The sequence below is a fragment of the Rissa tridactyla genome, chromosome 1 (assembly GCF_028500815.1).
Source record: "Rissa tridactyla isolate bRisTri1 chromosome 1, bRisTri1.patW.cur.20221130, whole genome shotgun sequence".
Lineage (NCBI taxonomy): Eukaryota > Metazoa > Chordata > Aves > Charadriiformes > Laridae > Rissa > Rissa tridactyla.
The window spans coordinates 137,797,998-138,021,868 of record NC_071466.1 but is presented as its reverse complement, the minus strand read 5'-3'; the positions used below and the strand labels follow the sequence as shown (position 1 = coordinate 138,021,868).

The 223,871-nt window shown below is 44.7% G+C and overlaps 2 protein-coding genes across 11 annotated transcripts; both read right to left on the bottom strand.

Moving 5' to 3' along the window:
- Positions 1 to 6,995: 6,995 nt before the first annotated feature.
- On the bottom strand, positions 6,996 to 22,379 carry BCL2L14 (BCL2 like 14). 3 transcript variants are annotated; one of them, XM_054214679.1, is made up of 6 exons: positions 22,147 to 22,379; positions 14,208 to 14,636; positions 11,455 to 11,619; positions 10,441 to 10,508; positions 9,117 to 9,389; positions 6,996 to 8,352 (listed from the first exon to the last, which is right to left on the bottom strand). In XM_054214679.1, exons 2-6 carry the CDS (start codon positions 14,626 to 14,628, stop codon positions 8,311 to 8,313), a joined length of 969 nt encoding a protein of 322 aa, XP_054070654.1. In that variant the 5' UTR covers positions 14,629 to 14,636; positions 22,147 to 22,379; the 3' UTR covers positions 6,996 to 8,310. The 3 variants fall into 3 exon arrangements, with proteins under 3 accessions (XP_054070654.1, XP_054070645.1, XP_054070661.1); XM_054214670.1 differs by lacking the exon at positions 22,147 to 22,379 and adding an exon at positions 20,767 to 20,937; XM_054214686.1 differs by lacking the exon at positions 22,147 to 22,379 and adding an exon at positions 20,445 to 20,758.
- Positions 22,380 to 77,111: 54,732 nt separating this feature from the next.
- On the bottom strand, positions 77,112 to 220,209 carry ETV6 (ETS variant transcription factor 6). Of its 8 annotated transcripts, none has more exons than XM_054218762.1 (9): positions 219,669 to 220,204; positions 205,357 to 205,483; positions 172,496 to 172,625; positions 111,209 to 111,373; positions 106,494 to 106,628; positions 101,126 to 101,668; positions 83,791 to 83,933; positions 80,887 to 80,987; positions 77,112 to 77,562 (listed from the first exon to the last, which is right to left on the bottom strand). In XM_054218762.1, the coding sequence occupies exons 2-9, from the start codon at positions 205,405 to 205,407 to the stop codon at positions 77,457 to 77,459; spliced, it is 1,374 nt and encodes a 457-aa protein (XP_054074737.1). In that variant the 5' UTR covers positions 205,408 to 205,483; positions 219,669 to 220,204; the 3' UTR covers positions 77,112 to 77,456. The 8 variants fall into 8 exon arrangements, with proteins under 8 accessions (XP_054074737.1, XP_054074743.1, XP_054074750.1 ...); XM_054218768.1 differs by having other exon boundaries at positions 172,496 to 172,622; XM_054218775.1 differs by lacking the exon at positions 205,357 to 205,483.
- Between the last annotated feature and the right edge of the window lie 3,662 nt (positions 220,210 to 223,871).

Here is a 223,871-nt window from a genome sequence, read left to right as displayed (position 1 = left end):
AACCCCAACTCTCTCAGTCTGTCCTCACAGCATAGGTGCTCCAGCCCTCGGATCATCTTTGTGGCCCTCCTCTGGACCCGTTCCAACAGGTCCATGTCCTTCATGTGCTGAGGACTCCAGAGCTGGACGCAGTACTCCAGGTGGGGTCTCACCAGAGCAGAGTAGAGAGGCAGAATCACCTTCCTCAACGTGCTGCACTCTTCTTTTGATGCAGCCCAGGATGCGGTTGGCTTTCTGGGCTGCGAGCGCACATTGCCAGCTCATGTTGAGCTTCTCATCCACCAGCACTCCCAAGTCCTTCTCCTCGGGGCTGCTCTCAAGCCATTCTCTGCCCAGCCTGTATTTGTGCCTGGGATTGCCACGACCCAGGTACAGGAACTTGCACTTGCCCTGGTTGAACTTCATGAGGTTTGCACAGGCCCACCTCTCAAGCCTGTCCAGGTCTCTCTGCATGGCATCCCTTCCCTCCAGCGTGTTGATTGCACCACACAGCTTGGTGTCATCAGCAAACTTGCTGAGGGTGCACTCAATCTCACTGTCCATGTCGCCGACAAAGATGTTAAACAGCACCAGTCCCAGTACTGACCTCTGAGGAGCGCCACTCGTCACTGGTTTCCACTTGGACATTGAGCCATTGACCACAACCCTTTGAATGCGGCCATCTAGCCAGTTCCTTATCCACCAAGTGGTCCATCCATCAAATCCATGCTTTTCAAATACCCACGCAGATGTATCTGCATATTTTCCTATGCTTCGTCCTGTGGTCTGTCCAAACAGCAGAAGAGATGGCAGGCTCATTCTGGAGCAGCTGCTTGCTTTCCCCACCACTGGGGTCACAAAACAGTGCTTGGGATGGGATGCTGAGCATCACCCTTCAAGGGCCCGGTGGTAAGCAAAGAGGATAAGCGGTTTGCTTAGTAGCATTTGAGGGAGTGGGGAGAAGATGGTTATCCCAGGCCTCCCCACTTAGAGCAAAATATAGTTTATGAATCTTAAAACCTTTTTCAAAAGCAGAAAGTAGAAAGAAAACTTAGCCTTCAAAGTGACTGTGAGTCACTCCCCTTCAAAGAATTTCCATGGATTTCTTGAAGTTTATTTCCAGTGTGTATTCCAAACGTTTTTGTGGGGATGATAAATTCTTCCTGTCTCTACATTTAATTTTGGTCCATCAAACTGGCTCTCGTTTTGGTTTTTCTTCTGGCACTAAAGGCTAATTTGCCTCCTTTAATTGGATGCAGACACTGCATCTAACATGACAGGCACTACCCACTCAATAATGGGATATTGTCTTTCCTAACTCCTACTTGCCTTAATTAAAAGCAGAGGCCTGACCCCAACACTGAACTCTGCCCTATTCCTTCCTAATACTTTTACACATCACTTCACGCTAAGGCTTGGCAGAGCATGTGCAAGTTCCTGGCTGGCTGACATCACCTATTTGTTTGTTTGTTTGTTATTAAAAGCAAGTTTCATTTAGTCGGCGGGAGGTTCCTCCATGCTTCAGTAGGGCTGGCCCTTCACCTGCAGGGATGCAGCGAGGGAAGGGGGATCGGGTGCATGAGGTGGTACCACTGGGCACAGCCACGGGAAAACAGGAGCAGATTTGGGCCGGGCGAATGTTTCCACGGGCACGTGCATTTTGTAGCCACAGCACCTCCTGCATGACCTCCTCTGGCTTGTGTGCTCCGCCCTCCGGATGCGCAGAAATCCATTTTCAGGGAGGACCCAGGTTGTAATAGATATTCTGAGGTCTACTTGATATCCAGCCTGCTTTCAGGTTTGGGGTCAGGTGTTTAAACTTTTAAGTTGTTTTGTTGTTGTTTTGTTTGTGGGTTGTTGGTTTGTTTTTTTTTAAACCCATGTCCTTTTATAGCTAAATCTGGGACTTTGCTGTGGGTGTTTATGTCTTGAGCCTGCGCAGGACCTCGCTTGGTCAGCAACCCTCAAAAGTTTCTTTGTGAGCTCGGAGGGCACAGCAATGGTTATCCTGGACTGGCCACAGTGAAAGCAGAGCAAATTATGTCCCATGTCTTGGTAATAATCACTCCAGTACCCCAAACCAGGATACAGGTGGGTGCCTTTGTACAGATGGATGCAAACCAGGAGTCAGTGAGTGGCTGAAGGTGTGTTCTCTGCGCAACAGATAAAAGAAGTGGGACAGGCTAGGTAGGGGTGGTGGTGAACGCTCCCCGCTCCTGCAGAAAGAGCTGAGCTTTCCTTCTGTGAGCACTGGCTTGGGGAAAAAAAAACACGCAGAAATTGTCTCTCCATACACCCTGTTTGTGCAGTGTGGTTTTGTTGTAATTATTTCTACAGAGAAGTTACGGATGAGCACGAGGGAATACATCTCTGCTATGGGACACCTCGTCTCTAAATTTCATCAGTATTTTTCAAGTCTAAGTGCTGTGGCTTTTACATAGCATTCAGCATTTTCCTTAGTCTCCAGGTCCCGGAGAGGGTGGGATCGGAGTGCTCAGCTTTCTGTTAAAAGACTTGACTCTCTTCCTTCTGGAGAGAAAGCAACCAAGTGATCTGCATTTACCTGAAAGGGTAAAATACAGAAGGCACAGATGACACCCAGCCTCTAGAACAATTTTGAAAACCCCTGAATGCCACCTGAGAGGTGCCTGAACGCCACCTGAAATCTTTCAGGTTTTTTTCTGGGAGACACTGAGGAGCTCGCTCAGGGCTTTTTGATGTTGGGGTTGGCAAGGCAAAACACAAAACTTGGCTGCTATTCCACAGCCTTCCACAGCTTTGCCAGAGTAGGTCAATCACAAGGTCACCCTCACCTTTTCTCTGATGCTCAACACGATGATCATGGCTGAAGCAGCTCCCATATCCCCCACCCCACAGAAAATCTTTCTAACTCAGGTGCTCCCAGGAAGGTATCTTTCCCAAGATGCAAAGGTTTGATGAAAGAAACCAATCAAGCCAGCTGAAACAAGGCACACACAGCTACTTTAAATACAGGACGTGTGTGTAGTTTTTCCTGTATCCCAGTATGGCTAATATTGCTGCCTCTGGCTGGTCCAAGATTATGTCCAAGATTTTAATTTTACTACAGGCGCTAGTACTGACCCCTGGGGAACACGGCTAGCTGCAGGCCTCTGAGCTGCTGATCACAACCCTCTGAGCTCTGCCATTCAGCCAGTTCTCAATCCACCTCACTGTCTACTCATCTAACCCCCACTTCCTAAGCTTGCCTATGAGGATGTTATGGGAAACAGTGTCAAAAGCTTTTAAGTCGAGGTAGACAACGTCCACTGCTCTCCCCTCATCTACACAGCCAGTCATGCCGCCATAGAAGGCTATCAGATTGGTCAAGCATGATTTCCCCTTGGTGAATCCATGTTGAACACTCCTGATAACCTTCTTTTCCTCCACATGCTTAGAGATGACACCCAGAATGAGCTGTTCTATCACCTTTCCAGGGACTGAGGTGACGCTGACTGGCCTGTGGTTTCCTAAGTCCTTCTTCATGCCCTTTTTGAAGACTGGAGTGACGGTGGCTTTCCTCCAGTCCTCAGGCACCTCTCCTGTTCTTCACGATCTTTCAAAGATGATGGAGAGTGGCTGAGCAATAACATCTGCCAGCTCCCTCAGCACTTGTGGGTGCCTCCCATGGATCTGTGGGTGTCGAGTTTGCCTACATGATCTCTAACCTCATCCTCCTGAACCAAGGGAAAGTCTTCCTTTCTCCAGACTTTTTCCCTTACCTCCAGGGTCTGGGATTCCTGGGGACTGGCCTTAGCAGTAAAGACTGAAGCAAAGAAGGCATTTGGTAACTCCACCTTCTCCGCATCCTCCGTCACCAGGGCACCCACTTCATTCAGCAGCGGGCCCACATTTTCCCTAGTCTTCCTTTTGCTACTGATGTACTTGAATGCTGTACTTGATGCTAATTGTTGTCCTTGACATCGCTTGCCAAGTTTAATTCCAAGTGGGCCTTAGCCTTCCTTGTTGCAACCCTGCGTACTCTGACAATGTTCCTATATTCCTCCCAAGTGGTCAGTCCCTTTTTCCACATTCTGTAAACTTCCTCCTTCCATTTGAGTTTTTCCAGGAGCTCCTTGCTCATCCATACAGGTCTCCTGCCTCCTTTGCCTGATTTCTTACTCATAGGGATGAACAGATCTTGGGCTTTGAGGAAGCGGTCCTTGAATATTAACCAGCTCTCTTGGACTCCCCTACCTTCTAGAGCCCTAACCCATAAGACTCCTCCAAGTAGGTCTTTGAAGAGGCCAAAGTCAGCTCTCCTGACATCCAGGGCTGTAATCCTACTTTTTGCCCTGCTTCTTTCACACTGGATCCTGAACTCCACCATCATTACTGCATCATCCACTGCAGCCTCCACATCCCTTATCAGTCCTTCTTTGTTGGTTAGTGCAAGGTCCAGCAGCACACCTATCCTCATTGGGTCTTCCACCACCTGTGCCAAAAAGTTGTCATCAATGCTCTGCAGAAACCTCCCGGACTGTGCATGCCTGGCTGTGTCACCTTTCCAGCAAATACCAGGGTGGTTGAAGACCCCCATGAGAACCAGGGCCTGACATACAGTGGAGAAAGTCATGGGACACAGGAGAAACCTTCTCTGTGGGTTGGCTCGGATGGATCACAGTAGCTCAAATCCCGGAACGTCTCCTAACCCCACCCCACAACCTGCTGTGCTAGGTATCATCCAATAGAGCTAGAGTTTCTGTCTCTTTTCTGGGGTTTACACCATCCCTGGCAAGAACATCACAGCCGCAGATAACAAAAAGGCAAGTCAATCAGCTTTAATGTTTTCTGCTTGGTTCTCACACTACAACACCCCAGCTGTGAACTTTTAACCTGAATGTGTTCCAGACTGTGAGCCTCTACAGCAGAGGAGTCATAGGCAGTAAATCCACTTTTCAGACAATGGTGTCTCTTGAGCTACTCCCCTCGGTGCCTCACTGCAATTCACTTTCTGTCCACCTGCTGCTTTTCTGTCTACTCAAATGTGTGTATCGGTGGCAGCAGTGGCTTGCTACTCACCTGTGGGAAGGAGAGATAGGAGAAGCAGGTTGAAAAAGAGGGAGACCATGCGATGTGGCGAGAAGACCCAAGGATGCCTCTATATATACTTCATCAGCCTATTTTGGAGAAACGCTGGATTTGACAGCATTTCCTGAGAGCTGAAAGAAATCCAACCCTCTGACCACAGGCAAAGGTAAGTAACAGACAAGTAAAATGTTTGGGTTTGGGTGAAGGCTCAGGGCTGTTTTCTACTATTTCTGCCTCCTGCTTACAGACCGGAGCAAGGGGTACTGCAGCCAGGGGCCAGGGCAGAGCTCCTTTGTGCCACACGTGGGCAGTGGGATTTTCTTACCTGGTGCCTTTAGCTGCTCCAGGGAAAGCCCACCGGGGCAGGTCCCACTCGCTGCTGGAGCCCCGGCTCTCGGAGGGTGATGTTAGGCTGGGACGGCAGCTCCCAGGTGCTAACACAGGCTGCCCCAGTGGGCTGAGTGGCTTTAACAAAGCGCAGAAGGCAGGTGCAGGACACTTCTAGTGTCCTTTAAAAATAAATCCCGGCGACACCTGCGTGGGGCTAAGCTCTGTTGTTGCCACCTTAATGCACAGTGAAAACTGTTCATTGTAAAATTAAACTTGTTGATATAACAAATAGCGTGACACTAACCTGGGTAGACATACAATAAAAAAATTCCCAAATGACACTTCTTGTTTTAACAGTAAACCTCTGTCTTTTACAGTAACACCCCAAATAGGCCCCAGAAGGTCCTACAGCTAAACACAGACGAAGATGTCTTGCGAGAAAGTAACATAAAATGAAGGCATGGCCAGTCGCCCCCCATCACAACATCCCTTCCCCTTCCTTTTGCACCCAAAGCGCACGTATTTGTCTGCCGCTAGTTTAGTCATCACAGATTTAAAAAAGACAGCAAGACGAAGACTGGTTGAGCCAGTAGTAGAGCTTTGTTAATTCGTGCCAGGCAGCAGCAGTGGCAAGAGCTCAGCCTTGCTGACTGCTCTTAGAATAAGCCAAAGCCATCGTTCCAGCAAGGAGGTTACCACGGATCCCTGCCATAAAAGGAGTAGATTGCTCTTAAAATCTAACTAATGCAGATGACAAATGTAAGAATGACTAAATAAGAAACAGCTCGCTTGGCTGATTTCCTATGCTGGCCCCTACTGCTACTGAAAAAAATCCATCTTAACAACGCAGAGGAAAATAAAAACCAGCTGAATATCTTTTCTTGGATGGCTAGTTCTCACATTCCCATTCAAAGACAGTCTATTTTGCTGTTGGCTCCGCTCTCGGCATGAAACGGGCCCTGAGGTACCGAACTGGGGATGAGGGACAAGTGTGGCTTTAGGGCTGCTAAACCGTCGGCTTGAAAACTGCACTCACGAACACAGAATTTCCACCTCGCTAAATAGCAGGCTGTTATTCTAGCAGAAAAAGTTTAAAAAGTGAATTCCGTAAGCTAGTGCCCAACTAATGGCAAACCGATGTACGCTAGCAGATCAAGTCTAGTTGTAGTGTAATTAAAATGGAATCAGATCCAGCTCTTCGGAGCCAAGATCTAGCTAACAAGCCTGCTTTAGAAACCAATCAAATCTATAATAAAGCAGCAGCCTCCAATGTGTGGGAGGGTACAATGCCTCACGATTTTTTTTTTCCATAGGAAAAAGTTGTTGGAGCAAGAGACAGAAGGAGACGAACAATATTTTGAACGTTCAGGTAAGTGCTTGCCTTTCCCCCACAAATCATCCCCCCCTCTGGGGACATCTGAAGTGATCAGAAAGAGTGGATGTTCTTAAAAACTAAGGGAACCTTAGATTTACAGTGTAGAGATACATCAAGTATTTCCCAGCTCCTTTCAAAAAGGGAAACAAAGGTAACTCACTTCCAACGTCTCTGTCTTTTGTTTCACACATTCGTGTCCAAACAGAGGCACAGTTTGCTACACATGAATTTAAAGTTTAAGGTTTATTAGAAAATTACTTGATCTTTGATAGCACTGCATATTTTATACATCCGGTTAAAATGCTTTTTATCACTTTCATTCAAATTCATGATTTGCTGCTAAGTTCTACACGTAATCTTTGTAGTTAACGTACTTATACACACAGAAAGGGTACCTGTAGTGGAAGGGCATCTTACTGAGAGGCAGGGAGCCTCTTCAGGAAACATTACCTGTCTGTACTGGAAAGTCACAGAAGCGATGGCATGGTTTTATGGCTTCAGCAGACGTCCCGAGTTCCCCCTGTCTCCACTGGGGATTTGCAGGGGACAGAAATCCAAAGGTCATCAGCTAAAAAGGCCACAAACCAAGCCTCAAAATCATGAATAGTTTCACTGGCATCCGCCTCTACTCTAAATGATGCGCTGTTATTCCTTCCACTGCCACACAGACGGATTCAAGAACTCTAACCAGATCACTTGTTTTCAATGGCCGAAGGGTCAGTTCAGTTTACAGAGAAATCCCTGAGATTATACATAGCATCGAGCTGCTTTTGAATAAGGAGGAAAACTGGTACAGTAGGATAAATTTTAAATTTCTTGGACTACAAAGCTCCCACAACATTTGTATCTTCCACATTAATGGACAAAATAATGCTGTAAAAGTCAACATCTCTTGTGCCGTGCTTTGAAGGGTGTTAAAGAGAAGAGTTCAAATTAAAAGAATCTATAGGTAGATCAAGTCTATTTTCTTGGGGGAGTGGGGAAGGCAGTGGAGTAAAAGGCCCTCATTAACCCTACTCAGTCCCTTTCAGAAGTATAAAATGGCATCAATACTTTGGAGAACCTACTCAGAGAAGGAGGTGGGGAGAGAGAGGAAACTGGTAGCAGTGTGTAGGTGTACCTTCTAACAAGGGACTGTGGAATTGATAACAGGTGGTACCTCTATGAACTACAAAAAGCTGGCAGCACTTGTCTCACTTGGTTGATGGTTGATCACAGTCCAGTGGTTCTTGATTGCATATTTTGATATTTTTGTCCAGTTTGCACTTCAGCATCCATCCATAGGAGTAGTGGCAGGCATCTCTACTCAGAAAGATACTTAAAATCACTATCCATGGCACTGAATGCTCCAGGGGAGTTGAAAGTGCCTTCATATCCACTGAAGAACACTTCTACATCAATGCCAACTTTAAGAAAGTGCAATTGTACCCAACAAATTTAGCCATGCAACTTTCCAACCTTCCATGTTAAAAATAAAAATACACAGCCACTAATCATCCTGGCATCAGTTTGTGGTAAGATCCTTTGTGTCCCTTAAGCGAAGGCTCCTGCACCCTGAGGAACGGATTCAGTCATGGTTACTCTACTTCTTCCTCATCCAGTGAAGTCAAAACCTTATCCTGTAACGTAGAAAGAAAACTTACAATTATGAAAGTAACGAAGACCTTCCCCCTAATTTCAAATCTGCTGAGGTCAGACAGTAGGCTTGCCAGTAGGATTTCCTGACCTCGCATGCTATCTGTTCCAATGGACACAGGCTGTACAGCTGCTGAACGTTTCCATTCATTTCACGAAGCACAAAAAGACTAGGATCTCCGTTGCAAGTGCCTCCCAGCAAATTCAGGTAAAGGAGCTACGAAGGGCAGCAGCTCAGTGTCACTGCTGACAAAAGGGCACCTGGCACAACTGACTTTGAAAGAGGGATATGAAGATAAACAGATGCCTTTGTGTATGGGGAAGGTGGAAGGATACCACGCCATAAGGGCGGACTCTATTAACCGCTGAACTAATATGCTGCCCCCAGAACCTGCCAACGGCAGACTTACAGGGAGAAGTATAGGACTAGGGCAAGCATAAAGTTTTCTGGTGTTTCTCCCAGCCTTCAGCTATTCGTGGTGGAGAGACTGTCTGTGCCTGGAACAGCGTTTTGTACTTAATAACTCTCCATGCATGTCTCCTGTTGGTTTTTTTTGGACCTATGTAAATGAAAAGCTTGAGGCATAGAAGATGCCTTGTAACAAGTATTTCCATAGCTGGGGTACACGCTGCATTAAAGAATATGCAGTTTGGTTTGGTTTGCATCTGGCCCGTGTTAGTTCTGTGAAAGTGTGCTGCTTCGAGGTGCCTAAGGCTAGGCACAAGTCAATGGAGGCAAAACACATACCCAGCCACCCTGGTCCTGAATCCACGGCTTGAAGTGTTCTCTAAGGTACTTTAATCCAAAGCCCAAGACCAGGTTCATAGGATGGTTGTCCACAGCAGTAAGTCTGGTGACAACTTCCATTGTAAAGGCAACTTTTGTGCATTGTACTTGGCCTCCTGGCTCACTTGTTGAAACTGCTGAGACATCCTCCAGGAACAAATCAGTGATCCTCTCAAAGAAGGTGTAGGACAGCATGTTTTTAAAATGCTGACAGAAAGCACTGTCCTTTTTGATCTGAAATTAAGAATAAGGATTGATTAAATTGAGCTGCTTTTGTTGGAATTGCTTTCCTCGTCTTATCGGGAAAGGAGAGCATCTCTAAGTATTACATGCAGTATAGTCAAATTGTGGTGTTGAATGCAAGAGATGACACACAAACCCCACAACTCGCTGCAAAACTGCTACTTTAGGCTCTGGAGGTCACTTCATGTTTTTTCCTAAAAAAAAAAAAATCTCCAGTTTTTTTGCCTGTGAATAAGAGAAGCAGAGAGAGAGAAAGCAAAACAAGTGTTACACTGATACTGAGACCTGCAGGTGAAGGGACATGGGAATACAGGAGCAGCGGGAAGGTGACAGTAAAAGCAAGGTTTTGGAAGGTGCTGGCAACAGCTGCCATGCTAAGCTCCATTTGCTCAGTCATGGTCTTTGTGATGCTTCTTACTGCATTTGTATACCTCTCTGCTGCAGGAGCTGAGCACGTCCTCCATGTGGGAGTATACCTTTTTAGGCTGGGGGCAGCTAAAAAGGGAGTAAAGGGAACAGGTACGTATACTTTTAATAGAGAAAAATTCCACTCCAACTAATGAACTCATGTGGGGGTTCTTCTATAGCTTTTGGGCAGGGCTTTCAAAATGTGCTCAGAAGATTTATTTCCCTCCAGCAACTCTCAAAGCTGCAGCATTTCTGTCCCTCCAACTGGGAACAATTTGTATGCCAAATTTAATGTGAACACAAGAGTTTCTCAGAGTGACTCAAGTGCTTACATGCCACAAAAGTCAACAGGAACAAGGAAAGTGACTGCTCTTTGAAATGTACATTTTTGTTGTCTTCCTCCCGCACCCTCCCCCAGCAGAGATCTCTGCTAGTCCTCTGGTCTTGAGAAAGATTTCAGGGTGAATGGTGAAGGTTTCGGAAAGACCTAAATGTGGAAAGAGAAGTTCAGGACAGAGACAGAGCGCACCAGGTTACAAAACATTCACTCCCAGGAGAAGTAAATCTCTCTCTCACACTCTAAACTGTGTAGCTCCTGAAAACCGAAGGAGCTCCTGAAAATAGAAGGAGTTACCTTTTCTTCTAGTTGGTCCCCTGATTGTCTTAACAGTGCAACTACTCTTCGTATTATCTTTTCTTCATCTGTTAAAGAAAAAAGTTAACATAAATATCTCAGCCTTCTAGTAGCATTCAGATAGTAAACTATGGCAAAAGCCTTTGTGTCACTTAATCACGAAAACAGCTGCTATTTTGTGGCAAATTCACAATGAGGTGTGCATTCAGGCTTTAAGCAGAAGCTCACTGTTCTAGTCTGCGTGGAGTAAGCAATGCTGTTTCTCCATCTGCCCGATGTTTTGCTTCAATTAAGAATCTGGGAAAGAGCAGGGGCTTTAACATCCCACTGCCAGCCCTTTGGGCTTTGAGATATTTCTGATAACAAGCCAGAACAAAAGAGCGCCTAGGGGTAGCCCATGAAAATGGACTTAAAATTAGGAAAAAAAAAATTCCCTCACCATTGACATTTATACCTTCTGCAACTCGTTAGGACAAACTCTGGGTTTGCCAGATTAAAGAAAATGCAAGTATGGAAGGATCCCCCTTGTCACCAGAAATCCATAGAAAGCTTGCATTAAAACTAAATCTCTGCAGACGTCCTGGAAGACAAGCGGTTCAGACTTATAACAGATTGTTGAGCAATGTTGTCCCATCACTGAAGAGGGATTGACCAAGACATTATTGCCCCAGGGACTGGTCTTTGGCATTAGAGGCCCAGTGTATTTCTCTGCCCTCAGTCCTGCCACTCCTACTGCTGCTCTGACACCTTATGTCCCTTTACCTTTATCCTCTTTTTCTCATGTCACACCTCCTTGGATTTTTAAGGGTGCTTCCTTTAATTGCAGTGGCAGGCAGGACTCGTTAGAGGATTGCAAGAACAGCCCCTGAAATGTGGGCGACAGAGCAAGAACCAGCAGAGCAAACGTCCTTCTTCACAGAAGCCCTGACCACTTCACCATGTCTAGACAAAATGCCTCAGTGTGCAATCCCAGCCTGACATGCTGCCCGGGAGCATGAAATTCTTCACCCTTACCATGTTCCTCGCCCTCAGTTTCACCACTAGGATCACTATCGTCTTGTTCCTGACGCGGGCCTTGAGACATTATCTTGAATGACACATCTGAAGGAGATTCCTGGGATCTGGAAGTAACAAGCTTGGCAAGTTTGTCTGCAATGTGGTTGACATCTGTTGTTTCACCTGATTGGGAAGGAGGGTGGGAAATAAAGAAGGCAATTAATCTTTCCAGGAAATAATTCAGTGATTTACTTGTTTACATGCCCCCTGAGGTGGAAGTGCCCATAGGATATCAGGAGATACATTTCCCCACACTGGGGCTTTGCTATTTCTTGAGATCGGCTGGTAATAATTTAGAGAGACAAGTAGAGCAGTACAGCCCCTCTCTGGTATTTGAGCAGCAGCTAACTATACAGAGGCCATACAGAGGCAAGTGTGAGTGTTGTTCACCAGTGTACATCCTTGCGAGCCAGAAGCACGCCGTGTGTTGAGAACGACGAGAGCACTGCTCTACAGGACTGTGAATCTCAGACCTTACTGTGAGAGTGGTATTGCCCGTGATTAGTTCATCTATAGGTCCAGATTCAGAAAAAAATGGTATATTTGAATGCTCTTTCCTTGTTCCCATGGTCTAATCCTGGGAAAGGAGAAGCAGACTTCACTTCAGAGGCACCTCTAGCACAATAGCTTCTCCTGTCCTTGACACTGCTGTATTAAGCAGGCATGAATATTTGGAGAACTCGGCAACCAGGCTGGCTTTATCCACCTTGTGTAATGACCCTGTTCAGGACCCTCACTGGCTGAAGGCGTGCCTCACTGAGGGGACTCCAACGGGGATCCTGCTATAGCAAAGAGAGCAGCAGGAGCTGTTACAAGGTTCATTTCATCTACAGTGTGGCCTTCCTTACAATTTGTCTAAAAAAGCTTGGGATGCAAAGCCCCATCTTCCCACCACAACTGCCAAGTGACAGCTCCTGCGTGACCATCAGGCATCAAGACAAGCTCAGGAGTGGCCTGACCTATAAGACACGTAAAATTCACAAGCAGAGTTTACTGTGAGGGCAGCAGGGGTTAATGCAGCCAATAAAACCTGCATTTCAAGGCTGGTGAATGAACCCCAAGACATTTCCATCCCCTTGTCTGCTGCAGAGCTTGTCAGGGAGCTGCTAAACTTCTAGGAAGGGGATCAGGCTGTTCATTACTTCGGAAACCTAAGATTGGGCAACAGGACAGGCCTTCAATTTAGATGGGTAGTCCCCAACAGCATCCCCATTTTCTCCAGAATGGCCTGGGCAAGTTTGCAGTGCAGCTGCTAGCAGTGTAAGTGACAAATAATAATAATAATGTTGTAGGAATTGGTCCAGCAACTGGCTGAAGGGCAGGTAAAGCCAATATTTGAAGCCAGGCAGGGTCCCCAGGGAGGTTAACACCCAGCACGGGGAGGTTTTTCCTTGACGCCATGCTGCCACCCGTGCTGCAGGGAACACGGCAATTTATTGGCAGGGCTGTCAAGTGATTGCACCCAAACTGTTGAGTGCTTTCCTTGGCAATGTGAAAATAAAATGGATATAAAAACAGATATCCAGATGCAGACGAATGTCCCTGGCAATCAAACAATGGAAAGTTGTAGTTATTTCTCCCTAGCAAAAGGCACTGGGCTGAGGCAGGGACCATTTCTTGAGAGATGCAGCTGGATTTGTTAGGAGGGAAAATTATGGGCTTGGTGAGTAGGAGCTGGCCCAGGACAGTTAAACTGATCAGGGATGGGGCATTCATCTGGAGGAGTAGGTGATGGATAATTGTTAGTAATATCTTTAGATGTGGTGAAAGGGGAGAACTGCTGCAACACCAACAGTATCTAGGCTGTGACGAATTAAGCAAATAACCCCTTACCTTATGTATACGAAAGCAATATGGCAACCTATCATATACTGTATATGGCAACTTAATGGGGATACCTCATCCTCCTCTCTCAGTCTTGTATGAAAAGTTATTTTATATTTATATTAGTTATATTTATATTAGTTATTTTCCAGAGTACAAAAGGTAAAATCCCATTGCCTGCAGTGCAGTAGTTGACGTGGGGCTGGCTTTGGTGGCTGGGGTACAAGATGTTTATGTGGATGGGATCCCCGGATGTCAGATGGGTCACAGCCAACTATCAGCTCTTCTTCCAGCATGAGAGGGCAGGTTCAGACTTAATATAATAGCAATGTGTGAAGGAGATTTAGATAACTCCAAAAGACTGTTTCCATTTAAGATAGAAGAGGTGGCCCAGAGACATGGGCTGCTCTGTTCTTGAGGCTGGATACTGCCAACTGCTTAGCACCAGCGTTTCAAGCAGAGTCTGGCACTTCGGTCTAGTGTAGAATATATATTGCATGATTTGAACGGGCCTTCAAAGAACTTCTCTTCCCTGATTTTAGTGTGGGGGTCTTCAGTCTGACCAGTGTTTTATGTTTTCTTTCTAACCAGGTACAAAAAAGAAAAAGCCAATGCTCAGAAAAAACAATCTGTACAGTTGTACAATACTTACCACCATACAATCAAAAACAGAAAAGCCAGTCACAAGCACGCATCTTGCGTGTGCAAGCACTACTGAAGGTCTGGCAATCTACCGTCCTAATTGGAAATCAATAGAGCTAGCATAAGACATGACCAAATAGTGACAGAAACATTCCTTCTCCTGCCTTTCCACAGGCCATCAGCCATTTAAGCTATCTCGAGAGAGGTTTGAAGACAAACAGCAAAAGGAAAGAACTAAGACATACTTGTCTGATGCTGAGAATTCCCTTCTAGAATGATCTTAGATTGTGCCTCAGTGAGCCCTTGTTGCACTGGTGGTGTTGAAGACTTTTCCTGAGCTGCTCGGCTGCAGAGAAAAGGCAGACAATATCCTGGCAAGTACTTTCTTTTCGATTGCTTTTTGCTGTGCTGTTCAGTCACGCCACCCTGAAAAACTGCTGTTAGTGTTGGTCCCTTTTTATCCCTTTGGTGGTCAATCTCCGCTTTTCTCCTGATTAACGACGACGACGACTTCTGCACATTGGCCTCATTTTTCAGAAGTTTCCTATATTTACTGACAGACAACCGCCGCTGGGCGTAGGCCATTAGGATCTTGTATTCTATGCTGTCTCGCTCATCATCTTCCAGTGGTATTTCTTCCATACTGACATCATTTGGCAAAGACATCTTGGTCCCTGCAAGAACATATTCTTAGTTTTAATGGCTTAGGGAATTGCCTGTTTTTCATGAATACCAACCAGTACTCGACATTTCTTCAGAACCTTTCACCAAACACCTTATAAACTTCAGTGATATGAAAAATATTGCAGTATCCGCGAGCCAGAGAAGCACTGTTTTCTGGAAAGAGAGTTAGAGAATTTTGTTACTGAGAAATACCTCAGGCGGCATTCGAGGCCATTGAAGAACGGGAACAAGAGATCTGCTACATTGGTCTTAACTGCATGTGGTGGCTTAGGCAAGAAAGATGAGGAAATTCAAGGAGTATTCAATGGTCAGGGTATAGTGCAGGAAAAGAGGAAAGCCCATAACAACAAGAACTGGTTCTCAGTATGGAAAGAAAATTCATCAAAGCATTGCAGAGGAAAAGCCTATACTCTGGCTCAAATGAGCAAGCATGTAAATACATGAGAACTGTGCTTTCGGAGGAAGCTTTAGCAAATTTGGGCCCTGAGTGCTCTAGGTAGGAATGCAAATGAGAACTAGCCCAAACACTAGGAAAAAATATCATATTTACATATCATAACGTTCTCAACTGTCCTTTCACTTTAGGGGACCTGAATCAACAATCTTGTGTGTTTGACTGCATGCAATGGATGGTGCGGTGGCACTTATCTAGTGTAATTTGTTCTTGTCCAAATAAACACACCAATCCCACAGCACGTACGTGCATTTTGCCATCTTCCTGTTTCCCTAACGCTTCGTAGCTTACCAAGCCACAGTGCGAAACACTCTTAGATTTTTGCTTTTCACTAGACCCATTTCCACCTGGCCTCCCTGAAGCCAGAAAAACAAGAGGAAGACACGGGAGGGATAAGCTGTGATGCAGTGACCCAAAAAGGTCTCTTCTGCAGAGCCCAGGTGAGGTTTTAGGTGTTTGAGCGGGCAGCCCCGACCACCGATGGCAGGCTCTCGTGACACCTCTCTTCAATGACCCTCATAAAGTTGAACAAAACTATGCACATATCCAGAACCTGTCACCGGGGTCTCTCTTGCTGACAAGCCAAAATAGGAGGCTTCTGTCCTCACTGCCCTGTCTTAAACAAGTACCAAATTCACACACACTATGCTCTCAGGCTGAGAGAAACAAATTTAAGCTAATTTCTTCCCGCCTGGAATATCATTCTGCTATTTGAATCTAACACTATTGCTCATATGTATCCAACAGGACGGTTAAATCCTAAGCACGGAGACTCACATTTGGGAGTTAAACACACACCACAGACCCCCCCAGTCCAAAGGAAAGTCAGTGGGAAGGAGGTGCCTTGCTCCCCCTTGTATTTTTAACTTCTGCCACTGGGATAAGAGCAAGCCATTCCCCCTAATTCACAACAACAGAGCGGCTGTTCTGTAGGAGGCAGCTTTCTAGCACAGCCTGTTCCTGCAGGGGTCTCCAGGCACAGCAATGGTGTATGAAGGCACCTGGGCATCCTGTTTCTTCACAGGTGCTGGGAGGCAATGCTCAGAAGCAGGGAGATTGCCAGGCTGCACTTTAATTGCAGATCATCTGTCTTTACTGTGCAGAGGTCTGAAGGTACTACCTGCTTCCTTCAAACTCCAGAAAACTACAAGTTGTTGCGTTGTGACCCACCTGTTACTCACCATAAAACTTTCTTTTTCCTAAGTATGAGGGTGAAATAAGTCATATATGTATGTACGAAGCACCAAATCTTCATCTGGTATAAACGATCCTAGTCCCCTGAAAACCCACAGGAGGATACTGGCTCACCTTTAGCAAAACTCTGGCTTTAAACTTCTGAACACCTCTATTTGGAACAGACACCTCACCTCACATGCATCTCATTTCACTGCTCAGGCTAAGGATACCCTTTGTCTTCTGGATATAGGTGGTGTTAGGACTGACACACTTAAAGGGGGTTAATAAAAAAGTTGGAAGTGGCTGATTAGTCAAAAAAGATTTCCCTGCCCCAGCAAGGTATGGAAAGAAACAAAGATCAGCTGATGTGTCATCTTGTTTTCAATACTACTTTTATTGTAAGATTTTAACTTCATTTTGGTGAAGTTTCACATTTGTAACCTTTTAAGTTAAAAAAACCCACTTTCGTGGCACTCTGCTGTTTTTCCATGAGCTGCAAAAAAAAAAAGCAAGCAATATTACAAAACTTAGATAAGCCACTTTTACTTCCACCACGCTAAGCTAAATTGGTTTTTGGTGGCGGTGTTGAGAAAACAGAGGGGAAAAAAAGGAACATATGTACGAGCATCAGAAATTAGACCAACTCCAAACCCGTGGCTTACCTGTGCTCTTAGTTCAGCATTGTCCTTACCAGGGAAGGGAAAAGGGACGAGGAAAGAAAAGGGGAAGAGGAAGGAGAGGAGGAAGGGAAAGAAGAAAGGGAAAGGGTTGGGGAGGAAGAAACCTGGAAATGTTGCATCATAGGTCCAACGTGATAGTTCCTCTAACCTTGCACTGCTAAATGTATCTATGCAACCCACAGTTTGCATCCCATTTTAGAGACTCTATTTTTCCTTCAAGAGAAAGCACTGTTCCAGATGCTGCTCCACGATAGCACTGGCTTCCACTTTCACTTTAGGACAGTCGCTAAAGAAATGAGAATGGTAATAGTGTAATAGGGAGAAGGGGGAAAAAACTAGGGGAAAAAACCCAGCACAGCCACTGGTAGAAAAGGGAAAGATGACTTGTTTATCTCTCAGGGAGCTGCTGTGTTAAGTCACTCCATGTGTGGGCCAAAATGTAATTTCCCAACCATGCTCAAGTTAAGCTATTGACACACCACCACCCCACCCCCAGCCTCCAACAGCCTGTCTCAAACACATGGCAACAGCCTCTCTGAAATTTTCTTCCCAGTGCAAGCCTGGGTGTCAGCTTGCTCAGTTTTCCAACTGAATGTTTACAAATCTATACTAAACTTCATGTGGCAAAGCATCCCACTGTGCTTGGAAGAGAATTTATCCCGATAGCATCCAAGGTACAAGCAACTACGTTGCCTTCAAACAGCCTTCTGGGCTTCAGCAGGAGCCCTGTCCTGTGAAGGGCCCAGTACTGCACTGAGACGTCTTGCTCACAAGGTCATGTGAAGGTGAGTCCCTGTTTGCTGGACATGGCCAGGGCACTTTGGAGGCCGGAGAAGAGGGCACAAGTTCCCCTTCTCTTGCTAGTTACTTCCTTGAGATATTCAAGGGGTCAGCAGGAGCTTTGTGTCTTCTCACCACGTTCATGTAGGCAGCTTTAATGAACCTGCAAGGGAAACTGAAAGCCCAGCAGGAAAATATCTGCAAGAGACTGTTACAAGAAATGAAGTAAGTGGAGAAAAAGAAGTGGGAGCTAGAAATACAGAGAAAACAAAGGAGAACTGAAACGCAGATGCAAGACAGGCACGGGGCTGCTGCCTCTTGGTTGCTGTGCCTAGGAAGGGAGCACCGATGTGCATACCACCCTCGTGATGCAGGGGAGCAAAGCTAAGACCTTTTCCGTGCCCCCTGATTGTTTGAGACCATCTTCCAGTCCAAACCAGAGCAGTTTAAAGAGTGTCTTAAGCCGCACTGCATTTCTCAGTGTGTCCGCTGCACAGAAAGCAAGGCTACAGCGAGTCCCTTCAGCTGGTCAATGAGCCCAGGAACTGGCACTGCCCTTTGCCCCAGAAACCAGACCAAGCATTTATTTCGTTCTGAAGTTTGTCCAGACACAGAGAGAAAATTTTAAAGGCTATGCCATTCTTTTCAATTATTTAATACCTCATTCAAACTCAAGTTTCTCCTTGAAAAGATCTAACGTCACCCTTCAGATCAGACACCGACGCTACTTAAAAAAGCATAGCCTTTCCCACCATGGGTACTCTGTATAGATCTAAAAAAAAATTGTGTAACATTCATACATACTCATTTTTCACTAATATAAAAATACAAATAACAATCTAAAAATAGATAAACTATATATATATAAAAAACTATATATATAAATTATAAAGTAATTATATAAAATAATATAAACATTCATTCCCAAACAGCAAGAGGAATTACCAGTAGCAGTATTAAAAAACCCTTACAGCCCTTTACAGTGGGCTGTTACTTATACATTGAGAACAGCCCTACCCAAGGTGGCTGAACAGACAAAAATCAAATAAGAGTTCAAAGGTTGGTCTCCTAAACGAGGCTAAGTGCAGACCAGTAGCAGGAGGTAGGGTATTATTACAGCTGGCTAGCACATAACCTCAAATAAGCACTTGCACATCAGATGCAGCTGTACGGCTAAGCCTGCACCTCGATCTGATGGGGAACCTCTGAGAAATGAAAGAAATTATGTTGGTAAAAATGTGGTATGGGAGCTTCCTTACCGGTACTTTTTTGAGCACTGATGTCTCGGTAAGAAATCTCACCCCTGTGTAAACAACAAGGCCAGAGGAGCATAAAAAAAGAACAAGGACTCATAGTTTATAGCTCATGTATGCCATTAATTATAGATAGCAAGAAAAGGAGGTATCACCGCATGCTGGCAAGCATTTATAAAGGAGACTGCCAGTAGCTAACTTGTTTTTTAGTCCATTTTAGTTTGAAATCCTAATTGGTGATTACATCTCTCTTGAGACTTACTTCTTCAGACTAAACCCACTTTATTTTTCCAAAATCCCATCTGGTACGGGCCAGAGACAAGCCAGGCCTTTTGCAGAAGCAGCACTCACTTTGCACGAACTCTCTCTCAGAAATGAGTTTCTATAAAGAACATTTTTTTTTATGCAAGCATTGATTCAATTTGACAAGCACTTGGAAGTCCTGCTAAAACCCAAAACTGCATATTATTTCCTAGGATGATTAAAAGAAACTCAGAGGATCAGATTATGGAGAGTAGCAGCACGGTCTCGTTCTGTCTACTTAAAAACTCTGGTCTAAATTATTTATCTTCTGGAGCTTGCAGGCTCTGAGGCAGCAGCGTTACCCACTCCCTCTTTACTCTCCTCCGGACCTTTTCCTCCCATTGTCGAATGCTACATCAACACACCATTTCCCAGAAAATGGAAATTGAATGGCCAACACTCATAGCAGTACATTTACCTATAACCTTCCACTCGCTTCAAGAATTATCTGCCAAGAATGAGAAATTTGGCAAAAACACAGATGGACTTCTGTGAGCAGCACAACCAACAAAACCTGCTTTCCTGTGGAGTCCCTGAGAGCCAATACTGGCTAAACTTGCCCAAGTCCACAAAAATACCCTCCAAAATTGCTGCACTGTAACACCACCGTGGGCCAATTGCAATGATAGTCAACTAAAAGCTTGAGAAGTTTATTATATGAGGCTGAGTGTGTGGGATACAGAAAAGAAACAATAAAAAAAAAGAGATAAAACTAGCAATGGGACTGTTTAATCTTTGTCAGGGGGAAGTCTAGCCTGGAGGTTCAAAAGCAGACAAAATAACTGCTGATTTGGAGGGCCAGTGTTCGACAAAACTGCACCAAGTGGTGTTATTTATTAATATATAGTTGCCTACATAGCAGCAAACCACCATGGTGGCTAACTCTACCAGGCCTCTTGGCTGGTGCTCACCACAGAATCCACCTGAGCCCACACCTGGGTGCTGCGCTCATGCTTTCCCAGCCCCTCCTTGCCTCCTAACCCTGCTGGCGTGCCTCCTGTCCTTCCTCCTCAGGTGCCCACAGAGCACTGACAAGCTCTACCACTATTTCTTTCACGGGAAGGTTCGTCTCACTGCCTCACGCACAGCCCTGGCATTTACCTCCAAAAGGCTTAGGGACCTTGGCTAAGCAGAGGCAATGTCAGCACTGACCCTGTTGTTTGTCTCGATTCCCCGTCACATACACTGTCGCCGGCACTAGCAAAGCCCAGGGAAGCTCAGGTAGGTGAAGATGGCTCTGCAGCAAGAGGCAGAGCCTGCCCTGAAAGGCTGAATGGACAAAGAAAGGAGAAGTGAGAGAGGCCCCCGAAAAATGATTGTTAGTCTAAGTTATTCGGTCTGGTCTGGTCTTTCTCTCTCAACCACCAAAGACAGAAATGCAGTTGCTTGCCTGGGAGACCAGTCCTAAATAGAACACTCTATTTTTGAGGCAATGCTGGAGAAAAGCGCTAACAATAAAAGGACCACTGTTTACCTTATTGACCCATCCCAGGTGCGGGTCCTTCCCTTCAGCTCTGCTCTCACATGCAGAGGAGCAGATTGGGGCACATCATAGTGGAGGCTCCTATGCAAGGTAAAGCAATGGCCAGGATTCCTCTCCCAGCTCTTCAGGTTAGATCCATTCCTCTGGGTGGGTGACCCTAACTTACTGATAGTTCTCGTGGAGAAAAGCAGAACCATCACGGGTCTCCAGAGTTCATTATTATGTAAAGCAACACGCTTCGCTGAAGAAATATTTTGTACATATTGAGTCAGTCGTTCTCAAAAAAGCCTTACCAGATATGTGCTGTCTGTGCAAGAGAGGCTGAACTGGTTTAAATTGTACACATGCTGTGGAAAGCTGGTTTTACACACCAGCCCACCAGAAAGGCCTTCTCCACGTCTACTCCAATACAGTTGCCTCTAGGATGGAAAGCAATAACTTGCAAGCTGAAGGACTGTGTGCCCCTTATTTAATCTTAACTAAATAGGACACAACATAATTAGTGAAGGCAGAGTTACACTAGGAAAACCTCCCTAGTGGCAACAGATTTTTCATGAGCACTGTTGTGCAACAGATACAACGCGTGCTATATAAAAAAGGTCTACGCTGATACACATCTTTCAGAAGACAAGTTTTATGCTAGCCTGCAGCTGTCCAGAAGTATTTCTTATATTCAAAGCTGAGAAGCTGACAAAGACTCAGCCTCTAGGAGAGAAGTGATGCGCTACTTGGCTTTCATCACCAGCAGAAATGGTAAGGCACGTATTTATGACCTCCAGTAGACTAAATCAGCTATGACTGTGCAGCAAAGACCTGGGAGCAAAAAGGGAAGAACAGATCTGCTTACTGATGACTTTAAGGGAGCATGTCCCCTATTGACACACCTCCACCATTTACTTGCTTGGATTAGAGTTTCTTTCAGTTGTAAATGAAGGCATCTTACCAGCAAGAGGTCACCTAGCTTGTACCGGGCTGACCTGGAAGAACAAGGTGGTGAGGATTTAAGTCTACATGAATACGCTGGGCTCGTCCCAAATTTAAAATTCAACCTTCCACAACTAACTGTAGTGTGGTTGGCAGAGAAGGACCTTGCTGTCTTTGGCTAGGTATGTCAATATCTTCTTTCAAAGGCATACAGCCAACAGCAGCAAAGCTTGTATGGCAGCTCCAGAAGTCCCAGGGCAGTTCTTACCATTTTTGACACCACAGCTAAACCTGAAAGTACATTGTTTGGTACCTAAAATTACAATGATAAATATAGCCATTTAATCCATATACAACTAAGATTCTGAGAGTCTTGTGCTGGGTTATAGACAGACAAACATTATACAGGAGAAACCAAGTTCAGAGAAGAAAAGGGGGGTTTATTACCTTCCAAGTCTATTGCACCAGCAGCCCTGGGTGCCTGCTGATCTCAATTCTTTGTCCTCCTCTTCCAGTGGTTAGGCTTGTTTCGCTAGAGCCAGCTTTGCAAGCACAGCACTTCCCTTCGGAAACCTGAAGTTAACTTCTTTTATTTAATATTTTCAGTCTTTCATCAAAACATATGTTCATAAGCTTTCACTAAGAAGGGCACTGCACTTGCAATAAAAAAAAAGTGCCCCGTGTACTTCCTTATGAGAACAACGTTCAAGCATGTCAGCTCGCTTATAAAAAAGCAGAAATGATAGGGCTGGCCTCTCCTGCACGTGACTTGTTCTCAGCAGTGCACTAGGCAAGGGGAAAAAGTCTATGCTTCTTTGGGGCTTCTTGCCAAATGCTATCTTTTTTTTTTTTCTTCTGAAACCTCTTTTTCTCCATGGTACAGGTCAAATCAAATCATTGCTTTCATACAGGAAGGGGTTTTTTAAGTGTTTTGGAAAGTTGTATCTCTTCCTCTATAAACTAGTGTACATTTTTTCATATGTTGTTGCATATTTTTTTTCAAAATCGTGTTAAACATTAATTAGATAAGATTGGTAAGACACCTGTTACAGCATGGTGGTATTGCTCATGTAACTCATGGACCAAAATTGTGATTTTGTTACCCGTATAACTAAACCCAAGTTAGTCGGATCAGAAGCACACATCCATTTTAAGAGGGCTTTTCACCATCTTCCATTTTCGAAATAAGCTTGGAGATGAAGGTGCAAGCTAGGAGGGGTCCGATGCAGATGCAAGAGCCGAAGAGGGTGAATGCTTGCATTTATCTGTGGAAGAGAAACGGTTTTAGGAGGTACAGAGGGGTTTCTGACTGGGAGGAGACCCCTTCTCAGGAACAAAGGCACTTGAGGCTGCGCCTTCGTCTGAGGCCGTTGTACGGAAAAGGTCTGTCTGGTGCCTTTCCTGCGAAGGGAGGAATTTACTAGTAGAAACAGAAATATAAGCAGAGCCAACTTTGGCGTTTCCAGGGAATAGCAGCTTGGAGTTCACTTATACGTTGCAGGCTTATAGAAGCTTTTTTGTTCGTGTTCACTGAAGCTTTCCATTTCCTTCCTGCTTTCCTAGGGCCAACTGACCTGAGAGCAATAATAGCAGATGGAAAGCCTGCGTATTATGGATTATTAATGATCTGTCATTCCGTGGACTGCAAAAATTTCAATTTTCGTTTTCTTTTCAAACATATGCCGTACTCCAATGCAGAATATACTTTCTTCAATAGCAAGAGGGGAAAAAAAAGCAGTATTTGAGGCCCAGAAAAGGGAAGAGTAGACTGCTGGAAGCATGAAAGAAGAGCTGAACAACCACCCCTTTAAAAGTGAGATTTTGTATTTTATAGCACCAATCGGAAAATGAGAGGAATGAGAAAAAACAATCTAACGTTAACTCTGCTCCATTATATCTCTTCTGTTACTATAGAAATTATTGCATTCTCCTTCTGTGTTACAACATGACAAAGCAGGCAAAAATTAGTCATTTTCCACTCAGGACTTGCGTTGGCCTTATAACTGGAGCTGGGTGTTTAGCCCCGCATAACTTTTGAAATATACTGGCAAATCCAAGTTTTGATTTGATTTGATCTGATTTGATTGAGGCAGCATCACTACCCATGGAGCAATGACCTCTTCCAGCATACAGCTACTCACCCAACCCATCGCTTCCATCAGTCTCTGCCATTTTCCGCCTCAGACACAGAATATCCCTATAGCCTTGAGAGTAGCCGGTCCGGTCATCATATAAAACTGCTGAGAAATCAAAATACCTGGACTCTTTTAAACCCCTGGTGGTATTTAGGAAAGAGTGCGGCAAATTGTGAGCCCCGTCTGCGCGCAGGAAAATCTGTAGCCAGTTTTCTGCCTTGGCCCTGGGTTCCTAAAATCTCTGGGTAGAGGGGGCCTGACTTTGTCCCTTACGGAGCAATACTAGGAACAGGGATATTTCTAAGCGTGTTACAGCCAGCCTGAGCAGATGTGGGTGTAAGGGAAGGCTCGCTCTGACCAGGACTCCTTTTTTCATTTTGGCAGTAGCTTTTTCAAACAAACAGAACTGGAAACAGTCCCAGAGGAGGCACGATGGATGTAAAAGGGAAACTCTCAGAGATAAAATACAGTATATTTTTAATGCGTTTTAATTATTTTTGCTTCATTGTGCTTCTCTATTTTCCTCCCACTGCTTTGTCTGCCAAAGACGTTTTATTTTAATAGCCTTTCCTGAAAGTGGAGAGAATAGCAAACAGTCTGAATAATGGCAGTGTAATTCCCTGCTTTTACAGGAGGTTCACATTTGGTTTCTCTTTCGGTTCTCAGTCCCTTAGTGATTTTCTCACATTAAGACCCAAACTAGATTCTCTGTCTTGCTTGTATTGTGGATTTTGTATCATGGATTTTAATTTCCTGGAAAACCCTTATATTATCTTCTTACGTTTCTTACCTTTTCTGTCGCCATCTATCTTATCTAAATCCTCCAGTCCTTTTATAACTGCCTCATTTACCTTCAGCTAACCCAGCCACACACTTGATGTTGACTTATGCAGTTCTCCAAAGGGGATAAGCTGCTTTAAGAGTTTTTTTCATTTCCCACCTTGGGCAAACTTAGGTCTGTTATAAGCTAGTTTCGGTTTTGTTTCTCCTTATTTTCCAGCCTAAAATCCTTGATATCGCAACCTTCGTTTTGCAGAGTCTGTAAATGGACACTTAAAAACCATTGTTTCCACTGACTTTCAGAGTGCCTGTGAGGATTGATTTTTATGATGCGTATTGAGCCAAAAGTATAAGAATATTCCCCTCAAAAACTGGGAAGAGCTTGTGATCTCTGCTGAGAGAAACTAGTTTTTTTCCAGGAGGCAAAAATAAAGCAAAGAGGAAAAAACCTGTTTTGAGAGATGGAAAGGCTTGTGTTTTGTTGTGTTTTTTTTTCCCCACTAGGAACAACTTCGGCATTTGTCCATTCTGAGTTTAAAAGGTATAAAGCAATTTCAGTATTTAATTAGTTCTTGCCCTGCAAGTTTGAAACGGATGAGGGTAATGTGACCGGGTCGTTCTACCTAAAGGAGCTTTTTCTGACTGTGAAATCTAGAAACTGGCTCCTTACACCAAAGAAGGGTAGAAGAGAAAAAAAAGCCCAAAGACCCATCAAACAAGGCAGACCAATCTACCCCGGTCATCAGCCAAACTTCAGAAAACAGTAATGAATTAAAGGAGCTTCTGGCAGCTCCGGGGGCCTTCGAGCAGAAGCTGGGCATAGCAGGGACGGACTCCAGGTGGGTAAGCGGTGCCCCCCCACATCATCTGCTGAGAAACATCCGCATCTTTTTCGGTACAAAAGGGCTGCTGGCACGCAGACTGCGGGCTTTCAGACCGCTCAAGGGATCGCTCGTCAGAGGGATGGGAGGCTTGCAGCAAGCGGGGAACATCAGGCTGCGTTTAGGGGGGGGAAAACGATTCGAGCTGAGGCGGGATGCCCCCCATAGCAGCGCCTCTAGAAGCATCGACCCTGGGAAGGTGAAGGCGGGGGCTGTTGTGGTGCTGGGGGGGAAGCGGGCAGGTCCCCCCCCGCCCTGCCCGACAGGCGGCGGTGCGGGCGGGGAACCGGCGTCGGGCAGCGACACCCGGCGGCCGCGGCCCCCCCTAGAAGCCGCTTCCACGGGCTGGGGCGAGCGCCCCTAAAATAAATTAATGGTGAATTAATTTATTCACCCCGCCAGGCTGAGGTGAGAGGTGCTGCCGATGATGGCACGGCTGGCAAATAATGCGGCCGACAAGGCGAAAAGGTCCTTGGCGCTTCTGCCTGAGATTACCAAATCGACGCTTGTGTGGGCACAACGGAGTCTGAGTTTTAGGGAAGATTCAGGAACCGAAAACCGGCCGTGTTTCATTCCTGGCGCGTATAACTGTGAACCAAAAGTGAAATTTGGAAAGGGAGATTGCACAAAACTACACGGGGTGTTAAGGTTTCTTTCCGAGCAGTGCTGCTACCCTCGCTTGTTTGGTTTAGGTGGAAAATAATTTTTATTGTAAGTTACCACATGATGCAGCTTTTTCAAAAAGTGTTTTGCCTCTCCTTCTTACCATGTGTTGCAATGGAGTGAGTGGTGAGGGGCAAGGGGGAGGTTTGTGGTCAGAGAGGCACTGCTGTCCTCCCCTTTTAATCCTCTGGCTTCCCCCCGCTCCTCCCTGGGGCCAGCTCTGATGTGGTGCAGCTGGGTGACGCTGGACCCGATGCCAGGGAAAGAGCCCCCGTGAGAGGGCTTGCCGGGAGCCTCCCCGCTCTGCTCAAGGGTTGTGTCTCAGTCTTGAGATGCCCTCACCCTTGGTTCTGTGGCCACAAACCTGACGATCCAGACCCTGACCCTGAGCTGCTAGTTTTGCTTCGCACCTGCCTCCTCGCTGCAGACCACTCTGGGAATGGTGGGACTCCTGGATGCACTTTGTTAGGATCACCAAGCCTGCTCTGCTTGCTTTGCACAGTGTTCTGGTTTGAGAAACCCACGACGATTTGTTGTCATTTAGACAATTATTCTATCACCTGATGACCCCTCCCTACCCAAGAAAGGGAAACAGAAAAAACAAGGAAACCCAAGGGTTGAAATACAAACAGATTTAATAGAATAAGGCTAGATAATTAGCATTAATAACACTAAAGAACCAATATTGATCTCAATACCAATATAAAATATGCAAGGATTATACTCACCCCATGAAATCAGCAGGAAGCTGTGCACTCCCAGCAGTGGACAGCAAACGTCAGACACTGTGAGCGCTACGGCTTCGGGAGAAAGGGAAAGGCTCAGGGGTCTGGCACCGGCGCAAGAAGTTCTCTGGATTGCAGCCATCATAGAGGAGAGAGAACTCCTCAGCAAACTTTCTAGTTTATATTGAATGGGACGTTCATGGTATGAAATGATTCTGTTGATCCTGTGTCACTCCAACTAGGACACACAAGTACCACGGGGCTGCCCCGTGCCCATGAGGACGCTGCTTTGGGCTGCTTGCTGCCGCCCTCAGCTCCCAGCTCGCTTTCCCCTGTGAAGCAGCCTGCTCTGGCAGCTCCCAGGCACTCTCTAGGTCTTCAAGTTGTGCCATGAGGCTGTCAGTAGAAAAGTAATTCTGGACTGTATTTATTTTGGTACACTGAGTGGGGAAAATCCAGGTCCTTTTATTTTTCTGGTTATTTACAGTCACTTCTGGTCCAGCACCTGCCTGGCAGCTCAGCGCAGTTCAGGTGGTATAAGGTAAAGGCACTTTTTCCAGTCTCTCACTACCCTGTCCTTAAAGCAGTTTGGTTTAGGATGCTGTAGGCTATGATCTGCCCTGAGTGCCAAGGGTACATTCCAGAGCCTGGGAGTCAGCATAGCATGGCAGTTTGAGTATCATCCTCTTTTCTCCCAGCCTTTTCAATAAGACAGTAAGTAGAGTTTGCCTAAGAGCCACTGAGCCAAAAATCCCTCTAAGCAAGTTTTTCTTAATCCCTTTATTTTCTATGAGAAAGAAACCAAACCACAAAATGTTTAAGTTTCTGGATTAATAGTGAAATATGAGATAAGCGTAGACTAAAAAAATCATATATGGCTGTCTTTGGAAAGTATTTTCACACTTGAATTATGGTTGGGGCAATAGCCTTTGGAGTCAACTGTGCAGAATAAACCCCAGTGTCTAACAAAGCTAAAAACCATCTTAAGGCACTGAGTTACTGCACCCCAGCCACTGGTGTACCTCCTTCAGCACAATATCATGATACAACTGGGTGACCATTCCCATGACAACTTGGACCCTGCAGTGGAGCAGCTACGTCCTGTGTTGAACTCAGGGCTGATCCCAAGCGTGGGCAAAGTCTCGGACTGGGATGAAATTCAGCTGAGGAAGGGCCATTGCAAACCCTATAGACCTACATGGAAATCGAGTGGCATACAGATCCTTCTCCAGCCAGGTGAATTTATTTCACCAGCAGTTTTGTGGTTCTGGCAAACCAGAACAGCACTGTACACATCTGGGAATGTGCGTATTGTACCATACTAGTCCTGCCCCAAATCACCCACCCACAGAAGAATATTTTCCTAATGACACTGAGCTGCTTCAGGTGCTTGTGTTATCTGCAATCATATATCCCTTTTGTGCATACTTTTGAGTATTTACATTTCATTATTGTGGCGAGCAGGTCGAGGGAGGTGATTTTCCCCCTCTACCCTACTTGCATGAGACCCCACCCGGAGTACTGTCTCCAGCTCTGTAGCACCCACCATAAGACAGACATAGAGCTGCTCAAGTGGGTCCTGAGGAGGGCCACAAAAATGATCAGGGGGCTGGAACACCTCTCCTGCGCAAAACAACTGAGAGCGCTGCGGTTGTTCAGCTTGGAAAGGAGAAGTCTCCAGGGAGACCTTATTGTGGCCTTTCAATATATAAAGTGGGCTTATAAGAAAGATGGAGAGAGACTTTTTACCAAGGCCTGTAGTGACAGGACAAGGGACAATGGTTTTAAACTGAAAGAGGGTAGATTTAGATTGGACATAAGGAAGAAATTTTTTACAATGAGGGTGACGAGACACTGGAAAAGGTTGCCCAGAGAAGTTGTGGATGCCCCATCATAGAATGTGTTCAAGGTCAGGTTGGTTGGGGCTTTGAGCAACCTGATATAGTGCAAGGTGTCCCGGGCCGTGGCAGGGGGGTTGGACTATGCAATCTCCAAATGTCCCTTCCAACCCAACCCCTTCTATGATTCCTTCTATGATTCCATGTAATAGCTAATTACTTCATATGCATTGAAAGAGTTTCAGCAACTTCCTAAGTGTGTTCTTCACACATGTAGATAAAAAGGATTGCTCAAATGTCCAGCTGAGCTGGATGTCCAGCTCAGCTGGTAGAGGCAAACTCACTGGCTGTGGTGTACCTCAGCCCAAGGGTTTGCTGCTGTTTGCTGTTTGCTGCTGCTCCTGTTTGCTGCTGAGATTTGAAGCGTTAGGAACATATCCTTATGTAAGAATGCATAGGGCGTTTCTTTTTCCTTTCTAAAATGGAAAACTTTCTTGAGCGTAAGGTAGGAAATACGTATAGTGTTCTTATACACTTGACTCACTGTAGCTAATAGCTGTGAGGGCAAAAATGTTTTCGAGTGGGAAGCATGGGACTGGAAACCATGAGCTGAATGAAACTGTATGAATCAAGGGGCTCAGAGGCCAACGCAGTTGCAGTAACAGTCTATGTTATCCTCACAGGTCAAAGGGAATAAATACTTTGATCAGGATTTCTTTCCAGAAGAGCGGTATTTTAGCAAGATTTCCAGCCAGAGAAAAACACTGCAGCACAATAAAAAGCACCCCAAAACGAGCTGAACTGCTGTGCTTTACACAGCTCCTAGAGGGTGGAAAGAGCCTTGGTGGATAACACAGATGGCAGATCTATAAGCCTCAATAATTAAAAGATTAAGAATGTATCACTTTGTGTCAAATTAGGGATAATAATTCCCAAAGGAATATGTGGAATAAAATCCTTGGCTTCCTGAGGAAGAAGCATGGTTTCTGAATTTTGGGATATCCATTTTGTGCAATCCTTTGGGAATTACTACCTTTTTTTTTTTTTTTTTACCTTAACAATAAAAGCTGCTTGTTCCATTTAACTTAAAACCAACCATCTGTGTGCATAAGGGTCTTTTCCTCCGAGACAGAGATACTGGGTTTCCAATCTTCCTACTTCTCTGGCATTTGTTAGCCCATTAATCACAAGATTTAGCACTCCTGCAGTGCTGTAAATCTCCAAAACTCCCTGCTACCATGAGGGCCTTCATTCTATAAATTAATTTCAGTGGGTGGATCACTGGGCTTGGGCAGAGCCCCACGGAAAACAGCAGGGACTCCCAAAAATGCAAGTGGGTCTGAGGCCTGAGGTGCAGTCCCTCCTGGTAAGAGTGTTGTCCTCCACACTTTTTTCCAGCTGGAAACTCTAAGATGTAGGTGATGGCAAGGAAGAGCCTACATCTGTGACGATGTTTGGAACCTCTGTTCACTCAAGAGGCGAAAAAGAAGCCTTTACGATGTGTTATAACTTGTTTTACTGAAACTGAATCTAGTGCTCTTTGTGAGGTTATTTAATGACATTATTTACCCAGATACAGACACAGAACACGTGGAGCACCTTGTTACCCATAAAATTTGGCAAGGGGTTTCCCATTTAAATTATTTCAGTTTTGCTGAATACCTGAAAAAGTCCGTGAAGGGGAATATGGGATTGAAATGAAACTTCTTTTTCCCCTCAAACCAAATTGTTGTATTTTATCTCTTTGGACTAACATATGTTCAGACACATGTTTTCAATTACATTGACATGTTTTCAATTACATATAACTGCCTTGCCTGGTGTTGCTTTGCTTCACGGGAGTTGTAGTTTAGGTCCCATTTTGTGCCCTGGTTTTGATTCCCCGGAAAACGGCCCCTCCCCTCTGGCTGGGCTGGTCGGGAGATACGTAAGGGCTATATGGGGCAATGCATAGCAATGCAGAAATGCAGTTCAGGAAAATACTTAGTTTTGGTTTCACCTAAGATATTTTATTCAATGAAAAATTCTCTTCGGCTCTCCATCCCAAGTTGGGAGAAAACAAGATACTGAAATAGCAGAATTTCTGACAACATACAAGCTCTGTTTTTCATTTACCCCAATTCCCACTGTACGCCCAAAGGTGCTGTGCCGTATTGGTGCTTCTTTTTTTTTTTTCGTCCAAGATTAATTACATTTCGTCTTCAGGGTGAAGAGAGGTATGTACTCTGGACATTAAGAGGGTTTTTTTGAGAAATGATACTAAGTTCTTACATTTGTAAGTATTCAAGACACCAAGTCTAACTTTCAGAAATAACTTACAGTCTGCAGCACCCAACGAACTGAAAACAGAAATTAGGATCCTAATTAGTGATTAGGAGAAGCCTTTCTAATTGACTTAATTAGTAGAATATCAGGTGTAAGTCACTTCTGTGCTGAAGTCTCAAACCTCTTGATAGATATGGTGAGAACTATTTGAATTTCAAAGTGACTTTCAAGTTATTTTAAATAGAAATTTATGTGTCTATACGTAAGGAGAATATTATATTTTAATTTTTTGCATAACTGACAGCTCCTAGGATTCGCAGGTTTCACTGTTTCTCAGTGGGTTGTACAATTTTGGTGGGGTTTTGTTTTGTTAACAGGTGGTCAAAAAAGGAGACGTGCAACAAGTTCTACTCACTGAACAGAGACACTGAAAATGTTGAAGAGATTTTCTGACAGCTGCCGGAGATTAGCTTTATAATGGATTCTTTAGATAAAAAAAATAACCCAGGTTTTAAATAAGCATTGCTTTTATGGTTAAAGCAATTTATCTTCATGTCTTATAGAAGTATGGCTCAATCCAGCTTTGGATATTAAACAAATAAAGTTCAAAGATTCACTATTAAATATTTAAAATTCACTTCTTTAGCTTGAGAGCGTCTAGAATTTGTCAGTAAGAACAGTGCTATTAACCAAGTCAGGCTGCTGCCAGTTTTCATACAAATCATTTATGTTCGAGTAATATTTATCATGTGCTGAATGCTGTTCACACACACAAGAGGACGCTTGCCCTTTCCTGAAAATCTTGCAGTCACCAGCAAAGAAAAAAACATTTTATTGTCTGAAGGCGGAATAGGCCCTTCAAACATATGCATGCTGTTAAACAACCCAGAAAATAATAATGGCTATAAAAATAAAGTAATGAGCTGTAGCTTCCTCCATACCTAGCTTTAAAGACACAGGTCCCCTTTCCCACAGTCACTGAGCCTTTTGTTTTTAAAGATCAACCTCTTCTCTCTGGAGTTAGCAACAGATTTATTTTTGTACTTGTATCACAGTGCAGGGAAAAGAGCGGTTTGCTAGTAGCTTTTATTTGGACTGCAGTCCTTGCAGCCTGACTAAGATCTTCTATTGCATTCCTTCATCTCAGGAGGAAGAAGAACACCTGGTTCCCCGCATCCAAGTACAGTTCCAGCTGCTGCTTTCCTGCTCCATCAATAGATATTTCTGTGGTAGTAGGACTGATAGCGATGGTTTTCTAATGACAGCATTTCCCCCAGTGCCTTATATGTTCCGTCTAGTAAACCTTTTGGAATAATAAGATGGATACAGCCTGTTTGTGGCAGAAGGGAGGATCATATGGGGGACCTGGGGGGAAGGAAGGAAGCAAGAACTAAAATTGCTGCCTCTTTAATAGTGGGACAAAAAGCGTATACCATACAGCATTGTTTTATTTAGGTTCAGCACCGTGATTTCGATCATGCCAGCTATCTTGCCACTGTTGCAATGATGCAGTGTCAATGCACCAAAGTCCACCTGTACCACCTTCTGTACCAGCCATTAATCCTTGACAGCAAAACCTTAGCCAACGGGACAAAAAGGAGGCATGGGATGCATTCACAGAGGTCACACAGCATATCAGAGACAGAAACAGTACTGTCTCCCCCAGTCTAGGATATTTTCTGTTACCTCTGCCGCAGCTCCCTGCAGCAGAACAGGGTTGATTACTGTGTGAATGAGGAAAGCTGCTGGAAGCTGCCGGGCTGCTACCCCTAATCACAGCCAAAGGGCTACATGACAAATAGCATCTTTTACCACTTTCTTCAGATACAGTGGCCAATAATTTGACAAGTAAAAATTGATTTTCCCCTTACAAACTCCATATGAGCAGCCTGGCCATTAACGAACCATTAAATTTCTCATCCCGTTCTCCTTGGAGAATTCACTGGGAATTTCCCTTTCTTCCCCCTCTGACAAATCAGCCCTAGCACTGCCCATCTGCAGCTTTAAAGATCTCTGTACTTCTGTTACTGAGAGCAAGGCAGGAAAATTCCAAGTGGGGTAATTTAACTAAATATTTTTTTTTCCTTTACTTTGTCCTAAAGCAGATGCTGTCATCTCCTGAGGACTTTAAGGAAATGTGCTGTGGTGACTCAAGGCAGGACTAGTCTCAGCTACCCGCTGTGCCCTCTGCTGGAGTTCAGGAACTGGAGGGAGGCTGGGAAGGTGAACAGTAGTTTGCATGCGCCACTCAGGAGAGTGGGGTTTGCTTCACATGGGGAATTTAAAGGTAGGGTCCCTGGGAATTAGCCGTGAAGAAGAAAGATGCTTAGGAGATCTGGCTGATTTATAAAGAGAAGTTCTGGAGAACTCAGGGACGCAGCATCCCATTGTTGAGGAAGACAGGGAATTTTACAAGATGCATTTTATTTTGTGGCAAAAGAGAATTTATAAAAGCATTGCTTAGCTACTTAGACACAAAACACAGACAGCCAAAGCTCAGCTTGAGATAAAGCCAGCAATGGGCATTAAGGAAATGGCTGGTTTTGTGGGTGAGGAAAGGGAGGGTGGAGGTAACTTGACTTTAGTGAGGCTTCCCTATAGTGTCTCCTACAACATTCTCATTTTGACGCTGGGGAACTATGGGGTAAAAAAAAGGATTGCTGGGAAAATTGGCTGGATTGCCAAATTCAAAGGATAGTGATCAATGACTCAACACCTGACTTGTGGCTGGTAATGGGTAGCCCAGGAGTCAACACTGAGGCTAATATTGTTCAACACCTTTAGCAGTGACCAGGAGGAGAACACAGTGTACAGCCTCAGCATCTCTGCAGGTAACACCAAAGCAGGGACAGTGGCAGAGACTAATGGCAGACACTCAATCCAGAGAGACCTCAATAACCTCAAGAAAAGGACCAACAAAGACCTTCTGTGGGACTCCAGTAATGACTCCTGTGAAGTTCCACACTGGGGCAGAATTGTCCTACTTATCAGCAACTGGCTGAGCAGCAATTCTGCTTGTTATGGTGGATGCCGGCTGAATGTGAGCTGACAGGGCACTCTCACTGCAAGTAAGACAAACTGAACATTAGATCACTTTGGGAGAAACATGGCCAGGAGACCACAGTAAGTTCCTATCTCCTCCTGCTCAGTGCAGCCTAGCCCACACCTGGAAGAGTATGTCCGAAGAAGAATGTGGAGAAACTGAAAAGGACCCATCAGAAGGTTACTGGATGATGAGGAGCCTCAAGTTGATGTCCTACGAAGAGAGATTGAGAGAGATCGTCATGTTATTCTAGCAAGGAGGAGGTTAAGGTGTTGTCTAACATCTACTCGCAAGTACCTGAAAGGCAGAGCCAAACTCTTCTCAATAGGGATTGAACTGAATGGTGAGTGCCTGTCTGCAGTATGCTGTAGCTGTATCTTTCTTCTGTCCTGTCTCCTGGGTAGACCGTGGAACTATATTATTGCCTTATCTCCTCATCAGGCCCTGGAGCTTGTTCGTCACATAACCTGGTTGGGTCCTGTTCATGGTCAGTGTTTGGGTCCTGTGGGACTGTGCTGGGGGTGTGTGTGAGGGCACTGCCTATGTTGTAGTCACCATCAGCTCCTGGCTTGTCCTCCCCTGTGGAGTGGTTTCCTCCCCTACCCCTTGTTGCTTCTTGATGTTTCATGGACCTCTGTTTTCAAGGCCAGAACTGACCAATTATATTATATATACTCAGACGTTCCCTTCAGCATAAGCAATATACATTTACCTGGCTGAACTTTTGACACTAATAGCCTTTGACTGACCAAATGTATCTACCAGGAAAGCCTTCCCTTGGTTAAATTGAAGGTGATGCTTGAATCATGTTGGATTTCTATTTGGAACTTTTAAGACTTTAAGACACTTTTACTTAGTGAATGGCTATATTACAGAATATTTTGTATTTTAGATTACATTGCGTACAGGAAGATTTCTGCTTCTTTTAAATCTTGCAGCTTCATGCTGTAGCTTTTCTTATGATTAAAAAAAACCACACGCAAAAACTTACTTGGTAGCTGTTGCAGCAATTGAGCATGGCACGTTGTGACCAGTCCTTATTCCTCCATGAGAATGAATTTGGTTGCCCAGCATTTGCTTAAATGTAACATTAACCATTTGGTTGCCAATCAAAGATGTTTGAAAGGCGAGGGAATCTGCAAATTTCCAAAGCAGAATCAAGCTGCTCTGAGTCAATTATCATTTTGATGTCATGAAGCACTGATGCCTGAGGAAATTTAATCACTTTTCTTTTGTATGTGGTCCAGAAAGTCAGAAGTGAGCTTCATAAGCTTTGTTTCCCTTGCTCTTCATAGCGACTTGCAGCATGGTGTGCTGGACGACAGCCTTGCATGGACTGCAGGGCAGTGGACCGATGTCTTCTGTAGGAGCACAACCTTTGGAAGCTGAATTGCACACTCAATTGCAGCGTGCTCTCTCAGACCTGCAGCAACTCTGTCTTATTTACACGGGATTTGCAAGTGTCATCATCATCCTCAAGTCTGGAGTGTTTGTTTTGTTGCCTCATCAGAAACATGGAAAGAAATTCATCCTGTCTTTCTTCTGCTGAAGTCTCATCTGCAGCCTGGATGGAGCTCCGCTTAGGAACCTCCATAGCTGGGTACAGCTGGGTCCATTGACATCCCAACCTTTAGGCACCGTGGTTTTTACATCACGTTTTAGAAACATGAAATTCATGACTGAGTAATAACATGTACAATATTACACTGTTGCAAACACAGCTTACAAATGCCCCCTCCACTGCTTAGGTGTAGAAAAATCACACAGCAAGCAATTAGTCACAGATAAGAAGAAAATCACTGGGGAGAGGGTAGTTTGCCCATTATTTCTGCTTTCCACAGAGTATGCTGCCCTTCTGACAGCAAAAAAGCCCAACTCAATGAGCCCAAAAATCTCCAGCCTGCTGGCGTGGAAGAGCAGGATGGTCTTCACACTTGCAGCAAGACTTCTCTAAGAGATGGCACTTTGGCGAACAGTGTGACACCCCTTTTTCCTTGCAGGAATGTGGCAGGGCCCTGGCTCAGGACTGCTTTGTGGAGGGGAACATCTCCTGACTGGACACCCTCCCTCTTTGTGCACGGTTCCCAACATGGCACCCATGGGGCAGGATGGCCACTCGGTTTTGGGGGGAAAAGGCCCTTTTTTCAGGGCTCAGGACTAATCTGTGGGAGGACATCTCCTGACCGGACACCCTCCCTCTCTGTGCCCAGTGCCTGACATGGCACCCGCGGGGCAGGATGGACACTCCATTTCTGGGGGGGAAGGGCCTTTTTTTGGGGCTTTCCTCTGTGAGTTGAGGGTGGCAGGCAGCAAGGCAGCCTCAGCTGACGGCGCCGCGTTTCTGAATATGCCGCCTCATTGACGAAATTCTTGGGAAGACCAACAGCGCTTTTAAGCGCTTTAATTCGCTGTTTCCCAAGGTGACAGGGGTGCTTTGACGGCTCACTGTACGGCAGGAGGACTGGGTAAAAGCTGAGACTTAGGCTCCCAAGGATTTTTTTGATTTTTTTGTAAACATATTTTAATTTTTAATTTTTGTGTTGTTGGCTTGGGTTGTTTTTTATTGTTTTGGGTTTTTTTTTCTTTGTTTGTTTGTTTTGGTTTGTTTTCAATTAATTTTTAAATTTTAATTGACTCGGAGGCCTCCACGTCCCCCGCCGGCGGCGCCAGGTGGCGCCACGCCGGCGTGAGCGGCCCTTGGCGGGCAGCGGGCGGCGAGGCCTTGCCCGGGGTCTCGCCGACGTACAACCGGGGCCTCGCGGAGACACGGCTGGGGCCCCGCCCGGGGCCCCGTCGAGACACCACCGGGCCGGGGGACTACGCTGGGCCCCGCCGGGCAGCGGTGGCGGCGGCGGGGCTTTGGGCAGGATTAGTTGTCCCGGCATGGCGGTGGCCGCCGGGGTCCGTCAAGGGCTTCCCGGGGGCGGGGGGGGAGTTGCTGTGGCTCGGAGAAGCCGAAGCTGCTGCGAGGGGCCCTTGGGGCCGCAGGGTTGTTTTGGGGAGGAGGCAGGATCTGGGGGTGTCGGTGTCGGCTGGTGCTTCCCACTTCCACACGGGCACAGCCCACCTGTGCCAGGTGCCTCATGACAGGGGGCCTGCCCCCCATCCGGAGATCCACGGGGAAACACGGAGCTGTTTCCCTCTAAAACTGCATCGCGAGGGTTCAAAATCGGCATTGAAAGAGAATGTGTGGGAGAAATTGCCTGTGTGGTGGGTCTGTCTTGGAAAGACAGGCTTTGCCTTGGGTGCTGTTCGGTGTTGTGAGAGAGGAGAGAAAGGGGAGAACGGTTGCTTTTTGATTTATATTAATTGGAGAGAAAACTGCACCTTGTTTTACCTGTGTGTCCGCCCACAGGCTACTTCTTCCAGCACCTCTGCTCCTGCTCTCACACAATGTGGTTGTAGCTGCCATGACCTGTTGTCCATTCAGGCCTTGTGCTTCGCTGTTTTCTTACTGATTTTAGTTTAAAGCCTCACACCACAGATTTCCTAGGATCAAATTCTGCCTTCCTCCCCCCAACCCCCCCACCCCACCCCTGTCAGTTTCTATCAAGCGGGAGCAGTGGATCAGTCACCAAAACATAAAGGACCTACCTTGTATAATGGTGGAGTGGAGAAGCCACGTGGAAGAGCAAACCCAAAGGGATTTTTGCAGTTCTTTCACAGCCCACATTGGTCTTCCCTCATTTCTGCCACAGGCTTGTGGAGTGCCACTGCGGGGACGCAAAGTGTCCTATGTCAGTCCATTTCAAAACAGTTTGATTTTGCTCTAAATTGTTTATGTGATGCACTGCACTTTGCCATACAGAACCTGATGGGTGTTTGCCTGGAGTGGGATGTCCAACAGTGTGAAATGAGCGATGGATGATGTTTTTTTTATTTTTCTGAGTAGTGGTTTGTGCCTGCCTATGGTCTAGTTTCACTGTCAGTCCAGCTGGTGTCACTGGCACCAAGAGGAGCGGCCCAATCCTTGCCTCCCACCCCCTCCAGTTGCTGGCACTAGCCTTTGAGTGATTGCACAGTGAAGCACATCGGTGATCGGATCCTGCTGAGAGCCAGAGTTGGGGGGAGGAATGTTAATTTTCAGTGCGATCGATGCCTTGCTCCAAACCCTTGAATAAGCAAAACAGAGGACTTGGCCTGGGCACAGGAACAAACAGCGTGGGCAAGGAGGGAACACAGTGTCCACATCAGCTAAAACTGCTACTGGAAACTTGTATGTCAAAAGATACCCTGAGGGCTCTTGACATGAAAGTTGTTGAGCCATAGCCTTCCACACCTAGACATTTCTGGGCTTATCCAGTGAGATAGAAATGGAGGAGCTGGTAGTGGTTGTAGCAATGCAGTGGGTTTTTTTCCGTGAAATATATACTCAGAACTCTTTTTATAGAGAGAGACACAGAAAGAGAGAAAGAAAAAAAGAAAAGGAGGGGAGGAAGGAAGGAAGGAAGGAAGGAAGGAAGGAAGGAAGGAAGGAAGGAAGGAAGGAAGGAAGGAAGGAGAAGAAAGAAAGAAAAAGAAAGAAAAGGAAAAAGAAAGAAAAAGAAAAAGAAAGAAAGAAAAAGAAAGAAAGAAAGAAAGAAAGAAAGAGAAAGAAAAAGAAAGAAAGAGGAAAGAAAGAAAGAAAGAAAGAAAGAAAGAAAGAAAAAGAAAGAGGAAAGAAAGAAAGAAAGAAAGAAAGAAAGAAAGAAAGAAAGAAAGAAAGAAAGAAAGAAAGAAAGAAAGAAAGAAAGAAAGAAAGAAAGAAAGAAAAAGAAAGAAAGAAAGAAAGAAAGAGAAAGAAAGAAAGAAAAAGAAAGAAGAAAGAGAAAGAAAAGAAAGAAACAGAAAGAAAGGAAAGAAAGAAAAGAAAGAAAGAAAGAAAGAAAGAAAGAAAGAAAGAAAGAAAGAAAGAAAGAAAGAAAGAAAGAAAGAAAGAAAGAAAGGAAAGAAAGAAAGAAAGAAAAGAAAAGAAAAAAGAAAAGAAAAGAAAAGAAAAGAAAAGAAAGAAAGAAAAGAAAAGAAGGATAAAGAAAGAACACCCCAAACCAAAACCCCCAAACATGTCAGTTTTTAAAATATGGCTATTCTATTCCTGGATTGTTTTTCTAGTGCTGCACCATTAAATGGAGAAGTCTTTTCTACTTCCCTTTCCCCTCTCCCCTTCCTGTGGCAATATACAGATGGACCTTAGAGAGAGAAGGGAATGGTGCCCTGTTGATTCTTGTGAAGATTTTGCTTTTGTTCTTTATTTGTTACTAGATTATAAGGTGAAAACAGATGTTTCTTCTCTTTACAACGCACTGTATGGCCTGTCTAAACATAAGGAAAACAGCACTTCTGCAGACAGTGCTAAGTTTCATCCGAGGCTGGAGACATCTTTATCATGAGACAGTTGCATTGTGCTAGATACTTTAATGAAACCTGCATCTAAAGTCCTGCAATAACACAGTTCAGAATTTACTTGCCTTCTGTTTCCATTATAAACTTACAATTTCCAAGATTTTCTAAAGTTATTAAATGAATGAGTGACAAAGGGGGTAGGGGGTATATGTGTTCTGCCTGCCTGTCTTTCCTGCATGCAAAACAAACATATAGCCATTTGTTTCAGAAGAACAGTTTGCTAGAGATCTATCTACCAGCCAGTGATCACATGTAGGGAATACCTTTTGCAGGAGATTAGGTGCTTTGTCTCATGAGTGAAAATATAAATAGTTTTTAAGGAGTGAAAGCAGACCGATAGACTTTGCTTTTTAAGCCAGGTAATGTTTGTTGCTGAGATTTTGTTACAATCATTTTTAAGTTGGTATCTTCTGTTTTCAAGCTTATAATATGGCAGTTGTGGCTGTCTGACAGAAAAGAGCTGTCCTCGGATAGACAGAAGGACCAGAGTGGGCACCGGTTTTGTGAATAGAAATGCTGAAGACACATGAATATTGGCAGATGGGAAACATTGAGTATCGCTTGGCCAGAGACATCAGTGCACTGGTAGGAAAAATCCAAGTTCAAATTAGTACGCTCATTTAAACAGTTACGCAGAAGTTAAACCTTGAAAGCATTCACACTAACAGTCAATCATGTTTCTCATTTAGTAGTTGCGTTTCTCCACAGGACATTCCTGAAAGTTTGCAGGGAAATAGCTTTGGCTTTTATTTAGAGCTGATTTTTGCTAACATAAATAACCTTTATGGTTTTCTCTTGCTTATGTGTAAGTCTGGAAAAGCTTGACTCCTGAACACCAGATGGGTTAATGCAACAACATTTCTTACGAAAACAGCTGATAGTGGCCAGGTGCTACTCAGACTAGTGCTCGATGCCAGTGACCCTCTCCCCTCATCTCGGCGGTTTTGGATGGCAGTCATACGGCCCCAGAGGCCAAGCTGTAGAAGCTAATTCACTGCCGAAGGCATCTGCTCCTTGGCAAGCTCCATGGGCATCTGCAGAGGTGGCTCTGCATAGTTTGTCTTTCCATCACATGGCCAGGTACCTGGGGGTGCAGTGGGGGGCCTGCTTTACTGTTTTTTTTTCTTTTGGTTTTCTGGAGCCTCCTGAATAAACTGAGAGGCGTTTTCTATATAAGGAATTGGCTGTACATCCCATATGTCCCTCTATTGTTCATGCTGGGATAATCTGCACTGAAACAGGATCTTTGTTTCCGGCACCCCTGTCTCTGTCCCTGTACGGAGTCTGAAGTCATAACCCTCCCTGGGCGTTCTTTACGTTGGTTACTCTAGAAGCAATTGTGTTTTTGTAGACAGCTGTTTATAATTTCAGGTCTATGAGGGAATGAGTGACAAATTTAAAGAAACAAAGCTACTTGGGAGACTTTACCCTATTTGCTGGAAAGGAGTAAGGAAAGTTTGGGGAAACTAAAATAGTTGGAAGGCAGGCAGGCATCGCAAGAAGAGGGTAGTTGCAAAATGAACCTTATAAGGGAATAGCTGCGTGGCCTCACCAAATTTAGAGGACTAGACCTAGAAGGGCTTACTAGATGATTGTGTTTTCCACCAGCTTGAGGCAGGAAACGGGATGAAAGAGTTTTGCAGGTCATGTAATAAGCTATGATGTGGATAAACCATGTTCCATTTGTCTTTTTTTTAAGGAATGGAAAAAAGAAGTCCCCCCTGTTATTCACCAGCAGGATGGCAGCATTCACCTTTCCTCCCCCTCCCCCATGTTCATCTCCTGTCAAACACCTTTCCTCCCCACTTCCAAGGCTCAGCTCCCCTCGTTTTCACTGCAGGTTGCATGCAGTCCCTCCCAATCCTTTCGGTGAGGTGGCGGGTGGCGCAGGACATTGGGGTGGTGTGCTTAATGGTTTTTATCTGCTGCTCTTTGCTTCCTAGTGAGTCTTCCTCCAGGCTTCCCAGTGTTGCTACCCCAGTGTGGGCTGCCTTCTTGTGTCATCAGCCATGTCCCCAACATTGTCTCCCTCCACATTGTCCTAATGTTCCTCTTCACATATCTCCTTGCATGTTTTCTCCATGTTTCCTCTGTATCTCATCACCTGTCTCCAAACACTTCTCTTCACTTAACTTCTCTCCTAATGGTTGCCATTCACGCTTAAATACGTTTGAGTGGAGGTGCCACGTGCTCCTTCGGTTGGAGTTTTGACTCACCATGGGCCAGTCCCATCTGTTTCAAAGCTACAGGAGGCAGCTATAACTGGCCCAGGGCAGTTCATGGCCTCCTGCCACACAGGTCACCCAACCAGCCCCTGCTACTGAAAACCTGCCAGTCTTGCCCAGTGTGCCTCCTTCTCCCAAACCCTGCCAGTTTTGCCCGATACACCTCCTTTTTGTCTCTGCCCAACAGCCTGCCTACCTCCTGCAGAGCACTGCTGCCTTCTGTCTCTAGCTTATCCCAGGTTTTACTTGCAAGGAATGCTACTTTTAAAGTATTGATGGTTAACTGGTATGAGTTACATACTGGAAAAAAATGTAGGGGTTTTTTCCCCATTAAACCCTTGTTCCTGGAGTCACGTGATTAAACTTCCACTATATTTTTAATGTAAACTCATAACCCTTGAGCTTAAAGAGAAAATCTTGAAAATGTAAACGGTAGAAGGCAAATTAAAAAAAAGAAATATTATGGGAATTATTTTTGTCTCTTAGCTTTTGGAGCCAATTCATAATGTGTAAGCCCTGAGGGTTTGCAATACCATGGAAGGAGCTGCTTCTCTGTTGTGTCCATATCTGCAAAACTTTAATAACCTCTGTAACTCTTTTGTGTTACGTCCCTACCAAATATGTTAGTTTACATTTCAGCACATTTTTGACTGCTTAGGTCACAGCCTACAGTGCTCTACAAACTACTAGTTGAACGGATACATACGCGGTGGTAAGAATAGACTTGCTGCAAAGCATGGTCTGCGTCAATAAAGAAAAACCTGGATTTAAAAGAAAAACTGTCCCTGACGTTGCCCTTTATGGAGAGTATTATGGGAAATGAAAATGCTCAGAATCTCTGAAAGTATAAGCTCTTAATTCTGAGTCTCTTCTGCAAGACACTTTTCTTAAGAAATACCCAGCTCTGCATTTCCCCCCATAAAGCTATCTTTGCCTTCCTTTGGCAAGTTCAAAAATGTCTTAATGTGCTTGTCCAGCATAACTCAGCTGTACCTCATTCAGGGATATAGCACTCATTTCAGTTCCGTAGTTTAATAACTTCAAGGCAGACGAACCTGTCATCTTTTAATGCTAAAAGCTATTTGCATCAGAAACCGCTGATCGAGAAATTAATTTCCATTCCAGGGGTGACCATGGCTCCACTTTAGACTTCCTGCAAACACAGAGAGGGGTGTTCTAAGTCCATGTTTTGCCCTTGAGATTTATGTCACGTGTCAGAGTCTTGACCGTCCAAATTACACCTAAAGTTTACATGTTGTAGTAGGATATATAACTGGATCAGTGTATAAAGGAGGAGACATGCACCAGGCTGCTTACTACGGCTCCTTTTTGCTGGAGAGAAAAGCACCGTAGCTCAACTTGGGGCCTTGCAGGAGAACATCAACACGAGCATAAGTCTTCATGAATGAACATGATGTTGTCAGATTTTCCCTACTCTTCCTCGGGGGGGTTGTTATGATTATACCTGTGGAAACAGCCTCCGGACAAGGAGGATTTGCTTTCCTTTATTCACTATTTAAAGCCAACCTGAGGGGATATTTACTTGTGATTGCCACAGGGTTGTGACAGCCTCGCCTTGTGTTTCTCTTAGGTTCCTTGGCCTCAGCTTCTGGATGCCTTTGAATGACAATGCAACTCTTCCCTGCAGGTGTGAAGGGAGATTTGGAAAGACAGATGTGAAGGCATGGAGAAGGGTGGCTGGATCAGAATTCATCTAAGATGCTGCAAGACCACTTTGAACCAGTTTCAGCACATTCACCCAGCACATTCACCAGTGCAGTGAGATACATCTGCGTAGTCCATTTGGATGTGCAGAGGGGGAAGCTGAGCTTGATGCTTAAGCCTGCATCTGTGTGTTGTGTGCAAGTAAGCAAGGTGTGCTTTTGAAGGGTGGAGAAACCACCTTGAAAGGTTACGTATGAAAATGTAGGTGTCCAGGGCTAAATTTGCCATTCCTGGTCAAGGCTAAATGCATTTTAAGGTGTTCTTAAAATTGGGACATTTGATTTTACATGGTTTAATGAACTTGTGTGTCCTCAGTCTGCCATGAACTAACTTAAAACCAGTACAATCCTGAGGTATAAACAAGAAGAAAAAAAAAAATAAATCTCAGTAGATGATTATGTCTTTTCTTATTCTTTAGCTAGTCAGGAATTATTTCCTCTGTGCAGTAGGTGTGGTCCATTACAGAACTAGAGAGCAGGAGAGAAAGCTTTTCAAATATTAAGACTGAAGGGGGCCATACTCTCCAGATTATTATATGCCCTGACAAACAAATCATTAGTTTCAGCTTCTGGAGTCAATTAAATAGGGAAAATAATCTGGGTGCTCGCATAAAAAAAGAAAAAGTGTGCAAGGGCGTGCTTTGGAAACTTTGGGAAGTTGAAGTCAGACTAGCAGCTTCTGATGCCCTGATTCATGGTTCCTGAATGTGTGGGACTGCTGATGTGGTCAAAGATTTGGCCCTTAATGCACGAAAGGCAAGTCACATCCCAGGGGGACTCTGGGATGAGGCATGTCTTGCTTGTGCAGCATATTGGAAGCCCAGAAGACCTATGTTCCCAGTGTATGTATGTGTGGGGGAGAGAGGTGTCCCCATTTTGTTAATTCTTTTTTAAAAACCTCGATAGCTATCAAAGCACCGGTTTCTACGCCACTCCTTCCTCACCACCCATCTTCCATTTAACCTTGCAGCAGGATGCTGTTATTTTCTCCCCAGTCTGGGACTCAGCTGCAGATGTCACCTGACTCTTCCACGTTCTTGCCGATGTCCAGGCTGTTCCCAAGCAGTAGTCATCAGAGGAGGACTTTATTTCCAGGGGCGGTTAAGTGACTAACCCAAGATCAAACAGCGGGGCAGTAGCGGAGTCAGGAACTGAAATCAGGTCGTCTGAGTCAAGTTTCTCTTGGCTGCAGTCTCCGGGTTACACAGCAGAACTCATTTGTGCTATAAGTTTCAGCAGTTGCTGAGACAAAACTTCATTTTCTTTCCCCAAGATACCGTATCTGTGTCATCCAGTTCTCTGCCTACTAGGAAGTAGCTTCTTAGCATTTGACTTTAAAAAGGGAAGACAAGCAGGAGATGTTTCTAAGTGGTTGCACTCTTTTGATCGATGAGAGAGGTGAGCCAGAGTGTGTTCCAGTGACCTCCTGCTATATAAAAGCTTGGCCTGCCTGACAGGACTTCTGGCTGCTGAGTAGCTGTGAGTCACAGCCTTTACTGCTTGGATTCGATGCGGATTTTTACATCAGACACTGCGGAAACGAGGTGGCCTCTCAAATATTTGCATTGCTTGGCAAGCTAGGGTAAACGGGGGTGGATTCAGGAAGTTCTGGCAAGGGCAAGCACAGCTGGTGTTAAGGTCTTTGCAGGGCTCCTTTGTGCGTGTGTGTGTGTGTGTGTGTGTTTGTAGGAAAATAGTGAGGCCCCTTGATTTTTTTCCAGCCAGGGTTCCTGGGAAAGGATGAGTAATCTGGAGATTTCCTGTGACTTTTGGAGTGAAGAGAAAAAACACATCGCCTTTTGGGGGAATCTTCTTGGATCTTCCACCGTCCCAGTTTTTCCCTGAGCGGCACAGAAGGCCTCTCCCCCGGACTCAGCGCTGGTTTGTTTATCACTGCTCAGTGGCCGGTGAATACTGCTCAAGAGCAAGGCAAGCTGCGCTGTGCAAACACTGTTCTCTGCCCTCGTTTGCCTGGAAAGCCAGGGATCCAAGCTGTACAATTCCTATTGCCTCTAAACTCTGTGTAGAGCACAGGTACCAGTCAAGGTGTGCCTGACCGGGGATGCTGGGAGCATTTCCTTTTCATGTCTGAGAGCATCAGCTCTGTGTGGCTGCAGTGTGTTTTGCGCAGCACCTAGCATGGCTGGGTTCAGGTTCACGACTGAGTCAGCTGGGTGCAAATGAGTAAATAGTAATGACAGAAGAGATGTGGGGGTTTCCTGTTGGCTGAGGAAGAAAGGAGTGAGGTACCTCAACTCTGAGGTTATTACTATTTATTATTTGACTTGCAATACTGCCTGCAGACTGCCTTCAGGGACAAGGGCTCTGTCGTGCGAAGCACATGCAGGCAGCAAAGGCAGAGCCATTCCCCACCCTGAGAAAGGGCGTTCTCCAACTGAGCTGAGTTGTTTGAGCTCTTTGAGAGCAGGGATACTGAGATGATATGGGAGCCAGAGGGTAAAGCGAGGGGTATTGCTGCAACCGAGTGCCATGCATAGGCAGTTTAGACATCAAGTGTATGTCCAAAGGACCTGCCTCTATTATTTCTAGATGCTTGTCACCACTATTTGGCCACAACTTTCTCTAACTAGTATTTCTCGATGTGTGCTTAGCCATTTTATGTTCTGAGTGCTTTACAAATATTATGTAATTAGGAAAATAACTCTCTATTTGCACAGGTAATTGCACAACCACATGTTCAAAATCCATCCTTTGGAAATGTAGCCTCAACTGAAATTTCCTTATCTGCTCCTAACTCTCCCAACTGCTCTTCCCGAAATGATTTTTAATCCCCTCAACCCCATAACTGACTGCGATGATGGTAATAAATTGAATACAGCCTGGGCAGATAAAATGCTTGCCTCTGCAGTGTGAAATAAATGCAAAGTAAGCGCTGGTAGGGAGTACATGTTTTGGATTCTGGTGTCAGTCCATTTAGCCCATTTGCTAAATATGCTGGCTTCTAGTAGAAGAAAATCAGTGCAAAACAAACGGCTGCATCCCCCGGTGCCTGATCTGCAGTGATAGAACCGAGGGCTCCTAAACAACCCACGCAGTGGCTTCGCTTTCTCACAAGCCCCGGTGTTGTGCCAGACTGGGGCTGGGGAAGGATTTATCCCTACGACTGCCTGTACAACGTGTGAGCCATTGGCACAAAGCTTAAGATAGCTCTTCCTACCCAAATCCAGGGTAGTTTTGTTTGGTTTGGGGGTTTTTTTGTTGTTGTTTTGTTGTTTTTTTTCTTTCTCTCAAAGGTTAAATGGTTCCCACAGGGTGCAAGAAAGGGTTATTGAAAGCAGCAGGTCCACTTTTGAATATTGCACTTCTGGTAAATCTCTGATCCAGCATCTAGCGGTTAACCACTGATACAGGAAATGACATTTAACGTTTTATCACTCAGCCAGAAATGGAAGAACAAGGCAAGTCTGTATGTGGTGAAGATGGATCATTGCCTGCTACCTTCCCCTTAAAGGCATATCATGCCATTTAAAAGGAAATGTTTTTCCAGCCGGGACTTTTTACTCTCTTTTGTGTACCTTTCTGCTTAAGGCGGACTGAAAACCTGGAAAACAAATCCTCTTCTTCCCCTCTCCCCGAGGTTTTGCCTATTAAAAGAGGGGTGATGGCCTTATAAACAACTTAAATCCTCTTTCCTGCTCTTTTGTGTCTTTTGGAAGTGTATCCCAGGACCTGGAGGAAGCTAGGGGGGGATGTGAAGGGGGGGAGGAACCGGTCATGGAAAATTCAGGTTTCAGTAGGTGGCACTCTCTGCTCTGACTCAGGGCTCAGCCTGTCCCTGGCGTGATGTGCTGTGTTTGGTCGAGGCAATCGTGAGCAAATGTGCTAAAGTGACAAAGGAAGAAAAGAAAACAGTAAAAAAAAAAAAATTCATCAAAATACGGGACCGGAACTTCAGCAAGTATAAATTGTTGTGGTTTATTGATTTCAGTGTAGCTGCATTGGTTTACAGCAACGAGCACCTGCCTATTGTCAGCACAGGCCAACCGCAGCGGCCGTGCTTTCTGTCTGAGCTGCTAAAACCTTGTCTGCTTACAGAGTGCATATTCAGGAAGCAAACAAGCTAGCTCCAAAATTAAATTGTAAGTCACAGTCCAACTAAGTCTCAAAAGGCTGCCAAATCTGCCTATATAAATTCTCACAGTTTCAGATGTTTTCATCATGCGTACTGGGGTGAAAGGGAAAAAAAAAGGCAGCATAGAGGCCACTTTCCTCCTGCAAATAGGATATGTGGGCAAATGCTTTGGTTTTTTAGCTGTTCCGGAGGCCATTTCCACCTAATGACACAATGTGAGATGTTTTCCAAAGAAAGAGCTTCACAGATTGCCAAAACTTTCCTGGAAGTGAGCACAGAAATACATTAGAAAGCAACATATTAAAGGTAGGCCAGCCCTCCTGGTCTGTGGGGCTGCGTAACACAATGTTCATGCGCCCAAGAGCCGCAAGAAGCGAATGCTTCAGACAGCCGGTGGGCGGTGATGGCAGCAGAGACCTCCATGAGAAGTTCAAAGGCTACCGATGAGGGCAGTTCTCCAGAAGTCCTGCTGCTCTCTGGCTTGGCTGGAAGTGAAGCTGGTTGATGGGGTGAGCACTTGGATGCTGGAAAGCTGGCTTGCTCAGTCCCACAGTGAGGATCTTGGACCCTGCTAGCCAAAACGTACGAGCACAGCCCTCAAAGTTTAAGCACCAGCTTGCTTACACTGCTTGAGAGCCATCCTTGCAACACCACACTGGTAGGTCAGGCAGAGGAAATCAAAACGTCTGTGACCTAGAGACAAGCTCAGGTTTGTGTTCAGGTGGAGGTCCGATGTGTACTGGCATGAACTGGAAATGAGGAGTAAGGATCTGCAGTAAAATCATCATTGGACATGAAAAAGGGATGAAAGAGAAAAGTGTAGTTCCAGCTCTCAGCACACACTGTTCAGTGAGAGTGCCTGTTCTTTCCTGCTGCTGATTTTCCTTTCTGGTTGTGGAAACTTGCTTGAATGCAGAATGCAGGGTGAGAAAGCTGTGGAAGCTGCTTGGAGCGTGACGATGGGGGCCCTGCAGAAACACAAGTGGGTCAGCCACAAAGGGTGAAGATGCACATGCCTTCACAGAACCAGATTCTCAGCCGTTAACACTGCATGGTTTTGATACCAGTGTGGTGTATTTTGTACATCCAAAAGCCCACCCTGCTAAGGAGTCCTGGTCTGTGTAGAAAAATCTCTCCAGCCTTGCAAAGCAGTTGGGCACCAACAGAAAGTCTGCAGAGACTTGAGCAGGTCTTTGGCCTTTCTGAAACAGCGACTGGTAGGATCAGGGCCTGGAGCTACACCTTGGGAAGTGCTACTATTTATCTCTGCACTTGATTGCACCCAATTACTTGCTAAGAACACGCTCTTTGTAAAAAGATCTGGAGCTGGATCCTTCTCTCATTGTGACTCTGCCAGCTGCCGTCCCCAAAGCTATTTTTAATCAGACAAGCTTCCCCATCCCTGCCAAAAAAACTCATAACAATTAATAACAATAAAATGAAGGTAGCCTGGATAGATGAATCGTGCTGGCTCAATAAATCAGCGGCAAAGGCTGCTAGGGAAGATCAGCGCTGCATTTTTAATGTGCTGTCTTCCATTTTGCTATAGCCTCTGTCTCCTGGTTCACACTCGGTCCCTTTACGTTGTTGTGCTGCCGGTCTCCGGGCTGGCTGTTGCAGGTAGGCTGGCAGATGGGCACAAGCACCTCGGCGCAGCGTGTTGCTTTGATCCATCTTGTTGAGGATGTGAGGTGGGTACGAACGATCCCGCTTACGTGCCCATCGTGTCGCACTGCTAAGTTCATTAATTCTGGGAGCCGCAAGATGACAGGGAGCTGCACCCGCACTAGGCTTGGTGGTTAGGTTAATTCTCGGCACTGTCATGTTGCAGCCTCTGGTGTGATTATTTGCCTGCGGGCACGTGCGTCCCTGTGCTGTGATCCTGTCAGAAGTTAAGCCGTGTTGGGCTGGATCAGAGCGTGGACAGGAGGCCTCCAAGGACAGGCTGCTGAAGCCGTTTCAGGCAGTGATCCCATTCAGCAGTAGGTGGTACTGTGCACTCTGCCAGCGCCGCCACGGCGCGGTGCCTGGGTGATGCTGAGCTGATGAAGGTTTCCCTGCCCGGGGTGCAGGCTGTTTTCGCCTTGCCCACATGTGGTAACAAAACATTTCCTGGCAATTTTATTGAAAAAAAAAAAAAAAGAAAAAGAAAAAAGCACAGGGGCGCGAGTCCGAAGGTACTGTCCTGGCCAAGTCACAGGCTGGGTTTCTGTATTTGGTTTGCTTACTTATAGACGTCTTCCTGCTGGACAACATACTTCTCCTCAACCCTGGCTCCAAACTGTTTGATAATGTTCTTCAGCTCTTATGCCCTAGTCCAGAGATGGAGGTCTCCACTGGTGGGGAGCTGCACAATTTTAAGGGTTCTTGAAGGAAATGGAAAAAGAAGAGGAAAAGATAGGAAAGAAGTAAATGAGCAACAGCTCCACCACCTCCAGCACAAAACCCCAGAAGCGTGGGGTCAGCAAGGATTGCTTTCCCAGGCCCCGTGGGGTGGCACGCTCATTCCCTGGGGGAAAACGCACTGGAGCTGCCTCAGCCAGCAAGGGCGGAGATCACCTAGAACAAAAGGGTGTGAAAGCAGGGACAGCAGAAGGGCAGCAGCCTGAAGAGAGCCCTGGTGGCCTCTGGAGAAAGGGAAGGAGGGAAGGAGAAGAGTGGCTCCTATTTTGTTTGCCTGTAAATCTCAGGTCCTGCGGATCCTTTTTCTCAGCATGCCTGTGAAAATGAACCAAAAGTGATGTAATTTCTGAACTTGCTGCTGGTGATGGCCATCTCTGTGCAAAAAGCTGTTCAGCCATGAGGAAGCATGATGTAAGAGCCTCATGCAGGCCCGGCCTCTTCCGGGCTCCGAGACTTGTGCAGCTAACAAAAACCAGAAGGGAATACATGTGTTTTACTCAGATACTTTAGATGCTTTTTTTTTTTTTTCAGGTGGAACTCTCTTCCCACAAAAAAAAAAAAGAACAAAAATCAATAAAGCAACTACTTTGTGCTTCCTTCTGAAGAGTAATTGCCAAGGTGATGTTCACGGGACCCTGGCAGGTGATAAAGTCGAGGCAGGTGGCAAGCTACAAGTAACGGTGCTCATCTAATAGGCCACTGAGAGGCAAAGCAGCGAAAATCCCTCTGTGCCTGCCAGCTGGGGAAGGAGCTAGCTCTTAAACCGCGTACTCAGAAAACTCTTACTTTGTTCTCCTACCCAGGGTTTCTTATTGTAATCTATGACACAAGTGTGGATCTATTTCAGGCAGTGGTTTTAACTTAAATGGGTGAGTATCCAGATATTTTCCACTGGAAGTGCACTGCTGTGAGCACTAAAATTGAGGTGCTTCTCCTGGACTTCTCTGAAGTTATCCGTGGACCTCCCCCAGCCTCAGCCGGATGGTAGCCGCCGAGGCAGGGTACGTCTGTGCTGCTGGGCTAGTTCTGGGGGTGGCTCTGAAGAGACCGTGCTGACAGTCTGCTGGCATGTGGCCACGCGGATCTCCTCACCACCCAGGTATTTCATTAGCATCTCAGCAGTGCGTTGCTGCTTCTACCCTGCTAGAAGGAGCCGAGTGTAAAGCCAGTTTGAGTATATGCGTGCAGCTGACAAATTGCACCGTAGTCATACTAAGCATGTGCTTTGGTCCGTGCCTGTGCATAATCTCACTTTACACGTACCACTTGTTTGCGTGAAGTGAAGTAATACATGAATGGCCGCAGGCCTAGCGTTGTAATTATTTTGTGGCATGGTCTCTAGAGTTAAGGTGCTGAGCACAAAGTCATGCCAGCCTGACCAAGTCCTCTGCTTACACGTGACAAAAAGTCCTTTTATTGGTAAGCTGGTGTTCCAGAAAGGCAGAAAAGGATATGCAATCTGCTTCACCAAATGCTTTAATAGTGTAATTTGTTGGCAAAGGTTCTCAGAAGACCTCAAAATACTAATCCCAAAAGAAATGTCACATGACGGAGGTTGCCTATATGTTTTAAGAAATGAAAATACTTTTTCGGAAGGGTGGTGGAAGGTAAGCTGGTCTGATTTCGCCTCGACTGCTTTGCATGGTTGGAGCTGCAGCGATCTCCGCGCGCAGGGCACATGTGTGCACGTGCACGCACAGAGGCTGCTGAAGTTGGCGTGCAGGCTCTGCGCAGCTGCATGGGTCACCTCTCCCTGGGGCAACCTCAGCTCCTGTCATCAGGTGTCAAATTCAACATCATCCCCATTCAGATTAGCTCCAGGTGGTCATCTCGGCCGCAGGGTCAAAGCCAGCCTGCAACACCCGGACTGGACTGTGGTAATGTAGTGGTCTGGCAGCAGGCTGGTGTGGAGCGGGTGTGTAAACACATACCACAAGGGTTTGGTGATAAATTGAGACTGACTTAACGTGTTCTGCGGGGAACATCCAGTTTTTATTCCTAAACTTTGTATTGTAAATTTATGGAAATGAGCTCTATGAACACGAGTGTCCTTAGATTGCTATACTGGCAGCCTCAGTGGGGATGGTGGTGGCTTCCCCGTGCCAAACAGAGTAAGCAGCACTTCAGTGAAACCCATGGATGATGGATGACCGCTGTGACTTGCAGTTGGGATGCATTCTCTTACCCAGTTTGTGAGCCTTTTAGTGGTGGTTTGAGTTTTAGAAAACAAGCAGAGCAGTAGAGGAGGAATAGAGCTAGATCTTGCGTGTTGTGCAAATGTAGTCCTTCATGGCAGGTACCTAGCTGTTCCGATGGTTTGTGTATATATACTTTTTAATTTTTTTGCAAGAAGCGAAAGACACGACAATGCTGCATTGGGAAATCCTGTGAACACCCTCATAGACAGGAAAGCGATATGAAGCAATTCAAGAGAGATTAAAGAATGGTTGGAGAACAACAATGCAAGTTCCAGCTTGGAAAAATGCAAACTGGAGAAAAACAACTTGAAACTCAAATATGCAGCAGGAATAAATAGCGTAGAAGAGATTGAGGAATGATAGCGGCTGGCTGATTGGAAGTGATATTTCTGAAGCTGCAGGAGTGGGCAATGTGTGGGAAGGCACCCTCTTACATGTGGGAAGGCAGAGCATGTGGAGTATTGCCCTGAGTCCTAGGTACTGCACTCCTAGGCAAACAGAGGCATGCTGGAGGGGATTCAAGAACAGCAACCGAAAAAAAAAAGGGGGAGAGGTTGTCTGTGAATATGCGATCCCAGATTTTTTTTCCATAAAGTAGTCAAAAGATGACAAAGAGGGAATGCGGTAACTGTGGCCACAGCTAGAAAAAAGTAAATGCTAAACAGACTTACTTAAGCCTGTATGCAGGGGGGTAATCAGCAGTAATGGCAGTGCTCTGAGAAAAGGAACATTTAACTGAATATCAAGAATCTCCTTGATGGAGAGATGTGCAATGCCTTGCAAGGAAGTGGTGGAAACTTTGTCCCTTGGGGACATCTAACACTCGACCACACAAAGCACTAGGAAGTTTATTAGAGGAAATGACTGCATTGGATAGGCGGGGGAAGTATGATACAAAAGATCACTTTCAATTTATCTGAATGTATGATATGAACGGAAAAATATGTACCAGGATGTTTGTGATTTCCACATTCGACAGTCTTAAGTTGCCTTCCATTTATAGTGATGATAGACTAATTTATTCCCAGGTTGCTCTTTTTTCCACTCTACCGACTTTACCTTTCCTAATCTGTGCTGTGAAGCAGTAACCGTAGAGCACAGAGGAATAGGAGTCTTTTTCTCAGAATAAGCAATAGTTTTGGTGGAAATTCTCACCTTCTGGCTGGCTAACGCATAGGGCAGAATGTTGTCATATTGGATTTGGGGGTGTCACCTCAGTAGGTTGCTCCTTCTTTACTACATTGGGAAGAAGCTCAGCGTTCTCCTTGGAGGCACGTGGCTTTTATAAATTCCCATGTGGATTATGTGAGCCGCTTGCATTTGCCATCAAAATTGGCTGCCAGAATGTGAATTCCCCTGGTTGTTTAACTGGAATGCTTAAAAGCCCCGGTACCCATGCTAAAAGAAAAACACAAAGCTATACACACACCAAAAAAAGTTTACAGCCACAATATTTTGAGAAGCACGCACCTCCCATCCCCGCAAGTTCTTCCCCATCCCGCCGGACGCTCGTGGCTGCCGGGGTACAGCAAGCACTGTGTTCCTGCGGGCTCCCAAGAATTGTATTGTTGCCTAGCTATTCAGAGATCAGGTGGTCAAGCTATAGCTTCAGAGCAACAGGAGCTAAGCAGGGCGAGGGGAAAAGCAGACATAAATGTGCATCTGGATGTGCTGAAAACACAGCCTTGCTGCCGAGCAGCTCCTCAAGCCGTGTCCCATTGCTGCAGCACTGGTTTAACCCCGTGCTCATTAGCCTTGACAGTCTCTCTTGACAGCATGCCCTCTCTATAATCTAAAGCTGTGCTTGGAAGATAAGGGCTTTGTGTACTGGTTATAAACAGCAAGGCTGGAGTGGAAATTCACAGGGATGGAAGTCAGAGAGCAGCTTTGCGGCTACACGAGAAAGCCTCAGAAAGGGTGAGGGCTCCTTCTCTTGGCGCACTCAAAGCAGCTTCTCCTCCAATCTCTCACAGGGCTTTCGCGCTTTTTGTTCTGCCCCCACCTCCGCAAGTCCTTGTGCTGAAAGGTTTTTCTTGTTTTATTCTGGAGTCACTTGGGATGCATTGTCCACAAAACGCTTGGTAGTTTCGACAGAGCAAGGTGCTTGTATACTGTTGCTGAGGAGGAGGGAAAATAGCAGGGCGGGAGGAAAAACACTTACCCTGGGAAACCTTTAAGAATCTTGGGTGGTTTTTTCTCAGAGCAAAGACTGATTGTCTTTTAAAATGTCCATAGTTTCCGTGATATTTGTCTTCTTGTACCTCTTGGCTCTTAATTGGTTTGGAAAATTCCCATGTCTGTTCACTAGTGGAGTATTGAGAGCCTTCCCACCACCCTTGTCGCTCTGTGTATCGTCAGAAAAGCTGGAGTTGGGGGGTTGTCCTTCATTAAAAAAAAAAAAGAAAGGAAAATCTAATGCTTCCATTTCTACATGGGTGAAACGACAAGAGCTGCTGGTGGTTTTCAGTAAAGGATAGGGGTGGGTTTGGTCATTTCAAAAAAAGATTATTTGGCTTTGGCAAGAGAATATTATCTAATAGCCTTGGAAGTCACCTAAAGAAATGGAAGCAAGAATAAAGACATCAGCTGTGAAAGGGTGCACAGCCTTCGAGCTTCCTACCCCTCTGTCCTCCAGCCTTTGTGTTGTACCAGATTAATATACTTTTTCACTCACCCAAATGCTCACGGGCTTTCAGTGGGCTTGTCAAGGCAAACAATGTGAAAAATATGGGAAGCTAGGAATAGGTTCCCAACCAGTGTCCTGTTTGGAGCAATATTTTATGACCCTGAAGCAGACGCAGTGTCTTACTCCGTTCAGCTCTGTCCTTGGTGAGCATATACTAAGTGTTACAAGAGCAGCTGTAGCCCAGGACCTGGTGGGGACATAGGAAATAAAGCAGAGGAAATATTAGAGGTATACCCAGGTGCGCAGATGGCCTGGGGAGGTCCCCAGAGTGGGGAATTAAAGTAGCAAGCTGTTCATCTTTGATTCAGCTGTCTCGCTGGACTCCAGCATCCAGGCTGTTCTCCATTCCTGGGGCTTCTGCCTGCATCGTCTCTCAAATCCAGCATCTCCTTGTCTGTCAGCCAATACAATGAAAATCTAGATGAGGGCCCTTGGTATTGCCCCCCTTCACTGCTATTGCAGTAGCCTGGGTGCCCGCGACATTGATCCACTCAAGCCTCCTAAACAACGTGGTGCTAAAACCTCCCCTTTTGGCTCGCTGCTTTGACCACCACATTGCTCATCTCTTTGCTTCCCTCTGCTGCACGACTCCTCCCCACTTTTGCTTTTCAGGTCCCCTCAAGAGTCGTCTGACCCTGCCCTTCTCATCTAACAGATCTATCCCTCGTGGCCCTTTTTCAAAGGGGACCTGGCTCTCACAGCCCAAAGCCCACCTAGACATCTGCAAAACCATTTTCCTCTCCTTTGGATCTCTGAAAAGCCACCACTCCCTGCACCCACCAGTGCCTACCAGGTACACCAGGAGCTGAGGCTGCCTGGTCACTGGCAAATAGCTTCCTTGTGTTATTGATACCTTGTCCGTCCCTCTCTCCTTCACATGGGCCTAAACAAAAGTGAGATTGTGCAGAGGATATTCCCGTGGCTTCATTAATTCCAAGCTACTAAATTATGTGGAGTGAGTTAGGCTCCCTACAGATTCAATAAAGGAAGACGACATCTAATAAACCTCCTAAGTTGTCCTACACTTCTCCACCAACTGCATAGGGAGCTTATTTATCTAACTTAAGTAATAAAAATATCTCCCTGCGGCTTCTTCACCTTCTTCTCTATGGCAGCTTCTTCTCTGAGAAAGAAAGTATTGGGGAATTATGTGTGTAGCAGAGAAAGAAAGGCAGGTGCTGGTACGAAGGGGCAAGGAGAGAAACTGATGGGAGATGAGGAAGAGAAGTCTGGGGTGATGTGGGTAGGGAAGGAAAAACAGGAGATGAGATGAGGTAGTGGGAAGGATGCAGAGGTCCTGAGGCAGAAATGAAGTTAAGAGGTGGAAGTGGAGGAAAGATAAATACAGAAGAGAGCAGCAGGAGGCAATATGATGTTTATCAGAGAAGTGCTTCTAAGTGGGCAGGCAGGTAGAAGCCACCGGGAAGGAAGGATGCATTTGAAATGTTACCATATGGGCATCTGGGAGAGAAGGTCCAGTGGCAATACTAAAAAGCTTGAGGAGAAAACCCTAAAGAGAGACAAATCCAGAGAAAAGAAGAGCATGGGTTCAGGAAACAAACGCTGACAATGTTTTAAGGAATGACACTGTGCCAGAGGAAAGTTTAGTTGAACCCAGCAACAGAAATGTTCAGAAAGGAAAAAAAAAACAAACCCAAAAACCAAAAAAAGCAGCAATAGGTGGAGGACAAATGAACAGAGGAAAGGCACTAAAAGAAAAGTAGGCACAGAGAGCAAGGGTCTCGGCTTGCTGCCTTGGAGTCTTTCCAGAGACTTTAACAGGAGCGGGTTGGGCCCCGGGGCATTTGAAGTGAAACTTTAGCCAAACCCCATTCTCATAACTCCTATGTAAAAATTATACATCTTCAAAGCTGTTCTGAGACGTATGTACGCAGCCCCATCCCTGCTAATCCCTGTACTATAAAATCCTAGATGATTACTGCTCTCCCTGGGGATTGACTTGGATTTATGCTCTCCAAGTGTGTAAACACGCGCTGTTTGGGTCGCACCTTGACACTGCAAATAGAGCCACTGACCTGCAAAGTACTGCGGCTTAACTCTCAGTAAAATAGACACAGATCAAGGTGTCCCAGAGTTGGGCTCAAGGCTGCTCCCCGGGAGAGGTTCTGCACAAAGGTCCTTTAGATGGAGTCCATGTGAAGCAGTGGTTTCCAGCTGGGCTGGTCCCCATACTTTCTTAATTAGTGAATTTTTGATCAGTGATTTTTTGAAGGCTGTTGCCTGCCAGGCTGTTATCGCCTTTTCTTTCCTCCATCCAGTAGCGCTCTTTCCTCCCAAAGAATGACCACGGTGCCTCTGAAAGCAAACAAAGCACAGGACAGGTTTGGCAAGACCTTTCAAAAGGAAAATATTCCCTCTCCGTCTGAGTGGTTATGAATAATGATCTCTGTAGCACATTTAGTTCAGACTTCAAAGCCTTTGTCAGCGAGGTTGTGTCAAAGCTGATTTGAAACACAGACTGACATAAGTGAAAGAACTTGCAGGAAATACAATTCTTGCCCAGAACAGATTGTCAGAGTACCTATGGCCACCTGGGTTAAGCTGCTTTTTATAAATGGTTAGATTTCTTTTCTTAACACCTTCTCCCAGCTTTCTGCCTGTCGTCCTCTTCGAAAGCGAACCGTAGCTTTTAACGCTGCCTGCCACAAGGCAAAGGGTGCAAAGCTGCTGAGCACCTTGAGAAGTGGTCTCTCTGCAGCGTCCTTGGCACCTGCAGCTGGAGCCCAGCCTGGCGCAGCTCCCCCGGCCACCGCCGTCCCGGTGTGATGACCCTGCCGCTGCCTTTCCACGGCCTGCGGCAGATTTGCCTGCCTATCGAGCTGCGTTTGATGAACATCAGAGTCGAAAGCAAGGCTAGATGAAATCTGCTCGGCTCATTTCTGTACCCCACCCTCCGTAAAGCACTCAGCCTCCTGCCCTTCCCCCTCCTTGCAAGAAGAGAGCTCTTGTGGTTAAACCTTTGCTAAACCAAGAAGCAAACTGCTCGGATGCCAGGGTGATGAACACGAAACAAAAAGCACATGAAAGCAACCACCCAGCAGTCCTGCCACAGCTGGATGGAGCCCAGCCGTTGTTAGACTAACTACATGGGCATGACATTGCCCTTTCTGGCAAGGTATGCTCCTTCTCTGAGCCAAATACAGACGCCTCCATCCACTTGAAAAAAAAACACCCAACAAGCAAAACCCCACAGGTAGACACTGCAGACAGTCGGTGCAGAATGTTCTGGAGCCCACCTTGCTCCCAGAAAAGCAGGAAGTGTTGCTAAATCTTCTTTCTTTTTTTTCTTTTGGCCGCAGACTGATGGCACGTTGTCTACCTTTACCTCTGTTTGCTGCAGCTTTCTGCCGGAGGGGTGGTGAGCGCAGAGAGCACGAGCACCCTGGGGCTGCTGAGCCTGGTCAGCACCCACCTCGCGGCACGGCGAAAGCCCACGGCCAAAATGGGCTCCTCCTTCAACTTTGATGCTCCTTCTTCGGCTTCAACTCCTTCTTCTCCTTGGCAAAACCTCATGGTGTCTGCTCCAAACTGACTGCGTTTCTACTTATGTATGGGTACGCCCATCTGGGCCGTATAGGTGGCACACAGCGAGTGTGGAGCAAATTTAGTACTTCCAGGCTCTAGGAGAAATGCTGGTGATTAAAAAAAAATCAGGGAGCAGAGGGCAGCGGGCAGCCTCCAAAATTGTAAGAGGGGTTTCACTGGATTTTTGTAGAGGTAGAAATTGGGTTTTATCCTGCCAGGAACCGCTGAAGCCGAACTCTGCATTTGACTCAGCGGCTGCCTTGGATGAGGGGAGCAGACCCAAATTTTGGAAAAATGCGCTGAATTTGTGTGCCTCCAGTTTTGGATGCCAGCAACCTGTTTTTGCAGAGACATCGAGTTAGTTTTTTGATCTCAGTAGGAGTTCTGGGTGCATAATACTCATGCAAATCAGGCTGCGGGTATCTGAAGTCAGGCAGCCAAAAACACAGGCGCCCCAAATTTGCAGGCTGCTTATTATGTAAACGCAGCTCAAAAATCTCTCTGCATTTCACTTTCCCATGTTGATAATGCCGCGACTCTAAAACACTCCTCAAACGGACCCTGGGAAGAGAGTTAAGCGACCCTTTAGCAGGAGAAAAAAAACCACCCCAGTGAGTGACATCCACTATATTATTAACAAGAAAATGAGGATCAAAGACCTAAAGTTTCCTTCTGATTGTCTTTGCCCATCCCGGGTCCCTGAACATATCGAGTCATTGCTCTGTGGTCCTGGTTGTCCATACCACAAGTGCTTATCTTGAAGATGCGCTACGAGCACATTAAGAACACTTAATGCTTGCAAAACCTAGTGGAGAGGTGACCCTGGTTTTGCTCGGTGGCTAAGGTGAATGATTTGGGGAGAAGTGCTGCTTAAAGGCAAAGAAGATCAGGATTTTTTTTTCCCCTAGAAAAAATGATAAAAGAAACCAAAATATTTCTTATTATATTAAAATTCTATATGTGATCCAGGGTGGTATAGTCTCCTTCTTATTCCTGTTATTTAATATCTCGCTTTTATAAATTTAGGTCAATTTTTAAATGAAAATTTCCATCCTGAAGGGAAAAGTCAAAAAGTTTCCACTAGACATTTCTGGAACAAATAATTTTTGATTCTGCCAGACCAAACTTTTTCAAGGCTATAATTTTTTTTTTCCCTGCTTTCCCTGCTGAAACTATTTGCTTCACTTGACCTGAGCTTACAGTTCTTGTCAGTCCATCTGAAATGCCATTTTCCCAGAAAATACAGTGTTCACGAACGTAGTTCATCCAGCTGAACCGAGGCAGAGGATTTTAGTCCCATGTAGTTGGTTGCTGATTTGTAAACTGGCCGGCAGCCTGTAGCCTGGTAGCCAAGTTGCCAAATTGTTCTTTATTTCTATTGAATGAACTTCTAGGAACTCCTGTGAGTAAGCAGGGCCTTGTTTTATTAGGCACCACACATCCATGTAAAGCCAAGCTTACCCATGCTGCAAAGAGGGTACTTCTACCAAGTAATGAAATCAGCTGGAACAAAAAGGTATTTGTGGGCTGCAAATAAACTAGAAGCTTCTGCTGAAAAGACAGTTGAGAGAGTATGTGCCTCCTCCAAAGGCATTGAAAGCAACAGGAGCGTAAGGGTGAGAGACTGGGAGGTAACGCGAGTTACATTTAGATTCCGGCTTGGCTTTTTATTCGTGGGGAGCAGGCAGCAAGTGTTCTGGGGAGATCCTGTGCAGCCCTCCAGCAGGAATCTCTTCACAGAATCACAGAATCATGGAATGGTTTGGGTTGGAAGGGATCTTAAAGATCACCTGGTTCCAACCCCCTGCCACGGACAGGGACACCTCCCACTAGACCAGGCTGCTCAAAGCCCCATCCAGCCTGGCCTTGAACACTTCCAGGGATGGGGCATCCACAACCTCCCTGGGCAGCCTGTTCCAGTGTCTCACCACACCCATAGTGAAAAATTTCTTCCTGATATCTAATCTAAATCTCCCCTCTTCTAGTTTGAAGCCATTACCCCTCTCCCTATCACTACATGCCCTCTTCCCTGTCTTCAGAGCGGTGTTATTCTTCTCTTCGACTCCCTCACTGGAAATTTGGCACTGGTGATAGAAAAGATTGGACATCAAAATGCGATTAATTAAATGCCCCTTTTGCACTTTCTTTTCTGTTGTGTTTCTGAAGCAGAAAATAAATGTGGGTGGTGGTGGTGGTGGTGGTGGTGATGGGGAATTTCCAAGCAGATTGTTTTGGGCCGGTTCAAGGCAGGAGCCTGCAGCATGTGGGTTGGAAAGTCTGGTCATTGGACAGCCCAGCTGCCCCCTCAGGCCAGCTATGCCACACCGCAGGCAGCGCAGGCAGCAGGGACGCAGGCAGCACGCCTGGGCTGCCCAAAGGGCTGGTGGGAACCCGCCTTGAGCCCTCTGAGATGCTACCAAAGTCAAGGCACTGCTGCAGCCCCGTCGCGCTGTGGCACGCTCCCTTTTTTTTCTGATGGAAACGAGATCCATGAGAAACTTTGCATGGAGGGGGGGTGCCATTGGCACGCAGGTACCCCCAGGCAGGGCGGCTGGCAGAGCCCTGCTCTGCGGTGCGCACAAGGAAGGAAGGAGCCGACAGACCTGTTCTGGCAGGCTGCAGGGGATGGCGTGCTTGTGAGTACCTCAGCTGCACCGATGCCCTCCTCGTGCGGGAGGCAGCAGCCGCAGCTCTGGGGCAGGGGGCTCAGCCAGGCAGGGGAGAGGAGCCCGGCATGGCACAGCCATCTCTCGAAGCACAAACCTGCTGGCCATGCCCAGGAGGATATTGCCCTTCCCCAGCCCCGCTCAGCCACTGCTTCACCCTGGCTCCAAAACAGCAGCTAAAGGCGGGTGCCAGGAGAAGCAGGGCCACCCTGGGCATTGCAGTCCCTCCTGGGCCATTTCTGGCATGGCATGTCCTCCAAAGAGAGGGACCCCACCTGCTGGAGAGGGTGGACCGGGCTCCTGGGGCAAGGCCTGGCGCTAAGGATGGTTTTGGAGGTTGCAACATGAAGCTGGGCTATGAGGAAGCCGAGATTACCACGGCATGTCCTCTTATGCCCCGCCATGCAGTCGGTTTCCCTCCAGGCGCTGTGTGAGAAAGTGAGTGTGGATTTAATTGCCATGGTGGCACAACATCCAGATGTTTTGAATACTTCTGTAGATTCCTCCTTGTTTGTGATGTGGTTAGGGTTGCTGGCAGCAAGGTGGGGAGTATTTTACTTTGTGTCAGAGGAGGGAAAGTGATAAACCGCTGTGATAGATGGGTGTCTACTGCTTGCTGGGGCCACCACCGCTGCTGCTGCTGCCAGCAGTGCTGTGTGGAGGTGTGTTGGAGCTGGAGAAGCGCGGGACCCCAGAGGCCCCTTGGCAAGGAGGGGAGGGGCTGGCGCAGGCACAGCAGCTCAAGGGTGAAGGCTGCCGGGCTCAGCCATCCACCCGGGGCTGGAGGCGGAGGCGCTCGAGCAGTGAGTGAGGGCTTCTGCCCTGCTCAGCTCCACCGCATCACAGCCGTAGCTCTGGAATGAAGAGCTTGTACATATCTCATCCTGAACAAAATCTGACTTCGGGGAGGACAGCGGGGGGGAATTTCCTTGGCATCCTGGATGCAGAGCTGGGGCTAAACCTCATCTCTCTGGCCTCACCTCCAGGTGGACCTTGCCAATGCATCCCTCTCCCCTTGCAGTCCTGGCAGTCCACACCCAGCCCACAGCCCCACGCCACTGGAGTTACTGACTCCAGTTAGACCCCCAAGAGTATGAACTTCCATCCCAGCAGTTCAGCTACTGGTAACTGAAACTCCTGTGAAGTCCTGCTGCATGTGGACAGAGTGGAAGTGGGAGCTAGCGTGTGCTTTATATAGGCGTGCAGGACAGGTCTGAGTACTAACCCACCTTAAAGAGTGACTGCATGAAACAAAATTAAGCTACTGTTTGAAATATTTGGTGCAACTGCTTATGGAGTATTATGGATTGGTCTCTTTTCCCAAGTAACAGCCGATAGGACAAGAGGAAATGGCCTCAAGTTGTGCTAGGAGAGGTTTAGATTGGATATTAGGAAAAATTTCTTCACTGAAAGGGTTGGCAGCATTGGAACAGGCTGCCCAGGGAAGTGGTGGAGTCTCCATCCCTGGGGGTATTTAAAAGACAGGTAGACATGGTGCTGAGGGACATGGCTTAGTGGTAACTTGTCAGTGCTAGGTTAAAGGTTGGCCTTGATGATCGTAAAGGTCTCTTCCAACCAAAAAATTTCTATGATTCTATACATGCAGTCTTTCTTTGTCCGGACCATGCATCCCAAGACACAGGTCAGATCGCAAATGAAGCACCTCTTCTAGCCGAGGATGTTGCTTTGGAAGGGCACTGCCTGCACCTGCCCGAATGTCTGGATATGAACTGTCACGTACTGCTTTCAGTCAGTCTGGTAAGTGCCACGCAGTGATCTTAGCTGGGCTCTCATGCCGACGTCTACTGAGGTTGTGCTTCTGCATGCAATGGTGGTAATGGATGTTGCTGTTCCTGTCTCGGGTCAGGTGTTTGATGAATGTCAATCTGGTTTCATCCTTGCTGTGCCAGCGCATCACACTGAGTTATAGGGCCCTGCTTCCTGGGAACGCGCTTTGGGGAACAACACAACAGTGTCGGCAGAAGCAGAAGCTGTTGCAGACCTAGGCTGTATTTTTCGCTATCTGTCTCCCTCTGTGGTGAGTACACGCAGCTGTAACTTTCAAAAAGCTCTTTCTCCTTGTATCTTTGCCTCCTTGGTGGAATAAACAGCTCCTGAGCATCCTTTCCCCACTTCTAAGGTTTGGAGATCCACTCTGCATCTGCGACTGTAGCTGTCACACCAGTGGTGCTCTTCACCTTGTCAGCTGAACTCTGAAAGCTGGTCCAAAGATCATGCAGGAGGTGGTTTTTTGTTTTGTTTGTTTTTTGAGAAGAAAAATGTTTCTGCATTTTACATGTAGTCTTCAGGCCCACACAAAGAAAAATTTTCTAATTGTTCCTGATGCAATGTGTTTGGCAGTGAGAAAAAAAATGTGGGTGGGGAGTACAACACCTATTGCAATATCCTTCTCACCTCCTTGTAGGGGGAGGGAAGAGAACGAAAACAATTTGTCTTTGGCAGGTGTTTGTGCTTTTCTGTAGGGCTCAGAAGAGGAGACTAAAGTTGTCGACTACAAATGCAAAAAAAGGTCTGCACACCTAGTGTAACATCTGTGCAAAGGGCCAAAAAATCCTAAGCAGCCTGCAGGGTTAAATTAAATTAATGAACGTGATAAGTTTAGGGGGAGAAACAGAGCGTAGGGACCAGGAGTCAGGACTATTTGGTTGTATTGTTGGCTTGGCAAAGTGATTCATCATGGGCTTGAATAAGTCAAATCCGGGAGGTGCTGGGGTGCACACCAGGAGAAATGCTGAGGCGGAAGGTCTCAGCGTGGTGTGGCTCTGCTGCCCGTGTGCCTCCTGCACGAGCAAGTGGTCACGCTTCGGGGATTTCTGGAGGCAGCTGCCACATGAGGTTGTGGCAATTGAAGCTCCTCACGTGGTGCTGAACGACAAAACTGAAGCCCCCAAAATCCCCTTGGTGTTTTTCTTGGACTGCACCATGCAGCGAAGGAGCAGAAGGGCTCAAAGGGAGGGGGAATTGCTCAGAGGCAATCGAGGACATTAGGAAAGTACCCGCTGCCTCTGTGAGCAGAACAACACCCGTCTAGCTTGCAACACCCATCGTCTTCCCCCAGCTCATGTTCACCAAGGCTGCAAAGATCAAAATGGTGGTGGGAGCTGGCAAGTGAATATCCTGGGGATTTCAGAGCCTGGGAATTACAGCAATCTTGTGTGGAGGTGGTTACTTCTGTGGCCAACTCCTTATCCAAGACGAAAGGGCTGGTTTTTGGAGGGTGCTAGAAGTGCGTGTCGCAGTGCCAAGGAAGCAGCCAGGAGACTGTGATGTGTTTTGGATAATCAGATGTAACTTGTACTGAACTGAACTCTCTTTCTGGCGATTTTTATCTTGAAAAGGTTGGGGCTTCTCTCTAAAGCCTACACGTAGGGTGGTCTTGCCACAGGAGACCACCAGTGGAGGGCAATGGTGTTGTCTGGGGAGATGCGGTGCTCCCTGGTGAGTAAAGGGGCAGTGCCTGTGAAAGACAGCAGGGTCCAGCCTTGGGACCTGGGGCTTCCCGTACGAACCACAGGAGTGCCCCGTGCTGCTGCTTGTGGCTTCGGTGTTCCTCTGCCCTGCTCTCGTTCCTCTGCCCAGCCACAGAAGTCATTAACCCCCGGACAGAGGAGCTACAGGCTCTTTTAAAGCAGGCCTGTTGGGTTTGTTGGCCTCTCTCAGATGCTTGCAAAGAACAATATTGGGGGGACATAACTGAAAAGGGAGAAAATAAATGGCGAGGGCTGCAGTTGAAAGCCTCGGAGAGCTGTGCGCATATGAGCAACAGCCAGCTGCCTGCACCTGCTCAGGTAGCAGGACAGCCACTAGCTTTGCTGCTCTGCAGTGTGCAAAGATCATGCGCTGCCCCAGGAATTCAGTTCTCCAGCCTGGTTTGCTCGAAAGTGAATTGCTGTGGAGCTATGTTGGGTAGGGACAGGTGGTTAGATGACAGAAAACACGGAGAAAATGGCAGCATGAAGCTCCATGGGAAGCAGACGGTGACAACGAGCTGGCCCAAGTGGGGATCTAGCTGGGCTGCGGTTTCCCAGTTCCTTTTAGCAGACTGGAGTCCTACCCTCTTCGCTCTTTGGGACGCAGCTCTCCCACTTGCTGTTTGCGCAGTCGGGTGGTAAGTCAGATAGCGGCGATGAAGTGGCTGAAAACCAGCCTCTTTTTTCTGTTGAGGCTGTTTTTGCCTGGGTCGGGGTGTGTGGTGGCTGCCAAAGGGCTGGTGCTGCAAACGGGAGGGTGGTGGGAACACACGGGAGGACCTGGGTTTACCAGACTGACATTTGTGGCACAAAGATGTGGGAGAGCGGCTCCTTGCTGGCAATTAGGGTAAGCCAGGTTGCATTGGCTGCCCCAGAGGATGGGTCACAGGAGCGGTCAGAGACGGGAAGCTGGTTCCCCACCATATTTTTGTCCTTTTTTTCCCCCTTGTTAGCCTCCGTTGCAGCTGTGTGCACGTCTTGTTTCGGCAGCTGCTCCTGGAAGCAGTGTGCTGTCTCCTGCTGGTTTGTAACAACTCAGGCTTGCCGGTGGGCTGACACCTCTTCTTTCCCACACAGGCACATCCATTCCTCAATTTGGATGGATTTGCCATGATATGTTCTCAATTTTGTTGCACGTTAAGACACTGTTAATTTTCGCAGATGCAAAAGGTGGCTTAAATGCTCAGGGAGAGTTCCCGTGTCCATGGCCCGTGATTTATATTCAATTTTGTTTTTTTTTTTTCAGAATTCATAAGATTTAAATTACAGCCAAATAGTTTGTCTTGATAGGTCATGTTATTACCACAACAGCTGAGATAATCTGTGAAGCCCGAGGTAACACCTCTTGGTTTGAGTCCCAGCGGAGGACAGGGGCAGATGTCTCCTCTGAGGAACAAACGGCTTGGGGAAGCTGGGCTTAGCGACGGACCAGGTTACTGGCCCACAGTTACAGCACAAGGCCCGTGAAAATTTGTTGTGGCTTGCTAGGGATGCTGGCGACACTATGGAACAGGAGATAAAAGAGAAAAAGACAACAGGACAGTTATTTTGTGACCTGGAGATGTCTCACTCGTTGCATAGAGGCCCTGTGTATGTGGCTGAGACCCACAAGATGCATCTGTCTGAAATAAAGAGTCTCAAAGTGGAAAAAGCAGGAGTAAACTGTAGACAGAAGATGCTTATTTTCTGAGTAGGACTGCTTAAATGGCTCTTGAAGAGGTGAATCAATTGTTTTTCCCCTTTGCTTTTCTGGCAGTCAGCCTTTGGCTCTAACGAGCTCATTACAAATAACCTCGCGCCCATCTCCAACAGGTGGAGGGAGCAGGATCGCTCTGCCCTCCTGTCCGCAGCAGCAGCTACAGCTGCTCAGCAAAGCCTACTAACAACACGTCCTTTTTTTTTTTTTTTTTTTTTTTTCCGTTTTTGAAAGATGACTTCTCAACCTAAGACATGAAGCTTGGTTGACATTTTGTGGATGACGGGTGAAAAAGGGCAGAGCTGAAACTCTTCCTTCTTTCATAAACGAAAGCCAGGAGAAAAAGTGTTGTTTTGAATTTAAAGAAAATGTTTTCATTGGAAAAATGAATAATTTCCTGAAAGACTTCCAACCAAACGAAAAATGTTTCCTTCTTTCTAAAATTCTCTCGGATGTACATTTACCCTTTTTCAATTGGCGTCTCACACCCATAGCCATGCTCCATTGTTTGCTTTTCAGCAGGGACTGGGTGTCTTTCCCTCCGTGCCTTGCCGTGCTGCGCACGTCTGCTTCGGACACAGGCGCTGCACGTAGGGGATCACCCCAACACTTTTGCTGATGTTCTGGAGCATGAGAGCTGAATTCATCCCAAGGCAACTCACCGTTTATTCTCTCACATATCACTTAAAAAACGTCTTTGTTGGGTCATGCCTGACATGAAGGTAGAAGGCTGGTTTTATCTTCCCTTGCTAGCGTGTCTTTGTCACCTGCACGTCCCAAACCAGAAGCGTTTGTGAAACCAGAAGGATGCACATCTCCAGCATGTCCCACCAGGCCGGTGCAGATGTCTTGGCTATCTCAGGTGGCACCTGTGTTTTGCTCCTGTCCTTCCTCTGTAGAGACCAGCCGTTGTGCTGAGCTTTTCCAAGGGGTGTCGCTTGCCCCATCCCTTGTCCACCGCTGAGCGCTGCTCCCCAAGCCAGGCTCCTGCAAGGGCTGCGGCAGAGGCCGGCTGAGCCTGCAGATGTGGTGGGGGTTTGACATCAGGCAAGGAAAACTCTGCAAAGCTGCTAGATCCAAGCACTTTAGAAAGAGCAATGCAAGGGACCCTTAATAATGTGTGCAAATAAAGGATCAGTGGACGTAGGAGCCTAAAGGAGCAGTCTGATTTCCAAATGAAATTGCAAATTTCTGTTGATTTCAGTGAAAACTCTGGATTCTTTTGGATCAGTTTGTATCAGTTCTTTTGGAAATGGAGCAGTATGCTCTTATGTCTTGAGATGGATTTGGCTTAATTTTATGAAGTCTTTCTTTTCTGTACACCAGACTTATCCTTTGGTCTGAAAACATTTCTAATGAAATTCTTCAAATTGGAAAACACATGACTTGACAACCCTGGACACGCAAGTCCTTGATAACTGGGCCTGAGCCTGATTTTGTGCTGTCCGTTCATCTGTGTTGGGAGCTGATGGATGTCAGCACTGAAGCCAGCTCTCTGCAAAGTACCATCAAAACAAATTGTTCTGGTTTTGTCTCCAGAGTGGGAAATGGCTTGGTTGAGGAGATTGTTGTAGGGGTTAAGTTTTATTTTTGTAGCAAACCCTCAATTTTTCCTGGTAGGATATTTTCTGTGGACATCACTCAGATCTCTCTATTGCACAGACTTTATACAGCCCTGATTTCCACTGGCTTTAGCAGACTAAAGGTGTTGCTTCATGCATGAAATTGTTAGCACTGTGTCCTGGTTTCAGCTGGGAAAGAGTTATTTTTCTTTCCAGTAATTGCTGTGAAAGGAATGTAAATAATACCTATTGGTTTAAGTTGTTGGTAAGTGATGTTTATACTATTCAAGGACTTTTTTTTCAGCTTCCCATAGAAGCATAGACAGAACGATGGAATGGCCAATGAAATATTCCATTCCATAGATGTCATGCTCAGTATATAAATGGGGGTTAGCCGAGAGGCAGGAATCTGCAATCACTGCTTGGGACAGTGCCAATTCACCAGGTGGTGAGAGTGACCTATGTCATTATTATTATTATTATTATTATTATTATTATTATTATTCCTTTTCGGTTATTGTTTCTATTAAACTGTCTTTATCTCAACCCAGGAGGGTTTTTTCCTGCTTTTGCCTTCCTTTTTTTCCCCTCTTCTCCCCACCCTTCGGGGGGTGTAGGGGAAGAGGGGATGAGAAAGCGGCTGCATGGTTCTAGTTGCTGGCTGGGGTTAAACCACAACACACTGGAACGACGGATCTGTCTGGCCCATTTTCACAGAATCACAGAATCTTCATGGTTGGAAAGGACCCTTAAGATCATTGAGTCCAACCAAACAACCTACAATCTCTGCCCTTCAGAGCATGCCCTGAAGTGCCACATCTAGACGTTTCTTAAACACCTCTAGGGATGGTGACTCAACCACCTCCCTGGGCAGGCTGTTCCAGTGCCTGACCACTCTTTCAGTAAAGTAATTCTTCTTAATGTCTAATCTAAACCTCCCCTGCCGCAACTTCAGACCATTTCCTCTGGTCCTGTCATTCTTCACTTGGGAGAAGAGGCCAACCCCCACCTCTCTACAGCCTCCTTTCAGGTAGTTGTAGAGGGCAATGAGGTCTCCCCTCAGCCTCCTCTTCTCCAAACTAAACATGCCCAGCTCCCTCAGCCTCTCCTCATATGACCTGGTCTCCAGACCCCTCACCAGCCTGGTAGCTCTCCTCTGGACCCGCTCCAGCACTTCAATGTCCCTCTCGTACAGAGGGGCCCAGAACTGAACACAGCACTCGAGGTGAGGCCTCACCAGTGCTGAGTACAGAGGCACGATCGCTTCCCTGCTCCTGCTGGCCACGCTATTCCTGATACAAGCCAGAAAGCTGTTGGCCTTCTTGGCCACCTGGGCACACTGCTGTTTCCACCTGTTCTGTGTAATGTTGAGGAAATTTCAGCAGTGGGTTGAACTATGTGAATTGTCCTGTTCAATATATTCATCAATGACCTGGATGAAGGGATAGAGTCTGCCGATGACACAAAGTCGGGAGGGGTGGCTGGCACACTGGAAGGCTGTGCCACAATACAGAGACATCTGGACAGGTTGGAGATTTGGGCAGAGAGGAACCTTATGAAATTCAACAAGGGCAAGTGTAGGGTGCTGCACCTGGGGAGGAATAACCCCATGCACCAGTGCAGGTTGGGGGCTGACCTGCTGGAGAGCAGCTCTGTGGAAAGACACCTGGGAGTCCTGGTGGACAACAGGATGACCATGGGCCAGCAATGTGCCCTTGTGGCCAAGAAGGCCAATGGCATCCTGGGGTGCATCAAGAAAAGTGTGGCCAGCAGGTCGAGGGAGGTCATCCTCCCCTCTACTCTGCCTTGGTGAGGCCACATCTGGAGTACTGTGTCCATTTCTGGGCTCCCTGGTTCAAGAGGGACAGGGAACTGCTGGAAAGGGTGCAGCAAAGGGCTACCAAGATGATTAGGGGACTGGAACACCTCTCTTACGAAGAAAGGCTGAGGGATTTCAGTCTCTTCAGTCTGGAAAAAAGACGGCTGAGGGGGGACCTTAACAACACTTATAAATACTTAAAAGGGGGGTGTCAGGAGGATGGGGCCAGGTTCCTTTCAGTGGTGCCTGGCAACAGGACAAGAGGTAATGGGCACAAACTTGAGCATAGGAAGTTCCATCCAAACATGAGGAGGAACTTCTTTACTCTGAGGGTGGCAGGGCACTGGCACAGGCTGCCCAGAGAGGTGGTGGAGTCTCCGTCTCTGGAGACATTCAAAACCCGCCTGGACGCGTTCCTGTGCAACCTGCTCTAGGTGACCCTGCTCTGGCGGGGGGTTGGACTGGATGATCTGCAGAGGTCCCTTCCAACCCCTACCATTCTGGGATTCTGTGAATGCTGGGTGAAGTCCTGGCTGTGTGAAATTTGGTTGCCTGTTATTCTTGCTTGCTGATTCCACTGAATTTTTTAGGAGCGAACTGGGATGTGAGCTGGGGAGGCATGTGATGAGGAAGAAACCTTCATCTGTGAGACAGTGTGTTCCCAAGAGATTCACCAACCATAAGAACATTTTGAAAAGAAATAAGGAAACAGGAAGCCTCTTTTGCTGATGTATTTGCTACTGTATTTGCAGAGTCATTCCCAGGCCTGGGGAAAACCTCCCACAGTAGCTGGAGGTTTGGAAGACACACAGTTGTCAGGTTACCTGAGCTCTCATGGGACCAAAATGGCACCTTGTTGTCCCTTTTCCCTTTCTGTTTCACATCACCCACTTCTCAAGGGAAGGATGTGCTCTCTGGAGCCTTTCCTGCAGGAGTGGCCCGGACAGAACCCCAAGAAACAAGTGTGGCTGCGTCCTGCAGCTCTCCAAGCCAGGAGCAACCCCTCCAGGAAGCCCTTGTACAATGGAGCTTCATTTCCTCTCTTCCATTCTGCTTATTTAGTTGGGAAAAAAAAAAAAAAAGAGTATGAGTTGCACTGGTTGCAGTCAGTAAGGATCTTCACATATGGGTGGGAATACTACGGTTTACAGGAATTTAGTGAAGAAAAGCATAATGAGAGCTAATGATTGGAAGTGGAATTAAGATGCAGTTAAATGGAAAGGAAGGGATAGATTTTAATGCAGGGGATGATTAACCTTTGGTACAGTGCAGGTGGAGCCCTCATTCCACAGGTCTTTGAATTGGGACTGGTTCATATCCTGTGAGCATGCATTAGCCAAGCAAAAGTTTCTGACCTTGTCCCTGCCCTTGGGAAGGCAAGTCGAAGGCATGTGGTAAACACTCACATCTTTCATCTTCATGATCTTCTGAACTGACTCTTTGCTTGCCTCCACTTTCATGCCATCCCTGCTTCTTCTCCTCACTTTCTTCTTATGGCTCGTATGCTCACATCTTTATGGAGCCCACAGGAAACAATACCTGCTTTGTTTGAGCTGTCTTCACTCCACTTCCTTCCCTTTACCTTGTCAACCACCAGGAAGGGTTGGCTTGAAAACTTTGTCCATTTAGCAGAGCTTGGCTTCAAGTCAACAACCCCAGGCTAACAGTGTTTATCAGGCAGCAGGAGATCAATTCTAATTCCTGAACAGTTATCGTTCTTCCTGTTGCGGCTGTTCTCCAGCACTTTGAGATGCTGAGAAACTTTATGCACAGGTGTTTGCAGGAGGCAGAAAGATTGATGTGTCCCTGCAGGTTTTACAACTGATCATATCGGTCATAAGACCTCTATTGTCTTATGGGAGGGTGATCTGTTTTCTTTTTTTTTTTTCCTAAATGTTGGTTGTAATTTGTGGGAGCCAGCTTGGTGCAGTCACAGAAAAAGGGTCTGTCTGCATGGTGTTAAATTGGTATCTCAGCCTGGTTCCTGTACTGGAATATATTGATGCTGGCAGAGATGCATGCACTTGCTTTGGTTGACAAACGGACAACATTGAAATAAACGTGTTCACTGCCCCAATTCTCTATAGCAATTGCCAGACTACTTTTTTTCCTGTTTGTATGTTTAGCCTGCCTCAGTCTGACAATAATCGCAAGAAGAAACTGGTGTCCTGCAGAGCAAAACACAACACACAACATAAGCCTTACCCTTCAGTGGGCAATCTAACCAGGGGCACAGGGTGGGCAGAGAGCCCGTCAATAAGCAAACAGGTTCATAGAATCATAGAATGGTTAGAGTTGGAAGGGAACTTAAAGATCATCTAGTTCCCACACCCCTGCCCTGGACAGGGACACCTTCCACTAAACCAGGTTGCTCAAGCTTCATCCAACCTGGCCTTGAACACCTCCAGGGATGGGGCATCCACAGCTTCCCTGGGCAACCTGTTCCAGTGTCTCACCACCCTCACAGTAAAGAATTTCTTCCTTATGTCTATTCTAAAACCACCCTCTTTCAGTTTGAAACTGTTACCCCTTGTCCTATCACTACACTACCTCCCCATCTTTCCTGTAGGCCCCCTTTAGGTACTGGAAGGCTGCTATAAGGTCTCCCCGGAGCCTTCTCTTCTCCGGGCTGAACAACCTCAGCTCTCAGTCTGTCCTCATAGGAGAGGTGCTCCAGCCCTCTGATCATCTTCGTGGCCCTCCTCTAGACTTGCTCCAATAGGTCCGTGTCCTTCTTGTGCTGAGGACTCCAAAGCTGGATGCAGTACTCCAGGTGGGGTCTCACCAGAGTGGAGCAGAAGGGCAGAATCACCTCCCTCGACCTGCTGGCCACGCTTCTTTTGATGCAGCCCAGGATGTGGTTGGCTTTCTGGGCTGCGAGCGCACATTGACGGCTCATGTTGAGCTTCTCATCCACCAGCACCCCCAAGTCCTTCTCCTCGGGGCTGCTCTCAAGCCATTTTCTGCCCAGCCTGTATTTGTGCATCATCCATGATCCTTTACAGCTGAATTAATTTTGAAAGTGGGAGAGGAAAATGGGAGCGCATATGCTGCTAGGCCTCTTCTGTCCTGCAGCCTCCAAAAGATGCTCTCTAATGTCTCTCTGGGCTCAAGACTAATTCTTGAGCTAAGTCTCGTCCTCACTGGAGCGATAACCAAAACCACCAAGAACTTCCTCCGTAGCCCTTTAACCTGTAGCGTTTGCTATTGTTCAGAGTGCACAGAAAACTGTGAGAGGGTGTAGAACACATCTATTTCCTCTTCTAAAATTAAGGGAAATGGCCTGAAGGGACTGAATTACAGAGCAACACACTTGGTTTACTTCTTGCTTGATGTCTTGGTTGAGAGTGGGGTTTGTTTAGTGCTTATTCCTTTGCCTTGTGGTTTAAAAACAACAAATTAAAAAACAAAACAAACCAAGAACAAATAGTGAGCAAGGAGCAGCTGAGTGGATAACCTACGCATCAGCCAGATTATCGTGGGTTTAGCAGGACAAAAAAGCTGCAACAGAGTCATTGCATGGCTTCATTTTTGTTTCTTTGCTTCTACAGCCTCACCAAGAGAAGGGAGGAGAACCAGGAACACCCATCTGGGCACTAGAGAGGTGCTCTGCTCCTCTCCAAGGACAGGCGGCAAAGTAAATAATCCAAAGGACAGCCTTAATCATAGTTTTTAAAAAGAAAAGACCTTGTAGCAATGATTGCACCAACAAAATCTGGCATTCCCACTTTTATATTAAATTTTTTTTATTGAGATGATGTAATTACAGGCATTTTAAAAATTATTTGCAACTCACTGGCCCTGAGAATAGGCTTTTTTGTTTGTTTTTGTTTTGTTACATTCATTTGATTCAGTCCCTTAGCCCCACACCTTAAAAAAACAAAAAGCCATCATCAATAAAAAGACTAGAATTTTATTTAAAAAAAAAAAAAAAAAACACCAAAAAACCGACCTTGAACTGATGCATTCTGGATTTGCACACGGTTGCAGTCTGACAAAGAGATCTGGAGAATGCATGCGTGGAGTTTGAAATCTGGGGAGGGTGGCAGCGACTTAGTGTTCACAGAAGGGGCCCCAGTAGTGTTCTTTGGATGGAAAGGCAGTCAAAGGGTTTCAGACTTAAGTCAAGAAGATGTTCTGCTGTGGAACTGCAGCGTGTCCTACCTGACTGGCTTGTGGCTTGTTCAGATTTGTAGCAAGCTGACAGCAATGAAGGTCCCATTTAACTGCACAGTGTGAAGATCCTTTCTTGGGTGCTGAGGTTGGAAGGGACTTCTGGAAGTCACCTGGCCCAACCCCCCTGCTCAAGCAGGGCCACCTAGGGCCAGTTGCCCAGGACCATGTCCAGATGGCTTTTGCATGTCTCCAAGGATGAGACTCTCCTTTTTCCCACTTGCTTTGGTGGCAAAGGCAGAGAGCTTGTCTGCTTTGCTGCTGGCAAATTCTACACTGGGAAACCAGAAATTGGGAAAGGGAGGTGGGCATCAGGGTTGGTGGAAAGACAGCGTTACCTTTGCTAGCCCAGACAGGCAGTCAAGTGTTCCTATAGCTCAGTACATTAATGCTCTGTTTGCTCCTTGTATCTGCCATTTGGATGTGAGGTAGAAGGGACCCCGTCTACTGCAGCTGCTCTAACCTGGTTTTATTTTCTTCAGTCATAGCTGGTAAACTTGCTTCCAAGACCCCAAGAACAGTTCAAATCCTGCAGCTCCCACATCAGGACCCAAGCCCTTGAGGTTCTGGCAGCTGCAGCGTCACCTGAGCCACTCACTGCTGCGTCAGGCAAGACTGGCTGGAGGGCAGGCGACAGCACCAGCCAGCAAGGGCCTCTATGGGATTGGCCTGCTCCAAGTTCAAAGGCTATTTTCATTCCAGCTAGCACCAGCCTTGAGAGAACTTCTTCTCTATCGTTGTGGTGGAGAAGAAGTTGCCTTAAGATGTCCTATACGTGTAAACTGGAAGAGTTTCCAACAGCCACCAAGTATTTTTTTCCCCTTTGACTTAGATGCTGCAGGTGAAAGTGATTGCATTTTTGGTAAAGGTGAACATTTCCTCTACAAAATTTCCCTACGGGACAATATGTGTGATTTCAGGATTCTTTGCTTTCTCCTGTCTTACCCAGTGCTGAGGACAAACCTTGTTTGCTAGTATACACAGTGAGCATATCGGCTTATACTGGTGGATTGTCTCTCGTTCTTTCTATTTTGCAGTGTGCACCTTGACCATGACAAAAACCTGTGGCTCAGCAGAGCATTTATATAGAAGGTCCCTATTGTCTTTTTTTTTTCTCCTCCTCACCATCTTGTAACAGTAGCTGCAGCAGGCAAATGAAAATGATGCAGTTATGCAGTTGTAAGAGCCAGAGCAGTAAAGGATATGAATCATTCTCTGCACAAACTTGGTTTCTTTCTACCACTGAACATCCTAAGAAACACGGGAAACCAGCAAGAGCCTTTCTTTACATTGATACTTCTGATCACACTTCATCTGTCATTCACATTCACCTCTTCACCACACCTTCTTCACCCCAGCTCCTAAGCCGTGGCCGCAGCCTGGGTGCCCTTGAGCAGGGTGACAGAGCAGAGTAACTCCCTGGCCCCTTGGTTTCAAGGGACCTTTGGTTTCAGATCTGCGACCACTGAAGTCTCCCGGTGTTGCCCAATCTCACACCTCCTGAGCTCCAAGGACTTCAGAGTCACGGCAGAGACAGGTGACAGGGTGTCTGCTCATCTTTCTGATACACGCTCTTGTGTCTTGTCTTTTCTTTCGAGGCAGAAAACGTCAAGTACATGGTGTGCTGGGGCTTGTAACAAACACATTGACTATGATTTGACAAAAAAATGTGGCTGGGAAAAGCTTAGGGAGAGATGTACATCCTGTCGTTCCTCATCAGATACTGGCTCTGAAAAATCTCCCCTCTTTGTATGATGCCTATCTGCCTCCTTAACAAAGCTGTTCCTTCTACGACCTGTGACTCAGTATTAAGTCTTTTGTGAGATTGGACTATCTCTGTTTAAACATAGGGGACACTATTCATTGCCGAGTGCCATTTTTTCCTGGATAGATTAAACCTCTTGTTAAATATGTGGCGAGATCAAATGTTGTGTTGGTTTAATAGCCAATAAAAGCTCTATCATGGGAATGTACCTTGTTTTTTGGTTGAAATGGATTAGATTAGCCCGCTGATTTTTGACATTTCTAGTATGCGTGTTCCCATAAAAGAGGACGTGCTTTCTTCCAGACACCATGTGATTCCTGCACAGTTTCTCTGTGCAGGAGAGAAACTTCTCTCTTTGCAAGCATCATTTCTGCTGCTAGATTTTCCTTCCATTAAAAGGACCACTGATGATGGACTGCTGGACACCTGAACACCACAGACCTTCCTGACATGGCGGTCCAAGCAACGTGAAATGAAAAAGGCCAGTAATTTCTCTTGTATCGGGGCATCAAGGACTGCTGAGCTTCCTGCGACCAACCAGGCAGAGCTCTTCGCCTCATGCAAAGCGCCCTCAGTGCAGCAAACCAAATCGGGGGTGTAAAAAATGGGGCACCTTGCAACCAGAACAAAACCAAAACCCAAGAAAGCAAGACAGCTGTAGGGTTTCTTTTTTTCTTGTCTTTTAAATCATGTTAAAAACAGGCAAGCTGAGAGAAGCTCCCTTGATGGCAGAGCTCGGGGGTGGGGTGAGGGGGGGAGGGTAGTGGGAGGCATAAAAAAAAACAAATCCCAAAACAAAGCCAAAATCAATTACAAGATATAAGTATAGCTATTTGGTCTCTAGTTCTCTACCATCAGTTTTCAGATTGGTGAATCATCTACCTCTCCAGCAGCACAAAACGATCCCGGAGAGGTTTCTCAGTAATACAAACCGTGCGATGGGTTCCTTTTGCTTTCTCCCTACGACGTAAGGAACAGTCCTTCACCTTTCACCCCAAAATTGCTAGCAGGTATGAAAAATACCCCTCCCTTTTGTAATTACAGATGCTTCAGCCTTTGCTTTTTTATAGAAGGCTTTGAGCTGAAATTCTGCATTGTGGATATATTGTGTGGGTTACGTGTGTATATATATATATATGTATGTGAAACATTTCTCTCTCTACACACACACACATATATATATATTTGTCCCCACCACCCCTCCCTCCCGCTCCATTCTATCACTTCTTTGCTAGAGGGAGGGAAAACGTCAACATCAGTCTGTTGCAGAGGTTTGTCACATTTATTTTTCTCCTCCCCGGAGCACTTAGGTGATTGGTTTTGGTCCATATTCCAGCAGTTAATGGCCACTCGCAGGACTCGTTGTGAGCCCAAACTATGCTGGGCTGATATCCCACCCCACACGTGAAGGGTGACTCCTCTTCATTTGACAGGTATGCGTGGCAAATTCTTTCGGGAGCTTCAACACATTTCCTAGTGGCAGCACATGTTAAATTGATCCGAGCAAACTGGAACCCTTGAGCAAATCCCTTCTGTGTTGCTATTGTTTTATGCGGTGTTATGACATGAGACTTGCACAGAAAATAAAAGCGCTCTATTTCCATAGGAAAGCCTTCCAAAAAAAAAAAAAAAGCATAATCTGACGTCTTGTCCTATGTGAGATAAGGAAAGTCAAACTGCATGTTTATTAGGGAAAAAAAACAACAAAAAAACCCCCAAAACTGAAACAAACCAAAAAGAAAGAAAGAACTCAAGGGAGACTTTGTAGGAACAGTGAAGTAGTGCATAAGTCCAGGCTTTCTCCCCTTTACTTTTCTGCCAGCACCACTTCTGCCTGTTAGTTTGTTTTGTTAAGGTGCTTCAGGTCCTGCGTGGTCTTCAAGCTAAGCGGTGACCCCAAGTACTGCTTCTGTGTTGTTGCTTCCCTTCCCAAAGTGTGCCGGCCATCCGGGCAGATGTTTCTGCCATGGACCCACAGAGGCGGTGCACCAGTTCCCTTCAGCACTCATCTTCTTGGTATATTTGTTCATCCAGTTCCTGGGATTCAAGGTGCTCGAGGCGGTCTGTTCGGCCACTCATAATCTCATCTGGGGTCTTCATGAACCTGCAAAACAGAGAAACAAGCTGATTTCCCAGTAGTCTCAGCTTTTACCTTCATCAAGACGTTGAGGGCCCTGAGCTTTACAGTTCCCCAGATCATCTTTCCTGTATCCTCCCAATGCCTTAGTATTTCCCAGCTTCTCCTCAGCCTACTGGTGTCTTCCCTCCTCCATACCTTGAAAAGAAACCAAAAAAACTCCCAGGCATTTACCCCTCCTCCTTGAAAGTCCAAATTTGAACAACTAAACCCCATAGCCTTTTCCATGATATTTACTTCTTCTCCCTCATATTGTTTGCTGTTGTTGTGTAAGATGCCACAGGGACAGTCATTTATGGTGTCTGGTGACAGGCACATTGAAGACCTTTATGGCCAGCACATTTCAAAGCAAAAGCACTTGCAAGGTGTGCGGAAGCAGAGAGCTACTGGTTTGTGCAGGCTTGTGCGTTAGGTGAGTGAAGAGGAACATGAAACACTAAAGGAACGGTGGTGGAAAAAAACAAGGACCAAGTCACAACAAGTTCTGGGAAATGGAAAAAGCCCTGAAAGAAAAAGCTTTTGGGGAGGGAACTGTAAGCAAAGACAGTCTCTTCCTGTGTGATTGTAGCAAGCGTAATTGTAATGAAGCAGCATCCTCCGTAAATGAATGCCATGGCTCCCAGCACTAATGTCTTGATGCAGTAAGTCTGCAGGGGGCTAGAAACAGAAACTGCCTCTGGGGAGGCATGGCAGGAGTAGGAAATGGGAAAGGACATCCACCAGCCTGCAGATCAAGTCTGCAGTCTTGATCTTTGCCAGGATGCTTTTGCGTCCTACTGCACAGAGATAGCACGGAAAAGCTCTGCTTTTTCTTTCTGGATTTAATGGCGTAGGAAGAGAGAGCGGCACCAAAAGGATGACATTCTAGTTTAAACACAAATCACTTTCCTAACTCATAAGTACTTCTGGAGAAATTAGGATGAAAGATGTTTATGCTGGAAGTGATACAAAATTTCACAGTCTTTCATTAACGATGTACTGGCTAACATTCAGCAGTACAAAATGTGTTAATCAGAGGAGCTGATTTTATTTCAGGTTGATGATATGCTCAGTATTCTTGCCCCAGTGAAAACAAAACCAACTGACAGGGGCCTCATTACTATCACTGACCCAGAAAAATCACTGCTGAAGCTAATGGGCAAGACTTGCCTCCTCTTCTGCCTCTGAGGTTATAAAGCTGAGGGCTCTCCTTCTGAAAAATGTGAAGTCTCCCAGCAAACGCACAGCACAGCCTGGAACTAACCTTTTGCCATCCCTTCTAATTTTGGAAATCATGTGCACATATGCATTTAGGGGGAAAAAAAAAAAAAAAGGGCTGTGACTCACTGCTGTGTCACTCCCATTTGTATGCTGGAAGAACGCTGCTGATCTAAATGGTGTTACGGTGCTGAAAAACTAGCATACAGAAGCACTGAATCAGTCCCAGGCTACACGGGGAAAACACACCAAAGCCTACGGGGCCAGACTGTGCCCTGATTTAAACCCTGTGCTTGTCTTGTTGACCTTGCGTGAGGATGAAATCAAAACAGAGAGTGATCCCACTGCCCTCCCTACCTTCCGTCTGATCTGTTTCCTAAACGACGTGGGAAATGGGCTGATGTGAATGGTACCACAGTACTTCGGGTATTCTTTCTGCTCTGTGTTTTAAGTCATGTCAAGGAACTAACAGCATGGGTATTTGTAATAGCATTTGATTAAATTTTAAAAAACCAACCCAGAAATACAAGCTAATAAAGAAACAGTATCTGTGACCTCTTTTGTTGCAGAAGACACTCAGGCAACCTATTAGAAATCCCTTCTCTGACTGCATTTTACTTAAAGCTCCGTACAGATATCTGCAGATGACAACTGCCTGCACGTTACTTATAAAGTCTTATTTCCTATTATTTCTGTGCTTGTGAGAAATAGCCAAGAAAGGCACATTAATGGCTTGATTTTTTGCAGCTGTTCTTTTCAGATATAAATAGGTCTAAGAAAACAACATCAATAAGTTTTTATTGGGAATTGTGCAAAAAATGCTTTGTTGTTTTTTTTTCCAGTTTCCGAAGGAAATGAGGTTTATATGCTCATGTTTTATGCTCCCTGGTGACCTTTGAATCTGTTGGTCAATTTTGTGCAAGTCTGACAGAGGAACTGAGGTCTCCAAGGGCATAAAGTTTCTACAGTTTTGAGAAAATAGGCAGCCTGGTTGAGAAGAGATGGACTCCTGTTTTGTTTGTGCCTCCACCAAAGGAGAGGCTCCAAGATAAGCACATTCACTGTTCGGCATCACAGAATTCCCCCGGGGCAGCACAGTCTTCACACAAGGCCATCACAATCCAGCCTGCCTTCCTTGGAACTGCTGCTGATGGAGCAGCTTTGTTTTAACTTTACGCAAAAAAAATTAAAATCACACAGTCGATTTTGCCTGTGATTCCTTCTTCCCTTCACTCTCCTTCCCCCGCCTAAGTCTCCTTCTAAGAGCTGACATAAACAAGACGTTCCACAGAAACCTTTTCAGCTGTAGATAGTTTGAGTGCTAATGCAGTTCTGTTAGCTATTTAAGAAAACAAACTCCAAGACTGCCTTCCTATTGATATAATTTCTAAGCACATTACTAGATCCAGACCACTGACATCAAAGCAGTCTTTGGTCCAAGTTCAGTGCTCTGTGGGGCAGACATACGCACTAGGATTCGCTGGTCTTGTCTGAAGAGAACTGGAGTGCTGTCACTCTCTGCCAGCCGCACTCAAGTTCAGACAAGTAACTCCCCGCTTTAATGCTGTTTCAAGCACTATTTCCTAAATTCTTGGTTGTATCACCCAATCCGATGCGTTAGCTTTTACTAACAGCTCTTGCAGGTCCCTCTCTTCTTGAAGGCAGCACTGCTGAAGGCACGGTCATCAGCACTTCTCTCCTGTGATGCCGATGCACTCGAGGAAATGCCTGATCCCTGCTTGGCTTTCACCAGCAGCTGTGTCTGAGAAGTGAATTTGGAGTGGGTTTTCCAGTACTTTGGCTGAGATCATGAATCATTTAGCTAAGGTCTTAAACAATGGTGCAGCCTGCTTGAAGCAATTGAAAAGGCTTCTGTTGACTCCACTGATCATTGAAACAGGCCCGTATTTTTGTAAATTGGTGCAGTTGCCTTGGAAGCTGGGAAGCACTGGTCTAGACAACTTTTACAAATATATGCCCATTGTCACCTGTGTTATAGCTGTGGCAATGAAGTATCCCACACACAATTCCATCCTCCATCTTCAAAAACTAATTGTCTGTAGAAAGGAATGGCAAAGAAAAGAAAAAAATTACCTGAACAAAAGCCTTTGTCCTGGCTCCTTCCGGATAATATTTAGTTTGTAGTAGTGGCGTAGGGCTCTGGACATTTTCTCATAAGTCATATTTGTTCTGTTCTGTTTTTTTCAAAAGAAAAAGGAAAAATGTGGTGAGATGATTCATTAAAACCTTCCTAAGCCCCAAAAGGAGTTGCAGAACTATCAAAGCTAGCTGAAGTAACCAAGTCAGTTCAAGAAATTACATGTTCCACTCTTCTGCTGGTTGCAGGACCCAAATTTTTATGGGTCTCTTTTCATTCAGGGCAATTTAAGCAAGTAAGTCCAACAAAAATTCAAAATGAGGGTTTTCTACAGTTTCTTGGATCACAAAGAACAAAAGGTTTCATCAGCCACAAAGGGAGACATTAGCTGGAGGGAGACACTCATGCCAAGTGGGATGTGACAGGCCTGTTCTTAACGAAACCGCCTTTTGTAAAAAGGTAAGAACGGTGGCTAATGACTGAATCTGTCAGCAACCCCTGTTAAGAGTGCTGTTCCTCTGGCATTCCCCTCCATTAACTAGTTAATGCTTACAGAGCATAGTGGAGACTGAGAGCCTGTTTCTCCTCTTGTTATACAGGTCTAAATCAAGAACCCCATTAGGTGGTATATCTGCTTCTACGATGGACCTTCCCCTTCATTTTGGGAGCTTCTAACCTCAAAGGCCATATCCAGAGCACTGCATGGTGACTGAGGTATGGCCCTGCTGAAGCTGAGTATCACGAGGCAGAAGTGATGGGCACCGGCAGAGCTGTATGTGGGCAGCCCCATAGTACTGACGTGGGGTAGAAGGATCACTCCCTTAGGCTACGTCTGCATGAAGAGCGTTTTTCTGGTACAAGGAGCACTGGTTACTATGCTGGCAAAGAAACTTCCAGCAGAAAGACAACTATACTGGCAAAGCTGTGTTTGCACGAGTATTAAGCAGCCGCCTTGCCATGGGCAAAACATGCCAAACTTGCAGAAGCATGCTTTTGCTCTGTGAGTCTCCATGTTAGAGGAGTTTGGCTTGGCACAGCTCTGTCAGTCCAAGATCAGGCAGAAGTCTGTAGCGTTGACCTGGCTTCATTAAGTGAGACTGATCCACCTGTCTAAAATGCCCCCTAAGAGCGGATCTCCTCTGCTTGCCCTGACAGCAACCGCCCTGCCAAGGGAGGCCATTTAAAGAGCTCCTGTGGCAATTAAACACTAGCAATGACAATGTTTTCCCTGCAAAATCTAGATTCCGCTCATTGGGAAGCCCCCTGAAACACATGTGTGCTTTTTCCATTTCTTACGTGCTAAAAGGCCACTGCATTTCCCAAGTGGCTAGTGGTCTGAAATAGCTTCAGTTTCAGACACCCAGCATGAGACACGACGACAAGGCCTGATTATTAGCATGGAGGTGGGGGGAAGGGCAGAACTCTCCACTCCATGTGTTGCAGCCCAAGACCTCAAAGACAGATCTTGTTCTTGTAAGCCCTGAGTCACATGAGAAAATCTTGACCTTATCAAGATTATAGGCTATGTATACTCATATACAGAATCACGGAATAGTTGAGGTTGGAAGGCATCTCTGGAGATCACCTAGTCCAGTTCCTCTGCTCAAAGGATGGTCAACCAGAGGTGGTTGCTCAGGACTGTGTCCAGTTGGGTTTTGAACATCTCCAAGAATGGAAACTCCAGCGCCTCCTCTGGGCAACCTGCTCCAGTGTGTGACCACTTTCCTAGTAAAACAGTCTCACACCTGGGGTCTCATGAAACCTAACAAGGGGAAATGTCAAGTGACACACCTCCTAAGGTCATTCTTCCCCAGGCGGGGAACTTTACATTGCCCCTTGGTAAGTTTCATGAAATTACCATTAGCCCATTTCTCCACCATGTCCAGGTCCCTCTGGATGGCAGCACAACCCTCTGGTCTGTCAGCCACTCCTCCCACTTTTTGTATTGTCTGAGAACTTGCTGAGGGTGCGCTCCATCCCATCACCCAGGTCACTAATGAACATGTTAAACGGTATTGGTTCCAGAATCAATCCCCAGGGCAACATCACTAGTGACTGTATTTTGTGCCGTTGATTACAACCTTTTCAGCTCGGTAGTTCAGCCAGTTTTCCGTCTACCTCACCGTATTCTTGTCTAGGTCATACTTCATTAGTTTGTCCGTGACAGACAGTCTCAAAAGCCTTTCTAAAGTCAAGGTAAGCTACATCCACTGTTCTCCCTGCATCCACCAAGCTAATCATTTAATCATAGATGGATGTCAGGGTGGTCAAGCATGAGTTCCCCTTTGTAAATCCATGCTGACTGCTCATATACTCATATGAATATACTCATATGCATACACTCATACAGATATATCTATACATACTCAGACCCAGACTGCAAAAATCAGTAACTGCTTTCCAGAGAACAAAGCAGAATCACCCTCTTAAAAGGAAATACATAATCCTGCAGCATTTGGTGTCTGTCACAGGACAGCGTGTGAAAGCTGAATGTTGGTGCAAACAGGAACACAGATAGAAAGATCCTGCCGAGAAGTGGCATACAGCTCCTTGTAAACCACATCTAACCAGAACACCCTTAGCATCAGGTTTCATGAAGAAATGAGATGCCTTGAGAGAGAAGGACCGTTAATTCTTCTGCTCCTCCTAATTTTATAATTAAATGCATTTATAACTAAATGCCTTTAAACCAAACCAACAGGTTCTCTATATGAAGGATAGGTTTTAGTGCTTGAGGCTGGATGATTTATACTTCTAATGTGCGTAGAATGAAAGATTACAGCTTTCCAGCAGCAGTTTATGTGCACATGCTTTCTTCCTTTTTCCCCTGTTTATAAGTGAATCCTGTGATGTTACAAGAGGTGAAGTGCCATAGGAGGAAAATTGCATTGCTTCCTTACCTTGTGGTTTCCCCACAGCCGGGCCAGCCCGTTGGGATCCACTATCCGAAATATTTTGGATTCCTTATCTTCCCATCGGATGAAATTTTCGTACCGGCTGTCAGAAAGCAGCTGATAAACATAATCCCAAAGCAACCGACAGTCTGTGAAGAGAGGAGCAAGAAAATATTGACTTTTTTACCTTGTGATTAATTCTGGAAACTTTTGGGTGGATGTGTAGTGAAAGGACAGTTGGGATGAGGGCTGAAACAGCTGCTGCAATGTGAAATGCAAACGGCTTGGTTGGTATCGACTGATGTTTGCAAAATATACTGCAATATAGAGCTGCTTCTGATGCGTCCTAGTCCTTCTGACACTGACTGAGCATCTGTATCACACTAAGAGCTGTGTGAGATGACCTGCTGATCTTAGTTGTGTTTTTATTACTGTTCTGATGCACATAAACCCACCACTGTTGGCCCTGACACTGTTGCTGGCTGTTTCAGTGGGGAAAGCAAGAACCCTGCAACCTGCTCTCCCTGCTTGAGGCTGCCCCTTCCTGTGCTAACATGAGGGGTCTAAAGCCTGGGCAATGTCACACCTTTCCTTTACATACACCATGTGATATAAAATTGACACCTTTATCATTTTCGAATTTGCTTTTTGTTTTATTTTTTAAGGTTCCTGAAAAAAACCCCAAGTATTATAATTACTTGAGTGCAACTGAGAGGTTAAATACTTTCTATTTGGATAATTGAATTCAAATTTCCTCCTGGCAAACACTCCTTAGGTCGCTAATTAAAGGTCTAACAGATACTTAGGTTTTAGTTTAGTGTTTTTCAGTTTCATGGCAGTCTCTTGAGACTGGGGAAGCCAAGAGCTGAGCTGCTCCTACTTCCTGCTTGCAGTGAGCGTGTGTGTGCGCAGCACGGCATAATAACTGGCAACTACGGAATATGGAAAGCGAATTGCACAGAGCTGGGGGTTCTGCTGCTGTCAGAAACAACGGAGTTTTTATAGCTCAACCGTCCAGATCACTGAGATGGGCCGTGTAGTTGCATTTGACTCTGAAAGCAAAACCAATCTCTGAGAGATGGCTTGTTAGGGTGGTTGAAGGGCAGGGAACCAAAGACATCTAGCTTCTAGGTGCTAAAATGGATTCTTGTCAGCCCGTCTTTCTATTCCTGTCTGTCTGGGTTTGGTATGTGTTACAATGGGGATGATGACATGTTCAGTATAAAAATATGAAATGCTTTTTGAAAAGGGATATGGGTAACACATTTAATGAGCACACCTGAAATGGTTAGAGATGCTATTGATGGTATTTCCCATTTTCAAACTGTAAAGAGTATCTCTGAAATCTGTACTGTCTCTAAAACCAGAGTTTAGTTTGCCAGTGCCCTTACTATTCTCTCCCTGCCAGCCCTACCGAGAACAAAACAGTGCATTTTGAAGAGATGGCATCTGGCAAAAATTGTAGCTTCCCCAATGGTCACCTCATCTGTGACATCTACAAGAGGAGGAATGTGAAAGGAAAGAGGCAGTCAGCTTTTTTGGTTGGAAAAACCTTATTTTCATTAACATTTTTCACAGAAAAAAAATGTCCATTCCCATTTGACATTTTTCTGTGTTTTAATTTAAAAAAATGAAACCAATTTCCATTTTTTTCATTCATGGATACAAATGTTGTTCAGTGATAGCTTCCTCTCTCTCAAGCAGAATAAGGTACCTGCCGCTGGGACCAGGACAGAAAATAATTCTCCTCGGCATGCGTTTGCCTAGATGGGTCCCTTCTTGGCACAGGGATGCGGATAAGCCTTCCTTTCCCTGTCCCCCCACCCCAAGTCGCATACATAGCAGATACCAAGCGGGTAGCTGGCTGCAATGAAACGCTGCAATGCCAAACACTGCTGTAGCGATCCCCTTGTGCGGCTCTGGGCACAAGTGACTTCCCCTGGACTACGCAGGGTGGTCTGTAGAAGACCATGAAATTAAACGTCTCAGACTAACACTTCAGTTTCTGTCATCTTTCCTCTCACAAATTCACAAACCCCAGTTCTTCCATCACCCTTCCATCAATAATTTTTCAGACACACACACACACACTCTTAGTCTCTTAGACACGCACATATTAGAAAAAATCCTTCTTTTCTAGACTTCATTTATAAGGAAGAAAGGAAGGGAGATTATATTGCTCTACTGGTTTGTGCCTTTTAATAATGTGGGAGGTGCTCAGATAATAGGGTAGTAAGGCCCATGTAAGCGGTTCCTTGACACACGTGCAATTCATTCCCAAACTCTTTCAATTAAAGGTTGTATAGAAAATGAATTGTTAGTCAAGAATCTTAATTAAAAAAAAAAAAAGCCAACAAAACCTTTAACTGTCTTTTTTTTTTATTTCCTTTTCCTTCTATTCGTCTAGCTCTGACTCCCCAGGGCATATTTTATCAGTTCATCAGAGTAGGTAATACCACTGCATTCCAAAAACTACCTTTTTTTTTTCCATCAACCTGTATAATCTGTGATAACTTTAACAACAAAACCTGCATAGTCTATGTCAACAATTCATGCTGAATTCACTGGTTTGGACCAGCATTTCTCAAAGATCTCCATGGTTTCTTTCTGTCCAGTCCTTCATTAAAATCACTGTAAAGGTGATGTGATTGTCTAGGTCACCCAGTGAATCCATTCACCACCACCATCAGTGGTCAGTACTGGGCTAAACACCTGTGGTGGGCTCAGGCTGCCCCTGCCCCCATCTGCAAGAGAGGTCTGTCTTGGCGGGAGCAGTTTCAAATCAGAAAACACTGACTTAGACGATATTCATCGAGGAACTAAGAGACACTTTGGGACCAAGGTAGGAATATATTAGAAACCTGAGGGAAAAGAGGAAGGATGTGTGGGTCAGTTGTTGAACCAGCACTTTTGGACTGTGCTGGAAGTTTGCTGAGGTGGTTGGTTGACATATGGCCCCATCGGGAGAGTGATGCAGGAATTCGGCATCCCAATTTCAGTCATTTGGTTTTGCTGGTGCCACTACTGCTAGTCCTGGAAGGAGCAGCCCCACCTTGGGGTCTGCTGCAGGGATGGCGCTCCCGCAGAGGCAGGTCAATGTCAGGCTCTGTCATATTCTTGAATGTGCAGCCCTGGGCAGACACCCTTTGACTACAGTAACTCATAGCTAATATTCAGAGTTCTGCAGAGATATGATTTACCCTAAACTTTACTTTCACCTCATTATTTGCCATATGTAATGTGACTTTTAATCAGTTGTGTACTGCTGTAACTGCTCTAGAAAATGTCCAAGTGTATAAATAGAACTCTTACTGATGGGGATGGCAGACCCCTAAGATCCTCTCTACAGTGGCCCCTGGAAGAGTTTCATGGAGCTGATGACTCCTTGACACCTGACTGGAATTGCACATGAAATGCGCATTGCACTGTGCCAGGGCTGCACATTCACCTCAGCGTGGCTAGCAAGTAAATCCTAGTCGAATCTAATAGCTTTGGTTATTTTCCATTGGCTATCGTTACTTCACACACACACAGTGCCCTCCTCCTTCGCAAAAACAAGAAAGCACAAAAACATTCAGCCCAAGATGTCTGAGTGGCAAATTATTGGACTAACAACAGAGCTTCAAACTCTGAGATGAGGTAGGATTCAAGTGCAGATTTGTTTTTTGTTGTTCACCTACTTTTTAGAATGGATTCAGGCTAAGCTTGAATATAAATATTCCTCAAATGAGAAGAACTCAATCTGCATCTTGAGATCTTCACAAGAAAAGTCCCAAGTGATCAAGGGCCCCATCCCATATTCTAAACTGACTGAGCTGCTCAGACTTGCAGAGGTATTTAGTAGGCTGGTGGAATTTGCAAAAAAAAAACCCCAACCACCCAAGTATCTTAGACCTCTAAATCTGTTTGGTTCAACAAGAAAATTGAAAATTCTTGAAAGTTCTGCTTGGCTCCAACAACCACTTAAAACTTGTCTATCAGCAAATTTACATATATGACTGAGTTGCAATAATTTAATGAGCTGGCATGCATCAAGGCAACTGTGGCCACTCTGTCTCAAGCCACTGCAAAGAGGAAATAAAAAGCATTAGCTTTAAACACCCGTAGAAAAGATTTAGGCTCGCTGCATTTGCTCTCACCTCTGCAGAAAGCTATGACACTGTCGAAGCTATGCACACTGTCAGCTATTGTGGACTAGCTGATGCTTGGCAGCGCAATTTAGTTAAATGTATGAGCTCTGTTTGCAGAGTACCTAAATCAGTTTGTCTTCTTTCAAGTTTCACATGGGAGACCTTTAGGATCCTGAGCATAGGCACTCTGAGGTTTTTTTTTGGTTTTTAATCACAAATGATTTACACCCTGGGTATCTCTCTCCACAGACTGCACAGTAAAAAACTATGAGGTTCTGTAGGGGTCTCCCTGACTGACAGGAGGAGACACTAAATAATCTACCATTATTAGGCCAGTAGAGGCCATCTTTAATAGGACAATACAGACTACAGGTCAAAGACCACCTGATCACTCTTAGCGAGTGTAATGAATTCGGAGTATAGTAGAGCCCATCTGGAGCAAACTGCAGCTGATGAAACTGGTGAAAACCCAAGAAGAGGCAATGCTAGAAAATGCTATTAAAAGGAGCTTCTCCACTGGGAAAAGAGACACCTCCACAGAAGGCTGGTAAAGACAATACAGAAAGTCGCATCCCCCAGGAAGGTCAAAACTGTTACGTGTATTTTCAGGAAGGATGGAGAAATGAACAGAGGGACTTTTATGTGGATGGTTGTTTTGTAAGTGTAAATCACTTGTTTGAGGAAAGTCTGGATGGTGTGAATGAGTCCATGAAGACTACATCACTTCCTTGGCTGTCAGAAGGCCTCCAAAGGAGCAGTCACATGGAGGGGGACTCTCCACAGGGTGTGTGTTGGCTAGTGAGCGATGGCGAGAAAGCACACGGGTGTTGCTGAGGCCCAGCAAGCTTACAAGTGTGGGAGATTCAATAGGGGAGTTGAGTCGAGTCGGGGCTGGTACATAAATTGTTTGGGCATGCTGCAATTTCCTGCCTTTTGGCTAAAATAAGCTTACTTAGAAAGTAACTACATCTCTGTAGCACAAGGAAACATCATTTCCCCCTAACACACCCATGTACTTTTTTTTAAAAGTGAACTCAGATGGATGAACTTTGTACAATCTGAAGGTAAAGGCATTTAGCTGTGGAGAGAGCTGGGACTGAGAGGCTTTAAGGCGATGCAGTATCAAACAACCCAGCCGAAGTGGGAAGGTGGTGAACGGCTCCCAGCAATGTGGCACGCATTTCCGTGTCCCACCATTTTCTCAGCTGTACTACTGGGCAAGAGCAAACTACATAATTAGCTGGAAATTAGGGCAAACTGTGCCTTCAAATGGAGAGGCACGGCTACAACTTTCTTCCTGCAGTTAATGCTTCTAGAGGGATTTTCATAGTTAGGCACAAGGTAGCGATCAGGTGTAGAGTACTGAGCTGGCTCTCAAAATGTCCCCCATAAGCGCTGCCCTACATGTGCACAAGGAAACAGTTTCACACTCCTGCTAATAACAGCCATGCATTGTACAGTCCCGAGGTGGGCACAGCTAGAGTGAAGCCTTGGGGGCTGCCTCCCCGCTCAGTCTGCTGGCTGCTGGTTGGCACAAGAAAAACAGGCAGCTGCACAGCTCTGGAGAGGGTAGGGGAGAGGAGACAGAGTGGCTGGGGTTTGAGGAGTAGAAAGAAATCTCTTCTGTAAACAGCAATTGCTGGCTTTAAACCCCACCGATAGCAGCAGTCTTGCCTCCTCACTCTAGTTTTGACCCCTCCTTTTACGACGCAGAAGTGCCCAAACCTCAGCCACTCCTTCTTGGATGGTAAAACTCAATTTCGCTTCTCTGGCTGAAAAGTTCTGTTTACTGCCCACACTTACAGCACTGCTTGGATAACGTTACAAAAAAGGGGAGACTGTAATATTGTCATTAAGAATCCCTTGTGACAGTCAAATAGACACTGTGTGAGTGGAAGCACATGTTACAGATTCTTCATTTCAAGTATCCTTTAAGTCTATAGGCACAGTCTTCTAAATATACACCTAAAGAACACTGGCATATAAATACTTCCTAATGGCTACATGGTAGTAATACACGTCCCTTGGAACTGAAATACCATTTCAGAATGATCTATAAATTAAACATTATGGATCTTAGGTTCCTAGTATTTTGACACTTGTCCAGCCATTACAAATGACTTCTCTAGTATCACTTGGCCAAGGTAGTCTTGATGTTGCGGTAGTGAGAGGTCTTTTATCTGTGCTCCCTTAGACTAAATAATGCAGTTAACAGCAGAGGCGTGTACATGCTAAAGACCTCTTTTGTTCAGAATACAACATTCCCCTGCACTGCAACATTTCCTAAAACACACACTGCGTCTGAGACCCCTGTTGTTTAAGTGAGGCCCGTGGCGCAGAAGCAGGGCTGGCCTTCTTCATGTAACAACTACCAAAATCCTCTCTTAACCACAGAGATGTTTTGCGAGACCCACCCACATCTTGCACTGAAGATCATTATATAAAATGCATTCAGTCTGGCTGATGACTGACTTGGAAACTAACATGGCTTCACAGAGGAAGAGATCATGCCAAAGTAACGTTGTCATACTCCCTCTGACATCAGCTGAGGCCTTACCCCTTGCTGAGTAGGTTAGCCTAAAATTTCTCCAGCATGATATCATTTGACTTAAATGGTTCTGTGATTTCTACCAGCTGAAGAGTTCTCCCAAGCTCAGGCCCCTTTATTTTACAAGGTGGTTTGAGCTTCAACTGCATTTGTTCACAGTGAAGCAAACAATGGCTGTTCACAGCTGAGACTAATGAACAGAACTTCTCTAGAAGTTCTCTGGTACTCTGGTTGTAGTAAGGACACCCGGAGTGTGGTTAGGATAGCTAACGTGGTGATGCTCACAATATCGAAATGATGAGCTGGTGAACTTCAGCTGGCCATAGCTGCTGCAAGAAGAAGGTCCTGATCTCCATTTTATCCTCCCTGCCTCGTGCTGCTTACCTCGTGCTGGCTCTGTTGTTAGATTTCTCCATGAACCGACTTAAATCACTTAAACTGAAGAAAACAAACCCTACAAAAAAACATCAGCCGACTTTCTGCTATTTGAGAGCTGAACCTGCGTGCAGGAAGATCTAGTGAATGCTAATGCCAGCACAAAGAAGGTGGCAAGCCTACACTGGCAGAGAGCAGGTGAGGATGGGGAGGAAAGAGGGAGAGTCCCAGAAGGTCCCGTGGACCTTCAGCCTACTGTCTGTGATCATCCTCCTTGGTGGAGAAGGTCAATAAGTCTCTGAGAAGACAAAGTTACTTTGGGGCATCTGGATTTGTTTAAACTGTAGCCAGAACCAAGGAATCACAAAGGTTAATGGCTGTTCACTTGTAAGGAAAATAAAAGAGATGACTGGGAGACAACTCCTAATTCCTGACTTGGTTTATGCTTGCCATGGAGATGAGCTCTAATTGCATTTTAACCACATCCTATACGGTGCAACAGCTTTCTGGACAAGGCAAATGGACCTTCTGGCTATCTAACTGCTACCTGAAGCTCATCAGGCTGGCTGATACTGTTACTTGTTTCAGGAGTATGACATACTTATTTTAGCAGACAAAACTACAATAAAAAAGTAACCAAGTCTCGTGATTAAGGGGTTAAATGGCTCTGAGGACTGAGGGAGCATTGATCCTGAGATGGAGCAGTCCTGCTCATCCCTTTGTGGTAATCCATGTCCAGGTTACTGAGGGATAAGAGTTTTCTTTCCATGAATGTTGGCTGCTGTTGGAAGCAGGATGATAAGCCAGTACAGTAAAGCCAATGTTTCTATGTGGAGAAACCTCTTGACAGACAACTGTTTGTTCAACTCAGTAAATTCAAGCTGGGGCTGAGGAAAGAGGTTGCCAGATCGCACAATACAACAGTTGTATGTTGCTTCTGTCTTGTACCCAAATGCCATGTGGGAGATCAGGCAGAAGGAGAGCAGAAACCTGAGACTATCATGCTGCAAACAGTTGTGCTGTGAGGTTGTAAAAGTAACACAGCAAGATGAGGCCAAGCTCTGTCTTTGGCAATAAAAACCAGTAAGGGGAAACAGGATCCAAAAGGTTCATATCCTTCATGTGGTTGTAGAAAAGAGCACTCAAATCACAAAGGATATGTAAAGGATGGGACAGAGACAGTTTGATAGATGAAGACTTTGCAAGCTAAAGTCTGTTGGATTAAAAAATGTCTTCTTTTTTCCCTGTCCTGTTCTCCTGCTCCATCCCCCTAACCCCACCAGACAGGTATTTCCAGTATTAGCTTCAAGTGTTGTTCTTTTCCTGCTCCACCACAGTGGTAGAAAGCACTCATCCGTTCATCTTGCTAAAGAAACCTGCCCCTGATCCTCCTGTGGCTTTTCCTCACCTTTACTGCTCAGGAAGGGCAATGACTAGGAAAACGGAAAGAAATTCAGCCTCTGCCTGTTCACGTGCACACCGTACAAACACCTCACAACCACTTTGACATTAGAAAACTGGCCAAAGACTTTAATGATGGGAATTCAAGAATTACAGATGAAGCTTTATCTTCTGAATTGTACTCTAGAGAAGCCGGCAAAGACAGGAATGACTTAACTACAGCAAAGGCATTCCCAACACGTGTAATAATTCTGACCCCACAATATGAGAATCTCCAGTACGTTCTGTCACAAGCTCAGTTCACCCTTCAGGTTTAGACTTCTGTTTTGGTTTTTTTTTTCAACAGCATAAAATAATTGTCTGTAGGGGACTACTGCCCAAGAACCTCACTTCTGTGCTCCATTAGAAAGCCCAGAGAACTCTGAGAGGTGTGAGCGTGGCTGAAGGACATGGCTCCTAGTGTGTTCCCAGGAAGCCTCTCCTGAAGGGACTTCATTAGCTGTAAACTCGCAACTTCTGAGAGGCCACTCGCGGAAAACTGAAATGTGACCTCCCCTTCTTGGGGTCAAATCTCCAAATTTAGACACAGACAAACTCCAGCTCTCTTCTTCCCCTTTCCCTCTCCTCAACAAAGACGGAAAACAGTAGTCTTACCACTTTAAAGGTGTGCGTTTGAGTTAACACAAACTCATGCAAACTTTTGTATGCCACTTCTGACCTATTAGTATTAAAACTAGACTTAAATAGGCCTGTCTCTGAAGACAGCGAAGCGTAGTGTCAACACTACAGTATATTTCCTGGTTTAACTAAGAGGGTTCAAAGTGATGCAAGCTTGCTTTGTAGAAGAAAATCTGAATTTCCGACACAACTCCAGCCTGAAGAACGCGTGTAAGATACAGGGAAAATAAGGGGCATGTTTTCATTAAAAGACGAGTTTCTTATAAAAGTGTTTAACATCCTGCTGACTCCAATGGAGGCTGAGGGTACTCTGAACCCACTTAGTACATCTGTCTAGCCACAGCGTGTAGGTGCTGCAGTGCAGTAATGAGAAAGATGAAATCTAAATGACTGAGCTTTGCTATGGCTTGGTCAGTCCTGGCTTCTGAGTGGACCAGAAGAAACCCTGACTGCAATTTCTGCTCCTGTAACTGTGCAGTAAGAATGGAGGCGGCTGTAAAGCAAGACACTTCACATAAAATCTGCAACCACCTATCCAAGCATTGCCATTCAGCTATTGCTTGAGTGTCATTAATTAAATTGGCAGGGAAGTCACACTTTCATGCTGAAATTAATTGTTAATGCCATGTTAAGATGACTCTCAAGGTTATAATGAAAACTTGTCCTATGAATAGGAACTCGATGAGCTTGATTCTTATCCATACTTCAGTCTCTTTATAGTAGTCTGACTTTCCACAAGGGGTTTGAAATAGATGTGGTATATACTGCAAATGTAAAAGCATACATGACTGCAAGGGCAAGTGATTAAACAAGGCCAGTGACATTATCATTGTCATATCCAAATGGGAGTGACAGGCTATGCCTATACTAAGATTTCCAGGTTCTTTCAAGGCTCCAGTCTATCTGTATGAACTGCTGCCCTATGGGGAAGGAGGGTCAACTGCCTAGAAAGCAGGCATTGAACCCCCACCACTTACAACTTAGTATGCTAAAGTGAACCACAGTTTTGGTTTTCTGTAGCTTGCCAGGCTGTAACTTACAACTCTTCAGCTTCTGAGACTGTCTTGTCACAGTTGCCTCACAAGTCTGTGCTTCAGAAAAGCCAACCAGTCAGTACCACGTGCTGTCAAACCCTGCTGGGATCATGCCTCACGACAGCGGTGAAGATAGCCTTGGCAGTCTCAGGCATGTACACAGATAGGCTCCTATGGCATTAAAAAATTGCTATGGCATTAGCAATGATGGCTGCCATCTTAAAAAATCAGAATACCCCTAAGGAAGCACACACCAAAAGCTAAGTCTCTAAAGCTTAGTTTGTCAGCAGTCAACCTCTACAAAGGAGGACAGACCAATAATTTTCAGTTTAGATAAGAATTCACCACAGTGAAGCTCATGATGCAACTTTGGAAGGGGGGATAGTAATGAATGAAACAGTGATGCACATCACTGGATGGACAGCTAGCTTGGGGGCTGGTGTACGCAGAGAACCTGACTGGCGTAGGCGTTTCCTAATATGAAATGCCCCAGCAGGTCTGTGTGGCCATGTGTGTCCACCTAAGTGACTTTCTTCTACAAGAAGGTTTCTACTTGCAAAGCAGTATTGTCATTCTGGAATAAAGTCACCTACCAACACCAAATGACTATATGAGGAAATTAGGTTCAAGCCTTTACTACTAACAACCGTTGTACTCACTGCCTTCCACACGTAGACAATTCATGCCCTTCCCAAAAAAAAAGACCAGAAAGACTGATTTGGGTCCAAGAATCCAGGTTATTGTCCCAGTAGTAGATGGGCACAGCTGGGCAGGTTTTGCTTTTGCTTGGGGGATGTGACTGCAACATCGACAGAGAAGTGGCTGTATCACAGAAACATTACGACTGGCTTTAAATGCTGCAACAGACAAAAGCAGCCGCAGGTAGCTTGGGTGTAAGTTATGTACCCAGCCTCTTGAGTTTATGGCTAGCTTGGGTTGCTGTCATGATAAGACATTTAGTGAAGAACCAAAACAGGGAAATACCAGACTGACCAGTAGTGCAGGGTGTTGGTTGTTCCAATTTTGAATTGGATAAAATATATTTTTAAACAAATTGGAACCTGTAGATGTGAGGCATTATAGCATACCTAACGGTGTTACTAATCACCAAAATCCGGAAGAAAATTTAACCTACGGTTTTGAGTGGGGGACTGGTCAGGTAGTGTCTACTGATACATTGTAATGCATAATTTTATTCTGCTATGCTGTACAGCTCTCTCTTTCCAACCCTGATCAGTGCTAGAACTCTTGAAAACACTTTTCACCTTTGTGTGCCTTCCCTTTCTTTATATTTACCTTGTCTGTTTGGATAGTGAACTCTCCGGGGCAGGGACTGTAGCACAATAGCAAATGGAAGAGGAAGCTGCATCCCTTATGTGATGGCTAACAGTATTAGCTGCTGCAAAACTTCTAAGTTGTGCTTAGTTGTTGTTTTTTAACCCCCTTTACTATACTCTTCTTTGCCTGCTTTCCCACCCTCCCTCCCTCCCACCCAGCATATGGCATTGCATAGTAACTGTGCCTGTACAGCTATTTTGTACAGAAAGGGAAATAAATTAATGTGGTGTAACTGCATTTGCACAAAGGATGTTACTGGTGTAACAGTTTAAAAAAAAGATCATCCTACAGCTTGACACAGTCATAAATGACACATGAACACATCTGGAGCAAATGCGGGTGGGCAATGCGGGCACTGGAGCTCTGGTCCTAGTAGGTAAGTTGAAGACACACTGATGACCAAGGTGCTAGGTTTTGAAGTGGGGTGACTTGTGATGTTTAAGCTCTAAGTGCTTAGTGTTACGAATCTAATAGCTTGATCAGCTAAGTTTGTTCTCCTTATCCTCCTTTAAAGGAAACTTTCCATCTTAACTCCAAAGGAAAAAATTAAGTCTCAGTTGATTAGCAGTTTTTTTAAGCATTGTTTGTGAAAGATTCACTCAACTAACTCCTCCTGTCTTCTCCCCTCCCACGCAAGTTTATGAGAAGTGATTAAGTTTTTCAAACAAAGGGGGAGGAGAATCCCTGGTACTGTTCCCCCTCCAACCTCTCTCCCCACACAAAACAACCAAACTACTATCTTTACAGAGCTTTGGGGTGAAAGACGTCCCCATGCTCAGAGCTAGCAAATAGCCTACACCCATTGTAAGTGCTATTTTGTAGATTTTAGTAGAATGTGAGTCATTCATAGCTGACGTGCTCTTAGTAGGGGATGGGATTTTCAGTTTCGACAGTCAGACTGTTTTTATTGAGAAGTCACTTATACGTGTCTTGCCACAAATCTGTGGGGTTCACGCTACGCCCCTGTACTCTCTGGATGTGTGGCACACCGAGGGAGGGATAGCGAGTCAGAAGCAGAGATGGAGGTAGATCTCTTTCATGACTTTGGCAGGGTAAGAATCTTGCCTGTCCTCATTCCAACAGCAGTCAATAGTTTTATGGGCCAAACCAATACAGTGGTAGACAATGTGCCTCTGAACAATTTAAACATTATCTGGCTTTTCCTCATACTCCTGAAGGGGAAGAAACAAATCTGGCAGCTCATAAAGTCAAATACAGCCCAGTTGCTAAGGCAACCCAGCTGATAAGAACAGCACACTAATAGACAACAACAGGCTCACGGCTCACCTGCCTCTAGATTCCCCCCCCCCCCGACCAAATGTAGAGCAGAATCAAAAGCAGTAGGCAGGGTGGGGCTCTGCAGAGGAATAGCAATGCTCGCCCTTCCAAGCTGCTTGTACGAACGGGATAGATCTGCCTCAGACACGCACAGAGCAAACCCTGAGCTTAATGGGGTTTAGTGGCTCCCAATTCCAACAGCACAGGAAGTCCCTGGGGAGAGTCCTGCTGCACCTACCACTGCGCTCCGGCACCTGACTTTCACACCCATGCAGTTATTCGGTTTCCACCTGTACTGGGCAGTGCTCGAGTAAAGGGGGATCTATATCCCAAAGTTTCACAGCCAGCATTTGCTGTGGATTAGTGAACACGCCTTTCAGTCCCAGAGAACTAGTATAGGAAAAATAAAGACGCTGGGAACTGGAAATCTCAGGAACCTGCTCAGCAATATATTTTCCCTCACAAGAAACACCCAGAATTGTGTTAGCGAGTTTTAGGCGACTGAATCAAAAGGGAGGTGAACTCCAGCATGTCTTAGATTAATTTGGATGTTTCTAAACCAACCTCTATGTGATAAAAGTTAGGACAAAACCAACTCTATTGTAGTTGGATAATCCCATAACTGCCTCTTGAAGGGACTTCTGTGTCTGTAGGCAACCAACAGGTTTCTGGTGAGATCTAATATGTCAGTTCCCCTTTTCCTTCATGCTAAGAAGCCGAGGTGGACCTGGACATCTGAAAAAAGGACATTTTTGACACCTAAATAAAGTTTTATGATGAAAACCTGCACTGGTTGAAGTCAACGGCAGAGCTCCCAAGGAAAGCCATGGGGGCAGAACTTCAGGACAGCTGCAGGGACAGTTTCTGGTGGCTCTGGTTCCACCAGGGCTGCAGTGCATGCCTCAGCCATGATATGCTATGAATGCCTGCCAACGCAATAACCCCTGCCTCTCCTTGTACCTTGGGGAAGTACCTTTTATGAGATATCAAAGTCCTAAAATATTTGATAACAAAACCCTCCCAGTCAGGGGTGTATGGGGTGTGGAATTTCCATTCTGCAGAAGAGCTCATTTCAGGTGCCTCTCTTGATTGAAACTGCAACTGCATTAAAAAAAAAAGATAGGTATAAAGTATATTCTTTTTCCCCAGAGAGCGAAGTTCTTGGAGGCTATTTGGGGGTGAACCATGACAGACTATTAAAAAAATTCAGAGGTAAAAGTATGCCAGATAGTCTGCCTGCTTGCTAGTCCAAGTTAGGAGCTGACTACCAACAAACACTGTTGCCGTTTTGAATCAGCAGTTCCAGTGGTGAAAATTGTCGATTACACCACTCTGCTGAACTCCCCTTCTGAGGTACTTTTAATACTTTTAAATGCTGTCATAGCTAGATGACTATTCATGCCTGAGTTACATTAGCTTAACCCTTCCCTGGTGTATTTACAAGGGATGCAAGTCTGCCTTTGGATCATCCCAACACAATGACCTCTAGTTCTGATGAAGTTACAGAAAAGACTCGTGCATATTGTGAGAAGATAGCTAAACATAATTTTTAAAATCAACTCTAGCCACTGACGAATAATATATGGGACCTTAATGAGTAACATAAAGATACTTTATGCTTCTTGCTTTGCTAGAGAAGTGTAAAATGGCCTTAGAGGAAAAGGGAGTACGACCTTCAACTTGAAATTCTTTGCTGTAAAAGGGAAAGTGCTTTACCAGTAAAATTAATATTTTGAGAAGCTATATTACATAAAAAGGTAGGAAAGATTAGTCAGATGGTGAGTAGAGGTCATTATTTTGTCTGACAGGAAGTCCAGAGCTCTATTGATTGACCTCCTGAAAACAGAGTATTTGTGGATAGCAGCAAGCGAAAACATTGTTTTCTTTCTCAGCACCAAGTAATTGCACACTGCATTTAAAAACAGACTATCTACAAGTAAACAGGTTTATGAGGCTGTGAGGTATCTTACGTCCAGGAAGAATTCCTTTTACAATTTAAAATATCTGAGCTGGGAATAGAACATGTTTTGGAGCTTAGCCCAGTGTTTTAGTCAGCAGCCCATGGGGCTTCCCTGGTAGCTGCTCCTCATCGCTATCTCCCCTGAAAATCACCTGCATGCAAATGGTTAAGCCAGCAGAAAGTCAAGGATCTCTCCTCACCAGTGTAAACAGATAAGCACTTAGCTCTGGCACTGGTCTACCTGTAAAGCCTTTCATTACCCAACCCATCAGTCTTGCTCATCCATAAAATAGAAATTATGCCAGTGATTTTTAAAAAGCCCTTTTTAACAATACAGCTGTATTGATGCACATTCGCAGTTTAAGTGTTATAATTTTCATGGTCTCTCTCAATTTGCAGTGGTGAGCCATGGTTGGTCAAAAGCCTCCATCTCAACTATAGCAGTGTCAGTGAAGACAAGGAGACTCAGGTGGAAAATAGATTTATGCTGACATAAAAAAGAAATGCTCTTAAAATGAAATCACTTACTTAATCTAAATGAAGGCTGTGAGATGGGGGGAAGCAGGTAGAAAGGTGTGTATTTTCTTTCTAGGGGGGCTAAGTAGGCTGCCATTGAATTCAATAGCAAGCACCGATGAAGCTGACTTCAGGTATGAAGCATGGGCTGTCTACATTTTTGGTAGTAATCTGGGTTTTGTCACCTTTAAATTGGCTGTGAACCTTTTACAGGGGCCAGCTACAGTTCAGGAGCCATTACAACCCAACCAGAATAGCACTAGCTTGTGCTGGTACAGCAAGTGAGGCTTGGTGGCATTTACAATTGAAGGACATGGGGTACTGATGGAAGTACGCTGGCAAGTGTATCAATAGAAATCTAAGATGCTGGCAACCGCCAGCTATGTAATCCCCCAAACCCCTGCACTGCTCTCATCTGAACTGAATGCTTGAGTACACCTCAGGTCTTTTTGGCATGAAATACTTCACCAGCCCTTTAAGACATGCCACCATGCTGGTGGGTCTAAGCAAAAGCAGCTAAGCATGCAACTGTAGCCCGTGTATAACCCTTTAAACTGCTACATATATGTGCCAAGCAACTGCATTAGGCCCAAATATCCATGGGCTTGGGCTCTGTTGCCCTGCAAACAACATAGAAATGAGACGGATGTGGGACTACTAGTTACTGGACTGATGTCACTGGACCCAGTGCACTACGTGCAGAAACCAAAGATTCCCAATTATGTAAGAAAACTCTCGGGTTCAAATTAAAAAAATACACCACCACCTGCTCCCCATATTTTTTCTTACATTCTTTTCGGTCTAGGCTTCATTTTTAGAGAACATTTCCTTCTGAAAAATAAAAATTAACAATCCCCCTGATTTTCCAATAGTACTTTATGGAAAGGAAATCTCCAGTGATGCAACCGGTAGGGTATCGTCTCTGCCACAACATTAAGCCTATTTCTTAACTTGCTGAGAAGAGTGTGGGTAATAAAAATCAAAAGAAGAGAGACAAATGTCAGCCAGGCAAAAATGTCAGAAGATTAGACTTCCGTAACCCATCTCTCTGATACGTGAAAGGATCATGGCCCTTGTTGTGCTTGATATTTGACTAGGTGGAGAGATATGTACCTTTTGAATTTAAAGTGGTAAGTCTTAAGAAAATAGAAAATCTTCCTCATTAAAGCTGAGGCAGCACCACATCTGTAAAAAATGTAAGGCGTGTAAGGACAAAAAAGAACAAGGTGTTATAAAATGTACCCCTGTAGACATGTGTAATACCCCACAGGAGCTGGGTATCACATAACTGACATAAATGCATGGAATGTTTTTGGGTGTGGTGTGTATTTACATCTCTCAAAAGAAATTGGTTACTGGGGCATTCAGCATATTTCTGAAGTGGTTGGATTCCCCTTTCCCCTCTCCCTATCTATTTACAGTTCCCTTTCAAGTACAAAAAACATTTTCTGTAACCTCAGCTTCCTGATTCAGCTGTTGTGATGTCAGTTATTTACGATAACAAAAGTGAGACTATGCCTGTGGTTTGCGTGGGACAAAGGCAACCTTGTTTCTGTAAAAAGGGACAATCCTAGTGTGAGAAGCACAGGAAAGCCTATGAAGTAGGACTCTGAGGTGATATTTCATTAGTCCCGCCATCTACATAACAGCAGGCTTGACACTGCATTATCTCAAAGGTTACTGACAGAGGGTTTTTTTCTTTCCATAGGACTGGACACTACCATGAATGCAACTGTTGGAAAATTACCTCTTTGAAGGACAAGGCTTTGGAGATAGGTATCTTGGGAAAGAAATGGATTGCGAGTGGGTAGAGAGGCAGTGAGTGTCAGGACACAAATGTTTCAATACCAATTACGCATTCTGTGGTCACAAGCAAGTCACTCTGTACCTTTGCTTACCTGCCATGAAACTGGTTTAATCATATTTAACTGTCTAAACCACAGATGTGGTGAAACTTGCAGAATGCCAGTAAACTCTTGAGGTTACAGAGTAGCAAAAGGAAATGAGAAGCTCTTAATATACAGCATAGTTAGTTATGAATGAAGAGCGTCAACTTTGGTGTAGCTTAGAGAACGTCACTTACCTGCTATTCTTCCAATTGGCATTGCATGGTCCTCAGGAGGGGATACAGACACCATGATGTGGTTCATATAAGCTAACTCTTCTCGGTGGGACAGGTTGATTGGCTTTACCTCCCTGTGCAGCCCATCCTCGGACAACCTTGGTGGTTTGAAATCGGAGTGCCTGGGGTTCAGTATCAAAGGATGCATGATAGGGCTGGGCATCAACTGGATGACCCTGGTGTTCTCCTGGCGAGGGCTGGAGGGCTTCTGGAGCACCTCAGAAGGAGGCGGGCAGTGGTTGTTTTCTATCGGGGACACTGAGAGAGGATAGGGCTCCTGGTGGTTGTTCTCTTGCTGATGCCTTGTCCCTGGCACCCTGTCAGCTGGGGAGAGGCGACGGATAGTGTTGTCCATAGGGGACTTCAGTGGCCGCTGATCGGGATCTGGTGATGGACGGTGGTTGTTGGTGATGGGTGATCTAGAACGATGCAACAGTTCAATGGTTGGGGGGTTGTGGTGGACTGTTTCTGTGGATGGTCTTGAAGGTCTCTGGACAAAGCTATCTGTGGAGAAAAAAAACCAAACAGATTGTGTATATTGTGATCAAGGTGTAGGATCTAACTGTCAAACTGGTACCTGGGCTTACTGGGTATTGCTGTCAGCTTGGAAATGTTTTCATTTGTGTGACCTATAGATGCCCAGAAAAACACCATATAAATGCAGATATTACTGCACAGAATGAAATCAGTACCATGAAAACAATGTCCCTCCACCACCATGTAAAGGTAGTTCCTGGGGGAACGTGTCAAGAGAAGTCCCATTTTGAGAATGTGACTGGAACACAAGTGAAGAAAGTACTACCTGATTCAGCTGTATTAACTGTGTTTCTGTGCACATGCTTTGAAACTTGTCTGCTGACATTCATGTCTCTACATGTGGTTCCTGTTATTGTACCGTGATGAGCACTGTGAGGTAGAGGGCAGAGATAAGAAGGGAAAATGTCTCCAGGAAAATATTGGTTAGTAAGTTTTAGATGGTAGAGGCTTGGGCGAAGGTAGGGAATATCTTAGTCTGAAATACGGACTGAGTTACCTAGAAAAAGCCACTGGTAGGAAGCTCTTTGTGAAACACTAGCTAAATTTTATTGCTGCTTTGATTTTTAGAGCATGTAACATTTTCATAAGGATATTTTCAACTTGTTTTATTTAGTCTCTGCTGTCTACTGATGGGTTTTCCCATATAAACACATTTCTTCATCAAGAGAACTTCTAGCAGCACTTTTGCATGAGCATACTTCCCCAGCTGTGATTCTTAACAGTAGGGGGGAGATAAATCATGGCTCTAGGTCAATGTCTTCACATACTAACAATCTTCTCACAAAATGAAATGCTTGACATAAACAGTGCAAACTTTCAGCTTAGCTAGGGCCATCAATTTTGACTTGTGAAATTACTGATAAAAGAGGCAAATACCACCAGAGTGCAGCGACTAACAGGTTTTTATCTGAAAAACAAAGATCAAATTTCAGTGCTGTTTGTTGAAAGCCTTGGATGATAAGAGAAGGAAACTGCTGGGTACATGTCAACAACTGAAAAAAGTAGCTGCCTATTTGTGGCTGCCTGTTTGTTCACTCCATTTGCTCTGATCCTCTTTAACTATCCTCTTGCTCCCTTGTCAAGGCAGCGATTCTTGTTGAAGACCCTGTCGAGGTGAAGACCCAGGGGCTCCTGCTGCCCTGGAACTCAGGCAGGCATCAAAAGAGGGATCAGCACTTACTCTGGGAAATGCCTGAACAGGAAAAGCTCTAGTCCTGAGAAAATGTAGTGCCAGGCAGTGACATAGCACCAACACTTTTGCCTACTCAATGGGCTGTTCATCTATACAAGGATGATACAGTCTACAGGAAAACCTGAAATTCTAGGCAGAAACTACATGGCTCCAGAAGACTTATTTCACACAGTTGTGGTCCTAGACAAGAAAAATGCATTCACAGAGCTATTTAAGGTATTCACAATGAAACAGCTGGAGGACATGAAACTCCAGAGCTATATATTGTTCTTGTTTAAACCCAAACAACTTTAAATATAATGTGGCCAGCTAATGTGGGATAGACCAACCGACGTGAAGATCAAAGAGAAATTAATTTACAACTGTACCTACCTCTGTGGCTGTCGTTTCTTAAAGTCTCATTTCTTTGCCATAATAGAAAGAAAACCAAGCCCCGTTTTACTCAGTGTCCTGTCTTCTACAGACCATCCACCCCCACTCATGTACATGCACTGTAGTTATTCTTGGCCTGTAAATATAGACCAGAATACTGTATTGTTTGTCCTACTAATTTAAAGTGCCTTGGCTGTGGGGAACAGCTATCCTGACAGCAGAAAGGACTGCCTTGCTGTGCTTTCCACCAAGCTCTCTGCAAACATTAGTTGGCTCTGTCAAGCTCCAAACAGAAGCAGACCTATTTGTCTGCTCCCAAACCATGGTGATCCTGAACCAGGACAGCGTGAAGAGAACGTAGAGATCAAGGAACTCTTTAAAAAGCAGCAAGAGGAAAAACCACAAATAGATACACACTAGTGTTCGCTTTCTTCCAAGATCTTTCTCTTTAAATACTTAACTAAAGAATCCCCTCATGGCCGAAGTTGCTGTTTACCATAAAACAATTCAAACTCAGCTCCAAGCAGTTCCACTGCCACAAATGACCCTGAACAGAATAAAATCCTCATCACATTCATTCCTTGGCACATTTGATGACTGTAAGTTGAGCACATATGGTATATCATTTCCTGTGGGAACAGGTTCACTCATCAGTCTGGCTCTTCGTTCTGAGTGACCAACACTCTTTTCTCGAAGGGAAAGCTGTGAAAGGGAGTTCAGCTCCCAGGAAAATTGCTGACCGATCTGATCCATACAGGGATGGGTGGGGCTGCACTCACTCTGGGAGTGAGCAATTGCTGGCCTAACAATCCCAAAGATTGGCACTCTTTGCTTACCCATAAAAGAAGTGCAGGGAATGACGGCGTAAGCTTCCTGTATGGCATCCCATCAAATGACTCAGTGCTGAGTCAGAAGGACCACTGGAGATGTAGGTAATTCACTCTCCATTGCTCATCCCTCTACAGGGTCAGAGACCAATGCCCCTAGGGCAGATTCCAAGCCAAGGCCAATGCATCTTGGAGGAATCCTGCACCTCTGTCAACTGATTTCCAACAGTCAAACCCACTTTGCTTAAGCTAGTAAAAAGCCACTAGATGTAAATGTTGGTCTCATCTGACTCTGGATTAACTAACTTAAAATGAAAGCATTTAGAAGCAGGATCATAAGTATATATAATCTATTAGGAAATGGAAGAATAGTAGAAGAAAAATGGAAAGTAAAAGAAAATGGAAAAAGATCACTGGAGTAAGAAGGGATTCTAAAAAAGATCCATCACCTATGAAGTTTGGCCATTCAAAATTGTGCCAAAGTAACACTTGAACCCCCTGTTACAGTTTGTGAGTTTGGCAGGGTTAAGTTTTGCTTCTCACATTCATTCTCCTTTTTTCACTAAGTTGCATTTTGCTGAGGGAAAATGGTAAACTTAATTGTGCTAGTTTCTCCCAAGCAACTCTATGAAACAGGAAGAAGAAAGAAGGAATGGCAAAATACATAAATAAATAAATTCACCTGACCATAAATTCTTGGCATAGAGAGTTTCTGATTGCTCAGAGTCTTGTGGCAGGCAAAGTATAGTTTCTTTTGCTCGTTTTGAAGTTCTTCTCCCAGCAAAACAAGAACTAATTTTTTTCATTACGAAGTGTTAAGTAATAGCGCAGAGCTCTCTAAGCAAATACAGTGGCACTATCAGCAGCCAGAGTATTGTGAGGAAGAAATCAAAGCTGTTTCTTAATCATCCTGTGCTCTGACAGAAGTTGGACTAGACTGCACAGGACTTACGTTTTAAGTGACGCACATGAAAGGCCAACTCAACATCCCTGTGAAAACCTCTCTAGAGTAAAAGTTGCTCCATATCTTTAATGTAGGGGTGTCTGAGAGAGCAGCTAGTATTTATGTTTGAAATTTAGAAAGGGAACATTTGTGGGTGAATGCCAAGCTTCAGGAAAAAAATTGAGATTTTCATAATGGTCTCTGGAAAGTGCCTATCTTAATACACTAGGTAACTGTCTCTTGCACAACTCGGCCAATTCAACCTCATCCTGACCTATAGCACCCTCTTGTAATCTGAAATATTTACACAGCTGTGTGGAAACACTTTGGAGCGTCCTTATCCCACCTGCTGCTGTCCTGCTCTTGGCTTAGTCTCAGAGTTTTGCTGGTGCCATTTGATTCTGGCTAGCTCAGGCTCGCCATGGGCAACCTGAACAGGTCTGACAGTACCCCTGAATCCTCTCTTGCAATCCCACGTTGAATCTTGAAATACTTCATGCATCTTAGTTAGCAGACACTAGGGCAATATCCTAACTCACTTCTGTTCTCTTCTCCTCTTTACTTAAAAAGGAGTAACACTACTTTTTCCTGGAATTTCTTTTTAATTGAAAAAGTGAATTCTGCCTGATGCTTTCATGGAAAGGACCTTTTAAAAGGCTTAGGCTTTATATTTATCTGTTATTGGAGAAAACCAAGATGCACTTTAGTGTGTATATTTTTAAAGAAAATAAACCCTCAATTTTCCACTGAAGGAAGCATACTTACATTTTGATCTGAACTAATAATGAGTAAAATAAGCCCAAATCTGCAATTCCACAAACGTTTCTATTCTTTCTTCAGCGCCTCTGACAGCCATGGTATGTGTAGACAGTACTAGAAGGCTAGATAATAACATAAGCAAGTAATTCTGATACTAAAAATCAGAGAAAACCTGCAGAAAAAACCTTCTCTCAACATGAATTGCTCAATGAGCTCAAAAGCTGAGCAACAAGATGGTCTCAGTGCTAGGAACTCTGGCATGATGTGATGACAGACTGTGAGCTGAAGTGACTTTGAGTTAGATGTTCCTCTCTGAGGCTGCCTTCTCCCTTGCTCTGCAAACAATTGCATCTAATTGCATCTCCAGGATACTAAAAGCCCATGAAGCATCTTTGGCTACCTTATTGGGAGTGAGAAAAAATGAATCAATGGGGTCAATAAAACTTTCTGGTATTTGTTAAATATGCATCTGGCATAGCTTTTAAGCAGGCTTTGGAAACAGGGCAAGATAATAGAAGATAAACGGAGAATGGACAGTTGACTCTCCAGACCAGTTGATTGCTCTAAAGCTACGGAGACAGAGGGAGGACAGTAGCTTTTATATAAGTAACTTTGGAGCAAGAAAATGACATAATTCCTCACAGCCTTACCCTACTCGCCTCTATAATGGCAGCTCCCATAAGAATGAGACAGAGTTACCTTCATCATGATTCTGGTGTAATATGACCTCTGGCTGAGCATGGATAGAGTTCCCAGGGTGGAAGAAAGGTGTGAAGAGCATACGAGCTTTCCTTTGCTTCAGGATATGCTGAAGGAGTTCATATAAAACATCACCTGAAAGACAAACAGCAGGAGAAAGGAAATGAAAACCTGCATACTGCTGAGAAGACTCATTTAGCCATCTGATGCATGAATTCATGGCTCCCGGGTGCTATTTTCAGAACCCAAAATGCTTGCAGTAAAATCCTACAATTCACTGTTTTGCAAGGTTCTTCCCTGAAAGGAAAAGAAAGAAAAAGAAAAGCTGCACGTCATGCCTCTCTGTGTGACTGTGGAAAAATGGGAGGATGACAAGACATGGCTTTTATTACACCAAAACAGAGTTTTTCTCAGGCTATATGACTGATCATCCAAGAGCTCCAAAACTTTACAAGCAGTAGTTAGTTCAGCGTCCTACCTCCTCTCATCATAGCCTCAATTTTTCAGATAGACAACTTAGGACACAGAATTCTTAAATGAGAGTCCATGATTTATGCAGTGAGTTTCTGGAAGCAAAGATGGTGCTTTTCTTTAATTACTGAACAATTTAGGCTTTATGGGTGGAGGAGACAGAAGATGCTGTAAAGCCTCTCTGTGCAACACCAGTGCCTCAAGGCCAGAGGCAGTGTGCTACCAAGATACTCCGTTCTAGGAAATCCACAGGAGGAAGAACTCTCACTTTGAGAAATTACTTTGGGACAGAGTCAAAGACTTGAAAAGAATTGAAAGATTTAACCATCCTGAACACCCTTTGCTGTGGTGACAACTCCTGGAGATCGTCGAGTGCTATAGGTGCCTTAGGAACTTCTGTATTGCACTCTTGGTGTCATGGGCTGGACTCCTGAAAAGCCCAAATGGGATCCCAAAGGCAGTTATTTCTAGCTACTGGAATCTGTATGGAGCTCACTGAAACAGGCAATATGAGACCACGGATAAGATGCAGACTAAGGAACAAAATGCAGCAGACTTGGTGCTCTGTATGGGCAAATATAGCCTGTTAGCTGCTACTGTATGATTCTTCCACAGAAATGTCTGCAGCACATTGCACTGCACCAAGCTGACATAGAATCATAGAATCATAGAATCTTCACGGTTGGAAAGGACCTTTGAGATCATCAAGTCCAACCATACACACACACAAAAAAACCCCTACAATCTCTGTCACTAGAGCATGCCCTGAAGTGCCAAATCTAGACGTTTCTTAAACACCTCTAGGGATGGTGACTCAACCACCTCCCTGGGCAGGCTGTTCCAGTGCCTGACCACTCTTTCAGTAAAGTAATTCTTCTTAATGTCTAATCTAAACCTCCCCTGCCGCAGCTTCAGACCATTTCCTCTGGTCCTGTCATTCTTCACTTGGGAGAAGAGGCCAACCCCCACCTCTCTACAACCTCCTTTCAGGTAGTTGTAGAGGGCAATGAGGTCTCCCCTCAGCCTCCTCTTCTCCAAACTAAACATGCCCAGCTCCCTCAGCCTCTCCTGATATGATCTGGTCTCCAGACGCCTCACCAGCCTGGTAGCTCTCCTCTGGACCCGCTCCAGCACTTCAATGTCCCTGTTGTACAGAGGGGCCCAGAACTGAACACAGCACTCGAGGTGAGGCCTCACCAGTGCCGAGTACAGAGGCACGATCACTTCCCTGCTCCTGCTGGCCACGCTATTCCTGATACAAGCCAGAATGCTGTTGGCCGCCTTGGCCACCTGGGCACACTGCTGGCTCATGTTAAGCTGGCTCCACCAGCACCCCCAGGTCCTTTTCTGCTGGGCAGCTTTCTAGCCACTCATGTGCTTGCATGAACTGATCTAGAGGCTTGTTTCTTTTTGGGGTAAAGGCAGGTAGTTCCTCGCTTCCCCCTGCCCTATTCCCTGGCACCAGAATTGTTGTATCTGTCCTCAGTGGAACATACCACCGCAATATCTAGGAGACCAACGGACCAACTGCTTATTTTGTGTCTTTTTATGTATTACATCTTCTACCGATGCCCTTCCTCCAACAACATCTACATGAAACACCTAGGTACTTATACATTTTGTCTGATGTAACTGGTTGCACATTTCAAAGTGAAAATGTACAACACGGGGTAGGAAGTCTCTTGACTTTTAATTCTGCTTGCTGTCTTCTTTTTGTCACTGCTTGTATTACAGAAGAACAGGTTGCATCAATAACATATTATCTAAAAAGGAAACTAGTGAAGTTTCACTTAGGAAACCTTGGATTTTCTGGGAAAGTTTTCTCAAGTGTGTGGGGGTTTTTTTAGCAGCTGTTTGCTAGAGATTGTATGCTTTGCACCATTTGTCCCTTGTCTCTTTAAACTGCCAATGCTCTATTTGTGGGCAAGTTTAGTGTCTTAGCTTAAAACAGTTAAAGCCATCCTGCTTTCCATAGTTCAGCTTCCTTTATTCTTAGCATCTTGGCTGCTTTTACTGTCTCAGCAGTGACTTTAGGGCATTTTTAAAAGGTGATTGCAATACCTGAAAATCTAATTAAAAACAAAGCCTCGAGAACCAGTTACCTTTTCCATGTTTAGAACATGAAAGGCTAAAAAGTGATTTTACCACATAATTTGCATCTTTGAATGCAATAGTGGCATAATCTAGTGCTACTAGTGCCGTAACACTCCAAGTAGTAAGGCAGCAAATTCGTACCTCTTTTGACTTGGCCTGACAGACCAGTGAAAACGCCCATAAAGCTGGCCGCCTTTTTTTTTACCTAACAAAACAGTTATGCTTCTGCACCACCCAGATGCAGTAATGCTAGTTCAGAAAGTGAAAAGCGTTTTTCACTCTCTCCCTCCTCTGCTGTCTCCCTTCTGTGGCCAGCCCTCAACAGAATAGCTGTGGGGCTATCAGCCCACTTTATTGCTAGGACCACTGGGGGGAGTGGATGTGGTTCTCCTCCTTTAACCATGAGGGAAAGGATATGGCTTTTACGTAGCTACGCTCTTGAAAAACTTAATGCCTCTATGGCAAACATTAATTCATAGTTCTTAAATTTCACATATAGTTAATTTCTGGGAAAAGTTGAGGTAATGTCCCTTTACCTACCGTCATCTAAATTTTTAGGGACTGACTCGGATATCCTCTAAAAGGCTTTTATATCAGCGAGGAATACCTGGCGAGGAGGAGAGGAAAAGCAAGGGAGGAAGCCTTTAGTTTGGTTACTTCATTCCAAATTTAGCTAAATAAGAGCTTAACCTTCTGCATACAGTGAGGATTTGCAAGCCAGAGGCTCTTCTCTGGGAATGCTCTATCTCCAGCCTACAAACATTTTAATCCTACTCATTTCAAGTGCCCTCACAGCACACAAGGGGAAGAACAGGGGCATAACTTGTAGGCAGCAAGGTATCGGGATGATAAGGGGAGCTGCAGACAAGATACCCAAAGGTGTCCCTTACAGTCCTTGCCCACATCCCCAACTTTCAATACTCCTCTTGCCTTAAGGAGGGCTAATTTTTAAATGAAATTATTCTTCTGTCCCAGAATTAAAAAAAAAAAAAGATGTTTCTAGGCTTCAGTTTTTACTACTGTATTACACTGGCAATAAACATTAATATTTGGAATCTCCTTCCATACAAAATTAGTCCTGGATTTCAGGCACATGCTTAAAAAACTTCATATCCACTAAATATAAGCCACAGTTTGTGAGGCAGATTCTGCTGAAGGATGGTTGTGGGTGTGTGTTCAAGCAGCTTGATGCAGAATTAGTGCCACGGCTTGTTTATCAGCTGGATCTAAGCAGCACCAGCTGTACTTCTGCACCTAGTGAGCCTTGCGCTGGAAGCCTCCCAACAGCAATTCTGTCATTGCTTGGTCCAAACTCTTTGATCACCTATAGTGATTGAGTTACAAGATTTTATATTTAGCAGGAGCACCTTGTATGGTCACAAAAGAAAAGCTCACAACTCTTATTTAGAACCAATAACTCATATTTAGTTAAACATCCCTGACAAAGGAGGGCAGAGGCTTACTCTGACTGTAAAACTGGAGCAGACAGACCGCAGGGGATATAAATACAGGCAGGCAACATACACATTTCTAAAACTTCTTTGTAATAAATGAAGACATAATGTGAGCAATAGGCAGACTGATTCACACACCTGTCTGTGCTGTGCCTTGGGCTGGACTCCAGCACGTGAGAGAATATGGTAAAGCAAAGCCCACGGGGGCTGTAAAATGGAGGAAAGATCCCCCAGGGAGGAGTTTTGCAGTCACTTTTAGCAGGGCGTCAGCCAAGCCAACTGTGAGGCAGAATGCTAATACGGGCTTCTTAAGAGGCTAGGGCACTTGATTAACTTGCTGCTGTAGTTGGGTCTGTGAAAAGATAAGCCTTTACAGGGAAGAGCTGGAAGTCACAAAGTGCTGCCAGAGAAGCTTGCTTTCTGGGAGTTCTGCAGGAAGTTTTAACTAGAAACAGGTTGGAGGTTTGGGTTTGGGTTTGGATTTGCCTTCAAATTTGCCTACAACTCAGGTGTATTAGGATTTCATTCCCTCCTTGTCGTTTTTGTCCTTGCCTCATACAAGTGTGTCAGTCCTCTCTCTTCTCCCCTTGCCCAGTCCCCCCCAAAAAATGTGACTTTTTCCTCCTCTGACCCTCTCCAGATTTCGTTGTAGCTTCCTCTCTCTTTTCAATCACAGCTTCTGTAAGTAATCCTCACCTGAATGAGGAGACCTGTATCGAAAGTCCTCTTTGGTCAGGAGCAGCAGAGCCTTGCCGTTCATCTCAAAAGTGTTGCTCTCAATCGGCCTCAAGGAAAACTCCTTCTCCGCCCACCTGAGCCACTGTGCCACATCATCCCTGCTCCAGTAAACGGGCTGCAAACCTGTGGCAGGAAGAGACCATGATCATGTTACCAAATTGAGACGAGACATGGGAGTATAGGCAAGCATCAGTGAATCATGGAATCATGGGAATACAGGCAAACCCTTTCTCCCCACACCATAATGTGCAAAGTTTCAGGGGAAGGTGTAGGAACGGAATGTCACATTGACGCAGATTTACTTAAGCACTGGACTGTGAAACCCTTCACTAGTTTAGGCACCTTGCTTTATCTGTGAGGTGTCGAGAAACAAGAACTGCCTCAGCACCCTGAAAAAGCTTCTAGGACATTATTTCATTCCAGGTTTCCACTGTGAAATGGGAGTTTCCTCCAGCTGCTCCTTCCGAGGTGCAGAGCAGGCAGGAGGCAAAGTCCTTGGCCCCATCCATCCTCGTTGTGTATCCTTTCGTAGAAGGGAGATGTGCTCTCTCTTCATGCCCCTTACCACTGATCAAGAATAATGCAAAGTAGTCAGATGCAAGAGAGCTATGGCAATACTTCCCTCTAGGTAACTGAGGTCTGTAAAGAAGGGCTGCTTCACACGGCCTCTGTAATGGTGTGTATTGGTTATCAGTGAGGTTATCAGTGGTTCAGAAAGGTGTATTCAGACTGGCCCACCCCCTCCTGCAGATGCCGTTACACTAGCAGATGCTATTCCCATGCTGGAAAGGAAAATAAGCACTGAGGCTGTGGCACCTTTAGCACTGCTTTAGCTTGTCTCCTACACAGTGATGAAATATTACCCATGTAACTCTATCTATATAAGGGTGGCATGCCATTCTACAGTAAAATAGGTATGTTCGTTTTGGGCATGGATTTTCCAGGGCTTCAAGGAGAATCTGGCACTCCCTTTCTCCCAGCCAGCTCCTACAGCATATACTGCCTAGACTGTTTACTCACAGGGGCCCAACCAAGTTACCATGAAAGTCAAAGACCGTTTGCCTCCTACCTTTATTGCATCCAGGCAGAGTGGCCTGGGAGGTGTGACAATTCAATATCTGTTTTACAGACAAATTTAAAATACCTTCCTTCCCCTGGAGAGAAGGCAGCACGGTGAAGAGCTGTTTATATCCAGGTAGAGAGATTATCTCCAATCCACTGGGAGATAAAAGCTTTCTTTCCTTTTCCCCCTCGTGAGATGACTCATTGTTTGACTTGCCACAATGTGTTGTGTAGAAGTGAAAGCTTCACACTGTGCATAGGAACATAAAATTTGCCGTATCTGATCAGATCTCTGGTACACAGCCTCTGGCAGGAGCTAGTACCTTATGCTTCAGAGGAAGACGAACCTCCCTTCCTCATATTGCACCTGGCTGATTGTATGCTGCGCATGGGAAGAAATTTCCTTCCTGGCATGCCATACTCTGAGATCTGATTACCCTCCTCCTACCAAGCACTAAAAGAAACCTGGGAGAGTTGTACCGCTCTGTTTTGTTTTGGTTTTTGCTCCTTTAACAGATAGGCAACCCTTTCTTCTGTTTTAGCAAGAGGTCACATGCAGTGAATTGCATTCTGCTGCTATGCCAGATTCCCAGACAGCAGCTTTGGAAAGTCCCAGAGCCACAACTGCATACAGAACTGAATCTCAGTCGGAAAAAGAACTGAGATCGAGCCTGAGAAAGGGTCAGAGCTGACCTAAGGAAGGGACGTCTGCATGGCAGCAGCAAGAATTTCCATCAGCTTTCAACTGCCCCTGTAGCACTGTATTATGTGCCACACAGAAACAAGAAGTAGCATTTATTTATTTATGAAGGACTTAAATTCTCTTCCCCCTGTTGAATTAGGATTACTGGGGTCAGAGTTTTCTGTAGGACCTTTCTTTTTGAAGGGCCTGGGGTGAGGTGTAGATCTGCTCAGAAACATGCAAACCGTCATCTAAAATGCCAGTGAGGTTCATCTTTTGCTGAATACAGGGTTATTCCTGCAGAAAACACACTCCAGACCCTGGGCTGCTGCTGGGCAGCATGCACTTTGACTGCAGCTAAACAAGAAAGAAGTCAGAGTTGATGCAGACAGACCACAACTCATGAAAGGGTTTAAAAGACCATCTGAGGAGTGCTTGAAATGCCCATGCGTGGTTTCTTTTACCTCCCCCTTTGCCATGCCATGCAAGTAATAAATTGCCCAAAGGAGCACTGTCATGTGGAAATCTAACTGGACTTCTGATGTACACTTCACAAGATGAGGCATGAAACAAAACAAAACATCACTGGGAAAATCAGGCCAACATGGACTATATGATAACTTCACATGATGCGCATGCTCCCTTATACATAACAACACAATTAATAAATCACTCCCTGTACAAACATAGATCAAAGTTTCCCATGTGCTGGCGACAGTGTATTTTTGCCTTAAGTTCAACTAATACAAAAGTACCATGTCTAAAGAGAGTTTTAGATTGATCAGCACTTAGACTCAGAACAGCCAAATCAGCTACGTGCACTGGGAGAAACCACGTGTGCTCTGCTGGCAACCCTGAAACAGACCCAACGCTTCACACTGCAAATCAGGTCTCTGCTGGGGTTCAGCAGCATCTCCAAAGCTTGTGAGAAGAGCCTCAAAGTAGTATGACCCAGGACCACTTGTCTTCGAGTTACTGAGAAATGAGCAAACAGCCTTTCTAATTCAGTTTGGCTATCGCTAAAATGAGTGGGCGGACGCGCCACATCTCTCCACCCATGGGGTGATACAATAATTAAACAATTAACATTGTGTTTGGAAGATATAACATGCCATAAAATAAGTTAACTTATGATAAGTTAAAATAAGTTTACTATAAGCTAACTTTTCCGTAGATGGATTCCCTCTTCTCTCACTTCCCTCCCTCCCTGCCCTGGCGCTTTCCTGGGAAATTAGTTTCTCCAAAAAAGCCCCTTTGGTTGCCCGCCTCCACTGCATGCCCATTGCTTCCTGGGGCTGAACCAGTTCAGTCACAGGAGGCTTTTCTGGGGGCACAGACTGGTGTTGCTGAAAGTGCTTCAGAAACCACCATTCAAAAAATAATTCTTTCATGTGCACTACAGCATTTACTAAACTTGTACCCCACCTTCTTTGCCCTTTCTTAAAAAGAAGCATTTGATTTTGTGAAAACAAGGGCATGAGAGGGTTGGCTTTGCAGGTGAAGGGATTTTACAGCACAGCATACATAGCTATCAGTAGGTCCTGAAAATGCATTCCTATACTCTCCATGAAAGAAAAATTAATCCTGCTTATACAGTTTTTCTTTTTTGGATGCTGTTTCTTATTTTCCCCTCTCCATCTTCTCTTTTATTGTCGTGCCCACGGTGGAGGAAAATGGGCTCTTTTTATCTCTCCAGTTTTATTCTCTGTGAAAGCTAACAGCATTGTCTTCAACTAACAAAGATATTTACCAATCAGAATAAAGTACGGAAAATGAGTGCTGTGTTACAAAACGAAGAAAAGAGTTTTGCCTGCCGAACTGACTGTTGAAATCAGTGGGAAGGCTTTGCTGGTTTCAGTAGGTGTGGATCAGGCACAGGGGATGCTGCCTTTCTCCCAATCTGCCCTCTCGGCGGCCAGCGTCGCCATGGACTTCAGAGGGTGAATTTTGACCTGGGAGTCAGACCTGGCTCTGCACCCATCTGTGGCATTGCTCCGCTGGCTGAAATCTGGCAAACTTTCCCAGACCAGCCTTGGTCTCCCTACCTGCGCAGTGTAAAAATAAACAACAGCAAAACCTGCTTGAACTCAATAGCTGAAAGCAAGTTAGACAAAGCCATGTAAACCGTCAGAATCCAGCTCTGCGAGATGCCAGCATATTCTCTAGTCTGTCTTCTGTCAGCTTCCAATCACCACCTCCCACAGGGTAAAACACAATAATTTATAGACACGTTTATAATCTGACAGCTTCATATGCATTAAACAGGGAGCAAAATTCATGCTCACCTTTCTAGTGCCGCAGGCTGGAGCACTGGTGTCTTAATAGATTATCTACTTCTGATGCTTATTCCTCACCTGAAGTCCTGTTTCTAACACCTGTTACACTAGCTACCTTATAAATGGTGGGAGCAATCAATTCTCATGCTCCAGGGCACTAGCTGATAACACTCTGGACTGCAGAAGAAATCCACTCTCTGTTCCTTTCTATTCTTGCGCAGCAAAACCAAGTACAATGAAGAGGGGCCAATGGGGTAATTTACACCTTGAAGTAGCCGGTAAACTTGTTCGTTCAAGCACATGTAAACACACACGTGCACGCAGCAGAATGTTGAAGAGGAGTTTAAGCTGATGGTCTCTAAAGAGTTCACTCCTTTTGACAGCGAGCCCCTCAGGAAACTTAAGCATGGTCAGGCTTTGAGGTTGGAAAAACAGAGTGCTCTGCTCACCTCGTATAACCTTCTGCACATAAAACTACACAGCCAGCAATATTTGCATCTGACCACAAACTTCTGGTGGGGTCACAACTTTGTTTTTTGAAGAGATGTAGCCAACCTTGAATCTTGCAAAGCACTCGTGTTCAGCATCTCCTTCTTTGCTTTGGAAGACAGGGTATGCATTTTACAGTATGAGTTGCTATGTATAGTGTATGTAACAGATAGATCTAAAACATGAGGTATAATGTACTGTAGGCTGTTTTCACCTTGACTCATTTTGGAACAATCTGAAGACACAATTCCAATGCAAAGTGTGATGTACAGTACCACTGAGAACTGCTGTTCCGTTTTAGTTTCGATATGAGGATGCAGCCACACGACAGCATGCATGACGGAAACAGCAGTCGCAGTGAGTTTCACCTAACTTTTTGTTCCACTTTGGTCGGGCACTCCATCCTTACGCCTGGCTGCCTGGCAGGCAGGATGACGAGGCGAGAAGGGGGTAAAGACAGATTTCTCATTTATCTCTGCTTTCGGCCGGGCAGGCAGAATTGTTCTCACTCCCACGCCGAAAACTAGTTCGCGCAGTTGGGCAAACAGCAAAGGGGCCAGCGCATGCAAATCAGCAGCTGGTTTCCAAACACCCAGGGACAGATGCATCATCACTGGGAGCATCAGGCAGGCCAGCTCTGACTATAGGACAGTACTTGAGCCTTCAGTGGGAAAATGATGCTGGAGAAGTTCAGAAGACTTGAATGTCTGCTATCAACTAGCCCTTTAGGAAATGAAACTCTCCTTTTTGTTATTACTTAACAAAATTCTTCCATGCGATCCATAAAGCATAATACGTGGTTCTGCCTATGATAGTGTACGTCAAGCAGGAGAGGGGCATGAGGTTGTGTTTTTCTCTGCGTTTCTGTGTAAAGGCAACATGGTCTGGAGGAAAAACGTAGAATTAGATTCAAATCCTTTTCCCAGGCCCTGCCACAGCAACTTTTTAAAAGTCCCCTCCTTCTGTCTCACTTCTTCATTTGGAAAGCCAGACTACCAAAATGCAAAAAGGTGTCATGGGGCTTGGCCAGTTAAAATCTGAAATGCTTCGAAAGTGCAAAACGCTGCACAGCTGCTTCAAATGACTATGGTTCAATAGTCCCGCGATGCTGTCTCTGCTGCTCTCTAGTTCCCTGTTGCTCTCTAGTTCCCTGTTCAGAGGTTATTGATTGTTGCTGCAGACCAGGCCCCTTGTTCTGGTATAGTGCTTGAACCTGACAGCACAAACCATGATGTGCTGCTCCCCAAGAAGGGTTGCAGCGCTGAGCTCAACAGCAGTGTGCCGACCACGCTGAAGGCGATTTCAAATTAAAGCCCAATCTGGGCGCTGAGGTCCTCCTCCTGAGGCAGGAATTTTATGCTATCTCTGCAGGAGATACCGCGCCGATCTCTTACCGCAAGTGCCTTCCCCATAGCTACCAGAGCTGGCAGGCTCCCACCCACAGGGCGCTCAGCAGCTCTTCAGGACTACCTCTGCTGCTGTGGAAGGTAAAGGCAGGAAGATTAAGGCCCTTGGTTTCTCAGGAAGCCTTTCTAATTCCTCAGAGGAGGGGAACAGGCGAAAGACAGCTGTGGCATGCTTAGCTATCCCCGTGCAGATGGACAGCCTAAATAAGTGCCTTCTGAGACTGCTCTTGGGTTGGTATACGTATGGAAGATACAGACCTACCACAGGATAAACCCCGTATCGCTGGTGGTCTGTGCATTTGCTGTCACGAGCAGGGGACAGAGATCTGGTGTGCGGTGACGTGCCTGACCACTTGCCCTTTCCAGCAGGTGCCACTTGACCCAGGTAGTGGAGAAGCAGTGGCCATTCATTGCTGCTGGCCCACAGGGATTGCCCCATCCTACGGTAAAGAGCTGGCTCTGCAGTTTGAAGGCCCAGAGATAAGCAAAGGTAAAAAAGGAGGAGAAGGTTAATCCCGGCTAATCCTCAAAGAGAATTATTTGGGAGGTGAGTACAAACTGGTACACGGGAAATGGATGGCAGCAGTTGAAAATGCGCCTTTAGAGGTCTTGTTAAGGAAAAAACGATTGGATAGGGAACAGAGGAGTCGTGTGATGGGCAGGAAGAGAGACCCCAGTGAGGCTTGCGTGTCCTTTAAAAAGGTCTGAAACTGCCTGTAATCAGAATGACAAGGCTTTGGGAAGCTTCACACACTGCTGGGAATAGAGGGCGAAACAGCTTTTTCAGTAGTAATCTGAAATAAAAGGCATAGGCTCATGTCTCCTGCTGTCCTGTTGAACAGGGTATTACCGGTAGAGCACAAGTGAGGGTAATGCTGTGTGCACTGTGTCTGCTCTGGGGCCTCTGTGTACGCAGACGTCTACAGAAACGAACCCAGCGAAGGTCTGGGACGGTTTTCTGCCACGCTGACTTTGCTAGCGGGGTGCCCTGTGACCCAGCCCTCCTCTTCGCACTGTCTGTACAGAGACCCTGGGAAGTTGACGCACCCGAACCCCTTAGGGCTTCAGGGTCATAAAATAAATAAAATTGCTTTTCTAATGCAGCCTTTGGAAAGCCCATGAGAAACATATTGATTGGAAAAATGCTTGATTAGAATGATCAAGCTCTAAGCTCTCATACAGGGAAATAAATCTTTTCAATTCCCCACACCCAGTGCCAAGCTCAGCTTCCTGGAAGCAACGATGGCCCTTTCTGGAACTGAGGTGAAAATCCCATGTTCCATCACCTCCCCTGACCTGCTGACATTACACATGGTTTGCATTTGCTGATCAAATGCACAAGCAGGACTCTAAATTAGCTTGCTGGGCTGAGATAGCTCGCTGATTAATGATGGCAGATGAAGTCACTGGTACAAAAACCCCACAAAATTTGAAGTCCGTGTAAGCGGGAAATGAGGGAGGAAAGGCCGCACTCTACAGAATTCAACATGAAAAACATATTCTTTCTCACTCTATAGCCTAACCCTTTTCCTTTGCTGATACAGGCTAATAAATGAAGTAACTCTCTGACACAAAATTACTCAGCTATGTCTAAGACCCCCTGCCCCAGTAACAGAAAAGTCCCTGAACACTGCAGATCAATTCCTGAAGTCCCTAGAGTTGTACCTGATGTCAGAATAAAGCCTCAAGTACAATCCCAGTCATTTAACGTGGCCAGTTGTGCTGCATTTCTTGTAACTGAAATCAGTATTTGACCCATAGCAGCTGCCTCTCTCCTTTCTGTTTCCATCTGTATCATCTGGAGTCAGCCTGGAGAAAAAGTGGACCTTAGGATGTAGCCCTTTTTCCTCTGTGAGCTGCCCCGTTTTGGAATTAGTCACAAAAAAATGTTATAACGCTGGAGCAGTCTACCTGCTGCTGACAAGCAGCTTGTGGCCTGAAAAGAGAATTCACCCAGGACGGGGCAAACCAGCCTAGGCAAATGGTGCTGGTATGCGTGAAGTGGCCAGGGTTTGAAGTTCTGTAAGGGAAAAGCTACCAGCCAAAGCAGCGAGCAACCGCAGAGGTGATGAAAAGACCAGCCTGTTTTCTAGGCATTCATTCCATGAGCCATGTCCAAGAGCTTTCAAGAACCGTGCAGGACGGCTCCAGCGTCCTTTCGTGTTGTTTGCAAAGCCTTCCTAGAAGACTGACAAGAGCTCTCCTTCCAGGCAGGGAGAAGGCTGGCTTTTTGCATCTGGGCACCACATTCAGAGGCGGCCAGAGCCTAACAGTGAGTCGGTGAGCCGCGGGCAGCACAATGCCGTTCAGCTGACTACGGCTGCTCAGCTGCTACTGCCGTTGCTGCACTCAGGAAAGAACCTGCTTGGGTCCCAGACGACCCCCTCTCTTTGCTCATTTTGTGCCTATCATAGGGCAGGTGACCACAGGATTCCTACCAGAGCGGCTTGTGCAACACAAGCAGCTGGCAGGGGGATGGGGAATGGGGAAATGTTGGTTTGGATCTGCTCCCAGTTATAGTCTTAATCCACTCCTGACTTCTTCTCAACCAATTTTTGGCCATTTTCCATGGAGCAGACATTGCTTTCCTACTGCTCCCTTCCAAAAGGAGCTGAAAGAAATGTCTTCTGTTGCTTTTTCCCTTGTATGTGCACAAACCATATCCTAAACAAAACTAGCTGAGCCCTGACAATGGCACGGGTTAGCTAGCTCAAAAGTCCAAGCTGCCAGAAGCAAGCAGTTTTGCAACCAGAAGTCAAGGAAATTATAAAAACTTAAATTTTCTTCTCAGCAACTCTTTATTGTTTCAAACCAATTTATCTTAATCCAGGTGAAAATTCAGGTCTAAAAAACATTCTCTACAGTTTTCCTGTATTGGATACGGCCACTGTTGATACTACTATTAGTAATACTTGCACATTTACGCTACAGAGTGCCTTTCAACTGCAGACAGATTAGATTGTTAAATCTGTTTTATACAACTGAGGCACAAAGTCATTGGACAGTTGCCCATACACTGAATCTGTTATAGGAGGGATCGAATCCAGGAACTATATTCTGCTCCTTTTTACAACTGGACAAATGCAGAGTATCTTTACACCCTTAACGCCTAGTTTTCCTTCCCACTTCTCGGGTCACTTGCTGCATCCTGGCAACAGTAATTTTAAGGTAAAAAAACCCACCCTGCGTTAGAATTAATTGTCAATACATGCTGTTTCTTTCTTTTAACACAATATGGCCTTGATCCCTGGCTGGGGTGTTGAAGATTTGTAAGTAATTAGAAATAAATTGATCTTGGTAGTCTTGACCTACATACGGTTTTACCTTAAGTAAAGGGTTTTACCATTCAGCTGACTATGGCTGCTCAGCTGCTACCGCCGTTGCCACACTCAGGAAAGAACTTGTTTGGGTCCCAGCCGACCCCTCTGGGTCTTTTGCATGCTGCCTAATTTCTGTACAGTGGAGAGGGGTGCTCAGATTATTACCATGCTAACGCTATGCAACAGTAACGCCGGTGATCAAACTGAAAGCTCCGGTTTTAGGTACCTGATCAACACTCCAGGAAGACGTGAAACACTGAAGAAATGGTTGCTAGCTGCAATGAATACAGCTGGTAAAATTAAGATGGTTCCTTTCAGCAATTTATCATTTTAACCTATCATCAGCTAGGTCACCTCGATCTTCCAGTGGCTGCAAACTTAGAAGTGATTCTACCATTTCGGAAGAGAGAAGTTAGGAAGCCCTTTTTGTACAGCTGAATCAAGTGGAAAGTTTTGAAATCTCAGTTTCACATGCCAACAAAACACCACCACCAACATAGCAAGACATTGTAATCCTCCTGTATTAAGAAGCTGCTTTCTTCTCACAAGGAGATTTTGTTCTCAGAGGCTCACATCCTGAAGAAGTTGGGTCCCTTTCCCTTGAGGAATTTTGGCTGGGACTTTGTTTCCTAACTCAACTGCGATTGTGAGAGCTGGGGAGGGGGGAGCGTGTACACAAAGAGCATGTTTTCCAGGCTGTTTCCAGGGAACGTGAGGCCGGTTCCGCTACAGAACGGTCTACGGCGTGACATCAAGATGTCATCTGTTGGCTTCCTCTGCACTGGGGCTCCAAGCCTTGCGAGCTGCAGCTGCACTTGCGCTGCTACTGTAAAAGCAGATACTGGCAGCACAGCCAGAACCGTGGCTTACTTTGCCTGTAACCATTAAGCAAATCAGTGTAGAGAAAATTTTACCACCAGCATGTGGTAAAAGCATGTCATACTTCTACTATAACGGATTTCAGTTTTGGACCTCTGTCTCTTGCTTATGCAGGCATCCTCCTTCAGACTCCTAACCCAGGAGGGTTATAAAAGCCTGCTTCAATCCACCAGTATATGAGTTCTTCTATGCTTTATGCAAAGACCTGCCTTCAGGTGACATTAAATATTAAATAATTGGGGGAAATGGTGCAAATTACAGCTCTGGAGACTGCATGCTGTGTTCAGTTCTGAACCGCATCTTGGGCTTTGAAGGTAAAAGACCACTCTTAGCATGCTGCAGACATTTCCTGCTCCCAAGATGTTGCAAACCAGAGTTCTGACATGCTTAAAACTCAAGATTTAGCTTCATTTCTTGATGGTTCCTTAATGAACCAAATCCCTGCAGCTCTTACAAACTGTCAGTCATTTCTCCAAGAAGACACTGCTGTCCTAGAGAAAGGTCAAGTGCTTAAAACAACAGCTCTAGATGCCGGGGGTCCTTTTCCACATCCAGGGGGCCAAGGAGGCCACTGAGATGGACTCCAGACTGCACTACAACACATCACCCATACAGAAGAAGTAACTGCATTGCATTCGCATGGGGCTCTTTATCTCTACCCTTCCAGTGCAACTTGCACACAGACAGGCTTCTTGTACTAAGGTACTTGTGCTTGAAATACATTGATAATGAGAACAAATTAAGTGTATGCTCTTTGATTATCAGATGATAAATTATCATGATTATCTTTGCTGCAGCTTGAGAATTGCTTCCTCTCCAGGGTTTAACTCCTGCTTGCTCTGAAGCTAATCAGCACACTCACTAACTTCTCATATTTGGCCTACCCAAAAACTGGCTTCCGCTTATTTCTGTGCCAGTCCTATGAAGTTGTGGCATTTCTTCTATTTGGGGCTACTTAAAAATATTGTCCAAGGAATCAGAAATCAACTTTATTAATTGGGACGGCAGGCAAGAATCTGTTTGGGAGCTTGTCAGATTGGAGCTAGGATGCTGCACTGTGTGTCTCAAAGGCGCGTGCATCCTGCAGTCAGAGGCACGGCTGCAGCACTTGCAGTCATCCCCGGGGTGCCCTCTGAACTAGCTCCCTGTGGTGCCAACCACAACAAGGGCTCAAGCATACGCTGCATGTTCAGCACAGCCTGCCTGACACTGTGGGAGCTAGTTCATGCTGAGGTCTGTGGGTACTATGGCTTCGGCAAATTCTTGGGCAGCTGTGACACCGACTCACCTCTGACTGCAGTGCAGATACAAGCTTGTGTTGGCTATAGCTACCTCTCTGTGAGAGCCTCAGATCTCGGAACTACACACTTACAGTTTCTCCCCTCTGGCTTCACAGGTGTCTTGCTGGAGTCCTGTGCTCGAGGGAAATATCCTATGTCCTGAACTGGGTATATTGGAATCCCTTTCTATTATTCTGTCTGGTAAGAAGAAGAGAGAACAAAGATGGTAATTTCTATCTCAGTGCTGGGATGTCTGTAATCACTATACTGTCCTCCAAACGAGCTCCTTTCAGGCCACAGCTCGACAATATGTAGTGTTCAGTGACAGTGCTGACTTAGTATTGTTTTACGGACACCCCTTCAATGTGCCAATGCAATTGGTGGAGTGGCTATGCTGTGATCTTGATGAGAGAGATAATCTGTATTTAAGTACATAGGTACATTGGTTTCTGCCAGATCAGCTTTCTGAGCTGATTAAGAGCACAACTGCACTAACAGTTAGGTCAACGCAACTGGCAGGGAGGTGGCAAATTGCAAAAAAGAATAACAGCTGGATGCAGTGACAGAGAAGGGAGGAAATGCTTCAGCTAGTATTGTTATAGAACATGTCATGTCACTGAAAAATGCATGGGCTCACTGTATTACTTGAGTTTAATCTTGATGAAGTCACCGAGAAAGGCTTGCTTCCAGGGCTGGAAAAATTATTGCAATGTCAATAGAGGCAAATAATTTACCTACACATCCCACTAGAGGATCAAGCTTTGAATGAAAAGGAAAACAAATGGATGAGATAATTCACATGGAGGTTCTGTCTCATCCTGCTTTTCAGGTTTCTTGCAAAGGTAAAGGTGCTGTGAGAGAGACTGCATACCTAGTAACAATGGGTAACTGATACCATCACAGATTCACAATTCTTAATACTCTGAAAAGTTATTATGCTATTATAGACACCTAGTGACCTCGACATCAGTGAAGCTATCTTGTGCTGTGCTTCTTTCCACCCTTCCTTTCCCACAGGAAGGATGGGCATCCCTGTGCTTGCCGTTGCCAACAAACTACTTGCAGATGTGCCTGGGGAAAGGGGACCTCTGTCTCTTGAGATGAGCATCGTGTGCTACAGCTGGGAGTCCCAGAGCTGAGTTGGGATCGGCTGTGGAGCTGTGGCAGCAGGGAGGGCTGAGAAAGTTACCCCTCTCAGTCTCACTAACAGCAGCCCCTCTCTTGATGGGGTGAGGGCTAGCAACCTTATTTATCTTAGCTTAAGAATTGTGAAAGAGAATCAACTGATATCACCTGTCAGAAATATTTAGTAATATCTAATGGCTTCTTTACATGGCTGACAGTTGTGCCAGGCAGTATAAAACATTGAATAAGGAGGAGTCCCTGCCTGGAGGACATTACAATATAAACAGACAGGAGAGGGAAGGGATTCAATGTACAAGCAAAGTGAGCAGCACGATGATGTGCTTACAATACCGGTCCCCCTGGGAACCAACTGAAATTACTGGAATGCCCCCACACTTTTAAATAAGTGGATACTGTGAAAATGTAGTTGAAATACTTTTTCATCAACTTGTCTAATTAAAATTTTCATAGTAGTGCTCCCCCATATTTTGGCAAATTTCATCCAGCTCTGTGAAGGACACTTGTCAAATTACTTATCTTATCTCTTGCAGAAATCCAGATTTCTAGGTGTATCTGTTCACACACCACTTCTATTCACAAAAACTTGGACAATCACAATCATGTTGAAATCAGGAAAGGAACAGAAGTGTCTCTATAAAGTAGTAATTTCCTTTCTATTCTTTCGATGTTCAAGACTTGCTTGATTTACAAAGTCCAAACCAGTTTAGCTTCATTCTTTTGCATCACAACTTCCAAATCATCTCAAGTTTCTGCTCTTCTGGGAAGACTGATTCACAACCAACCTGCACAAGATGGAACATCTTTTTAAAAATTCACCATTTGGACCTGCTGGTCATGTGCCTGGACTTGTCTGAACTTGGCCATCCCTGATGCCATATTTTCTGTCCTACTAAGAAACACTTGCCTGGATATCCTCTTTGGTTAAGCCCACTGTGTCACAAATTAAGTATCCATGAAAGCTGTTTTTGCCAACCGTACCAGCAATAGCAATTTTTGGAAATGCTGTTTAGTATTAGATCGGAGGAGGGGAAGTTTATCGGTAACTAGAGCACAGGAGTGAAAGCCAGATCGCAACAGGAGTGCACAGCTTATAAGCCTCTCAGGCTGTGGATCAGAGTGTGCATGTTTATGAGCGGGAGATGGCAGGGAGTGGGGTGAGTAGAAAGACAGACTTGAGAAGTAAAGATAGTAGGAAGCAAATGTGCACATTAGGGAAGGATAGTGAACTATGTTTTGAAGAAAGGATACCTTGTAACCTAACTTTTCAGGTTGCCCTAACTTTTCGCTTCGTGCCTGTTTTTATAATTCCCACATTACAGAAATTACTAAACTAATAGATACACGTGGTCAGTGCAAAGCAAGTTGACATTCCAGGTCTTTCCTTTTTTCTTAACAAGCTACAAGTGGAAAACTACTTTTCTGAAATGCTTTGCTTATTAATGTGATTTTGATTTTTTCACATGGCTGGGGTCAACTGGCTTAGCACTGACAGCATGGTACAGAAATGCAGACATGGGCACATTGTCAATTTGGCGTGGCGAGGGGGAGAAGTCTTCTTCAGCAATTTCACACAAAATGACATTAGGGAATGCAAAGTGCCAAAAATTTTCCCGTGAAGCCCTGAAAAAATCTGCAGACTCTAGATGTCTCACACCACTCTGGCAGATAATAAACACAGAGCATATGGACTCAAATACTGTATGTTCATGAAAACACAGTTCTCTGTTTGACACCATGTAGAGTTTCTGAGGACATGAATGCAATTTCAGAAAAGATTTACACTCTTGTTATTCAGGTGTTTGGATAACCAAACAATGGAAATTCAGAAAAAGGGTTATTTGTGGGATGGTTTATTCCTTAATAAATTGTAGCATTTCTTTCTTATACCTTCCTCTGAAGCAGCTGGAATGGGCAACTGTTAGGTTGGTCCTGTTTAGTATTATCTCTTCCCTCCTCTAACCAATTTTGTTAATCTCGGTCCTGAAACACTACTTCACTTGGAGATTAACTCTCAAAAGAAAGCACTATGATTAATTTTTAACAAGATGTTTCGTTGATGCCTCGTTTTGAACTTTTTCTACGTTTCTTCTTCCCCTTGCTACCCCTGAGGTGTGCACAGCGTGTGAAGATGAGATGTCTTTTCTCAGCCCAACCTCACCCTTATTCATTTCATGCTGTCACAGTCATGCTTTTGCAACTCTGCTGACGGAATCAGGTAGGAGGAGGCTGATACGGCAAGAGGAGTCTTTTGTTTGCACGTCAATACCTTGGTGTTATCAGAAAGAAAACAAGGAGTGAGCAGTGTGTGTTGAACAAAAAAAAAATCACAGCACTGCTATTCAGCTTTTCTCCCCGTCTCTCCCAGAACTATAAGTAACCCTGTGTGTAAGAGAAAGGCTGGCATGCAGAACAAGTGTCGCTTCACTGCCTCCCCTTCGTTGCTAAACAGCATTCTTGCAGCAATTATAACAATTGCTAACCTGGAGAAATGATACTGGGAAACAGGTTGTTCTCACTAAGGGGCATTAAAAACTCCAGATAGGAACTAGCTGTGAATCAAATAAGAAAAACATAACATAACAACAAAGAATGGATCTAGAAGAACGGGCTGAGACGTGCATTACTAAAGCCAAAGAGTCCAAGACAGTACACGCGGAGATTTTTCTGTGTATCTGGGCATATTGCTGTCTCTTTAGTTTTGTGTCCAGAGAAGGGATTTTCATGGCAGAGGGCAAATCAGCAGAGAACTTAGCCCAAAGCTGCACGTGAAGTACCAGCTTTTCTTGAGACATAGTTCCTTTTCTGCTGTTTTTGTTTTTCAGCTAACGAACACACGAACACAGCCCCCAGACTGTATTGTTCACAGTGACAGATGCACTGTTGACCCTGACTGGGGAAGAAGGAGCACAGCTCCTCTGCATCAAACTTTCTAGTTCTCTCTCTAATTCAATTCACTGATCGTTTTGAAGGCCTGAGTTGATATTGTTTTGGCACAACCTGCATCTCCATGCAACAAGAAAGACCTTCAAGGCTCAGAGCTTTTGTTGTGTACAGAGGAATGCCTCCCGTTGCAGCTTCCCACCAGGTTGGTTGGTCCCACAACTCTACACCCTGGCAGCTCCAATGCACATACGTTTCTGCCAACTATTAGCCTCCACTAAATCCTGTTCTTCCACTGAGGACGTTCCTTCTCTCACCATGGGGATAAGGAGAGAAAGACAAAATGTTTGAGTTCTTATTTTTGCATGGTGCTCTACTTTAACCTGCAGAAAGATCACACTGGTTTTTCAGTCTTTGCCCTCTTGCTTACGTGATGCTACTCACACGGTTATCTTTTAAGCCTGGGAAGCAGACACTTGAATAAAGCAGCATTAACACACTGGATGCACCCTCAGGGTGTGCACCCAGTCCAGAGCGTAACACTTCAGACGACCCATTCATCTCACCATACCCTCCAGCCGCCTCCAAACAATTTGGGCATAGTCAAATCCTAGCTATGAAAGATTCTCATGAACACATCATATTGACCATGAGCTTATTCCACCCAGCTGAACGTTAAACGAGTGATCAGATAATGCCTGCTCTACGTTTTGAAAACACTGGCTTTCAATCCTGAAAAGCATGTCTGCGTCTCCTGTGGAAATCAGTGGTAATCTTGACAATTTAGCTGCAGCACTAAGAGTAGTATGTAAGGCAACAAAAGGGAGAGAAAAGTTTCCCAGAGTACCAGAAGGCTCACATTACTCATTTTGAACATAAGGTCTTCCTTTCGTGTTAATTATCAAACCACTTTGGTGTTTGGAAAACACTGTATAAGATTCGATGCTGCTTTCCTGTCTTTCCATTCAGCTTGACCAACTGTGCAAGTGGTTTTAATCATAAGAGGTAAGAGAAAGAGAGAGCAGCACACCTGGACCGGGCAGGCTGAGTTGGGCTGAACAGCAGGACTGCTCATCTTCCCTTCTCTCATCAGAATGGGAGTCAGGATGGAGGGACACCAGTGCCTTCAAAGAAATCTGGGACCATTTCTGTACCTCTGTCAAAGCCTAGTGGTTTCTTTGCTCTCTTGGTTTGCTAGAATCCGTATGAAATTTTAAAAATGGTACTGGCATACCATCAGGGTGCTTGCCCTGTCCAGGATTCATTTAGCATCTCTGCCAACCTCTTAAAAAGACATAAAAGAGGAGACAATTTTTAATCTCCTTTCACGGTGTGGTTGCCAATATCACAGGCTAAAGCTGCACCTCCTCAGGAAGAGGGAGTTGAGTATGTCCATGGCTGCTCTTTCCTAATTGGCAGGCACAATGGAGGAGCCTTTTGCTTGCCCTGATAAGGTCATTTGCATAACTCTACCCAAGTGGCTTTGCATATATTTTTTCTCTTCTTTTTCCTTCTCTCTCTACTTCATCAGTTCTCAGACATTTCTCCTTGTGTCAGAGAAGCCCTAGAAAGGCCTTATCTGTAGTTAATCCCAATATTCATTCTATTATACACTTATTGATTTATTTTTATACCTTGTAAAGAGCCAGTGTACATTTTGGTAACTCTATTCTTATTTGCACAATGCTAAATAAAGACAATTGTGCTGTTAATGCAAAAAGAATTCTGCTTTCTCTGTATAGGTTTCTTTCACATTCAGTCAAAATGGCTGTGCGTTTTCGTTCCGCTTTTAAATGAAAGCTTCCTAAGGACATTTGTTTAAATTAAACAATTTAAATTTGTTCAAACTAAAAGCAATACTAAACAAAAGTATAGGTGATATTCATACTTGCATTGTCAAAACTGAGATAAATGTAAAATTGCAAAGCAACCCTCATAAATAGTGGAAAGGAAGATGAATACCAAAGTGCATCAATTTAAGTAAATACGACATTGAAGTAACAAGACACTGAGGGTTGGACAGTTTAACCCATGTTCTTGTGAGCATTTACTTACACAAGCCGTTCCGGTGATTTTAGCAGGACGTCTCACTTGGATAACTGCCTTCCAGGGAAAGAAAGGGCTGAAAAATATGTCCTTTTCTTGGTTTAAGTTTGTTTTTTTTTTAAATACATATTTTTAACCTGAGAGGTGGTGTCTCTTTATTTCCAAATTTTTTCTTCTGGAAAGGATTACACTGAAATTTTGACACATTCTGAAGTTCTCACTAACAATACAAGCCCTCACCTTGTTTTTCATAGCAGCTTAAAAATATCTAGTATCTATAAGTCAGTGGGCCTCTTTGTACAGAAAGACAGAATGCAGTTATTTCACTAACTACAGCGGCTCACATGATGAGGCTCTGCTCCATGTGAAGGGCCAGGAGGTGCTGTCCTAATTGAAATCAAATGATCTTCATCATCTAATTCAACAGGCCTGCATTTATTATTCTGCATAATTGTAGTGTCTCAGTTGCAATCATAAACCAGGACCCCAGTGAGCTTGGTAACGCACACAAGCAGGAGAGAAATTATATTTTTGTCCAGAGTTCCCTTAGATTGTAATCTCTATGCAAGAGGATGTAGTTTATTGGTATTTTTCCCAAATCTCCAGCTCATAAAAGCTAAAGAAAACAGAAATTTTGGGGTAACACCATAGATTTTGCTATAAGAGGCAGCATCTTTGTCTCCATAGGCAATGGGGTGAGGGAAAAAGTAAAAAAATAGTTCATGGCACCCAGGAGACTGGTGAGCTCCTAACAAAGTTCGTTTGAATATACAAAATCAGATTCAGTGAAAAAAAGAAAAAGGAAAAAAGTGCAATATTTCAAGGTTGGCATTAATCCACTGCATTCAAGATGCAACCACTTTTTGGTGCTTTGGTTTCACAACAGTTACTGTAATGTCTACTTTGAGTTTTGGGGTAAGCCAGGTTTTGGGGTAAGCAAAATTTTACATAATTGTTATGAGAATCAATTTGATAATCATTGCTAAAAGCTCTTTTTTTTCAACTTATAATATTTTGGAATAACAGTAAAAATTTTATAGTGTTGACCTCTTCTAAGAAAAATTTTGTTTCAAAGACAGATGCTTTTATATTATTAAAAATTAAAGTCAAGAAAGTTTACTGACAGATAAGCTCTATTAGTGATTTAACTTCTGAACTTCACTATTTATATTTACAAATTAACAGTGCGAATTCTCAGTTTACTAATCTGCCAGTTGGATCATTTTTTGCAGCCTTGAGCGGTTTCACTTTACTTCACTGAAAATATTTAATAGCCAATCTGTACTGAACTCTAGTTTTCCCAAGACTTTATTATGTTTACACAGTATATTACAGAAGATTTCCTAGTGTATTATTAAGCATTATAAATACAAACTAAATTTATTGAATGAACAATACAGTGCTTTTTCCTGGACTTTGCGTAGAACGCTTACTCAGTTTGTCCAAGTACGTGGTGAGGTTCACGTATTGCCTCCACAGCATGACAAACACATTTTAAAAAAACATGCCATACTACGCGGATCTCCCAAACAAACATCTTAGGACCTAATGGGGTTTAACCCAAAGCCTGCTACACTCAGTGGAAGAGCTTAGTCCTGATTTGAGTGATTTTAACTGCAGGTCTGCTCATGAGTGCACTTCCAGCTTGACAGTATGTGCATCTGTTCAGCAACCTTTGCACTGTCTCAGTTAGTTTAGCTTACCAATCGTCCAGCTCCCGCCTGCAAAGCACATATTGGTGGTCTGCAGAAAGCTGGCTCTCCTCCTCGTTTTTTCCATCTGCTAAATTACATTACAGACTGCTAAAAATATAATAAATACTTTCCTACGATTACTTTCCCACGTAAACAGCTGAGTTATTTGCCACAGGGATACTGAATGTGAATGGAAGGGAAGGTAGGTCTGTGCGCTGCTGCAGAAGGAAGAAGCTTCTAGCAAGGAAGACACTGGTCAAGGGACCAGGAAAACCCAAGTTCAGCCGCAGGCCTCCTATGTGATTTGGTACAAACCACTTCTGACCTAGGAAACCCACACATACTGAATACAGCCAGGAAGAAACTCTCACACACTTCAAGACAACCATTTCATCCCAGCTCTAGTTACCAAAGCTGATGTCGTTACGGACAGGTTGTCCATGTGTCTGCTGCAAAAACACTATTCACTCTCAGATACCAACGAGCAGACCAAGAGTCCCTGCAGATTTAATAGCATTCTCCTGCAGTTATCCTCTCTGCTAGCTATAGGTTCATCCCCTTTCATCTTTATCAGTATTTAGTAAAGTCATTCATGCAGTCCCCAGAGTCCCCACTTTGCTAGATGCTGAATGTGTTGATGCATATGCAAAGCTTGTGTAATTGAATGATCAATGTACATACAGGCAATGTTAATTCTGACATTTCCTCATCTTTGCAACCTTAGTAGCTGTAATGCGGAATATATATATTGAGTGTAATTTTTTCCCTTGTTTTTAAAGTATCAGTAATGGTGAAAAAAACCCTCAGAAATTCCACCATGGCATCATAATGAAACCTGCATGGGTCAGCAGCAGGGCTAGCACTTTTAGATCAAACCTACAGACCTTTGCCACTTTTTGCCAAGGAGGCAACTGACAGCAGCAGGAATACACCGTCGTTTGCTGTAGGAACCAACACTGGTAGGAGGGCATGAGACACCTTGCCATAACCCTGACTCATTTTGCCACCAGGTTGGGCCGCAGATGTATGTGACAGCAGAGGAAGGGCATGGTTAAGAAATCCATCCCCAAGTTCATGTCCTTCTCTCTCCACTTCTAATTGTGCCAGTCCGCAATACCAGTCTCTTTGACTAGCCTCCTTGCTCCAGGCTCTTCCTTCGACCCCCAAGTTTGAGCTCTTCTCATTTTTGCCTGTGAACAGGCAGACTCCTCTCCCATCCACAAGGCCCAGCAGAAGGGTATTCAGAGCACAGGAGAGACTACCTCCCTTCCTTCAAGCCTGTTCCAGATCTTAGGGCATTTGACATTTCAAGAGTTCAACACCGATGTATTGTTCTCTGTCCTGACAAAGAAATTAACAACCACAGCAGTAAAAAAGTAGAAAAGCTGTAAAACTATCAAAAACAAGTTCTTATCATGGGAAGTGTCTGGAAACCTGAAAAACAAGTGGTGCGACCATTCACCCCACAAAAAGAGCTTGTCATTTTTCCCGGATGCCTTCGATCCATGGTAGGTTACAGAACATAGGGACTGATGGCTACCTATAACCAGGAAGCTGTTTCTTTGCCCTACCAGGGGACTAAAAGCAGTGCCTCATTCCTGTCTGCCCCATAGCTGAGAAGCAGCACTTGTAATTTGGGGTGCCCTATCAGCCAAGAAATGACAGCCAGCTGGGCGATCTCTGCAACCCAGTGACTGGCTGGCTGGGCCAGCTGGCCAGCCTGCACACATTTATGAGTCTAGTCTATTAATCAAACTGAAACAGTTACTGCTGGTTGAATGAAGGTTGTATTGAAATTATACTGTATTATACAGTAACAATAGTTAACAATACAGTAACAGTTAACAATAACTTAAAAACTAAAGGCTTAAAATGTCTGTCTTTTGTAGTCTAGGGGAAGCAGACCTAAAGAAATTCCTCCAGGACTTCATAGTTCAATTTAATATGATCTCAACTTGAATTTCTAAAATAAGACAAAGAGAAAAGTAATGAAGCAAACGGAAGTGCCTTCACCAGATTCGAGAGGATGGGCTCTGAAGAAAAACGGGAACATTCAGGTCAAAATTTCTGGAAGATTATTCTCTTTTCCATCTTTTGGTAAAAAATTGCCATGGGTTCCTGGCACAAATCAACATACAGAAGAATTACAAGCAACCAACAAATCCATTGTGCAAGCAAACAACAAATCCCATTGTGTAGGCAATATTTAGGCAATTGATCACAAATGGAGACGAGAGTACTACCAAAAATGTGGTTTAAGGAATGTTACCAGGAACCAGTAACTTTGGGGGGGGAATTGTAAAAATCATTGTATGATACAGCAGACAGCATGGAAAGCTGAGGTATTGTAGGGGCAGAAGAAACATTTTGAAGAGCTGAAAGGGACACTGTGGAGAGCAAAGGGTAGTTTGGTGAGAGAGAAGCTCAAAGCATTGTCTATGGGGCAGGCACACCTCTGTGCTGACAGACTGACAACTCTAAAGTCCTACCTCCTCATACAGTCAGCTATCACTGCTCTTGACAGAGGAGATGTCAATGGGGACATAAAGAAGCACTACCATCATGACATCATATATGAAGAATCTGAAGCATTGAAAGGCTAAATGGCAAGAATTGTGGAAGGATGTAGGTCATTTTCAGTTACCTTATTGGGTAACATTTAATTATTGGTTTCCTCAAGTAAGTTTCATACTGCCAGCCTTGGACTGACTGAACCACTGTTGCACAGTCACAGGCCACAGCTCCTAGGAGGTCACCAAGCTCTAGTCTTGCCAAGCCATAACTCCCACCTGAAATGATAAGAGGTCACTGCTGGAGCGTGGGGTGACATTCATAGTAACAGTTACTCGACCGCCAGACCACTCTTTCTGTACCAATGTTAAGAGCAAATCCCAGCAAGTGATACAAAGCGGTTCTCCACAGACTGCCAGGGACAGCCATGGGCTCAAAACCAGTATGGCTGCAGGACCTCCATCTTCAGGAAAGCAATGGGTAGGAGATGGGCAACATCATCAAAAGATGGGGTTCTTCCATGAGGCAATGGCTTTTTCCTCAACTGGTTGTGAGCTTCAGAGCCACACTTGGTACCCAGCTCGCAATGGGACATTTAACTACAGGCCTTCTTCAGACCCTGAGAAAAGCTGACCTAACTGACCCATAAGGAGTCGCTCTGTGATAAAAATTAATCCATAGCTTCCCAGGACCTGAGTTCCACAACACCAAACGGCAGTGCCCAGCCTTAGTAAAGACTTCATCAGTCAACAGCAGTCATGGGTTTTCCAGCAAGCGGTTCCCCTGTCCTATCGCCCCAGATCACTCAAGAAAGTGGTTGACTCTTCCTGCCGCCCAGCCTCCTCCAGCAGAAAGCACCAGGTGACAACGCCTCCTCAGCTGCTGCGGTTTGCGGGCTCAAGCGTCTCCGTTATCTGCCCCTGCAGCATCTCGTCTAACAGGAAGCTTCCCCAGAGTTTTCCATCACAGGAAATTTCCTGTGGGGAAGCACTTAGTAAGCAAACAAAGAGTTCCTTGGTACGCATACAGCTGTAAGAAAAAAAAAAAAATGCTGAAGAAGTGCGGGTAAGGGTGCTAGGTTCCAGGACCCAGACTCTGTGAGGAGAACCATGCTACCTGAGAGGCTGGGCTTTGAAATCACCAGGTGAGATCATTATGCTGAAGTTGGGCTCGCAAGGCTGAAGTTCAAATGTTATGGTCAGCTGCTGTTTGAGCTCTCTGAAGAGTCAACAGCCTTAACGCTCCATTTAACACAAGGCTGCAGAGAGCACAGACCACAACCTCAAGCACCATTTCAGTGGCCTTTTCCATGGCATCTTCTCCAGCAAGGCCAAGGACTGGGTACAGGCAGAGGGCATACAATTGTCTTTACAGATGAAGTTGGGACTGCAGTCTAGGATGTATTGCCAAGTGTCCATATCAAGCCCGCTTTGCCATCACATAATAATGGGTTTGACACCGCCTGCCCACAAATCCCGCCTCGTGTAGGATCTAATCATGCTCTGTACATACTATTAGAAAAAATACATTTCTCTCCAGACTGTCCAGTTTCCCTATTTATAAAATCTGTGCTTCTGGTATCTTTTTCTTTCTCTCCTCTACTCTTTCTGCCCTTTGAACTACACTCATTTCTTCCTATTATCCAGTTGTCTCTCCCCTCCTTTTTCACTATAGCATTTTATGTTAGCATCCTGTATCCCTCCTCAGTCTTTGTCTCCTCACTTCTCTCTCCAGAAGCAGTTCCCCTGCACCCTGCAAGTGTCATCTCAAAGAGGTTGGGAAAGAGATGCACGTCTGCTAGAGGCAAAAGTAAAAATGACCCAAATATAAGGGTCTTCCATGCTGAACACCTGGCATTCAATGCAAGTTTCTGGCATCAGGCAGATTTAATGCAACACATGGGATATGGCTCAGTCGAAGATTTGAACTTGTCTGGGACAGTACTGACATGGGAAAACCCCGCTGGAGAGTACAGCCTGACTAGCAATGTCTCATAAATACTGCAAGGTACCAGGCTACAGTGGTGTACAAAATGCAAGGACCAAGCACATGGGCATGTGGGACCAAACCTGAAGAGGTCTACTTCTAGTGGCACCAAACCTTGGGATGCTCCCATCTACACCAAGTTAGTCTATGGGGTGGGCACAAAGTACAGCAGTATGAGAATCAGTGACCTGTAATTCTGCACCACACTTACTTGCTTGTTTTTTGGCTATGAGAGTAATCATCTGCAAGTAGACAACTCCGATTTAACGTTTGATCATGCAGTGGGTTTTTTAACTGTCTAGTTCAGGCTTGGCTCTTGAACTATATGACTGCAAAAGGCAGCACCGACTGTTTTCCACCCTATTCTAGTTAATTGCAGCTGTGGTAAAGGGACTTCTGCCAACACACCCACAATGCTCTGCTCCACAGGAAGTTCCCAAGATCTCTTCCTGCACAGGAAATTTCCTGTGGTCCAACAGACATTCCTCTTGGCTTTTATCACTCGCATACATTTGTTTTGGCAAATATCTGTTCTTAAGAACAACAAGAAACGGACAGAGCAAAAGCAAACACTGCCGTAAAAAAAAAAAAAAGCAGTTATGGTTGGGGTAACAACCATGACCAAATTAGCCTCTGTCACACATGAAAATATACACTATTGGAGCTGACTTGTCAGGTTTTCTACCTAAAACATTATTCAGAAATAAAACCTGTTTGATGCACACAGATGCAATGTTTTTAAGTTTTCGTAAGTTTTTCACACAAGTTTTCTTTGCCTTTTCAAAACATCTTACTGATGCAGTTTCCTAGAAATGTGCTAGGCAGTGTGAAGGGAATTCTGAATCTTTCCTCTTCTTGCAAGTTTCATGTAATTATGGCCCTAGTTCTGAACGTACCTCATCATTATTAACATCAGCAAAGTTAACAGAAGGAAATGCTCAAAAAGAAAAGCTTTGGTTATATTTCACCAGACACACCCTCTTGTAATCAAAGCCTCTCCAAATCCTAAATCATTGCTCATAAACACAAGAAAATCAACAAAATTTTGGAAAGAGAAGAGACTTCGGTTTCAAGTTTCCAAATTCTTAAAGTTATGAAGCCCAGGAGACACTGGGTAAGATTTTCAGATACGCTTTCATACTTCAAAATAAAGGTAAGGGCCTAGGGGAACTTCTAGAAGTGACCAAGATGGTAAGAGACCTACACTGCTTACACACTTCTGAAAAACCCAAAAGGCACCTATGTAACCTTCATTCACCAAGAAAAAAAAAAGTTGAAGAGCAAAAGATTTGGACTGGAAAATCTTTTTCACCATGAGGACACTCAAGCACTGAGGCAGGCTGCCCAGTGATCATGTGCAATCTCCATCCTTGGAGGTTTAAAAGACCCAACTTGATAAAGCTCTGAGGGAATTTGCCTGGCCTTGTAGCTGTCCCTGCTTTCTTAGCAGGGGGTTGGAATAGAGACCTCCTGAGGTCCCTTCTAATTTAAATTATTCAGTGATCCTTAATACCTCTGTAAATGTGACCCACTATCCTTTAAAGTCCTAATTTGACATTACTTCAGCCTATAATTTTTCTTAAATGGCAAGGGGAGAGAAAGTTAGAGCTTACTTTCCCATCTAAAATACAGAATTTTTGAATGAACTTCAGTGAACTAGGAACATAAAGGGAATAGATAATATCCTGTGAACTAGGTCTTCAAATAAATTCATGGAATCATAGAATCGTTTTGGTTGGAAGAGACCTTTAAGATCATAAAGTCCAACTGTTAACCCAGCACTGCCAAGTCCACCACTAAACCATGTCCCTCAGGACGACATCTACACATCTTTTAAATACTTCTAGGGATGGCGACTCAACCACTTTCCTGGGCAGCCTGTTCCAATGCTTGATGACCCTTTCTGTGAAGAAACTGTTCCTAATATCCAATCTAAACCTCCCCTGGCACAACTTGAGGCCATTTCCTCTTGTCCTATTGCCTGTTACTTGGGAGAAGAGACCGACATCCACCTCACTACAACCTCCTTTCAGGTGGCTGTAGAGAGCAATAAGGTCTCCCCTCAGCCTCCTTTTCTCCAGGCTAAACACCCTCCTCAGCTGCTCCTCGTAAGACTTGTTCTCCAGACCCCTCACCAGCTTTGTTGTCCTTCTCTGAACACGCTCCAGAACCTCAATGTCCCTCCTGTAGTGAGGGGCCCAAAACGTAACACAATACTCGAGGTGCAGCCTCACCTCTGAGTACAGAGGTACAACCACTTCCCTAGTCCTGCTGGCCACAGTATTTCTTACTATAAGACTGTTCTGAAACTCGGTTAGCAACTACAGTCCCATTCATTCCTCACCTCCCTATTTCATCAAGTGCTTTTGCTTGGTTTACTTTAACCTTCCAGCAAACTAAGGATAACAGTCAACAGCAGCATGAGGTTCCTTACTGTAAGCTTTTCCCAGCTTGGAAAACTCTACTGGAGAGTACAGGCTGACTAGCAATGTCTCATAAATCCTGCAAGGTACCAGGCGACAGTGGTGTACAAAGTTCTTATAGCTTTCCCAGAGTTCATCAGCCTGCATATATCACAGAATAGTTGAGGTTGGAAAGCACCTTCAGAGATCCCCTCCAAGTTCAACCCGTGATCAAAACAGGGTCAGTCAGACAGGTTGCTCAGGACCACATCCAGTGGGTTTTGAGTATCTCCAAAGATAAGAGATTCCAGATCCTTTCCGGGCAGCCTGTTGCGATGTTTGATCAGACTCCCAGAAAAGAAGTTTTTATGTTTAAATGGAACATTTTGTATTTCAGTTTGTCCCCACTGTCATCGCACACCACTGAGAAGAGTCTGACTCTGTCTTCTCTACTCTTTCCCATCAAATATTTATAGACACTGATAAGATACCTCCAAGCCTCCTTTTCTTGAGGCTAAATAGCTGCAGCTCTCTCAGCCTCTCCTCACTTGTTAGATGCTCCAGTCCCTTAATCAACTTCATGGCCCTTCACTGGACTTCCTCCAGAATGTTTATGTCCCTCTCATACTGGGGAACCGCAGACTGGACCACAGATATGGTCTCACCAGGGCTGAGCTGAGGGGAAGGATCTCCTCCCTTGACCTGCTGGCAAGGCTCTGCCTTATGCAGTCCAAGATGCTGCTGGCATATCTCGGAGACTGAGGCAGAACAAATGTTTCTAAGCTACCAATAGAAATGTTACATCCTAATATCAAACATTAGATCAGGTCAGTCAAGATCAGCATGCAGGTTCAGAGCCAAAGCTGCTTCTTTTCTAGATCACTAAGAATAAAGACCAAGTCATTTTTTTAGAGGTGTTTTGCTTTGGAGAAGGTCTTTGCCAAAAGAAATAGAAAAAAAGAAAAAAAAAAGAAAAAAAAAGAAGAAAAAAAAAAGAAAGGAAAAAAAAAGAAAAATCAGAAAATCCCCAAGGCAATGACAAGACTTTAGAGCTAACCTTGCTCCTGCAAGAGGAAGTCTCTTTGGAGAGTCACTAAGCAAGCCCTGATGGACTTTGCAGGTATCAGTGCATCACCCAGGCTTCAGCTATCCTCCCACATCATAGTGATGGCTGTAGCTTGCTCTGCATATACTCAGCCATTCAAGGCAGTAAGGAGAAGTGTCAGACAGTTAAAACCGCAGGTACTACAAAAGAGGTTTCCCATTTCCTAGGAAGGCAGTGTGACAGAGAACTGTCCTGGAAGATAGATTCAGGCCATGGCACCCACGACTGCCAGCTGGACAACAGTTTCAGTCAGTTCAGTGCTTTCTTATTGTCCTGAACGTCTAATAATGCCATGAAAGCTTTCATGATCTCTTTATTATACTTTGAATATACAATTGCACCATTTCCTGGAATATTTTGCTCCCTGGACCAGACAATTTGTTATGTTGAAAGTGCCAGTGTTACACCCTATCCAGTAAAAGTCATTACCCTTGCACATTTTTAAAAAAATCTGCCATGGGCACTGTACAATCTGTAGAGGACTTGGAATTTGATATACGGATCGTTTCTACATATGCAAGTACCTGGGGTTAGTTTCCATTCGGAGTTCCAAGACTTTTAGGGACATTTAGATTTGTAACAGGATTTTGTTTTCCCCATTACATCTCCCTAAAAATGTGCCTGGCTTCTCACTATTTCCATTCTTCTAAATTTCAGACATTATTTCCTCATTGGCAGCTCCCTATCTTCCTCTCCCATTCTCAGACAGTGAGACATAAAGGCACTGAATTTTAAATATATACTTAAACACACCCGTCTGCAAGTAAAACAGAGAAAGAAAGAAGAATATAGTGCAAAGTAGCATGGGGATGACTGCAGTTTCCAAAGTGGGCATAGTACATAGAATAGATAAAATGCGTCAGGTAGCCAGGATGATGACTGGCTATTTGATCAAGATCCATCTTTTAAAATCCACGGTAGGCAGCAACAAATTTCTGCAAATCACCAATAGTTGATGAAGCAGATGTATACACACACACACATTGAATGACCTAAAGAACTCCATCAGCACATCCAGCTATAAACCGAGAACGTGGATGTATTAAGTGCATATACTGATAAACCCTTCGCTCCTTCCCGCTGACAAAAAATAGCTGACTGACTCTGAGACCTGCTGTGATCTACATCACAACAAAATCCTTCTCGCTTATTTATCAGCTGCGGATAAACGAACACATCAGACAATCAATAAGTGAGAAGAGTTATTGGTAGGGTGACCTCATTCAGCACCTCATTCCTGTTTCAGAAAAACAAGACTCCTGGTGTTTAGAGTGAAGTCCTAATGGTCAAATCTTACTATTAACAATCATAACACTTTCTAAGACCAGTCCCCTGAATTGAAAGACAGAACAAAAGCTGAGACATGATTAAATATGTTTAGAGCTGTGAACAGGGGTTGTGTTGCAAGAAGTGCTCTCAGAGCCGGGCACAGTAATCTTGGAGATTACAGCCTGTGACTGCCAAAACGTGCCCTCCTAAGAAAACCACCAGGAAGTAGGCCTGGCAGAAGGAAAATACTATAGTATTTTCTTCTCTGCTCCTAACAGTATTTTGCCAAGAACTTGGATTTGTTTTAGAGTGAAGGAGCAGGACAAGACAGCTCCTGACCCATCCTCCAGAGAGTGACAAACAGAAGCCTTCACTAGCTGTAAACCCCAGAGGGATAGCATGCGGCTACAGAAGCCCGGTGCCACCGGAGTTCCTTGCCCTACTCTTTTATTCCCTGACACCATCCCACCCACAGCAATACCTGAGCTCAGTGCAGTGGTCTTCCGACAGTCCTAGGTGGGCTTAGGAAAAGTGTTCACGTTCTTCAGCCTCTCCCAGGCCTGGGATGTCACTTGCAAATAAGTTACTTGCTGCAATCTCAAAATTAATAACTTCAGCTATCTATTCTCTGCTTCCTAAAAGCTGTTACTATTATCTAAACCAAAAAGTGGCCATAAATCACAGTAGTAGAGGAGGTGAGCAGCCTCCCTCATAGTAGACCTAAGAGTTAAGGCCAGAACCTTCAGCATCCAAAGCACAGGGGTCAGCTTTGCAGTTAAAAACCATGATGCCCCTCATTTACGTGACAGCAGCTTGAGTGAGGCTGACTGTACAGTGATGACCAGCACCAGGGATATGAACTCCTGAATTTCAGATGAGCTTCCTTTGACAAGCTGCAGCGGACATCTTCTATGCTGGCTAGGTGTGTGGTACCTGCCTCTACATCCAGCTCAGGGGGATGTGACATTATTTGCTTTGTGTCATCAGCAAAAGTCAGAACATTGAGACCCAATGTTCAATGTTAAACATGCCCACGCACACACCCATACACCAACAATGCACACACGCACCAACTAATGCTTTTATAACGCAGCGAAACAAGGACCTTGCCTGAATAAAGCAACGTAGCAGTTTTTTTCCTGCAGTATACTTTAAAAAAAAAAAAAAAAGATGCTGCCCAGATACACAGTAAAGCAAATTGCTACACAGTTTATTGCCACTTGACTTCTTTTGATCCCCCATCACACTTCTAAGAAAGTGAAGTTGTCTCATTCTTCTGAGCTGTGTACTTTATTGATACCTATCCAGCTGCGGAGACAAGGCAGAAGGCTTTTACAATCACACAGCAGCAGGAGATTGAGACGTCTTCCCAAGGGGCCTTTTGCAGTCATGTTTATTCTAACTTTCCTTGGGATCATCTCAGCTTCCATGATTTTTAGATTAAAAGCGTTTCAGAAAGGAGGGGGAGGAAATAATGAAGAATCAGGGCTTTTTATTACATCTGATACAGCCTCACTCCTTTTCTCTTTTTCTACTTTGTGTGTGTATGGAATTTACAATTTAATACCAAGTTCCTCTGAGAGGACAATGAACCACAGTCAGTGTGTCCTGTGAGATTTAGGCTAAGGCAACAGCTCAAGGAGCTTTGGCAAATGTGAACATGTTTACAGGACTTCTCTCTGCCCCATACATCCTTCTAAAGCTGAAAACCGTGCCTTGCCAGGAAATAAGCTTCAGGAAAAATTGCTTCCTTGTCCTTTTTTTCCCCAGCTGCTCTTACTTTTGAGGAGTAGAGGCTTCATGCCTGTAAATCAGCTGTTTTAAAAAGAAAGGAAAAACATCATAAGTGATTAAGTACTGTTATCAAGTTGTGGGGAGTATGTTTTTCACTGTTTTGGAGAACACAGATGAGGATTACTGCATTCTGCATCCTGCACTATTGATGACACCTCTGCTCTGCGCTCACTGCTTCAGCTGCAGCTGGTGTGGGATAGCCAGGCTAGCTACAATTGAGATGCAAAAGACTCAATTTGACCCGGCCCCTGTGCATGCTAGCTCACTAGACTAAAGCTGACTTGGGGAAGCCCACGAGAGTGGTGTGAGCAAGCCCCTAAACAGGCTATTTAACTGTACCTCGCGCCACAGTTTTATGAGCACTTTAGGTTGGTTTAAAGTGGCACTGTCACAATAAATCAGTCCTACCTACTCCCATCTCGTGTTCCAGTTTTCATACAGCTCCCTTGAAACCTTGTTAGCGTTCAAGTAGCTGTACAAGCAGTGTGATCAAGGAAATGACCCAGGGAAAATAAATAAAAAAACCCCAAACAACCATAACTATTTTCTCCCAACATTAGTTTTAACCCAGCGGAATTTCTCAGTCTGAATATTTGCACAGCAGAAAAAGAAATTTTGCCAGCAGCCAGCATGCAGGCGAGAAGAACAGCCAGGGCAACGGAAGGGCAGGACTGGCATTTTTCATCAGTGGCACTACATTTCCCTGGTTTACAGTACTTTGGGAAGCTTCAGCCTCGATTTTCCCCTTCTCTGAAACGGACAACAGTAATAACAGTAATACCGCCTCCCTCAGGGGGACTATATGAATTTTGGAAGACCCTCAGCAAAAATGGTATTTGGGGATCTTGGGATGAACAGCATCATCACTTGCTTTTATTAGCAGCCAAACCAAGGACTACATTAGCAAATGATCTCCTGTGAATGACACTTTTGTCAAGGGTGTGGAATATTACCAAGGTTTTAATATTGCCTCTATGCCAGGTATAGACAATTAGCATGTTGTCAAGGTCTTCGACTCCTTAATCCTGCAAAATAATGTCAAACAAATTGCCACCGGCATACCAAACAATTTATTCATAAAAGAGGCTTAATCTCTTAATGGTTATTTGTTGAAGAGCGCCTTGCTGTGTTGAAGGGAATTATGATAGTTGATAGTTGGACTCCTTGTACATGTTTTGTTATTATTGTTTTATTGATGATTAAAGTCCTAACCGTGAAGGAAATGCTGGGGGGTGGAGTGACTGACAAAATGCTGAGTTTTCTAATTTTTTCATTTGTTCAGCTGACAAGTGGGGTTTTTCTTGGCTCCCCTCCCCCTTCTGATGCTACACCATTCAGTTAAGTTTTCTCTATCACTTTCCATGACACTTCCGTATCACTAGGGAAGTCAATGCTGTGGGAAAGCATGAAGGACCAATTCTGAAGTGTGGTGTGATCAATAAGGCCTCTACCATGTAGACTAGAGAATCACAGAATCACAGAAACTTCAGAGTTGGAAAGGACCTCTAGAGATCATCTAGTCCAACTCCCCTGCTAAAGCAGGATTGCCTAGAGCACATTACTCAGGACTGCATCCAGGCGGGTCTTGAAAATCTCCAGAGAAGGGGACTCCACAACCTCCCTGGGCAGCCTGTTCCAGTGCTCTGTCACCCTCACTGTAAAGAAGTTTTTCCGTGTATTTGAACGGAACTTCTTATGTTCTAACTTGTGCCCGTTGCCCCTCGTCCTGTCACTGGGAACCAATGAAAAGAGTCTGGCACCATCCTCCTTCAACCCTCCCTTTAGATACTTATATGCCATAATAAGGTCTCCCCTCAGCCTTCTCTTCTCCAGGCTAAAGAGTCCCAGCTCTCTCAGCCTTTCCTCATAAGGGAGATGCTCCCGTCCCTCAATCATCTTAGCTGCCCTACGCTGGACCTGCTCCAGCAGTTCCCTGTCCCTCTTGAAGTGGGGAGCCCAAAACTGGATGCAGTATTCCAGTTGTGGCCTCACCAGTGCAGAGTAGAGGGGGAGAATGACCTCCTTCGACCTACTGGCCACACTCTTCCCTATGCAGCCCAGGATTCCATTGGCCTTTTTGGCAACAAGGGCACATTGTTGGCTCATGGATAATTTACTGTCTACCAGGACGCCCAGATCCTTCTCCTCAGAACTACTTCCCAGCAGGTCCACCCCTAACCTATACTGGTGCTTAGCATTTTTCCTCCCCAGGTGGAGGACCTTGCACTTGCTTTTGTTGAACCTCATTGGGTTCTTCTCTGCCCAGCTCTCCAGCCTGTCCAGGTCACACTGGATGACAGCACTGCCCTCCAGAGTGTCAGCCACCCCTCCCAGTTTGGTATCATCAGCGAACTTGCTGAGGATACACTCTGTCTCATCATCCAGGTCATTAATGAATATACTGAACAAAATTGGACCGAGTATTGACCCCTGGGGGACACCACTGGTTACAGGCCTCCAACTAGACTCTATGCTGCTGATCACAACCCTCTGAGTTCTGTCACACAGCCAGCTCTCGATCCACCTCACCATCACCTCATCTAGCCCATACTTCCTCAGCTTCCTAATGAGGATGTTATGGGAGACAGTGTCAAAAGCCTTGCTAAAGTCAAGGTAGATGACATCTACGTCTCTCCCCTCATCCAGCCAACCCGTTATAACATCACTGAAAGCTATCAGATCGGTCAAGCATGATTTACCCTTGGTAAATCCATGTTGACCACTTCCAATGACTTCCTGCTCCTCAACGTGTTTGGAGATGACATCCAGAATGAGTCGCTCCATTACCTTCCCAGGGACAGAGGTGAGACTAACTGGTCTGTAGTTCCCTGGCTCCTCCTTCTTGCCTTTTTTAAAGATTGGAGTGATGTCAGCCTTCCTCCAGTCCTCAGGCACCTCTCCTGTTCCCCATGACCTTTCAAAGACAATGGAGAGTGGTCTAGCAATAACACCTGTCAGCTCTCTCAGCACTCGCTGATGCAGGTGCATCCCATCAGGGCCCATGGACTTATGAATGTCCAGATTGGCCAAGTGGTCTCTGACCCGGTCCTCCTCAACTGAAGGAAAATCTTCCTCTCTCCAGACCTTCCCCCTTGCCTCCAGGGTATGGGATTCGTGAGAGGCGGCTTTAGCAGTGAAGACCAAAGAAAAGAAGGCATTCAGTAGCTCTGCCTTCTCTGTGTCTTCCACCACTAGGGCACCCGTCTCATTCATCAGTGGGCCTACATTTTCCCTAGTCTTCCTTTTTCTATTGATATACTGAAAGAATCTCTTCTTATTGTCTTTAAGTGCAGTGGCCAAACTGAGTTCCGATTGAGCTTTGGCCCTTCTAATTTTCCCCCTACATAGCTTGTTATATCTTGATAATCCTCATAAGTTGCCAATCCCTTTTTCCAGAGAATGTAAGCTTTCCTTTTTTTCCTGAGGTCCAGCCAAAGCTCTCTATTTATCCAGGCTGGTCTTCTTCCCCGTCGGCTCGTTTTTCGAGACATGGGGATGGCCTTCTCCTGTGCTTCTAAGAGCACCTGCTTGAAGTATGACCAGCCTTCCTGGGCACCTTTGCTCTTCAACACTGCCTCCCAAGGGACACTCTCGACCATGCTCCTAAACAGGGTAAAGTCTGCCCTTCGGAAATCCAAGGTGGCAGTTCTGCTGGCTCCCCGCCTTGCCTCACCTAGAAGAGCTCGTTTATGTGACTTTGCCTCATCCATGGGCTAACCCTGACACGGAGAGGCCATCTTGAGCTGTGGGAACCTGTTTCACTCTCTGATTCCCCCAGGCCTGGCAGATTAGCCCCGAGCTCATGGCTACACCTACAGTTGGTGTAATGATGCGGGATGGATGCACATGGACAGTTCTTCACTGAGGACAGGACAGAGACCATCCGTTCATTTAACGGAAGCCACTGAATCACCACCAAGTGTTTATTTATGATCACTGCTAGCATGATTTGGACTCAAACCAGATCTATTAGCGTTCCTCTGAGCCAGCTTGTACTCTCTGCTCACTGTCCCCCCTCCCCTTTTCTCCCCCCAGGATGATCCATGACTGGAATAAAAATTGATGTTTAGTGGGTCTGTGATGTACATGGGTTTCATACCCCATCTGCTAGGCCATCTTTTGGGTTTTGGAGAAGTGGAGTTGGTGTGGTGCTGATCAAACAAAGCCTAAACAATAAGGACAGAATAAAAAAGTTAAAAAAACCCAACAGATAGGAAGACTAAGGCATACGGAACCCCATCTTCAAAACACATTTGAATTCCAGTGTGTTTGGAGGTACGGGAGAAGAAGGGGGAAAGGGATGAGTCAGAAAAAGCTGTTGAAGAAGCAGCTTCAGTTCTTGCAACCAGAGCTTATCCAGCTGAAGCTGTTCAGTGTCCCTGCCTATGGATGCATGAGAGATTTAGAGTCAGAGGACATGGATCATCTCACTGGAACAATTCCTTCAGTGCAGCCTGATACTCCCTCATCTATCTTCTTTATTATCTGTGCAAAGGAGATTCCAGTTTCAGTACCTTGTTTCTCTCACAAAAAGCACAGAATATGATGAAGCAGGACCTGGTCCAGGACAACCAGGGCCACAGGAGTAGTAGACTCAGACGGAACTTGCTAGTTTCCTGTAACCTTAAGAACACTAGAGAGCCTCATGGTAAAGAGCGGACTGGTAATAAGGGCTCTGAACCAACCCCAGCAACACTGTTTCGTTGTTTTCTAAAGCTCTTGAAGATACCTGACTATGAAAAGCTTGTGTCCTCCACTTACTATGGCTTACTTAAGCTGGAAATTTGTGTGTGTTACTGGACCAATTCTGTTGAGTCTCACTTAAAACAACCAGATAGCCCTCAAGTAACAACAACTTTATGTCTTTCCTAATTCAGTCAGTCTTCTAAAGTTGAAGACACCTCTGTGTCACTGCCAAGGAACTTGGCTTTTCAAAGACAGTTACTTTCTTTTAATAGTCATCTCTTTATACTTGTACGTTTAGTAGTCATCTTTACGTTTACCTAGAAAGTAAACAGTTGGAAGTCTATGATTGATAGAAACCACCCAGATCAGTAAACTATCAGTAAACTAATGTGAGGTAACAAAAGGAAAGTAATACATGTCAAGGCCTTTAAAATAAGACAAAAGATAAATATTGGTACTGGTCTCAAATACCAAAGCTTAATTCTCCTTTTCCTTTTACACAAGTTGTGCATTGCCGCAGATCTGTTCAATTGCTGTCCTTCTGCAATGACATCAGTAAGATCGAAATCACCTTTACATCAAACGTAGTCAAATCAGAGTCAAATATATTGCCTTTCATACTACAAAAACCCTGTGGAAAATACAAGATCTGAATTTGTTTTTTACGTGCTTGAAGAGAAATTTGCAACAAAATCCCACACAGGAAACAATGTCAGAGCTACTCTTTCTGAAGTTCCCAGCGTGCGCATTCACCACTAGAAGTACAAAACCAAGCCAACTAGTCTCGCTTACAGAAATTGTGCCAGAACATTTTCCAAAGTGCAGCCATCATCTTTGTCGGTGTACACAGGCTCTTGTGACCATTTTGGGGATGGACCATGGAGCAGAATTAAGCTGCCAACAACAATGTAGACACAGAATTCAAAGTCCTGATAACTACAAATGAGGAAAGATCTCCCTGGATCACAGTTTGTTTGCTTTCTGTGCTCTCCCAAGTTATTGTTGTATGCTACAGACTTGCCATCCATCTAGGGCAGACTTTGGAAACACAGATGTGGTGAGATAAGATATTACGGGGCTCCAGGCTCTCTCAGCATTGCTCAGTGCAAAGGCATGCTCCTGCATTCAGTTACCCTCCCTCTCAGCTCTTCTACACTGAAGGCAGGCCTGTTAGATAAACAACTAATTTTCAATGCCTTTTGACCCGTATTCCCTATTCTTCCATCTTCTTCAGACAGAATTATCGCTAATACTCTGGAGATAGTGGAAAGAAGCACTTTTCATCAGCAAATTTCAGAATATTTTCTAAAAATTAATGTGTTTATCCTTGCAAAGGACCTTTTTCTAGGTAGGGAAAGTAAGTAGCATCATGCAATAAAGTGTCACAGCCAGTAAAGGATTGCAGGAGGCTTGATAACCTGTAGATCATTAAACACAGCAAATGGGACAGTTTTTACCAATAATGCAAGCCTTGGGCAAACTCACGTAAGTGAAGAATGACACATAAACTCTCTGTTTGACAGTGAGATAAAGAAACCACATCCGTCATTCTGCTGATGAGCCTCAGCAGCTGATTATCACCCAATAAAATGTAAGAGTATATCGATTCATTCATATTCATTGACTAAGCCTTCAGAAAATCAACAACTTATGCTGCAATAATGTGTTTTGCATGCGTTTGTAAGTGACGTGATGTCAAATATGCCACTCTTCTGTCCCAATGCAGGTAGCTTATGCCTGGATCCCTGTTTTTCTTTTTTTCATAGAGCAGACTGGAGGTATCTTGCCTACACTCCCCTTTTGGTTTCACAGAAAACACCTACTCTATAATTCCCTAACTCCAGATGTAATCCTTTTGCTCATCTCACCTCTCTCTCATCTTCTCAGTCTCAACTCTAATCCCCTCCACAAATATACACACCTACAGTCTGCATGGGACAAAGATTTTTGAGGTATGTGATAACCATAGGAAAGTCAATAAATCTCAGGTTTTGCACACATCTCAGGCACCCTCGTAAACCTTGACTTCATCAAGAACTACAGATTTGTGCAAGTAAAGAGAGAGCTTTAAGGCCACGAGGCATTGGTTTAGAAGGGACCCCTAAGTGGATCACCCTTCAGAAAGTATCCCCAAATTGAATCCTCTCTATAATAATCCTGTTTAAAATAGTACCAGCTCCATCAGCTGCTTAGACTGCTTGAGCCATTAATCCTGCTGGATGGCTCTTGTAGAATCTCTCTCCTCCGACAGCTATACACCTTACATATCCTAGGTCAATTTGTTCATGACCATTACTGGTTTTTGTTTTCATTCATGCGAAGTCAGAGGTTGGTACTGAGTTTTTACTTACCTTAATCACTTAATTATCTTAATTTCTCTAAGACTCATCCCTGCCATAGTTGAGCACCGTTATAATAATGAAAGCTATAGTACTGAGAGACGAAAAGGTATTCTGCCCTTACAGGCATAACATGCGTGACAGGGCCTGATGTGAATTTATACAGTGGAAACACCAGTAAAACAATACAGCCTAGTAATTCATTTATGGGAGCACACCTAGGATATAGCCTGGTGGGAAAGCTTAAGGTTTCTAGGTGAGAATATAACATTATTTGATTTAAGTCCACAGCATGTTACTGAAAGCTGAAGTGCAGATCATTGCCAGGTTGGTGCCTGTGTTGCATCTTTCACAGAAATCTTTGTGGTGGAACTGGAAATTCTTATTATATCCTAGAGGTAGCTGTCATCACAGACCATACAGAATCCTATGGAAGTACAAAGGAAAATCTGTAATGCACTAGGAAACACTTTAGACTCTCATTGCATAGATTTAACACCCATAGCAGCATTGCTTATATCTCCCTCTTTGTGCTACTACTTTGACTGAACAGTAAATCTCATGCACTAGCCCTCCAAACAACCCCTGTGGTTTGGCACCGCACACAAACACTTAGCCAGGTACTATTCATACCCACTTCTGTGTTCAGTCAATGAACAGGGAAGAAGAAAGGTATATTTATTCTCTCTGCTCCAACAGCTACAGAGAGTGCACAGCCCTACAATGCTAAGGCATCAGCACTCACGTCTATTTAGTAAGTCAAGATTGTTTCTTGAAATTGTGCAATTCAGCCCATGGAAATTTCCTTGTTTGCATAATTCTGCCATGTTGATATTGCTGGGGTTAAACTCAAAACAAAATGTTGCACGATGATGATTTTAAAACTGAAAAATCTCATTTGGTAGAAGCAGGGGGGGGTGGATTTTTCTTTCTTTTTTAAGTTGACTTCCAGTAAGGCTTGGAGGTCATTTTGAGTTGAACAAATTGCAGTCACAAGTCATGCTCTTCTGAGCATAAGCAACACAATTCCCAGAGTCTTAGACATAACAGCTCAAATGGTATTTAGAAGTTCTGGCTCATCCGCTCCCAGATTTCCTGGACACTGGTTTAACCCATGCTAGAGAAATCTGAATTAGTAGTGATGGAATACAGGAGTTCAATTCTACCACTCTTCTCATTCCTGCCCAGAATTTCCTGCACAAAACTCCACCCTTAACCCCTAGCCAGGGACGACAGTTTTTTAAGGGCTGCCACTCACTAGTAGCTAAAGCATCATCCTGATTTTCATGGGAAATCTGACCGATCTGCTGTCATGCTCGTTGTGCCTCTTTTTTTGCTTCTCTTTTTCCTTCCTGCATTTGAGGTTGTAGCATTAAGCTGCATAGCTGCATTACTGGCAATGGGATGGCAAGCAGGCTTTGCTTTTGCTTATTTTGTTATATCAGAATAGTTTAGTATTTTCCAATCAGGGCCATGAATCTGTAGCTGCTAATGATGTAAACAGACTCAGTGATGGTGGGTTAAAAAAGAAAGAACAAGGGAATGTCGAAGACCTGTACTTTTAAAATACTCTTGCCTTTTCAAATAGTTAACAGAAAAGAGCTACTTCTAACTGGCGAGTTTTCATTAGTCAATGGTACGTCACAAATGGCCTTTTCCAGGAAATGTGTAATCAGGGCACTCCCTCGACTCATACTGGATTTAAAAATAATAATAATTATTTTATATGACTAACTTCCTTAGAAAGGAAATTTCCCTAAGAAAAATATTACTTTGTGTCTCTTACAGTTTTTCACAGGTATAAGCAATTAGCGCTAGCATGAAGAGAGAGATCACCTCTCTTCACCTGCTTCAGAAAGGCTAACTTGTCCATCCCCAGAAAACATTTAAACCAGTCAGTTATGGTCACAGTAGTCTAGTTAGGCAGAGCTGAATCTCTGACATGTGTAAAACGGACAAGGGAAATTCGGGTGACTATGGTTTCAAGTACTCCAGCTCCCGGTCTGTATGTTTTGAGACTACTCTTCAGGGTGAGCCTGCCACAATTCCTGCCGTACTGCTACAGTCCCAAGGCTGCTGAACTGAGAAGACATTCTGTAAAAAGGACAAATACTTCCTTTTCAAATTCCAGTTTGTGGATTTCAGGGAGTCTTTTGAACTATTTCCAAGAAAGCTTCGAAAGATAACTGAAAAAGTAAACCTACTGTCAATATGCCTCGCTTAGCTATACGCTGGTTGCCCTGGAAAAAAATTAAAAGAGCAGCATTGAAAAAACCCTGCAAATTACTAAAGACTACGAAGAGCCTGACTTTGTCTATCTTATCTATGCCTTATGATGAATTTTAATCCAGGATTTCACTCTTAAAAAAAGTAGTGCACTGATTCGCTATGTTATCCACGCTGTAGTAAAGCGAGGTATGTGGGGAGCTGCATCTTTTTTCACCCTCTCCCTTCAAGTAACATTTGTTCAAATACAGAGAGCGGACTTCCTGGAGAAAATCATTACATCCCTTCAGCAGTTAAGGAGTTAAGCATTTGCATATACAATCAGGCATAGAAATTGAAAACCCCTAAATAGGGATTGTGCAAGAGAGGAAACTCGTGTCCATAATTTTCACTTTCAACCTCAGGGTCCTCCATGCAAATCCACTTTCTCAAGGGAAGAAAATGCAGCTGGTGTAGAGCTGTCTCTGATGCCATGTTGAAATGCTGTCATAGTGACAGCCTGGGCAACGTACCAACTAGCACTGCTGCACACGTAATTCTCTCTCCCTCCAGATCCCCAAGAGATGAACCTATCTCAAAGTTAGGCTCTCCCAGGGTTGACTGAAAGCTTTATTTTATTCTTAATTGAATAACTCCCTCAAGACAAACATATAGATATTTAGAGGAAGTCAAACACAGTCAGAATGTTTACATTTCTTTCCTGTTAACCTTTCTTGCTGCAATAGATCTGCGATTGTAAATTACACTGAGGTGAAAAAGGAAGCATTTCAAATGATCAGGGCGAGATCCAGCTTGATAAAATACCAGTTACTCTTCGGACAGCCGGCGAGTCAAAGCAGTAGAAGAATCTGAAGAATCATATATTCCTTCCACAACTTTTCTGAAACCAAATCTTCTGAGTTTCAAAAACATTGCACATACTTCATGCAGCACTGTAGGAGAAGCAGGCAGTGTAGCGATGGAAATGCCTGCAAATACTTGATATAATCACCCCACAAGCAGAGATTTAGAGTGGTCTGAGTTGCTGTAATTCAGAAGACAGAAACTTAGCTGAATCAAAGCGAAATGGAGGCTGAAGGCCATCCTCCTATGGGCAAGACTGAATTGTCTCACAAGGGAAGTCACAGAAATTCCACAAAAGCAGACAAGCATATAATGAAATGAACAGGTCTGGAGGGGGAACGTGTGCTATACCCCTTGCCATCTCTAGCTTTCTTATTTCAAGCAGAAATACACACTACACAGAGGGACAGAGCTCAAGATAAGGCACTAGAACGTCACCTGCAAGAGGCAGGGAGTAAGATGCATCCTACCTCAGCTCTCCGGTCTTTCCTTTGCCTCAAAGACTTTGCATTGTAGGAGCTATTCCTATGATATGAATAATTACCTACAATTTATTTAAACTCCATCACTGCTAGTTTTTTGCTGATCAGAGAAATCCCTATTGACCCACTATTGCCAGAAATGAAATATAAGATTTCCATCTTCTACCAACCCAACAAGAACGTCTACTAGGAATCTCTGGGCTTTCCACGTGGAAGTAAGAACAATACCCTTAGAGATCAGTCGTGCGGTTGTGATTTTCATGTCCTTTTTCTACCTCATTTCCTTCCAGCACTCTTTTGATATCATGCCAAGAACAAACAGCGTGTGCGTTTAAAGCAATAAAAAACCAGTGTCCTCCCACCCGCATTTTACTGGAACTCACTATCATTAAGCTGAACAGTGAGCTTGGAGTGGCACCTGGTTAACAATGCAAACCTTTGTTACAAAAAAAAGCTGTGGTGGAACTGTTCTGTCCTACGTGCAGCTCAACAATTGTGGTCCCACTCAGATTTCCTCCTGGCGTGGCTACGGCTGCCGCCATTGCAGGATGTTACCTAGATTTTAGTTCTTAGTAGATTAGAAGTTTTCTGTTTAGTTTTCACTTAAAAAAAAAAAAAGGCAACAGAAATGAGGTCCCTGTTCTTTTTGGGGAACGATGAGAGATTGGGAGTTCACAGTTTGGGAAGGAGGGAAGGCAAATCCCAGAAGTAGTTGAGCTTGTGTCAGGCACACAAAGAGAGAGGCTCACAGCACCCTAGCCTAAGAAAGAGGCAGGCAATAAAACAATGCAATGAAGTTTCTTTAGGTGGAGGTTAGCTGAACAAAATAGATCAGCAAGGACAGAAAGAGGAGCAACTTAATGCAAACAGTATGTGGCATGTTGATTTTAATCATTAATTTAATGCTATCAAAAGGTGGCGACAGCATAAAAGTCCTGAGCCCAGTGTTTATTCACCCTTTGTAGTCAGACTGCCTGGTACACTTCTGGGTGCCTCACAACTCAAAACGAAACAAGCTGACTAGTAAGCCTGCCCAACGTCCCACACAGGGCTCCATCCAAGGTATGTCATCCACATTAGGCAAATGCTAACAATTTAGCCTCTAGCCCTTTCAAGCTGAACAGGCACTGTATCTGGCGTGGAATCATGGCTGTTTCTGAGAGACCATCCTCAACTCCTCATCTACCTCTAGAAGTAATGTAAAAATTACCAGGTGTCTTACAAAAACAGATTTAAAGCAAAGTAGGCATTTCCATACTATTCTTTGCTGATCTCTACCTTGACTACAGAAACTGTCTTCTTAAAACCAGTACTAGTTAAAACTATATTGAGCGTTGCCATTTGAGTATTTCCACACAACTTTTATCACTTTAGGAAAGACAATACCTCAAAATGCAAGCCATGGTGAGGATCTTTCTGCTCTGAACCGTTTAGTTTTCAACCCAGTCTGGCCCAATGATACACCTGAATGAAGAAGAGAGTCCAGTACCACACAGCAGAAGTCTGTTTCTCCGAGGACCTCCCGTATGCTGTAGCTCTGAGACTGGCATGTCCCTAGTACAGGCTTCTCAGGACAGATCCTTCCTAACTGTCATTTAAGCAGCAGCACCGTCTCTTCGGACCACTGTAACACAGACCTGGCCACAGCACAGCGTCAGATTTGCCTTCATGGTGCTGTCATGCATCGTGGGCATGTGCCGTGCTGTGGTACGCCAATCAAAACAAGCAAAGTTCTACGCTTCAGACTTCACACTTTGCATATCTGCACAATATGAGGAATGACTACACATTGATATTGATGAGATGATAACTGCACAAACTAGTACTGGAGTCCTGTTCCTTGAATACCTCCAGGACTACCAATTCCAAGAATCTGAAAGTGAGGCAACATGCCTTCAACAAAGAGAAGGTAAAAACTGCCAAAGCTAAAAAAAAATACATCATATACATATGATCACATTCATACATGTTTTTGTTCAGGGTCCTTTGTATCTGACTTGAGCCTTGTGAATCACCTTTGTTAGCTTTTCTTTATGCAGGCCAGAAACTTGCTCTAAAAAAAAAAAGAAATAAAAACTCAAATTCTGTCATTTACACGTGACTCCAGCAGATCTATTTTTAAGAAAAACTTCCCAAAACTGCAACACTCACTATAAAATAATGCAATGTTCTGCTGGAGATCTGAGTGTTTAAAAACTCCTAAGAAACTCTCTAAGTAATGGCAAGGGGTAAGGCCTTCATGGCAGAACAAGGCACATAACGCACACCAATCCAGGGCACTCTTGCAAAGAATTAAAACAGCTTTAATTGCCAGCTGAATAGGAGGAAGGGAATAAAGGGAGAAAGGAAAATGCTGATGCCATACTTGTAGCAGTGCACGTCAGACCACTTCGTGGAACTAGGTACTGTGGGCAGAATCACCCATCAAGTTTACAGACAATATAGTTGAGACAGAGAAAGGTGACGTTAAACTCTTGCTTGTTTGTTCTCCCTACCCCTCGTTTGGCAACCCAGTTCACCTGAGCTCGCACCTACAGGCACTCCTGAGGGCACAGAGACCCACAAGTGCTCCCATTCACTTTTCAATAGATTGGGATGGTGCAGAGCAGGGAAATAATATCAGTGCCAGTTCATGTCTGTAACAGCCTGAGCTCTCTGGGGATGCCCTCCCTCCATTGTGTCTTGGCTGGGATAGAGCAAAGGTCCTTTTTTCCTCTTATTTAACAGGAAATAGATATCTGCAGCCCTTCCTCCCAGCTATTTTCGTGACCACACCAAGACATTCCTTATTATATGCACTGACTTAAACTCTGCTGGTACCCCTAGTTTCTCCTTACCACAACCGCATCAGCAGCCACGTGCCATTTCTAGGACCTACATCTGGGGTCCCCACTGTGGCAACCGGCACAGCAGGGCTTAAACCAGAGCTGCCCACTTCGTAGGGAAAGGAGTACCATGGCTCACCCATTTAGCAAACCATCTCCAACATCACACCCTGTTGGTTGAAGGGGACTGCAAAAGACAGATGAGAGGGCAGCAAATAGCAGGGGAGAGGGAGAGGGAAAGGGGGAGGGAGGGTAGGAAAGCGAGACGTACAGGGAGGAAGGCTGGGGGGAAGGATATGCTCCACTACGGAGAATCCTGTCAGGATGCAATTTATTTTCATTCTGCGCGGGAGTATAATGGTGCACTGCCTGAGCTCTCTCAATAGCTGTTTTGAAGCGAACCAGGCTGGTATGTCTTTAATTTATCATTTCATTATGAAACGGTTTCCCTTCCAAGAAGCCTTCAAGTCAGGAAGCTCTGTCTGCCCACACAGGAAATTCCTTTGCAGCAACTTCCCCAAAAAGGAAATTTCCCTCAGAAGTGAGCCCAGCTCATGCCTTTGAGCAGAGCTGTTTGAAGAGACTCTGGCATGCAAGCCCCGCAAACACCCCTGCCTGCTCTCTGCAGCCGGCGTGCCGGCATCAGCGGCACTGCCCTTGCACAGGCACGTGGAGACCCCACCGCACACGGCCCTTCTCCTGCTCCCCCCTCCCCAAAGACAGCCAGAAGCATTCGGAGGAGACGGGTTGCTGAGCTTTTAGTAGCAAAAAAAATCTACCTATTCAGGAGAGAGGCACAGGGCACACAGAGACAGCTGAGAAAGAGCAGGGGAAGAGGAGGGGAAGCTGTAGAAAAGCTTCCCAAATGACCAAATTTTTCCCCCTTGGAAATCAGGGGGAAAATTCGCATCATATCTTAGATCTCTTCTGATGGCATGCCGGAGACTGCACTCCGTCCCTCACACAAACTATGGCTTTTATTTAATGAACTTTTGCAGTGAAGAATCTCAAGCAAAGGAGAAGGGAGGGGAGAATACAGAGAGGGAAGGGGGGGAACCACATTTACAAAAATGAATCTCACAGACATCTTGTGAATCACTAAGTGGGAGAGAGCCAAGAACATCCAGGCCAGAGTGAATAACAACATACGGTATTTTATGAAGCACCTTAGCAAAGGGGACACAGATCAGAAGCACTGCCAGACTTCCAGTAAGTTTTTAATTTACCATTTCAAATCACAAGTAATACTGAATAATAACTTTTTTAAATGACTACGCCCAGAAACCCAAACTGTTGTTTGGGGCAAGAGAGGAAGCAGAACTGAAATTCATGTTACACATTATATGGATGAGACAGGGCCACAGAAAGGGCATGGGCTGAACTGGATCTTGGGCTGGACGACAGCAGGAAAATTAAAGCGACCCTTTGATGGCATGTGGGAGAAACAAATGCTAGGGATAACAGAATCGCGTACAGGGGTGATCACAATCCTCTGGAGGCCTATAGGCTAGGGAGAGAGACCCTCCACGTTTCCCCCTCAGTCTCAACTTCAGAATTTGTTTTTCAAATACTTGATGTGGGAGATCTGGTCCTTGAAGCTGAAGCTCCAGCAGGTGGCTGCCTGCCCTCCTCTCCCATTCCCTCCTTCACCAGATAGCTTTACCCTGTTCTCTCGCCAGCTAATTTACATGACTTTTTTTCTATTGCTGCCCTTGGCATTACATTCAGCGATTCAGTCAGCTGTTGTGTAAAGAGACTTTTGTCAGAATTGCTTAAAGGCAAATCCCCCCACTTAACTTTTATCCGTGGCCTCTAGCTGATGAGTTAGTTATCACCTAAAAGAGCCCTCTGGCGTAGCATATGCATACTGAATATATATCTGCTTGGATGGCATCCACACTACTGTCAAATCACTGGAGATGATTACGAGATGGGGTAAAACATAAAAACTGCCATACTAGAAAAGACTGCCGACCCATCCAGCCAAATGTCTTCAGTAGTGGCTGCATAAGCAAAAAGTATAAGGAATACGGAAACATTAAGCAATCTCTTCTACAATATATATTGCTTGCTTCAGTCTCTGGTAACCTGTGGTTTAAGGATGTCATGAGCTGTGATTGCATCCAGGCCACTGTTTTCATACTGACCAAATGGCTTGTCCCTTTCTGTACAGGTTTATTTGGTTCCTTTTAGAGATCTATTTACATTTTCACCCCTTAAAACATCTTCCTGCAATGATTTCTTTCATGTAATGATGCATCCTCATTCTTGTTTCTTTTAGACGTGTTGCCTAATGATTTATCTCAGATCTCTGGATCTGCTGTTCTGTGAGGAACTGTGAATAATCATTCCCTGTTCACCTTCTCCATACCAAGTATGATTTCATAGCCACATGATAACATTCTCCCTGCCAACCCATTCACTTAAAAACCTGTCTTTTCCTCAAACTACAGAGTCCTATGCCCCACTCTAGTCTCCTGGGAACAGGAAAACTGGGGAATTAGTCTGTTCTAGCTATGTCCCCTATCATATTAAAAATGACCGTGTGGGTGAGACCACCACGGCCTAAGTTGAGACTGGTGACTGATTTTTGACAAATATCTTTGCTTAACTCTACAGTTAAGGGACATTCACAGATTTTACTGTAAAACCACATGAAAAAGTCACGAGCTACTCACATCAATAATTGTTTTCTGCTGAACAACCACAACATCCTTCTGGATGAGATTTCCCTTTACTGTGGTCCCATATGAATGAGTTGCTGTCTCTCAAGAAGAATTGAGAAAATATTATTAAAATAAGAATAATTTACTTTCATCCCAATTCTAAGTGACACTGAGAGCAGTTAATTTAGTAGATGGCCATAACTTCAAGTGGTAAAGACACGCTGGGCATTTTATTCATACAGGGAAAGATGATGTCCCTGCTCTTCCAGTTGTCAGGATCTATTAAAGGGTGGCTGACCCGAGGCTCAAATTATACAAAGCATATGTGTAATTTAAAGCTGGTTAAGAGACAGGTTTTGTATCCCTAACTGTATTTTTACAGCCCTCACACTGTTGATGTTACATTGACTTATAAAATTGTACTGTGAAAATGCTTCAGAATGGGAGCCCAGTCATTTCAGGATAACATTATCAGTGTGAGCTACCTTTATTCACAATAGGTTACACCACTCTGATTGATTATTTCAGTTTCCAAAGCGGTGCCAAGACTGTTTGTGGATTAGCCTTCACACTAGCAGTCTTCGGGAAGTGGCCCATGGAGTGCACTCAGTAAGAACGCGTTAAATGCAGCTGACTGAGCCTCATCTTCCACCTTACAGATTTCAAACCATATACAATACTGCTGACTCTGTACACTTGACCTGGTAAAAACAGATTGAAAGACCAGTTCAAACCTGGGCCTCTAGTCTCAAACACAGGCTACCTCTCTGGCGCCTGTTGGATGCAGCAGATATGTGGGGGAGGACAGCATTGTGGGCCTACTGGGCAGCCCATGTGGAACGAAAGGCGCCTTCCACTATCTTCTGCATCCATTTTTTCTGATCGTAGGCAGTAATTTTACAACTCTGCCTAAAAGAAATGGTTGTAACACGTTGTAATTGTTAATTAGCTCCAAGAGAAAAAGGAAGAGTAACACTCTCCGTGCATAAAAACCTAAGTACTTGAGCAAGCCTCCTTCTGCAGGATCTAAATATGTACATGTACACAGAGATACATGACATGTGTCAGCTTTTACAAAAAATTCAAAACTTCTCAGCTTTGAAATAAATTTTGATTGTTAACTCTTTTCTGAGATCTCACATGTTCTTACTGCAAATGATGGTGCACCAGAAAGGCTGTGGGTGAAAAGCTCTGCTCTCAGGGTTATTCTGGACTAGCTGGATTCTCCCAGAACTCTCACAAGTAAATCATAATTACGGAGAACTCACCACAACACTGCATATCCAACCAATTTGAAAGACATCTGGATTTACTTCTGGGTGTTCTGTTGAACTGAATCAGCCACCAAACTTTTTGCGATTCAGCCATTGCAATTGTACACGCTGATAATGGTGTGGCAGGAGGCCAACAGCAAATACTGACTCCTTTAACGGCCCAGCTGCTTCAGGTCTGCCCATCACAAACACAGCTCAGCTCACTGTCACTGTTACCTTTGCTGTTGCTCCTAGTCCCTCCGCTTGTTTTTCATTCTGCATGATCGTAAAACTGAGAGAGAGTGTAAAATTTGGAGGAGGACTGTAAGTGTTCCAGCTCCAACAGACATTGAGTGCTGTCCCTTGTTCCTATTTTGGTGAGCTCCAAGGCTTCAATCCTGCACTGAACCTTGAGTTTCTTCTACTACGTGTGACCCATTCACCACTACCCCACACCACGATTGCATCCCTGAGAACAACACTAAGTGGAAGTAGAGAATGACTCCTGTGATTTGGTTACACTCACTTTCAACAAGTGAAAACCACCAAGCAAGCTGTAGAGCAGTGATGAAACAAGCCCTGTGTATTTAATAACAATATTTGTCACCACTGCCTATTAGTATTTAAAAAGCAGTAAAAAAAAAAAACCCAACCTCTAATAAAAAGATCAAGGTGCCTTAAACAATTATACACCCAGCAACACAGTAATTACTACCCAGAGAAATGCAGCTAAAAGCCCAGAGGTAATAAGACTACTAAGGAAGTTTCCAAGGAAGCAAGACATAAAGAAGTATGACACACAAAAAAAAAGGGGAACAAAGAAGTATCTGTGTACAGAGGGGTTTTTCTGACAAAATGCCTTCAGTGAAGCACGGAGAGGAAGCGAAAGCCAGCAAGGAGGTTAAAAATTGAAGGAGACAGATTGCTTGGAAGAAATTAGAACGAAAGAGAGAATAGGAGGGAGGAACTTATATATATAAAGGGAGATTTCCCCCACTAGGAAATACACCAGGACCCACTCAAGCGGCAGAACTGAAATGAGTAACTGGTTTGTGGACCAGCAGGGACCGGGGCTACTTCCTTCTGCACTACCAAGAAGGAGGAAGTAGAAAGGGAGAAATTCTCAGTATTGCAAAAAACCAAAGAGGCACAGTCGTTCCTTCATCTCTCTTCCCCCAAACATTGGCCAAATAAGTAGAAGCACAGCGCAAACCTACACATTTACTCACACACACACATATTCTGGATAAAACTGTGGGAGCCGCTGAAGACAGTGAGACACCGCCTATTCGTTTCAGCAGGTCCAGGAGGTCACTCTTTTTTCACACTGCAAGCATCTATTAAGCTGGCTCAACAAACCATTTCTGGTTCAGCCCCAACATTTCCACCTAGGACTTGTGCAATTTGACTCATGAGGGTCCAATCTCCAGTTGTGCTTTCTGAACCTTCCTTTGCCACCACTATTTTTGTTGTTAGTGCCCAGGGTGGCAGAACCCCAAGCTCTGGAGTATGCACGGAGGGAGGGTTTAAATATCACAGAATCTCTCTGCTGGCTTAAGTTGATGGAAACGTTCTTTAAAGTTCAGCATCAAAGCATTCACTTTATAAGCTGCAAGCCTTGGTTCTTGTGCCAGCAGCGACTTCTCCCCATAATTAATTAATACCGTATTAATTGTGCATGTTCCACAGGCCTGTTGAGGAGGTGTGGCAAGGCCTGCACATGCAGATCAACCTTCCCTTGCTGCAGTGAAGAGAGGAGCACAGGAGGGAGAAGGTAAAACCCCTTTGGACACCTACAAAGGAAAGCGGAGTACAAGCGATGTGCTCAGGGGCCACGCAACCAAGGTTTGAGGAGGGGCATGGGCTGAGCCCTGCCATGGTGCTCCAGCGAACGACAAACGATATGGGCAAGGAGGGATCTTCCACCAGCTGCACCCTTGTGCAATCTGTTCGGCTCTGGGCCAGCTGGAAGCACAACCAGCGGGCCAAGAGGAGGGGCCCACGGCAGCTCAGTGCCCTTGTGGGTAGGATTTGGCCACGAGTCATAAGATCCTGTGAAATCACTGGAAGGAGAAAGGAGGAGGAGGAGGGGGAGGAAAAGGGAGATTATTCGACCTCCTCTCTGCTGTGCTGGCCCTCAACTCCCTGATGACTCTCGGCACTGAGGAAGTTGCACCCTGGCCCTTCCAGGGGCTTTGGCAGCCCCTGGCAGGGAGCCCACCATGGGCACCTCGCTCCCCCCAGGAAGATTAGGGAGAGCGCTCACGACAGGAACAAGTAAGAAAAGAGGATGCCCCTGCCACTAACACCCCCTGTAAAGAAGCCTGTCCCCAGACATGCCTCAGGATTTGGCTGGAGACACCTGCCCCAAAAGCAGCCAGGTAGGACACGCCAGCCTGCAAGCAGACCCACGGACCCTTCCCCGCTGTAGGACAGAAAACGGGGTCTAACTAAGGTCTAAGTGCTGATCAAGGTGATTTACAAAGCATGCTCATCCTCTATAAAACAATCAAGCTAGTGGATACATATATATTTCCAATTGTAATCTGAATGACAGGTAGAGTTGGCCTGAAATCTAACCTGCAAAGATATTTTCACACTAACTTGCACAAAATTTATCCATGTCTATAAATTGTTGTGTATGTAAATGATTATTTGTTTCTCTAAAGGTACTGTGTGTTTGGTGTTGTTAAAAGAACAAAGAAAAACAGGACTGCCAAAGGAAAATTTTAGCAGGAGTCCAAAGTAAAAGTCATGAAATTAAAAATACATGAAACAGAACCATAAAAAGGGTCTGATAACACAGAAAAATCAGAAGATTTATAAACTAACTGCAAAAAATTGTCCCAGCAAGTTACTTTTAGAAAAAATGAATTTATGTCTAACTGTGAATTTGCTACAGCACATCCACAGTAAACATGAAAAAATGTAGCTCAAGATCATGCTACTTACTCTGAGATGACAAAGCACCTTAAACTATGCAGAGAAAAAGAAGCACTAAAATATAGGCACATACCAAAAGCATTGTGAATTCCGCTTAAAGCAGGTAATACTCTTCCCTCATGAAGAAGGCAAAATGGAATTTATGTTTACCATATAAAATGGAGCTGTTTTTTTCTTTTACAGTGTTGTGAGAGGGATGACCAACCATAAACAGACAACTAAACTTTACAGAATTAAATGTAGAGATGCAGATTAAAATCTTAATTTGTTGATCTGGAGAGTCAATGGGTGCCAAAACTAAGACTCTGTTTCTACACCGTCTCTTTCTTTCAACAGTTTGAAAGAAACGCTAAACAAATCTCCCTACATTTCTAAAAAACAAAAAGGTAGCTATTTATAGCTGCATTTATTGGAGCTGTTTCCTTATCAGGAAGTATGTAGCTGGGAATTACTGTCTGCCTACATCGGAAATTCTTTCAGGGATACAAAAACCCAAAAAGGAAATTTCCCTTCAAAAATATTCTGTGTTTTTTTGCTGCTGGTGGGTTTAAAATAAAATGTCAGTGCTCTGACCAGGTCACAGCCCCTTTGGGAGGTTTGTTCTGCAAACAAGAAGCTTTAAGACACCTGAGGGGAACATAAAAATATGCTTCTAGAGAACTGAAAGAGGGAGAATGCTGAGAACATATTAATAAGTTAAGAAAATAAACCTTTTTTGCAGGATGCTGAGATAGTGCAATTTCATTACCAGCATTATAGTATCTTCCTCCAAAATGAGCGTGTTCCTAGAGCTTATCCTTACCAGAAAGCATTTGCAAAATTTATCACTCTGGCAAAGAGCTGACTCTCATGGTGCTGACTACAACTGGTTTGTTCAGACCAGGTCTTCAGACCAGGTCTTTATTGTGGTCAGGGTAGTTGTCAGACCCTCCCGACTGAACTCCTGTTGCCCAATGCACTGCTTCCTCCTCCACCCTCATGGCATGCCCGGTGGTGCATAGTCCAAAAGCCAGTGAAACTATCGCTCTTCCTTTGAGAAGGGAGTATGTAATGCCAAAAGCCTGTATTGGGGTACCATCCCCTTCTGCATGTCACAGCACCAGGACAGGGCAAAGGCCATGTAGGACATGCATAGAATATTGTTTGCCCACAGGAGAGGTCCAGTTTTTCCTGGCACATGGGATCTTGTCCTACACATAACTCTTGAAATCTATGGCTACAAGGATCCACTCAGTAAAATCTCAAATAGGAAGACTTGCACTGTCTCCAAATCAACCCCCATAACAGGATTTTGCTGCAGAGTCCCTCATCCTACCTCTCCACTGATTGGAGAACACCCCATACAATGCCTGTGGACTCTAAAGGCAGGAAGGATATGTTGGTTAATCATTAGAGACATTAATTTCATTTTAACTTGTCACGGTGTAATTTAACATTTTCATTTTCTGGTCTGTGTAATTGCCATAGAGCTACTTGACCCTGCTGCCAGTGCAGATGGACACTTTTTTACAGTGGGATACAACAGTATACAGGGATCAAAACCAGACAGGCATATGCAGTAAATAAAGCAGGGTGCTTAAGGCTATTCCTGGGGTACAATTTTTATGCATAAAGACTCATAAGTAAAGATTCAGAGCTGAGCAAGTATCCTAATGCTTTCACTCTAAAAAGCCAATCAATGCTGACTGTTTATTAACTCACATCACCACCAACCACGTGCCTATTAAATATATAAATAACTCATAACTTCTTGAACAAGGATCACTACTACATAATTAGCAGCGTGCTAGTCCTGCACAAAACATTTTACATGAGTGAGCACATACAAGCACATTCGTCCCATAAAAGACAGATAGCGCACAGGCATCCACAACAGTGGAATGGCTGATGCACAAGTGCTTCCCCCTCCCAAGCATCTTTGGAAAGCAATCTTGAGAAGAGGCTCTTGGCAGAGGTGTCGGACTGGGCCTCCAAATCTGCATGGAATCATTTTCCCAAAAATTTCTTCGACAAACTTAGAAATCATTTAGTCCTTCTGCTCCAGCAGAAAAATGGGGAGTTGTAAACTGGGTGTAAAATCCCATGTATAATGGAGATTTTGTCAGGCTGTATCTGTTAGGCACCAGAAGGAGTGCCAGCACAGCAGAGAGAAGACACATAAGTACAGCAGAAGGAAATCCAGCCTCTCATAAAGGGCATCAAATAATTGTTTTCTCTGTGTGTGTATATACACATGACCTATTACGTTATTCCCTGGTACCCTGAAGCTGCAGCAGGTTTCTCCTCACACACTATGTGTCCCTCTCCATGATGGACAGTGGTGCTTTCTTCCAACATTCAGAGGCTCGGCTCTGTTTTTTATTAGGGCAGTGGACATCGCATGCATGCTATGTTGTTTCTGCAGGGTTTTCTACCACACTTGTGTTTTGTTGCAAGGCGCTCACCACACAATGGTTTGTTATTGTGGAGTGGTTAGTCATGGCTTACACGCAGTTTCTCTTCTGTGTTTTCTTTAATTGTAGGCCTATTTATGAACACTGGGTTCTTTACGTTAATTTTATTTTTTTTTAAAAAAAGAACATGGAAGCATTTATAACATAACACACATGAAAAATTAAAGAGACACATTTGGGATGGAAAGAGAAAAGCAAGCTAATTTTAGGTTCACTGATCTTGACAGTGGCCCTTTAAGACAAAGCTAAAAATGCTTCAAACCCAGCAATACCATAAATGTCCTGCTGCTTTTGCTTCTTATTCCTCCCCACACTTTCCAGGGGAATTCCACAAGGGATCGGCCTGAATCCCAGATTAAAGCGACATGGCTCCCTTTCCCCTCCAAACAGAGGTGAGTCTGTGTTTTGAAGATTTAAAACCCTGAAGTGAAGCTTTCCAGGAGGGTAAAAGACTGGCTTAGCACCACTGGGACTCCCACACTTGCAGGCTCTCCGCACCCTGAAGCACAGGTCTCTCGCCCTCCCACCTCAGGACTGCTTTACGAGTTCCCACCGGGGCAGGAAGGATCTCATCCCTCTACACACTTCCACTGTAAATTGTCGGTGCAGGGAACTGCTGTGTTAACTCCAGCTGGGTAACAACCAGGTACATTAAAAAAAAAAAAAAAAAAGCACTTGACTCTAAAATACTCTCTCAAGAAGCAGAAACCAGCTCACAGCACTGGCCCTTTACAGCAAGTTTTTTCACACTTAACCTGGACGCCTCTGCCTCAGTCACCAGGAAGCAGTAAGGAGCTAGCAGACTTAGGGTTCAACTTACCAGCTGTTTACATCAAGGGTGACAACTGAAGTGTCCCTGAGTCACCCCAATGCAAACCCAGTGACAAGGGGCTCAGTTTCCCACAGGTGATGAACAAAGACCATGCCAGAAAAATGTAAAGGCCACAGCTTTCCCAGCTGGATCACTGATGAGGTTTCACTCTTCCCAGCACAACATATTCCAAATAAAGCTCTTTCAAGTACAACAGAAGCATCTACGTTGTGCCCAGCCATGGTGCAAGAATCAACCTGAGACCGGGCTTCCCACCAATCCAAATTGCCTGTCTTCCAAGCTGGCCTGAGATTTACTGTAAGAAACACCCAGGGGGCAGGCTGGAGTAGATGAGTTGAATTCAGATGAGCACCTGAGGCTGCCTGTGGAAGAGGCCACCTTAGGTAAGAGGCAGGCATAACCAATGTCTCCCTGGCTCGTGATTTTCATCCTGTTTGCCTAACCACTGGGTGTAACTCACGATCATGAAGGGGTCAGGCCCAGTCACTTCACTAGGGTTGACCAAAGTAATGGTCACCAAGGATGACAGGACGGCTGGCTGGGATGTCCACAGGACGGCTGGCTGGGATGTCCACAGGACGGCTGGCTGGGATGTCCACAGGATGGCTGGCTGGGATGTCCACAGTCCAGCCAACCTGTCAGTAGATTATTACTAGCTATGAATTGAAAGACCAGCAGGCACTGCTGAACAGAGGAAGTAGATGGGCCCTGCCCTGCATAGCTCACAATATAAACATGCAAGAAAAGCCCATGGTGAAGGAGGAAGATGCAACATTAAGAAGATGAAATGCTGCAAACAGTTAGGTGGTAGCAAGCAGGGCCACTGTCCTGGCTTTATTTATTTATTTATAATAGTGGGTTGGGATTAGGAAAGGACTAGCTATGCAGAAAGAGAATGAAGTATGAAGTGAAAAGGAGACTACAAGAAAAGGCAAGCATATAAAGGACAGCAAGGGAGAGGAACAAGGTTTAAGTGGCCATGTCAGAGAAGAGCAAAGAGGGGGCTGGAAGAAGCCAATCAGCTGAGAAAGGCCAATCCAGACCCCACTAAAATCAGCTGGAAATTAAGCACTCATTTCAGTGGGACCAGGATTAGTCTCAGAGTCATTAATTTGACATTCTGGCCACCTCTCACAGTCCTTTTGTCTTATACAGCTTTTATTTTATTTTCCCTGTATGTGCGTCAGTCAGTTTTGTTCCACAAAGATCCTTCCAAAGCAAATATTTTTATTGCTTGCTGCTCTAAATGTGGCTTAGGGTGAAGGGCTTTTTTTCCCGTCTCACGACATACTTTCAGTTCAATGCATTGAATATTCTAGTAACTAAATAACAATATGCTTAATGCTTCGAAGCGGCTTTCCAGCTGCTAGCCAAAATTGTAGAATAATTAACAGGTGCCAAAGGATTAATAAAAGGAGCAGCATAATTAATAGACACTATACAGAAAAAAATGGATCCTTGGCAACCCTGACAGTGGTGTTGTTTCCTCCTCCTTCTCTTAATTGTTTCCTGCATTCCTTTAAAAAAAAAACAAAACACACACCCAAAAAAAAACACAAAAAAAACCCTCTGGTGCCCTTAAAACACGAATGATGCATATAAGCAACAATGTGTGATCAGGAGAAAGAAACTCAAGAAACTCATAATAAACTGCTTTCAGGTCTGATAAATGCCTTAGTTTGAAGAGCCTGCCCAACTGAGAGCCCAACTGCCTGGCCTGCCCTACTCTCATGTCCATACTTGAGGGTTATACAGAGGGCTTTTTTTGAGAACGTGGTACAGCTAGGGTCACAAAGATGTCGGATCAATACAGAGCCACTGAACTGGTGCCCACCAAATCCGAGTATCAAACACCAATATAAATAGGCATGCAGAAAGATTGCTATGAAACGCTCACTAAAAACTTAAAGCCTTTAATATAATCATTGCAGAAAACTAAATAAATTTCCCTTCTGTACTCCTTAACAAAGGCTATAGAACAGACAGTAACTACAAGGGGCACAGAAACACTGAAATAAAAAACGTGATCCCACTAGCTATATGTAACCAGGTCTGGATATTCTGAAGTTCATCAAAATCAGCTGCAGCCCAGAACATATCGCACACTGGAAAACCAAAGACCAGAAGCAAAGCCTACATTTGAAACAAAAAGTACTCAAATGATTTTACAAATAGGTCCTTAGCTTTCCCTAGCACCACGACCCCCCAAAAAGTGAGTGCAGCCAAGACGACAACCACCACCACTGCAGTCCCAATATAAAAGTTCTCTTATGAGGTATCCTGGCACCTGGAGCGTCATTTTACTCTGAACATCGGGGCAGGCTGTTGGGGGTTCAGAAAAAATTAACAGCAAGAAAAATTAGTTGCTGCCAAGAATAATTGCTTCATGTATAGAGAAAAGTACAGAGAAGCATGTGCAGTGTGCCTTGCTATGACAATGGGCTGCAGGTGTATGAAGGATGCCAACACTAAAGAAAGAGTAATTAGCTCAGAGGAAGAAATGAACTCGTGTTCATGCTTGTATCAATAGAAAACACTGTGAAATCTTTGCCCATGAGGTCCATCTCCCTAAACAAACACACACGCGTTCCCAAAGGAAGATGCCCTTCAGAGATAAAAATCAGAGTGTACAAATCAACAGAAACGTGCAAGGGGGAATGCTGCTGCACAGGATCAGACCATGCAACAAGTCCTTTTTCAGCACTGATATTTCTGTTTCTCTTGTTGAAGCAGTTTTATGTTGAAGGAGACAAAGAAAACCACAAAGCCTTTAGCACATATTTACAGTTGCCGTTGTGGAAGGCAAACCACCTTATTTTCATCTTCCATATTACAAAAAAGGAAAAAGCTATTTTCTCTCTGATTCAGAGCATATTAATAGACACAGGGAAGGGTTCTCATATCCATCTCTTAAATGCTGTATCCTCTATTCAGTTCCAAGAACTTTTTACCACAAGGTATTGGCCACAGCACAAAATGAGTAACTAATGACATTGTACCAGACAAGACAAAAAGATTGGTTTTAATTTAGGAAAAAAAAAAAAAAAAGAGAGAACTTTCTCTCTGTGGTAATATGGAGTACGTTTCCTCAGAGATAAGGCGTATGCAAATAGTTTCAGGACTTCCACTTATCTCAGCGTTCTTTATTATCACAATTATCTGGGCAGTCACTACTAATTTTCACAACCTTTAAGAGTCTTCGCACTCATGTTTTTTTCATTTTACAGTGGGGAAACTAAAACAAGATGTCCAAGGTCACAGAAGGCACCAAGGGCAGAGCCTTGTGTGAGAGCTGAACTTGCTTCTCTTGAATCCTCGGTAAACATCTCCATTTTCCAAACACTCCTGTCTGACATGAGTGCAGTCCAGTGGAGATCCGATATGCTGCAAAGCTACCACAGCATACACAGCAGAGACAGATAGCAAACTGGAGATCACTGTACTTTTTGACTACGTACCTGAAATAGAGGAGAACATATTCTCCAGCTCCCCGCTGATCATTTGTTTACAATGTCCCCCATAGTCAGTTAGTAGGTAAGAAGTGGATGTTAGGCAAACAAGTATGTTTAGAATTATGAGTCAAAAGTCCCTTACAGAGCATCAGAGAAAGGTGTGTATTACCAGAAAATTATTCTTACTCTCCCAGAGCTTTAAAGTTAAGACTGACTACATTGTACTTCTACACTATAGGAATAGGACAGGCTGGGAAGAAAGCAGCTAATTAAAACAAGAAAGACTGTGTGAGAAGGGGAAAGTGCCTTCACATCACCCCCAGGAAAAGGGGTTCCTCTATATTTCTAGCTGTGTTGATCAGAGAGGAGGAGTCCTCCTCTGTGTGCTTATAGCAAAGAGGGATCTGCATTCCACCCTTCTAAACTTTGCACTTCTTCCTTTTCCAGTATCTGGATCAAATCAGCTCAGCATAGCTGAGACCCATTTGCCCACCAAACAGTGAGAAATAATTTCTTGCAGCAAAGGAAATTGCTCTACTAATTGTCCTGATACTATTGGCTGTTAGCCCCTTCAGAGTGCTCTTTAACATTAGAAACAGTGAAATTTCTAATGGGAAGGCATAAAACACTGTCTGAATCCACAGAGTGCACTTCATGTTCCATCTGAAATGTTTGTCTCTTGGTTCTGCCTTCACTTGGGCCAACTACTGTTTTCAGCTGCACCTATAGCATAGCTCTTGAACTTACAAGCTAGCAGAAATGAAGATGTACGGGTTAGGACTGAACTCTGCCTTTATTTTGGTAAATGCCATCAGAATGTCATGGAAACAGAGAATGAGTGGAAGTCTGACCAGCTATCAGCTCTGTGTATGACTGGAGAAACTTAGCGTAGCTCCCTGTTGCACTGGAATGAGCGCAAGAAAAACAACAATAAGGCTGGAACCAAACAGAATCTCGGATCTAGACAACCCTCAGACTTTGTGGATATAAACCCAAACACACAGTACCACAGCCTGAACTAGAAATTAGCTACTCCGCCTGACTTCTATAGCAGTTTGGATTTAGGACCAAAGCTGTCTCTCAGACACATCTCTAAATAAATAAATAAATGTAAAAAATGAGAGGAGTCCATGCAGGAATTACAAAATCCCATGTTAATACCTCTTAAACCTCATGACCCGAGATCCAAAAGGTACTTGGTTATTTCTATAGCTGGTATTCAGAAGACTACTCCTGAAATATGATCTTCACTTCTGTTGTTCTCACTGTAAGAAGGATGTCTGAAGTGGGAAATGGTTCGCAGAGATGATACAAACAGAATTTGAAATCTGGAAGCTTTACGGGAAGACTGACAGCCTTAAGAACCTCTCTTCCTATCCAGTTTAGCCAAGAAAAGGTTAAGAAGTGACTTTATCTAAAAGAACCCATATCAGGAGTAGTCTTTTGACAATATTTATCAGGAAAGGAGATAATGAGATCTAATAGTTGGAAACTGAAGCTTGACTAATTCAAACTATAAATAGGGCACTTAAAAAAATAAGGCAAATAAGGAGGATAATTAAGCATTGAAAGAACGTCTAAAGACCTTATATCCTCCCCATCACTGAAGTCTTTACGTGAAGAGCAGAAATCTTTCTTCATAACCCGTTGTAGCTCAAACAGTTACTGGACCTAAACACAGGAGTTACTGAGTGAAGTTCTGTAACTCAAGTTATACCAGAGATCGTTTTAGGAATTCATAATTGTCCCTCCTGGCCTAGCTATGAATCTGTATACTTTAAACAGTGGTTCTAACAGTGTTTGGGTCAGTTGGTTGGTGACAGTGTTTGGGTCAATACTGACAGCATACTGAGCTACAAAATACTATACTGCTAGGGACTACAACTAGTAAGACCACGGAAACATGCTCCATGTTGTTTCTGACCTAAGACGCTAACTTTGTGGAAGACTGTTCCAGAGATATTTAATGATTTATCATCTGTGTTTTTACACTACAACAAGTCAGACTGGTGTGGAAATACTAATAGCAAAGAAGACTCCTTGCAAGTTTAGAAATGTGCCAATCATAAGAAAAGAAAAACCAAAACAAAAATCAAGATGAAAGGCTGGATCACACCTAAAAATACTGGATAAAAAGTTTTCACTGAGAAGAAGCCTTCTAAGCTTCATACTACGTAGCATGCTGGCTAGCTGACGGGAAGGAAGCAGGTAGTAAACACAGTGTTCCACCCCTGTCAGTATTAAGGGTCTCTGCCTTCCTGCCTTGAACATCTGTCAGACCCAGTGGAGATGGCAATAAGTAATTGGAAAGCCAGCCAGCCAGAAGTAGATAATACCAACTAATGCAATGAGGGCACAAACTTGAACGTAGGAAGTTCCACCTAAACATGAGGAGGAACTTCTTTACCCTGAGGGTGGCAGAGCACTGGAATAGGCTGCCCAGAGAGGTGGTGGAGTCTCCGTCTCTGTAGATATTCAAAACCCGCCTGGACGCGTTCCTGTGCAACCTGCTCTAGGTGACCCTGCTCTGGCAGGGGGGCTGGACTAGATGATCTCCAGAGGTCCCTTCCAACCCCTACCATTCTGTGATTCCGTGAAAATAAATAAAGTTCTCAGGGATTAAAAAACACAGTGGGGAAAAGAACTGCTTGAGAAGAAACACTTCTGTGTTGGTTTGTTTGTGTCCAAGTTTTCGGTAAAGCATAGAAATGCCCTGTAAGTGTGGCAGCAAGTCCTCCCTGGGCTGGAGAAACAGGCCAGCAGGCACCCACAAGGGCAAGCAGGGCCTGGGAGCTCGGGGATGCTCAGGCAGCAACCAGACGGTCAGAAATGCTGCAGCACCAGCTCCAATTCCTGTCAGAAGGCACAGAAAAGGTATAAGCTGGGCTACACCACAGGACAGGCAGAAGAGAGTTTAGAGGCAGCAGTGGGCAAAAACAGGACTGCGCAGACAACAACTGACCCTGGGAAGTGCAACTCAGTAGCCAGCAAGGGAGCGAGCATGGGATTACAGAAGCACTGAGAGCACAGTTTGCATCCAGAAAAGGAGAGTCCCTGGAAGACAGCTGAAGACAGGAATGAGAATGTCTTGAGATAAACATGGACCTTTTTTTCCTCCCTCTGAAATCCCAAGCCCATTTGTCAGATGGCAATGCACAAAGTTACGTTTGCTTCTGGCCCTGTTGCTCATTGTCGCTGAAGTACCCCAGGAATGTAACACCTGCCAAAAGTTTACTTAAAACGTCCTGATTTACAACAGAACTGCTTCCCCTCCAAAAACAAAAATTCCACTCTACTTTGTCCCCATCCTATCTCACAAATGCACCTCTTGCTGGCCAACAGCCCTTGGCCTTTCCTATTCCTCAAACATTAAATCATCTCAGCAAGGAAGTGCCTGGCTCTCGCCTTGCCCCCAGCTCCAGTTTTTGTTCCAATGTCAGTGATATGCCCTTCCTCCTTTGCAGCATCCTTTTGTGCACAGCTAAGCTCACTCTTCCTCCTTTCCCGTTGCCTTTGTCAGCACACATGCTTTGTAGTAGAAAGCCTGTGTACCAGGAGCATTTAATACTGAGACCCATAACAACGTGAAAAATACCCACGGCACAAATGCACTCCACTTGCCACAGTTTGTGAAACTCTGACCTTATGTTGCAGCACATTGCTGAGCAGTTCCTATACCATGAAGAGAAACATAGCACTTCCCATCAAAACCTCCACATCTATGTGTGTCATGGGAAATAAGCAAAATCCTTGACAGTGGGTGCTGGGGATAGGGGGCAGCAGGCAGGAGTAGTGTACTGTATTTAAGAGTAATTTCCTTAGGTTTAAAACAGTATCCACAAAAATGAAACCAGCAAGAGCTTTAAAAAAAAATAGAAGAAAAAAAAAGGAAATAAAAGAGGAAAAAAAAAGAAGTCTAAAGCCAGGGGGCTGTTCCATAAAAACAGAAACACCTCTTCACCCCACCCCGCACCCTCCTCAATCCAAGAACATAAGAAGCCTCGGCGCTGACACTCACGCAGGTGTGCTGGCAGTCTGATCGTGTCTTCCTCCATCCTGATCGCTCGAGGCACTGGGACATGTAGTGGTGACGAGGAAGTGTAATTTGGTACCGGGCTCACTGGAGGTGTGTAGGAAATTCTTTCCTGCTGTTGAACAGAAAGCAGGGTGAGGGGAGGGGGAGAGAGAAAGAGAGAGGACAACGTGAACTTTGGAACAGAGGTGTGAAACCAAAGGCAGGGGAGGGGGAAGTGGGTGGGAAGGAAGGAAGGAAGGAAGTACGCGCATGGTGGGGGCCAACAGCACCAGTAATGAGCCCGCTGCCCAGGGAGCCACGGAGCTTCGAACCTGGCCACGGGTGACGTGCTGCCTGGCGCTGTGGCCAGAGAGGCCAAACAGCTTTTTAGGGCGACAGGTTTAATTTTCAGAAGGTCCAGAAAGTTTCCAAGGGTCTTCTGAGAAATTTGCCGAGGGAGGAAAGGGAAGTGGCACACAAGTGGGGAGACTCTGAGGGTTTCATGTTGGTGAAAATCTGACAGCAACTCCATGATACATGCATGAATACCCTTACCCAAAGTGCCAAAAACAATCTTATGCTAACAAACCAGTCATTATCTGAGCACATTTATTAAGTATTTAACACTTTATTCCTTCATAGCATTATAAAGACAATAAACAATTAGTTTTGTCTTTGCTGCAGCAAACCATACTATCACTAAAAGCTACTCTATTTACCATTGAGTAATGTAGTATTTTCTTTTCTTGCCTAAACTAGTTACTAGCACTTTCTTTGAAGTAGTTTAACTTGCAACCAAATAAATCAGCCAGCATACAGAAAGCAGCTATGCAAGGGCAGTCAAATAGAGTTAAAGGGCAATTTGTGAATGTTGCATTAGTTTCATAATTGTCAGTGTTAGGTTTTTATTCCTGAAAACGTCTGCCAAGAAACTTAAGACTGAAATTTCATCCGATCTGACGGGAAAATTCTTACATATTCTAAGCCTGTACTCCAATCACAGCACAAATTACACACTTTGTAAATAAACATAGCCACAATTTTACAGGAGCATAAAAAAAATCATTATCATATGCTTCCCGGAAAGCAATGCTTGTTATTCCCCAAAACCGTGCTGCTGACATTTAATGATGGCAGTACAAACGGCGTGGATTTACATCCACATACACACAGAAACAAAAGGAGCTACCTTCATATCTCAGCATTTGCAGGAAAGCACATGTGCAGCTCCCCACTCTGACCCCGATCTCTGGCAAATGGAAAAGACTAACGGCGCTGGAGCAAGAGAAGGTAATTACTTCCATTACGAACCACAACGCTATCGCGGCTGTGCGGTAGGGAACTAGGCTGAGGCTGATAGAGGCACCTGCGGAACATAATGTTAGCACCCTCACTACCAGCAAAGGGAAGGAGAGGTTTGTACAACATGCGCAAATAACGAAATGTACCAAAGCAGAAAATTCTTCAGGCAGACTAGGTGACATGTCCAAAAAGAAATGGGACGTGGAGCACCTAGAAAGTCTTGCATCTCTCTGCCACCACTTCAAAGCAAGCCCAGCTCATTCTAGCACAAGGTGCTGCTATCAGCTTCCTGCTCAGGAGCTCGTGCAGAAAGAGAAGTTTCACCTCCACGTCCGGAGTCCCACCGCTATGCTATAGCCACCACTGCTGACAGTCATGTCAGAGAAGACTGACGACATGTGGAGAATAAATAGTCCACCTCAACACTAACTATCATGGGTTTAGATGGAGTGGGAAGGCAGGCCTGATTCAGTCCACCACCACTATGTTTTTATTTCTGTTTTTCTTAGCAAACAGGAATAGTCATTGAGACGTGGTGAAAGACGCACCTGCAGAGCTACAAAACTTTATTCTGCTTTCAACTTGGGCAACTCCTTCCCTGACCTGAAAGGGCTGACTGCGCTTCATGTTCCTGCGAGGTGCAGCTCTCTGTGCCCATCCTGCAGTCTCGCTGCCCATCTGCATCTTCGCACCACCGGTTCAAATACCAGTGATTCGCAATGAGACCAGATACTTCCGAGCGTTTCCTGCTGCGATCCGCAGCTCAGATAATCGAACCACACTGCAGCTGCTCATTTTGTTTATTGAATGAGATATTTATAAAAAGAGGAACGCTTCTGAAACATAGCCACACAGATGCCTGCCTCTGCAAACAGGCACCAGAGGATAGATGGGAGACCCAAAGTCCTTTTCCTCCCTCCTGCAGAACGCAGGATACAGTCCAACCTCAGGTCACGTTTCATGCTCACAAAAATACTGAATCACTGCTGCAAAGACATGGACTAAGTGGCTTCAAAGGGCCTTCTCACTGGCCAACAGCAGAAGAAAAGCGCAAGCAGAAGACGAAATTAAATCCATAACCCCATGCTCTTCCCTCAGCACTCAGGAGGTGTGGTATCAAACTAAGACACGAAGCTTACAGTACTTGCTGCCTTTCTCTCTGCACTCAGCAACCTCCTAAACGGTAACCTGATTTATACCTAGACAGTTTCATTGAGATTTACTGTTATAAATTAATACATTTGGTTCATTGTTTCCTAGTATTCATGAGAACAGGACTGTAAAAACCAAAAAGAAGTCGTGGAAATGCAGTTGCTTTTTCCACACGTCTTGGATGTCCACAGTAATGCGTGAATTGGTAATATTTGCAGAACACATTTTGCAAGGCACAAAGGGGAGTTAGCTATCTGACTCTTATTAGTGCCTTTGAAATGCCCTCTCTTACTAATCCTGCATTTTTTTCCAGCACCTTTAACCCAAATATCAAAGCAATTTACAGACATTAGGTAAGTCTTTTTCTTTTTATTAGACTCACAGACAACCTGAGTTACAGAAAGAGCAAAGCTCAAACAAGCTAAGTGATTTCAGAGTTAAGCTGTCTCAAAAAAAGGACAGCCTGTACCTCTCAAGGGCAAAACATTTAACAAGTGCATCCTAAAAGAGCAGCCCTTTTAACTGTCCTGGCCACATTTCCAAAAGGTGTGGAATGGTAATGTCACAAGGAGGTCAAGGCACTGGGCTTATGGAAAAATGAGCTTCATCCCTGTTTACAGCATGAGTCAGTAACATGGCTGGAAGCAGAACTGCAAACATCAGTCCAGTTCTGCAACCGACCTGCTTCAGCCACACGCAGCTCCTGGCCTACACAGACGTGTGAAGGCACAAGGTCACATTTGCTCCCCCAGGCTTTTTGAGGCTTTTTAGAGTCACGCTTCCAGGAGGTACCTGTTGTGCTCGCACCACGGAGAACACATTTGCTTTAATCTTCATAACTCCAGAACTGGCCAGGGCTTCTCTCTATGGGATCCATCAAACAAAAACATGTCTGGGATCCCATGCTTCTAAGGTTATGCAACCAGATGCTCTGCCACAAGGATTTTTTCTGAAAGAGTTTCCTAACCAGTCAGTTTAATATTTCCCTTTGCATTAAGGCCAAGAATAGATGGCTCAATGATAGGGCTGTTCAAGCAACAGCTTGGGAGGAAGGATAGGTAGTGCTGGTAGCAGAACCAACATGAATCTTGTGTGTACTTGAGCAAACAGCCTTGCTGCAGCTTAGCCTACTGGCCAAAGAGACTCAATCAATATGCATTTGGTGTGGTCCCTCCAGATTATTGGTGATGAGTGCTAGGAAAGAGCTTGGCATTACCACATTCCAGATTCGCTGCCTGCCAGGGGACTCTATAAACATTTAAACCCACAAGTGACCAAACGCTCAGCCCCGAACAACTGCCATCTACAAGCAACTTCAAAATAGCAGCTCCCTAGTACTTTGCCAGTAGCCACAATGAGGTGGATAAAACAGTTGGCATATTGTTTGCTGTCATCATTTCTGAAAGGCTTCTTCAGCACACAGTGAGTCAGGAAAGTTTCACCATGAAATTTCACCTTGAGTACAATAACTGAAGAGATGCATTAAGTCAACTTTTACAGAGACCCTTGGGGTTTACTCTGGTAGTGGCTGGTGCTCCAACTGTGCCGCCCAGACAACCAGCCAGGTCTGCTTAGACAGGGGCATGCTTTCACCTGCCCCATCTAGCAGGGACAGATTGAAATACATGGTTAAGAACCAAGACAAGCTATGGTTTTGTTCTCTTTATACTATAGAAGTACAAAACACTAAATATCCAGGTGCTGAGAAAACGTTAGATCAAACCATCCTGTCTTTAAAAAAAGGAAGGTAACTCAAAAAGTATATTGATCATGACTATCTAGTAGGAGTGTATGTAACACCTGACTAGACTCCCAAAGACATCAAAACACACACTGATTTCATTATGAAGAATTGGGGTAGATCCTTTACTCACAAAATCTACTTGAACAGTTAGAAAATTCTGTTAGAACACAAATAATTCATATTGCTAAAATAATAACAATTTTTTAAAAAGTCAAAATTGCAAAATTAAATTTGTAGTCACCTTTAAAAAATTCAAGTCTAAGAGTTGAGGGTGAGTGAGGCTGCAAGTAAAAACAGCTTCACTCTTTCGCTAAAATTACACCCTTCTAAACTCCAAGCAGCAGCCTTCATTGTGAACGTTCTCCAGCTTGCAGTTTCATAGTCTTTTTGTCCCTTTATTAACTCCACTCAGATGGCAGGCACAAAGGACATACATGTTTTGCAGAAACGAAAGTAAAATATGTAATAAAGCATGCTAAGCAAGCCCTCATGTTGTTCCACTTACATGACTACTTCAATAGTTGGATAGGGTGGTATGCTAAAATGACTTTTTTTAACTGATAAAGCAAAGAAACACATTACCGATGCAGCAGTTTTCAGGAAGCCAGAATGACCAACATGGTCTGCAAATACCCTACACGCTGGACATAAAAAGCAGCTGCCTCTGATCACTACGTAAAAACCTACTCCTATATTGCATGTAATTATACTACCCTGGGTGAAGTTAACCAAGAGTGAAAGCTGGCATGTCCTTGCCCCCCAGGCTGCTGGTGTACGTGTGCCACTCTGCACCTCCCTTTTGTATTTGCAGTTCAACTTCACTTCTCTAAATGGCCCAGACTCCCCCTGCTCCCCAGAGAAGCAGGTGTTACTGCAAGGTGGAGATACAGAGATCTGTGCGTTCGTAACTATTGGGAACCCAACTGTTTAAAAAAAAAAAAGACAAAAACATAAAATGGGAGAAAGTTATCTGTCCTGCCCTCACAAGCCATTCTTGCTTACTCACAGAACAGTGGCAGTGGGATGCTGCTTTAAAGGAAGCTTCCAGCTCCCTGGGTATCATCCCATCACCCTGCTCCAACTCCTCGCCTGTGGGACGTGTGCTCTGAGAGGTGTGCAAACGTTCTGGTGCCCTCTTAGATTTTTGAGGAAGACCTAGGCTTAAAGACCCCTGAGTAACATGCCCTTGCCTTGTGCAAATCCAGGTTTGAAATGTATGCTTCCAGCTCTCAGGAAAGCTGGTGTTCTAGACAGAACAGTGTACACCCCAAATCACGGAGGATGTTCAGCTCTGCAAGGACACAGGACCAAGGGCTGCTATCTCTCTCAGGAAACACGCTGAGGCAGGGAAAGTGGAAAGACAAGCCAAGGGACAAGGTAGCTGTGGGGAGAATGGGGGGGTGGGGGGCAGGGCTGGTTTTGCTACTGTGGATCCTCCTAGGAGTAGGTGCCTTGGGTACGGTAGAGGGGAAAAAACAGCCTTAGAAAAAAGAGTTGTTGAGGAAAATAAGGTGCTTCCAGGAAAGATTCAGAAGGCCCTGCACATCTGGACACTCAGCAGGGCAATGCCAGGAAACCAGCTGCAGAGTAGCACAGCGGACAACAGCAGGAGACTCGAGTAAGTTAATCATTAGGGAAGCAAGCGGGGGCAAGAGGAAAGGGAAGGAAGACATATGCAGTGTTCACCGGTGTTTTGTATGCAACACTACAGTTGGATACAAAAGTCCGAGAGATCGCTATGAGATGAGTTACAGTGTCTAACATAGGGAGGAGAGGGGAAATCAGATTCCCTAAGAGACTGTATGGCACCGGGTACACAATTAAAACATTTTGGGATTTTTGTCAATGCATACTTCAGCTTCTGCCACCAACAAAGGATCCGGCTCCAGAAAAAGCAAAGGACAGCTCTGCAGTACCAGGGTATGAATTAAACTGTCCACTTGCCTCGCTTCCCCCAGTTGCTGTCATCTTCTTAATTTCCATGGCAGACTTCTCATTTTTGATCCCATTAATATAGCAATTCACGTCAAATCTATAGCAGCATAATCAGCACACTATCAGTAATTAGAGAAATTAAAACAAACACAGCTCTCTGGAATGGACCTTATGCAAAGCAGCACTGGGAAAAGATTAACATCTCATTTCCTGTGCACAGAGAGCAGAGATTGTCTCCATGACCTTAGTGACTTTATGAAGTTCAGTTCCTCCCTGCCTCCTCCCTTCATCCTGCTTCTGACGAACCTCCCGGCACAGGGGCAGGAGATGGCTACCCTCTCACCTCTCAATTTCTACTCAAGCAAGTAAAAAAACCCAACACAGAGGTGCAGCAGTTCATCACAAAAAGGAAGGGGAAAGGAAGACAGTGGGGAAGTTCATGCTTCTCCCAAAATGATTACAGTCGCTGCTCTAATTAAGTTAAAATCTTACAGACAGCAACATTGATGCAGTCAAGTGTTTTGAAAAAGCAGATTGCAGAGGTCAATGTTGTTGTTGAAAATGCCACGACACAATTCCATTATTGTCTAAGCACTGCAAAATATCTCAAATTAGCAAATATAAATGAAGGAAAAAAAAAAAAATCTATCTGAACCACATTCTCAAAAAGTATTTCTTCGCTGAAGTCACAGATAATATGGGGGAATAGAGAGTAGAAACCGGCTGTGGGAAGATTATATCAGGTACAACTACAAGATAATACTAAGGCAAAGAGCTTAATAAGATTCAAGAAAGGATTAGTCATTTATATTAATAATAAAGAATGTTATCCATAGATATCACAGCCAGGCAGCACAAAATACATATGGGAGGCAGATTCTGGTTCAGAATTTGGAAGTGGAACTGTCGCACTCCAAAATGTGAGTAAAGCCTTACCAATTTGAAGTGGGAGACTCTTCCACCCACCCTTCTGCAGTGAGGCTCTAAGAAGAGGCAGTAAGGCTGGGACTTGGCCTACCTGACCTACTACTTCAAGGCAGAAGTCAACCATGGATTCAACCGCCTGATGTTATGAAACTGTCTGCCCCTGGCTCCTTTCCACACACAACTCCAAAATTTGCATTATGGGGTTGTCACTACAACGTTCCTCTGAAGAACTTGCTACTGACCTCTGTTTAAGCAGGGCAGGGAGAAAGGTGGGCCACCACTCTGATCCACAGGGCAACCCCTTTTGTGCCTACTACATCATGATTTTGTTAGCACACTCATTTAGCACAAAGCACCACAGAAGGCTAAGAGAGAGAGTTTATTGCACAGCTAGAAAAAAAAACAAACACGTGAGGCTTTGAAGTACTGTGGGCAGTGAGTAAGCTGCAGAGAAGCAGAGAGGGCAACAGAGAAAAACTTTCCAGGCTTAGATATCTGCACATCAAGAGATATTTCACTGCATCTTTTTTTTGTGTTCTCTTTTCTAAAACAGGGAGTGCTAGTGAGCCTCATCTCCGTAACATTCGGTGGTTGTACAACCCTGCCTGTCCGCGTGGGAATTCACACCCTGAACACCCATGATTAGAGTCATGCACTCATTTCAGTGCAAAATTCCTGGAGGCCACGAAACTAAGATGGGAAAACTAAGGGGTGTACAGGGAGCTGCCCTCTCACGTGTCATGGGAAAGGAGAATCCTAGAGCTACTCTGCAGCGTCTCAGGGCTGGCACGGCAGCACAGGTGTTTTCACGGGGTTGCGTTATGGAGCTGTCACTGTACCGGCAAGCTGCAACACTACTACGTATTCAAACACATTCAAGCATCATTCCTGGTCTTTGTACAAGGGATGAGTGCCGCTTTCTGAACATTTTTAGTGAAGCTACAAATACTATGAACAGGATCCTTCACAACTGGGGACATCAAATATTTCCATAGCGTGAACCACAGGTCAGAACTGTCACACGGACAAGGTCAACTCATTCACCGCCATGGATTATCTACATGCCCATCAGTTAAGTAGTGGAAAAATCACGGTAGAGTAATTCACATAAAAGTCATAGCTTCTTTTAATCCTCAGTCACTGCTGGAAACAAATGAAATACACGTTTTAAAAAAAATAAAAATTGTAAAAACACAATTTAAAAATACAAGAAATGACCTTTCTGGGTCCCATTGCATGGCTGGACTCTGCTCTCATCTATACCTGCAAAATTCTCCAGCTATTTTTTAAAAACAATTATTCTGGTTCTGATTTACATTAGTGGAAGTAAAATCCACATATGGGCCTCAATCTTTATCTTCTCCAGTTCAGTCACTTAAGTTTACTCTCTCTCCTTATCTACACGAAATCAGTTTGAACCTGAGTGTGAACAGTGTGTATATATGCCTGTTTGGAAACAAATTGCATCATGATATGCTATAATTATCTTATATCTGTTACAATTTGAAAATATAGGCACACCCAAAAATCAGCTACTATAACAAACTGGAAAAAAGTTGTTTATGTTTGATCACGTAGGTGCCTACCCTGGTAAGCATGAGAACGTCTCTCCTCTACAAAGAAAAGTTATCCACCACCGGAGGCACTGAGAAGACAACCCTGATTGCAGGCTTGGGTTCTGGCACTGGAAGACCGTTTCAGACCAGAGAACTGGTGTACCTACTTATTATCTTGTGAAACAACAGTTTAACCCTGCAAGGTTGACATCTTTACAACTTTCCTCATTGGCAAAACAAAACACCATTGTCATACTTAGCACCACCATGCTTTCATGTCAGCATTTCATCACACTTCAGACTTCTGGCAGATTTTCCATGAAAAAGGACATACCAAATACACAGAGAAACCTGGGGGTGCCATGATGAGGTCTAACCCTACACCTTACAGTTGCTGGTCCTAAAGGTTCAAGCAGTGCGAAAGTAAGCCAGCCTGCACAGCATGGCAGGGAGTGTACTATATATCCCCATATTCAACACCACATCTAAGTAGGTAAAGGCAACTTGCAGAGGGAATCTAGGTCAGCCCTGGAAGAGGACAGCTATAATAAGAGTTGTTCGTGAAAAAATGGGCAGATCCACTTGGGTGCTCAGGAGAACTGAACAGAATCCACAAAGAGAGAAAGACAGCCAAATAAAATACCCATTCTCAAAGACTGCCTTAATAAGCTAGTCCAAAAACAAGTGGCAATGGATGTTTGCCACTATAAAATACCAGAAGGACTTAGATTATTTGACTCCCAGCATATTAAATGCAGAGGGAGTTCCTAAAAAGGACCATACTTGTGCTGACCTTGTCTACCATACAGAAACTGGATATGGAAGAAACATCAAATTACGATCTTCCTCTCCCACTATCTTTCACCTACCCCGGCCACTTACTGCAACGTGAACAACATGAGACCAGTGTGACTGAAAAAGGAAACTCTAGCTGACAAAGGAGAGCACATAAAAAACAGCTGGTAGGATTTCACTTAGAATATTGCATCCTGCACACTTGCAGGCTCTTCATTCTGCATCATATATGTACACACACACATCTATATATGCAAGACAGACAAATTTTAAATAAGTCAGAAGGTCTAGCTGATACAGAAGGAATAAAGGAGCTACAGAGACGGAAAGAGATATGACAGATACAGCCCAACAGCCAAAAGGAAATAAAAACGGAGGAAAGGAAAGATAATCTGGAAGACATATTGCGGAAGTATGAGCTAATAAGAAGCTGTGATTAAAACGTTAAGATGCAATGAGAGACCACTGAACAAAGCTGCATTACATCAAAAGAAATAAAATCTGCAGGAAGGTCAACTTGTACAAGAATCAGGTTATTTTTTTTACAATTTATCTAACAAGCTACTTAGCAGCTTTTGGAAGGTTTCTCGAGTCATCAGTTGATGGTTATGAGAATGCAAACTAGAAGAACTGAATGTTTTGCTGATCAATGCATCAGACGCAAAATTTCACTTAGAAAAAGTAAACAAACCACCTGGGGGATAGCTTGAGGCATAGCAAAATCTTTTATTTCCTCTAAATTTCCTTCTCTTCCAGCACAGAACTGTTGGGATTGGCAGACCTTTAAGAAGAATTTTAAAATATATTTGTACAGAAACAGCTGGTCATGGTACAGCATATCTGATTCAAAAGAAGAAAAGATGAGCTTTCATATGTGTTTGAAAAGAAGCTGAATGTTGGAAGCTCCCGAGCAAGCCATCCTTTTAAGAACGGGTAGGTGACAGAAGGAGAGCAGAGCCTGAATTCGACAATATGGTCCATATTCCAGGGACAATGACAGGGTTGAGTGATGGCTCTTTATTAAATGCTTTCTCCTCCATTAATGCTGCACACTCTAATGATTTGGCCATTACCATTAACAAATCTGCAATGTCCCTGCCTGGAGCTAATAAGTAATGAACTAAGCGGGTGAATATTCTGTTGTGTAAGGAGAGCTATTAGCAATCCTTTCCCAACTGCACTGAAAACAAGCAATGCCTTCCAGGTACAACCTGTCCATGTGACAGGGTACATCCCACACAGCCCTTATTCTTTCACTCTGGAAATTCCAGCGGCACTCCCAGCACGCAGAAGGGGAACAAGAAGTGGATCACCCCCTGCATAGTGCTGCTGTGCGGGGCTGGGAGGCAGATGCAACACCACAAAGCACTGGAAAAAAACAAGCTCTGCAAGAAGAGGTTTGAAGAGGAATGGTGAGAAGGACAGGAGTCTGTTCACGGACATGCTACCGACTCTCCAAAACAAGCTGTGACATTACCACAGCCCTCGTCCCCTTGGTTGTGCCAACACGGCAATGGGATAATGCTGAGCACACAGGTCTGTCAAGCCCTGGGATGGCTAAGCACAAAAATCTCAGTTTAGCTGCTCTCCTCCTGCCATAGCTTTTCCTGTTCGTTAAGTTCAGCAATTGTTTTAATTGTTCCTTTCAACCTTTGCATTGCTTTTTGTTCTTCCTCAAATTATTATTTTGTTTTAGCTCATAGTCACAAAGCATTGGTTATGATGTTGCTCCTGGCAGAAGAGAAGCGCTGAAGTTTCACTCTGGTTATCTTTGGCTTGTTTTCACAGCTAAGCATTGCTGGTTCCCAACTGAATGGCCACTGTAGCGAGAGCCACTCCACCCTTAGCTGCTTATGAGCTGCAAATAGTTGCCTCACTACATAAGTGATAAGCTTGGGAACCAAGCCAGTTGAAATGGTCAATTTTGCAGCCATCTTTAAGAAAAAGGGGAAAGTACTAGTCCTGGGCCTGTTTTGACTCAATCTGAAGCCTTGTTCACGGTTCTCATTATTAAAACTATTTAAATATGTCCTATAATACCTTTACCACTCTCCTGCAATGAAGAAAAGCGTTATTACACTCACCTTTACAAGTGGAGGGACCAAAACATATGTAGATTAGGTGATCAGCCCATCAGGAGCACAGAGGCTGAGCAAAAACCTACTTCCTTAGAAAATAATATTCTCTCCTAAGAACTTCATTAGGATCTGAACCCAACTGTTAGGATCTGATGTTTCTACAGTGATAGCATTCAGGGGCAAACTGAACCATGGGGCCATTATCCACAGCACCAGAGAAACACCGAGCAGAGGACACCCCTGAAGAGCTCAAAGCCAAAATAGTAAAGACAGAGAAGCACCAGAAGAAGGATCTTTTAAAATCCTATTTTACAATTAGGAACAGAGGTGCATGAAGAAGCAGCAAGTTGCCTAAATCCCATTTTGACCCTCTACCCGCGTAGCCGTGATTCTGGGGTTACATTGCTGCTCTGGAAACAGAAGGATGAACCACAAGAGAGAAGTAAAATGACATGGACATCACACAAAAGCTCCGAGAAGGCATCATTTAACTTTGCATATTAGCACTGATTTTCAATACCCTCCCCATGAGCACTTCTGATCTCTAAATGCTCCTCCTTGTCAAAGCATTGACTGAAATCTTTCGACTCACAAGTTGTAGTGGAGATGGCCTGCATCAGAAAAGAGCTGTGAACCCGTTCCAGAAACACATCCCTCCTCTGCCGCAAGAATCAGGACAGAGGCACTCCAACCCTTCCCACGGTTACACAACAGCACAGATCCAGTTAGGAAGGCAGCTCTCCTTACCCGACCCAACTCACAGCTAAACGGCCTCAAAAACCAGCACAGCTTTCTGCTGGCACAGGCAAGCAAAACAGGGGAGCATCAATCACCCCCGTCTAATCAAGCAGGGTGTGTTTAACACTCGAGCTGAGCTGTGAGACTGTCAGAGGAGATGGGGGAAGGAAAAAAAACAAACCTGCTTACAAGAAGCATGACAAAACACTTCTTCTGTTCCTACAGCCAAGAAGGTGACTGGGACAATTGCCCAAGAATAGGAACATTTCCAGCATTTGAGGACACACATGTTCCTTCTAGCAAGCATCCCCCAGTCCCTTCCACCACATGCCCTTCCACACAGTCCTGCTCACACATAGCGACAGTTGAGGTTTTTGTTAGGGGAAAATTAACCAGAATTTTTTTGAATTTTTTTTTTTTTTTAAAGCTGGCAACAAAGACGTGAGACTTTTCCTGGCATTTCTCCTGTTTATACAGGACCTGCCAAACCGGTTGTGTGATTTTTATGCTGCTTTCTTTTCCACAAAGTCCTTCGAAAGGCAGAATAACAGAAAGCAAATAAGAAAAAAGTTTGGTTGTATAGGTCCAAAGATCAACCCTTGGTAATACAGTTGAAAAATCAAAAATTAACCAGAATCTTCCTAAATTTATTTTGAATATCCAAATGTTGTTTACATTTATTATTAAGACTGTGTTGAAGTAGATCAGTTGTTCTGAATAGCAAGAGGCAGTCCCATTTCAAATTGTTCAAATCTAAATAGATGAGTTATGCAGCAGATAAAATGAGAAACTAATGCATAGAGGAGCCAAATGAACTGCTCAAGGTAGGCAGAGCCAGGGACAGAGAGGAGGTCCTCTGAGCATCCACCTAGCTCCCTGCATATTAGGTCATGCCACTTCCCCTATGTATGCGTGCCTAATTCCTAACCAAGGCTGGGCTACTGTATGTGCATATGGACGCCTTACCTCCAACACCAAACAGTTCCTAATCCCAGAAAATTATCCTGCTTCATCCTCCTATAACACACTACACAAAAAATAATTCATCAATTGCTGCTGCCTGGCTGTAAGTCAGTTGCCAGGGATCTGAAGACCAGAAGTGGTAATAAATTTTATAGTAAACATTTCCCTCAATACACACGATCTTGCTAAAACTCAAAACATTGCACCAAAAATAGCCCTTTCAATTACTACATAGGTTTTTGTTTTGTTTTGTTTTTTTTTAATGTTGAGGCTTGTTGGGGTTTTTTCAGAATAACTTATCTCAAGTGCAGCAGCACGCTGTGCTGCTACACTTTCCAAGTGGAACATTTGGTCTTTGATTCAGAAGAAATTTCTGTTTTGGTATTAATTTTACTATCCACATTCAAAATCCTAAAGCAAAATGAAGAATAACACGCAAGTTTAGCTTTCCATTCGGAGTGCTCTTATCTTGCTCTGTCGATGTCAGAATTTCCCCACAGAACGAAAATGCTATGGGCATGAGAAAAAAAAAAAGAAGGAAATAAAAAAATCAATTGAGTGTACCAAATCAGTCACCCTACCCACACAGCCCTGGGTGCCCACTGTTTACTCAGGTGTCCCTATCTTCTCCAATGGCACAGAAGGCACGGCCTTCCCCTCCAACACTCGCATATCACTCCGCTCTCTCGCCCGTGAGGCCACCTAGCACATGGGGAGCCTGCCACTCAGATGGCCCCGGTTTAACTGACACGGTAAATATCCATTTTCACTGGGCTGTATAATAAAGGATGAGATAAAACCTTGAGCAAATAAATGGGCAAAGTTCGAGCTTACAGCAGCTCCTCACGGGCCACTTTGAGCTGACACACCTGCTTCTTTGGCAACTGGTTTTGCTCCCGAAGGCTTGCGCTTTGCAGGGCTGCCTCAGCAGGGCTGGGTGATGTGCTTATACAGGATCTGCCTGTCAGCCAGAAGGATCCCAAAGCGATTTACGAACAATTTATGAGGGATTTACAAGCTCACTGCACAAGTGAATGGGCACCACTGCTTACACACCTGCAAGCAAAAAAAAAATAAAATCATTCACCAGGTTCCAGTTACACTAGAAAGGCAGCTGTTTGGGAGCCCTTAAAATCAGCTTAAATGAGAACAGCCAGCCCTCCTGACCCTGCAAGCCCCACAGAAACACCATCCTGTATGGTTGTAAGCTGTATGAGCTGGTCCAGCTCCCTCTGTGGCCACCATGGAGGGGTTCAATAGTAATATCATAACATAAGCACATAGCAGTGTGAGAAATGATCCCTTGTAACAGTCTGGACACTTATAACTTGTGTGGATCAGACATTACGGGCATAATGCAGACATCCTACACAGACTACTCCTCTACAGCATGCATCCTCAAGCCGCTTTTAGACTCAGACATCCAGATGTCCCACTGACGGCAAGTGTGGTTCTTTGCACCTAGGAGAATCCAGTCTGCACTGGACAGAATGGTACATGCTGTGTGCGTGAAGGGATGATATCCACGCAACAAACTGCATTCATCATGCAACCGGCAACCACTCCACTTGCCTCCTGCCTGGTAACCCAGTGCTAAAATGACATAACTTTGTGAGCTGGCACAGAAAACTACACTTCTTCATTTATTTACCCTAAAAGCTTCTCCTCTTCCTATCCCCATCCAGACTGGAATCCTAGCAATAAAAATACAATGATCGAGGGCCCCAGACTGGAAATGCTAAAGCTACTAATGCATTTAAAAGCAGAATGGGCTGGTTTGTACAGAAACCTAAAACTTTTTGTTGGATTAGTTGATGTAGGTGTAAGAGTGGACAGGCTTCCAGGCAAAGCTCTGCTATCTTTCAACACATGTGCGCGTGCATGCACATACGTTTATGTTATATATGCATATTGTTACATATCGCCATTGCGATGTTAACCTTAATGTCAAAATTTATAGTAATAATCAGGATCCTGTGCTGAAACTCATCCCAACCTGCAAATGTCTAAAAATAAATGCAAGATCTTAATCGTGTTGCATGAACTAATCTTAAGAAAACTGTGAGCAAGCACGCACATTTCTACTGACACAGGGAACTACAGGTTTTGCTGTACACTGGAAATTGCAAAAGTGGGAAATGGAGATACTGGTATCTTTAGTGAGCAGAACTACCTGCTCCTATTACTTGCAATAGCTGGCTGGTGACATAGTCTGTGATACACTGCAACATGACAATACCTCTTGCCATAGCTAAGCCCATAATTACAGAATAGCTGAAAAAAAATGCATCAACCCTGTTGGGAGATGCATATAGCACCCTTAGCACAATAGAAATGATTAGATGTACACAGAGCTCCTAGTTTGGGGAGAGAATGGGGAAGCCTGTTACTAAGAAACAAGTGAGAATTTAGGGGCACAAATTCTCCAGCACATGGGAGAAAATAAAAATGGGAAACACTGACAGCCCCAAATATAGCAAAGAACATGGAAAAGAATCATACCTCATCGATGAGGATGGAAAGGAAACACAAGGCACCCATGAGAGCAAGTAGCAGGAAAAACCACGAGCTCCCTGGTCTGTAAAAGCAGCAAACACTCTTACAAGGTTTATCTATAAAAGCTATGAAAATCAGAAAAAGCCTAAACATCTTTTTTATTAAAGGTGGTGAGTTTTTCCCCCCCTCTCTATGGAAACACAAAGTTCTAAGGGCACTGAGTGCGCAGAGTTCAGACACAACAACTGCAAATCCAAATACCTCAGCAAATCCTAGAGAACAGAGACCAAAGTAAGTGTGTGTTCAGTATTCAGAATACCTACAGGTGCCTATTAATACAATGAAGAAAGCAGACTTTTTTTTCTAAATGAAAAACACTTTATTCAGCCCTCAAACACTAGCAAAATTAGTCGTCCTGATTAAACCAAAACTGGGAGATTTCTTTTGGTCACCGTAGATCCATTAGCATCAGCCGCATCTGAAACGTTACTTAGACAAAGCCTCCCCCATTCTTTAGAGAGACATAACTCAATGCTAATCTTGTGATAAAACTCATTACTATGCTAGGGGTCATCGAAAGGTTTTTTTTGGTCCTGTATTAATACAAACTAACTTATCTCAGTACTCATGAGAACAGACACTACACAGATCCTGCACCAAACACATGGCATGCCATTGGTCTCAAAAGTAGCATATCAGCCTAGGAAAATTAGCCAAAGTAGTCATCCTGAAGCAAATGTTGGCTAGTAAATTTTACAGCTGTGTTAGTTAGCGGGAGTCAATTGTAATCTCTTCATTTCAATTTATACTGGACCACAGATTCCCCTGTAGTTAAAGCTCAGGGTTTACTAAACAATTGCAGGGATTTAATTGCTGTTCCTTACCACCCTGCCACCAGGTGTTACAATCCCGAAGCAGACTAGGCAGAAGGGAATGCATGAGTGCTCTTTATCCGCTCCAGAACAAAGTCCAGGGGCTTACCTGAAGCCACTGGGGGCTCAAGACCAAGCAAAAGTGACCCTCAGGCTAAACAGAGGCATTTGATTAGCTACACACAGTGACTACATCAGCAGCTGCTGCAGAGTTAATGTAACTAGGATTGCTCACTCTCTACTATTTTTGTAACTTGAGCTTTGGCGACAAGGAGTTTCAACGACTTAAGCTCAAGGAAAAAGCATCACTCTAGTGGATGTAAGGATGCACATATAAATAGGAGAAAGAGCAGTGGGGAAACTGGAGTTATAAGGTATTCTGCCAGAGCAGTGAGGACAAATCTTTAGTGGTCAGTCTCGGTAATCCTCTCTGTTCTTGCGCTACACTTGGGGTTATGATTCTCTGCGGCGTCTATACAATCTTGGGCCAAAATGCCATCTCAGACTTCAGAAAACTTCAGGTCTATATAAAAGAATCCTTACCTGATTATTCCGTGTGATATATGTGCACTTTAAGGATGACTGTACAAACAGTGGGTGTCATATGCTGTTTTGCTGCTGTCATTCAGCTAGAATTCAGAAATCTAAATCTTTATTCAAAGACCTCTGAAGCCAATGGGAGGAAAAAAAAATCTTACAGAAAAAAACAGAAATTATTTCTTCAGTTAAATTTTACTTACACTGACGCAACAGATCTCCTTCACCACTGTAAACTCCCAAAGTCTACCTGAACTTTAGCCTCATTTTCTCCAAGTTTCATGCAGAAAACAGGCTTCCAGATAAACTTGGACATGGTTTCGTACCTTTAAAAGTACTTGAACCTTAAACAAACTTTGACTCTTCTTAATCTCCTTACCATGGGCATGGCTGTTCACACTTCTCTTCACAGCCTGCCGCTGAGGAAGTGTGTCCAATGTTACCCACAGTAAATTAAGATTTCAGGTGGGGAATTAGCAGCAAGGGCAGACAGATTCTCAAAGACGCGAAAGACGCTACTCTCGTGATGGTGTCATTTGTAATGAAAAGCCACGGGAAAAATCTCCCGCCTCTCTCAGCTATGTCAAAGCAGAATTTTGTCGAGTAAAAATCTTGTCCGAAGTTTCTCATCAGTGGCTCTATGGGGGAAATATTATAACACATTTCCTTTTAAACCAGTGTCAGCTGCTTCTGTCAAACCACGAACATTTGGTCATGGAGCCCTTAATAAATCTTCAGCACCAGGCAATTTTGGGAGGCAACTAAACCGTGGCACAAGAGAACGGCTCCAGCACTGAAGGAAAAGCCTGTTGTTACATGATAGGTCACAGCTACCTCCCTTTGGACAGAGCTGAGAGAGAACAAGCCTGTCTCTCACTACGGTCATTCCACTAACGCCCATGCTCATTGCTTAATCCTATCTCAAGTCCTGCGCCGCGTCCTTCCTAGCAAAACATGAAATCAGCAGGAAACAGAGACGGTTTACAGACTACACGCTGCTGCCGAGCACAAGCCTGCTCGTTCGCAACAGCAGTTAAATTTAGTACAAAAGAGAGGGCCTGAAAGAAGGGACGCTTTGCATCACCAGGCTCACGAGATGGTTTGCTTTACCTCTTTTCCTCCCTCCCTTCCTTCCCCTGCCCTTCTGGAAAGCGCAGTCACTTCCGCGCTAGCTAGCAGGGGGACAAAAACTGAGCTGAGCAGATGTTGCCAGGCTTGTGATGGAGGGTGATGAACATTAACATACAGAGTACATGCCTACTAGCAGGAGAGGCAGAGGAGCCCAGGTTGGAAGGGAAGACCTCCCCGACCCCCGGCAGTAACTCTGCCCAATCAAGCCAGCAGACAGCTGGCAGCAGGTCAGCCCGAGCAACGCTGGGATCACAAAATACATCACGGCCATGAACTACCTGCTGATGAAAGCTACTAGGGGATAATTTCAATTACCCAAACCTGAAACCCAGCCTACAGGCAGACGGGAATGGCACCTCATCTGTACAGCTCCTAAACCAAGCCGTGTGCCAGTGGTAAGTTAGTTCGTCGCAGGGTTTAGGCTACCAGGCAGAGGAGTCTCTTTGTCCCCACCTACCCACAGAACAAGGGGACTCTGCTGCAAGGCAAACCCTGTACTAGAAATGCTGAGAGACTGCACCTGCAAGGCCTGGGGCGGAATGAAGCCAGGCACATGGAATTGCCCCACGTGCCCGGCCAATGGAAGGACAACCGGCAGCTTGTTATGCTGGCTTCAGCCTCTGTGGATGTGAAAACGTGGAGACTCTCAGCAAAACATCCCTTTTACACCAATTAGGTCCTGGGCAGATTTCAGGCACAACACGTCAGCAGCACTGCCCCCTTCTCCATGCAGTGCCTTTCACAGGAGACCCACATTTTAAACCCACCTTACCAGGGCGCAAACAAGCGAAGTGTGTTTCCGAGTTCACCTCTCTGGCCAGTGGCAGAGCCAAGGGAAGTGGCCCAGCTCCCTCTCACCCTCACCCCTGCATGGCCATGACACGCGTAGGGATGCCAAAGCATGGCAGGTGCGTTTCAGAAGAGGGGGAACACACCCAGCCTGCTGTAGGGATGGCCGCTGCTCCAGGGTGCTGCAGCCTCACAGTGAAGATGCTTCAGCTTCTGAAGGAAATACAGAGATGAAAGTTCGACAAACAGCGAGGTCTGGGCTGGCTTTTGCTTATACAAGCACAGCCTGAGAAGGCAGGCGGCTGCTGCCCAGCACACCTCATCTAGGCAGCCTCTCTGAACCACTTCCAGCTTTGGCCGCAGCGAGGGTCAAAATATATCTGGGATGGCTCTGCAGCATCAGCGCGCGAGAACCAAGTCCCGGCCCCCTCCCCACACACCCTCTCCAGAACAAGCCCTTTTCCACCAACAAATAAAGTAACTCCCACTGCCAAAAATTCCTACCATCTGCTTTCCATATTTCTCTATAATGGAAAAATAGATTCTCTGCTATTTTTAAAACAGAATTATTTTGCAGTCTTAACTTCTTTGCTTTTTAATCAACATCTTTACCTCAATATGTAGATGCTGCTAAGAAAACAGGCTTTAGATATATGGAAAATCTGGCTCAGGAAACCACAACAGACCCCAGGACCAGTGGGAGGTAAATCCCACTGAGATGGTAATCTCTTCCCAATTTCACCATTTAAAGAAACTGACAACTTTCTAACTAAAAATTAATAATATCTGATAGTCAGAATACATTAAGGAAATAAAAAAACAAACCCAAACCGCTAAGTCTGGTAATTTTGATAGAATGGGTCAGGAAGCAACTACAGAGGCAAAGCTAAGCAAATAAGAGCTTTTTGTAGGCAGGTGGGGTGGAGGTGGAAGGGACAAATAATATAGTGTTAAGTACTTGAGGCAGCACCTCTTCAGTCTGGATTAATTGCAGCCAGAACATCACATCTGACCAGGTCCTGAACCAGATTTCTCCGAGTCCAATCCAATGACATGCTGATAAGCTTCCATATCTATTTTAATTAATGAGAGTTGAGGACACTCAACAGTTTTTAGGACAGTCATTCATAGCACAGATCTTAAGATGGGAAGTAATACAGAGAAGTGTCTGATTTTCTGTTTGTAGTTAACAAAATAAGTCTGTGTGTTTATGGAAAAATGTGTTTCTTCTGAAAATGGATATAAAAGAACTATTTTTCATTACAAAGGAAAAATCTATTAAAAAATCATTTCTTTTGACATTTTTCATAGGAAATGCCACTTAATACCAGTTCTATTTCTATGTAATAAACACACTACACAGATGTAAGAACACACACCACATCCAATGTATTTGGTTTATTAAAAAAAAAAAAAGGCAGAGAAACACTAACTCATCTCCTCCTGCAAATTCCATATTTGTGCATGAATTGATGTACTACAAAGAAACGGACTGAATAAGTCTCACTTTAACCCTTTTCTTTTTTTCTTATTTAAACTCCTGCTTTATTTCTGAAGTGCATGCTTTAAAGTTAACACATCATCATGTGGGTGAATTTCTAAAAACGGTCTTGTGAAATGTCTGGAATTAATATTGTATATGTGCATATGTTTAGTGTATTAGCCAGTACTCACGTTAATAGAAAAGTTACAGTGTTAAAGGAACAGCTAAATAGACAAGAGTAATATAGCAGCTTTGAAAATGAGCATAATTTTCAATGTAGGCCTACGTGTCTTGTTAGATGCATGTGTTCAGGCACCAAACATGGAAACTAAAATCTCAGCCTTGGAGTCTGCTCCAAATCCATTCATAGGATCCATACATACATTGCAAAAAGAGTTATTTACTGAGTGTTTTGCTTCATCTGTACTAGTGCAAAAAGGCAATGACAGATAAAGCTTTTCTTCCAGATTGCTTATCAACATTCTCCATAAATAGGGCTCCCATTAAAATGCGAGAGCGGGTAGGTTTGCTCAGGGATCTCAAAGACACCACACTTCCAATGCTTTTAACCACCTGGGTTGTATCCCCACGTTTCCCGTGCACTCATCCTTAAACAAAGGGCAACGCTTGTGCTCTCCTACCAGTGTGGGGTCACAATCCTGACATCAGATCTGCGTAGGTGGGTATCTGTACGTATAGGGAGTCCCACTGAAGTCACAGGCACAGAGGTCCACCTACGCAGATCTGATTGCGGGATCAGGAGTTTGGCTGGAGTCCATAGTAAGGGCTTGTCCACGCTTGGGGTTTGGAGGGGCTGGATGCTTTGTTTTGTTTATAAAAACTAGGATAACTCCAACTCAGCAAAAGTTCACAGCAGACTGGCTGTGATGATGTAAAAAGGGATGCACATTCCTGCCTTCCACCTCTGTTTAAAGCACCTTGCCTACAGAAAGCAACCAAGTAGCACAGCTATTGCTGATGAAGCCATTGCTCGATTTTTATTCCGGTGTAGCTCCCCACAGTGAGACAATTCTGGAATCAAAGTATTTTTGTTCCAGAATAATTATGCTGCTAGTAACGTGGGCAATCTATTCCATGGTAACTAAATTACAGCAGGATAGCCATTCTAGAAGAACTAAGATGGGTATACACCCCCATACACATACTCAGTAGACTAGGCCATAGGGAATAAGGGATAGACCCAAATGCTAGCTAAAAAACAGTGGGAGTCTTCCCAATGACTTCAGTGGGCTTTGGCTGAGGCACTGTGTGAAGGAAATTGCTTAATTCCTGTGTATTTTTAAAAAGGATTCTAAAAAAAAAAAAAAAAACCAAATCATATAAAACTGAGCTGCAAGCCTGCAGGCATTCAGACACGTGAGTAATCCCACCAAACCCAGTGGGACCCATGTGCATTTGTAGAACTGTGTTCTTGGTGTGTGAAGACTACATCTATACATCAAGAGCAGACTGAGCAAATTATTAACCCTTAACTTTCTCACTGAGAGGCAGTCCAAGAGAAAGTTTCAAAGCATGTTCAACCACGAAATACACCTTGCATTAATCTACCATCCCCTTTTTAACTTGAGCAATATGAAATTAGTAGTGTGAATTAAGGACATCAAGGTGACAAGCACTGCAATCAATTCCTTATGAAAAAAATTCACTCCATACAATGTTTTCTCTTTCCTGAGGGATTTATTTTGTGGTTGTTTTAAGTTTAAGCATCAGTAATTTTTTGTTTTTAATTTCTTTTTTTTTTTAGGATAAAATCTTTCCATCTAAAAATTCTAACCAGATGTGGATTTCAGACTTCCAAATTTGGGAATGTTCAGATCAAGAGCTGTTGTTTTAGTCTTTTAGCCATGATCATCACTGTAAATATAAAAGTTTTCAATTATTTCACCATCAAACCATCAAAATGCTCAACCTATATTTGGCCAAAACTAAATGCAAGTCCAGAAAATCTCATTAGATATTCACAGGACCCAGGCTTAAAATCCCAAAGCCTTAGATCACACAAATTTTGCACAATTCTGCTAATTTGGTTATGAAAGTTTAGCAAAATTTTTGATGCAAATTTCATGTATGGCAATTATGTGGGTGAGCTAAGGGCAAGTTTCAAAATTGGTATACGTGTCTCCCCTCAATTTGCATCACAAATGCAAGTTTCTAAGAGGGGGAGTATGTTCCTTTCTCTTTCTTCAGCCGGGCTCTGGTAGTTGCTATTCCTGACCTTATGAGGTGTTGCAGAGATGAGCAATCCCTTCCTGAACCGTCAGTTCCATCTGCCCTGTGCATCTCCCAAAACAAAAGAGAAAAATGAGAAAACGTTCCTTGTATTACGGCTCTAGCTTTTTACTAACCATTTAACAAATTTAGTTTAACCTTTTAATAAATCGTGTAACCATTTAATAAATCACTATTTAGATACTGTTTAAGTCATTCTTAACCCTTCTGGCTATGGAATTAGATGTTAACCCAGTGCTTCACAATTTGGTAGTACCTTTATGGCAGTGACCAAGTTCTCTTCTCCTTCCATGTATCGGTCTTCCCTTTCACTTTTCACTTATCTTTAGGCGTGGATTCATCTCCTTCAGTCCTTCATAGAATTTGCTTCTCCTCTGTGGAAACTAAGTTATCTACATGTTTCAAACATCACAGACAACATCAGTCCATCGTTGCTACTAGCTTGTGCTTATATTCTGTGGAACAAGATGTTTGAAGATTGCTGCACGCTGTACAGGCAGCAGCACAGTTAAAGCCTCCCAGCACTACAAGGCATTACAGCAGCATTTCTCCTTCTTTTAAAAAAAAAAAAAAAAACAAAACACAAAACACAGGGGATACTGAGGTACAGACAAGGAGCACACAGGGAGCTCAAGGAGTCACCCATAAGAAAATCCAGCTGTCTGCAGAACTGGACAAAAAATCCACTTCAGACTACCTCTTTAGAGAGCATACAGTAGCCTCTAATTTTAGAAAATAACACTACTTAAAAGTAAATGTAACAGGATATATTGCACATAACATTATGATATACATAATATATATTGCACTTAATGTAGCATATAACAATAACATACACAACATACACAACACACATTTTGGTGCCAAATTTATGAGCTGGAATTTATGTCAGTGGCAATCAGTAATGGAAACTCCCATTGGTTCTAATCGGAATGGATTAAGTCCTGATGTTAATATTGCAACACTCACAAAAATCCTGGATCTATAGATGGAAAGAAACACAAGTACATAAATTCCTGAGATATGATCCTGAAACTCATTCTCTCATAAACAATCTCATTGAGAAAATCCAAGCCAGGTGAAAGTTCTGAATCATATCCTTCCGAAATCAGTGGCAAATACCCCAAGATGATCAAAATGCCTGGAGGGATATACTGAACTGAGGCTGGCCTACAGAGGAAAAAAAATGAGCAGTGTCTCACATGATATATGAGAAGAACTCAAGCAGCAAATGGAGTTGCAACACTCTTTCTAAGCACTGTAATCCCACCACCCTGCAAACAGCTCCTGAGTTGAGATCCTGGAAAAGGTAATTTTCTTGGCAACAATAAATTGCTGCTTGTACAAAAGCTAGGTTGGCTGTCAGACCTTGGTGTTCATTAAAGCAGCTTCCAACACTGACCTAAGTCTGCCTTTTAGAATAATCATTTTATGCCAGGACAATTGCGAAGACTGAAGCTCTCTCTGAAGACAGGTGAGTGGATGTACTGGAACAGTCATTGGTCAATTGGTTTGGGGTTTATTGCTGTTTTAGGTTGGGTTTTGTTGGGTTCATTGTTTTTTTTTCCCCCAACTGAGGTACTACATCACTTACATGCTCAAAGCTTGAGTAACAGGGATCATTACAGTGCTGCATGAAAGTGTTTGCTTGGTGACCCTGTGCTGCCTTTGTGTGACTGTTCTGAGCCCACCTGGAGGTTCAGGAGTTTCTTTTCAAGTCAGCTCCATCCAAGAGCCAACTGTAAGAGCAAGTTTATTTGTCTCCATCTCCTGCAACGCAATTGGTAACACTTCTTCAGTGTAAAGATGACTCTTTGCTCTATCTCCTGCATCCTTAATGATAACACAGATTCTATGAGCCAGATGTTGACATCCTTTACACCAGCAAATACAGCTTTCTCCCGATTGACAGCTTGGGTAATGCTAATGGGTTGGCATAAGTGGGAACGGCCCTGCAGTTTGGGTTCAGTGAGCAGTACTGTTCATGATGCTCTGAAAAGAGGGAATGGTAAGGGAGCTATTGCCACACTTATCATTAAGCATGTGCTTAAATGTTGTTGAACAAGTGCCCAAAACACTGGGCTAGAACAAAACAGGTTTCTATTCTTATCTTAGGATGGCAGATACTAAATAAGCTGTTCCCCTTTCACCACTGCTCCTCCCTGCCTCAGTTTCCCTATTAGAAAAAACAGAGAAAATTACACTGATTTGCTTTGTAGAGCCTTTGGAAACAGTGGCTGAAACATGAAACAAAAGCTGGGCCTACTTTGGTGGGTACCAAGGACCCACTAAGACCTGGTTACCGCCCACTATAAGCTTTAAGGCAAGGAGTTTAATCCTTCTCAGGAAGGAACTTAAACGAGCTGGAGGAAGGATCCAAGCACCAATGGACCAGTACCCAGCATGAACCATACACATTACCGATCTGCAATTGGAGAATACCCAGCTACCTCCTCTCTCCTCCCAGGGTCAGTGCATGTCACAAGATGTGATCTGAGTTGCTCCTCGCACCTCCTCCAAAACTTTGAAAGAAAAGGGCTGCACATACACTACAGACACGTGCAGACCTACCAATGTCCATCAGGTTTGACTAACATAGCTAGGCCAGCAGAAGTACATACTGTGGACCCAACCATACCAGTAATACTGCGCTCATGCTGGAATAATTTGTTTCGCTAGTGGACAGTAGTGATTTTTACATCACTGACACTGTGCTACATGGCCACAATTATCCTCAGACCGTTCTGTCAATATGCTCTGTGTGCTATTCTTGTCCGTGTAAAGCACTGATATAGCTTCAAAAAGATCTCTCTTCCTTTCTCTGGCCTGTACTCCCACACTTTCAGGAAGCTCTTTGAGCCTCTCAACCTCTCATTTTCTGATCTGCTATTCCTATACACACACAGAGTCCTCAGCAACTCTGCTTCAAACCACAGGTGGCCAAAAATCCACCACAACCACAGGACTGTGGGAGTCAGGAGGGGTACACAAAAAACACGCAGCATCGCTACTTGAGATGTAAGTGGTGAGCAAGCCCCAGTTCCAAGAAGTGCAGAGTGAGGTGCATTTGTACTCACCACAAAGTGGCTACAAGTGCAAGCAAAATTCCTGAGGGGTCCCCCAGGGAAATAAAACTCTTCCAGGAACCTATCCCTCTGCCCTTTCTCAAGGCATTTAAGAACCTGCAGTTCTTCACAGGGATAACCCGCAGGCAAGGGAAGATGCTCAAAGGGAGCTCCCTCCCCCAGCACTTCAACCACCTTTATGTAAAGCTTCTGAGTGAAGGTCAAATTGGCACCTAACTTCCAAAGCAAACCTCATCTCACCAGTAAAACATGCAGGAACAATCTTTGGGAGTAAGGGGAGAAGAAAGAAAGAAGTGACCTGTGAAGAGCTGGAGACTATTATTTACAGGACTGAAAACATCCTCCCACACATATACACACACCTTTCCTTGTCTGCTCTATTGGTCCCAAGTAAAAATTGCACAATAACATTGCTTGAGCTGATCTAATTCAAGGATGGATCCAACAAAAACGACTCTCAGAAACTTAAGCAAGCCCAGCATGGGCAGCTCCAAAGTCCTCTGTCCAGCTGCTCAAATAACCTAAGAGGGATGTAGATTCTGAGCAAACAGCTACTGCAGCTTGGAAAGTGCCTGTTCACAAACAAGGTGGCAAACATTGACCATTTCAGCCTAGAAAAAGAAAAGGACGGGAGTAATACCCGGGAGTTGACTGTGAGGTCAGAGCCACTGTCCTGTAACAGAGCTGAGAGTCCACACTACCAGTGACGCAGCAGCACCGGCAGGACTTATTTCAGAGAAGCAGGGAGGGTGATGCGCAGCTATCCAGGACTAGTGCAGAAGCTACATTTCTAAAGCAAGGATTTCCATTCTTACATAATTTGTTTCCACTCAAAAGAAAAATATAAAAACCTCATTTTCAGATATTTAGGAGTTCTCCTTGGTAATTACAGTGTTCCAAGAGTTAATGGCTATCTATTCATAAGGAAGTGTTTTAGCTAAGGCTTCCTTCATTTTTTAAATTAAACAAAACAAAAACATTCAGCATCGAACCTCTTCACTGGCTCATATCCACTCAGTCCATGCTGAAAAGGTCTATAGTACTACTAGCGTACCTTGGTATCTAGGTACCTATGTATGGTGCAAAGCGTTTGGCAAGACGTGGCAGAAGAGAGAGGAAATCACATCTCTGAGATGGGACAAGAGACAAAACCAAGACAGACAAGAACTTTAAAAAATCCTAAAGGGATTTAACAACAAATGGAGATTTCTTCCAATCACAGTACACACAAGGAAATGATAATAAAATAATAGCCAGATGAATGGAAGACAGGTGGATAGCAGTCAACCAAACTAACGAAGTAGCTCCTGCACCAGTTCCATACTTGTTAGAGGTGCCCTGAATGTTTTACGTTTTGCAGGGGGTGGGGAGAATACAAACCCTTCCTCAGTATCTGAGTTCCAACTTGCAGGCAATGCAGAGGCTTAGGAGGAAAAGATGCCTCCATCTGATACACTGAGACAGGGCAGTGGAAAGCAGTCTTGTATCACAGCCAGTGAGTGTCCCTGCCTCCTTTCTCTCCCATCAATAGTGCACACACATCAGAGAGATGACTCATCTGGGCAAGGTCAGCCTTAAAATCTGTTGAGCCTCAAGTTGCAAAGTCTTGAGCTGGTGCAGGGGAGGAGACAGGCAATCAGACAGCAAGTCACCTCTTGCAGCTGCAGGAAAGCAACAGCATCGGTGCTACCCACTGTTTGGGAGCAAGAATGGTCAGTGAGTTGCTCCCCTCCCCGACCAGGCTGCCTGTCAGACAGAGACATCACACAGGCTCAAGAGATACAGCATCTACACAGTTTCAGGCAGTCGCTAGTGTTACTTGAGACTGGATGTGGGATATGGCCAGGTAGCTGGGTGGGGTGAGTCGACAGCAAAAAAATCTGGAGGGCTTGTCATCTGCCTGTCGTAAAGTGTGATGGGTAAGATGTAAAACACTGGTTAAAGAGATACAATGGACTCAGCTCATGGCTCCTTACCAGCCCCTCTGGCCTATTTTGTTGCTGTTGGTGCCACCACCTGCCAATCAGAAATTATCATTATTAGAAAACAGTTGTCTGTATTCTGAGGGAAAGGTGGCGTTTCAGTCAACTTCCTCAAGCTGAGTCAGGAAAAAACAAATGCAGAATGGAGTTCTGAAATGCTGAATCATTACGCTTTGTATGAGAATACCTCAAAATAAAAAATAAGAGTAAGAAAATAAGAGACAAAGTGACCTTGCTGTTAACAAAACCCTACGAATCTGACCAGACTTCTAAAGGTTTGTTGGTGGTGTTTTTTTTAAAACCAAAGACTTTTTTCCTCCCATGTTTGAACTTTCAGAAAATTAATTAAAAGTAGTGATGTTACCTGTGTGACAAAATCCATTTCTTAACTAGCTTTCATTATGGCCAGTGCCACTGACTAATAATCAGTTTTCCTTTATCAGTTATCTCTTTCTCAGTTATAACACATCCTCTTGAACTCAGCGGAGCATAGAGATCAGGTCCAATAAAACATGATTGCCTTATAATCTCTGGTAAATACTTGGGTCTTGAAGAGTGACTTCTTTCCTCCTTTAACTGCAAAAGTTTATTTAGTTTTGCAAGTAACTTTAGAGCAGGGAGGAGAATTTCTCAAGTCTTTACCACAATGATCATTTACACTGCTATCAGCCGGAAGGAACCATTTCACTAAAATCTACCCAAATCACCAATGTTGGGGTAATACCAAACTGATAGCTCAGCAGTTCTACCCTGTGCAGATTTTGATATTAATTTTCATTAAATTTTAAGTTCATTATCCTAGACATGGTTCAGGCCTCCTTTTATGCATTAACCAACACAGGGGTATCTTTAGGAGTTCTTCAGACAGAGTTCAAAACAGAAGGGTTTGTTTTTTGTTTTTTTTACCAAAAAAAAAAAAAAAAGCGAGCTAGCCAAAAAAATATCCCAGTACTGTTAAACTCTGGGTCCTACTGCTGGTAATCCTACAATACTAATCATCCCAGCAAGGGGTTATGGCAAGATCATTATTAATTATTTGTATTACAGAGGCACAAGCAGCTTCCACACGTGATCTGACTCCCTTTTGCTAGGTGTTAACACTTTATGGAGGGACAATCACATTACATGACTTCAAGGTCACAGAGAATGCAGTGGCAGAGCAGGGGGTGAACTAAAACCTCCTAGATCTCCATATAGTACCTTTAACCCAAGCCTATCCTCCCTGTCCAGGATAATGAGTATATGCAGCAAGATGGTATATTTTTATAACCATTTTGCAAGGCCAGCATAGAAGATACAAGAAAAATAAAACAAGATCTATGACATGGCCTAGTTTTCTATAGAAAGGATGCCATGCCTTTCACACCAAATCCAATACAGGGCATATATACCGAGTTCCCAGGAAAGCTGCGGTGAACATGGCTCATAAAGAGACAGCATTTATGGACTGAACATACCATTTCCGTGTTTGCATGTTTCGAGGACACAATTTTAATAGATAATTGAAACTCTGAAATGACCTCTAGATTACGCACGTGGGACGAACTTCCTCCCCTGACCCAGAGAGGCTTCACACTTTGCTGCATGGTTAAACAGGTCCAGACCGTCTGTCAGCACCAGCGGTACAGAACAGCATAAATTTGCAATCAAAGTGGGGCGGTTGGCATTCAGTGTTCTCAGTCTGTCTCAGAAGACTCAACACATGCAAGTGCCTCCATTTATTAAAGCAGCGTTCTCCTACAATTAAACCTAAACGGCACAGCCAAGGTGTATTCAGAAATGCAAAGCCAGTCATAGCACGGTTGGAAGTCTGCAGATGACAGCAGCGGGGCTTCACACTGATACCAGAAGGTGCATTCACACCTCCAGGCGACAGCTCTACCCTTCAGACCAGAAGAGCAACCCATGCTGCTTCAGATGCTTGGTGTCTGCTGGCATAAGAAAAGGAGAGATGGCTTCTCAGCACAAGAACCACCGTGTTTTCCTGAACCAGTGGCCACTTTTCCTGTAGCTACTCTATCTAGCCTAGAGGGACAGTGCTTGTCAGACAGGCTTTGGTTGTGATGTCAGGTAACACAGAGCTCTCCAAAGCTTTATTCTGAGTATCATCAACGCTTTAATCCCACATCAACTGGCACCGCCACTGAAAAAACGTGCCCTGCCCTCCTCACGTTCCCAGCTGCTCATTCCCACCTCCACACTGTGCTCTGCCTTGCGCTAGCACAAGGTGTCCATTTTAATCCAGATCTGCTGCCCTATCAAGCACACGTCCGCCCAAGGATTTGTGCCAGCCCAAGGGAGGAGGAAAGGGAAGGGTGGGATAAGATCTTTCAGGGTGCTACCACCTTATCTTGAAATTAAGAATCTCATCAAACTATTTCTTAAGCAAAATAACAATGATGCACTTTTGTAGTGCCTTAAAGAATGGTTAAAAATCTGCAGAGAAGTAACCAGCTTCACATCAGCCCAAAGTTGGATACGAGCAAATACGCCTTCAGAGAGACACTGCCAGAGGCAGGGAAGGATGTTACGACAGTATCATACAACCACACCATTCAGGAACAAGCAGGCCCAACCTAGGATGAAGACCCGGGACCCCTGCTCAAGTCACAGTTTTCACTTGCCTCACCATATCTTGAGCAGGACTCTCCTTCATGTCATGCTTAAAGAGCCTCACCCCAAATGATGCCAAATCCCACTATACTTAAAAAAAAAAAAAAAAAAAAATTATAGCATAGCTTGAAAACATAGTCCGCGATCTCCTACGCGCACTTTACACCCACAAATAGTTAGGGCAGAGTTTGGGAATACCCTTACCCTGTGAAAAGGGCAATGACAGAGCATAGAAGTCAGAGGCAAAACATGGGGAGGCTAGACACTAGTTAGCCACGGGAGAAACAAACATCTCTGCACAAATGACTTGTGCCTGGAAAAATGCTCTGCGTTCAGGGCTTCTTAACGAGCCCACAGGCAGAATAATTAACAATGGATGGCAGCAAGACTTGAGAGCAAGAAATGGAGGGAAGGAAGTTAACAACCTGGCCACGCGAGCAGCCTGCTACTTCTGCACACTGGGATCTTTTCATTTTAGGCAGACGCTATGCAAGCCAGCAGCAATGGGAAATCAGACAGGCTAAGATTATCCTTTCATCTGACACACTGTTAAGAAATCAAAGTTAAAGGACTTTCCATTAATGGTCTAAATCACTCCAAGTTTACCACTGTACTGCCATATATATTATCAAACCCTCGCCTTTTTTTCCACTGGAAGGACAAGATCAGATAGCATACTGCTGCTTTCTAAAACCAGGCATATCATTTAGCTCCTATTTCAAGTGACTTGAAGAACAAACGGACTTTGCAATCTCCAAGGGTTGTGTTTTCCCAGTAGCCTTGTCACCACCACTTTTAAGGACTGTGGTTTCAAACGTTTGAAAGGTGAGGTAAAACTTGAGGTACAAACCTGAAGGAAAACCCAGCATGGCAACTGCATGAACGAATAGGCTATCCATTTGGAAATGTGAGAAAGGGGGCAGTCTGAGAACTGGAAAACGCAGGCATGAGAAAAATTAGCCCTGCTTCAGCCAGCCTAAAATGAGGGCTGCATTCAAGAGTGCATCGTTCACTGTTCATTTGTCCATGGATGGCATTCCAGCACCCACTCCTGCAGCACCATGAACCATACTGATACACAAAGCCGGAGCAGGAAATTCAGGAGTTAAGCAGTTGAGCACGAACAGCTAGGATATCACTAAGAAAGAAATTAAAGATGATCTACAAAACCTGGGCAAATAATAGAGACCTTGGTCACAGGATCATGTTACTGCTGTGCTTGCACACTGCGCTAGGAAAGTGCATGTCCAGACTCTGCATGTGGTACATGGACATACTTTTATATGGAATGATGAAATTAACTTGTTTGTGTTTAACACTGGGAAAACAGGATTCCTTCAGCTATCAGCATCTTTTGGGAACTTTTGCTTCTGTTTTACTGTGTTGGTGGCGGATATAATGTCTTCAGACATTCAGGCTCTATAGCCAGCACTTGGGAACTGCCAAGAAAGAGCCTGTCCCCAGAGGGACCGTCCAAGCTGGTGTGGGGGGACAGGACCTCAGGAGACAGTTAAAGGTGAGCAGGTTGTGCAGCATGGACATTGCAACTAAGTGCAGCCTAGACAAACCACTATATACCACATGAGAGCAAGCTGCTATGGCATCTGCCTGCTGTAGTACATCACTCTAGATCTGGGGCTTGGTAAAGGACTCACAATCATTTGCAGGGGTTTTGTTTGTTTGGTTTTTTTTCCTTTTAGTCCGCTTACCTTTCGAGTTCTAATTGCCCACTAACTGCATTATCGCAGGACAAGCGTCATTTGAGAAATAGCTCAGCTTGCACCAAAGGAAAATATTTGGTGTACACTGGGTTGCACGAGAAGGTCCTGTCTACCGGTTTACTCATTTCTTAATCATTATGTGTAGAAAAATAAAGTTCAGGCACTCAGTAAACAACACTTCCTCCTCAATTTTCTCAGTTATTAGGAACTTGAAAGGAAGAGTCAGGGATTGAAAGGCAAAGAGATTGAACTATCAAATCAAGGTAGTCAGTCCAAAGCAAGTTTCAGGTGTGCTGATGGAATAAGTTAATGGAAGGACTGGAATTGTCCCTGTATTGTATAACACCTGTTCATCAGCCACACAGTCATGTGGTTATGTGTTTGTGCCATCCAAACAAACGCATCCTCGTCCTGCAAGGAACTGTGCTCTCTTGCCTCTTATCAGCCATCAGAAGAGGTGCGGCTGACACAGCACGTAGTCTTTGAATTATCTACGAATCTAATTATTTTTTCCACCCTCTGACAGCCAGATCTTTGGAAAAACCTAGAGAAATAAAATAGCTCAGGGCACTTTATGCCAATAAATGGCATCACAGCCCAAGAGGAGAGTCAAGGACAGGAAAATCCCCAAGAATTTTCCCGAACAAAATTCACTGGGAGGTCCTTCATAACCTGAAGAACATTCGTCTCATGAATTTCAGAAGGTCAGGTTACCTCTGCTGACGAAAAATCACAGAGCAGAAGGTCTGATTCTATGATCCACATGAGAGGTTTTCTCAACTATTATTTTTCCACTTGTCAGAGGCATCTGTAGGGAGTCCAGCACCAAAGTATGAAAGGCCTAAATGAAAACGGAAAAACACAGTAGTTCTGGTCAGCCCAAAGGTCTGTTTAAGTTCCACATCTCCAGCAACACCCAGCAGGAAATGCTCAGGGAAAGAGCACAAGCAATAAACTCTCCCCTGCACACTCCTCCAGCAACCCTCTGGTTAGGGGCTTTCTGAGCCAAGGACCGCAGCTGTATCTTTGCAATTAATGGTCCCAAATAGATCCATCTACTACGAAACATCTTTTGAAATCAATTGCCTGTTGGGCCCTACATTACAACTTCTGGCAGTAAGTTTGGTAACCTCACTGTATGTTGTGTGAAAACATACTTCCCCCTATTTATAGCTGCCAGATGCTTCCATCTGATCTTCCCTGTTCCCATACAATGAGAAATAACCCTTCCCGATTCAGCTTCTCCCTGCCTCTGCCTCTCATGACCTTTTAAAGCAATTTTTTATGATTTCCACCAGAGTCTGCAATGGGCCCAGCTCCTTACAGTTGCTGCCACGGAAAACTCCTCCCCCTCATTTCTTAATTCCTTCACTCTCAATCCCACCCTATTTCCCTGGCTCCTGTTTTACTTCTTCCATTAACCTCCAGTCCCATAGCTTAGAGTAGGTGTATAGAAATATAGATACCAGATTTCTGTTTGGTTCAAACAGCTCCCTATCTACATAGGCATGAAGAGCCAACACACATCAAAGCTCACATCTTGCAGCAGTGACAAGTATCTTTAAATTTCCGTGTGTCTGGATGTGAAGGTAAATGGGCTGAGAGCAGCATACTCTGGGAGCCCTAGTGGAAATCAAGACAGAAGCTCCAACACTAAAGTGCAGGACTGCTCACCTGGACTTTTACCACCACCACGACCGTGTGTCTAGAAAATCCTGCAGGTGACCAGTTTGTCGGAGCTTTCAAGATTATAAGAAAATGTTTTCTCAGAAAACCCACAGGGACAAATTCTGAACAAATAATGTCTGTTTTTCAAGTATAAGTGATTATTTCATTTCCAGAAGCGTAGATACCAACCAAGCAATTCGTGTTTGCAAGCAAGTAGTTTGAGTAGTGGGCAAGTAAAATCTTCCTGACTAGTCAAGACTGTTCAGGCTGGCTCTGTTTCTCAGGTGATACATGGAAAGCAAGCCAAAAATGGAACTTCCTCCGTCCCCAAAAGTTATCATTCCAACCACCTCTACTAATTAATTCCTTTAATTCATTTTGGGTTTCGTTCGTTTGGTTTTTTTCACTTTAGAAGATGAAATTTTAACCATGCATGTGTTCACTGTAATGCTTACATTTAAACATGCTCTAAAACCAAGCCCCACTCCAGGCCAGCTGCTCCGTGTCCTTTGGACACAAATCATCCAACGAGCTATCTCGATGTCTTCAATCCACAGCTTTCACACTTTCTTCACCGCTGCACCAACCATCTGCTGACAATCTGGGTCTACCTCTGTTTATTTTTTAATTGAGGTTAAGAAAGTGACAGAGCTTCAGTTGTTGTTTGGGGGAGGGTTTTTTCCTCTTTTGCAACAAAAAGGAGGCCAATACAGCTGAATGAGTATTTTGAATATGTCAGCGGGAAATGGATGGGAAAGGGACACGGAATTAGGAAACTCCAGCCTAGACTGAAGGCAACTAGCCCTCTCTTTCATCAATATTTAAGTTCACCTTATAACTGGACGAGCTGAAGGGATAGTAACATAACTCTTCACCTCCTAGGGATACGCAGGAGGACCGTGAGGTTCTCACCCCAGCAAGCAGGAAAAGCAAGCATGTGTGATGGGACAGGCCAACCTAAGCACAGTATCATCTGCCAAGCAAATAGTGAAGGGGAGTCCCAGGCAGGGGAAAGGAAAGGGCCCAAGGAGACCGTGTTGGAAAAGCACAGCATTATTTTGCTGCAGCTATAGCTACCGAGAGACTACATGAAGACACTACGCTCCCCATCTGTGAAGCAGGGCGATCCTAGTTCCCCGCCTCACAGGGAACCGGCTGTGACAGCAAACATATTAAAACATTGAGCTAATGGAAACTTTTGAGTATCTTAGAAAGCATACAGACACCTCTACTACCGGACGCAAGTTAAAAATCTGTTTTTTCAGAGTCTTTTCCTTCCAAGAGCACTAATGCTATAAGAATTTTGGTTTCATTTGGAACCAGGAGGCTTGTTAGCTTGTTCTACATCTACGATGGCTTCCCCTCTTCTTTGCAAAGCCAAAGCTTCAAGCTAAACTGGACAAATACCCCTCATGTCATCTGATTTTCCATTGTTTCAGCTCTCTGTGGATAGAGAAGATGGGTCTCACCACTAGAGCATCAAATGAGAACTTAGTATAGAGGAAAACATGCAGAAGACAGAAAGAGGTTCTGACTAGCACTGTATTCAAGATCCACCAAGGCATTATGTCTAAACATGTATAATTTTTCTAAGCCACTTCCTTTAAAATTTCAATTTTAAGGTTTTTTTTTTATTTTAAAAAAACCCTAAAAAATGTGAAACTAAAGTGTATTGAGATCCACTCATAACTATAAAAGGAGAAAACAATTTCAAAGGTAAATCCCAAGTACAAAACTTTGTGCCAAAGCATGAAAGTTCTACCATCCAAACAACCCACTACTATACACCTAGAGCCCAAGCCTGCCAAAGAGTCGAGCCAGCTTTTGGCAACAGATACAGAGAGAATATTTTCTTCTTTCAGTTTAGTCAATTAGCTCATTACAATGACTAGTTTACCCCCAGTTGGAAAATGCTTCAGAATTGCAGAAACAGGAACCTTGTTTTCTTCCTCCAGCCAACAAATAAAAATGAGGGGTGAGGGAGGGAAAAAAAAAAAAAAAAAAAAAAAAAATCGACTAATACTAGATCAATATGACAAGAAACAATCAGTGCAATTCAAAAAAAACCAACTATTTCATTTGCTTAATAAAAACCCTTGTTATTTATTAAGTAATATTACCTCAGAATGTACCAGATACTTCCTTGTCATGTACAATTATCAAAACTTTTTTTTTTCTTTTAAAGCACTACTTCTAATGCTCAGAGTTTTGATGGGGGAGACTGCATTTGTAATTACATTTCACTGCAAAGCCAAGTGCAGTCTGTCATAAACAGCACATAAAATGGAAAAAAAAAAAAATCAATCAGCCAGCAAATAAAGTTATTTGTTATTTTCCAAAATAAAAACCTAACTACAGCTGTATGAGGCTATTCAATTACTTAAATAGATACTTGTGGACATTGTATAGATTATCAGAAAGGAGAACTAAATTTAGGTTAAAGGCCATATTTAGTTGCACATCAATATGTTGTAATGGCTATCCAGCACTGTGAATCACTCTCTCTTTAGGAAAAATAACTAAAAAGCACACATGCAAAATGGTATCGGAATTGATTTTGTACATCCATTCTTCTGTTTGCCATTAAAAAAAAAAAGTCACAATCAAAGTATGATGCAAGATGACAGCATTTCTCAGCGAGTGAGACAATTCAGTAACTGCTTGCAACATTTGGCCAGGCAGTGAAAGCAGTAGCTCTCATGCCCATGGCTGCAAGCTCCGGTTGGGACACTGTTTGTCACGTATGTGCAAAAGAAGTAATGCTTCAGGAACACATTTCACAAAGGTGATAATGGGAACTGGGAGACCTTTGGAAAAGCATAGGTCAACCCACATTTGGCTCCTAGAAGCAAACAACATCTCTTCCCCGTAACCAGAAAACTTCCCTTTTTTCAAACGCTAATCTGTAATTCCTCTTCCATGTATTTCCTGAAGGTTTTCCCCTCTTTCAGTTGAGTTTGGGTAATTAAAGTAACAAAGCCAATCTCTTGCTAGTCCTAGCAATCCAGACTTCACAAATCTCTCCAAGTCACAGAAACAAATTCTTCTTTAGCTCTATTCCCACTTACAATTAATTAGTGTTCTTGAAATCAAGACTGCTGGGGCTGAGACTTAAAAAATAATCCAGAGGAGACTAATAAACACTTGAGACCAGCCTTCCAGGGTGCAAAATTTTATAGTGAAGCATCTGAATGCCTATACATCATCAGAGCAAGTCTATCTTGCCTGGGATCTTGTCCCCAAAAGACAAGAAGTCTCTGTTTCAGGAAAGGCTTAACAGACAGAAAAACCAATCTTTCCCCTGTGTAATTATAGGGCTTTTTTTTCCCCATACAGGTTGTTAGGCTTAATATCTTCCCCATATTATAGAATCATAGAATGATTCGGCTTGGAAGGGACCTTAAAGATCATCTAGTTCCCAGCCCCCCTGCCATAGGGAGGGATACCTCCCACTACACCAGGATGCTCAAAGCCCCATCCAGCCTGGCCTTGAACACTTCCAGGGACGGGGCATCAACAACTTCCCTGGGCAACCTGTGCCAGTGTCTCACCACCCTCACAGTAAAGAATTTCTTCCTAATATCCAATCTAAATCTCCCCTCTTTCAGTTTGAAACTGTTATCCCTCATCCTATCGTTAACACTCCCTGATAAAGAGTCCCTCCCCATCTTTCCTGTAGGCCCCCTTTTAGGTACTGGAAAGCTGCTATAAGGTCTCCCTGGAGCCTCCCCTTCTCCAGGCTGAACAAACTCAACTCTCTCAGCCCGTCCTTATAGCATAGGTGCTCCAGCCCTCTGATCATCTTTGTGGCCCTCCTCTGGACCCGTTCCAACAGGTCCATGTGCTGAGGACTCCAGAGCTGGACGCAGTACTCCAGGTGGGGTCTCACCAGAGCGGAGCAGGGGGCAGAATCACCTCCCTTGACCTGCTGGCCACGCTTCTTTTGATGCAGCCCAGGATGCGGTTGGCTTTCTGGGCTGCGAGCGCACATTGCCAGCTCATGTTGAGCTTCTCGTCCACCAGCATCCCCAAGTCCTTCTCCTCGGGGCTGCTCTCAAGCCATTCTCTGCCCAGCCTGTCTTTGCCTGGGATTGCCACGACCCAGGTGCAGGATCTTGCACTTGCTCTGGTTGAACTTCATGAGGTTTGCACAGGCCCACCTCTCAAGCCTGTCAAGGTCCCTCTGGATGGCATCCCTTCCCTCCAGTGTGTCAACCACACCACACAGCTTGGTGTGATCAGCAAACTTGCTGAGGGTGCACTCAATCTCACTGTCCGTGTCACCGACAAAGACGTTAAACAGCACCAGTCCCAGTACTGACCCCTGAGGAACACCACTCGTCACTGGTTTCCACTTGGACATTGAGCCATTGACCACAACCCTTTGAATGCGGCCATCTAGCCAGTTCCTTATCCACCAAGTGGTCCATCCATCAAATCCATGCCTTTTAAAATATTATTCTACCCTCTTTTTAAAATCCATTTGTACTTTTGGCCTCCACAGTGTCCTGCAGCAGTGAGTTCCGTAATTTAACACAGATGGAAGAGGTACTTGTTTTAATCTTGCTGGCTGGTAATTTCGTTGCCTGCTCTTGTTTTGTACTATCAGAAATAATTGCTCCCCATACTACACTACTGTGTGATTTTACAGATTTCTATTATATCTCCCTCAGCAGTCTGCTTTCCAAGCCGAAGAGTTCTAGGCAACGTAGCTTCTCTTCCTGTGGAAGTTTCCCCAGGCAACTTCACTGCTCATTTCTGTATATTTTTCAGTGCCACTACAAACCTCCCTAATAATCAGGAAAGCACGCTGTAATCAGAACCAACCGATACACAGCATGGATTCAAACTGCAATATATCAATAATTTCTATTTTATCCCCTGTTCCCTTCCCACTACCGTTTTATTTGCCTGTTTGACTTTAAATTGAAAACGGAGCTCAGTTTTCTCTTTTATTCACCAACGAAATAATTTCCTAAAATATGATCCCAACTCCCAGACTAGTTCTGGGACATCTGTCAGCAAACAGGACCAAACAGCTCTAAGAGACCTCACTGTTTCTGTCAAGCAATAGCACCGTGACAGATCCTCACTCAAAACTACAAAGAGGGAAAAAAAAAAATAAAATACTGCACTTTCTGCACACTTCTCCAAGCCTGCAAAACTCAGCCACTGCCCATCAACATGGTTCAGTTGGCTGTGCTAATTGGCTGTGTATACACTATTAATTCACTCTCTTCTTACTCTGAGGTTTAAAAGAAGTTGTAATTTGTCCCAGTTGGGAGGTAATAAAAGTCAGCACACGGTCAGTCACGGACGGCCCTGATGACTCAGCTGGTGTGAGGTAGCCTGCGAAGACACTATCTCCAGTGTGTTTGAGCCCACTGTTTACTGTGCAACGTGCGATACGTATCTCAGGCCACATGCCATGAAATATTTTACAGCCCATAACTTTCTTTGCCTGGAAGCCGCTCCCACAGTCTTCCTCGAGTCCTCTTCCAGAGAACCCATTTGCTCAAGGCATTTGACAGTGGCACAACCACTCACACCACCAACTGAGAAATATCTTTTACACCCATCAGCGCACCTGTTCCTGCAACCTGGTGCCCTTCCTGGCACCCTGGGACTTAGCAAGAAGGAGTGCATCCTCATCCCTCTGCAAAAACAGTTCAGCCTTCGTTTCCTCACCCCCAGGGAGATGTGCCATGGGTCCATCATTCCACAGTCACAGCATAGCCCCAGTCGGGCACCTGGCACCAACATGTGCCTCCACCAGGATGCTCAACCCAGCACAACAGTGCTCAAACAGAGGGAGCTGGTCCTCTGGAGCTGGGGTGAGGTTGCTGGGACCAGAGCCACCGTGGCAGAAAGGCAGCAGCACAGACGACTCTGGCCCATCAGCGCTACCTCCATCGCTCTGCAGGCTTCAAGTTGCAGCCAGTCTCACACAGTGGTGCCCCCACTGGAAATAATCCAAGCAGCTTCTCACAGACATGCCAGGGAGGACCCATCTGCCAGGGAACGTTTTTTCAGGTAGCGCTCCAGTGATAACTGGGACCAACACCCTCACCCCAGCACCTCTGGTTCCTCACACCCTACCACCTTGAACCTGAACTCCTGGACAGGTCTGAGAAAGCTTAACTTTGCCTGTGTTTTAAAGCACAGGGCAAGTAGGAAGATGAAAACTCCCTGTTCAAGAGGGAACATGGTGGAACAACAATCTCCAGTCCTAATCCACCAGAAGAAAAAAAGATTACTTCTGTCACGGAGGGGAATCCCAACACAGACCTCAGATGAGTTCCTAGAAAGTGGGACAGAGCTCCCCAGTATTGCTGGGTTTGCTCCATTTGACCTCCAAGCACATCAACAGGGCTTCACAGTGCTCCATCAATGACAGAAGCCACTTTTATGTGAAGTCCTTTTTAGGAAAAAAAAAGAGAAAGAGAAAAGGAAAATGTGGTTTGCAGATACTGAATGCCTTGTTGTAGCCCTATTAACTGGATAAATCTGTCTCTGAATTCTAGTACTACTATCTCTGGCACTTCTATTAAACATTTCATTTATCTGGTAGAACTCCAAGCTCCTGGATTTCCACAGAATCCCATACCATTTAGAAAACAGTCCTAGTTTCTGTTAATAGATGTTTTGGAGGATCCCACTGAAGACATAATGGAAAAAATCACTTCAGCCATACTCTGTTGAAATTCAAACTATATAAAGAATCTCACTGTCTGCTGCATTCCATCAGTTTTAAGGATACTCCTTACTGGATGCTAGCTGGTTTCCTCCAGATTAAACTCTCAAGACTTTTCAAAATACATAATTTCCATGCTTGATCAGACCCTACCTGAGCTAGCTAGAAAAAAAAAACAAAACAAAACAAAAAAACCTACAACAAAAGCAGACAAAAAAACACCAAACAATGCCCTCCCTCAAAAAAAAAAAACACCAAGAAATGATTCATCATTCCTATTTATAACCATATTTGATTTTATTTTAAAATCAAACTTTCAAACCCTGGATTTAATATTAGCCAGCTGTTAATAGCTTAACATGTTAAGTCCAGTTGTCACATTAAAAGTATTTTTGTGGAATTATACTAACACTTAACTCTTGCAGTCACACCCAATGCTACTCTTGGCTTTATACACATCTTTAAAATGATTTACGATGCTATTTATTTCCGTGTGCAAACATTCCATAGAATACCAACATAAATACCGCAGAGAGACACTCTCTCTTTCATACCCATTTTCTCTCCAGACTGTCTTAACCAGAACAGTATTTGCAAACTGTACAAGAACAACACTGAACCAAAGAAACTGCATGTAGTTTAACAAGGAATAACCTTTGGAAAATCATTTAGATGAAGAATCATTTATAGCTTTCCTTAATTGTTATATCCAGTTCACTCTGGAGCTCAGTAGCATTACAGAAGAGAAGCAATATCATCTCCCAGTGAAAAGCTTAACTCCTTTCAAAATCCTTTATTTACCACTGCTCCAGACATTCCATAAACAAGTTGAACTTCAGCTGGAGTTTTCTGCATTTATTTTCCTGCCACCTGTGGCATTTTTGGAAAAGGAAAAAAAAAATCAGTATAATCTAGGCTTCAGTTCCATATGTTAGTAAAGAAGTAGATAAAGAGAGTAGCTGTCCTCTGTGGTCCAACAAAACACTGCCTGAAGACAAGTCAGCAACACCAGAACCAATATGGTCTAAATTTGGCTTGGGTTGTAGATCTAAAAAAATAACCCACGATAACCCACAAACAATTGCCACAACTCTCTTGCCAAAGGCACAGGAGTTTCAGTGGCCTGTCTGGTCTCTTTGCTCAGTCTGGACCTGAGCACGTGCCTGGGCTCGATTTGGCTTTTTCACGATTGCTCAGAGGATCATCCCACCCACGGGCTGTCCTGGGTGGCCTCCTTACCTCAGGAGGCACAGGGACACATTACGACCTAAAAATTAATTGTTGTGACAGTGCTACCAGCCACTGCCTTCACCAGCTGGTCCGCCCTTGGTCAGATGAAGGTGTTTCTGATCTAACACAGAGGGATGCCCTCCCACTCCCAGGAAAAAATAACACCATGCTGCCTGCGCATGGCTGATCCAGCCACAGCGACATAGTGAAGCAGTAATATCTTGCTCTCTCCAACCACTCAGCAGAGGCAAGTGGCCCCTACCAAAAAGGCCAACAGCCAAAAAACAACAAACTCCTCCACCCCACCACCCTTAAACTAAAAAGCCAGCAACAAATCAGATCACTCCGTCATGATTTCTATAATAAAAACAATTTGTTTCCATGCTGCATTACAAACACTAAGCCTCGCTACTGCCCTGCAGAGGTAAGGACATTGCAATTTTTATGCCCGTTTCACACATAGGGAAAGCAAAGGCTAACATGAACATTTTCAAAAGCACTTTCTTTTGAATTGCTGTCGCTCTGGGGATGCCCATCTGAAGGCACTGAACCACAAATACTCCAAAATAAACGCATGCAAAAAACCCCCAAATTAGCCAATTTTTGGACTGTAGGTCAGAACCACACTACTGACCAAAGCCACAGGTTGCCTTAGCTCCCCTTTCTCTCAGTAAGCAGGTTATTATGAAAGCTTTTATCAGAAGGCTTCAGAAGGCAAGCACTCAAGGACCCAGATAGATAACTTTTCTAAAAGGCAGAAACCTCACTTGTGTGTAACTGTACAAGACTTCATCTCCCGCTTATCATCATTTCTATCAGCAAAGCACTGCTTAGCCGCCTCCCTCCAAAAGGCACTTTGAGATGCATGCTGCAATATGCATGTAAATTATCATTAAAGTATCCTCTGTTTAATTGGGGCATTTCAGATTGGGGCTGCTGTTTTAATGGGTTGCCTCCCAGGAAACTGACTTGACCTGTAATGACACAGGGAACAGTAATGACCAGTGTTTAATTGGGGCAGTGTTAGTAAAATTTTGCTTCAGAGGGATTAAATTTAGCTGGTGCCAAGGAGTTAAGTGATTAATCAGGTGTTAAATAGTATGTACTTCTACTGGTCTTCTCCCATTCAATCCTACACCCACTGAACTTAATGAGAGTTTTGTCATTGACAATTACAGAGGAAGGATCCTCCTCCTAGTACACAAGTTTGCTAATAAACATTAAAGAACATACTCTGCACTAACAGATACTCAGCCTTGGTTAAGGGTAACAGGGATCTATCTGCATGGTGCTGAACAGTCCCTCAGCATGGGAAGCCCTCAGTGGGAAAGAGCTCTTTGCAAAAACAGCATCAGTGAGGTATTAGGAGACATAACGCATGACTTAATTTTTAAGTAAATCTGGGGAAGCCTGTTAAGATAGAAAGCTCAAACACTATGCTGATTCTCTGCCCTTCATCTTACGTGATCAGTCTTTTTTTCCTCCGCCTTTTTTTTTTTTTTTAAATGATTACAAAGTACATCCTCGAATCTGAAATGAGCAACAGTGAGACAAGTCATCGAGCTAGAGGGTTCTGTGCCGACTCCTGCGGTGCCCATGCAATCACAAGGGCCGCTACGTACAGCTCACTGCGAGAGAAAGCGCTCACATCCACCAGCATACAGCTGCATAAAATCTCCACTGGAGCCAGTTGTGAAACCCGACTCGCTGGAAGATTCCCTGCCTTCAGTGCTGCCCACAGAAAGCACTCTCGTCTCAAGCATCAGATGGGAGCATGCAAGGGAGCCTGGGCGCGGAGAAGCGCTGGTTTGGCAGACCTAAATCAGCTGATTTCCCCCCATATTCCCAGTTCTAGTTCGCCTGCAACTCCACACTCGTGCCAGCACAATTGTATGTACGGTGGCATGGTAAATCAGACTAAGCAACTGCAAGTGCCAGATTTATAAAAAGGAAAATAAAACTGTGCCCTTTGGGACTCTTCTATTTGCCTGCTGAATTTTGAGCCTACACATGAGACCGCAGTGATATTCGCAAGGTAGTATAATTTCAGGAAAAAAACAGGCAGTACCTCACAATCAGAAAGCTCCAGGTGAGGTTTTAAACAGAACTCATCACACTATGGACCTTAATTAATCACAAAAATCATCACACCTGTGTCTAAACTTCTAGTCCTGTCTCCCTTTGAGTTTTTGCTCTCATGTAAGCCTTTGCCAAGACATTTACGCTCTCCCTGTGCCTCAGTTCTCCCAGACGGAGGAGGAGAGGTGACGCCGTGAGGATCACTTGCCAATACTGTAATGAGTGCCAATGTCGTAGCAGTATTTACAATAATATAATCACCTAACTACTATGGCTCAGGATCAGAGGAACGGGTTTACTACCAACGTAGACCTCCCAACAGCTGAGATTAAAAAAGTACCTGAATAGGACAACCACACCAGATGTCCCTTCCTAACCCACCTTGAAGTCTGCCACAAGCTTGAAGCCTATTAGTTCATGCAGAGAGCGCGCTGATACCTTAAGTTGTAGTGAACATGGAGGGTCCAACCTTCATGCTCACCTCTGATGTCCCGAGATCTTATTTTCTGAACCCAGCGATGGCTTCTCTCCACAGCTTTGAGCACTTTACACACGCGCTTAACTTCCTTGCCACAACGGGTCTGCTTGCCATCAGCTAGGCAAGAACACACCCAAGTGTTGGCAAGATCAGGATATTAGGCATTATATTTCTCCTCTCTCAGGGAAAGAGTTAATGTAAGTAAGCACACATACTTGCCGCAAAACAAACACGTATAAATATACAATCACGCATACATACTGATAAATATTTGACACGAACAAAGATATTACTGCAAGTTTATATTGATCACCAGTAGTTAAATATATACCAAAAATTTCACCTCCTCAAAGTTTTCCTAAATCTTATTAGAGAGCTTCTCTAATAAGGAGAGAGAGACCATGCAATGAGCAGCTCAGGCACAAACATAGCACTAGCCTTCACTCCCTCCGCTGAAGCTTTCCATGGCTCATCACCCCAGTTGCCGTGGCATTTACTGCATGCACCCTTGCCCCGTGTTGGAGGAGGAAGGAGAAAAAAATAAATAAATACAGAATACATCCACCGACAGCACCGTTTCCAGTTCACAGGCTCCTAATGAAACTCTGCAACACCCTCACAGCACAATACTTGGCTACTTTTCAGAACAAGCTTAGCCGTGAAGTTGGGAGTGAAGCTGTGAAGAAGGAGAGCTTGCTCCTTTGCCTTGAACCCACGCTCCACACTGCGAGCCGGACTGGCATGCTGAGGAAATAATCGATCGTACCTGTACAATCACACTACCATTTAATCAACCCTCTTAAATCCAGCTGCTGAATGCAATCACCTTTAACTCTGCCTAGTTGAAACAAGCATCTAAAAAACAATGGTAGTTAGAAAAACTGAAGAGAAAGTTACCAGGAATGGTTTGACTGGTGAAGAAATACTATCATTTGAAATTCACATTTCTCTTTGAAAACATGTACTGTCTATATTTGAAGCTATTAAAATAATCAGCAACAGAGAAGCCAACAACAGTAGTTTCTGTAAGATAACTGCAAGGGTCAGCATGTAAACAAATCACACATTAAAAAATAAAAATAAGTTCAGACCACGATGTTTAGAAAGTTACTTAAAAAAAAAAAATCAGTTTCCCAATATCTCTCTGAACATAATGAAAAATGGGCATTTAATCATTTCAAGACTCAAACAGAAGTTTGCTTGTATCTCTCCTGTTATGTAGCTGATCCCTTACAATATGACTCTGTAACATAGCCTAGTGAGGGTAGGGAAGGACCAGTTTTACTGTTCCCGAAATTAAAAGTTGTGTTGTTGCTGATTTCAGTAAGCGCAGAAGCCAGCTTCATATTTTCAAAATGACACATGTCAAAAACAAGCAAACACAATTTATATGGTACTATTTTTTCATGATATTCATTTGTGTTCTTCTGTCCAAAGAACACAGCCTACCTTTACCAGAAAAAAAACCAGTAGTTATATTTCAGTTTATATATATATATAGGGATCTGCTTAGTTAATTGTACACATTTTGCCTGCATTAGCATTTTGCCATCCTGTAACGTGCATACAATACCCCATTATTCAATTTGTCCATCTGTGTTATGAAAAGTCAAACTAGACTCTCTAAGCCACGAGACTTCACGGGACACAGGCCTAAACACATTTACCTCAGCAAGAGAAAATACACCCAGAAGTTTTCAAATTGTGGTCACGCTGTACAAATCGGAAGACTCCCACCGTAAATGTACACACATACACACGGGACAAGCAAACAAAAAAAGCATCGTGCTTTTAATCTGAATATATAAGCGTTTATTCCAGGCTCTTCCCCTTAGAGAGAGTCTGGAAGTCACCTTTTCCTTCCAGGCAGGGAGAGACAAACCACTAAAGCACTCTTACTCGGCAGAGTTAGTTGCGGGCAGAAGGGAGATTCCTGGCTGGCAAGAAGGCAAAGCCACTCCTGAGGAAAACGCATGATTGAGAGAAAACCGAGGGAGGGAGAGAGGAAAGTCCTACTTCTAGTAGGCTGCTAGATAGGAAGGGTCTGGACAAAAAAGGAAACTCAATTTTGTTTCCATTGTCTCAGCTTCATACCGCCTCCACTTAAACCCAGAAACTTCACGGGGCAACCCCTTCCTTCGACAGGCCACGGGCAAGGGAGAAACACTTCCCCCGGGCCCCGGCAGAGCAGCCCCGGCTCCCCGACCTGCTGACGGGGCGAGCGGTGCCAGTACGGGCAGCGAATAAAAATAAATAACAACAATAATACGGATATTTAAAAAAAAAAAAAAAGAATAAAAAAGGGGGCAAAATAGGAAAAAGCAAGCCTCACAGCCCAATCTGTTGGTGGAAGCAGCGGCGGCCGCATCTCCCCGACGGCAGGAAACTTTCTGCCAAGTTGCCGGCGGGGGACGGCGGGCGGCCAGACCCGCCGCGGGAGGCCGGGCCGGGCCGGGCTCCGGGGCTGCCTTTAAAGAGCCCAGCCGGCCGCCGGCTCCTGCCATCGAAGAGCCCCCGCCGCCAAAACCTGGCCGGCCGCGGCGGCTTTACGGTGCGGGTGTCCCGTCCGTCCCCCACCCCACCCCACCCCCACCGGGGCTGACAACCGGCGGGAGCCGCTGCCCGCCTCCCGCGGCCCCCCCACCGCCGGGGTTCAACGCGGGGGGACCCTGACCCCACCACACACACACACCGCCACCCCCCACCCCGCGACCGCCCTTCACGCGGGGACATTAAAAAGAAATAAATAAAAAGAAGAGGAAGAAATAGTTATTTTCACCCAAATAACCAGGAGCGAAACGCAGCGCCCGGAGGCGTCCCGCGCTGACAGGGGCCGGCCGGCCGGCGGGCCGGACCGAGGGGCGGACGGAGCTTTACCTTGATGCAACACTGAGCAGGAGCCTCAGACATCTCTCAGGAGGGAAACGGCGAAGCCCGGCGGGGCGGGCGCGGGCGGGAAGTTCTCGGGCTTTCCCCACTTTCCGCTCCTCTCCCGGCCCGGCGGCTCCGCTCGGCGCGGCGGGGCCCGACCCGGCCCGTCCCCTCAAGGGGAAGTTACTGCCGCCACCATCGCCCGGGCGGGCGGGCGGCGGGCGCGGAGCTGCCCGGGGGGAGGCGCCCCGCCGCCGGTGTCCCCTCCTCAGCGCCGCCGCCGCCGCCGCTCCTCTGGGGGCGCGCGCGATCGCTCCCCCCGCCTCCCCCCGCAACAGTCCCTCCGCGCGCGCCTGGAGCTCTCCGTGCGCGCGTGTGTGTATGCGTGTGTAACTGCGCGCGCTCTGCCCGCGCGTGAGCCCGGGGGCGCGCGCGGGGCACCGGGATGCGGAGGGGGGGGGAGAAGGAGGAGGAGGGAGGAAGGGGGAGGGGTCCCCGCTGCCCGCCGGTGTTTTCCTTCCTGGAAAGAGAGAAACCGAAAGGCGGCGGCGGCGGCGGGGGCCGGGCCGGGCCGGGCCTGGCCGGGCGCTACGCCCCGCCCCGCCCCGCGCCGCTCATTGATCGGGAGTTTCGGGGGCCGAAACTGACGTGGGTTCCCGGCAGCCGGCTCCGCCCCTTAAAGGGGCTGCGCCGACAGGAACTTGCCTCCGCCGCCGGAGGGGAGGGACGAGGGGAAGGCGGGGCGGTGGCAGTGCCCCCTCCCGGGGAGCGTGGCGAGACGCCGGCGCCCCCGGGTGCCGGTGCGGGCCAGCTAAAGCGGAAGGGAGGCTGGGAGGGCGCAGCCGGACCGCGGCGGCTTATTTCGTTTTCGTTTGCCTTGGCGGGGGGCGGCGGTGGATGGGGGGGTGGGGGGGAATGTGTCGCCCGGGCCCTTTAAACGCCGCGCACCGGCCTTCAGCTCCGGGCAGGGGGGTGGGCGAGGAGCCGGAGGGGGGGGGGGGGGGAAGCGCTGGCCCGCGGGCAGCACAATGGCCTTTGTTCCGCTGCCGGGGCTGCCCCTTTAAGAGCCCCGACCAGGAAATGAGGCTCGGGTTACCGCGGGGCACGGGAAGTCCGGGGCGGGCGAGCGGCGGGGGGGGGGGCACCGCCGGCCCGTGTGTCCCCAGGCGCCTACGCGCGGAGTGGCCCGGCCCGTCACCCCGCTGAACACAAACCTCCCCCCGCCGCCTCCGTGCCTGCAAAGCCAAAGGGGCCCCCGGGGGGGGGTGGGGGGCGGGAGGTGGTCCCCCCGGCCCCTCCAGCCCCTGCCCCGGCGGGGGACCGGCCACCCCCGGGGATCCCCTCCTGCCAGGCGGGGGGGAAAGTCCCCGGCGCTCCGCCGGGGGTTAGAGCCCGGAGCGGGTCGCACGGAGCTCAGCGCTGAGGTTGGGGGCCGGGGGCGGCGGGAGTTGCATCACCCGCACCGTATGGGAGACATTCTGTGTATTACGCGGGTTGTCCCCACCTGCGGTGGCGTTACGCTGTTGTCCTTCACCCTCCAGCTCCTAGAGCCGGAGGACTTGGGTACAGCCTCAGCCCTCCCGATGGAGGGGCTGAAAAACGGGGCGGGGGGAAGGCAAAAAGGAACTTGGCCACCTCTTGATCTGAGTCTTGGCAGTTTTTAAGGACAGTTTGGGGTGTCCTGGCAGGCCTTTGGAGGCGGCTGCTGTATTGCAAGTCCCCAGGGGGCCTGAGAGCCTGGTCCTGCCCGTGCCCATGTCACTGCAAGGCAGAACCACCTCTGGAGTCTGCCATAAGGATGCTGTGCCTTGGGATAGAATAGGCTCCTACCAAATGCTTCGGTGCTAACAAAAATAGCAAAGGAGAGGGAATGCTACCACGGTGTTTTGATGCAAGCCTTGGCTCGCGTTACGTGGCGTCTGCTTAAGCGTGGCATGCTTGCATCGAATGCGGTGCCGCTTCGCCTGTGTGGGCAAGAGGCAAGACTGCTGGGATCTCCTGGTAGGCAGCCCTTGGTGGGCTACCACAGGCCCATTTCGCAAACCGGGATGAGGTCCCCACAGCCTCCTACAGCTTCGTTTTGGCCAGTCCCTGAAACTAAACAAGGAAGAAGGAGGGAAGGTACTATTCCCCCTCAGCCTAGCAACCAATGACCCTTTTTTAATATAGGGCCAACTCAATAATAAAGGTTTCATATTTAGCCATCTTCCCTCAGCATGGCTGAATTGCTGGAGTAGAGTTGTTGCATCTCTGTTGCTTTTACAATGCCGCTCTCTCCCCTATTATTCTCTCTGCTTCATCACTGTGACATTTTCCCTTTCTACCTGCACGGTTACCACTGGCTTTCCCCAAGTGCTGAGTCATTATTCTGTATCTCATGGCAAGTTGGGGGTTTTTGTGATTCCTTATATTAAATGTAGAAATTAGAGATGGAAAAGACCTGTTAGGTCATTTACTCCGCTCCCCTGATGGCAGAGGATTTACAGCACATGCTTGATTGGTTTGTCCACTTTTGTTTTAAATGCCTCAGGTTATGGGGCTTCCACCTCTTTCTTTCCGAGACTATTTGCCGGTCCAACAAATCCCGTGGTCAGGAAGATATTTGGCCTATATTTTCATTTGTCCAGTTTCACCCAATTACTCCTCATTACGACCATGTATTGTACTCCCCTGAACCGTTTTTCTCCTCTCTGTCTCTTTGTGCCTGCACCCAGGTATCACTTCGTTTCCTAGCCATTGCCATTCATTCTTTTTATCTCCTTTCATTAATCTGCCCCTGCAGCCACTTTATCATTGCCGCTGGTCTTCTCTGATTCCCACCCAATTGATCATCATCTCCTCACTCCACGAGTGCCTGCATTTAGGGACAAGTGTCTGCCTGATCCTTTGTGAATGCAGCCAAAACCCCATCACAGTTTAGTTTGATTCCAAGTTGCCTCAGAAGCTTGTAAAAAATTTGTCACCTGCCGTCGTCCTGAATCAGATCTGGTCCTGTTACTCCTGGTCAGTGTTCCCTCTTGCAGTGCAACTGCAATCTGTTTTTCTCCACGGAGATTGTGGTGAAGCTATGTGTCCCAAGTCTCATTTTTCTGCCTGGAGTTTTAACATCTGCTCTTTCTGGGGTCACTGATGTCTGCTGTTCCACTTTGATTAACAATCCTAAAGAATACAGGTCTTGATCCACCTTGGCAGACCTCTCAACCAGTATGAAAGGTTGCAAGTATCTGTCCAAGATCACAACCTGGTTTAGAGCTGTTCTCTTCCAGCTCCTTATGTTCTTTTTTTCCCACTACTCATGTGAGTGTGGTGGATGTTAATGAGAAAAGGTAGGGAGAGAAATGGTGAGTGCAGCACCTTTCCAGCTGGAAGTCAATCCCACTGAAGCTGCTGTAAGAAATCTGGGAAAGGAAACGTGGCTGGACGAAACACATGCCACACCGCCTGTGGTCTGCCCATACTTCGAGAAGTAAATACGCCGCAACCATGCTAGCCAGGTGCTAGCATAGTGACTGAAGAACATCCTTGTGCTTTGTTAGCTCTTTGTTCTGCCCTTATTTCTCTGACCTGATTTCCCACAGTTCCTCTCATTACTTGCATCTCTGGAGACCTCAGACTATGTGGTCCGAGCTGCTGCTCTTGCAGGAGACAGAAAACGCTACCAAATCTCCTGATGAGCAGGATGGCCTGTGGTTGTGGGGCAGTTGCTCTGGAAATGTGAGGAGAAAGCTTCTCCAGCTGTCAGCTCCCCTTTAGCTCTGCTCCGCGTGGAGATTGCACAGAGCGGAAAGGAAGTCCATTATCTCATATTAAACCTTGAACAGGCTCCCAGTTAGTTTCCTTCCCTCTCACCTAGAGGCTACTGCTTAGCTTATCTCCAGGGAGGACCCTTTAGTTAACAGCAGGATTTATGATCCTGCAGAGCCACCTTTCATCAGCACCCTAGCCAGAAATCCCCTAACTTTTTGCTCGGATAGATGGCAGCAATACTGATATGGCAAAACCTGTAACCATACTCTGGCCTGTGAAGTGAGGCCAAGTTCCTGCCTTGCTTAGGGCGCTCCCAGGAAAGGGAGGTGGGTGGCGCATTTGGGGGACAGCAGTAGGATGAGAAAACCCATAGGCAGAAGTATGTTCTTTCTCCTCGTAGCAGCCTGAAAATCTGTCTTTGGATGTTTGTATTTTCTGGTCTAGAGTTTGTCCCTGAAAACA

Excerpts from the sequence above, each read along its gene's own strand:
- BCL2L14 (XM_054214679.1), bottom strand. The coding sequence starts at position 14,628 with ATGTCTTTGCCAAATGATGTCAGTATGGAAGAAATACCACTGGAAGAT. Across the intron at positions 9,390-10,440 it reads GGGACCAACTAGAAGAAAAG|ATCAAAAAGGACAGTGCTTT; the intron begins GTAACTCCTTCT and ends TCTTAATTTCAG. Across the intron at positions 8,353-9,116 it reads TTCAGGACCAGGGTGGCTGG|GATAAGGTTTTGACTTCACT; the intron begins GTATGTGTTTTG and ends TCTACGTTACAG.
- ETV6 (XM_054218755.1), bottom strand. The coding sequence starts at position 144,690 with ATGAATGAGACGGGTGCCCTAGTGGTGGAAGACACAGAGAAGGCAGAG.